General features: G+C 43.5%; 5 protein-coding genes across 9 annotated transcripts; 2 read left to right on the top strand and 3 right to left on the bottom strand.

The window, feature by feature from the left end:
* Window positions 1–20,261: 20,261 nt before the first annotated feature.
* EMX2 (empty spiracles homeobox 2) lies at window positions 20,262–27,371 on the bottom strand. Of its 2 annotated transcripts, XM_065672358.1 has the most exons (4): window positions 27,174–27,371; window positions 25,989–26,469; window positions 23,825–24,009; window positions 20,262–21,209 (listed from the first exon to the last, which is right to left on the bottom strand). In XM_065672358.1, exons 2-4 carry the CDS (start codon window positions 26,377–26,379, stop codon window positions 21,042–21,044), a joined length of 744 nt encoding a protein of 247 aa, XP_065528430.1. In that variant the 5' UTR covers window positions 26,380–26,469; window positions 27,174–27,371; the 3' UTR covers window positions 20,262–21,041. The 2 variants fall into 2 exon arrangements, with proteins under 2 accessions (XP_065528430.1, XP_065528431.1); XM_065672359.1 differs by lacking the exons at window positions 23,825–24,009; window positions 27,174–27,371 and having other exon boundaries at window positions 25,989–26,654.
* An 81,578-nt stretch (window positions 27,372–108,949) lies between these two features.
* Window positions 108,950–171,759, top strand: PDZD8 (PDZ domain containing 8). Of its 2 annotated transcripts, XM_065672354.1 has the most exons (6): window positions 108,950–109,061; window positions 109,488–110,000; window positions 128,830–128,952; window positions 135,028–135,130; window positions 164,897–165,059; window positions 167,127–171,759. In XM_065672354.1, exons 1-6 carry the CDS (start codon window positions 108,988–108,990, stop codon window positions 169,319–169,321), a joined length of 3,171 nt encoding a protein of 1,056 aa, XP_065528426.1. In that variant the 5' UTR covers window positions 108,950–108,987; the 3' UTR covers window positions 169,322–171,759. The 2 variants fall into 2 exon arrangements, with proteins under 2 accessions (XP_065528426.1, XP_065528425.1); XM_065672353.1 differs by having other exon boundaries at window positions 108,969–110,000.
* Window positions 171,760–173,434: 1,675 nt separating this feature from the next.
* SLC18A2 (solute carrier family 18 member A2) lies at window positions 173,435–204,590 on the bottom strand. Of its 3 annotated transcripts, none has more exons than XM_065672355.1 (15): window positions 204,383–204,590; window positions 202,175–202,526; window positions 195,524–195,582; window positions 193,593–193,676; window positions 190,762–190,854; window positions 190,318–190,407; window positions 190,160–190,203; window positions 190,024–190,084; window positions 184,384–184,479; window positions 181,149–181,227; window positions 180,859–180,910; window positions 180,349–180,412; window positions 178,356–178,475; window positions 177,701–177,834; window positions 173,435–175,176 (listed from the first exon to the last, which is right to left on the bottom strand). In XM_065672355.1, the coding sequence occupies exons 1-15, from the start codon at window positions 204,501–204,503 to the stop codon at window positions 175,066–175,068; spliced, it is 1,560 nt and encodes a 519-aa protein (XP_065528427.1). In that variant the 5' UTR covers window positions 204,504–204,590; the 3' UTR covers window positions 173,435–175,065. The 3 variants fall into 3 exon arrangements, with proteins under 3 accessions (XP_065528427.1, XP_065528429.1, XP_065528428.1); XM_065672356.1 differs by lacking the exon at window positions 173,435–175,176 and adding an exon at window positions 177,140–177,271; XM_065672357.1 differs by lacking the exon at window positions 190,318–190,407.
* Window positions 204,591–235,331: 30,741 nt separating this feature from the next.
* KCNK18 (potassium two pore domain channel subfamily K member 18) lies at window positions 235,332–239,717 on the bottom strand. Its single transcript, XM_065672954.1, has 3 exons — window positions 239,501–239,717; window positions 238,510–238,656; window positions 235,332–236,143 (listed from the first exon to the last, which is right to left on the bottom strand). Exons 1-3 carry the CDS (start codon window positions 239,715–239,717, stop codon window positions 235,332–235,334), a joined length of 1,176 nt encoding a protein of 391 aa, XP_065529026.1.
* Window positions 239,718–277,475: 37,758 nt separating this feature from the next.
* VAX1 (ventral anterior homeobox 1) lies at window positions 277,476–281,799 on the top strand. The gene is made up of 3 exons (XM_065672953.1): window positions 277,476–277,713; window positions 279,329–279,516; window positions 280,956–281,799. The coding sequence occupies exons 1-3, from the start codon at window positions 277,476–277,478 to the stop codon at window positions 281,496–281,498; spliced, it is 969 nt and encodes a 322-aa protein (XP_065529025.1). The 3' UTR covers window positions 281,499–281,799.
* Window positions 281,800–288,358: the final 6,559 nt, after the last annotated feature.

Here is a 288,358-nt window from a genome sequence, read left to right as displayed (position 1 = left end):
GGGAATGGCTTTAACCTGCCCAAGGGGAGACTGAGCTGAGCTCTTAGGCAGAAGCTCTTCCCTGTGAGGGTGCTGAGGCACTGGCACAGGGTGCCAGAGAAGCTGTGGCTGCCCCATCCCTGGCAGTGCTCAAGGCCGGGCTGGACACAGGGGCTTGGAGCAAGCTGCTCCAGTGGAAGGTGTCCCTGCCTGTGGCAGTGGCCTGAACTGGATGAGCTTTAAGGTCCCTTGCAACCCAAACCAGTCTGGGATTCTGTGAAAAACTACCGGAATAGCTGTGGAATCACTGAGGGGCACATTCTAACCAGATGTGTTAGTCATTGGCCCAGGCTTCCTAGTCCTGTTTTGAGGTGGTAAACAGCAGTCACTGTGGCACCCAGCGATGATGTTAATGCCATTGCCCAGCTGATGAATTCAGCATGAAGTTTGTCCTGGTTGCTCCATTATGGTTGTCCCATTATTCCTGATTACATAGCACAGTTTTGTGCAAAATTCACAAAGAAAGTGTTCCAGGACATCATTCAGCCTTTGTTGTTGAGTATTTGGGTGGGTTTATGCTGGAAAACTGTTGTCTTCTATCACTCTACAGGAAATTTCCATGACTGTGCAGAAGAGCAAAGGGAAGTAAGTGCAATAGTAAAGTCTCAGCTTGATCTGTAGCATTCCTGGACGGTTATGCCAACGGAAAAGGCATAGCTTTCATATTTGCCTTGCCTTTCTTTGCCTGCCCGTGCTTTCAATCTGATCTCTACCTGGCAAAGCAGAGCTGCACCAGTTCCTTTTCTGGGCACCTCCATATCAGGGGAGATAATCAGCTGGATTTGCTCTTTAATTGTAAACTGTAAGTATTTAAACTGTAAGTATTCCATCACCAGACATAGAGAGAGACTATTTACCTTATGCTTGTGCTGTCCCATTTGCATGTCAGTGATGAATTCACATGCCTTATACTATGTGCAGCACATAGTAAGTGCAGCATGTCTTTTAAGTCCTTCCTGACCACAACCATCAGTCCAGCCATCTTCAGCATCACATCTCTATTGTTCTTAGCGATACTAACAATCAAGCCAGTTCCCAGAGACTCCTCTCTTTTCCTGCATACTGTATGTCTGCGATGCTGAATAATGCACTGCACACTCTCTTGCTTTTAGATATCTTCATTTGTTAATCTTTTATGCAATCTTTACATGTGACGTATGATAAAGGTAGGTATTCCATATCTATAAATGGTGTCATTCCATAAACAGGCCATTTTGTCATAACACATTGCAAAAGACATTCATACTCACTTAGTAAATATCCTAAAGGTATATCAAAGCATAGAAGACTGTGACTAAATGGGATCTTAAATTCTTCTGATTCACTCTATTACAATGCACAAAGCCCTTTCCAGTGGATGTTGTGCAAATGGATATGTCTGGGTCAGTTTGTGAAGACCCTGCCTAAGGAAAACTCCTGCTGAACCCAAGCCCTAAGTGAGAAGTGAAGTCAGACCCTCAAAGTCTGTTCAAATAAATCAGGGCTGATTATCAGTGAGTGATGAAATTGCCGTTTTTGCACAATGATATGTACACATTTGGCTGTTTGAATTTTTTGTAGTTACATTCATTTCAGTCATCTTGTTAAATGAAAAACAGATGCCACCATCAAGTATTAAAGCTCACAAAGATGGATTTTCACATTTCTTTTACTGAGTGTTTTTATCAATAGTACACATGAAAAAGGCCTGGGAAGTTTTATTACGTTAATTTAACCACCATAAATCATCACAGAATACAAAACTCATTCAAATTGCCACCTTAAGGCCAACTTAGGAATGATGAAGTGTCGTGTTCCAACCCTTACCACAGATTTGGTGAAAATCCTCTTTTTAAACATTGGTGAAGTGATCACAAGGGAGTTAGGAATGACAGACATTGTGATGGTTTCATTCTGCTCATCCAGAGAAGACAGGACAGCAAAGGCAGACCTGGTGCAAAACTCCTGCTGGTGATGGTATGTCACCATTCCTGGCCCAGGCCAGGGCAGAGGAGATGGTGTGTGAGTTCTGAACGTTACACTAAGCCTTAGTGCAGCTCATGCTTTTGCCTGGGACACATCAGTTTCCCAGGTAGTGTACCATCCTCTGGAGGAACCATCATGCAAAAGTGTTTTGAACTCCTGGAAGGAGCCAGAAGGAAGGACACAATCCTTGGGTGAACATATGTCACTGTCCTGGGTTGAACTACAACAGTCACCAGTCCTCACCACCACATCGCATCTCCAGGCAGGATGAAAGCTGCTATAGCACCTGGCTGCAAAGGTAGAACCCTTGATTCATGCAATAGCAGCTGGTGCTTTTAGTCCTAAAGCACTAACAGCCCTGGTTCAATCCCTGCTCCATTAGCCAAGTTAGCAGTAGCCACAGATGCTTTCTTAATCCAGCCACATCTTGCATCCTGCATCTCAGCCCCGTTTTACAGGAATCCCATTTGGCTGTATAATTGCTCCCATCCTCAGACCATTGTACAATTTCCTTTTGTGAATTAATAATAATAGAAATTAACATTGACTATTGTTGGGAATTTTTTACCATTACTAATTGCTTGCTCCATCAGTCTTTTGGTCTTCCTATGGAGATGGCCAACAATAATGTCATGCAGAAAATTGTTGTTTTGTTTGAATACTGTCATATGTCCGCTAAGCTGGTATCGAGACCACCAGTTTGTTCCAGAAAGGACATGTTCAATAACTATCAGATGATCATGACTAACTGGTTTATGGAGTCAGGCTAGTGGTCTAGAAGTGAAAGGATTTATTTTATTTCTTTGCCTTTTCAATCTCAACGTCAATCCTTAGAACCAGAGCTATCCCATTTTTGTCTCTCCATCAAGCTGTGGTTATAATGATTCATCAAGATCGGTTTGAAATTCTTTTCGCTGGTCCTTCGAGACCAGAGGCTTCTTTGTTCTTTAATATTTTCCTCTCCTCACTATATTTTAGGATGATTCTCTAACCCTGTCTTGTTAAACCTAATAGAACAGGACCTTAATCGAGGTGACTACATCAAATGTCATGTTTTCCTCTTCGCTGACCAGTACTGTACCCACTTCCAGGAGCTATTCTTTTGCAGAAACTGTTTCTTAGGAAGTATAAATGTTTAGAAAACAAATTAGCTCCAAATGTGACTAGCCACTCACCCATAAGTCATGATTTGCCTGTTTTCCCATGCTTTGTTTCTTGTACCAGTCAAAGGAAAGCTAAAAACAAACTAGATTAAATGTTTTCGCAACATAGCATCAAAGGGTATAATTTTGTCCATTCACATAATTTAAACAAGATCAGACTAAGTAAATACTTGGAAGAGACCCATTCTAAACTGAGAGGAAAGCTAAGTATTTCAGGAACTGGTGGTGTCTGTGCAAGATGGACAGTTAGTGCTGAAGCAATGCCACAGTGTGGTTTTCAGACAAAATTGTGAACAATTAATCAGTCTGAATAGGTCCGTTCAAAAGGAGGGAACATTTTGTACACCAGATTTGTGGTTTTGATTAGAAGTGAGATTCACTGACTGCAACATATCTTTTTCAAAGTGCTTTTTAAGGGGGGATGTGGTGCTTTCCCATCACTAAATGTTGTTCACGTACGTTTTTTTCCCCACTGGCTCTTCTTTTAACAGAAATGCAAAGCTGGTTTCTTGATCACATGATATTTTTCAAAGTGTTAAGTACACAGCTCAAGAAATACACACCATGAACTAATTAGCCAGTGAAAACAAATCTATTTTTCTGCTTATGAATTGTCTCAGCAGAATGTGACTTCTACAAGTATGGAAGCCCACAAATCCTGACATTTCACTCATTTACTACGCTAACAAGGAAAGACAAGAATCGTTTGATTTAGGAGAAGAATAAGGTGGAACTTAGGGCTTCCCCAAACCTTCCTGATGATTACCAAAGCCCACAGCAACACTCTGTCCACCTCCTGTGCTAAGGACAATACCAATGACAGCAGGTCTTCTCCACGGCTGCTGAAGCCCAGCAAGCCTTCATAGGTCATGGGGCTGTGATCAATTAGTGTAACAACTTTAAGATCCTTCTCATGTCCAACAGGCTCGTCAAATCAAATATATTACATCCGTTGCGCTGGTGTCCTGGTGAGCTATTACGTTACCCAGAAGGACAAATATTCACATTTGGATCATCCAGATGCGAACCCAGGAGCTTATTACTGAAACTGTATTTGAAGACATTGAATGCCGTTCCAACCCTAACTATTCTATGATTCTATGAATCACATTCACTTACGTCTTCTAATAGTTGCCCCATTGTCTGTCACACAACTTCAGCCTTGGGATTCTCCACTTAAATTCTCTGCTTGTGAAAACAGCAATTGCTCTGTAAAGGTTAAATACATAATTGCACTTAAGCAATATATTTTTCCTCAAAACAATTCTTAAAAACACTTGCAGATAAACCCATTGCCATTTAAACTGCATATAAAGCATGAGTTTTCAGTCAGGGTGAAATCCTGGCCCCAATGAAATCAATGGGAGTTTTGCCATTGACTTCAGTGGGGCCAAGATTTCTCCCTTGATGCACATGATATATTTTTCCTGACATTTAGCATGATGAAACAGCCCTGGTTCTGATTAGCCCAGGGTATAAATAGTATCAGTCAACTAAAGCAAAATTCAAATCAAACCTCAGGCATCTTTGCTGATGTCGCTTTGCTTTGGAGCACTGTGTACGAGCGAAGAGACCCGAATGGCTATTTGGAGTCAAGGACTTCATCTGAATCTCTTTCCATGGATTCGGCTTTAACCATAAATCAAGGCACGGACAGCAAAGGGTTAGCAATGATGAAGACATCTATTCATATGTCTTGTGACATACATTTTTCCAGCGTGAATTCTTCATTAAAAGAACTCTTGATGTCTCACAGCTTGTTACCAAATTGGGCCTTGACTTTTAATATAATTTAGATGTGTTTAAAATATGCTTCTCAGAAGAGCTGCCTCCACATTTATGAAAATGATACACAATAATATTAGGAAGGAATCCGTCGCCTGTTTTGACAAGTTTTATTTTTTAATATCTTATGAATGAGGATATGAACGCATTTTAACCTGTTGTTTTATGTTTGAATGAGCCGTACTGCAAGAGGAGAGCAACACAGCTTGCCTTCTGAGACCATTCAATAAATTGCTTGCACACTGCACAGAAAAATACTTCTGATCTTTCCCTAAAATTTGGATTCCTTTTTTTTTACGCCATCATGTCATTGGAAAGCAAAACTAATGGAAAGACAGTGGCAGAGATTAATAGATGTTAAATCTACAGGGAATCATTGCAATCATGTCATTACTTTACAGAGTTAATCCAAAGTTCCTAGGGACTAATTGCGTAGTTTCCCTGGCCCACGCAATGCTGTTTGTAGACCATCTTCCAGACGGCTCCAGCACTGATGGGAACCTGCCAGCAAGGGGAAGACCATCCCTCCAGAGGTGGGGAGGCAGCGGCACTGCCCCACTGCACTGCTCGCCTCTCCCTACTCCCTTTATCTGCCTCTGCAGCACATGTGGGTCTGGGATATTTCATGAGACATGATAGAGAATAAGGACCTGCTATTTCCCTGCTATTCAGGCAAAACTCCCACTGGCATCTATGAGCCCTTAAATAGTACAGTATGTTGCAAGTGGAATTGTTTATTGTGTTCAGTCAGAGCCGGCTACAGCCAGCTCTCACTACTGACTCAACTACGCGAAAACTCGCCCTCCTGTCATCCCACACTGCAATGCTCACTGGGCCCAGTTCTGTTTCCACTTAAGTGCTGGAATAAATGGAGTCAAGACAGATCCACCATCTCCTTCCTCTGAATCCCAGCGCTCTTGAAAAGCAGTGGGAACGCCTCTAAGATGGAGACAGCGGGCCAGACACTGTGTTGGTGTGAAAGCCAGTGTGATTTACACAGCCCTGTGAGCAAGGGATGACCAGAGTGCCTAGGATCTGTTTTTACTGCAGCTCACCCCTCTGAAAACCAGCACATCAAAACCATGGAGCAGCTCAAAGTGAATATTGGACGCAGAATTTGGTCTCTGGTGGGCCAAACAGGTAGCCTGTCCCATACTTCCCTGCTTTGTGCTCCAGAGGCATCACAGCCTCTCACTGAAGATTTCTCCCCAGACATCTGCAAACATGTAATGGTGGCTGGAATTAGGACTTACAGGTATTGCTGCAATTTACTTGGCTTTATAAATTCTCCTTGCAGCCTTATTCACACATACCACTTGGGAATTCTCGTTGTATTTTCGTTTTAGCAGTGTTAAAATTCATTTGGTATCTCTTTCTTGCTAAGTGCAGGTAGATACACACTCTTGAGTGAATAGGATATGCTCCACTTGTGAAGTGTAGAAGCAGGTCAATAGACAACTTTCAAAAGGAACCATTTAGGATAATTAAGCAGCACATACACACCAGCAAGAGTTTATTTTGTATTGGAAGGCATGTGGTTAGGGAAACAATAGCAGTTTTTTCCCTGGAGAATGTTAATTAAATTGAACACCCTGGAAAACTGAACTATTCTTACCACAAATCTATAAATCAAACTGTTCTGTTTGCTTAATATAATGCTTTGCTATTCTAGTCACACTGAAGTGGGCCAGCCACATAATGCCAAGATATTTCCATGATGAGCACATTAGAAGCACTGATTGACTAGAGATCTTATGGATGTAAGGCCAAACCCGTATCTCATTTACTCCAGAATAACTAAGATCAAAATCTGGCCCACACTGTTCAGATTAGTTCATAAATAACATGAAAGGTTTGTGAGCTCTCTAGCAGATGCATTATGGACTTGGTATCTGTACTGTACAAACCCTGGCAGCCCCAGTAATGGATCAGAACTTTGCTGTGCTAGGAACTGTACAAATACAGAGCAAAAGGATTTGTTCAGCCTGGAGAAGAGAAGGCTCAGGGAAGACATTAGAGCAGCTTCCAATGCCTAAAGGGGTGATCAGAAATCTGGAGAGGGGCTTCTGACAAGGGCAGGTAGTGATGAGACAAGGGGAATGGTTTTAACCTGCCAGAGGGGAGACTGAGATGAGCTCTTAGGCAGAAGCTCTTCCCTGTGAGGGTGCTGAGGCGCTGTCACAGGGTGCCCAGAGAAGCTGTGGCTGCCCCATCCCTGGCAGTGCTCAAGGCCAGGTTGGACACAGGGGCTTGGAGCAAGCTGCTCCAGTGGAAGGTGTCCCTCCCATGGCAGGGGTTGGGACTGGATGAGCTTTAAGGTCCCTTCCAACTCAAAGCACTCTATGGTTCTGTGATTTGTCTTTCTGATTTGTCCAACTAGCTTGAAAATACCTATGAGCAGATATTCAACTCAGCTTATATCACCTGAATGAGAAAGCAACACCCTCTGCCGGGCGGTACCAGAGGGCAAGGTGGTCTATTTGGTCCCATCTTCTCAGAGGCTAAAGGGGCTCTTTCCATTAGAAAGCTCATATTCCCAGTTTTATACTCTGAAGCCAAATTTTCAGCTGGCATAAACCAGTTTTCCCAAGCAGACTGATGCTGGCAGCTGGGGATTTGGTCATCTCAGCAGCAGCCACTGGGAGCATCACCCCCAGCATGTCTTACCTCTGCTGTGGGACTTCAGCTGCCACAGACATGTATCACAGACCACATCAAAATACATTGCAGACATGGAGGCCAGTGCTCATGTTCTCCTCTTTGCAAGACTCTGGGTTGATCCAGAACCTGGCAAAACATGTTCACGTTTTCTGAAGTGGGCTGTGACGCAGGTTCCTATGGAAAACCCTTGCCTCTCCCATTACACACAGTTGTTACTCATTGCAAGAAAGGTCACTCTAGCTCCAGCCTGCCAACTTGTTATCTGTGTCTCACTTAGACAGTAAATATAATTTAAATAAGGAAAAGATCAGAGATTTCAGGTTCTGAAAGGAGTTTTGCATGTGCTGAGGAAATGAGTTGGATTATCAGGCTGTGTTTTCTGCCATAGCACTGCATGTGGGTGAGTGTGCATGTTCCCAAGACAGTGGCAAGCTTTAGGAGCATTTATGTATAAAGAAATAAAGGCACCACACCAAGCTTGACATGGTAAATCCCTAGCTGCAACTTAGCAATGGACTGGTATCTCTGGAAGAAGTTCCCCTTAAACAGAAATGGCCCAAGAGATGCATTATTGGTAATGGTCTTTATCGTATTCAGAGGATATTCTGGGCCACGTATGGATCACAGAGTCTGTATCTATCAGCAGCACAAAACTCAGAGACCTGAACTCAAAAAGTCATAGGAATGTAGAATCAGGAGGATATACTTAGAATCATAGAACAGTTAGGGTTGGAAAGGACCTTAAGATCATCCAGTTCCAAGCCCCCTGCCATGGGCAGGGACACCTCACACTAAACCATCCCACACAAGGCTCTTTCCAACCCAGCCTTGAACACAGCCAGGGATGGAGCATTCACAACTTCCCTGGGCAACCCACTCCAATGCTTCATCACCCCCACAGTGAAGAACTTCCTCCTTGTATCCAATCTAAACTTACCCTGTTTAAGTTTGAACCCGTTACCCCTTGTCCTGTCACTACAGTCCCTGATGAAGAGTCCCTCCCCAGCATCCCTATAGGCCCCCTTCAGGTACTGGAAGGTTGCTATGAGGTCTCCACGCAGCCTTCTCTTCTCCAGGCTGAACAGCCCCAATTTCCTCAGCCTGTCTTTATACGGGAGGTGCTCCAGTCCCCTGATCATCCTCGTGGCCTCCTCTGGACTTGTTCCAGCAGTTCCATGTCCTTTTTATGTTGAGGACACCAGAACTGCACACAATGCTCCAGGTGAGGTCTCACAAGAGCAGAGTAGAGGGGCAGGATCACCTCCTTTGCCCTGCTGATCACGCTCCTTTTGATGCAGCCCAGGATACGGTTGGTTTTCTGGGCTGCGAGCGCACACTGAAGCAGGTTCATGCTCATTTTCTCATTGACCAACACTCCCAAGTCCTTCTCCTTGGGCTGCTCTGAATCTCTTCTCTGCCCAGCTTGTAGGTGTGCCTGAGATTGCTTCGACCCCGGTGCAGGACCTTGTACTTGGCATGGTTAAACTTCATGAGGTTGGCATCTGCCCACCTCACAAGAGTGTCAAAGTCCCTCCGGATGACATTCCCTCCCTCCAGCATATCAACCGAACCACACAGCTTGGTGTCATTGGCAAACTTGCTGAGGGCGAGCAATGAGGGCAACTTGTATACTGGGCACCTTAAACTCATCGGTGGCATGTCTGCTGTGCCATTAGCTGAAAGGGCTCTCATTCTATGATCATCTGCATGGCATCCCAGAAGTGAATGTCAAAGGCTTCATACACGCATCATTTATCGCGATGTCTAAGTTCATTGAAAAACTTTCACCAGTCTTAACAGGACAGCTAAAAGCTTTGCACAACTTCCTGCATCCTTCTCCAAGCAAAGCTCATCACTGCCTTTTCCTCACACCTCATCCCTGAGCCAGAAGTGGAAAGGTTTCCAGCGTTTGACCTGATAGCTCCATTCATACGAGCAACTTTATCTTCAATCAATAACTCTGCAGTGACAATGAATAGACAGGAAAAAATAGGTATTTTGTGTCACCCTAAAAGCTAAGAAAAAGTGCCAGTGTGGAAAAAGGGCTACAAATACATACACAGCTCTTTCACAATACACTGATCTTTATTTGTAAGACAAAAGGCAAAGCCTTTATTTTAGAGCATGTAGATTTACTGGTCCTTATTGTATTGGCCAAATATGCTACATATACCCACTGGAATGATTTAGCAGCTACTGGATTGCAGTTATTTCTTGCAAAAAAAGACAGTTCTTCAGCATTAAAATAGTGTGATGGGATGCACATAGCTGGAACTTTCCAAAACATGTAATTTAGTCTTTTTAAGGGACTTATTTTTAATTCTGTCATATATTGATGTTTTGGGCAAAAGTATGTTATATTAAGGGAAAGGTCTGGTATAAATCACAGCTGCTCAGCCAGCAATCAGTCACATTGCAGGAAAAAAAATGAACACTTCTTTCATTCTCGCATTTGACCCCTCCAACAGTGTATTGTCCTTGCTAATGAGCTGAACATTTTTGCTGATTTGTTATATGTAGCAAATATAGAAGCAATGAAACCCATCTGTGTAATTTATTCATTGATTTGGACTCAAATCCAAGCGTGTTCTAAGTAGCTCTTGTCTGTGTGCATGCGTATGAGAGAGAAAGAATAGCTCATCAGCAACAAAAACAAGTCTCGAACTTACCTGCTTCAAATATTTATGATTAATGGGAAATACCCTGGATCTCCTTGCCTGCGACCCAGCAGACATTTCAGAAATGGTTCATTGCTGTTTAAGGGCCACCAGTGTCAGCCCTGTATTTGTAAAGATCATTTTTGAGGGAGGTCTCCTCATAGTCCTTTCAGATTAAAAGAAGAAGAATAATGAAGGAGGGCCAGAAAGCTGCAGTAAAATAAAGCAAACTCAAACACACTTTATGTCCCTTGCTTAGTGCTGAAAAAAGTACATGGTGATAGTGGTTCTGTGGGTACCATCTGATTGTCACGTTCTGTAAAACAGCTTTAGATTGAGGGGAGTCATGGTTTCTACCCTGGGCTCTTCAAAACACCACTGATTCTATGACACCTGTTAAAAGTCTATTTTCCTTTCAGCTGCCCAAGGGCCTATCTCTTCTTTCAGACACAGAGTAACCTTGTGAAGGAATTGTTTTTAAACAGTTGCTTTCGGCCGTTTTAAGTTTCCTTTTTATGCTCCAGCCACAGTGGATGTTTGGTCCAGGACGCAAGGGCTGTACAGAGAATTCCACCCAAACAGTCCCGCCCGTGTGAGAGGGACAGCAACTCCTTCCTGCTCTGTTATGAATGAAGGAGGGAGGCTGATGTGAGCCAAGTTTCTGGAGGGGTGAGGGCCTGTGTGTACCTCCCAAACTTTCCAATCACACAGATGTTATCTGGCCTGGAAATGTAAAAGCAGAGCTGCTGAACCACGCTCCCTGCTCTGCAGAGACCCTCTGGCTGTTCCTTCCAACAATTTGGTGCCAAACCTTATGTGATCCAAATGAAGGGAGAAAAACATCCAAGAAACTCCCAGAAACTGAGAGAACAAATGAAACCATGGATCATATATTACAACCAGAAACAGCCCGGTTGAGCAGGGACGGGGTTCCCCCAGAAACCCTTCTTTCTTAACATTGACCATCACAAGCTGACCATGTCTGAGATAAGTCAAAGGCTTTTTCCTCCATTCCGCAGCTTTTCTTTTTCATCTTCTCCTGGCTGAGTGCTGGTGGCAACAGATTAACAGGTCACCGGACTGGGTCTGAGAATTGCTGCCAATTACCTCGGCTCTGCTTGTTGCGCTAGTCTAATGGCATCGTTTAACATGCACTTCTCTCCCAACACCCCAGCTGGTGACACCCAATAAAAAGTGTGATTGATAGATAAGTCTGCCTGTGTATATCCAAAAGGGGTAGTGGGGCTCATCGTTTCAGGGGTAAATCTCCTTTCCCATCCAGACAGCGTGACAAAGAGTCTGCAAAAGCTCCTTGCTTGTGTGGGTCTGGCCCTCCGGCCCCCCAGGATGTTTCTTCCCCCAGAGGGATGCTCCGGCCCGGTTGCGAGTAGCGGAGTTTGCGCCTCTGCTCTTCCCCCTTCAGACAGCAATTACGGAGCGAAACATCTGAATCAACAAAGCATCATTTACTTAAAGAACTGACAGCCCTTCCACTTGAACTGGTTTAAATTAGTCGACGCCACATTCTTTTCCTCCTGTGTGTTTTGTTTTCTGTCTTGTTTTTTAATTCTTCTTCTTTTAAATAGGGATATATAACTGCAGTAATTCACCCGGCTGAAGGCGAAACAGTTCAGCGGGAGGGAAAAAGAAGCCGAGGACACGACCGGAGGGGCTGGGCGAAGGAGATGAGTACCCATCCCCGCCGCTTCGCTCTCCACCTTCAGCGGGAGGCTGCGGAAGGTTCCGCAGGTGCGGAGGGCACAGGCTTCCAGCGGGGCGGACGACGGGGCCATCGGGTCCAGGCTCCCCACCTTGCACCGGCGCATACCGGCAGGGCAGGAGCCGGGACGGGTAATATTTCCCATCCCCGGCTTCCTCACGGAGTCTTACCTTCAGGACATGTGCAGATGGAAAAGTGGGAACATTAAAATTAAATTACATACATGTATAAAGACAGAGCGCGTCGTCGGCAGCAGGAATGATTAGACGGAGCAGCTCGGGAAACCTCCTGTATGAATATTTCATGTGAAATCAAGCGATCCCCCCGAAGGTACAAGAGCCCTTCTTAATTAAACCGGTGTAAATGTTGCCATTTACTCCTTTTTCATTTAAGCCACGGGGGACGAGCAGGAAGGCTGCCCGAGTTTTACCCTTATACCCGCAAAAGAAGAAACGGGCCTGCCTCTAGGGTGGGGGCTCCCGTCGGGGCTGTGGGTCCCGCAGAGCCGGGCTGAGGAACAGGTAGCCCGGGGGAGACGCAGAAGCCAATGGCCGGGATGGGAGAAGCTATAGAAAGGCAGAGGATTTCAAGGACCAGCTCTGCCCCGGCACCCAAAGACCCCACGTCCTGGCTCCGCGCATCTCCATCCTTTCCCCGCAGTACCCTCAGTAAGGGGGCAACGAGAGAGGGCTGCCGGCCGGTGTCCCCCTCCGTTTGCTAGGGTACCCCCGTACCCAGAGTGAAGAAGGCACCGGAATGGCTCTTCCCCGCAGAGCTGTCCCCAAGCGGCTCTTCTGCCCGCCGACGGCCGAGCCCAGGAGGGTCGGTTCGAGGGGCTGGGACCCTCTCCCGGCCGCGGCGGGTCCCTGTTGTTGGAACCCCTGGGTGAGCAGCCGGGAAACTTCGATGTGCAGCCGCAGCGGTTTCCATGGCAATGCGCAGGGTGGCAGCGGGAGGGTGGTCCCCGTCGCCGAGGACACGGCTGCCCACCCCGGCCAGATCCCGCTTCCCTTCCTTTCCCGCACAGGCGCAGGATCGGGCCCCTGGCAAGGAAAACACCCCCAGGGGAGAGGAAGGAGGCTCTCCGCAGTGGGGATGGCCACCCTGCCCTGCCCGCCGTCGGTGCTCGGAGCGGCACAGGCGGAACCGCCCGGACAGGACCCCCTGCTTTGACAAGCGGGGTTCTTTGGGGGTCTCCCTGATTTGCCAGGGAAAGACGGCAGAAGAGACCGACCCCAACCTCTCAGGACTTTGTCACAATGGTGTTAAAAAAAAGAGGATTTCCGAAAGCCCTTGACTCTCCCAAAGGCAAATGGGAGTGAATTTCCCAGCCGGACCGACGCTGAGCTCACGACTCTTGCCCATAGTCCCTCAGACACTGTCCCTGCGACACCGACATCCAGCCCCACACTGCGACCTTGGCTTCTCCTTCCACACATGACCTTTCCTTTCCTTCTTTCTTTCCTTCCTCCCTCCCCTTTCCTTCCTTCTTCTTTTTCTTTTCATTTTCCTTTTTTTCTTTTTTCTCAGTTTTTCCTTTTTTCTTTTTCATTTTTCCATTTTTTTCTATTACCTTTTTTTTCTTCTGTTGTCTTTTCTTTACTTCTTTCTATTCCTTTTTATCTCTTTCTTCCCCCTTTCCTTTCTTCTGTCTTCTTATGTTTCTGTCTTTCCCTGTCTCTCTTTTCTCTCAGTTTCCCCTATCTCTTGTTCCCCATTCTTTCACTTTTTATTTCTTTTTCCTGTTCTTTTTCCCTCCTTTCTTCCTTACAGATTTTAGTCAGTGTTTTAGCGTCGAACCGGCTCCCTGTCATTTTGCATTCACTGCGAATTAAAACAAAATAACGTTATTCTTATGGAAAGACCTTTTCGGGTTTTATTTGAACAGCCGTTACTCCTCCAAATCCTTTCTTCCTCCTTCATCCTTTTTCCATTACTCTAACATTGGGCAGCCCAGGGGGGAGCAGGTACGCTCTTTTCCAAAAGGAAACACGTTTGCAGGGACAAGAAGCGTGGCGCAGGAGATAAGTCCCTGGAAAAGGCTTTATAATCATATTTGGATCCTAAACATCCCATCGCAGTAAACGTCTCCTCTCGACCTGCCAACTAAAATAGCCGTGATCGTGTGGATTGTAAACGAGATCAGAGAAGGGTTTATCTGGGAATCTCTCACTCTCGCAACCCGCAAGAATTTCTTGCCTGCCTCTGATACCAACTTGCTGATCTAACGATAAAACAACAGCCGGGGCTGTGTTCTCCGGCCTTGCGGAGGGAGCCGGGACTTGGCGCTCCCTGCGAACACAGCAAAACCGCAAAGTGCTATTCAAATACTGATAAAGCTGCGAGCGAAACCCCACCGAAACACGGGAACTCAGCAACTTCGCACCACGCGGAGGCTTGGATCAGCTGCTGCTTCCAGGCGGTCGGGACTTGACAGATGAGTTTCCACATCTTATCGGAGTTTATTTGGGGCCAGGTCACCAATACTCATTCAGCCGACACTTTCACTCCGGGACTGAAATTGTTTTGAATTCCTCTTGCCTTATTACTATTTTTGAATACAAACCACAATTATATAGGGGAAAAAATGTAAATGAAAAAGGCTTGGAAAGCAGAGCATCGCTGCTCTCCTGGGCTGTTCCTTTCCTGCCTAGGAATGTGGGAATCGCTGAGACTTTCCAGAGCTCTGTGTGTCAGCCGGGAAAGAGAGGAGCGGGGCAGGAGGGGGACATCAGTTTCTCCCCTCCTTTGCAGGAAGAGACCCCCGCTTGTAAAAAGCTAACCCCGAGCGAGAGGCTGCCTAAGCCCTGATGGGGCTGTGGGGCCGCTTTCTGCCTCGCTTCAAGACCCCAGCGAATGTTTTCAGCCAGGGAGATCCTCTGCTCCCACTTTATAGCCTGATTGTAAACGCGCCGCAGAGGTTTACTCACACTCCAGCACTTAATTAAGGAAACATTAAGAGTCCAGTTTAAACCAACAAAAGCCAGGCAGCCTAGGCCGTGTCCCCCCTTGCCAAGCTGTGCTGCGGGACCCCCTCCGCATCCCTCCGTCCCCTTATGGGATGGGACCAGCGCCCTTCCCACTCCTCTCCCCTCTCAGGGGCTGATGCTCCTCCTTTCCGTCCCTTCCAGGGGGAACCGGCGCCCAGTATCCAAAGACCAATCTCAGCTGGATTCAATGGGGGTGATTTTTGGAGCTTCCTGGGCAGAGTGGCAAAGAAAACAGGCACCCGCGGGAGAGGATCATGGATCTGCCCTGTGGGGTGAGTGGGGTGATGTCCCCGCCTCTGTCCGGCGGGTCCCACCACCCCGAGAGGGGACCAGGAGTTTCTACCTGTCCGGGTCTCTGCCCATCTCCTATGGATGATGGAATCATGAGCGAGAGAGGAGCTCCATCACTCTTCCCAGCTCCTACCTCCTCCGGCTCCTCATTATTTAACCGTCCCAGAGAAAATAAAACCCGGTCAGTTTTCCTGCCTGTCCAGGCTTAGAGAAGAGCGAAGGATTAAGACGAGGGAAAGCGACGTGCGGAGCTTTGGTGGAAAAGCGCAGACTTTCTTTTAAGACATCAAAAAGGAAAGAGAGAAAAGGATGGACACTACCTTCCAATACACTTCAGTTAGCTGGTGACAAAAACTCCGGGCATGCACTGAATGCATAATTACCCCCAAGTGAAAATTCCCTATCTAATTTGATATTTGGTGCTCAGCAGAAGCTAGCCTTCGTAAATAATATACAAAGTAAGAAACCTAATCCAGCAGGCTAGAATGTTTAATTCATCATTATGCGAGCTAATTGGAAGGTGATTATATGGTAATTGCTCATTAGTGGTGTATATTTATCGCTGCACCTTATGTCAAGGCCATGGGAATTGTGTAGAGTCTGTTCTCTCATTTCAAGGATCAGTTTCAGAAGCAGGAGCAAAGCGGGAGAGATCAAGTTCTTCCTGACGTCAGGTCCAGCCACGGCTGATGGCGAGCGGGTCTATAAATGCTCGCCCAAAGCCCCCGCAGCAGCCAAGGGCTCTGGTGGGGGACATGGAGGGCCTGAGGCAGAAGGGCCGGGCGGCCCACGGCGAGCAGGAGAAGGAGGAAGAGTGGGAGAAAGAGAAGGAGGAAGAGGCTCCCTCATTGCCCGGGCGGGGGAAGGCACCTGCAAAGCGGGAAGAGCCCGCAGTAGCTGCTTGCCCCGATCCTTGCAGGGGGGACCCACGGAGCTGGGGGTGGCTACAACCCCCTCATCCTCCCGGGAAGCAGAACCGAGGGGGTTATAGGAGGGTTCGCTTCCAGCCCACAGGTCGCCATCCCTGCAACAGGCGCAATTGCTAATTGCAAAAGGCCAATTAAAAGCGAGAGAGGGGAGGTGATTAATGCCTGTTCGCTTTCAAGCGTGGACCACGGCCCGGGCTTCCCCGGCCGCGAGTGTCCCACCAGGAGAAGGGGTGGCGAGGAGAGAGGTTACGGCTCGGGGTCAGGAGGTTCTCTAAACTCCCGCTTTCCCCTCGCAGCGGGACCCTTTGGAGAAGTAAATCAATCGCTGTATTAGCTCCGAGCAGTTACGGACACGGGAGCAAGGGGCCGGGAGAATCCTGTTTATCAGGGAATCCGGTCTGACCGGAGCTGCTTTGCCTATTTCCTATGAGGCAGGCAGATAGGTAGGGGTGCTAATTAGGGGCGGACCGCTAATTTCCGCCAAGGCTCATCAGTAACAGCACCATCCATCAATGGGGAGGAGAGGTAAATAAACAGCGCTTCGAAACACAACAAAGCGAGGACTCCAAGGGCCTCTCCCTGGTCCAGTGCAAACAGGGGGGGTGCAAACCGCTCGGTGTGGGAATCGGAGGAAAAGGCCACGGCGGGGCTGGAAGCCGCAGGCTCGGTTCGAAGGGAAAGGGTTAAAAATCCAAGGATGGAGGGGCCAGATCCCGGGCGCGGAGCTGGGCCGGGTGTAGTGCAGCGAGTCCGGATCCGGCCCCTCTGCCTCTTGCCTCGCCACCGGCTGGGTCGGGGAGGCCTCGACGGCTCCCCCCGCCATCGACGGGAGCCCCCGGGGCCGCTGCCGGGAGGTGACACACGTGAAGAGGCCTGGGAGAGGCGAGACGGGGCGGGCGGGGGCTTGAGCCGCCCTTGCTCTATAGGCAGAGTGAAGCGATGGAGGAGGGAGACGGCGCAAAACCAGCCCGGCCGATTTGCGCTCACTCGCCAGCGCACCGCTGCGCGCCCGCGCAGTGCAGCCGGCCCTGGGCGGGTTGGAGGGGGGAGTGTCTGCGCTCAGCTTGCAGCCCCGTCGAGGCACGGAGAGCAGAGGGCTCTCCGCGGGGCCGGCTGTTCGCGGGGACAAGCAGGCCCCCGGCAGCCGGCACTGAGATTTCCTTCGAAAGAGCAGTAAAAATCCGACATACCCCTTCCTTCCCGCCCCCTCCCCTCGGTTATTTAATATAAAATGTATTTTTAAACCCCCGCTCGGATAGCATCTCGCCAGTATTTATATTTCCACGTTGCCTGGCATCCACTGTCCCACATCAGACTGCCTCTCTCCCCCTCGCTCTAATCCTGCCACTTTAAATAGATGAATTAATAAAGCAAATGAGGGTCTAATAAGCTGACTGTCCTGCCTATTGAGGCAGGGGGAGAGAGACTAGAAAGTGCGCCAAATTTGTTTGCAGTGGATCAAGGCTAGCCGCCTTTGCTTCACTTTCTTTATCTTAATTCCGACTTGAAAAGATATAATTATCTAGTTTGAACAGAGCTGCTATCAAATCCTTCTCTAGGCAAGGCAGGGGAGAGCTGGAGTGGATTGCAGTGTTCTGAGCCGCTTGGTGCAGCCGGAGATAGGGAGTAATGAAGTTGTGGAGTCCTGAGATACAAAGGGCATTAACCTCATTAGCATGAAACCTTTTCTTCTAACCATTGTGGGACCCTTTCAGACTCCTAATCCCCCCTATTTTCAAAGCTTGGTTTGTAATAAAGCTTTTAGGGGTTTTTTTTCAAAGCTAATGGCATTCTCTGAAGATTTTATTGCTGTTACGCTACATAGGACGCTTAATTTTTTTCCCCCTTCTCTTCCCTCACGGTTTAAAAAAAGAAGGGAGAGGGAGGAGAGAAATATATGGTTCCTGCAGAAATAAGCCTTTTATCAAGATGGGAAACAATTTCTAGAAAGGCCCAAATCTGCTGTTCAGCCGCGATCCGTTTAATGTTTGCCCATTTGCACGGGATTGAAGCGGAGCGGAAGCCAATTTGAGCGAGTTCAGGTGAAATGTGGGCCCTGTTTGACTTTCCAAACCTGCCCCATCAGCTGCTTCAGGAAGGGAGAAATGCAAGGAGAAGTTTACCTTGGGAATAGCCCTACTAAACAATTAGGCTAGGTTTAAATGGAAGGGACTGCATTGCAACGTGCATCCTAACCCTGCCTGGGCCTCTCTCCTATTTGTAGCACCAGTGAATGGAAAGTCACCAGGATTTTTAAGGAGCAATATTAAAAAAAAAAAAAAAAAAGTAAAATAAAATCGGATTTAAAATAAAAAAAATTATAAATTTACATAGTACCCGATAGAGCCACCACGTGCACGGAATGTCTAATCTTAACTTTTCAAGGCAGGATGTTTAACAAAGCTCGTATTTTCGCGATGCATTGTAACTTCGCCTTATCACAGTGTAAAGGGTAGTCAGATTGTCCTAAATTATGTCCAACTAGCCCCCCTGGATCCACGGATTAAGAGATTAAAGGAGACCACTGGGCAATGCCTCCTCTTTCCCCTTCATATTCCTGGTATGATAATTGCCTAAACTGATTTGCACTTTCACAAAAGCTTGCAGGATTCTTTGTAGGCTCGAACAGAGCAGACGAGGTTTCTCTATCAATGGAAATAAAACTGATTAATGCAGTCTATCAGGCTAAGGAGCAAATGAAGCATGAAAAAACAACTGTGTACCCCCAGAAAACCAGCTAGTTTCCTCAAGGACCCGGAGCAACTTTTTTTCCCCTATTTTTTCCCCCTTTCTTTTTTTGCACGTTTTTAATGTCAGACGTTTACCCCTGTGCCCAGGATCGCTCCCTTGGAGCGGTGGGGAGAGCAGCAACTGGGGTCCCTGCCTCCTAGGACCTGCTCCTCACCGCACCGACCTGGCAAGGGGATTTAAAAGATAGGAGAAAAGAGAAAAAAAAATTATTAAAAATAAGAACAAAAAAAAATGAAAAAATGGATGGGGAGAAAAAAATGTTGGGAAGCGGGGGGGGGGGGGGAGGAAAAAATTCTCTCCCACTGAATAAAATCCATATTTTTCCAAGGAAAACTCATTTTCCCCTCAGTGGAGCGCGGCTGCTGCGAACTAGCATCACCCTCCCATTAGGGGCCGGTTCCCACTTGAGTTTCTACCCGGGGAAGGGACTGGGTTTGTTGCTGTTGGGTTTGGGGGTTTTCCCCCTTTTCTAAAGGTATTTATTTACAGCGAACGGGTCTCTGCGGCTGATTTTTAGAGCGCTATTTACAAGGCGGTGAATTCATTCAGAAAACACGCCGATGGCGGCAGGAATGCGCGGAGCGGCCGCGGTAGCGCAGGTTCCCTCCGCAGGGTTCAGCGGCTAAAATCAAGGTGGGAAGCGGGGAGGGGAAACTACCGATTTCCCGAGAAATTTCGGGGAAAGGTAAAATAGATTGCTTAAAAAATATAATAATATAGGGCATATTGATAAATCTTTATTGACAAAATATTGACAATGACATACTTCTTGGAAGTATATAGTGTGTTAGAATTCTAACAAATTAAACACAAAACACAAAAATATTTACATTCTGGTATAGGAGACATGAAGGAAACATTTGTCACTTTGCCTTATCTTTTAGTAGCTCTAGGATCTCGGAATATTATAAGGTCAGTGCTTGAAAATTGCCCCAATGAAAATGGCCATTAGAAGGAAAAAAAAAAAAAAAAGAAGAAGAAAATATAATAATAATAATTAAAAATAAAATTAAAAAGTTCAATCCTCGATTTTTGAAGTCCCTTTTCTCTGCATCCTCCCTGCTCGGGAGGTGTCCCCACCGCCAGACATAGTGGCTGGGATTGCGCTTTATTAATCCGCAATTATAATTCCCATCCGGGTTTGCAATGGGGATACATCGGGGAAGGGGGGGGGGGAATAATTTAATCGGAATTATATTTTTTGGCAGCAAAAGTTATGACCAGCCCCAACCTCCCCCCCTCCCTCCCCTCGCTCCCTCCCGTCCCTCCCCAGCCCCACCGTGTTTGTCCATCCGGAAGGAACACGATGCTTTGTTACTGCTACTTCATTTTAGCTTTCACAAACACTTTGACGCCAGAAGTTATCATAAAATGTTTACAGACTGCACATTTCTCGTAAAATAAAATTAAAAAGCACACAGAACCTGTCTTAAAGGGAAAAAAAAAAATACAATTCATTTCTGTCTTTAGGAAACGGGGTCTTTTTTTTTTTTCCGTTTTTCTTTTTTGCCTTTTTTTTTTTTTTTTTGCCTTTTTTTCATCTTTTTTATCCGCCCAGACGGCTTTACACATGCAATTCAAGTTTCTGAAACAGGTGTGGGTTTGGGCTGCTTAGGGAAATCTCTCTTTCAAAGACGGAAAAAACCTGTGAAGTGCAAAATGTCCTGTAAGGTGGTAATTTTTCTGGTTCGGTTCGGGGATTATTTTTTGTTTCGAGATTTTTGTGGTTGTTTTTTTTTTTTCTTTTTAAGGGTTTTTTTGTCCTTTTTTTTTTTTTTTTTTTTAACCTTTATACTTTCAAAAGTGGACTGCGAGAAACGGAATACCTGTCAATCGCCTCGTCCCGGTGGTGGATTGACAAGTCCCGCCGTGCCGAGCGGGGCCTCGGCCCGCACCTCCCGCTGCCTCACCCCGCTCGCTCCCGGCCGCTCGCCCCGGCGGGGATCGAGGGTTTGATGGAGATCTCCGTGTCCCTTCCCCGCACCGCCACGCCGGGGGGGGGGGGGGGGGGGGGGGGCGGTTAAGTATGAGCCGTTAACACTTTCTGTTGGTGGGGTGCTGGCTTTGAAAAGTCCCAAAAGTGCCAGTTTTTAATCGTCCGACGTGACGTCGATTTCCTCTGGACTGGCTTGTTTGGTGGCGATTCTCCACCGGTTAATGTGATGAGTCCCTTTTTTCTTCTGCTGTGAGTCTGAACCTTCCTCTTCCAACTTTTGCCGCTTGAACTTTGTCCGTCTGTTCTGAAACCATACTTTTACCTGCGGGAGGAAAGGCAGCGGGCGTTAGTCCGACGCCTTGACCGGACGCCGGAGCTGCCTGGAGCCCGCTGCCCTGGACGTGCCGAGGGGCTTCAGACTCTGCGTGCGCTGTGCCCTGTTAATACCATGCCCTACCTGCACCGTGCCCTGCATGCACCATACCCTGCCTGCACCATACCCTGCCTGCATCGCTGCCCAGCTTGGAGGGGGACAACCAGAGCCTGGGTGCCACTAAACCTCCCCGGGAGAGGCGCAGACAACACTGACGATGCCCACCCGGGACCTCCAGACTCCCCACGCGTGACGGAATGAGCAGCCACACCGATGCTGTGTGCGCGGCTCCGCTCCCGGCGGCCGTACCACATAGTGCGTGCACCTTGCTCAGGGGCGCGGATCCTCCGCGCATGAGTAGCCCCGCGCAATGCCCGCGCGTGGCGCCAGGCACCCCACGAGGGGAGCACAAAGCGTGGCTGCGCGGCGGCAGGCTGTCACCGCGCCGTCGGGGCGGCTCTTGGTACCCGGCCTGCTGAGGCGTCCCGCGGCCTCCAGCACCGGGAAAGCGACCGGAGGCTGCGGCGGGGGAGGCAGGGCCGGCTGTGGGATACCCCCGGCCGGCCCGGCAAAGCAGAGCGAGGGCCTCGCCTCTTCTAACGGGGCAGCGGGTTGGGGACGGGGAGCGGAGGGACGAGCATAAAATGGAAGAAAAAGCCCCGAAAAGAAAACCTCCCGGTGCTCCCCGCAGTGTCTCGCTGGGACGCTCCGTCCAGGGGCGATCATAGCGAGGCGAAACGCCTAAGTGCCGTCGTAAATAGCCCTCTGAAATGGTTCAGCGCGGAATAAATCTGACTTAACCATCCGGCAGCTGACTTCAGCGCTTTAATTACAGATAGTATTGATCTGGGAGCTATCTCCAGGGCTGGCCACACTCCTTGTAGCGGCCAAAGGTAAACATAATTTTTTTAAAAGCAGTTTAAACTCTGGTTCTGTCTGAAAGTGCCTGATAAAGGCCTCAGCAAGGGGGGAAAAGGGAACTGGAGCATTTTAATAAGCTGGTTTAACCCGCTTCGCTGCCTCTTCAGAACAGAGACCTGCCTGGCCGGACACACATCTCTGCTGCATTTTCATATTCTCCAAAAGTCCCCCATTAAAAAGCTGAGCGGGGAACAAGGGGTGAGTTTAATTTGCTTTTAGTTTGCTAATTGAAGGGGAGGACGGTTCATTTCTGCACGCTGATCTCCCAAAAGGGAGCTCATTTGTAGGGGACTGGGGGTTTGACATCCGGACAAAAGACCCCAACCAGCTTCGGAATCAAGCAGCACAAAGACCACCTTAAATACAGCTTTCCAGTAGAAATAAGCCTGTGACCGGTCCCTTGTTCGGAGAACCTCATAAAAGTGGCGATCCCTTTTTATTGTTTTGTTAGGGAGACATTTTAAAACAAAAGCTCCAACCTCTTTATTGCTTCCCCCACGAAAAGGAGTTTAAAGGAAAAAAAATAGGAGAGAGAGAGTTAAAAAAAAAAGGGAGAAAAAAAAAAGTGTTACAACTTAATCCGCCCGAGGAACGCTGTGTTTACTGGGAACTTTGAACTAGGCTGCGGCTCGGTATTTTGGCTCTCTTTTTTTTTGTTATTTGAAGTACAGTGCCACATACTGTAGCAGAGACAATCCCCATCTGGAGCCCTCTCTCCTGGAAGGGCACAAAACAAAAGCCCGACACAACAACAACAACCAACCCACCCACCTCCCCCCCCCCACTCCGCCCCACACCTCAGCCTTTCTTCCGGAGAGCAGAAAACCGCTTGAAAACCGACCGTGGGTCCCCGCCGTCGGGGGGAGTCCGAGCTCAGCCCCGCTCCCTCCGCTTCACTACTGGTGCTCGGTCTCGGAACCCACCGAGACCCTCGCCCCAGGACACCCGGAGCAGAAACGTGGCTAATCGGCCCTGAAGATGGACGACCCAAATAGCCCCCGGTGTGGTTCTGGCCCGCAGCCAGCCAGCGGGGGGGCAAGGAAGAAAATGGAGGGGGGGCTATTCCTTATACTTATAATGATATTTTTCATCTTTATGCCCTCCTGAGCCTGCTCCTCATGTCCCCGCCGCTGGACGCGGGGCTAGAAACGAGTGAAAATCAACCAAGAACCTGCATTTCTGACGTAGGGTCCAAAAGGGTGGGGGGGCTCAGTCCGCCTCTTGTTTTGGGGGCTTTCCCCCCCTAGCATTCCACTACTTATTGAGGGTCGCAGCATCCCGCAGAGCAAGGACCAGGGCCGCCTTTCTCACGCAGATGGCAGGTTCCGCCGCTCCCGGTCCCGCTCCCGACGGATCCCGCAGGGGGACCGCGGCCGATACCCGGGTATCGCCGCTTCCACCCCCGGCCGAGCCACTGGCGCTCCCGGTGCAGACGGCGGCTCTCAGAAACGGGAGAGGATTGAACAACACCCAGGCAAAGGCGAACCCCTCACCGAGCTCCGCCGGCCCTGGGCTGGAGGCCTAAACACTCCCAAAATTTGTCCGTAATTTTACCCGCATCTCCAGGCCGACCGGGTGCGTTTTCCCAAGAGCATCCCACTACTTTCGCTTTCCCAACTGCCCACTCCTTGCTTCCCTCTTACCTGAGTTTCCGTGAGGCTGAGGCTGTGTGCCAGCTGTTTTCTCTCTGCTCCTACTACATAATGGTTCTTCTCGAAGGCATGTTCCAGTCTCAGTAATTGGGATGGGGAGAAAGCTGTACGGATCCGTTTGGGTTTCCTGGCCAGTGCGTTGTGCAATAGGAAGCTCTCCGGGCTTGTTTCATTCCCTGGGCAACAGGGTAAAACAGGGATTAACGAAACACCAAACGCACTCGAGAAGAGTTTTGAGTATCAGAATTTTTGCCTCCCACCATTACTTGCAGGAGAAAACTGGGTATAGTTCATTTATTATTATTTTCAGCGCCTTTTTGCTATTAAATTCCCCTTCGATTAATAAGTGAAGGAAATAAACAGGGGACAGAAATGACTGGAAGAAATTCAAATACTACAACACAAATATGGGAGAACTAAGGGGGAAAAAAGAATCAAGGAAAAGAATTGGCCGGAGCCCGGCTGCGGTGTCTGCGGCTTCTCTCGGCAGCTGCCCGACTTCCCTCGCCTAACACCTTCCCCTGTTCGCTATTTACATCCTCCCGGCGGGGCACCGCTGCCCGGTTCAGCCCCGGCCGAGCTCCGAGCTCCCGCAGCCCGCTCCCGGCCTCCTTCCTCTTCCCTCTCCCAAAGCTCCGGCCGGGCCCTCTCTCTCTCCCCGCTCTCCCCTGCGTTGTGCCGGGGTGTGCTCCCCGCAGCGACTCCCGCTGCCGCCGTGCCCGCTGCCCCGGAGGGAACCGGAGGGGAAATAAAGAAACAAACTTGGGAAGGCCACGGAGCCGCCGTCCCAGCCGGCCTAATGCGGAACGGGCCGGGTTGGGGGGGGGTCACCAGAGGGGTTTTGGTGGGTCTCTCCCTCCGGGTTGACCCTGTGCCGCTTCTCCGTGTCGGTCCCTCCGAGATGGGAAAGGCAATGCGGGTCTCTCTCCGTAAGTGCATTAAAAATCGTTGGAGGAGGAGGGTGTGATTGAAATCAGGCTGTGGCTCAACACCAGGACATTTCCGCCTTTCATCTACCGCTCTTTACCAATCGCCTGATGACTGCGACAAATAATTTGGTGAGCGAAACCTGTAATTTTATTCTGAGAGGGTAATAATCCTTTTTGTATCCCTGTCTGCCTGGCTTCGGAGACAGAGAGAGACTCCTTTCTCAGCCCGGGTCCAACGGCTCGGCAGCAGAAGGCCGGGAAAGGGATACCGCAGGTGGTTTGTTTTCGTTTGGAGTTAATAAAAATTAAAATACCGGGAAAAATAATAGTAATAATTTTTTAAACAAGCAAATGCATCCCTCAGAAAGGAGGTTGAATTTTTATTACTATTATTAATTTTTTAAGTGTGTATAACGAAAGAGGAGCCGGACCCATTACGGGAGAAACCGGCTCACCCTGCGGAGAAGGCGCTGCCGGTTGCAAAGGGTTAAACAAGGGGGATTTTATTGATCGTGCGCCATTGGATTCGGTTCTTTTCCTCCAGCCGGTTGTTAATCGCTCGGAAGCTGGGAGCCCTCCCCTGGCCCTTCGGACGGCATCGCTCTCTGTCCCCAGCCCTGCTCTCCTAGCAGCCCCATCTCCCTACGCTGCTCCAGCGTTACCATTATTTTCCTCCCTCTTTCTCCTGTCTCCGGGGTTCGTTTCAGTTCTGTCCCGTCCCCGCTAACAAGGGCAGCGGCTGGATTTGGGGCTGCTGCGGCTACCCGCAGCCCCGGGCACCACCGTCCTCCCGGAGGAACCTAACGTCCCCTCTGTTCCCATCCCTGCAGTGAGGCTTTTGCAAGGGCTCCTCCGTAGCTGTTAACCCAGCGGAACAAAAACCATCCACCTTTCTCCCCTGCTTTTAGTCGGGGTGAGAACGCCTCCGAAGTCCCGGCCGGCCTTGCCTTCCCTCCTGCCCCGCTCCAACCGGGAGAAGCAGCTCGGCAAAACCGAGCCAAAGCTTCCCCCCTCCCACCCCCCCCTCCACCCCCAGCTCTGACAGCTCCTCAAGTTTGGCGTGGAGGGGGGGGGATCAGCAACAAAAGCCCCTCGGCCCATCCGAGCCAAGTCTACGGCTCCGGGCACCGGCTGCCCCCCACCCCTGGTTCCCCCATCAGCCGCGCCGTGGGGACCGTCCGGAGGATGGAAGGGTGGTCGGGAGGGAGAAGAAAAGTTGCACGTACCTTGGAACCTGTGGCCCAGATACCGGTAGCGGTGTATTAGCCAGGGGTAGAAGGTAGAGGGGTCCCTTTGCTGCGAGGCGAAGAGCGGGTGCGTGGAGTGCGAAGCGGGCAGCGGATGGGCGGCCAGGGCGTGGGGAGGGGGCACGGGGTGGACCGGCACGGCCGGGTTGGGCGGGTGGGAGACGGCCTCTGCAAAGACCAAGTCCGGGTTGGAGTAAACCCCCCTGCCAGTGGAGTGGAAGCCGTTGAGAAAAGGGTTCATCGGGCTGGAATTGGCATAGCTGAGCGCCGCCGGCCGGATAGGATCCTCGGAGCGAGACGCGGGCAAGGGGCTGTCTTTGGCCACCAGCGACTCGATGGTGAAACACCGCTTGGGTGTGGGCTGAAACATGCTGCCGCGGCGAGAGTCCCCGGCCGAATCTCTGCCTGGCTCTCTCCGGTGCGCGGGAGACGATCCGGGGAAGTTTGCAGCAGGCAGTGACTTGAGGAGGGATAGATACACACATAAATAGACAGGGGCTGGAGGAAAAGGAGGCAGCGGCAGCCAGCGGTACCCAAAAGGGAGACACACACACGCGCACCACGCACACACACAGGGAGGGAAAAAAAAAGGGGGAAAAAAAAAAAGTTGCTGGGAGAAGTTTCCCTCCTGCAAGGAAAAGGCGGTCGCCCCCCCCCCCCCCCCCCCCCGCCTCCCTCCCTAAGTCCAAAGACAATCCATGGATGTGATCGGCCCCTTCACAAGTTGTGCAAACGATTTGTTAGTTCATGAGCCTAATTAGTGCTGGGATCACATAAACAGCTTCCTCTGAAGCCTGGTAAATGGCTTGATGATTGGTCGCTATTACTCGCCTTGAGGTTGAAGGGGGAGACTCTTTAAAGTGCGTCAGAGGGGAGGCGAGCGCCGGGCAGCGCCATCGGGAGGGATGGAGCCGCGGATCGGAGTGCAGCGGGAGCGCGCCCGGCAGCGCGGGGGGAGCGCGGCCCCGCTCCCGCGCACCGCTCAGCCTCTGCGCCCGGAGACCAAGGTACGGGGACGGGGTCGGGGGGGGGGGGGGGGGAAGGGGGGTGCTCGGGGTCCTGCATCTCCTCTCGGGGGGCTGGGATGGGGATTTCGGGGCTCTCCGCCAGGGTGACACCCCTGTCCCTGCCACCTCTCGGGGGCTCTCAGCCCGGCGAGGTTACCTTGGTCAGCACCGGGGAGTCCGGGGGAGACAGATGCCCCGCTTGGAAAAGGCTCTATCCCGGTGGGAGAACGGGTCGCCCTCCTCGTCCTCGGAACTTATTTACACCCCCGTCCTGTCCTCCGCACTCCCCGCACCGCGCGGTGCGGAAAACAAAGCGGAGGGAGGTTGCATTATGCAAAGCTGGGACGCGCAGGGCTCTCGCAGACGGGACAGGGGAGCAAGTCTCCGGTTCCAGCCTTGTCCGTATTTTCGCGTTTACCTTTGGGCCCGGGGATGATTTTAGGGCTGAGTTCTCCTCCTCCCATTGGCTGGGGCCGCAGAATAATTATGATCACATCCTAATACTCTTGGCTGGTGCTTACTGTTTATTGGTAGTTAAGGATCTATTATCTATTCATCAGCCTCCCATTTTTGCCAATTACATTCCTCTAAAGTGAAGTACCAGCAGGTATTTTGCACATTTACAATTAATGATAAAAAATCTGGCGTACTTTAAATCTATTACGAGGCTGTGTAATTTATCTTAAAGATGCGGAATTGCTAATGTAAATTAATGTTTCTGTTGAACCAAAGGATGGGGGAAGTCTTAAAACCAATCTAGCGTTTCTTTCCTTCGTTCACGGACATTGTTTTTCTATTTTCTTTCCACTTTATACACAAAGAATCCGTTACTCCACTGCATTAAAGTATGATAAACAAATCGGTATCTAAGCGGTCCTCGCTTCTTTGCAGTAAAGGGCGAGGTGAGCTTGCCTTCCCTAGCACCAAAAAGCGCCTGTTTGCAGCTAACCGGTGTTTTTAACGCAATATCAAATCGACGGCGTAAATATAAGTGGCAAAGCAGTACTGGGCACGCAGGGATGCCGGGGTCTGCGCGCCTTGCTCTGTGGACGTGTTTTCCTTTGTGCGCCCGGCGCTGCGAGCACTTCGTGCAAGGGAGAAGTTGTCTCTCGGTGTGAAATGGAAATGTGTTCTCCAGGCGCTGGGCGGCTGTCCGGATGGACACCCATCCCCACACGTGCGTACGATTGCAGGGACAGAGTGAGAGGGATGTTTGGACGGCGTAGCTCAAGTCTTCCGACACATTTTGCAGCGAGGTGCCCTTCTCCAGGTCTCACCCGTTTGGGAAAAGCTCCTCTGCCCGCACACACACGGGCTTCGGCCCCCTGCGCTGGGCTTGCTGCGGAGAGAAGTGGATTTCCTTGTGAACAGACAGTATTTTGACCTAAAAAAGTTTCCTCTCCCCTTTTCAGGGTAATTTACCCCCCCCCCCCCCCCCCCCAGCAGGCAGTAACGTTCTTCTCGCACAGATTTGGGGTTATTGCCCTGAGCCAGGATGAGAGAGTGCCCCAAATGCGACCGGTATTTGATGTGCTGATTTCGACCGGTATCGTAGTTCCTGAGCACTGATGGGGGGGGGGGGGGGGGAAGGAAGGAGATGATAATAAAAGGATAAACTTCTAGGAAGAGCCGTGCTTTGCATCTGCGTATTTACACTGCTCCGGGACTGCAGGATGAATCTGAATTGGAAAACCTTCAACTCCTTCTCCCCCCCCCCTTTTTTTTTTTTTCTATCTCCAGACATCCTGACATAATCACAGGGTTCCTTTGAAAACTGCATCGAGTAATTTAGCAGTTGGGGAGGGAAAGGATTATATCCGTGTGGAGAAAAAACCCATCACACGCGCAAGAGCAGGGGGATAACCCTCCAAAACCAAAAAACCAAGCCAAAACCTCTCTCGAGAAATTTCCCTTGACCCCTCTTTCCTGCCCGAAAAATATCCTGTAGCCCTTCCCGAAGGGGGGTCCCGTTGCTCCGGAGCTCAGCGTTGGAGGCTGCGGCTGCAGCAGGGAGCTTCCCTCTGCCCAAACCGGGTTTCGCCGGGGAAGGCGAGTGAGCTCGGCCGCAGCAACCTGGAAGTCGCCGCACCGAGCCCTGCTTGCTCTCTGCGCTACGTGCATATATGTATCTATGTGTATATATATATATATCTATATATAAATATGTGTGCGTGCGTGGACACAGACAGACAGAGAAACCGCAAGCAGAGCCTGGGGAGCACCAGCTCTCTCTGGGTTTTGTCAAGGAGAAAACAGGCCGGGGACAGAACAAAAACCAAGGGGGCTCGGGATGGGATTTCCCAGGATTTTCCGCTTCACTTTGAATTTCTCTATCTCGCTCCCACTCGTCGCCTTGGCCGTTTTCCTTGGGCAGCCCACCGGAGCCGGTGCCCGCTCTGCCGGGGCCGCTGCGCTCCAGCCCCGGCTGCCCCGGGAGCATCTCCCGAAGCTCCTCTCTTGAACTTTTCCAACCCAGCGTCTTGACAGGCTGCTCTCGCTGTCCTCTTGGCTTCTACGAGGAGAAAAATCTGGCAGGGGCTCCCTTCCCAGCAATCCCCGATCTGCTCCAAGCGCACTTCGAGGCAGCTTTGCGCGGAGGGAGGGGTGCGCTACATTCGCAGTCAAATTACATGGCTGGCCTCAAAGGCACTAGCTCCGGATTTCCAAACTAATACTCATCTTTTAAAAGCCGAGCCAAGAAGAAAATGCGAGGAAGGTCTCAGATGCGGGAGACCTCGGGGTAAGACGGTGATTTACGGGCTGATCCAGGATGAACTTTCACGGGAGGGGGGATAGCGGTGAGGGAAGTTTCAGCCTCCCCTTAACTTTCTTTTCCAGGCGAGATCCGTCTCCCCCTTCTCTTTCCAGCCCTAGGGATCCGTGCCCATAAAGGGGAGGAGAGGTGGCCCAGGCAGCTCGTGTCTGGAGGGGGACTGCGTGAATTAGAGGAGAGAGTTAAATCCCTAATTTCATTCCTTTCTAGACGCCCTAAATCCCAGTCTGTATGTCTAGGCGTGCTGCGAGCCCTTCACAACAGCGCAATGCTTGGCGGGAGGGACAGGAGCCCGGGCCGCGAAGAGAGGAGCTGAGACGAACCGAGCCAGGCGCTCCAGAGCCAGGCCGGGCTGCAGGCATCCGAGAGAGCCCGCGATCCTGCCCCGTCGGGCACCTCGGGGCCTCCGCCGCAAGTGGATTTCATCCAAGGGATTGTCGGTGCCGGCCCTGGCTCCCTTAGCATGAGGAACCCCGTGTATAGGGCTTCGCTCTTCACGCAGCCAGGGCTCACGAACAGGACGCATACAAGGGGTGCAGCCCTGAAATCCTCACTCCCCCTATTTCGTCCCTAAGCTGGGCCAGCGCTGACGCTGCCATCGAGGGCCCATATCACCGGCGGGCCGGGGCTGCGGTGGCCGCCGGAAACGGGCCCGCTGCCCGGGTTTCCTCCCGCCGGCCACAGGAGCAACCCGGGACCGTCGCTTTGGTTTTATCTTTTCGATGCTAATTCAGAGCGCCGTTGTCCCTTCCGACCCCCCCTCCCTCCCACCTGGCCGCGCACCCGCGGCCGGTTCCCTGCGCTCGGCGCTGCATAAAACCGGCCTGTCGCTCAGGAACCGCAGGCACCCCCGGCTTTGTTTTGCGCATCTATTTTCACTTATGCAAGGTTTGATTTGCGGTTCCGAAATGACGTTACTAACGCGGGACGTGGGGGGGAAAAGAGCAAATCCCTGGGTTTACACACGAAGCCGTAATCCGCACCCATCCGTGACAGACTCCGGCTCACTTTGGATGTCAGCATGTGCGGAGGAAGCTGGACAAAACACCGGAGCTGCGCTGCGGCCCCGACGAGCATCCCCTGCCCGTCACTTGCCCCTTCCCGTCCCGTTCCCCTCCCGCTGCGCGGGGCGCGGTGGCGGCAGCCGCGGGCGCGGGTCTCGGAGCGCATCCGCGGGGCGGCAGCGCCCCCTGCTGGCCACCGGGGAACCCCCGCCCGGCCCGCGGCCCTGCCGTCGGCCGTGGCTTCGGGCAGGGCCCGGCTGCAGCCCCGAGGTGCGCAGGCTGAGAACTGGGCTGACCCACCCCGGAGGAAGACGCAAAGGAGGCCTAAGACCCCTTCATATAGATATATCCTTAGATAGATTTAACACATTGGGGCTTTGGGGGGGTGGGGGGGTTTGGAAGGGCGCAGGGTGTGCGCGCATACACGTCCACGCACAGGCATTTTAAACTCTCCCCACTGCGGAGCCCGTTGTCACAGCGCTTATTGTAAGCCCAGCGTTTTGAATGCCCCCCTCCCCAACAGACCGCCTGACCCGCTAAAATCTGTCACCGCGGGGAGCTCGGCCCGGCCCCTGCGTTCGTTTTCACCCCTCTTTCAAAATCGCGGCGTGCTACACGCTACGTATCGCGACTTATCACCGTCTTTCGTAGGGACGAGAGGCGGGTTCGAGCCTGCTACCCCCGCCCGGCCAGCGGGTTGACCTGACGGCTCCATCCCGACAGGAACCGGCCCATGGGGGGCTCCCTCTGCCTCGGAAGTGCTCGGGGTGTCCCCGGTACCGCACGCCAGGAGCTGCTGCCCGTTTCTAGCGGCCGGACGGTAACCTCGCAGATTAAGGCGCTTTGCCTGGCACTTTGATACCCCAGGAGCGCTGGACCACGGGTTCCTGACCGTATCTCCTCTGTTAAAACCCGGGTATGCCTCGGGGGCTCTGCCTGGGTGAAAACTCGCCAGGCTCTATAAAAAACAAACTAAAGCAGAGGAGGGCTGCAGGCCGGGCAGGGACTGCAGGTGGCCGCACTCTGGGCATCCCACGGGATTCCTCCCATCGTCTCGTATGGGAGCGAAATGGTGTCAGAGGCTCCATGGATTGGGGCCGAGGTTACGTTTGCGTGGGAAAAGCACGGGGGAAGCTGGATTTTTCTTGGTGGAATACAATGCATCCCAAAACAGAATCTCACCGTCCTCTGCGTAAACCCCCGTTTTCCACCTGGGCGGGACGGTAACTGCCCCGAGTAGGGCGGGGATGGACCTCGGGGGTGCGCAGCTTCCGCCGCCCTGCGCGGTGTGGAGCAGCCTTATCTCATGGGCTCTGGTCTCCCCAGCGACCCCCAGTTATTGTTCCTCATCGGCGCCGCTCCTGAGCAGCGCAGCCGGGCTCTTCTTCTGCAGACGGCAAGAAGGCGCGGAGCTGCCGCTGTGCCCTCGGAGGGTCCCGCAGTGGAGCCCCCGCAGGTCCCACCGGCTCCCCGCTGGTCCAACCGGAGCCCCCAGCCCGACGTGGCAAAGGGAAGGCTCACGCCCGTGGAAGGGGCTGTAGTTACAAACTTCCCTAAACTTTGGCCAGGACTGAGCGCAGCGTTGTCGGTACCGGGAAGGGAAAAGGCAAACTAAAACATTTCTTCAAACGCTTTGTTTCTAAGGAAAACTAGAAAATTGCACTATTATTTACCCCTAGTTCCGTTCGGCACTTTTTGTTACTACCGGAGTACTTTTAGTTTCTCGTTCCGACATTCAGTTTTGATAACTATTCCTTTTTAAAGTGATCCTGGAGCGCCCGATCCTGCAATTCCGCCAAAGCACGTTCGCTTTCCATTTCACGAAGCTTTCTGCTGGGCAACAGGGAGGGTCGTCGCTGTTTTCTGTAGGATGGAGGAGTTTTTATGCAGCAGCCGGTGCCCTGAGCTCAGCTCTCTTTCTGGTCTCCCTCAACGGGAAGACCCTGCCCGGACCTCGGGAACGGGGCCGGTGACTAGTCATAAGGCAGCTGCAGACCCAGCCGCTTGGGTCTAGGGTTGAAGAGAAAAGTTACCTCTGCTCTGGGTACCCCTGCTCAGTGTTCGGGTCGTTTTGGAGGGCTCTTTTTTGGCGTTCAGTGTCTCGCATCGTTTGGGGAAATTCGAGCTTGCAAGGAGCAGAAGGTTTTCTTTTTGGGGTGGGTTCACTGTGCAACGCCCCCTCCCCAAGCCCCTCCAGCCACCCGAGACTTCAGTCTCGCAATGACCCGCATGATGCAGAAGGAGTTTGTAGTAAGAGAGAAGGAACAACTCTCAAATCTCCAAGCTTCTAACGATTCAATATTAGCACATTAAAGTGTCATTTAGGATACTAATTAATACGTATTTAATTTTAAATCATGCCTTTTTTTTTTTTTTCCCGAGGACTTGAAGTATATAATTGCTTGCAGTGGCATCTTGGAATGGGAACATAAGCATCCCGCTCTGACACGCATAACCTCGCTGAATTCCTTCCCTTGCTGATGTGTGTTCCCAAATATTCAAGCTCGCAGGGATGTCCGCGCTGGGGAAGTCATACAGAGTGTTATAAAACAGAGCTCCTAAAGCAAAATCAGCGGTTTCCGTGAATGTTTCAGGCTCCCGAGGCCCGGGGTGGCTTTTTCTACATGCATAATATATGTAAAACATATACGTGGGGGCATTTCCTTCAACTGTGTGTGCGTGAGTCCACGGGCTACCTCTCCGTTAGGTTGTGTTGGATGCTCCCTGGAGTAGTTCCGAACTAAAGGCGCTTTTATTGTCTAAATTTCTATGACTATTATTACTATTATTATAGTTGTTGTTATTTTGCTTTATTTCCCGGAAGGGAAAAAGAAATAAGGAAAAATCTTGTTTCGGAGTTTTAGAAAACTTTTCGCCAGTGCAGCCTATAAACCGGGGGATACTTGGCTCTTCCCGTCGCATGCAAGGTCAGGCAGCTGCGGGGACCTACCGCAGAAGCGCGGCGCCCGCTTCCGCGCATCCTGCTCCGCGGACGCGCACAGGGCTGAAAGGGAACACAGAGCCAGACTGCTCTGTCAGCACCCAGACACACTGACTCAGTGTCAGGGCCGTGCTGGAGCTGCCGCTGCCAGGGACCAGGGCAGCGGCTGGGCTTTGCCCTAGGGCCGGTGCACTCAGCAGGCACGGCCCGGGGCTGCCGACAGCAGGCAGGGCGGCCCCGGAGCCATCTTTCTGCTCCCCGTTCAGGAGTAGCAGCCGGACATCGAAAGTGACCCCTTCTCCCGGCTCCTGCTAGGTCTGGGCTGTTTGATGCTGCAATCCAACGAAAATCTGAACCGTAGGGATAATTTTCTCCATATGGGCAAGCGAGCGCGCACACGGCGGTTCTCTCCAGAAATCGCCTACCTCCGATTGTTTTTTACTTCCCACGGATAGTTACAGGGCGAATTGAAGTAAATAAACAAATGTGATATGGTAAAGAAAGTGGGTTTCTTGATCGCAGGTCGGATGAGGCAGCGGAGCTCCGGGATCTGGGCGAGGGGAAAGCTCCCCACAGCCGAAAGCAAAGGGATGGTGGAGACAGAGCAGGAGCCTGGACCTCCTTGGAGGAAGGCGTGCGTGAGGCTGCGAGGGGTCTGCTCCGCACGCAGTGCCGAGGCACAGCCTCGCCGCTGAAAATCTGCTCTGCAGCTTCCCCGAGCCCCAGCGCAGCGCAGCCAAGCCCCGGGCAGCGCTGCCCGCAGCAAACGGCATGGGCAGCGCAAGGAGCGGGCAGGGGGGCCCGGCTGCAGGCAGGGAGAGGAAGTGATGGGGAGCAGGGCTGCCCCGTCTCCGCTTGTGGGAGGTCAGCGCGGGAGGGCTTGTCTCCCTTTTCGCTGTTATTTCGGGAGAAGGGAGACGGGAAGGAAGAGGAAAAGCTCGCGAAGGGGTTGGGGAAGGTGTGACATGCGGAGGGGAGCTGGAGTGGTTGCGCAGGCAGCGGAGCGGGGAGAGACTGCCCGAGTAGCAGGACTCTATCAGGAGATATAATGTAATTTTACTTGTAATGTTAAGCAGTGAAACTAACAGATTTATTTGTAGTTCGCTCCTTCCAGCCCGGCGAACAAATCCACTCAGCAACAGGCGAGGATGTGTACGGAGATGGCACCTCGCCTCGTCCCTCCTCTTGTGTCGAGACCGCACCGAACCGCCTCACGAAGCGACCTTCCGAAATTAGGGCTGTTCCTACAAACGAGCGAATCTGATGTGTTGATCTGTTGGTTTATCTGTTTGCTCGTAAGAGTTGTGCCGTTTCCCCGCTTGCAGTTTAACTGCGCGCTGCTGCAGAGAAACCCGCTCCCGGCGATCGCCGCAGCGAGTTAAGGAAATACTACAGGTGCTCCTGCGGTGTTTGGGAATGAATTCTCCTTCATTCTCCCCCCTCCTTCTTCCCGGAGTGATTTCCTAGCCTACCCAGATAGCTGGGAAAGGGTCCCACATACCCCGGAGCTGTAAATTGAGCGCTGAAATACTTGATCTCACTGATCTTAAGAGAATTCAATCTGGCCTCATTTTATAGGAGGAAGCTAACTCAATCTCGGAGGTTTTGCGAAGAAAGGCTGTTATTTCCTAGAGGATAGGCGTTTAACTTGTTAAATATTAGTTTTTAATTACGTATTGTTCTTTTGAAAAATAATATTTATACTTAGGTCCGTGCAGGTATTCGATCGAATTTTCAAGCCATCAGCTAACCCTTCTTTACACGACCGATAGAAAATAGCCTATTGTACAAGCGCCCGGTTATGTTTCTTTAGCAGAAGGCGCTTGAAGCGTTCGCCGTCTTTTCCCGTGCCCTTCAGCGAGGCCGCCGGGCAGCGGGTTGAGTAAAGCCACAGACGGAAGAAACTGATGAACAAGAGTTAGGAGTAACGAATAAACCCTTCCGTACTACACGTATTTCGAACCCCACCGGGGTTTCGAGGTCCCGAGGTGTCCCACTCGCCCACCCGAGGCAACTCGCGGTGAGACCCGGTGCTGCAGGTCCTCCAGCCCCTGCGGAGCTTCGCGGGATACAGGCTCAGGGCTTAGTTTGGCTGCGGGGCTGGGGATGCGGGCCGCAGCCCTGATTTACTGCACATGCAGAGGGGGGCCCGGCTCCATCCTGCCCCCCCACCCCGCACCCTCAGCTCTCTCCTTATATAGAAACGAGGCCGCCGCTTTCCTTTCGTGTCAACTCGGTTTGTAAATACCTTCAAGCGGAGGCTTTGCACCCCTCAACAATCTCCCCCTATTCAAGGAGGTCATTTTGCAACGGCCATTGCCCCCCAGCCCCCAGAACTCCCTGCTGCCTCTCCCGCACCCCAAGAGCGCGGTCTGCACCCTTCCGGCCTCAGCACCCCCTCGGGGCTCCCCCAAGCAGCCCCCTGAAGCGACGGAGATGGCCGGGGTCCCTTGCATTGGTGGGGTCACAATTTGCTTTACTGACAGATACAGGGACCTCTGGCTGGACAAGTAAACACGCTTTAAACCCAGTTATACAGGCACTTTGCACTGGAGCCGCCCGGTTTGGAAGTAAAGTTTGAAGGGGACGAGAGGCTTATTTTGGTGTGTAAATATTTCTGCTCTCCATAAACTGGCAAAGTGGACTAAAATGAGCACATGCCGTTCAGCATCTGTTTAGCTAGATGCATCTCGCAGAGGAATATTGGCTTTTCACCTCCAGGTCCTAAATCAGAAATAAAAAGAGGTTGGTGTCCTCTATTCTGTTTGCAATCGCCTATCCCAGGATTAAAGAGATCTCCATTTTACTGGCTGCCTTTCCTTTAACTGTTTGGAGACCAGAGATGGAAACTATTTGCCGAGAAGAAAAGAATAGCTGCATGGGATCATTTGCAATTCAGTGTGAAAATATTTTACCAAACCCATTTCTATCCCAGTGCAGTTGAAAAAATAGCACATAGCCGTCAACAGCCCATTCTGCTCTGCTGGACAGCACGGAAAGTTTTAGGCAACTACATTCCTAATGGGAGACAGCAGCAAACAGCACAATCATGTCTTTGACTAAACTATGTGGCAGCTTTAATTGTGACAAATGTTAGTAATGGCTAAAATATTACAACCTTAGTAACTGGGAGGCTTCCCACGAATGGTAAATGGTATAGCCTATATGGACAGAAACCAAGAGAAGCATTAGCATCAAGTGGAGTGGCACACTTGGAAGTGCTGAGGAATGAGAGCTTGGAAGGAAGTCAGGATAAAAGAAGAGGAGTCCAGCATAGTGCACAGGGTGTGTGCTTGAGAGAATAACATCCAGAAATAACTGCTTTTCAAATTGATTCTGATGAAGAAATGAGCATCATTTATGTTTAAATACCTTCTCATTGTCCTCGTTACCATGGGCGGAACACTGCATATAAAAGTAAGCTTCGGAAAGCCTGAGTGGAGCTGGACATCCTCGAATCACCCTTACTCCTTGTGGTTTACTTCTTGTTGAGCGCTCTGCTCCTGAGGCTGGGAGCAAACTCCACAGCCCTGAGAGCCCCGGCCTGCTCCTGCCTGTGCTTACCCGAGGTCTGCGGGGATGCCGCAGTGGGACAGTGCCCACTTGTGGCTGACCTTGTTTGAAGCAGAAGATGCAAAAAGTCCCTGCAAGGGGGGGCAACCAGAAGGCTTTTGGAAAATATCGTGCTTGACTTGTTCAGAGATGATTCTTGGTTGCTTTGGGCACCCCAAAATGGACAGCGAGGGAGGAAGAAGGGAATTACAGGCACCTGTATATCCACTCTGCCTTATGCTGCATGTGAACTGCCAGGACCTTGGAGGAACCCCAGCAACGAATCGAATCATTGCACTATTCACTGGAGTAATGTACAGTTTGATGGAACTCTGATACTCTGGCATATAAAAGGCTTCCTTCCCAGAGGGGCATCTGGTTATGGATTATTCATCTGCCTTGCAACAACATGTAGTGGACCCTCTCAAGGATTAGGGCTCAATTATGCCAGGCTCCTCTTCAGTGCACAGATGACAATCCCTGGCACAGGGGTTGAAGTAACACAGCAAAGTAAATGTCTGTGTCTTGAACAAAGCAAGAAGAGAATGTGTCAAATTTACAGTAAGCAATAAGGTGAGAAATAGTGAAGCTGAGGGCAAAAGGACACTCTTAACTCCAATGTACTGACCATGAACTGTTTTCTGCTCTGGCTAAAGTCTGTGATAAAAAGTTTCTTGATACTCAGAGTGAAAGATTGAATCTTATTGTATGAGATTTAATCCTAGAATGGTTTGGATTGAAGGGACCTTAAAGCTCATCCAGTTCCTACCCCATGCCAACCTTCCACTAGAGCAGGTTGCTCCAAGCCCTGTCCAACCTGGCCTTGAATATTGCCAGGGATGGGGCAGCCACAGCTTCTCTGGGCACCCTGTGCCAGTGCCTCAGCACCCTCACAGGGAAGAACTTCTTCCTATTATCTAATGTAAATCTACCCTCTTTCAGGTATCCTTCAGGTAGGTGATTGCTTTTAGCTCTAAAACAGTATTTCTCATTTTTTTCTAGTCTTAAACAAATGCATCATCACGTGATGCTATACATTACTTATATGGAGACAGAAACCTCAAGAATGCCAAAGAGCAAATCATGGGACAAGCCATAGGAGCAGGATATGCGGTCACAGTGAAGGTGTCCAGCGTACACAATTTAGGAATTACATTGCAACACTTTCTCTCTGAGCTCCTGCATCATTATATACAATGCTTCATTTGTGCTTCCCATAGAAAACCTCCTTTCATGCTTAGAACAATTAAACAGTTAGCAAGTCATCAAAAAATAGCCATGTGAGCTAGGAGGAGGGAGCTTACTACCAAATTCCCTTTCTGACAATGACACTATATAACCCGTGTCTGCGGTGAAAAGGAAGGAAAAAAGCTGGGACTTCAACCACATCAGACTGGAGACTGCTTCATCACCTTCGGCTCCAAGCACGTTTCTTGCTGTCAGACATGTTCTGGAGTAGATGCAGACTGTCATTGTTTCTGAGCAAACTATTCCCTTAAGGCTGTCTGTCAGGCGACTTTCCTGAGCCATAAACATGTTCTGCGATTGAGATCAGAAACATTAGCAACTACCAAACAGCACGCAGGCAGCCAAAATAGAATAAAATAACCCGTCAGGCCTCTCCTATGCAAATACTTTTCAGCTAGGTAAAGCAAAGATACATTACCTTCAAAAAGTTCATTTAAAGGATCCCTGGAGCTGTGTTTTTTACCCACAGCAGTCAGCTTTCAGGTCACTCACCACACATCTTGCCAGAGACCATTGGGCGCCAGCTGTATTATTTGGCATAACTCTTTGCATTACTGTTGTGCCAGGCAAGCAGCCTCTGCGGCAAGAGACAGCAACCCAGAACAAAAGGATGGTCCCTGCCCCAGAGCACTTCCAGTCTAAGCTTTCGTTTACATCTAAGATGTAAAAAAGCGAAGGAAAAAACATTAATAGGAAAAGAAAACAGCAGGTGGAGACAGGGAATGGAGAAGAAAGGATGAGACAGGACTGGTTAGGGTGATACTGGGCAGTCTCAGCACAACAGCTGCTGTCTGGCATCAAATTCTTCACATAAGAGATGGCTGCATGGGGCCTATGGGGAATGTGCCAGCACATTTTACCACATGAGCCATACGTTCTGTGTCACAACTGCCAAAAGTGCTTTGGGGTTGTAAGGATGGTTTGTGGTTGTGGCTTGGCAAAAAGTCTAAGGAGGCAAGAGTGTGTGTCTTTCAACTGAACTGATATGCCAAGAATAGAGAAAAAAACACATTAGCAAGGCTCTCAAGCCCAGTCTCTGTGACACTATCATGAAAATGTTTATTTATAACAAGAGAGTAAACTTGTGAATCACAGAACCTAACTGGCAGCCTCGAGTGATTTGGAAGAAGCAGTTTGAGAGTCTTCCCCCCTCTCCCTCCCCAGTCTATTCAAGCTGCAATCTCAGCCGAAGTCACTGTGCTGATTAGCAGCCTGTATAGCGCTCAGCAAGCCTGCCTTTTTGGAGGGAGGCTGGGAGCAGTGTTTGGGAGCTCCTGGTTCCTGCAAGGAACTGCCAGATGTTCACAGGAGGTTGTCACACAGTCAGGAGAGGAGCTGAACTGCCCCAGCTTTATATTTTGCTTGCATGTATCTGGCACGATACACACCTCCGTCTGGAAACCTTGACCGATATTAGGTTACACTTCTAGTTAAAAGTCATTCCTGTCAGTTTGAAAACCACATCCTTCAAAACACAATGTACTTTAACATTCTTTCTCCCCCCCCCCCCCCCCCGCCCCATGGCCTCTAATTTGGTAGGGTTTTAAGAGCATCATGTGCTTGAATGCTGAGCTGCTCCCAGGCATCTAAAAAAAGTAATTGGAGTATTTAGGCTTTAAATGGATTCTCTCCTCAGTCTAAATGGTATCACACATCAGAGATGTCAGTATGAGTGGTTGAAGAGAGATTAGAAATCCTCCTAAACAGCCTGGTAATTAAATTGTCTATGCATCTACATATTTGGGAGAAGAAGCTTTGACTGCCCTAGGCCCCACCTCCTCTGTGCTCCCACCACCCCAGAGCATGCGGTATAAAGAAAACATCCTGCCTAAAAACATTGTCCCACCATGGGCTGTTCTTTAGGGATTTATCAGGACCTTTCCTGCAGGAACATTGCTTTCTCAAAAGAGAATCCCAAGTCCAGACCCAAGGAGTTATTTTTTTGCATGGCTCTAGCCAGCAGTTGATGGAATTAGACACTAAAAAGCTCAGGATTTATGCCTCCGTATTTTTATTCCTCACATACAATATATAGTGCCTACCAATCATTGCAAATAGGAATATAGCAAGTAATGGCTAAATTCTGCTCCAGGTTCAGACCTGCCCCTTGAGCGTCCCCCTGCCACTGGATATGTTATCACTGGCATGAGATTACAGTCAGCATCAGGCTGCTCAGGATCACAGGGACATCCTGCACATGCACTCTCTGGAAAGCCTAACTTCTCAGTATTTACATAGCAAAGACATTATAAATAAAAGTGGTCTTTACCTTTCTGTTGACCTAATTCTAGACCCACATGTTAATCTTAAAACAGTGCAAACCTAAAGCAGACTTCATTGATTATGGGTGGCCCTAGCGATCACTCTACAATGTTCTTAACCATCAGCATCATTTTCTTTCTTTACTTTGCTTACAAAGGAGCTGCTGCACGGATGTTCTCACTTTCTGTTAGTGTACCTAAATTTGGAGAGCTGTGTGAAGGCTTGTTCCTGGTATAGAAACAGAGATAGGCCTTTTTCCTACTCCTTTCCTTCCAAAGTATGTGAAAAATATGAAATGCCACGAAATCAGAAGGCAATGCAGAAGTTTTCCTATATTATCATTGTATTTAGTAACGTGGAAATGGCAACAGCAGCTCTTTTGCTAACTGCACCCTTCTTATTACAGCAATTGCTACAGTAAGTCAGAAATACACCATCTCAAATGCATGCATCTGGCTATGCTAATAGATAATAAGATTTTAAAGTCACCGGCACTGAATCTAATCATATCAACTAACCCTTAGCAAACATTTTGTCTCAAAACCCTGACAGGATTCCTCTGCTTTGTCCTTATGCCTGTGTGGTCCCCCTTCCCAGCATGCCAGAATGAAATGCTAATCCTAAACAATGACATCTCCTGGGTGGATTTTACATTCTGCGAGATCAGTTTCTTTATGCTTGGGAAGGAGTTTGGTGACTCACAGGAGCCCAGTAACCGAAAGTAACTACGCAATACATCCAGTGACTCCGGCAGGCTCCCAAAGGGCACTTGCTCCACACCCTCTGCCACAAGTCACGAAGCAGCCATGTCCTGCTGACCAGATTTTGGATGCTTCATCAGAAATACTGAGCCTCACAGCTCACATGTCTCAGCCACCTGGGCTTGGGGCACACACATCATCGAGGGAGAAAATCCCTGCACCTTAAAAAATCCATTAATGCTCTTTATACATTCCCCTCCCTTGCCCTGAGCAAATAGCAGCAAAGTAGTAGTGCCCAAGGACTTCAAGAGCCAAGTGGTGGGGCATGATGAACCATCTCTCTTTCAAGAGTCTGCAGCCTCTACATTTGCTGTTTCATTTGGGCTTTCTGAAAATGCTCTTCAATGAAGTGAATGACTTTCAGTTGTAAATCTGAGATGGAAAAATGCAATATTAGGCATATCCGGCTCTCCACCCTTCAAGTAGTATCCATATGCACATTCCTTCCCCTTGCCAATCTCTGTTTGCTCAGGATTCGATTGGATTTTAAGCAAAGGACTTTGCATATGGTAGCAGCACTCCACTGGTCACAGTTCAAGGCAGCTGCAGGTTTCTAAATGAAAGACAATGTGGAAGTCCTTAAAACAAACAAAAGACACTTGGACTTGTAAGTAGAGAAGTGTTTGAGATTCACTAAATATACACAACAGCTCGTTCTTTGTGCTTCTGAAGTTCGCTGGAGGAAGCAGGGCTTGTCATTTAATAGAGCAATTATAATGATTCATTATTATGATTATTAATTATAATCATATAATCACAGTAATGATTAATAATTATAGTCATTACTATTTATATTAGAAGAGATCCTAAAGGCCTCAGTCAGAATAGTGGGCCCTATTGTGCTTCATATGGTAAGGACAGATAATTAGAGGCACCCTAATGACATGGGCACTGTGGTCAAGGACCCAGATCCTCCAGATCTGAGCACTGTCTTTGCTTAATGCAATAAGCAGAATGTGGTAGATGGAGATGTGCAGTCCTCTCCGGAATGGGGTGTCAGAGGCAGACAATACCTCTGGGAATGGCTACAGGTCAATGACGGGAGAAATGCAAAGTGACAGTTACAGCTTAAAGAAGGGACCTGAAACTGCAATGCTGGCAAATACTGTGTGCTTCTAAGCATCTCCTGGTGCTCCACTTTGTGACAGTCCTGCGCTCGGATAAGATGGGGTGCTGTGACAAGCACTGCCTAACTCCAGCGGTTTCCAACTCATCAGGCTATTTTTGCCCAAGTCAGACCATGTAGATGTACTTCTCTAGGTATCTTCCTGACCTGACTTGTGAGGGATTTACCCCCTTCTTCTCTCTCTTCTCCAGCATCTACATGATTCAATCTTGGGACTCTGGGATGTAAAAAAACCACCCATGCTTATGGAAACATTCATTATACCATATTATACGATAGCTTCTAATAAACAGGAGACAACAGTCTATGTCGTCTGCATAGCACTGTCTGCAGCAATAGCTGAGCTCATGACCCTCCTCAGCACACTTTGTTCCCTCCTGGAGTTTGCTCTCTGCAGCAGTTTAACACAGTGCATGCTAGTGCAACAGCGTAACATTGCATGCTCAAAAGCCTCCTGAAACTAAAGTACTACCAAAATTACTGGGCCTAACTGTAAGTGTAAAGATAAGTGTGTGTAAACCTTTGCAAAACAAAGCCCTTGGCCTTTTATTCTTCCCCTACACAAGCTGCTGGTTTCTTGCCATCTCCTTGTATGTGTTTGGCTTGAAAGATGCAAAAGATAGGGAGCTCGGCATCCAGTGCTGTGATTTCTCTGTTCTTCTCCTATGGGTTCCTAAACTCAAATTTCTCTGTTTTTCTAGTCTAGTCCCAGGTTGCTTGGATAACCAGTAAAAGCTATCAGGATTATTCTATCTAGAAACCACAGGACAGATTCAACTACTGAGTTGTGGTTGGTCTAACTTACTGAACTTTAAAGGTGCCTGTACTAGGTCCAGTGATAGAAACTAGGAACAAAGTCCTTTTGTAAAATGGATGAACATTACTGCAGAAACAGCTGAATATAAAAAGAAGTGGTGCTTTATACATATTCCCCCCAAGTCCCCCAAACAGGGGAAAGCACAGGTGATAAAAAGTGATAATCTTGTTGCTACCAAACACTGAAAAGTTGATCTTTTATTGCATAGGCAGATCTGCTACAAACTTCATTAGGAACCTTAATGAAAGTTTATTGGGCATGTGCTCCACGACACGATGCAGAAGAAGCAACCCTGGACATGTGTTGGTTTTCTCAGTAATGCAAGAAAAGGGACTAGCTGATGCTCATGTACAGATGTCCTTGCTTCTGCAAGACAGTGGTGCTGCTTAATTGCAGGATGTGATGTGACTCTTCAGGGGATTTTTTTCCTGTTAAAAAGCCTTACATCCCTAGGTATCTCAGTGAAAACTTCCATGGAAAGCAAAATACAAAGTTGGAAAACAAAGTTTGGAAATGACAAAGTTAAAGCTTTCTTATGATCCAGTCCCTGATTACGCGACCACATATGTATGTCGAATAGGGAGTGAGGCGGAGTTGGATACTCCAAGTGAGTGAGTTATGGTGGAGCCTTGTCTGATTCACTACAAAGGTTGGATGGTATGCACTCTATGAGACATGTGGCTGCACGGCAAACAATGAGCATAAAAATAAAAACTGAACAGCTGCCTCATTTGCTAAGCACGTCCATCTTGTACACGGAGCAAGCCTGGGTTCCTGCGGGGGGAGAGAAGTCTGATTGTATTAGCTATATATATACACACTGCTTGCGGATACATCAATATCGGACGCTTTATAAGGCTGGGGTATGTCCTGGACTCCAGACAGATATAAGAATAAAAGACATCTTGGAGAATATTGCATTTTTGGCAACATGTGTTGGCTCAAAGGAATTGTAAAGGAAGTAAATTAAATACTACTAAGAACGTATATATTTATAGCACTTTTCATACAAGGATCCCCAAACACCTCTCAGAAAATTAAGCTTCCCAAATTTGCTGTGATCTAACAAACAATCGTTTTTTTCCTAATGTGCAAAGTGAATCAGGTAATTTAACCAGACCATCAAAAGGAAGAATGTCTGAATGTTAGGCTCACATTTTAACTCTTAGACCAACTGTCTTCTATGAAAACATCCAGAGAAGCTATTGATTTTCGTGCTTCCTTGCCCTTCTCCAACAATCCAGCACAGCGCTCAGGCATATGGTTAACTTACGGCCATTGATTGTTGGCCTGCGTTTCTGAAAAATCTTTTGGCATGAAGTACATAGAGTTTTGAGCAAAAAAAGTACGTTTATAAGGAGTATTGGTCATTTTACCAACTGTGCCTAGAATTTCCTGGACGTTATGAACGTTCAGCTGAATCCCCAGTGTCAGATTGCATTAAGAGACTGTCCTCAAAAAGGAACATTCCAAATTTCCATGGTCTTTGCCAGTTTCCAATGATTTGACGTTTATTTGAGCTATTGTGCAAAGTTTTCTGTTGAGTCAGATCATTCAGGACTAGCTGCTGGGACCACAGAGTGTCAGCAGAACATAATTCATCCGCGGCTAATGGCAGCACAGTTCATCAGATAGGTAGCGCTTCTTCATGCCGAGCTATGCCACTAGGAAATTGGGTGGGTTTTTTCCTGTTACAATAGGACTTAAGCATTCCATTGCTCCTTTGATTGTTGTGTCTCTTTTGGAAGAGGAATTTCTGTAGCATTTTTCTGGAGTGAGAAAAAGGACTGAGAAGCAATGTATTGATTTTATAGAATGCTCCTAGCACGCTGTTTTCTGTATCATCAGTTCTGCCTTGAGTCATTGTTGGCTTTTTGGCTGATATAGCTTTATATTTTTGCTTCCTACACTTACACACACCTGCTTGATCTCTGCCTTTTCAGTCTATTCCTAGGGGAATTCCCTCAGACTGCACAAAGTGCTTATGCCAATCTCTTTTCCTTCATAATAGAAGAAATACCTACCAAGATTATGCATTGCTTTTGTTGTATGAATTACAGTTGAATAAAACATCCCTGGCTGCACGGTGAGACCAGGTCTTTGAGCTCACATGTGCTTTATGTGAAAACAGCTTGCCCATAAAGGTAAAGCAAGAACACTTTTTTTTGGGGAACTGTTCTCAAAAGTAACTACACATGGAGCTCTAATTAGCTTTTACATCTGTAGATGGGACATCTTGGCTTCAGGATAGAGCTTGCGTTGACTTAATTGCTTCGATCTTAAGCTATGCAAGGCAAAGACCCTCCGTGCTTGTGTAGTACCTAGCAGCGCTGGAACCAGACTGAAGTTCCTCAGCAAGACCTCAATGCAAATAATGAATGAAGCTACATAAGAGGACATTGAGTGACTCATTCTAAACCACAAGATGTTTGGACTGCAAATAAAGAAAGATTTGTGGGATATAATCTGCTGTTGAGTTTTAACACAATTCCTGTTAACTCTGAGCTCGACACAGCCAGAACAATAGCAGGCCATAGATTTTGTTTCTGTCCCTGGCATTACTAAGCACTGCAAGACTAAAACATTTTGAAGGTTATATCCAATGTCCTGCGGAACGAATGACAAATGTCAACTATTACACTCTTGCAAGATCCGAGCAGGAATAAGACAACTCTATAGAGCGAGGCAAGTTTATTATTACAAATACCTTATTAAATCTAAATGGTAATGGCATTCCAATTAGCTCATTGTTAGGAATCTTTCATGTTTGACTTTCATTTAGACTGATTACCGGAATAATGCAGACCCTGTATAAGTAATTGGCACAAAATAAAAGCGTTTGAGCTGCAAAAACCCTCCTAGAGGCTGCGCTCTTTAAGGGGAAAAAAAAAATAAATAAAAGCTTCCTATCTTTCCCAGCTCATGAGCTCTCTCTGTTCACCATAATAATGAGACAACCCATTGAGTCTCCTGTGGGCCTGGTGGTATCGAAGCTCCCTTTTTACCTACCCCTCTCTTCTCAGCAGTTGTAGGGGGGCTCCTTCCCTTTTACTCTCCACCATCCTATTCTCTGCTCCCTTCGTCGCAAGCCTCGGCACTGTTTTATTGATCCTGTTCAACCGTGGATTCTTTCACACCCAGATCACAGGCTAGCCTCCACCTCTCCCACACCCTCCTCCTCCTCCTCCTCCTAACAGCCCTGCTGGTCTCTCCAGACTAGCAGCTGGGAACATGCCTTTCTGTGTCCTGGCTCTCTGCTCCTTGCAGGGAAGAGATGTTTCCTTCTGCAGCAGAGCTTCCATGAGCCTGATAGAGGCTATTGGTGACTCCTCACAGGGGGGCCCTGCTTGTCTCCTTCAGAGATGAGGATATGGGAAAGGAATGTTTCAAGACTTTGCTGCAGTCTGGGTCAGAGGTTTTCCTTTCTTCCCTTGGTGGAAGGATGTCCAGAGAAAAAGCATCCGGTGTGGAGTGCCTCTTGCCATTGGGAGGGCTAGAGCACAGCCCTTGGAGAGCTCAACCAGGTTGGCTAGTCCTGGCTTTCCCCCATGGGTTAAACTCCAGTTGGGCAAGGGTGCACCAAGCCTGGAGTGCGGGCTGAGGAGGAAACATCCCATTGTGAAAGACACTGGTTTCAGGGAAAAGCATCCAAAACTATTGCCTGGAGCCCCAAGTTATTGGGTTAAGAGAAGGACCAGCAGAAGGTATTTGGTGAGAAGAGACGCAGCCACAAGCATTCGTTTCTGCCAGACCTCCCTTCCTCCTCTCTGACTAATCTGGTGCCAGCCCTGTCCTGTTTCTGGGCACAGAGTCTACAGAAAAATGTGCAATGTAGGGAAGCCTTCCTGCTCTTTGGTCTGGCTATGCACCTCAGTTGCCCACTGCTCTATGCTGGGGCGAGACGCAAGCTTACATTTTCTGCCCCTTCCCAAACCACTGTGGGTGGAAAGAAAACCTGGCAGGTGGGCTATGGAGACCCGAGACATACTCCAGCCACTTCCCTGCCACTGGGATCAAGCTGGGAGCAGCACTCTGGATCACAGCTTCCTGGCAGTGTAGACACAGCATGTGTTAGCCGTATGACGGCGCGCCAGGAAAGGTCTCTAGTGTGGAAAGGGAAGGGCCAGCAGTTCCTACTTAGGAACTATTTGGCTTCTGCAGGGCTCTGGAGAGTGAGCTAGGAGCTATGTGTAAGCAGCAGGGTTTTGGGAAAAGCTGGGGAAGTAGATGGCCATAGCAGGCAGCTGTAGAACAGCAGGCAAGCAAAAGCTGGAACCAAATTGCCTGAAAGCTGGGCCAGGATCTGTCTTGCAGGTCTTAGAGAAGAACGGTGGCATAAAGGTGCTGGATTAAGTGGGCAGTGGAGCAGGGCCTAGAAAAGGTTGTGAAATCCCCATCCTTGGATGTTCTCTAGGTTCAGATGAATAAAGCCTTGAGCAACCCAGTCTGAACTCAATGTTGACCCTACTTTGAGCAGGAACTTGGACTGGAAATCTCCAGAAGTCCCCAGTAATTATATGACAGTAACTGGAACAACAATTTTGTTCTCTCAATTCGTTGAAAACATCTTTCCTTTCTGACATTGCTGATTGAAAAAAATTCTTTCATTACTGGAACTGCACAATGTTCAGAGAAACCTGCCCATGCTGCAGGATGATGTCCATGGGTTGATGGTGGTGCCCATGCTCACTGGACATTCAGCCTGCAAACATGTAGATCAGCTTGGTAATCCTTCACATTGATCTCTTACAGTGCCTCTGTAGGGTTGGGGACCATCAGCCTGCTGGTAGCATAACTTCCTTCCTTCCTCTTGCCGTTAAGGACCGGTGGGTTACTTTCCTGATGAAATTAGGGAAAGATTTCCATGGTGTGCCATAGGTGGGTGAGGATTTTCAAGTCTCTCTGGGCAGTGATGCTTAGTGGACTCCTTGTATTGCCTGGATCACGATCTGGTAGAAAAATCAGTAGTGCTTTACAACATTTGATCTACTGTAACCTGGTGCCACAATCTCATTAGGAATTAACTGCCTTAAGAGAAAAAGGCAAGCAAATAAAGAAGTAACTGGGGCTCAAACTGCTGCAGCAGGTGAAATGATGACAAGTTATGGGCACAAGCCTGACTAAAGCACATGGCTAAGCACGTGCTTAATTGCTTTGCTGGACTGAGTGTGGGTGCTTTCTTGAAGTGAAATCGAAAATTGCTCCATAGCTGAAACATATAAACAGACCTGTACAAAAGAGCCTGCATTGTGTGAATGAGAAATATTCCCATGGATGCCTAAGTTTTAAATTAACTCTGATTTTTATGGGACTCTTTGAACCAGAAACCACGACAGAACTTTTAATACTAAGCTGGCAGTAATTTAGGCATTGCTGTTATTGTCAGGCATGTTTATCCTGCCTTTGTGTTTGTAACTGGTCTATATTTACTTGTCACATTAAAATAACCAAGAATTCACTTTTGCCTGTTTGAGCCATTCTGATGAAGTATGTACGGATAAGACCCTTGCTATGGGGCTGCAGTAATAAAGATGAAAGACCTGCTGACATCCCAAATGAGCTGTAAACTAGGTCGTTTAACAAAGTTTGTTTTCATGCCTAAAATCACTCTGTTATCATTGTAAATTAGGAGCCTTAGGTGAAACCTTGGATGGGTCAGTCATCTGCTACAATGGATCCGGAGGCTCCAAATGGCTTAACAGCTACAGAATTCTCCTGAATAACCCTACTTATACTTCTGCCTATAAGGTTTACCAGAAAGGAAATTATGCAGAGTAAATTTTCTCTGTTTAAAACCCATAAGCCTTGCAAATTATATTTACATTTAATTAAAAAGTAGACACATTAACCATTTTTTCTGCACTTTTTTTTTTCCTCCTCAGATTCTGCACTGGTTCAGCATTTCACTGCAAGATGTTTAATGATAATCTTTTTATAAATAATAGGATAGTTAGAGAGGGCTGCCTTTAACCCTATGGCTCGATTTGTAAGTTTAATAGGTTTCCAAACATTATTGGGAATTGTGGACAAAAAGAAAGAAAAAAAAGGAAAGAGAACAAGGATTCGAGGTGCATTAATAATACTCAGGAGTGAAATTGTTCCACCCTCAGAGCTGGATGAATTCCTTGTGAAGCCCTTGAAGTTCACCCTTCTTATTGTCTGTTTCAGAATTAAACCATCTCCTATCTCAGCTGTATATCCGTACTGTACTCTGTATAACAGAATATATCCTTTGGCAACATCCTAAAACTTAAAGCCAGAATGATTCGTAGTTTTTGGTATCTGCATTTTGACATGAGACTCCTCAGAGTGACTCTAATTTGGGTTGTGATTTCTTTGTTTATTCCATGCCTTCTTCTTGTTATTCATTTAAAATGCTAAGAAGTGTATTTAACTGTGGGGGAAAAAAAATAGTTGGAGGCTGCTGAACATGAGGTTCCCAAAGCCGACATGAATTTCAAGCACTGGTCAGCTGCCAAGACAGCTCTGTCCTCTCCATACACCAGTATTGACCCATGGTTTCTGAGGGAGCTTCAGGAAAGGACACATGAAACAGATCCCAAGGAGACCTTTCAGAACAGGAGCAAAACCTTGCTCGCAGGGGTAAACAGACCACCAAGCTAATGCTGTCCCTAAGCTCTGCATTGCTAAATTAGCACTATCTGAACCAAATTAAGCCTTTTTGGGACCAAGGTAATACAGCACCGAGGACATGAATGTATTGCTCATAACAAGCAAGTTCAAATGAGAAAGATGAGATAATCAGGCCAGCGGGAGGTGAAAGAGGGAATTCTGATGATTATAGTTATTTGGAAATCTAGTGGAGGGAGGATCCCTGTGTCTGAAAAACATTTCCACACCTAGAATTTGTGGAGGATGAGGTTTTGGTGGTGACTGGTTCTTTGATGTCTTTTCCTTTCCCCGCCTTTATCTAAGCTTTACTTGAGCCTCCACCAGCAGCTTGCTCCCAGGTGAGGTTAATTCCTAGATGCTGTGAGGAGCTATCAGCTGACTACTTAAAACACTGTTTAATTAGCAGTGATATTACATTTTCAGACTGGAAGCATGTACGCAAAGGGCTGGAGTTATGAATTACAGTAACAGAGGATAATCTACAGAGAGAGAGCAAGATATATTAACGCAGTGCCCAGACATGCCCATGTATTGCGCTTAAAGCTGTCCCAGTGATGAGCGCGTATGTGGGATATTTGACTAAAGGCTCACAGCGCAGGAAACCAAATGAAGCAAACAAGGGTGAGAGAAGGGAAGAAGGAAAAACTAAGACTTAATTCCTTAAGCCACTGTGTCACCTGCAAATTCAGACACTGAAAGTCTTCCACTGGAGAGGCAATTGCACTGGGCAAAAATTAGACAGGAGGTTTCTCTGTGTCTGGTGTGATGCAACAGCATGAAGAAATACACAGGACAGGGGCCTGTATGATAACTGCGTGCACACCACGTACACAGTTAGCAATACACAGTTCCCAAATGAAAGTAATTTACTATAAAGTCAAATTTAATTCCTTTTGCTACTTTGGAAAAGCTTAATTAGCTGAGCACTATTAAAAGTATTGTTTTCTCCTGCACCAGTGGGCCCCCTTTTTTAATATTAGGTTTATAGAAGCACATCCAGTAATAATCCCAGCTCCCTCTCTCAATTTCCCAACTTCCACTTGACAAAACCAATCCAGTTCTCAGTAAAGAGACACTCAGAAAACCAAACCAAACCTAAACAGTCTGTGTATGAAGACCATAGCTGAATGGTTTGAACAGTTTCAGGCCTGACGCTAGGGTTCCTTTGTGGTGAAAGGAACTGAAGGCTGTGACGGGCTCATCAAATCTTTCTTTGCATAAATTACAGCAGAGACAGAGATTTGTGAAGATCTGACCATTAAATCAAATGAGGATATTTGGGTAAGTTAGGGCGGTTGTAGTTAGTAAACTAAGCACAGATTAAGCTGATATTAACCAGGAAAACCAACATATTTGACAAGCAGTAACGATTAGTATTCCTCAGGTTTCTGAGGAGCAAACATTGCATTATCATGTTTTAGTTTCCCAAATGCCCGTGTTTTCCTCTCTTCTCATTTACAGTCTGAATGTCTGTCTATGTTTTCCACAGCAAGTGAGGAAACTGGCACTATTCTTGTCCTGTCTCCATCTGGAAAGGGTGGTTTTGTCCAAAATGTTCAGAGGAGAGTAAGCCATGTGAATGTTTTCAGGGATGTAGTCCAACTGACTCAGGAGGAGTTCAGTGGAGGAAGAGGCGGTGCATGCTAGATATGGGTGATGGAGAACTTCCCATGGGATTGTCGCAAGGTTGATGTTAGCGGTGACAAAAATACAATTGGATAAGTCCCAGCTTGTAAGGAAGATCCAGATCCTCAGAGGAACTTAGTTCTATTTGCCCCAGATCCTTCTAGCAGTACAGGTACATAACGCACATTGGTAGCTGAAGGGTTAGGCACTTTCACACCTTTCTCTATGGATCTGGGAACTGAGCAGAGATCTCAGACTCCAACCTCTATAAAACAAAATAGACTTTAGAATAGCCCAGAAGAGAGGACCAAGAGATAGTGTGGGGTCATCTACTACAAATAACCAAGCACAGCACCAAGCTTGCCAAGGTCCTGCTGTACAGCTGACTGGGGTCAATTAAAAGATCCTTCATGATCTCAGTAGATCACCCTTGGTGCTTTACTCGCCATCCGAGTGGGCTGGAATGCTGCCTGCCTCCTGCCTCTTCCCAGGGTGAGTGAACAGCAGTGCAGAGATGTTAAAACAAATTCATACTTTGATTTAAACAAGATTTGGCCAGGCCTCAAGATTGGCCCAAAGTGAGCCTCTGGGTATATCAACAGTTGTAAGTAAGTTAGCCTGCATCAAAGTGCAAATGACATCTCAGTCTGCCATGTGCAAACCTTGCAACATTAAAGATGTCATTAGATACCCCACATCTGAGACAGACCACTTGTGCCAAACCCAGGCCCCGTAGAATTTGGCGTCACTTATAAAGATTAATTTATTAGTATTTATTATCCTTACTTTTAATATTATTCTCCAAATTGCAAGCAGGGGAGTTGAGGTTATGGGTAACCTTGCAGGCCAATTAAATCTCAGGAGGAGCAAACTTCTGGACTTTTAGAGCTATTTCTCTTTGCTCTGCACAGAATATTCCTGTCTGGCTGAGCGATACGTGGAGCTAGGGTGACAGCCTGTGGCAAAACAGAAGAATTTCAATATCTTAATCCTTTTGATTTCCATTTGCTTTTGATCTTTTCTCCACTTCCTGCTTGTCAGGCTGGACAAAGGTGGTAATGTTGTGGTTGCTATCATCACCGCTGGTTTGAAGGATGGGAAATTGCCATCCTTTCTCTTCTTTCTCCTTATTCTTCTTCACTGGTGTTTTCAGGTGCTGAAACACTGCCATGATTAACTAGCATTAGCTAACAGCCTGTTTGGCAAAAGGGTGCTGTTCCTGGCTGTCAACCCGAAGGAAATAAACTCCTGTGCATATTTGCAAGTGTTACTCCAGTGTGATGATCCGTTGGTTTCTTGTGACTCCAAAAGAGAGGAACAATGGAGTTGCACAAATCTCAGTTCTGCATTTTTGCATGTTTTGCTTCTGGCCTATTCCACCTTTTGTGACATGGGCCCTGTTAGAGCCATCTCATGTCTGCTAGTTGGCAGGGCAAAAAACCAGCTATCTCAAGAGCAAGGCAGCAACCCCTGCACTTTTAATGACATTTTAGGCATTTTTCATTCCCAAAATGTTTATTCTGGGTCAGAGTTTCCTTCTGCTGCGGCTTCTTTCTCTTTAGCAGTAGAGTTAAAAGAAAAAAATAAATCTATACTCTTTCTATACTCTGCCCAAATTAATCAAATAAATTTTCTTGAAAGCGACACTAAATGAGTCACAGATGGTATTGCCCTTTTACAGGTTGCAGAAATCACCCATTACAGTTCTTTTAATTTATCAGTGAGGGAAAATAAGATGGCCTCTTGCTCCCTTTGCAATAATAATCAGAAACAGTCTATTTGGAGTTTAATTTAGCCAAATATGTATTGATAGTTGCAATGAGGAATATGTGACCTCTTTGGGAGTCACCAGTGGATGGAAGGTGGACAGCTTTTATAAAACCACCTTTAATAAAGAAGAGTGTTATATTGAGTACGTTTGGTGGGGTATTTAAGCATATGGTTTCCATATCAGGAGCTAAGATGGCAAACACATGCTTTACCTTCTGACAAACCTTTCTAATACTCATCATTCCTTGCAAAAAGAAAGCTGGGAGGGATTTTTCTGTTTTATTTTCTTTTTAATTTTACAACTCCAATTATATGGAAGAGCCAGAGAAATTTCACAAGGAATGTAAAGCTTGTGTCTCGTTTGCTTGGGGTTTTTATCGTTCCCCTGCTTATACAAAGAGAAGAGGTGAAATTCGTCCATAGGCTTACTGCTGTCCCACTGAGACTGATCCAGCAGAAGGGGACCAAACTGCCACTGCCAAGAAGGGAAGATCCCAAGCTGATCCCTGCAGTGGGATCTGCTTTCCTCTGCCACCTTCGCAACACACCACCTAGGAAAAGCATTCCCAGGCAGCCCTGATCCTTCCTGAGGGATGGTGGTTTCGGCTGGCAGGTCCCAATGCCTCAGCCCCTGGCTGGGACGGGGAATGGCACTGGGAATGGCACAGGGACCGCGCTGTCTGTGGACACCCTCTGGAGAGAGTCTGCCCCGCTCCAGCAGTGATAAATCCAGCGGTCCCCTTGCTTTTTCGTCACTTGCCTAATCCTGTGCCCTTCTTTTCATGTGCGGTAATTGCTAACATCTGCTCCCGCAGCCCCAGCCATGCGGGGCTTGCGAAGGCAGAACAATGGCAACAGCTGTTTCATTTCGCCTCGGGCCAGCGTTTCCTGTTCAGTCTGCATCTGCCCTTCTGTGTCCAATTTATGTCCCTGGGTTGCTGGGCTTTTTCTCTCCCTGTGACCCCTCTATACGTTGAGGAGGGATTTGGAGGAGCGCACGCTCTACCCCATCCCTGCCCACCCTGGGGCTGGGCTGAAAGGAGGGGGCAATGGGAGGAGAGGGATGCTTTACTTCTTCAAACAAAAATAATGACAAATATTGGGGGAAAAAGAACCTCAAACATCCTGATGTTTATGATATATAAATATATCATAATATATTGGATATATATATATATCATAATATATATGAGCAGTATATATAATGGATATAAATGAGCAGTAAGGATGGGTTTGGGTGTGAAGCATGTGCCTCCCCCAGAGCACATATAAGATGAAGGAATAGTAGGGTGGCCAAGGTCTGTCCGGGGTTTGCCAATCTACCAGGACTGACCCCAGCTCCACAACCTGCAAAGAGCACAGCCTGCAGTGGTGGTGGCCTTTGGGGTTGCTTCTAAGCCCACCCCAGCCTGACCCCCAGAGTCTTCATTCTTCAATTTCCCAGTCCCAAAATAATCATTGCTTGGGTGCCTACAATAAAACTGGAGAGGGACTTCTTAAAAGGGCCCGTAGGGACGGGACAAGGGGAATGGCTTTAACCTGCCCGAGGGGAGACTGAGATGAGCTCTTAGGCAGAAGCTCTTCCCTGTGAGGGTGCTGAGGCGCTGGCACAGGGTGCCCAGAGAAGCTGTGGCTGCCCCATCCCTGGCAGTGCTCAAGGCCAGGTTGGACACAGGGGCTTGGAGCAAGCTGCTCCAGTGGAAGGGGTCCCTGCCCATGGCAGGGGTTGGAACTGGATGAGCTTTAAGGTCCCTTCCAACCCAAATTGTTCTAGGATTTTTTGGGTGGGGGGAGGCAAATGGGCTCTGCCCTTCCAGAGGGAAAGGAATGCTGGTCATAGGCAAGTGTTCGGGGCCAGGATTGGGCCTTGTTAGTCTGTGGGATTGCCTAAAGCTCTGGAGCTGACCAGGAGTTTTCTTTCAAGTCAGGTTCATACTCAGGATCTGCAGGATTAGCCTTTCATACCTCACCTTTTAACATGAATTCTTCCTTCCTCCCTCATTTTCCCACTCTGAGAAAGCGGCTGCATCCTTTCTGTAGTTAATTGTATCTTCTGGGTTGGATAAGGCATATCTCATCAGAGGGGGAGAGAGATTTAATGTGAACCTCAAGCTGCCTTCTCCATGCTACAGAAAAGAAGCCCTTAATCAGCACAGTATATATTTTGTAGAATGTCTCTTTGGCATTCCCCTTTTCCTTGCTAATTAAAGTGAAAGAAAGCGGTGGCAAAATGTTCCAGTGTGTTTTTCTAGCACAAGAAACACTAAACCCTTCTTTTGTTTATAAATACAGGGTATTTAAGTGGTCCAGAGAATTAGCTGTTTTCACATGCACGCTGCTGAAATACATTGTTATTGTTCTTTGAGCACATCTTTGGGACCAGTTTTGCAGTGGTGGAACAGCCACAGCTTGGTGGAGGATACCAGTCACCCCCAGCTTCTCCCGGGCTGTAGCAAGTGATGCTGCATGCCTGCTGGGATGCATGCACTGCGAGAGAGCCGCAAGCCAAGATAGTTTAGATTAAAAGACTCAGTTTTATGTAGTAAAATATTCTTTTTCCTTTGAAAGTGAAAATTAAAGCAATAAAAAGTGAGTAAAGTGTAAAGAGTAGCACGGATCTGCAGCTGCTGATGATTATTTCTGGTGTTCTGGAGCTTGTACAATGATTTTTCCCAGTTTTATCCTAGAAAAAAGGTATTGTTCCTTCCTCTCTTCAGGTTCATGTTTTAAAGGCTGAACAGTCCATCCTAACAGAGACACATACCCACCCTTCCAGAGGGAAGGCACAGAGATGACCTGTCTACCCTTCTCCACATCACCTGAATCACCAGAATTCATGTCTCCCCCACCTGAGCTCCTGCATCCCATAAGGAGCCCTTCCACCTCCGGAACAGCCTGTCTCCCAGGAAGCAGCAATCAGGCTGCCTTGGAAACCCTGGCACTGTGCTGGGGCCTGGAGCTACCACAAAGCTTGTCCAGCTTCTGCCTCCCCTTCCTGAAACAGGAATAGGAAAGAAAAATGAGTCTCTAGTGGGCTGCTGGGGTGGGGAAGCCTTCTCAAGGTGTTTCCCAGCATGTCCAGCTCTCATTTCTCTTCTTTGAGGTTTTCCATAGGAAGGGTGGGCATGATCTATCATGCAGTGGCCTGAGCAGCTCCTTGGGGCGCTCACTGCAGCGTTGCTGGCTCTGGATTTTATGCCACATCACCTGGGATGACTGCTAGATTACAGAATCATCATAGAATCACAGAATGGGTTGGGTTAGAAAGGACCTTAAGATCATCCAGTTCCAACCCCCCTGCTGTGGGCAGGGACACCTCACACCAAACCATGTCACCCAAGGCTCTGTCCAACCCAGCCTTGAACACTGCCAGGGATGGAGCACTCACAACCTCCCTGGGCAACCCATTCCAGTGCCTCACCACCCTAACAGGAAAGAATTTCCTCCTTATATCCAATCTAAACTTCCCCTGTTTAAGTTTGAACCCGTTACCCCTTGTCCTGTCACTACAGTCCCTGACGAAGAGTCCCTCCCCAGCAACCTTATCTCTATAAAGCTCTGAGAGTCAAGGGGAGGGAATGACAATATTACCATCCTTTATTTTTTGTATTCAGGAAACTCTGAGCCTTCGGAAACTGCACTAATGGTCACAGTAGCAGGAAAAAAAGAAGAAACACTTTCAGGGGCAAATAAATCTGAAATCAGAACAACACCAAAAAAGAAGAAAGTTTTGAATGCACAATTTCTTTTCAAATCCCAAGATTATTTAAGCCAGACTTAAGAGTTTAAGTAGGCTGCTCATGATTTCTAGAGCTAATATCCTCACAGCTTTACAGTGGTGGCATTGAATACCCTTCTCTACACTCAGCAGGTGACATTTGTGGCAATATTTTATCCAAGGAGAAAGGCAGCTGAAGGATTTTAAGAGCAATTACTCCACAGAAATGGCTTGGACATGTTTGCAAAGTGCCACACACCTCAAGAAAGGCAGTACCTGCTTATCACTAGCAGTTAAGGATAGCTTGCTGAAAGGCTGCCAGCAATTTCTTGTTAGGTGAGATAGCATTATATATGTTCAGTGAGTGTGTGTGTATATAGATATATTTCTAAGGCATATTTATTGCTGATTCCTGGTATTTATTTGCAGAAGGCTAGGTGCCACTAAACAGCTGTTGCTATGTCAACTCTCATTTGTCACGTTCCCTGTTCGTGTGAAATGTGCTCGCTATTTGGGATGTGATTCCACCCTCTGCTACCGGGGACAAGAAACCTCCCAAGTCCTACCCAAGCCACATGTGAAAGGGAATGGGAAAAGGAAGACGCTGCTCTGTCTTGCCTTGTTCAGCCCCACTGCATCTGTGCTTCTGGTCTTGGTATTTTGGGCATCCAGAGGGTGGGTCTGGGCAATACTGGGTGGCAGTGGTCACCACTCACCTGTTTTCCAAATCCGCTAGGATTTCCCTACTCATGGCAGCGATAATGCCCATGCTCCTTGTTAGCCCCCACAGATGTCTCCAAGGAGGTTATTCCCATTGTGGTGAACAAAGGTGTCTCACACGATAACGTGGATTCACAGACTATACGCAGGTCCTCTGAGACCTGGGCATTGTTCCTTCAGTTTCAGGAACTCCACCCATTAGAGATTCAGGCTTTCCTCCAAAGGAAACACACTGCTCTTGCAACGTGTGAGCATCCTGTATTATTCACTTAATAATAACCTTCTGCAAGCTTTTATGGTTTGTTCTCAAGGTGGCACTGAAAATGGCTTTATTTCCCTCCCCTCAAGCCGTTTTTTAAAGAGAGGTATTTTTGGTTTTCACCCTGATCAGGGGCAGGAAGATATGTGGTCACCGGTGCGTTCTATCCTCACTCCCCACTTGCTGACTGTAGGGCTGATTCTGTCTCTGCATCTCTGGTGCAGTTTTCTTTCTGCTGGATGACACATTAAGGCCTTTTGTGTTCCAGGAGGCCATCTAAGCCCAAGAGTACTGTAGCCCTGATCTCAGAGGCAGCCCTGTGTCACCTGGGACACATCCCTGTCCATCACACGTTCCCCAGTAGGGAACAAGACATGAATTCATAGAACTGCCATAGAATGCCAGACTGGTTTGTGGTGGAAGGGACCTTAAAGCTCATCCAGTTCCAACCCCTGCCACGGGCAGGGACCGCTTCCACTAGAGCAGGTTGCTCCAAGCCCCTGTGTCCAACCTGGCCTTGAGCACTGCCAGGGATGGGGCAGCCACAGCTTCTCTGGGCACCCTGTGCCAGCGCCTCAGCACCCTCACAGGGAAGAGCTTCTGCCTAAGAGCTCATCTCAGTCTCCCTTCTGGCAGGTTAAAGCCATTCCCCCATCTTATCTCTACATATTCTTGTAGAAAGCCCCTCTCCAGCTTTCTTGTCAGCCCCTTTAGGTACTGGGAGCTGCTCTAAGGTCTCTTCAGAGCCTCTTGAATTCCTCTTAAAAGTCCTTTGCCACAAGGCTGCCACTCACTTCTCCCCTCCAGCTACTCTATTTATTTGGTATTTTCCCCTGTGAGCAGCTTCTTGCCAGGGGAGATGGTACCTGGCATCGCTACCCATTCTGTGGATGGGAATCTCCTGCACCATGATGCTAATACTTATCATCTTTTTAAGCCAAGTGAGAATTACTTTAAAAGTCTTCCATCACACCAAAAAACAGAGACAAAAATGTGCTGGTTTAGTTAAATAATATGCATTGCAATATGCATTTCACATGGCCCTGATTTGAGAGGTACCTAGGGTATTTGTGTTGATGTATTCATGGGCCACAGAGAATCACGGGTCTGCAGCCCATCTTTCACTCCTGCCCTGCTGATGATGTCCACCCCAGGCTGCAGGACCACTGTCCCTCCAGCACGCCCAGTTTGGCACTCTGGTCGCAGCAGCCCAGCACTGAGCCACCAAGCCATGCCACCGTGTTTGATCACACCTTTGTTGTAATGACATCGGATCACATCATTACCCTCTTGAAAAGACCCAGAAGGGTATTCAAAGCTGCTGATCACACAAGGGAGCCAGAGTAAGGAGCTGCTGACAGATTTATAGATCTTAGTCCAATTAAAATGCTGTTTATTGCCCTAAAAAGGGGCTTGTTTGTATCTAATTTTAGAAGTTTGGGAACTGACTAGCTTGACAGCAAATTGTGAGTATGGGACCTGAGACTTTTCACTAGCTTTATTGTTATTACTAATTAATAAGCATTATTAATAAGTATTTTGCCTCAGAACTCATTCTGCCATGGCAGGACAGGAATTCAGGACACCAGCCCAAAACGTATTTGCTGTGAAAGGGCTCAGCTTTGCTTGTCTCACTCCAAATTACATCTGTTTTGGCCAGGACTTGATTTGTCTCCAGTTCTTCCAGACACAGCCTTTTGCTTTCCACCATTCTTCCTGTTCTTCTCAGCTTTACCATCAGCATGGCATTAGCCGTCACTCATCAAATACCCTGTAGCATTGGCAATAAAAATAGCCAAATGCATACAGGTATATATACCTGTATATATATAGGTATACATACCTGCATATATATAGGTATATGTACCTGCATATATATAGGTGTACACACCTGAAGAGGAAGGAGGCAAGCACCTGCCGGTGACTTCCAACGGAGGTCTCAAAGGTGATGTGCCAGCTCAGGAGCGGCTAACGCTGATTTGGTGTGTGCAGTTGGTGTTTGAACGTGTTACTTCTTGTTGGCCTTGCACAGCTCCTCTTCTGATGCTCAGACTTATGCATTTTATTTGTTCCTGTTGAAGAGGGGGAGAAGTTTTGATGTAATAAAAGTGCTGTGGTGTAAATGATCAGGTCTGTCTCCGGCTGGCAGTGATGGGAACCTGGGAGGAACAATAAGTGCAGAAATAACAAATCTTGTGTGAGGGATGAAGCTAGAGCTGGAATTGTGACTTTTCCCTTCATAAGTTGGTGCAGTTCCGTTGTGTGGCTGTAGGAAAACCACTTGGATGTCAGCTTTTCTATCTAGAAAACCTGAGATACGAAGTTGTAAAACTCTGCTATTTATTTGTGAAGTACTTTGAGAATCTCTGGTGAAAGGTGCTGGATAACCGCACAATTCCCTGTGATTTATAAAATATACATTGATCACAATGTACTGAAGGCAATGACAGTAGGACTTAAACAAAGGGAGACCCCACCAAAACACAAGATTCTCATGGTTCCAGACCTTGGAGAGGGCCACATGCTGAACTCAGACCCAAAGCAGAAGGCAGAATGAAGACCACAAACCTTCATGCGAGCCTTTAGGTCCCGAGGAGAAGGCAGGGCCTTGATCCCATCTCCTGCTTGGTTGTTCTTAATGTCCTGCAGGAATGTGACATTCCAGACAAGCTCTTCTCGGGGCGATGATGGAGGCCACTGCCAAAGCCCAGTGAGCTGTACCTTTCCTTCCTCTACCCTGAATCATCCATGATAATCCATTGGCTGGGGGCTGAAGACATAGAAAAAAAAGAAGATAAAAGGGAGCTTGAATCAGTGCTGACTTCTCTGGTAGCTAAGGCTTTAAAAATGCCTAAAGATCACTTTGATTGTGCACTGTTTGGGCCACGTGCCATCCTTTTATTACTTATCCACGTACAGGATTGCTCATTGACATTCCACTGAAAATATATTTCTCTTTTGTCCAAATACAGATTATGTTTTAGCAGAAAACAAGAAAATGTTTTATCTGAAATTAATGTTTTCCTCAAAGCGATCTCCCCATCCCCAGCAAGTAGAGGAAAGCAGGTATTTTTTGAGAAGCTTTTGTGTTCCATAAAAGATATATTTCTTCTGAAATATATTTCAAGGCAACATTTTGCCTATGGCTAACTTTTTGGCTGTGCGTATAATACAGTAACTCCTCAGGAACCTCTCTGCTGTAAACAGCATTATTACTAAAAAACAGCAGAGTGTAAGGATGCCAGAAGGGGAAAATGTAATCTCACCATTTTCTTTTATCCCAGCTGAATCACTTCAATGGGCTAATAGCCAAGAAGGTTAAAATTAATGGATCCTGCACAGGTCACATCAGATGGAAAAGCTCTTTGTTGAAAGTTGTCCTTTTAAGTGAGATGTTTTCAGTAGCGGAGAGCATCAGGCAAAGGATCATCTCACCCTTTGGACTCATTTTTGTGATACTTCAAAGGAGAAGTTGTGAATCCTTATTTGGGGTGTCACTGATGTATATTCCTCCTAGTACTCTGACAAACTTCCTTCTCCAGTGAGAAAGCCTGTGTTGTGTTCATCATGAGGAATTCTGTTTCCCAGAGACATCCTTGACATGGGCTAAGGTCCCGGACTCAATCCCTTTGTAATAAAAAGTGATCCCACAGACTGCTAGCACTCTGAGCCAGGAGTAAAAACCTGTTAAGTAAAATCTAGGCTCCTTTTCCTGCTTAAAAATGGTGGAAATGAAAATGCAAGAGATTTCTAACTCACAGAAGTAATTAAAATGTGCAGTTCATGCCCCTGAACCTTGTTGGACATGCTCTCAGTATGACAGAGATCCTGCTGACAGGTAATTGTTGGTACAGAATTGTCCCAGAACCAAATCTGGTTTAAAACCAAGTTCTTCTATCAAACACTTAGGAGCATTGCTTATTCAAGTCTCTCCACAGCCCTCAGGAAGCAGAAAAGCAAACCCATTTCTGTCTCCTCTATAGAAGGGACTCCCTGCGCAGACAAGTGTTTTCCTTGGAGCCGAAGGCTGAATCCCAGAGGCATATGGGCATGCACGGAATGGCTCTATATCCTTAGCCACTCAGGCAAGGGTCTTCCCAGGCTGTGCCTCTGCTTTGTGTGTGCTGGGGTATACTGGAGTGCACCAAAGATGTATGAGGCACAGGCATTTGGGATGCACAGATTTTATACAAGGGTAAGGTCAGGGTTCAGCTTGGATATGGCAGGAGAGCTGCTGTGGAAGGCCAGGATTGAAGAGATGGGAGCATCTTAGTGGGATGATAAAGAACTGGCCCTTGCATTGGAAATGAAGCTTGCAAACTCTTGGACTCTCACGTTAGATGTAACGCTTGACTCAGCTGGGCTTTCCTTGCTGACCATGGCATCTGCACTGATTTGTTTCATATATCAAGTACCAAATGATGCTGATATGCAAAACGGTTCAGCTCACATTAACGTTGTGTTGTCTAGTGAAACAACACTGAACTGAGCTGGAAATGTGGGAATTTTTCCGAGCAGGATGGAAACTGAAATCTTTTTTATTTGTGGAAAAACCCAGCCTTTTGTGGGCAAGACCAAGGTCCAACAAAATGGGAGGTACGCTGTCTTCAGCCAGACACCAGAGATGAATGAAAACCGATCTAAAAGTCTCACAAACACAAAGTGATTCCATCCCTTTCCTTTTTATCCAGATGCTATCCACCTTCTCTAGTATGTTTAACTGCCCCTTTCCTATATATGAAAGAAATGTGGCTGTGTGTATCATGGCCTGTTGGATGTCTTCTCAGGCACGGCTGTGTGAAATGAAAACCTGATTGGTTTTAATCTTTTTCTGTCCTTTTTCCCTTTTTCCCCCCTCTGTTTGGATATTAAATGCCAGGAAGATTGGTAAAGATCTCAGAAAAACAAACTGACATTTGGCCTAATAAAATACTGTACACAGTTTTTCCTTTCTGCTTTGACTTGGCAGAAGAGTGTGTGAAAAGCTCAGAGAAGAACTATTCCATTTTTCCTGGAGGAAGGCAGGAAACCATTAACATACAGTACTGGAGCACAATATCCTGATATGCCCTTTAAAATTAGCTCATAAAGACACAAAAATGTAAGACCTGTACATGAAGATTAAATTCAGAGATCATAAATGTTTTGGTAGGAACAGTTCTCTCTTCAGCAAGATTTCTTGTTGTCCGCTCTCACAATTTTTTCATGCCGTGTATAACACTGCTCTTTAATGCTCCAGCTGCCGAAAGCATGCAATGAGGAGAAATGGTTGTTTTTAAAATTATTATTTTTGAGAAAAGTATCTTTCAAATATGGTAAAAATGCACCCTGATCTTTCAAGTTTGGAAAGGAAATTAAGACAGAGCCCAAAATGCGTTTCTTTTATTGTTAAGCTGACCCCATGCATTTGGGGATTTGACTCTTCTCTTTAAACCATCTCAGTACTGGCAACCTCAAAAACTGCCTCTCAACATTTTGGTTTGGGGCCATGCGATGGATTGAGAAGCTCCCATATCCCTTTGCATCCTGCTTCCTCCATCCCAAGAGCTGGGTTAGCCCCCAGCCAGCTTAAGAACTCTCTCTTCCAAATGACAGCTCACCATGGGTCCCCAAGGTTGCTGGTGTGATGTCCCCAAGGTTGCTGGTGTGATGTCCCCAAGCTCCCAGTGCCCTCTGCTCCAGACCTGCTGGGTGATGCCACCATTCTTGACCTAGTAAATAATGGGGATAAGCTGTGGAAGTTAGCATTCCCTTGGCAGCTTTCAAAATAGGATGCCTGAATCCAATGGCAAGCAGTTGTTTCCCACTGTTAAAAAAGCTGGGCTTCTGCAGGAGGTGAAAACTGCAATTTTATCAACCTAATAACTTGGGGGGTCACAACCTCCCATGTTGCAATTCAGTCATGACGGCTTTCAGCAAAATCCTGCTGCAAATTGGGGGAAAGATAATAAAATTAAATTTATTATTGAAATAAAAGACAGAAGGCGTCGTGGTTTTATTCACTAAAATCACCCACTTCTCAGCTTACTGAAAGTTATTGTTGTGTTGCCAGTTTACCATGAAGCAGATGGCTTTTGTGGGGCTCTGGCTGCATGAATTGACGGTATGGTTTCAACGGGCTCCAGATACAACATTACCAGTGCAGAAGCCTGGAAGACAATAAATGGAGTGAAGTAAAAAACATGGATAATTTTAACCTGCATTACTGAGAATGGGAAGATTTTTGGCCCTTAAATTTTGTCTCTGCAACTTGAGTTGAGAGGAGTCAAAAAGGAGCAGGAGCAGAACTCTGGAGAGGGACTTTTTACAAAGGCACGTAGTGACAGGCTTTAAACTGAAAGAGGGGAGACTGAGATTATACACCAGAAAGAAATTCTTCCCTGTGAGGGTGCTGAGGCGCTGGCACAGGGTGCCCAGAGAAGCTGTGGCTGCCCCATCCCTGGCAGTGCTCAAGGCCAGGTTGGACACAGGGGCTTGGAGCAAGCTGCTCCAGTGGAAGGTGTCCCTGCCCGTGGCAGGGGTTGGAACCGGATGAGCTTTAAGGTCCCTTCTGACACAAACCAGTCTGGGATTCTATGAAAGTACAGCAGCAACAAGTAAGAAGCTCAGTGGTTGTAAAGGGGCTGAGCTGCCCTGCCTGGGAAAAAGCAAAGTGAATTAAAAGCTAATGGTTGAAGGAAGGTCCCTCCTCTCAGCCCAGACAAGCAAAGCCAAGGAGTGCAGAGTGGGGGACAGCAGTAAGATGAAAAGATTTGCTTCTGTTAGTTCCTAATGTATTAGCCAGGGCTGGGGAGAAAATACCCGAATGCAGAAAGAAGAGTACAAGGGATCACTGATGAACTGATCCAGCTGTGTCCTGTGGCTGTGAAAGCGAACCCTGGCGTCTTCCCGGCTGAAGTGCCCAGTCAATAGAGGACACCACGCTGGAACATCTGCTTGTTTGGTCTTACATTAAAAATAGGGCACAGACAGGAGTGTCAGAACAAAAGCTGCTTTTACTACTGTCTGCACCGAGTGAGTGCATAAACAGCTACTGGAACCCAGCAGAGGAAGGCTGTCAGCCTGGCAGAAGCTCGGTCAGATTTTCAGCTGATGTAAATCAGGAGGGCTCCGTTATTAGCACTGAGCTGGCTTACAACAGCTGAGGCTCTAGCCGAGCCACTGAAGTGGTAAATAGTGCTGACAGCAAGTTGTGGCTTAATCAACCTTAAATGAACCCCATTAAGTGCTTGTTTCTGAAGAGAATGTTGTTGAAACCTGGAAATGAGGCTTTCAAAGGTTTAACATATTTGTCTGTTGTAGAGGGTTTGTTTTGAAACCAGATGCACTGAGAAGCTCAGCGTTGCTCCACATGGCAGGGGAGGCGGCATGCTAAGGACGGATCCTGCTCTCTCCTTCAAGTAACCTCTACAGAGTCAATGTCATCACATTAGTGTCAGTGAGATCAGAGGTAGGGCAAGCGTGCATAATGCCTTCCAGTAAGATGGGGACGATGACAAGCTAAAACCTATCTGAATAATTGAAAAATGTTGGTGATGTTGTATTCTTGGAAATAAAACTGGCACAGACCCTGCAGAAATCTCAAAGTGGCTGCAACAATTGATCATGACAGGGTTGGGTGAAGAAACGAAGCAGGCTTTTGTGGGTTTGAATGACTCACAGGCAGTTTCAGTAAAAGACAGAGTGGGCAGGGGCAGAACCAGGCAGCAAAAATCAGAGCAGTGCTATGTAGGCTGGAGTTTGCCACATGCATGAGGCAGGAGACAGCCTGGGACATGGGGCTGGCCAGGGCAGCAGCGGGGCTGGGGTTTCATGCAAGAGATTACCCATTGGGACTAACGTGCAACCCAATTCAGAGTCAGTGACAAATGCAAGCACCAGCTTCAGGTTAGAGTTGGTCTCTTGAACCTTGTTTTTTCAGGAATTTAGTTAAGATGTGCTGGATCACATTCCTAAAGGAGTGTAGCTCACCGCATGAGCCCTGCTGAGAGGAGAGTGGCTGTGATGGGTGTCCCAGCCCTGGCAATGGGGATCCCAGCCCTGCTCAGGGAGCAGCAGAGAGATTTTGAGTTAAGCAGCAACTGCCTGGAGTAGGTAGATGGAAGTGGGGTCCTGGGAATAGGTGAACACCTCCATTGCCTCCTCATTATCAGCAGCTCCACAGGCCAGGGGAGGCTGTGTGGAGGCAGGTGGAGTTGCACCGGTGTTAACTGGGGAGCAATGGCACAGTGATGCCATTCATGCTTGTCCAGGGAAGGAGATGTACCTTTATTACAGATCATTTGTTACACTCTCTGAGAGAAGATCATGGAATTATAGAATCCCAGACTGGTTTGTGTTTGAAGGCACCTTAAAGCTCATCCAGTTCCAACCCCTGCCTCGGGCAGGGACACCTTCCACTGGAGCAGCTTGCTCCAAGCCCCTGTGTCCAACCTGGCCTTGAACACTGCCAGGGATGGGGCAGCCACAGCTTCTCTGGGCACCCTGTGCCAGCGCCTCAGCACCCTCACAGGGAAGAGCTTCTGCCTAAGAGCTCATCTCAGTCTCCCCTCGGGCAGGTTAAAGCCATTCCCCCTTGTCCTGCCAATACATGCCCTGTCCACTGGAAGAAGCTTTCTTGCAGGGTGAGTCTAACAAGAAGTTACAGGTGACAGTACCAGGCTGTGAGAGGCTGGAAGGAGAGAAAGGGCAAAGGTAAAAGTGAAGGGAGTTGGGGAAGGCCATGGGTTTCTAACCACCTGCTGTCCTCAGAGTGCTGGAGAAAGTGCAAAGCAGGGAAGAGACAACTTGGATCCAAAGTGTGTGCTAAAACACAGCTGACATCATCTAGTTTTCAGGTGGATCTGCCTGGGAAGTGAAAATAGCTTTTGTAATTGGGTGAGTTTAAACCCCAACTGATCCACAGCAGTAGGATCACTACTGGCTTAGACTTTTATTTCCTTAAAAATAAACAATGGCAGAAGGAAACGTGAGAAAATGTCTTCTGTAAGTCAGATAACAGAAAATTCATTGGCTTCTCATGCCCTGCTTGATTCTAGTGCTGGTTCATTCAGTGCCACTGCCTTTAAGAAAGGCATTGAAAAAGAAGCTAGCTGCCTGGAATCACAATAGTGTGGATGGACGTGTTCCACTATCATACTAAGGCTCCTCACTAGCCCACATTCAATTCCTTGGCCAGATCCAGCGAAGGACACAGGCATCGCCAGGAAGAATTTCAATAGAATTCCAGAGAATTACAATGGAATTACACAACAGCAGAGGAAAATAAAATTTGTTTGTTATTACGGCTTGCATTTCTGTGGGTTCCAAAAACCCAAACTCAGGGTAAATATTCCAAAACCCATTGGAGTCTGTTCTCAAAAAACAGAAAAAAGAAGAGGCAGATATAAAGGTGTACTCAGTGCATTGTTTATTCATCCAACAACCCTTCAAAACCCAGTGCCATCCAGACACTCACAACAACATCGTTCCTACCTCAGAGAGATTGTGTACTGAAGATTTAGGCTAGAGAAAACACAAACCATAGGCTGGAGGGGAGAGCAGGTGACAGATGAGAATTCATTTAGACAGCGATACCTGGGGGACAGGTCTGTGGTTTTGCTGTGTTTATGCCATACACAACACAGTTGGGGCCCTAGGGCTGCTAGGTTTCACTGCAGTAGAAACTATAAACACCAATAACACAATAAGGCCTAAGGTGTTTCAAGGCTGGTTGTCTGGAGGAAGCTATCATGCATTCATCATGTGGCAGTGTAAATACATGCTCTGTGTGCCTCAGACCGGGAGGTGTTTTCAGTGAGTTCTCAAAGCTGTTTGTTTTCCAATTGAAATAAGAACAGTTAAATGCCGTGTCAATTATCTCTGTGTATATTGATGCTGCTTTTCAGGCTACATGAATGCTAATTGCTGGGGAATCATAAGTGTGTTTCATTTTCCACTCCTGCTTTATACTGTATAAGGACAGAGATGTCTGATTGTGAAAGCCTGTTTTGTTTTGTGTTTTTCTTCCCCAGATTTCTTGCTGACATGAATAGCCTTTGTCTTTTGTTTTCCCACATTGATGGAGGATGGTAGCAAATGCATTAATGGACTTGTACCAACACCACCACTTAAAGACTGGGAGAGGAGAAAGAATGTCTCATCTTTCACTACTGAAGCCTAATACTAATTCACTAGTCAGTCCATGGCACCAACATTGCTGCCAACAGATGCAGAGTTTCCAGAGGAAAATAAGCCACTAAAGGGCAAAAAGTCTCCCAGTTACGGTCAAACTTGGTCAACTGAGACAAAAAAAAATCAGCTCATGCGGATTAGGACAATGGGTAATGGGTTCAAACTTAAACAAGTGAAATTCAGGTTGAATATAAGGAGGAAGTTCTTTACTGTGAGGGTGGTGAGGCACTGGAATGGGTTGCCCAAGGAAGCTGTGAATGCTCCATCCCTGGCAGTGTTCAAGGCCAGACTGGACAGAGCCTTGGGTGACATGGTTTAGTGTGAGGTGTCCCTGCCCATGGCAGGGGGTTGGAACTGGATGTTCTTAAGGTCCTTTCCAACCCAAACCATTCTATGATTCCATATCACATCCCACCAAAGATCTTTACCTTACTGTCATGTAGCAAAGACCACCATGGGTATAGGTATGCATGGAAAAATGTTTTTACCTCCCTGTAGGCAAGTGCTACAGTTCAATGATTTTTGGTCACATGCAGTGAATAAGAAATCAGAGTAAAGGTCATGGAAATCGAACAGGAAGTTGTAAGCAGTAAGTGAAGCCTCCAAATGCAGAGGTCAAGAATACTATTAAAACCACAAGGCAAAATAATTGTATCAGTTACAAGCTGCCTGGGTAATCAATACCAAAATGCGATGCCTTTTAATCAGGGCATCTTTTAAACAGACTTGGGGAAAAAGAAGAATTAAAAAGGAGTGTTTAATTGCAAGAGCAATATTTGGTACTTGGGAAGCTGAAATCCGTTTCTGAAACCAGGCTTCCCAAAAGAAAATAGGTCAGAGTTAGGATGGTGTTAAGCAATAGAGCTTGGTAGCACTTAGATTACCATTGAGATAAGGGCCCTGTTTATTTAATTCATAGAGCCATAGAATGATTTGTGTTGGAAGGGACCTTAAAGCTCATCCAGTCCCAACCCCTGCCACGGGCAGGGACACCTTCCGCCGGAGCAGCTTGCTCCAAGCCCCTGTGTCCAACCTGGCCTTGAGCACTGCCAGGGATGGGGCAGCCACAGCTTCTCTGGGCACCCTGTGCCAGCGCCTCAGCACCCTCACAGGGAAGAGCTTCTGCCTAAGAGCTCATCTCAGTCTCCCCTCGGGCAGGTTAAAGCCATTCCCCTTGGCCTGTCCCTACAGGCCCTTGTCCCAAGCCCCTCTCCAGGTTTCCTGCAGCCCCTTTAGGCACTGGAGATGCTCTCAGGTCTCCCCTTCAGGAGCCTTCTCTTCTCCAGGCTGCCCCAGCCCAGCTCTCTCAGCCTGGCTCCAGAGCAGAGCTGCTCCAGCCCTCACAGCATCTCTGTGGACTCCTCTGGACTTGTTCCAACAGGTCCATGTCCCTCTTGTGCTTTGTCCCAGAGATGGATCAGGACTGCAGAGGGTTCTCACAATTGCTTAGTCTATTTTCTACACTCAAAGTACAATAAGGCGAATGAGGTACCCTACCTAGAGGATTCCCTCCAGACCTATACTACAGCACCTGCAAATGAAAGCTTCCCAACCACAACCTCTGAACAAAACCACTAGTTACCTTAAAGTTAATATGCTGGAGAGCCAGCTATTTTAAGATTAAAAAAAATATAAGAGCATCTAAGCAAACTGGTTTTTTTGTATTAAATTTTCCTCGGCTGAAGTGGATCATTTCCATACTAGAATATAAGGGTTTCTAATCTAAGAGCTTTATACCCCTCCGAATCACCTTCCGCAGTTCCAGCACATCCTCCACTGTGTGCGGGACACTGGGGCTATGCCTTAGGCTGGAGCTCTGCCTGCTTTACTCTGCGTGCCATGAAGAAGCTGGCGTGTGGTGGCTTTCTGTTGATGAATGAGCACCGCGGAGCAGATGTGGTGGAAACAGAGATGTTCTTGCTATTCAGTCAGCTCCTCATCAGTGGTGCTTTGGCATCAATATCCCGAGACGTGCCCGCTTCTTGAGGGCTGCTTTTTCATTTATGTGACCCCATGTGAACGCTCCCTCTCATGAGATTTCCTCTAACTTACTTTATTAAATCTGAATTCCAGTTGTAAGATTCTTGGGCACTGACTGCCCCCTCCTCTAGCTTCGAGGAGGGAGAGCCATCATTTGAGGGGAAGAGAAGTGATGCCGGGACTGTGCTGTAGGAAAACCTTCAGCTAAACCGTTATCTTCCATAGATGATTGCTTACGCTTAGCCTATTCAAAGAAGTCTTTGGGAAAATACCTAAGAGGATTTTTACTCTCAGATTAAGTGATTTCTAGATGATTTTACCCACAGCAAAGCAGCAGGGGGTGAGTTTAGCTGCATTTTGCCTACACCAGAGGAAGAGAGGTTCACTCTTCTGAAAATCATCCACTAAACTAATGAAGACATGAATGTACATTAGGCTGAACTTATTTAGCCTATTAAAGTCTCCTCTCTCAGATCATTTCCTTCTGTGTGTGTCTCTACATCACAGGCTCTTCTGTTTGTAATTTCCAAAGCAAAGAAAAGAAGACGAGATTTTATCTTTTTTTGGGGTTACCCTCAGCTTTCAGCAGTCAGAAACAATATGTACAGTAGTCAGCCTAAAATCCCATAGGAAGATTAAAGACCATGATGCATGCAGTTAATACAGTAATGATGGCTGTCACTGTACTCATCAAACATAATCTAAGGTGAGTGTCACTGTTAGCAAGGAAGGAAGAACCTAAATGTGATGTCAATTTATGTTTTGCTGTGTTGGATGTATTACTGGAATCTTTGCTCTATAAAACATTGGCCAGGATCATTCTTACTCTCCTGAGGAAAATAAAATGTTTTGTCAATGCCAGTTTCTTTGACTTCCATTGTTTTCACTGGCTTTGGGAACAGACCCTTATTTTTGCTATATTTTTTAATTCTGTTTTACATCCTCCTATCTAATGAATAGACTGATGCAAGAAATCAACAAAGAAGGGAAAATGCACTGATGGGAAATCAGGAAACTAAAAAAAAAAGAAGAACACAGAGGCTATTTCAGGAGAAAGCAGAAAGATTTTCTGTAAGATGAAGACTTTTCTCCTAATGGTTTTAATCCTTGTTTAGGGATGCAAGTAAGGAAACCCAAGAGGACAGCGGGTAGCAGAGGAAATGTATGCTCTTTTTTTTCCTCTGAAAGATATTAAGAACCTTCCTGCTGTTATTGGGCTGAGGATCTTAAATACCTGCACAGCTGTTGTGCTGCTGGAATAGAAAGAAAAAAGGAAAAAAGAAAATCCAGGATGGCATAGGTGACATGTTCTGGTCCATAGTCAGAATAGCAGGTAAGCATCCTCTGGCCCTTTCCAGTGGTTCAGCCATATGGTGTCCCACACCTCTCTCTTCCCTGCTAGAGGACACATTGATCATATCTGGGGACAAACCTGCTTTCCATCTCTAAAAAGATCCACAAGGCAAACAGGCCCTTCCCCAGTCAGAATAAGAACAACTTCCTGCATTGCAGAGCCATGAACTCCAATTAGCCATTACTCATAAAATAGATTTATGAATCCGCATTATTAACAAATTATTTCTACATGAAAAACCATCATGTTCTTTTGCATTCCTTCACCACCTGGTGTACATTGGTTACACAGAATTAAAAATGAGCTATTATAAATTCTCCCATTCCATAAATTACAGTGGGTGGAGAGCAGCCTTTGGCAGCAGGAGTTTGAATACCGACAGCGGTGGAGAAGGAGATGCTCTAGCCCTGAAGAGTTGCACATCTCACCCCAAAGAGCTGCAGTAGGTTATGTGGGACTCCACGGGGTCTTATTGCAGACCCACAGCTGCGGAGGAGGAACCTTGGCTGCTCTGCACGCCTTCCATAGCATTTTGTGTTCAGTGACCTTGCTTTGATAACTTTCTACTCGTTTTCCCTTCGCTTTCCCCACCTCCCCCCTACTACAATTGTGTCAAATCCCAGTTTCCACATGAGGTTTTGCAGCAAACTGAGTGAAAGCGCTAAGATAATCTATTTGTAATAAAATACTTTCCCTTCACTTCAGTAAACTTTGTGCTTCCCTGTAAAAACAAACTCTTTAGTTATTCAGGTGTGACTGGTCACCATATTAAATCACCATCCTACCTCCTCAGTGTAATGATACATTTACTTAAAATTTCATTTTAGAATCACTCTTCTTTTGCTGACATTTCATTTTGCACAGGAGTAACACTACCATGAAAGGGCCCAGGTGTAAAAATATTACGTTTTTAGTAATTATGTACTGTCCATTACTATGAAAAACTAGAAAACCTATCAATATTTCTCAAAATTGACTGGAATTACTAAGTTTAAACATTTAGGAGGAATCACTTAAGAGCTGCTTTGCAGCATAAATGCCCATGTGCCTCTGCTGCACTTGGCCATTTGCTGAGATCACTTTCTAAAGTGAAATAGTAAGCTTTTGCACAGATAACTGGCATTTTAAAACATTTTAACCTTAACCTTGCTAAAATACATATCTATCAGTAAAGGAGAGGATGGGGAAGAGGAGAGACAAGGACAAGTTGCATGTTTAGTGAATGCCATTTCAACATGTTTGTATCTATCGGCTTTCAGATGATGTTTTGGCCTCCCAAATGAAGTTTAGGGTTCTCCACAAGGAACAGTTATGACCGTAGCAGCTTTCATTTTCATTCCATTTAGCACATAGTTGATGCTTGGTTAGAAGAATCCACCCGGTTCACTTTGACATGTGTGGATCAGACCCTACATGGGCATGTGCATTTGGATGTATTCTGGGAAAGAAATCAGTTAAGCCCTCTTATTTGGAGAAATGTCTGTATGGCTGTTTGTCCAAATGAAATCTTTCCATCATGGTAGGGAAACCATGTTGGTTCTGACAGTGATTGGGAAAGATTTCTCAGTCCGGGTTGAACTTGTTATCAAAATGAAGAAAAGACCCCAACCACAAGATAACCTTGTGGTGACCCACTTGAGATAGGGGAGAGCTGACCTTAAGAGTAGGTGTTAACAGGTAAGTGTTGAGGTCACTGGGCTAATATGTGCTGTGGTGAGTCTTTCTCTGGTTGTTCATGTAAAACATTAGGGAGTCATAGCTTCATTCTAGCACAGACCAGACCAGATCATTTTTACAATAGAAGTTTTCTTAGGGTAGAAATTACTAGCTCCCTTTTCATCACTCTGAAAGAGTATTCCAGAGGAGAGATAAAGATCTGCGCTAAATACCAGCTGACTTTGTGTTCTGTCTTCCTTGCAATGGCCAATATTATCTTTTCTAGTCTAAAAAAGAGTCAATTAATTCAGTTTAGATGCTGTGAGATTTAGATTATACTCTGCTATTGTTTGGGCCATTGTTGTTGTCTCAGAGCCCTAGCAGGGGACTGAGCCTGCAGTGTGCTCCATCAGTCGAACTAAAAGGACAGCTTCTCTCACAAAGTGCTTGCAAGAGCTGAGGTTTGCTGCCAGAGCTGACCTGTAGTAAGGCTGCAACAGCAGCGCTCTGTTGTAGTCCAACCTCTTCCTTCAAGGTGAAGCAGAAGATCTGCCCATGGCAGGGGGATTGGAACTGGATGATCTTAAGGTCCTTTCTAACCCTAACTATTCTATGATTCTATTATTCTATCTGCTGTGTTATTCTTCTTCTTCTTTTCATAATGCTCAGTAACTGGTGAGGTTCTCCAGACCCATCACAGCTTTTCAACTCCATGTTCTCACAACTCCTTTCCTTCGTGATTCTCTCCTCTCTGCCGGTGTTTGAGCACATCTGGATCTCTCAGATTTCTTTTCATGTGACTATCGCCCTTATTTTTCTCTCTGATTTCTCGCAGAAATTTTCCACACGTTGTTATCTGCTACTCCCATCTCTGCTCTGTTGCTGTTCTTTTTCCTGAGCTGCAAGTGGTTTGCATGGTGGTTTCTCCAGTCATGTTTTTATCACGCATCCTCCAGTAACATTCCTGCATTTGTCCCTTTTTGCTCCAGGATTTGTTTACCTTTTCTATCTGCTCTGGGTCTGCATGTTTTGGGGCTCATGGATTTCTCATAATTGCAAGGCTTGAGTACCTTTTCTTAAAGGCTGGGGGTTTTATCTTCCTAAGATGCGGGTTTCTCTTTTCTTCCCGCATTGGACTGTTCATTTTTAAAACTTTCTTTTAATCAAATGAAAGGAATTAAAAAAGAGGAGCAAAAGCCCAAGAATTTAAATTCCAGTCTTCTTTCTACCACAAGGAACCAAGAATTCCTTCTATTTAAGACAGTCACAGATTTTATCATTGTGACTGGTTTCCATTAACTTTGTAAGTAAAAAGACATTTAGTAAAGTTGAAAGCTGTCTCTTATATGATGACAGACTTTGCCTGTTTTAATATTTTTACTGGTTAACTACCAAATCCCGAGTCTACCACTGTCTACAGCCAACATTTAGTGTTCACTACTCCTCTGGCAAGAAATGTGACTTAGAAATATATCTTCCATACGAAGCTTTTGAAAACGTATAGTATTTTGTGTTAGAAAAACCAACAGTTTCAACATGTGAAAGAAATTGCCACAGCAAGGCCTCCCTGAGAGAAAGAAGCAGCAAAAAAAGGGTGCAAAGGGTCAGGCAGAGAGTTTGCTTCAGCAAACGCAAGACACAAGAGAGTCTACTTTAATTAACACTAATGTACACCTCAAGCAGGATTAACTGGTTACATAGATTGAGAAACTGGCTAAACCAACAATGGTGCCATGTTGGATGCAGGGATGCCAAGAGGGATTTTGTTTCTGGAAGCCAGGACACAGTTTAGTCTTGTTTGAAATCCTTGCCATTGCTGTCAGTGAGCAGAAAGAAGCCCTTGCACCCAGCCTATTGCCTATTTTCACATCAGGTATCATGGCCATGTGCAGCAGCTCCCACTCCTCCCCCCACTCAGGGAAATGGGAGTAATGGGACCTAAAAATTCTTGACCAGCTTAGATGAGACATCTAAATGCATGTAACATAAGGTCCTTTCCAACCCTAACTATGCTATGACTCTATAGTCATCTATTCTGGAGTTTTATCCCAATGCTTAGTATATTTGGTTCTACAAAACCAAATATTTTAATTTCTTGTATTTTCTTTAAATTTTATTTCTTATATTGTTATATATTTAGAGATATTGTAATTTACGCACTATTTTTCAGTGTAAGCAATATTGGCTGGGGTATTTACAGCCTTCCAGTATCTGAAGGGGGCCTATAGGGATGCTGGGGAGGGACTCTTCGTCAGGGACTGTAGTGACAGGACAAGGGGTAATGGGTTAAAACTTAAACAGGGGAAGTTTAAATTGGATATAAGGAGGAAATTCTTTCCTGTTAGGGTGGTGAGGCACTGGAATGGGTTGCCCAGGGAGGTTGTGAGTGCTCCATCCCTGGCAGTGTTCAAGGCCAGGTTGGATGAAGCCTTGTGTGGGATGGTTTAGTGTGAGGTGTCCCTGTCCATGGCAGGGGGGTTGGAACTGGATGATCTTGAGGTCCTTTCCAACCCTAACTATTCTATGAACTATTCTATGATTCTATGATTTCCAACACCAAGCTCGGGTCCAACCAACGGCACTAAGGCACTGCCAGCTCAGTTTTGCTGAGAGGACAGAAAACTCACACGTGTCTGGGAGAGTTATGCTGGTAACACGGGTAGAGCTGATGTCCAAAGATCTGCTTCCAGCACAGTTTCTTCAGAGAAACCCAGCTGCAGACCACTACTGATGGATCCCCCGGTCCTGAATGGCTGCTGGGCAGGGAACACAGGGTAGCAATGAAGGTCACCTTATCTGCTTGATGGTACAGGGGTGAATTGAGGTCCCTCTTCTGTCATCTTGGTTTTGCCCTCCACTAAGCAAGTTTTGCTCTGCCCATGAAATAAGAAGTTTGCTGTTTCTGGCTCTTTCAGACTTTGCCTGCAGGGCCTGCCCAGCATCACTGTTAGACGGGATGTATTCCTTAGGAGTTCAGCAAAGCTACCTTTGCCTTCTGCAAACAGGCTGCTTCACGGTTGCTAGATGCTGTCAATTTCAGATTACTGGCCAGAGAAGTCAGATTCGGACAGGGGACCATAGGAGAGAGAAGCTCCTCCCCTGATCCATTTACTACATGCTTAGAGTTTTCTTCTTGCAGTTTCTTGGGAAAACTTTTCTGTTACAGAGGTTCTTCTCTGATGTCCTTCTACACTGCTTCTTCCCCCAGTATCCGAGCTTCTGAAAGGCTCCAGTGCTACAAGAAGTAGAAAAAAGCCAAATCAACATCACTCACTCCCTCCTCAAAAGAAATATGTGCTGTGTCCTGTGGGATGAGACTGACCGCATCCATTGCTGGTGCTATCTGGAGACATGTGTAGCTGTACTGATGGCAAGACCCCTTTCTCCTTCCCTGGCTGCACAACCACAGGGCTTTCTCCACTGCAGCCTTCCCTTTCATCACATCTCAAACTTGCTCCCAAGCCATGCTGAAGGCATCCAAAGGCAGGAGACCTGCAGGCAGGAACCGAGCACATCCTCAGGTCATGTCGTCTCAACCAGCCATTAAGCCTCAGGGCTGAGGCTGTCCAGGACCTGCCAGCAGGGATAGCATCCTCACTGCAGCAGGCCAGTATCTTATACATACAATCTCCTCCAAGCCAGGCTGGAGAGGACTCAACCATCATCCCACCCCGCCTGCTTTGCAGAACTGCAGCGTTGGCTTTTAATCCTGAGCGTTTGCTTCCATTCAGATAACAACTGTTGCTGATTCCATTTTTAGTCATTACTGGAGAAAGGCTTCCCTATTTAATTATTAGAAACAGAGAATCCGTAATACACTCAAAGCTGTGAAAACTTAATCCTGGATAATTTTTCACTCTGTGAGAAAAGTCGCGAGGACTGATCTATTCTTTCCATCAAGTACACCCATTGGGTTTATTTTTAACATTCCTTTCATTATGTTATGAGCTTCTTAAGGATAATGAAATAATTGCTTGTCTCTTTGATTGATCTTTGTTTTGAAAGGAAACTTTAATAGTGTTATTTCTAGAGGAGGCTTACTATATAATACAATTAAACGAAAACATGACATTAAAACACATTAGAGCACATGTTCCAATAATTGGATGTACAATCCTCGTCAGCTAGAGCACTGTGCAGGGAGGAGTTGCTGTAAAAATTTATGAGGGAAGAATCCATATTCTTTTGCTTAATAAAGCAAATATATTAATAATGACACTCATTAACATTGCATAGCTGTAGCAATCGGTGAACAAGCTCATTTCCTAGCTCCTCTGGAAAGCTGTTCACATGCAACAGAGAATCCCAAATTCTGGCATTTTGTCAGCACGAGAACATGACAGTGAAAAGTTGTATAGAGGAGTGCTTTGACAAGCTGTGGGCTTTCAGAAGGAAGAATTCCAGTTTTCACAGTTCTCTGCGGTAGCACACGATGGGCGCAAGTTCAAAGCCTGATAGAATCGGGTGTATCTGAAGTACGGATGTGCATGCATGCAAATTAGAAATAAAAATTAATAAAGAAAGAAAAGAGCAGAGATCCTGAACTTGGACGCACACGCTGTCAGCTTGAAATACAATTGTGCTGATGATCAGACCATTAATAAGAGAGTATAGGCAATTTATACTAGGCAGGCAGCTTATACTAGGCAGGCACCTCCTGCTCCCACAAAGAATTAAAGAAGAACTGGGCAGAAAAGACTTTCATCCTCAGATGATGACCCCATGTCTTGCTAAGACACTGACACAAGGGCAAGGCTGTAGCATTGGGATCAAGGATTTTCTAAGATGTGCTTTCCTTCTATAACCTGATTTCACAGTAACAATGATGAGATCCCAGATAATCAAAATATTCAGGCTTTGGTTTATTTTGTTTTCCATTTGCAGTTGCATTCAATTTAAAATATTTGGAGTTTTCCAGGGAAGAGTGGAAAGGTGGAAAATTTTTGCTTCTTTGAATCCTAAATTAAATAATCTTCATTTAAGATCAGTGAAATCACTTAGTGACTGTTAGTTTGCTTGGATTCATGCTGGACAAACAGCCTGCCCTCTCCCTCGGGGGAAAGGAACTTGGTGTGGACGTATACGGCTCAATCCTCTGCTGAGGTTTTAGTGATGCTGTAGTGCTTTTTTTATAGCAAATGAGGATTCACTAACGATAACGACCCTCTTTAGCATCCACCCACATGTGGCACGCACAATGCAAAACCACATCAGCAGTCGTGCAGTGTCTGACAACGTGATTTGGCAACTTCAGAGGGAAAGTGAAGACACTCGAGTGAACCAAGGAGGTTTAGGTCATGCTTGTCCAAACTGGAATCATGGGTTCAACATGGCTGTAACCAGCATTAGTTCTGCAATGTGGATGGGATCTTCTGGTTTATCCAAGAGGCTTCCTGGCTGTAGGTATACTTAAGCAGCAGTTCAAGCCTGTGACTATCCAGACTTCGGCATAGATGTTGGGAAAGTACATTGTCCTTGTTTTTCAGGATTCCTGGAAGCCTGCGTTAGTAAACACAGATGACGGCAATCTTGGCACATTGGGACAGACCATTTTTCTGATGGAGAGCTGAGATAGCAGGAGAAACCTTTATCCTCTGGCTGCACAAGAACATCTTGAATCTGTTTATGTGTGTATGAAAAGAATTAATCAAGTCGCTACAGGCTAGATTCCTCAAGGATGATAAACACTCGTCTGGCTTCGGAATCCTGCACAAAAAGTAGGGGTTAACCTGGTGAGCAGTTGGACTCGAGATAAACCTGAGGAGTAAGGCTGTGGGGCACATGTAATGAAATGTTATTGCAAGGAAAAGTCAAGCCTTTTCTGTGCACAGAACAGGTTCTGAGGCACTCCACTTGGCGTCTTTCACTTTGTGTTACTAACAAAGCCAACAAGTATGATCCCCCTTTTTGACTTTATTTGATGTCCCGGAGGTCAGAACCCAATCTCTTCCAGGACAACTAAGGATCCTGACTCAGTGGTAGATAACCTCTGAGTTTCAGTTTAAGGAGGATTAATAGGAAATCAAACACAGCAAGCAAACACTGGTTTCTCTGGGAGAAGGCAGGGGGGAAGGTGAGCCCAACCTCACTTCTGCATGGATGAAACAGATGATGGTTGAATGTAAAAGTGGTCTGCTTTAGCCTCTGAGGTCAAACTAAGCCTCCTGCTTGGTTCAGTACTGCATCCCAGCTCCCCTGCAGCTCATGAGCTGCAGAAGCCCCATAGCTCAGGTGAGAAAGGTAGCTGGTCAAACCTCAGGTTGCTGGAACCATTCTCTCTCACTCCATCCTTCCCTACACAGCAAGGTGCTGATGACAGTTACCTCCCAGTGGGTGGATTCAAATCCACCTCCCTGGAGAGATCTGAACCTGCATCTCCCACACCCTGGCTGAGTGCCTTGAATATTTGTAAAGGATCTGGATATCCTCTGCAGTGCTGTAAACCCAGGCCAGAAATAGTTCCCAGCTGCAATTTTATGACTAATTTGACCTGGGAATACTTTCGGGGGGCAAATATTTTATTCACAGGAGAAAAATAATTGCCCTCCCCCATTAAGAAGACAGAAGGGAAGAGCCTCTGCTGCTACAGGAAATGAGCCATGAGATCTTGTAGACAAGGTTAGGAGGCTACCCTAATATACACCACCTTTTCCCCAGCTACAGTTTGAAAAATACGGAGTTCTCCTCCACACCTCCTCTTATATGTAGCCATATACTTCCTGGATTTCCAGCATATCTCAAAGTCACTAACATATTCTTATAACGTGCACTAATAATTATATACTTTTTATCGCTGGAACACTTGGGAGTGCAGGTAGATGTCTCAAATATACAACGTCTTTCCATAAAAACACATGCATTTAGGTTGGAAAAGACCTTTAAGATCACCAAATCTGGTCCTAGGTTTTAAAAGGCATTTAAAGTTAGGCTCCTAGGATCATATTTAGGCTTATAAATAAATAATCCAATTTTCACATGTGCTACATTCAGCACCTTCTCCTGGCTTACGTGCTGGCAGCTGGAAGGCCAACATTTCCAAAAATCAGGATACTTAAGGGCTTGAATGCCGGAGGATTTGCAAAGGGAGTTAGGTGTCCAATGTCTATTGAGAAAAGGTTTAGGAGTTTCATGAGCGTATCTTTTAGGTATCCATTAGGAAAATCTCAGCTTTGCTTCAAATGCCTCTGGATTCCTTAGATTTCATTCCTTTGGCAGCCAGGCACCACGTTCTGTTGTCTGACCCAAAAGAAATTTGCCGAGTAGTCTTTCTTTGGAAAATAAATAAATCATTCAAATGGAAATACTCAAATAGCTGGGCATCGGTCCAGATACAGTACGCCTAGCTTAGTGGCAAGAAGTTACGGCACACATCCTGTATTGTCGAGGACACTGAATGTTTTGGCTGCCCTAATAGAAAAACAATAATTCAATCATATATTATAAAGGAATTTCCTGGAGAAGTTTGGCCCCACTCAATCATCCTATTAGGTTTTTCCTTAATGTGGAAGAACGGCACATTAAATTCATTACATACATTAGGCCAACTACATTTATTTCCAGATGGGTCTCCATAAAGTGGTTGAAATGCCTAAAAAAAGACATTTTGAAGATGCCTTTATGTGTTACTCATATAGCATAATAACGACACCACAGTCTTACACCACTGTATGCCCAGTAATTCTTTCTCTCGGCGGAAGGGCACATTTAGCACAACTAGCTTCAAGTATATTATAAATCAATAATAATAATAGGTCCATGGGGCTGGGATTGTTACATTATTTTGCTGACAGGGGCCCACAGGGCTGGGATATTATACAAAGATGAGAGAGGATATGTGAGGAGATAGTTATGCTAATATACAACACTTCCCCCCTCCCTCTCTTCTCCCTGGAGCATCTTAACATTACATGGGGTGATTCGTCCTGAGCAGTTCAAAATTACCTACATTCTATTCAATGAGTATGAGGAAAACACAGTTTAAAGTGCTCTGCCGCAGCCCTACAGCTCTCACAGAAGTGTTTTAGATAGCTTTCAGATGGAGAGAGTTAGATCAATACCACAGCTTCTGGAAACAGGGATGCAGAGTGATCTGCTTTAAATGTAAGGAAGAAGTTCTTTACTGTGAGGGTGGTGAGGCACTGGAACAGATTGCCCAGAGAAGAGGTAAATGCTCTGTCCTTGGCGGTGTTCAAGGCCAGGCTGGACAGAGCCTTGGGTGACATAGTTTAGTGTGAGGTGTCCCTGCCCATGGCAGGGGGTTGGAACTGGATGAGTCCTTTCCAGTCTAAACCAGTCTATGATTCTATGAAATCCTTAAGTTGCTGTTCTGGTCTATGGAGCAAGTGAGAAGTAACCCTGCCTACTGACTAACCCTTTTTAGGTGCCTGTAGCAGGGTGGAATGAATCAGTTGCTGAAATTTCTCATAGTCTCATTCACTGGAGACTCTATTTCTCTATGAATGAAAGAAGGCACCTACTTGTTTACCTACTAGTTACCTAGTTGGTAAGCTATGCTGTCAAAGGTCACAGGGATTTATTCCAGTCTATTTTGTCATAGACTCGGGTTAGACTGCATGGGGCAGCTTCTCAGTAAGAGGATCAGAGATCAGCACTGTTCCTCAGTCATGATCTGCGTCTTAACCATCTTGCACCCCCACACAAAGGAATTTTTCAGTAGAAATACTTAATATGATTTTTCATTTCATACAATCATCATAGACTCATAGGATGCTTTGTGTTGGAAGGGACCTTAAAGTTTATCCAGTTCCAACACGTGCCACACGCAGGGACACCTTCCACTAGAGCAGGCTGCTCAAAATCCCCATCCAATCTGGCCTTGACACTAATCCTTCCCATCTCATTCAAAGCAGATGCAGACAAAGGTAAGCATCTTGATGGTAACCTCCCTCCTACCTCAGGCTGCTCTGAGGAGGTTTGTGAGCAATATCAACACAACCATGTACTTGCCGTACTCCGCTTTCTCAGCCGCAGTGAGCACAAGTGAGCAGCAACATGGACAGGCTTAAAGAGGAGCTCCCATGAAGCTTCATGATTATTCATTTGCTCGCATTTCTAGCTCACACTGTTTTAACTCTCTCTCCATCTCCAGAGGAAAGATGAGCTTATCATGGGAGGTTGCCGTATGCTGTTCTGGTATAGGGCACCTTCTGTGCTGATAACATTGCACCATACTGCGGATGTGCAGGGATGGGCTGGTGTATCATTTCAGTGGAAAATCATCCCTGAAATGAAACTGTACAAAACTGTATGTAGACTGGGCTTCAAAAAGACACAATACTTCAGTAACACAAGATATTCAGCGATTTGTAACTCAGGATATTTGGCTATTTGTAACACAGGATATTTAGTTTTTTGCAGTGTTTTGTGTATACCCAGTGCCCAAACCAGACCAGAACACAGATGGGATTGTGAAACACCATGGAGCAGCTGGCTACACTCAGCTGCACTGGGCTGGGTGCTCATTGCATGCCACTTTTCTTCTCCTCTGTCAGGGTTACCATACATATGGAAGTTCCACAGTAGAAGTCTTGACAGATACAGAGAGACATTAATTACACACAGCAAGTGACTGCAAACTGTCATTTCAACTGTACTTGGTGCTGGGAAAGGTTTACTATTCTTGGATCTGTCACAAAAAACATTTCCAGTTGTTATAATGCCTCCCTCTGCAAAGAGGCAGAAGGCTCCAGTATTTCAGTGGTGCCAATGCAAACAGTTTCTTCATCACCTTGATTCAAGTCTCTCCTAATGACACCCCTGGGCCCTGTGCTGCCCTCCAATACACATGTTGTCATGCATTTCAAAACCACCTACATTTTATCCATATGCAAATATACCTACTTTGCATTCAGGCATCTAACACGGGTATCGCCTCCCCCAGTACCTACAAGATCCGTAGCTTTACTGGTGCATATGCATGTCTTCTGCATACTTAGAAATTATATCAACAAGATGCATGTGCCAAGATTTTTCAGGAAGGAATCTGAGTTGTGTAACAGCTGGAAGACAACCCAGAAACTGTGATATATGCCCATAAATTACTGCTACACGCAGTCGAGTTGTGTTCCTCCCAGTGCCGGCAGCGGGAGCAGGCAGGATGCTTTGTGCTGGCACCCCGGCAGTCCTCCTGCATGCCTGGAGGTTGTAAGGGAGGTCTCCTGGGTGTCCTTCTGTATGCTGCTGGTATGATTTGCCAATGATATAATTTAACATATATTTGGATTGCTTCTGTAGGCTTAGAAAAACGTTAAAAGCACACGTTTATAAAAACTCTGGGCTGCCTGATATGCTCAGAACTTGTCAGGCGCCTTTAATGTGTTTCTTCTGTCAAACTGAATGCATTCCCTGTTCATTTCTGACAGGTTTTCCATAGTCCCAAACTGGCAAAGTCCTCATCTATCAGTTCCAAAATTGCTAGAACCATAAGGCTGGGGACATGTCAGTTACTGAAGGATCAGAAAGTGTAAATGGAGAGTCTATTTATACTATTTCGCTGTGTGGCCTCCTGCTGTGCTGAACCCAGTCTCCCTGCTCTTCAAGCTGTAGGTCCTTTGTTCGGCACTGATGGAAACAGTTTCATACAATTTCAGATGTCCCACCGGGACAGTTCATTGTGGTTGGTACATTAATCATTCTCTGAACTTGCAGTGTTCTAGATCTGTGTCTGTAGTCATACTCCATCTGTAAATTTGTAAGCAAGTTCATTATTTTCTTCACCTTTCTTAATAGTCAAACCCTTCCATCCTCAATGTTTATGATATCCAGAACAAAAATAAGGAATTGAAGATACAGTTCAACTGGACAGGCCCTTAGGAAGTCTTTCTGTGTATCAGTTAATTTTTATTGTTTATTAAAAAACGGAGAAAACCTGAGAAAAAAGTGAAATCATTATTAAGAACACTGTTAAAACTAGCTAATAATTTGTTGCTTTTGTTACACGGAAGCTTGACACTTCTTTCTAGCCTGTATGTCTTCCAACCTTATTTTTCTCCATCACTAACATCCACTGCTGGAGACCACAGCCACCCCCTGAATAAAGCTCTACAGACACACTGAGATTATAGACTGCATTCTGATTTCCCGTATATTAAAGAAATCCAGTATGATGCCAATTACTTCAGGGGGGGATGACTCTGGATTTATACCACTGTATCTGAGATCATAATTTGACTCCTTGTGAGTAATTGAGGTCATGTGTCTTCCTTTTTAACTTCACCACTGTAATGCCTACGCCTCATGCTGGAGGGTGAGTAGCTTGAACCATCCCAGATGACTGAGTCATGAACATATTTTCTAGATGAATACATGAGAGTTTATATGAGAGCAAGTAATTGCTCTTCATATGTGCCTGGGATATTATTTCATTAAGCAAACTACTCCCTGTTCATGCAGAAGCCCTCAAGATCAAGCAGCTGCTAGTGCCAAATTAAGTTTTCCTTGGGGTTAGAGCACAAAGTCAAAATTCTTGGGTCCTTTTTCATTAACTTCCTCAGTTTGTGTCTCTGGACAAACTCCCTGGGATCTCTGTGCATCAGTTACCCATCTATAATGTGGAAAGAAAGCTTATTTTACAAGGGAAAAGTGATGTGAAAGCTGTGGGGCCAAATTCTGTCTTCTTACTCATGCCGAAACAGTCCCTGGCTCTGTGCTCCTTAACCGTTCGGCTCCATGACATCACTGAGGAAAGCCGGACTCAGTGTAAGTTTGTGTTTACTCCTGGCTCTCCGGGTTGGTAAAACACTCTGAAACTCTCCAATGAAAGCTGCCCTATACTCACAAAGTGCTCTTGTGACTCAGGTTCACTCTTCGTTTGGGTACAGATTCAACTCTCACTTCCTCAGCTCATAAGACAGGTTGTTATTACAACACTCTTTCCTACCTCCTAACACCTACTTAAACAGAAATCACTTCTTCTGCTCTCACACTCAGGGCATAGAAATCTATTTAAACTTTCCTTTTGACATGAAGGAAATCATTAAAATCAACATCAATCCCTCTCCCCCTGAGGGACTGCTGTCTTGTTACACCGAACCTCTGCAGGTACAGCTTATTGCATGTCTTTAACTTTGCTTTTCTTAGGAAGAACCTCAGCTTTGGAGACTGAAGAGACTTCTCTGTAGCCATGAGCAGCATTGGACAGCAAGGGCATGGGGGAAAAGAGAAGTTCTCTTCCCCAAGGGGGAGTTTTAATATGCCTGAAGAAGAGAATTAAGACTTCAGACTGAGGCTTTAGCACTGCGTTATATAAGTGACACCCTTTAGCATAAAATCACTTTGTTGAGGGAAAGCAGGACATTATCAACTATGTTTATATAACCAAATCTGAGAATATTTTACATCCATTTCATGCGTGTGTAAGTGGCTACATAACCTGTAAAGCACTAGAGGTCTGTTTTGCTAAGTTTTTTTGCCCTGTGGTAGTAACTTTTCCTCCCTAAATATAATATTTAAGCTACAGTCATCCAGGGTAGTGATAGAAAACTGTTATTTTCAAGCTCTCACAGCTTTAGAGGTGGCAGGTTGCATTAGTACCAACACAGGGTCAAACAGAACAGCACTGAGCCCAATAGACACCCACCCAACACCCCCAACACACATACACTGGACACTTCTTACCTTGCCTTGCACAAGCCTGAGGTTCCAGTGCCACCAAACCCAGATGTGCTCCAGAGATCTATTAGTGCACACACTAGAGAGCTTATTTATGATACCACAAATGTTTAAGCGTGGTCTATGCAAGTGGGAGGAGAAACTGCTCACTCCAGAAGCTTTTGGCTGCAGGATTCCCCTATCTTGCCAACCTCCATGCATCCCCCTGAAGCTGTGGGTTTGGTGGGGAGGCCTCTGATAATAATCTGGCATCTCTTATAATGCTCATAAAAAGAGTTGGTGAGAACTCCTTATGTATTATCATATGTACTTGAGTTTCCACAGGACAAAGCAACACTTCCAGGAAAGGAGGGAGAGAGCATGCAGTTGATGCTAAGGCATTTGGGGAACCATCTGCCAGGGGATGGAGTAGGGAAGGAAGTATCCTGCCAATGAGTCTCGGAAAGCTCTGGCCAGCTCTTTCCCTTTTTGCTTTCTTGTTAGGAAAATTTGGCTTTACTAGCATATTATATAGTGTGGTTGTGAAATGAAGGTGATGAAAATGGGTCATTGTTATAGGAGACTCCACTTTGAAGGGAACAGAAGGCCTAATATGCAGACCAGACTCACTTCTTTGGGAAGTCTGCTGCCTCCCTGGGGCCTGGGGTAAAGATGGGAAGGGAAAGCTGGAAAGTTTCCTAACCCTGGTATGGCCCTCAGGTTATCATCCATTACTGACTTTCAGATAGGCAGGAACGAAGTTGAAACAAGAAGTCTGAGGGCAATCTAGAAAGACTTCAGAGCCTTGGGATGAATGGTTAAGGGATCAGGAGCACTAGTAGTGTTCTTTGTCCTTCTGGCTGCAGGGAATGATGACAGAATAAATGGGAAGGGCCAGAAGATCAATACCTGGCTACTGCCAAATCTGCTGGCAACAGATGGGTTACACCTATCTCAGAAGGGGAAAAGGATCTTTACACAGGAGTTAGCAGGGCCCATTGAAAGAGCTTTAAACTAGATTTGAAGGGGGAAAGGGATAAAACCATGCTCACTAGAGATAAGCCTGTGGGCAGCACACCGATATTTGGGGGAGGGTGTGCTAACAAGCTCCTTCAGTCTGCTGTCTCAGTGGAGGTAGGGGATGGAGATCACGTGGCAGTAAAGACACAGGGGTTATTGGTGTGTTAGAAACCACAGAAGCACTTGAAATGGTCATGTAGGACTTAGGGTTTCTCCTCCAAAAAAGGTGTTGGGATCAATAGCCCAACTGAAGTGCATTTACACCAGTGCATGCAGCATGGGCAACAAGCAGGAGGAGATGGAAGCCATTGTGCAGCAGGAAAATGATGACATAGTTCCATCATGGGAACATGGTGGGATGACTCACACAACTGGAGTGCTGCAGTGGATGGCTAAGAACTCTTCAGAAGGGATAGGCAAGGAAGGAGGAGTGGTGGGGAAGCCCTGTGTGTTAGGGAATGTTTTGATTGTCTAGAGCTTAATGATGGTGATGATAGGGTTGAGTGTTTATGGGTAAATATCAGGGGGAAGGCCAACAAGGCAGGTATCATGGTAGGAGTCTGTTATAGACCACCCAAACAGGATGAAGAGGCAGATGGAATACTCCGGATAGAGCAGATGAAATGTCTTCTGGAAATCCAATACAGTGGAGAAGAAACAGTCCAGGAGGTTCCTGGAGCATGTGGAAGAGAACTTCCTGACCCAGCTGCTGAGAGAGCCAACTACTGAAAGCGCCTTGCTGGACCTGCTGTTTGTGAATGGAGGAGGACCTGTGGGTGATGTGAGCGCTGGAGGCCATCTTCAGCACAGCGATGGCAGATCTCGATTCTCAGAGAAGTGAGGAGAAGGGTCAGAACTGCTTCCTGGGACTTCCAGAGGGCAGACACTGGTCTGCTTAGGAGACTGGTTGACAGAGTCCCTTGGGAGGCAGCTCTTAAGGGCAAAGGAGTCCAGGAAGGCTGGCTATTCCCCAAGAATGCACAGGAACAGGCTGTCCGCAAGTGCCAAGAGATGATCTGCTGTGGAAGAAGACCAGCCTGGCTGAACACAGAGATTTGGCTGGAACACAAGGAAAAAAGGAGCTTATGACCTTTGGAAGAAGGGGCAGGCAGCTCAGGAGGATTACAAGGATGTCATGAGGTTATGAAGGGAGAAAATTGTAAGCGCCAAAGCCCAACTAGGACTTAATCTGGCTCCTGCTGTAAAAGACAGTAAAGAACGTTTCTATAAATACATTAGCAACAAAAGGAGGGCTAAGGAGAACCTCCATCCTTTCTGGGATACAGGGGAAAACATAGTGGAGGTTGTAACATTCTCATCAGGCCTTGGCCTTTGTGCAACGACTGCCTCCCTCCTTAGCCATGCAAGAGTTACTTGCATGGTCAAGGGACACTTCACTGCCCAACTCATTACACAAAGGCCAAGGCCCGATGAGAATTCCTGAGAAGAGGAAATGACCTCAAGTTACACCAGGGGATGTTTAGATTGGATATTAGGAAAAATGTCTTCACCAAAAGGGTTGTCAAGCACTGGAACAGGCTGTCCAGGGAAGTGGTTGAGTCATCATCCCCGGAGGTGTTTAAAAGACGTGTGGATGTAGCACTTAGGGACATGGTTTAGTGGTGGATGTGGCAGTGTTAGCTATACGGTTGGACTCAATGATCTTACGGGTCTTTTCCAAACGAAACGATTCTATGATTCTATGATTTTAAAAGACAAATTAAATCTGATATTCAATCTCCTGGTTTGGACTGATAAATGGCTTTCCCACAATATACTAGCTTGATCAAGAGCCAAATCGAGCCTCTATGAAATCAAAATGATCCTTGATCCAAAGTTTACATCTTCAGCTGAAAACAAGGGATCAGGTTCCCTCCCTCAGGCCAAGTGGATTCTTACTCTGCGAGTAATCCTATTGAAACCAGTGGGACTACAATGGAGCTGAAAGATGTAATGGCATGGTGTAAAGGTCACTGATATGGTTGCATATATCTATTCACTTTGTTTGCTTATTTCTCTATGAAAAAGCTTTTAACCTTACAGGCATTGCAGTGTATTGGGACTGAGGCACAAAGGATGAACTTTGCTGTCTACTTAGCCCTCCCAGGGTATGTAAAGAAATTCAGGGTCTGGAAGGATGGAGCAATTTGGGCCAAAATGACATTCCATTTCTTCTGATTGGTTTGTTTTGTTGGGTTTCTTTGCTTTTCTTCCTCCCTCCAGCCAAATTCCCGGTCGCACTGTCAATGTGAGCTGTGTTTCACTGGATACCCTGCCTTAAAACAGAAAGTAGCTTTTCCACTAGCAGAAGAAAAAGATGGATCCCATGTGCATGGTGTTGCTACCTCTTTTTCAGGGCAAAGTCAGCTGATTAACCGAAGTACCTGCTCTGTATACCCTCTCTGCTGTCACACCGAAGTACCCATGACATTAATACAGCTCTGCACGTAATGCCATTTCCACTTGGCATTAATATGGCTCCACATGTACGGAAACAGGCGAAGAGGAGCTGTGCAGACCTCCCTGGGTCACCCTTCAGCTCCCACTGAAGAGGGCTGGAAATTCCAGAGAGGGAATTTTGACCCTGGCACGATGCCAAAGTGATTAAATCAAATGAACCTCCCAGCAGAAATCCGTCGGGTTTCTCAGGTTTCCAATGAGCTCAGCAGGCTGCTGCACTGCCTGGTGATGGGGAGAGCCCCAGCTCAGTCCCCTGAGATCCACAGCTCTGGGTGTTACTCACTGCTGTCTTTATCTGGCTGTGTGACTGCAAGGAATCCATCAAGCTGATGTAATCCACACTGAACCAAGCTCCTGGGTTGAGTGATGAGGCTCTAAGGACATGCTCTGCTCCTCTGGAGTCTAATGGAGCTTGGAAACATCAAACCTCAGAAGTACTCTGCTTTGGAAAATACCTGAACCACCCTGAACACCACAAAGTGGTTCATGGGGGGAAGATGCCCACTCCAAAAACTACATTCAAAACCCTTTAAGGCAGAAAGGAGGAGCTCAAAGGCAGTAATTCTGGGTTGCCTATAACAACCTAATTCCACCTTGTGCATAAAATAAACTCTCCATCCAGCTCTCTGGTCCTGTTCTCCTTTCTCCTCGCACATTGTCACTCTGTCTATAAATGACTTGGGGACCCCTGCCTGTCTAAAGGGGATAAATATGGGAATAGTCCAATTCATCTCTAGAAGTCTCTACTGAGTATATATGGTTTCTTTCACAATTTTCTGTCTTAAAAATAGATTAAGAGTTTTATTCCCTTGCTTTTCAGATTGAGGCAGTAAATCTAACAGATGTGTTCAGCTTGAACAATGAAAGTTTAGTGAAGCTATAGCACATGGGAATTAGCACATTATCCTGGGATGAGGTGGGACTCAGGAAGTGCAGGGTAGATTGGCAGAATGTTCACTGTTCAGGCTGGCGAGTGGTGTCAGACCCTCCAGAGCACTGCACTGAGTGTAAATGTATACGATCTGCCCTGAGGTCTCAGGGAAGCAAGGCTGATTCCTGCTTTCATGATGTTTTCTACATGATTGTTCCAGAATCTCTTAACTTGCCTTTCTTCCCATAAAAGCTCGGTCTCTCGTTCAAATCTTGATGTCATCTTCTCTTTTTTTTCCCCAGTGTACTATTTAATCTCTTCATATCAATCAGATTGATTCCCCTCTTGTCTGTGGGGATGCCAGAAGAGCAGAGCAAAGGTATCACAGAAAAGAATTTGTCCTCTCATCTCTGCTATTTCCTTCATTGCAAGGCTTCAGAAGCAGACCCACCCCTCACCTGATGTCTACGCAAGTGTCCAACCCAGTGGGATGGATCTAAAGAGAACTCATCCTTAGTGACCTGGCTGGTGCTTTGTCTCTACTGCTTTTTAGTATTTATAAAACACAGGATCAGTCTTTTATCCCCAAGAAAAGCAGCAGATCTGCACTGTTCCTGCAGAAGAGGCAGGCAAAGAGGGTGATGAGCTGGCATTTAGTAGCAGCCCCAGGAAAACTATGGAGCAGGGTCCCCCCCAGCTCATGACCCCAGGCTGCATGGACATGTTCCTACTCCACAGTGGCCTTGACATGGTGTCATCATTCTAAAAGCTGCAGGTTCTTCCCCTGTATCCCAAGGTCTCATCCCTGATGAGCAGAAGTTGTCTGGCAATGAAAGAATACAGCCTGTGCATGTGCTTCTTCGCACCCACAGACAAGGTGACAGCAGTGCGATGCTGATCGAAGAGAATGAGCTGACAAGTTCTCACAAACCATACTAATAAGTAAAATAATATTTCATTTACTCCACATTAAGAGGGGTTTTGGTTTGCTCGCCTAAAAAACCTCTGAAATGGATCAGTAGTGACATCCAGTGGCTGCAAACTGACACAGCTACAGTAATTGTGGGTTGTAATGGTGTGGGTTGAATACACCACTATTCACATGTACCCTAAAAGCGTTCTGTATGCAAATAATATAGATGGGTTTTATAAGTACCACTGTCCAGGGAGTGAAGAAAAACACCATATCCATCCAGGCCATCTTTTCGAGGGCTAGTGCTACAACCCTAGTCTTGGAGCTATTACTCTGCTCTGACCCACACCATGAAGTATGTTCTCTCCCATTAGGATAGGCTTTTGGAAGAAGATTAATTCACTCAGCAAGGTATTTTGAGGTGAGTTAAAGGTCTTAGGGATGAACTTGGGTTGTCTGTGCAGGTTGCCAGTTTGTTTTATCAGTTTCCTGAAAGGTCTCTGGTTCTCAGATGGTTTCAATTTTCTGCTTGGCTTCTTACGTGTCTTCTAGCAATGATGTCTGAACAAAGGGGAAATCTGCACTGCCCAGAGGCCTACAGATGTAATGGTTCCTGCATGATGGGTGAGAGAACTGCTTCTTTAAAGGAAATGTGTATGAAATACAGAGTTTCTTAGTGCAGACACTGGTTGAAACTTCCACAGGATTATCTCCAGAGCTTTAGAAACGATCAGCAGACCTAGGTAGTCCAAGCCCAATCTGGCAATCCTACATCATGAGTGCTTTTTCTACAGCACGAGCTTTTCTTTTCTTACCATGTTGTCATGGTGTTTCACCCCACAATGTGCCTAATACAGCAAAGTCCATATTTCAAACGTCCAAATAGCTCCCTGACCTTGAACAAGCAGACTTGAACAAGCAGATGCAGCGGCACTGTCTTGGATTGCAGCCACCCAGCTTCACTTCTTGCTGATCCAGGGGTGTGGAGTGACTTAGCTCCTGATGGGGAATACACACAAGGCCACTGATGAGTGAATAAGTTGGTTTGTATGGTCCAAGGAACTCGGAGAAGACCTTGCTTCTCTTTTTCGGTGTGCTAGAAAAATACCAACCAGACCAGTGTGCGGCACTGAACACTTCATACTGAGTAAATGTGCACTAAGAAATGCTCAGCTCTCCCTCAGAGACAATAGGCTTTTTTTAGTAAAGTGCTGACACTGCAACTCCATGAAGTAAATCCTTGGTAAAATATTGTTTCTCACTTGATCTCGCTTGCAATTTAAGAAGTTAAATTTACACGCTCTCCGACAGCCTCATGCCTCTCACTCAATTCTAATCTGAAGTGACTGCTGTGGTTCAGTTCAGGGTTGGAAGAGATAATCAAGTTACTGTTGGTTGGAGGGTTACTGTGTGTTTGTTGAGGCTGGGGGGTCAACCACATGCATGCTTCTAGACCCTCACAAACACAAGGCAAAAATGCATTATCTTAAATCTTCTTTTCTTTGCTGACATTTAAATGAACACATTTTTCCTCAAATATCTCAGGGGCCAAGAGCATCTGGCTCCACTGATGCTCGGTAACTCATTCATTACACTGCAGGGGCTCACTTATTTTTGAGCTGTGGGCTTTGGTAATGCTCTTGCTTGGTTTATGGCACTGGAGTACTCAATTTGTGCCTGAGCTAGGGTGTTATATTTAGGTGCTTGAGCAACAAATTTTGCACAGCGATCCAAACCTTTCATTCACAGCTATGGGAAGTGCTGGAGTAAACTTCCTGTTCATTACTCATTATTTACATTTAGAATACGGATGCTTCAAGGACTGACAAAATGCACAGAGTCTAAAAACATAAGTATTGAAACTAAAAACAAGAGGCACATAAGCCAGCCTTTAAGCTCCTACTGATGCTTAATCTGAGATACCAACTGATAAAACATCCTTCTCGTCTGTTTAGAATGCTTGCTAAGGGACATTATGATAACTGACACTTCTGGCACACCACTTTTTGTTTTGTGATCATCAGAATGGCTCTCATTTCTCTCCTTCCATCTCTTGTAATGCTTTTTTACTTACTTTGTAATGCTTAGTCCTCTTTGGGGATTGAGAGATGTTAAGGCTACAAATAAGACACAGATGGCAGCAAGCTCCTAGTATTTATCAGGACAGCACCAAACATATACAACTGTTTACACTCAGCTAGGACTTACAATTATATGGTAGATAGAATCATAGAAATATAGAATAGTTAGGGTTGGAAAGGACCTCAAGATCATCCAGTTCCAACCCCCCTGCCGTGGGCAGGGACACCTCACACTAAACCATCTCACCCAAGGCTCTGTTCAAACTGGCCTTGAACACCGCCAGGGATGGAGCATTCACAACTTCCTTGGGCAACCTATTCCAGTGCCTCACCACCCGCACTATAAAGAACTTCCTCCTTATATCCAATCTAATCTAAGTTTTAACCCGTTACCCCTTGTCCTGTCACTACAGTCCCTGATGAAGAGTCCCTCCCCAGAATCCTCATAGCCCCCCTTCAGATACTGGAAGGCTGCTCTGAGGTCTCCACGCAGCCTTCTCTTCTCCAGGCTGAACAGCCCCAACTTTCTCAGCCTGTCTTCATATAGGAGATGCTCCAGTCCCCTATGATCATGCATAGTGATTTGTAACACAGATGGGTATCTTCGCAAAAACTCAGATTCTGCACCTTTCAGAAAATTTTGGGATGACTTCCCAAAAGGACTTATTAATACTGCAGCAGTAAAATCATCACCCCTCTGCTAATGTGCTGAACAGACCAAGAAGTTCATCATTATCTAGAAGTTGGATTCCTGCTAAGGAAACAGAAGAGTTATTATATCTGTCTTCATAGCTACTCAGAGATACTACCTTTGTATCCCTCTGCATAGCAGAACGTGAAAGTTCTATGAGCCAGGAGAGAGCGAACAGATTACTACTACTACATGTCAGGATAACATGGGAGAAAAACATTAGCCTGCAAGGGAGCAGTTAAAAATGGAATGCTTTGTGTCATTGCTGTTGGGCTGGGTGACAGAGCAGGTCAGCTGAAAGGAGAAGAAGGGAGTCAGTGAGAATACAGGTCACTAGCAGAGTCTTTATGAGGCAGTGTAAGTCTAGCACGGGTTAATGGAAAGTAATAGGATTAAACTTGGCTGAATTCAGAGCAGATACTGAGATTTGTTTTTTCAGAGGTTTGAGATTTGGAGGTTTGGCAGTTCACTAAGAAATGAAACCTTAAAAGGGGTGGTTGGAGGGATTATTATTATTATTTATTATTATTAACCTTTCAAATCCCTGGCAGGGATAAGGTCCTTAGGTGACCCACCTGCAGAAGATGTAGTTTGTATGGAAGGTGAGTGGTCACATAATGTTGCACTCTCGTGGAGTTTGGCGCATTTCTGCTTGGGTGCCTTGGTCTTTCTCCAAGACTTGAGACCACCAGCACCATGGTGAAGGATTCACAAACAGCTACCTGCTGCTGAAGAGACAGGACATACAGGTGTAATCTTTACTATGTGTGGAAGAGGGAACTGTTTTGTTTGTATGGCCAGCAACTGTTGGCTGTGTCTCTGGTTTTATTTTTTCATGTAATTTATATTTTCAGTTCCTGTGGCAAGAAATAAAGGAAATAAAGCAATGCTTACTGGCTGTCTTTTCTCTCAGCTGTTCTCTTAGGACCTCACATAGAAAAGAGTTCATTGCAGCTTTTCTTATCTACTTACCTACAGGTGAAACAAACTAACTGCAGGACGGTAAATGTACTTGTGCTCCTCAAAAATTGTCAAGAAATGAGGGTTATGCTCCCTGGTGAAGGTGGCAGTTGCATTATTAGCCATAGATGACAAAAAGTCACCCAGTGCTGCATATTTTTATGCATGAGGTCATGTCTCTTTGTGTTGATTCTAGCTCAATAGAGGCTCAATCTGGGGGCAAAAAATGGAAGAAGCTGGAAACTCTTCATTGTAACAATTGCTTGAAGTTTGCCTACACAACTACAAAGCTTTCCTGTTAACATCAACAAGCAGTACTGGAACCAACCATTTAGACAAGCTATAATGGCATATTACTGCCTGTGAAGGAATTGCACTTAGGTTTTCCAGTATTGCTCTGTTGCTAGATTTAGTATCACATTACAGGAAGCCTGACTGGACAAAACCTTGGCAAGATCTAATAGTCTCGTGTTCTTCGCTGTTCTGTTTTACACGCCGATGTGCAGATGCTGATCTGTTTCAAAGAAAGTATGGGTTGGCTTTGCATCTTTTGCTATTCAGAAAGAACCAAATTTTAGAGCCCCATGTGCCAGAAGACCTGTGAGGATGAAGCTTTAGACTGCATTTTGTCTCTTATAGACAAGACTATCTCCAGAAGTAGCTGTACAAAGGATAATGTATTCTTATTGTGCTGGTTAGTCAGTAAGGCTTTTAATGCCACAGAGAAACCTGAGGGATGCAGCTATGAGTTTCCATGTGGTTAACTCCTGAAGCATGTAAGTAATGTCATGGTATAAAATATTCCACACTTAGTTTTAAAGCCCAAAACAACCAGCCCAACAAAAAACCCTTAAAAAATACAAACCCTAGTAGGTTTTCTCCTTTCTTACTACAAGAAAATGTATTTTCTTTGATTATAATCCTCTATGTGCTTTTTAATCCATTCGGTTGTGTTAGTCTCCAGTCCCTGTTTAGCAATAGCCAGTATGGATCTAAGTGTCCAGCAGAATCTAGCAAGTTACTCTTTGGCATCTTTACTGCATTTACAAATAACAGGCCACATTGTTCAAGTTCTCCACCTGTTAGTTCATCATAGCACGCAGGAACATACACACTGTGTGCCAGACCAATACAGGGCTTAATTTCCTTAGATGAGCTGACCACAAACAGGCTCCAGCTAAAGCAGAATGAACCAAGGCAACAGCAGAAAAGTCACTGGAAGTTTTGTTCTCAGAAAAACAGTGAGGAAAAAGAAATGCATGAGATTTCTTGAGCATGAAATCTTCAGATGCTAAGGATCAGATGTTGCAAATTCTCACTACCCTTCATGAATGCTGGACTAAAGAAGCGCTAAGTACATCTGTGGTATTGCTGAAAGTATTAATGGTTGGGTCCCATGTGCAAGCAGTGGTCTATGGAAAGGAGATGTGTTTGCATAAAGATAAGCCTTCCCCAGAAAAAGCTGTGAACCTGAACTCTTAATGGCTACCAAGAGTCGTTTTTATATTGTTTACTAAACTCCAGTTCTTCTAAATGCTTCTCTATTAGAAAAGGATTATTTGTATTGTCGGTAAGTGGGATAATAAGGAAGTGTGAAAGATGAGTCACCAAGCCACAGGGAAAGAAAAAGTACCATGAGCAACCGCAGCACCCTCTCACTTGCCCTGTGGTCCTTCGACAGAGCAGAACTCAGTTTCCGGCAGCCGTAGCCTCCAACAAGAGTTGTATTCAGCTCACTGGTGTGGATGAACATTAAGGATACTAATTCCAGCTGCCCAAGATGTGCCTACATGTCCAAGTTATCTAAACAGCTTGCAATTTTAGTAAGTACATTTATCCTGATCTCATAGGCGTGACTTTAAGGCTTAAAGGGCTAAGTCACATCTTCTCATAGGCTTCAGGTGACAGCATACCTTCTGAAGATATGGAGCTACTCAGCTATTGTCTGTGTTGAGAGTTAGGTCAGGAATCCTGGCATTGCTGCTTACAGGGCTGTCCTCCCCATGTTTGGTATCCAAATCATTACAATAGCCTTCTTGAAAAGCAAGATGGGGCAGATTCAAAGCAAAACCACCCTGGAAGCTGGGCAAAGCTAAGGCCAAACACAGAATAACACAGAAGCAAAATGCTGGGCCAGAATGACAAGTAGGGAGGGAAAACATGTCTGCGCTGCTGAATTCTGACTGAAACCTGTTTCTGTGCAGAACACTGGTGCCAAAAAAGCAAATCGATAACAAAATGAATGCAAAATGCAAGCCAACCACAGACCAGAACACTATTGCTCACACTACTAAAAGTTGGAAGTGGAAAAAGTAGAAGGGGAAAGTCAATGGTGTGTGGTAGAGCAGCAATATCTTGTTTTTAAATCTTCACTGCATCTGCAACCTGCTCCTTCACCTAAATTTGAACCTTGTACTTGCTCTTAATGGCACCTGTCTTATGTCAAGTGATCCCGCAGCAAATGCATCATTCCAATAAATGATGCTAAAGAGAAAGCTACTGTGGGAAAAGCCATACTGATGAGATTAACTGTGTGAAGAAAGGAACACGGCCTTGTAGAAAAGCAGTATTTTCACTGTTCTGCGAGGGTTTCACAAATAACTTGGCATATACTTTGAAAATGTCCTTGGTGGTGCCCTTTTAACCAACAAGAAAGCAGGCAGGCTCACGTTACAGCATCAGATATGCTGAGCAACTGGTGCGGAGGAAGTATTAATGCCCACAGATCTCCTGTGTAAAATCAAATGCAGTCAATTACCTTGGTTATGAACCACACTGGTGTAACAGGCTTCAGCTAGCAGCCTGCCCAGCTGCTCTTTGGCACGGATCCTGAACAGACCTTGCCATTAGTGCTTAATCTCCAGATCCTTTCCTCTTTTCCCTGCCACTTGGCTAGTAGCTGTACTGATTACATTAAGCATTCACATAGATGCTTATGGATGCCCTATTCCTAGAGGTAGGGGCAACTTGGCCAAATTGCCATAGGCAGTCTCTCTTCCAGGCTTTCCCAGTAAAACAGCATAGAACATAAATGAAAGGGGGATGTAGTCTCGAAGAAGAACTTCACAATCACTCTCCTTACATTCTTAATTAAAGCAATTACAGAGCTGTAATTAGCTGAAGAAATCTGTGCTCCCTTCCTAACAGAAGAGAAAAAAACCCAAATATACTACACACCCCATGCAATTCTGTTGTACAAATGCATCTCTTTGTGTATCTCTGTCAAAGACCTTTGCCCTCCCTTGAAGAGATTTAACATGGGACAGAGCTCACTCCTTTCACCTTATCCATGCCTCTTCTTGACAAGGCCTGTTGTCAAAACCCCACTCATTTTTGTCCTCACATCCTTCTTACCATATAATGTATGCATTTACCTGTGATTCCCTTCCCCTGCCTTTGACATCCTTTCTGCCTAAACTGCTCCAGAGATGGAGCAGAGGCATGTATACATCAATAGAATGGATAACACATGAGTACACTCTCATGCTCTGTGGCTCATGCTCTGAAAACAAATCATTTCTGCATGGTACAAACAGTATTGCCAGACTACGCTTTAAGAATTTAAGGTAATGAAACAAAGATTAGCACCTCAGAAGTCTATTAACAAACCTATGAGGGTTGGTTTATTACTCAGTATGTGCATTTATATACTATTAATGAAATCCAAGACTGGCAGTATATACCTCTATTCCTCCTGTACCATTCCTGTGTATGGCAGTGTATAAATTATTCCTATTATTGGCCCTTGCTGGTTGTCTCTTGAGAAGTTAACAGTGAAAAGAAAGAGCTTTCTGTTCCTTCCAGGAATGAAACCCCACTACCACACTGAGCACTTGGCTGAGCCTTGCCCGCTTTCTACCTGTTTCACCTGCCTGAGATCTGCATTCCCCCCCCTTACAAACTGCTTTAGGGGTGAGAACTGAGGGGCAAACAACAGGACTACCCTGAGACAACAAAGGAAAATGCTGGGTACAAGGAGGTTTGTGAACCCACACCAGCCTTAACTCAGTCTTTATGCATCAGCAGGGGATGAAGCTCAGCAGAAACAGGTCTGAAGGAGGGGGTATGCAAGAAAGAAACACGTGCTCCTTCACTTCTCAGAAAAACATTATCGTCCTTCCTGCTCCTCCTCCAGAAGCACCATTTCTGATCCATGAGATAAACACAACTGTTTTCTGTTCTTCCTCTTTTACCCAAGCTCTGCTCCTGCAGCAGCTCCTCTGCTGCAGTGCCTGTGGCAGTGCTCATGGGGGCTCAAGGAGATGCCTTCCAGCTTCCTCTTCCTCCTCACCACCTTACCTGCTAACTCTGCCTCCTGCAGCCCCACTCAGGCATGATGTGCATCCCCAGCCTCTTATTTTCCATAATCTTCCCACTGCTTCGGTGCTACCAGTCTGGGGGATCTTCAGGTACAACCTTCTCATTAGATCCTTTTTACTTGCATACCCCTTCCTCCTCCTTGCAAGAGGAGAGGGAGCTCCTGCAGGTTTATTTTCCAGACCTGCTGTTTGTTAATAAAGAATTATGCAATATTTAGTGGGTATTTACTGACTGCAAAGGAAAGCAAGCCTGCAGTGGTATGCAGGAAGACAAGGCAGGGATCACTGTTTGAAGCCTTGACAAAGGAGTTTTGTTGGACAACTAGCTCACAGCAGCATCTGCAGTGGAAACAGTTAGTAGTTGCACTTAAAAAAACATGAACATGAGACTAAGGTAGAACATTTAAAAATAACTCTTCTTAATGTTGCTACGGAGACCTTTATTATAGCCATTGTACATGATGTGCATTGATTATATTCTGTGTAGGTAACATTCCTCTCCCAGACTAGTAGATGCTGACAATACTCCCACTTGCAGGAGATGGTACGTAGGAGCATACAGGTTGTGGAACTAAACAACAGCTCAGAGGAGGTTTACTTCATTTTTCAATGCTTAAAAATTTGTAGATGTGCAGTTTTAGTACTCCATGAAGAGTTTTCACCCTTGCAGGTCCCCCTTGCTGAGGACATTCTGCCTTTCCTAAAGCAGAAGTGCTTAGGATCATTATAATCAGTGTGATAAACTCAGCGATACTATTAGAAAAGTATGGGTTATCATTCCTGTGGCTGGCAGTGCATGCATCTGGAGCTCCTTTGGTTAAATCCAAGTGGTTTCAACACATGGCATTCAAACAAAACCTGTATTGACTGCATTAAAGGTTTTATTTGTCTTTAAGCCTAGCTGATTAGGTCACAGTACTGAGGGCAGAACACTTATTGCTGGTGCTCATGTAGTTACATGGGCTGCTTTCTTAAAATGCTTTTGAGAAAAATCTGATCAAAAGTGGTCAAGTCAAAATCTTGGCAAAAAAACCCTTCAAGTTTTCATTACATATTCTAAACTTTACCCATTCCAATAAAAATAACAGTATTGGGAAACACAGCCCTCATAGAACTTCAGTTTCACTTTTCATATGACAGTTTTCATCTTCCTGGCTTTATTTGATTTAATATTGATTCGGATTAAATAACCTTGCACGGATGACAAATTTTAGCTGGAATTATTCAGGAAGCCAAGCTTCTTTGGGGCTTATTGCAGAGAAGTTATACAGTTCATATTGAAAATATTTACTTCAGTTTTTCCATTTGTTAGATAGATGGAGAGCTCAATAAGCAAATTCAAATAGAAGTGTATGGGCTGCAGCTCAGGAGGCTGCGGTTTTAGAGACACACTCTGAAAATGATTGGAGTAACTGAAGAGTTGTAGGCTGGTAGTGGGAGGAATTCCTGATCTGCTGCGATACTGAGGGCAACAGACAAATTCCTCGCTTCCTTCTAGCCTGCAGACTAGAATTTCACCTTCTCGGTCAGTCTCATATCCTCAGCATCACTGAGCACCTGGGAGAAAAAGAATGGAAACTGAACAGAACCAAATCTGTATGAACATCCATGAGTCTTGCTTCTGGCTGAACGAAGCTATATGAGTAGCTTGTTCAAAAATGGGGAAATTAATTGTTCAGTTAAGGGGGATTTCAATTTTCCTCCCTGTCAGTAGTTTGGAAGCAGACATGGAGAACAGTGCTTTAAATCACTGCTTTCTGCCAGAGGTTTGTATTGATTTTTGCTGATAATCCAAATATTAGAACTAATATTTTTATCTTTTTAAACTATAACATTCTTCCTAATTATTTTTCTTTGATTATTTTTTATACTTTCCTTATACAGGCAATTCACTTTACCCATTTCCCTGCAGTGTTTTATGCACAAACAAGGCAGAAAGTGTGAAAAACTTACGGCCCAGACTCACTGTCAAAGGATAAGGCCACATCTCTCTGTTACTACAGAGATAATAACAGTTTTCCAACAACCAAAACATTTGTGAAACTGTAAGCTGCTTCTGTCCTTCCAAATGTCACTTTCTGAGTGTGAAACATGAGGTCGTGTTTCTGGGTGAATTTAAATCTGGCTGGTGTTTGCCTTGCTCTGAACAGACTCTGAACAGAAGCAGCACAGACAGCATAGCATGAAACCAGACTATTAAATAAACTCTAACAGGAGAAAGACAGGAATTGTAATGTTATGCTTTCTCAGCTGAAACGTGTTACTAATGGTATTTACAGAGATTTCAGTAATATAGCTATTTGTCTTACACAGCTGAACAGAGTAACTTATTATAAATATGTGGCCCAGATTGATATGTATTACATACACATACACACGTATATGTACTACAAAATATAGTCTAGATATGTGTACAAATGATTATTATTTGTCATTGAACATGGTCTCTGGGCCATCTCCTAAAGAAAAGCTGCTTGACTTTGTGCAAAAACATGTTGCGAAGGGAATAAAACTAGATGTGTAAAGATTAGCCATGGGAGTCCGCATGCATCTTTTTATTCTCTGAAGATAGAAGAATCAAGCATGGGACAACTGTTGTGAAAACCTTCTAGTAGCAAAGTACAGAAATGAGAATATGCTAGTAAGTGTTTCCATCTACCTTTATTGAGCTTCCTGCCATTACAAAAGATCGCACCATGAAAAGCCAATCGACTTTTCCATGCTCAAACGGACTTGACTTTGTACAAGGAATGGAGCTGAAATGGCCAGCTTCCAGCTTTGCAGTGGGAACTGAGAAAACTGTTTCTTTACTCAGTGCTTGTCAGACTCATCTCTAGAATAGATATTTCACTCCCTTGAAGTTTATTTACATCAAGACGCCTGGTCTAGCTTTGGCTGCCTGGAGCATGTTATTTTCATTTAGTTCAAACTGTTAGGCTGGAAGGAAGAATGGCTGAATAAACAGGAGGGAAAATGAAAAGGTCTCTTCAGGCATTTGTGTTCTGCTCTGCAAACACGTTTACATATGCTTCGAAGGACAGCTTTTATGTACAGCCCCACACAGATGCCTGTAAGCACTGGGAAGCCCAAGGAGTCCCAGTACACAGGCAGACACTCCTTCTCCTTAAAGCAAGTAGATGAGCTAACCAGTAATCCCCTCTCTCTCCTTTCGGTGGCTTTATACTGCGTATGAAACTCTGAGGCAATCAGAGAGGCAAAGGTGAATAATGAAACCCCAGAATCTTAATTTTCAAAAAAACTCTCATGGATCTGGGATACACTTCCTGAGATACTCGCTTTGGCTTGGAGAATCAGGGCAGCTTCCCTCACATCCCCTACTGCCCCCTTACTTATTCTTTCCAGCGCAGCATCAGAATACACAGGAGCTGCAAGCAGCTATAGAAACTCAAGGCTGCCACAGCATGCCACTGATCCCAGGACTGTAGCTGGTGAAATAGGATTACTGAGTATTTGCACAAGTAAGCACTCTCCTGAGACCACGACATGGATCTCAGGCTTGAACTGTTGAAGTGCTAGGCATTTTTTTCCCCACTCCCCCCATGCAGCCCTTTTGGCCTCCCCTTCACGGCCATAAAGACTAATAAAGAGTCCCAGCTCTGCACTGAAATGTCTGCAGCATGGACATGTGTTCAGCCCTGACCTTACTGCAGGGGTGCTAACCTCCAGCAGGAGGAAAGAAGCCTCTCTCCATGGCCTGATTTGGCTGAGCTTATCAGGAAGCTAAAGAGACAGAGCAGACAATCCTCAACCAACTGCTGCCAGAACCTGAGACAGAAACGCCAGCCCAGTAACCAGATACCTGTGGAGTGATGCAGGGAATTATACTTTTCATGAAGGGCAAGAGAGGCACAAAGCCTCACAGGGACCCTCATCTGAAAAATTACATTCAAACCTGAAGTGTGTGTTAACTCTTTCGCCATTGAATCCTTCTACAAACTCAAAATCGCTTTTTAATGCAGGTTCTTGAAGCCTCTCCATCAGCCAGGGGCTGCTTCAGACTAATACAGGAAATGAGAAAAGTATTAAAAAAAATACTATGGGGTTGTGAAACCTCTAAAACATATTGATCATAGTGTAATTATAACTGAAATGTATTAGGGAAAGTAGCCAAAACAAACTCTACTCTGAAAAAGATGATTTGGGAGCGTGCAAAAGGGCCTCGGGCAGGCCACCTGCAATTCGTATGAGAGATGGTGAATCTGCTTCTGAGTACGTAAAGAAAAGGTACTTGAGTGAACACTAAATGACAACTGTGATGGTAACTATCCTAAACATATCCCCTTCTAAGCTTAAGCAAGCCCACATTTACATTAATACCAGAAATCAGTGAAGCAAATGTGGGAAGAAGCAAAATACGTGTGACAAGCCTCACTTGCGTCTGCGAATTAAAGAACGGTTTCTGCATTTAAGACGTAACAGCAGCAGGGAATAAAGGAAATCTTCAGTTTGCCTTGGATATTGGTGATATAAAAAACCTGAATTTGTTATATTTACAGCTAAAATGTCTTTTGAAATTTTAATTTAAATCTTGGAAAAGCTGAGAGCTACAGTTCCTTAGTGGAGGATCTTATTTCATGATATAATAAAAGCCAGGGTCTGGGAGAGATAGTAACAGAATCCCTAATTTAGAGGCAGGATACTTTAAGCTTGAATATGAGCCTCTTGAAGTAAGCACCCAAAGCACCTTTACACCCAGAATGTTAAGCTCTTGATTAAACAAGCAGAACACACTTTCGATGCTAATTAAAGATGAGCTTCAGTCAAAATACGGGATTTGTATTTGGGCCAAACTAAACCTTGGATGCAAACTCTCACTCTCTTTTTAACATGTTCTGATCCAAACTATTCAGGCCCTAAGCCATAAACACTAATCAACTCAAGTGCTTTACTTGTTACATGTAAGATTGCAAAGCTGTTCATAAACGATGAGAGTACTCCTGTTGTGAGACGTTAGATCACCTAATTGAGGGTTGAAGTTAAAAACCTCTTCTTTTTCAGAAGTGAATGTCAGTTTGGAGCATCTATATCTTTGGGCAGCCAATGGGGTGGGGGGGGTTTAACCCTGCTGCACACAGTATTCACAATTACAAAATAAACTCTAGTTTCTCACTAGCCCTGAAAATTAAGGCTTAGGTGGCTTAGGCAGGATTCAACCAAAGAGCAGTATTTAATATGCATTCCAATCTTGAAAACATAGATTCCTTTACTTAATTCATGAGGTGATTAATTTCTAGGGTAGGAATAATACTTCCTAAAATTCTCAGTCACCATCCTTAAAAACAACTAACAGTTGGGGGGTGGGGGGTGTGTGTGTGTCAGATTCTTCAGTAGGATGAATGGATGCATTCAACTCAATGGATCTAACAATTTATTCCAGCTGACAATCTGCTGGTGGTTCTCGACGGCACTAATACAGTCTAGAGTAAGACTGAGCCACCCAAACTGTATACTTTTCCCCCCAATTCTGAGTGAAGGAACTTAGCTTGCAACAGTAAAATTTACTGCAGGGATTTGGCAACACTGAGCCACAAGAGATGGGCCTTTGTGCGAGAAATAGGCTCAGAGGAGTCACGCCAGATGAGCTCCTCCAGATGAAGAGAAATCTTCCCAAGGACCAACTGGAGGTGGGGTGAGCCCTTTGCCAGCACTGGGACCAGACACACAGGGCAACCTGTCCCTCCGAAGGCAGAATTAAACAAAAAAGAGTTTAGATAGCATCAAGAGAAATCTCACATGATCTAAAACCTTAGTGTTTTTAAAGAGCTTCACTCCAGTAAAATGCAGGACCACCTGATCATGACGCGGTGCTTGACAGAGTTCAGAACTAGAACTGGAAGCAGTCCAGGTTGCTGCATTCCTTTATTTCCTAACGTATCGGCAGAATTGGACGAGCCAAGCTGCTCTCTATGCAGTGTATCCTGTCTGAAATTGTAGATGCCTGAGGACGGTCAAAAAGCCACCCCCAGAAGACTGTCACCAGTGTAAGTTCCATTAATCTTTGCATCTAATAGCCTTCGATGGACTTTTTTTCTTCCTCATGAATTTACCTAATCACCTTCTAAATTCCATTTCATGCAGCACCATAGGAATGATAATCTAATTTTGGTCTCCAAGAGATGTAATACAAAAACCACAGGAGGCCCAGGAAAGAACAAAATAATTTTGACAACAGATACTACAAAAGCAGGCAACAACTCCAGTCCAGTGACAAAGAAAATTACTACAGCTACTCGTTACAAAACAACCCAGCACTTCCTGCTGTGAGAAATGATCTATTTAGACTACTTTGCAGTTTGGAAAAAAACACCTGCAATCGCCATTCTAAGCTTGTGATATGGATGTTTCTTTCCTTGTTGCTTTAAACTGTGCCTCTTTGACTGGTCCTACTGTCTGGGGTTAACTAAAAATGCTCCTAAACCCAAAAGATCCTTGAATCAGTCATGATCAGTCATTTTGGAGACCTCACAGCAGCCTTCCAATACCTGATGGGTGCCTACAAGGAAGACTCCTTATCAGGGACTGTAGTGATAGGACAAGGGGTGATCGGCTTAAACTAAAACAGGGGAAGTTCAGGTTAGATACAAGTTCTTTACCGTGAGGGTGATGAGGCACTGGAATGCATTGCCCAAGGAAGTGGTAAATGCTCCATCCCTGGCAGTGTTCAAGGCCAGGCTGGACGGAGTCTTGGGTGACATAGTCTAGGGTGAGGCAGTCCTGCCCATGGCAGGGAGTTGGAATTAGATGAGCTTTAATTCCTTTCCAACCCAAATCGTTCTGTGATTCTGTGAATGAGGTGAATCCAGACAAATGTTTCCGGGGTTTCACTACTCTTTAGAACAGGAGAATACGCTCAGACATGTTCCTTCTACGAATTTTTGCTATGTGTTCTCTGTTGAATTACCAGGGTCTGTGTGTTTTGCAATCTTTGTACATTATATCTGTTGCAATCTCCTGCAAAACATTGGGAACTGAAGTTCAACACTTACAGGTTTGTTGCCATCACGTCCTAAATTGATTTGCAAAAATAAGGAGTGTTTTCCTTGTTTAAATATAGGTGAAATATAATTTTTAATAAACTCTTCCCTAGTACTTTAAAAAAAATCAAATATAGGTACATGTAAGTGCATACACCTTTCTACTTATCCAGACTTCCAGAAAATGAAAATAGCAATGTCTAAATTGAAGCCAAAGTAAAATATGCTCTTAAAGGCCTTTTCTAGATGGTATTAAAAGGAATCTTTTTTTTCTCTTCTACCTGGAAAATGCAAGTAATTTTCTTTTCTCTCTTATTTCAATCCTATTTTGCTATATAACATTTTCTCCACATCCTCTGTGTATTCACATTAATGCCTTTGCTTATTCCTTTTGTTCTTTCATTCTCTTGAAAACGCTAAAACATGCCCGACCCTTGCTTCATAACATGTCTTTAAGATAACACAGCTCCTGCTGACAATGTTCCTGGGAAAAAAGAAAAGCGATTACAGAGCTGAACATTTCAGAGGCCCTTAAGCTGCCATCACATGCACAAAATGTGCCAACTTTCCTTTCTGCTTGTTTAACAGAAGAAAACACTCAGGACATCTGCACCATGACTTTTTTCCCCCCCGCTTTTTCTCTCCTGCTGTTCTTCCTGACCCAAACCCAAGGCTGCTATTGCCTTTCGGAATATATTACTCCCTATCTGAAAAGCCACTTAGTTGTAAATCCAAACCCTTTCCGTTCTTGCTGCATACGCTTGTATTAGCTGTGGTAAAAGCCCATAACACAGCAGTTCAAATGTTGGGTTAATGACCTCTCTGGTATTTCTACAGAAATGCTCTGTTAAACACTCAGGCATTTCAACTTTCAGTCACAAGACCTATAAAAAATTCATACTCTGCATCTCTAGTTTCAAACCACAGCACTGCATCATTAAGAGCTTTTCAATACTCTCACCCCACACGCTTTGTGAAGGAGAAGGGAGAAGAGAGCCTTTATCTTCCTACTATTTAGATTTCACATTTTCTTCCCCTTGTTTGCATTTCTTAGTTCTGGAGGTTGGCAAAACAAAACCCCAAACAACCAAGTGTGAGCCTGAAGTTTTATTTTATTAAAAAAAATAAAAAAATCTATTTGCCTTTTAGCTAGATATTTAACTTAGATGTAAACCCCAAGCTCCATCATTTCAGTAACTTTTGTCTTAATTGTGGCTGCCTTTCAGAAATTATAAAACTTCCAAACTGAGAGACAAGACTACTCTGACACAGGGAAGCACCTGGAAAAACACTGTGCAGCTGTCATAGTAGATTCTCCCACAGCACATACAGCTTTGATCTGGCCTTTAAAGGAGCTTGCTGGATTAGAATAACATCACTTTTTTTGAAATACATTTATATTTTGCACTAAAAATACGGGGTTTTTATATGACACTTCTGTAAATCAGGTTGTAATATATTAGATTTTGCAGGTTAGCATCTCAAAATGTTGAACATAGAATCGTAGAATAGTTAGGGCTGGAAAGGACCTTAAGATCACCCAGTTCCAAGCCCCCTGCCATGGGCAGGGACATGACCTTCTGAAGCGCCTCTGCTGTGGCCCTGCCTCATGTTGTGTTTCTTCTTTCCAAGCCTGTTTATTACATCCAATTTTCCTGCCATCAGTTTGATCGGCTGCTCCTCCCCCTGCTTCCTGCATGGATTACGTTGCCTCTCCTGCAAAGATTCTGGGTAGTCTGACGCCCACCTCCCCTCACCTTTCTGACTTCAAAGAAGCCACAGTCTGTCCGACAAAACTGCTGACCATGACTGTCAAGTAGCACACTCCTACATGGAAGACAACAGTGATCTTGCACACAGCACAGGCTGAAATACCACGATGTGCATAGCTCTCAGCTTTCATCTTTCTTTCCTCCGGACACTTGGTTGGGTTTTTTTACTTCATTTATTCACTGACAGCTTTTAAGTGCTAGTAGAGAGTTGGAAGAGAGTGGAAACTAATTTCTGTCTTATCAACAACAGCAGAGCCTGATGAAATGTTATCCATGTGATATATATGTTGCTAAAAGCATACCTCACCAACAAAGAGGCTCTAATATATCACAGGACTCCCACAGATTTGTTTCTCTGCCACTCTCCACAGCAATTTTACAACAGTTTTAATTATTTAACAGTGTGTTTTCAAAGGGGCTAAGTGTCCTCCCTCCCTCATCACTCCTCGAGCAACGCAGTACCCAACGAAACCACTCACCACCCCGCCGGTGATGCCTTAACCACCACAGCAGGCAACGGCGGCTAAGGCATCACTTACCCTCAGGTAAACCCTCACACCGGCCTTCTGCTGCCGGAATAACGAATCAAACCTAACGGAGCCGAAGCCGCTCCTTCGGGAGCGCCTGTCTCCCCACATCCCCGCTCCCGAGCTCCGGAGGCCCACACGCTCCGCGGACATGACCCAAGAACTCCCACTCCCCTCAGCCTCCCCAAGCCCGGGCGGAACATCCCCCACACCACGCATGCGCCAGCCGCGCTGTGACACTACGTCGCTCAGCGCAGTGATGTAACCGACGAAGCCTTCTCTGCTCCGCCAATGGAGACTCGCGGAGGGGAGGGCCAAGTCGCCATTGGCTGGCCCCGCAGCCGCCCCGCCCTCACGGAGAGGGCGGTGGGGGGACCCGGATGAGGCGGCCTCCGGTGGCCGCGGCCGTTGAACGGCGTCCTGCGGGAGCGACCCCCGGCATGGCGGCGGCTCGGTGAGGGCAGCGCGCCCGGGGTGCGGGGAGGATGCAGCTGATCTACGTGATCCTGCTCTCGGCGCTGGCCGGCTGCGTCCTCACGCTCCTTTTCCAGCTGCTGCTCTTCTACTGGGGGAAGCCGGAGCCTGTCGGGGCGGCCGGAGACGCCGACGGTGTCGTCTACGCTCGTGTGGCGGCTGACCACAGCCTCAGGGACTACCTCCAGGGCTCGGAGCCGGCCGGCAGCCAGGCGCTTTCAGAGTCGGCCCCTAGCCCAGCCCCGGCCTCAGCGCCGGCCACCGCTGCGGCTCCTGCCGCCGCCCCGGGCTCGGAGCCCAGCGCCAAGCAGCAGCAGCAGCAGCAGCAGCAGGCAGAGCCCTCTCCGGACCCCTGCCGCGAGGAGACGTGCCACTTTCTCAATGCTATCTTCCTCTTCCTCTTCAGGGAGCTCAGGGACACAGCCCTGGTCAGGAACTGGGTCACCAAGAAGATCAAGGTGGAGTTTGAAGAGCTGCTCCAGGCCAAGATGACGGGGAAGGTGCTGGAGGGGCTCAGCCTCAGGGACGTCTATCTCGGCAACGTCCTGCCTGTGTTCAAAGCTGTCAAGCTCATTCGGCCAGTGGTCTGCAACGAGGAGGGCTGCCCTGAGGAGCTGGGCTTTGAGGTAGACCTGGAGTACAATGGTGGCTTCCACTTGGCCATCGATGCCGACCTGGTCTTTGGCAAGTCGGCCTACCTCTTTGTCAAGATCTCCCGGGTGCTGGGGAAGCTGAAGCTGGTCTTCACTCGCCTGCCCTTCACTCACTGGTCTTTCTCTTTTATGGATGACCCTGTGATACTCTTTGAAGTGAAGTCTCAGTTTGAAGGGAGGCCCATGCCCCAGCTCACTTCCATCATAGTGAACCAGTTCAAGAAGGTTATTAAGCGCAAGCACACCCTGCCCAATTATAAAATCAGGTAAGACATCCTGAGTCTTCAGTGTTATGTTGGGTGGCGAGCATTAGAATTGCTGCTTTGCTCATATTAGGTGGAATAGGTTTCTATTGGCACTTCCACAGTAGGGGTATTTGTATATTGCTTGTCTGATACAAAAATCTTTCCATGAAGGTAAGCTTTGTTTTCTATTTATGATAGGTGAAGAAGCCAGTGCATAGTGAGACTGACATCCCCCAAACTACATTTAAGTAAATGGCAGAATTAGTAGGTATCAGGAATTTTGGAATCCTGGCAGGTGTCCAATCACAGAACCATGGTGCCTCTCTTTGGAAAAGGTAGAAGGATGGCTTTGTGGACAACATGTGGGTTTGGGGTACCCTCCTAGGCATCTGTCACTGGTGAGCCACCTGGGCAAGCAGTGTGGCTTTGCTTATCTATAGAGGCAAAGTGGTTGTTACTTAATGATAGGGTAAATTTCACTCTTTAGGTATGTTTGAGGTGCCAGGACAGGTGCTGTCCTCTTCCTTTTTGACTTCCTGAATCCCTTCAGTAACTTTAGGGAAATCTAAGAGTTGATAAAAGTATTGCCACTATTGTGGTAAGTAAGCCACTATTGTGGTAAGTAAAACTGTAGGGAAATGTCTGTGCTTTTTATTTTTTGTAATATAGCATGTTTTCTTTTATAAATGCAGACTGCATTTTATAGTTAATATGATGAAAGGATCAATGATACTTCTGTAGTGGCAGGGTAGTGGCAGGTGGCATCTTTACTTTGATTCCACCCTCATTTTTGATTAAAAGATACTGAGTGTCCCTTACCACTTTTCAGGTACCATATTCCTTTTCTGTCATGTGGCTTACCACTCTTAGGCTAACATGTTTCCATTCTCTTTTGTTAGTTCTTCATAGGTTGTATTGTGCATCAAGTAAGGATTTGTGTTTTGTTTACCACATTCTTCTGCAATAAACCTTTTCTGAAATTCATCAGAGATGAGTAACTGAAAATGGCCTTTTGAACTTTGAAGTGTAATTAGCTTTGCGGTGACGTAATTTTTAAAGCCTTTTCTTCTGCAATTGAATTTATGAGTTCTCATGGAAGTGGATGTGTAAAATACCTGAGATTTGGAAAGCCCTGACAGGGCAATAAGTAGTTTCTTTAAGTAATGTGGTAATCCTTTTAAATTTTGAGGTACTGGATTGCTGTCCAGAAGAGAGCAATCCCTGGGCAGCAGGGAAGCTGTCAAGGGCAAATTTGCTTCCATTCTCTTACTGTGCAGGGTCTGAAACTGTTAACAGTGGAGAAGCGCCCAAAGGAGAGGCACCATAATGGTGTAAAGTGAGCACTCTCAGCATGCCTAGAAAGAGCAAGTAAAGCATATGATCTTTACACTCTACAGACAAGTTTTTAAGGTGTCTTTTGAACCAGTGATGATGCGCTCCTTCCATTCATTGTTCTTCCCCTGAGAGATGCACCTGGGTGCTCTCGTCATTTAGTTAGAGGTAATGAATTTTCCACATATTTCTCAAACCTTCTCTGCCAGAAGGAATGGATGAAACATGTGAGCCACTGTTACGCTGAAGGGCTTGGAAGGGAAGATAAAGAAAGAAGCAGAGTGCAGTGTTTGGGACAGAAATGAGTAGAAGTGTGAGGACAGAAGGTAATTGACACTGAGCACAATATAGGAAGCATAAATTATTATAGAAACAAGAATGGACTTATTTTAAAATGTTCCCTTTAGGTTCTAAGGAGTTAAGAATTTGTGAATGCTTGAGGGGCAAATAGGGTATCGTGGTTGGTTTTCACACTAGATAGTAGCTTGGTAGCACACGGTGGCAGATGTGAAATAGTGTCCAACCCTGCATATGGTGCTTTTGACCTTTAAATTTCATGCTGTGTTCTAATATGTCATTCTGAGCCACTGGGTTGTGAAGGGGGATGGCAGGACATTAAGCTTGATGCTCAGTAATGAAACTTACCTTAAGGAAGGAAGATTGGGTCACTGGTGTCCTAACCGTCTAGAACTTTGCCTTTAAAGCTTCAAGTGGGAACACAGACCCATGCTTGGGAACCTTTAGCTATCTTTGAACTTTTAGCTGTCCACAGTTGCCCAAGATTTTGTGGAACAAAGACTGAAAACCTTTATTCTCCACCAGTGTCTCAGATGAATTTATGCAGGTAGATGCCTAGACAGCAAAACATGGCAAGAGCCGAGTAGTAACAATACACTTTTATGTGGTGGCTTAGTTGAGAATTGGGACATTGTGGTTTAGATGGTATGGAGAACTGACTTCACAAATCAAGCCCCCTGCTGATAAGATGCAAAACAATATTTTTAATTGAATTTGTAAGAATACATTGGCTTGGGGTTATGGTATGTTAATATATTCCTTAGCAATGAATGTATAGGAAGAAGTCAGGAGAGTTGTCACAATTGCATAATAACCTGTTACCTTACTTAAAGCTGAACAGTTCCTCATCTACAGGGAATGTGCTTATCCTCTCCCATTTTTCCCTATGGCCTATGTACCTTTTATTTAAATACATAGTATTTGCTTCTGTGTGTAGTTCAAAATCTTTTTGATGTCTCTTTACTCTTGCTCAAGTAAGTTTGTAATTACTGCTATTCAAAGATTTATTTACAATCTTGTACACAAAAGCTCTTGGAGTGTGAGGAGTTCTCTTTTCAGTTGGCTAAGAGGTGCACTTTGTTACCCTGGTGGTTTCCAGACTGAAGTCCACAAAGGAATTTTATATTGAAACAGGATGTTAAGTAGCATTAAAAAAAAATACAGTTTTCTTTGTCTTCTTGTATTAGGCAACTTCTAGAGGTTATTTCTTGTTAGTAAATGACATGAGAAGAGAATTTTTACGAATAGTTGCTTTTGAACGTCGTACAACTAAGTTGTGTAAAGCAGATCCCCCTCTCCAATTTAACTAAATACTGCATTAAAAAAGTTTTGTGTCTTCATTCATGCACTGCCTATTGCTACAGCCAAATTATTACACACATGCTTTCCAGTTATGTATAAAGCTTTATGCAGTGATTAGTAACATCAGCATCTCTTGTATCATCCATTGCTAGGAGTGACTTTGTGCTGTGTGTAACTACAGCTGCAAAGTGGAAGAAGGCAGCTTGCATTCCTGATCCGCTCTTAACTGTCTTTGTGGAGAGGCCATGTAGACTAGTAAATGCATTTTAAAGTTTGCCTTGTGTGTTATGTACAGTTTTCTCCATAAAAGCAATTGTCTACTAATTGAAAAAGGAGGGATGCACTTTATGTCTAAATGAGTAAGTAGTAGTTTCTGTGCTATTCTAATAGCATCTAATCACTTTTGGCTCTTTAAGAAATGTGTTTGTGCCTGGCAAAACACCCTGTTTTGAAGCTGCTCTGCCATTGAATGGTAATTGCTATCTCATACAGTAGAATTTGCTTACATCTTTGTAATCAGGGCTGTTGGTAAAATTCAGTGAATGGCACGTTGGTTTTTGTTTCAGTCATCATTGATAAAGAATCTGTGCAATTCGGTTGATAGTAGCGAGAGTTACTACTGGTTAATGATTGGCTTGAATCTTAATGTATTACTGTGTTGTGATAGAAATGCAAACAGCTTTTCTGAAAATGTTGTCTGTCAGTTTCGTGTGTAGATGTGGGGAAGATCTAAAATAATCCATTATTTATTTTTTTTTTTTTAATTTTTTTTTCCCCTCCCTGCTCCAATATACAGGAGTTCTGGTACACTCTTGAGAAACCGGATAACTGCAAGACAAGATTAGTTTTTAATAACTAGCCCTATTCTCACTGAGGTAATAAAGAACTATAGGTATCATTTAGGTATTTGCATACTCCATAAGTCTATTTTGACTTGAATTAACTGTTTAAATTGCACTTTTCTTAGTTCTAAGTCAAGCTGGCCAGTGACTGGAGCATGAGAAGGAGCATGGAAAGCCTTGGCTTCCCCATTGTTTGGTTGAGATGTCAACTGTTGATGTTCTGCAGGGCAGCTGCTGACCCACCAGCTGTGTCCCAAAATCCTAAGGCTGGCACTCTCAGGACCACACGCAGTCAGTCAGCCTCCTTGCGGTAGCTTGACTTGACACTGTTACATAGATCTCTTTTACTAGAGCAGGTGGTAGACATTAAGTATCAGCACAAAGTGGAATTTATTTAGTTGCCTGAATCTGACCTTTGGTTTTTCATTGTGTACACTCAAACAGTTCTTTAATAGTACTACTGTAGGCATTGTTCATGTTTGTTTTAACTTTCTGTATCATGTCCTTTTAATAGTAGGATAAAGTGGTTAACATTAAGCTGTAGTTACTAGTGTTGCCAGAGTGTGTTTAGTATTTAAAGACATACAGTAAGGTCTATTTCAGGTGTCTGTGTCCTTGCTTGTGCCATTGTAGTGGTCACAGATTCATCTCTCAGTTCTGTAATAAGCTGTACCTTGCTTATTAATCTTTTGCCTTTGTATGTAAAGGGCGAGGAGGAAGTACTTGCAGTCTAGTCTCCGTCCAGAATTTAACTTCCTGGTATTTAATAATGGTGTCAAAAATCTGACAGCTACTGTTTTTTTCTAAATTCAAGGTCTTGCAAGTTCATCCCTTTAGGTTCTAAGCAGATTAAGTATTGCCTAAGCAGTGATTCACTTCTCTATATTTTAAGAATATTTTAAGTTCTCAGTTTGTTACATTAAAAAGAGCTAACATTTTTTGATACTGGCCTGTTTGAGAAACTACACTGTGCTTTATTTTAGCGCATGCTACCACAGAGTGGAATAACTTTTATTTTCTTAAGAAGCGATCTCACAAAGCGTTACTTTCAGTATTTCTGTATCAGGTATTTAGATGACCTCCTTAGGTCCCTTCCAACGTGAATTATCCTTGGAACTGATCATTTGCAATATAGTTAGTCATGTTAAATAGTTTTGTGCTGTATTTGGAAGCTGGGGCTATATTGAATTTCACTGGGAAGAACCATTAAACAAGCCTATTTTAATTTACCATTATAGAATGCAATTTGAGAGTTACACAGCAGTTTCTTATTTTTGGCAAAACTGAAGCTGAGATGTAAGTAGCTATTGATTTGAAGTGTGCTTTATAATAGAAATGACTTCATAGTATGGCAATAGAGGTATTGGAAAAAGTATAAAATAAAAAAAAGTATGTATTATTCATATGATGAGGTTATACTCGGGAATACCAGAAATAATTGTAGAGATTGGGATTGTGAGCATGTCTTCAGAAATTAGCAGCCAGTAGAGATATCTACTTTCTCTGGAGCTTCTGCAAAGGGAGAGGATATGGATATTCTTTTCCTGAGTAGATTTCTATTGTAGTTGATACAAGTTTCTCTTACTAGTTAAGTCTGTGAGGCACGTTTTGGGTTTGTTTTTTTTTGTGTGTGGTTGGTTGTTGGTTTTTTTAGTGCCATGCCTGTTCTAGGTGCAAAAATCTTCCAGTATACAGAAGCATTAAAAAAGACCCCAGGGTCTGAGTCCTTTTGCCTGCAGAGGCATAAAGCTCTGAATGATGCTAGCATAGATACTTGTTCTGCTAATGGCAAGCAGCAGTAATTGGAATCAGCAGATCTGTCTGCAGACAGTAGCTTCATGCTTGGAAGATTATAGTGCAGGGACAAGTAGTTATTCGTACAGGACTTCAATAAATGGATCTGTAGGGAACCTTATGCACAGTAAACAAAATCAAACTCTGGAACATTAAATATTCTCATTTCTTTGAGTGCTACATGGGTAGAAGGAAGCTTTTCGTAGTGCAGAGGTATTTTATTGTCTTTATTTTGGGAATAGTCTATCTCAGACATATGTTGTGTCTAGATGGTCACTAAATACATTTTTCTTCAGATTAAAGTCTGTAGTACAAAGTATGTATCTAAATCTCCTTAGGTAGATACCAAGTTTAAAATCTATTGGTTCTAGGGGCGTTAAAACCTTTTAGTTGTCTTCCCCAGTTCCAGCACTTCACAGGCTTTCACACTGGAAAGCTGTAATTCTGAAAGAATGGCAGTTTGAAACTTGTTCATGATAAAGTCAGATTTAATGAATGACATGTTGGACATTTCCAGTATACAGATAGCACTCTTCTCAGGTTAAGAGTGAGCCTTTTCCTGTGATTAGTCAGCAAATTTTACTTTTTTGTACCTGCAAGAGTGAGGAACTAATACAGCACTCGCTTGAGCTGGACTAATGAAGAAACTGGAAAAGCATAATTGGGAACAAAAAAATAAACTCAGTTGGAGAGAAATGGATGAAGACGAATAAGTTTTGGTGCTTACTGTTTGCATTTGCTGCAGATAGCAATCCATTAAGGTTTAAGGTTAATTGGTCTGACAGGAAAATAAAACCTCCTTCAACTTCTCTTGCTTGAAACAATATATAAAAGATTCTTTGTCCAATAATAATGAAAATTACCTCATTTAACACCTTTGGTATTTTGTATTTAATAGTTCCTTGGTCTTAATCCTTCAGTGAATATCTTTCATTTGGATAGTGAATGAAGGCTCTGAAAAATCAAGATTTATTTGCTACTTCATGACATTTTGTATATGCTAACATTGAGACTTCACACTGCTGTTCATCTGAGCTCTGTTTTTAAGCATCTAAGTTGATCTTGCTGCTCAGTGAGAATAAATACTTTTTTTTCAGCTGGCGTAATTTGTATAACTTCTTAAAGTACAAATTAAGCAGTAGCACTTTCTATTTTTTTAAAGGCAACTTATTTCCAAATCAGTATAGGATGTTCCATGAGTCTATATAGGAGTTAATCACATTGCCAGACTGTGGCATCTAACAAATGTTTGAGCTTGGCTCTAAGCCTGTCTGTTGGAGCAGGTAGCTCTGTTCAGACACTAGAGCTGGGATATTCTGAATCGCCTTCTACAGGCTGTATTATATCCATGAGTCTATATAGGAGTTAATCACATTGCCAGACTGTGGCATCTAACAAATGTTTGAGCTTGGCTCTAAGCCTGTCTGTTGGAGCAGGTAGCTCTGTTCAGACACTAGAGCTGGGATATTCTGAATCGCCTTCTACAGGCTGTATTATAATTCTTGGTGTCTGTTAATATTCCCTGCCTGTCACACAAAGCTGAACACTGAACTCTCCTTGAAGGAGATTACTTCAAGGAACGGGGGTGCAGAATGTGTGTCTAAAAATGGGTAGCTAATACAGATCTCAGTAGTAGCTCATATGATGTTAAAACATACGAGTCTCTTGTAGAACTTATTTTCTATATATTAGTCATGTGAAATACTTAATCTTTTTATTAGCAAATGATAGCTGATAAGAAAGCCCTTGAATAAGCAGCCTGGGTAAGGAGTAGGTTTCAGTAATGAGTGTGGTAGATTGAAGTGGTGTTCCAGTGACTGTGAGGCTTAGTCTCAGGCTGCCGGTTTCACTATTGGAGAAAGTGCTTTCACGTTGCTGGGTTTCTATGGGAAACTGCTTATTCTGCATTCCTGCAGAGATTTCCTGACATCACCCGATATGCTCCTGTGTTTACAGTTCATATTCACACTTGTTTTGATTTAAAACTACTTCAGCATTTGGTTATTCTTGATATTATTGTTACTTAGAGAACAGTAGAAGACTTTAAAACTTCTAGGATTAATAAAGCTGTATTGTACCCTTCTCTCCATAATTATTGTAGACTTGCCTATGCAGTTTGCTAATTTAATAGATAATGCCACTGCAGTCTGCTAGAATACATCAATTGTGAAACTGCAGAAACCTTTGCAGAATGATCTCAAAACTGCTTTTGTCCAAAAGAAAGCAACATCCAATATTACAAGTGTTAGCTGGGAACAATTTGCTTTGAGCAGGTTCCATTCTGTGGCTTACATGAATATCAGTCTTTTTTATAAGGAAGAAAAAATGCTCTGCTGAAAGTGTTTGTTTTGATGTTCAAGGGTTGAAGAGGGCTTGTTTATAACAGTGAATAAATTCTCATTTTGGAAATGAATGTGAATGCCAGTTTGTGTGAAGGGGTTTAGGAGTCATTATTTTATAAACATTTGTCAGCTTAATTGTGACATACTAACCGGAACACAGAACTTCTAAATAATTTGAGTAGGTCCTGTTCCAGTCACTGAGTTTCTGGTTAAACTGAAGAATTTATTGCTGCTTTGTTGTTCATCTCGGTAGAGAGACGAGAGTCAGATCCACACAAAGCTTTGGATGCTTTTCCTGTTGTTACTTACCTTCATTGCTTAATAAATGGCAGTTGTTTCACAAGCCAATCAAATCTAAGCCGGAATTCAGACCTCCAAAGTGGTCAATGATCCCACCCAATGTATCTGGTAAATTAGTGGAAAAAATCTGCAATGAAACCTTCAGTTGACAGATACGTTTGTATTGCAAAGAAAGGTTCTACAGTACAGTTAAAGTGCCCAACAACAGAGGAATGTTTGTGTATGAGATGTCATACGTGCTTCTAAATTGCTATACCCAGCAAACTGGGTATGTGCTGTGTTGGGTTTGGTAGCTTGGACTTCTTTGTCACACCTGCACAAAGCCATTTGGGTGTATCTGCTTTCGTAAGCACCCTTCATTCTGGAGGGACTCTTGCTTCATGGAGCTCTGCCTGGGTTCGTAAGCCCTCTTAGGACTTGGGAGTGCATCTCTGTTTACTACAGGACCCAGCTGCAGCCCTACAGCATTTTAGACTTTTCTGTGGCCATATATAGGTATGAAAACTGCCAAGGAGATGCTGGGTGCAACAGAAAGGAAAAGGAGGAAAACCCTTATTTTTTTGTGAGAGGAGGGAAAGGCAGAAAATGTTTTAAACTCTGAAGAACTGCTTTGATTGCCCCCCTCCAGCTATTGTAATTTATTTTAGTTTAGAATTTATTTTGTTTAGGATTGTAATTTAGTTTGTAATTTATTTTTAGATTTGTAGCTTTAAAACCACGTGGAAACAACTTGCCTTTATAATTTCTTAATTCCCCTGTTCAGCTTGTAGCTACGCTGTAGTGCAGCAGAGCAGCCTGTGAGCCCTCTCCATTAAAGCTGTTTCGTGTAATGGAAAATGCAGGGATTCTATTAAAGCAGTATAGTTTCACATTTCTGAAGTCTTACCAGATGTCATAAAAAATCTGTCTGCAGTGAAGACTGTATTACAGAAATGAGCTGATGATAGAGTTAATCAGACTGTTCCACATACTCAAAGGCAGTGATTAACTACCAGATATGACTAGCGTAAAATTAAATTAGGATCATCATTTGGGAATACTTCTAGCAATTTTGTGTTGCTTTAACTGTAAAACTTAGAGACAATTTGACATGTACATTTACAAAATTATTTGTCCTATATTTTAAAATGATCTGTGGATATCTAATGGGAATCAGAGCATTCACATACTTTGTTCCTGGCTTTCTTAACTTAGTCTTAATGCTAAGTTTTCGATAGATCTTACTATATCAATTTTAATGGAACCTCTTTGCCTGATCTGAAATAGGAAGAGTAGAAATTGGAAGATCATTGTGTTGCAGTGGCATGACAGAAGATTTCATGATGGTGTTTGAACCACTGCTGTGGGTGATCTGGCTTGGTGAATAATTCCTAAGTAATTAAACAGTGGAAATGATGCAATGTAACTTCAACAGTTTTTATATATATATATATAAATAAATACATATATATTTTTAAGAATAACTCTTCATATTTGCTAACAAAACTTAATACAATATGGTAGAATAAACAAAACTAATTGTTGCCAAGCAAAGAGCCCAGTGTATTACAGGGGGAGGTGGGGTGGTAACAGCAATGTTAGTCATTGGTATTGTTTTAAAACAATACCACAAAAACTCAGATTTTTGTTCTTTTCCTGTTCCACTTAAAGAAGGGCAAATAAGAGAAAATACTCAAATTCATTGTGGGGATGGTGGGAGAAGATTATGGTAATTTTGAGCAGCTGCTGATTTCCAGTGTAATCACAAGTCCTAACTGTAACTTGCCATCAGTGGTGCAGGATTTGCAAAGTAGAAGAATTAATCTCTGAAGCCCCTCCTGTATTTGACTGCCAACAGTGGTGCCACAGGTCACATCCAGACTCAGCTTCTGTGTTGCTTGATCCTGTTCCTGTACAGTATGAGCTCAATTAGTGATACTGTGACTCAACAAATGGTGACACCGTTGCTTGAGGGGCAAGTATGTGGTGTGTCCCTTGGTTCCCATCAGTACCCTCCCCACCACTGCAGTCTGAATTGCTGAGCTGTCTAGGAGACAGATCCTTTATTATTGCTGTTTATGGCTTTAAAGTGAGCTGTCAGTCATCTCAGCTTTGAGAATGGTTACTACTAATCTTGAGCTAGACTGTCTTCACCACTTTGGAAGACTTTAAAGGCATGAACTGGACCATCTTCTGTCTTGTCAGAAGTGACTAGATAAAAGTAGATTGAGGAGAAGCTTCTGTCGTTTGAGCATTTTTAAAACTAACTGGAGGAGTGAGGATAAACCTCGGAAAGCTGTCATGTCTAGAATTGGTTTACAGCTGTCAGACTGTTTTCAGCAGTGAGACAGTCATTTTCTGTCTAAGAGGATCTTATTAGTTTTCATATGGACATAGGCTGGTGTTCAGAGCAGAGGATTCGAACTCCTGAGCCCAATGAATGAGTTGTGTTCAGAATTTAGACTTCTATTGGAACATCAACATCATTTTACACTGACCAGGATTGAAGAGAGGTGATGTTTGTAGAGAGATTTGAGACCTCCTTATGGGAGAATATGTTGCTGAACTGAGGAAAAGCTAGCCCTTTGCATGAGTTCCTGGAACCAGTTTCTAATCCAACTGGCTAAAGGTAGATTTTTGAGGTGGCTTGGGTTTATTTGTTTGAGGGTTTGTGGTGTTTTTTTTTCCCCTGTTGCTGTTCTCCTTGAATGCCTAGAAGATGGTTGCAGAACCACACCTGCCTCTTTTCCAGCTCTGTGTGAACAAGAGCATATTCTGCATCTTCTGTCCCATTTGGAGCAGTGCCACAGCGATTCAGGCTTCCTGGTTAGACAGGGAAATTTTGTCTTCATCCTGAGACTGAACTGTAGCAGGATTTTTATCTCTTTCTCTAAATTTGAACCAACGGTTGGCTTCAGCTAGGTCATATTCAGTTTAAAAAAAGGCACAGGAAAACTCAGAGATCAAACAGGCATTGACTGCATTAAATAAGCTTTTCCAGTATTTATGGAATTTAAAATTTGGGAAACTAGTGTTCTTTAAATGCAAAAAAAGTCTGTGCATGGTCGAATTGATGTTGTTTGTGCTGATAAGAAAGTAGTTTTGATAAGCCTGATTTAAGATCTCTTTCTTTACCTGTGGCTATTTCAGTACAGACAGCAGTGGGAAATCTTTAAGAGCTGTATTTACAATGACTTGTGTCATATAAGCAGGAAAAATAAAGTACTGTATTGAAGGAGCTACTTGATTCTTTAAATTTGTTCTTTTATTTATTTTTGTAAATAGATCTTAAGGTTTTAAAAGTATCTTGAGTGTCTGATTCAAGATGTATGTCAGAGGTACTGATACCACCATAAGAAAGACGACTGTAGTTTTAAGAGTCTGGAAGTGTGTGAAACATATTTGAAGGGGGGAGGGGGGGGGGAAGCCAACCCTGAATAATAAAATCCTTTATTTTTGTGGACGTCTTGATTTAAAAAGTGACTGCTCATATGTTGAGATCTTATGTGTATATGAGCCTCCCACATGCCTGTGGCAGAATATCCTGTAAGACAGTGGGTGGAGTACTAATACTGATTTGCAGTTTTCCATAAAGTTTCCTAGAAAATAACCCCACTCTTAAAGTTTTTGAGGGTGTTTGTAAGCCAGATTTTCATGGCTGTGGGTAAAACTGAAATCAGTAGATTTCTGTACGGAGGAAGAGTATGATTTCAATTACTAAAGTCCCCTGAATATGAATACTGACACAATTCTGCAGCTCTGTTCCTTGTGAAATTGGTAGAAGCTGGTGAATTGCTTTTGCAAAATCTACAGTAGTGGTACTTTAAAAACTACTTTAAAACAAACAAAACCCAAACCAACAACTTACTAATTCTTTCCAAAGTAAGGATGAGCTCCATTTTTATATCTTCAGTGTGAAGAACAGTATAAGCTATTTGCATTATAATACCCAACAGGAACAATTTTAAATGTTGGCTGAGAAGTACTTTTAAAATCTTACCAATGTGATCGTGCCATTTTAGGAGTGGGTTGTAATACCATTTTTGTAGGAGTAAACTTCATCTTAAATTACACACAGAGCAGAAATGGAGGATTTTTTAAATGACTTAAAATATCCGGTGTCAATCACACTTTTTGAAGTTTATACACTTTACAAGCATATGACTTATTTTTCTGTAAATCAGATAATAAAGGCAATGTAAAAATTAGTGAGTTCTGTTCTGTAATTAAGTGAAGCTTTTGAGAACTCCCTGAACTGAAAGTAAATACAGCAGTTGCTCTTTCAAAAGGATTTTGGATATTAGAATCTGCAAATACAGTAGTATTGACAAAAGTAAATTGATGCTTTACTAAACATAGTCTGACTTTAGATTTTGATTTAGTTTTAACTTAGAGTGGTAAACAAAAGCATAAGACTTGCAATGTATTCAAAGTAACTTTATGCTAAATATACTTGCATTTTTAGCTGGCAGGCGCTGTTAAGATTTAAGCTCTCTCTCTGCCTTTTTTATTAAGATTTAAATGTTTAGTTAATGTAAATCAATTAAAACATTCATAAACCTGATGATGTTTAATCTTTATGACAGCAGAGTAGTACTGGAATTCATACGAGTGATTGATGGCCTTAAACAGATATCCAGTAATTTTAAACCCCTGGTTTAGGTATCAAACTTCCTTGATAAATCCAGAGAATAATTTAAAACTTTTCCTGTAATTTATTATTGAAAAATGTTCTTGCTTCTTAGCAAAAGCTCTGCAAAATCCGAGCCTCCTACTGCATTTACAAATAAAGCTGTAACCTTCTGCTTCTGCAAGCAGGAGGTAGAGTACAGAGAACTTTTGAAGTTTGTTTCTGTCCTTAACAATTTGTGCTTCTGGATATTCTTAGCTGACACAATGAACAGAAACACATAAGTGCATGGTTATCTTTGGCCAGATACATTGACATTTTTGTCTCGGTTCTTAATAGATTTCCTCATGCAACCAGGAATACTGTAGTTTAGTAGGTACTAGTGGGAGCAGTTAATTTAGGTTGTAGGGTAATTAAACTAAGGTATAAAAGACTTCTGTCCTCTTCTCTGTTAGAAGTTGGCTAAAGGACCACGACAGAATTATCACAGAATAGTGAGTACAAATTAATGGGAATAGAGGTCAGACATTTCTAAAACTAAACCATTGAATTACAGTCTTGTTCCAAGTAGGTGAGTTCCTCTCCCACAGACCTGGCAACTGGAGGGAACAATAGCGTTATTCAGGGGCTGAAAGCACCCCAAATGAAAGGAACAAACTGGATTTGTTTAGGGGTTGTTTTTTCAGATGTAATTTTGATTTAGACATCCAGAGTGAGGTGGTGATGAGATGAGAGCAAATGAGCCACTAAAGTGACTCTGTGAAATATGGAACAAACGGAGCGTAGAAGTCTTTCGTGTGAAGGAGACATTCTGACTGCATGCTGTGTGTCTGGAAACACTTTTTGCTGTGCTTGGTATGTGGGAAGAGCTCAGTATTGTGCTATTTTAGAGTATAACTTTTAAATCCTGTACATTAATTGAGCAACTTTATCTTAATTATCTTTCAGTATAGTCATCTAACCTAATTCCTTATGTGGAATTACTTTTCTTTTTGCTGTTTGTGTCTTGTGGTTTTCTTTGAGAAACATACTCGCTACCCAACAGCTTCTTTTAAATACTATTTCTATAGGGGTGTTTCTTTTGCACTCACTAAAATTTCACTTGAAGTTTGATTGATGGATATTCCTCTAAGTTAAAATGGTGGCTTTTAAATAACATTTTCTTAATAGTGTGCTATTTGAATTTCAGACTTCTGGACAAATAATATGATAAATTTGTGGAGGGAGACTGATAATTTAAAAGCAAATTGAAAACACACTGTAAGCATCTCAAAGAAGGCACTTTTAAGGACTTCTTTTATTTTAATAGCATGTCCTATCCAAGCACAGTTTTGGGGCAGGGGTATAAGGGGTCTGTTTGCTCGAATAGCAATGATGTGCCTATTATGCTCCTATGGAGATGATGAAAAGCTTACAAAGGCTTAACAAATATGGTTTAAAGGCAGTAAAATCTCTTCCCCCATAAAATCTGCCTTACTTCTGGTAGTTCAATAGCACAGGTTTGGAACTGAAAAAGAGGCTTTTGGATATACAGATTGAATTGGTGTAATCCTGTTTGTAGGTCGAGGATTTGTGACATGAGCATGAATTTTGCCTTTTGACCTTGCTGACTAAGGAGATGGCAGCAATAGACCCCACTTGAAAGGGGTCAAATATAGATGCAATGAAAATCTGCCTTGAAGAAACTTGTAGCAGCTCAGCGGTGTATAGAAAGGTACTGTATTTCTTAAAAGTACCTTTAGTAACATTGTACTGTCTGTTGTACTGTCAGGAGCAACTCCTAGATTTCCCCGTTCCATTGCCATGGCTTAAAACTTTTTTCTCTGGCTGCAGCAGAGTGGACCAATTGCAAACCATTTGTTGAGGGCTTATTCCCCGCTGATGGAGGTCCACTAACTTTTTTGGTTACCGGTTGAAGTCAGGAAAAGGAGCTGAGAATACTGGATGAGTGCTTAAAGATCTAGACAGCCAAATAGAAAACATTTTTTTTTCTTGTTCAGAGTTTGCAAAGTGAAAGCCTTGAATTTATGGGAGCAGCATACCAGACCTGACCAGATCCTGGGATGACTGCTGTGGGGAGGGCAGAGAGCGGCTCAGATTAACTGAGGAGTTTAGTTTGCTGTCAAAGTTTCTCTATAGACTTTTTGAATAGAGACTTGCTAGTAGGATAGAGTCTTTGTCAGTGTGATGAATTTCTCTAAAGCATTTACTGGTGGATTTTTGCTCTTCAGAGATGGATTAAACATTAGAGGGTAGCAAATTACATTGTTAAAGCTATTATGGAAGTTACAGCAAGGTTATTTACACAAGGTGTTTAATACAGCAAGTCCTACATTATAATAAGGATCCCAGGATGATAGGAAATCTATTTCTCCTTACATAGGAAAGTCTGGGATAGAAAGATACTGAATCACCAAAGGTACTGTAGTCTGCAGGGCTTGGGAATGGAGTTTGTATCTCTTGTCTCGTTCACTGAATTGTGTTATTGGCACTATCAGCTAAAAGTCTACTTTAATTAGATGAAATACAGCTTAGCTTTCATATTAAAAGGTGTTTTGTTGTCCCTACTGCAAATGCTTTAAATGAATTTATTTCAAAATTCACAATTGCACTTGTCTGGCAATGTGATTGTTTTCAAGCAGGAAAATTAGACATTGCAGAGGTGGAGAGTCTGGTTTCTCCGCAGAGAAAACATCCATTGCTGCTCTGCTGCGTTCCTGCTAGGCTGAACAAAACTGCAGCATGGATGGCCCTGTAAGAACACACTCGCCCAAGTGCCTTTTGTTATTGGGGATGTGTTTTCAAAAGGTAGGGGGGCTCAAATGCTTTCCCTACGTGGGGAGAGCTCTCCGATGGGAGAACCTGACTTGGGTGTGTGCATGAATTGCAGGTTGTGGTTTTAGAACTCAAACGAATGGAATCTGGCCTCTTACCAACTGTCGCTGTCTGGGTCTGTATTAATTCGCCAGTTCCCAGTAGGAAACTCTTTCCAAATAAATTTAAGTTATCTTGTACTTGTATATCTTCTGTCAGCAGTTCACTTACCTACCATGTAATTGCAATCTGCTTGAAATAGTAATTTGTCTGATAGTTAATTTTAGAAGTGTACAAGCTCTCAGTAAATTGCCTTAAATAGGTAAGTGCTGCTCTGAAGCCTTTGAACTTTACAACACAGCATTTAAACAGTAAAATGCATTTAATGTGGGATATTAACGCTTTGTACATTGCTAATGCCAATGTAAATAGGTAACGTGTAGGGTTTTTTTGCTAGGGATTTTGCAAATTAGTTGCAGTGGTAAAAGAATGTGAAAATAAGCACTTGTAAATTAAAAATTATGTGACTGCTTTTTAATCCCATATTTGTAGAAAAAGCAACTAGTGCTGCACCAAGTCCAGCAGACACTGTTAAGTATTTTGCATATTACTGTATATAACTGTACTAGTGTGCTAGCATTTTTTCTTCTTTAATTCACGTAATTTTGAAAACAAATCAAAATTACAGTAAATTGTATATCTTAATCCTCAAAACAAGTCATTTTTCTTGGGAGATTATTTCATCTTTCCATGATGCAGCAAAAGATAGCAGCGTGTGCTGCACTGAACACTTGGCTCTTAGGTTACTTAGATGATGGTTTTTGTTTGAATATATAGGTAGAAATGTCTGCGTCCTTACTGGAATGTAATATATTTTAGTCTGTTATTTTGTTCTTTTTCTTTTGTCCTTACTTTGAATACTGAAAATAGATTTGGCTGTGTTTGTGGGCGTTAAGTGGCCTGCAGGCTCTTCTGTGGTGTATATATAAGGGACTTTATCAGTGCTGACACTTTAAGCTAGGCATTTGCAGAAATTCAGCAAGGTGCTGGAAACCTGTTGGATCCTCTTGCTTCAGTAGCTCACTGAGGCTTCTGATGGTGCTCTTAAGTTTGAGGTTCCCATTTTTTACTAGATTTTGGGAGAAGGTATGCAGGCAGTTGCTGCTACTAATTGAAAAGCAGTTTATTTATGCTGGAAAATACCCCAAACCTACAAGCAATTTATTCACTTAAGACATGGTATTATTTTCCAATGTGCTTGTCTAAATCTTCCCAATTTTTTTGCCTTACAAAATTTGAGCTAAATCTGTATTTTGGGGGGACAAAAAGCATTCCTGAAAAAACAGGCTCTCATTGCCCATGCTTAAAGTGTAAAGTGTGAGGTGGCGTATGCTGTGGTGTGACCAAGGAGGTGGTCAGGCCCTGAAGTGGCAGCAAGTCTTGTAGAGTGAAAATAGCATGCTTATCTTGGTGGTATTTTCCCTACCCTTGTGATGCTTACTATTTATTTAATAATAAGGAAGATTGAGTAAAATACCAGAGCAGATGATAGTACGTGCACGAGGCATATTTTGAGTTGGTTCTTATAGTATATTCATAAGCCTAAACCAATAGCTTCCTATTTTTCATACATAGACTTAAAAATAATAGAATAAACTATTTAAAATAGTATTATTTTTACTTGACCAATTTCAAAATTATTTTCTTCCTGAAAGAGTTAATGAGGGAGAAACTTGGAACCAAATTAAAGTTAGAAGTTGAATTGGATTTCAGGGAAATAGCTGGAGTGTTGAGTTGTATGTATTCACAAGAAGAACAAAAGAAATGTCTTTCTCATGGCTCTGTATGAGGGTGATGCTCATACAGAAACGAAGTGTCCTGAATCAGCATCGAGCTCCCTCCCAAAGAGTGTGCCGACAGTTAAAGGGTGCTTAATTATTTGTTTGAATTTCTGAAACTCCTCAGTTCAGATCCATGTGACTGTTTCCTGAACACATTGTGATCTCCGAATGTGACAAGCAGATGCCTCTGATGGTTGAGCAAAGAGTACTTATGAAAGACTTCTTTCTCATGAAATGGCAGATACATCCTGCAGGCAGTGGTGCTCATGTCCTGCTATTTCTGTCTTCTCAACAGAAATCATCACTGGAAGGCAGTGCCAGTGACAGGAGGGAAACCGAGGCATGGGACAGTGCTAGGAAATGGGAGCAATAAATAAAAAACAGAAAGAAGGATACTGAATTCAAATAGTTTGTATAATGCTAGTGCAGATTCTGTGGTATCTTCCTATTTGCAGGGTTGTGGCCCTTGCTGTTAGGATTGCATGTGTGTGTCAGCCGTGTGATGGGCCAGCAGCCGTGCAGCATCTCCCCCTTCTTCCTTCCATCAGATCTTGGCCATGTATGACACTATCACTTAAAAATGAAACCAGTATTTATAACTTAGTATATTCTAACTAAAGAGAATTATGTGGCGAGTTAAGTGTGTAAAACAGTCGGTGTCTTGAACTGCTTTTTGTGTGAATCACATGCTGTGATGGGGGGGAATAAAGCTAGAGGACAAATAGTTAGAATAGCTACATCTTTATTTTAATTCAAGAAGATTGGCTGAAAAGAGCAACCAAAAAATAAAGCTAGAGGACAAATAGAATACCTGCATCTTTATTTTAATTGAAGAAGATTGGCTGAAAAGAGCAACCAAATGTTTTTCCAAAATGAGAGTAGTTTCATTCTCTATCGCTGAAGTGTGGCGTTTATTAGGATGCACCAGCCCTCTAAGTACAGCACTAGCATAAAAATTTATGCTTTAGGGTCATAGTGTATTTCTGCCTTTTGATACCGTTATGTTTTATGCAGATAAACTTAAAACTGTAAGATCTGGTAAGATATTTACTGCAAAAAGGCTCTTGTGTTAAATCACGTTTGTAATCATGAACGTATTCTGATTTGATCAGCTTCCCCCTTTCGTAAAAGTATCTGCACCAGTAAACGTAACTCAATCTATTCCTGTGAGGCAGTCTTTGTTTTTATATACTGCAGTCATCTGCATTCAGAAAGCTTTAGTAGCTTCTACTTGTTCCTTTGGACCAATGAATATGGTAGGAGGGGTAGCATTTCTCTTCAGGGGCGTTAGAGATTAAAAGTAAACCTGTTAACCTGATTCGTGTGTGTGTTACTTATATCATTTGCATGAAGATAAGAAGAATCTTTATTTTTCAGGTTCAAGCCATTTTTTCCAGTTCATGTATTGCCACCTGATGAATGTGAAGATCGAGACCTCTGTATACAGGAGCTTCTGTTGACAGAAGGTCGTCTAAGAGTCACCTTAATTGAATGTACAAGGTATGTTTGTGTTCTTTGGCTCTTTCTTGACTCAGCTTGTACCCATGTTTCTTAAGGTTGTAGTAATTGTAGCTTAGACCTGCTTTGATTCACAGAGTAGCTTTGGTGTCATGATTGTACTCCAATCCAGAAATGTATTTTTTAAGTAAAAATGAACAAATGGAAGTTGCAGTAAGTTTCTGAGGCACTTCTGTGTTCTGCGTGGGTGCATGAATTTGCCTTTCTTCTGAAATTTGCCTGGTTACAAACCAATCTGTGCCTCCTGACATTTGGTTTTGTGTGTTACTCTGTTTGGCACACCAAATTATGAATCTCTTTCCAGGACAGTATAAATATCGTAATTATGCTATTGTGTTGTAAGCAAAGGGAAATAATTGTTTCAGTTAGTCTTAGATTAATCCAAGTAACTTTTAGAAGGCATTGTTTGTCCTTGTCCTGAACAAAATAATGGGAAGAAATCTACTTCATTTACTGAAGAAAAAATTAATTCTCTTTAAAGCTGGAGAAAAGGTGTGTGGGCTCTTGGTTTGTTTGGTTTGGGTTTTTTTTTGTCAAACCTCTTAGTTCTTGGTTTATGTTAGATCTTATCCAAGTAGTGCTTGGGCTTTGATGTAGTCATGTGCTGTCCTGCTCTTTATGAACTGAACTCTGGTTTGCAGCAAGACTTTTAACCTGTTCTCTTTATTGTCTGTATGACCATGTGAGCTCCTCTTTGCACTTTTTTTTTTTTCCCCCTGTAGCCTTGTACAGCTCTTTGAACTGTATTTACTGTATTAATGTGGTTTATCAGTGCTGTGGATTGCCAGAAGATATTCTTCTGCTTCTAAGGATGGTATGGGCCACAGCAGTGATTATTTTTGGCAATAAAATTGCTGCTTACCTGTCTTCCTAGCTTTGTGGTGTTTTCTGTCGGTGACACAGGAATACTAAATGACTCTGTGCACTCCTTGGCTGCTAGGAGTGCTTTCTCTTTACCATACTCAGACAGGGAACTCATGATGTCTCTTTAGAGGCAGCCTCCAATTTCAGTCCAGTACTGCATTAATTTTTATTACAAGAGGGCCAAAAATAACTCTCAAGTTGTGTGCAGTTGTTACTAGTTTGGAAAGTAATCTTTTAAATAGTATGTCTTTCCTGAATCGGAAACACTGTGTAACATCACAGACATATCACTAGTGTTGTTTCTTTCCATTGTGTTTAGAAGCCAGATTGCTCAGTTTGACATCATCATTTCACTATTTTCAGCTGTCACAGATGCTTATCAGATGGCTGGAGAAAGGAGGCAGTTGCTGGCTTGTCAGGCCTTTTCAGCTTCAGGTCTGACTTAATCTGACTGGTTTATTTGCCTTGGAATTTCTCGACAGGCATTTGAAAATATCTCAACAGACACATATCAATCTTGATGCCTGACTCTTGATGTCATAGTAATTCCCCAGACCTTGCAGGTGTCCCATCCTTTTTTGAACTAAACAAGTACAAATGTTGTCCAAAGACTGTGAATAATACTCTTGCTTACTTTGCACCTGAAGATACGAATGAGACAGAAGCTGAAAAACACATAGAGGATTTTGTTAGTAGAAGAAGAAATGTAACAATATATATGAAAGTAGCAATGACAATATATAATATGTAAGGAAGTAACAGTGACAAAATTTCCCCTTTTTATCGCTACCATATGCAAGCTGGTGTGAAGGTTGCCTGCTCTCAATGGCTCTTTTACAGTACAGCAGTGCATGCCGAAACACAAAGCTTTTTCACTCATGTCTGCCACCGAGACCTGAAAATTTTTCTTGGCGATCATTTTCATTCCAGAATGAAAGATCACTTTAATTTCTGTGTGTTTCAGTTTTGCTCAGTGCCCCAGAAGGTTTGCATACTGTCAGTACAGTAGCTGTTCCCTGACTTCTGTACAGAATTTGGAGCAGGATTCTTGACCATTGATGTTGTCCCAAATTTGGGCTTACTCACCTGGTGTGCAATAAGCCAGCCTCACAAACAAAGTTTTGAGATACTGTTAAATTCGTATTTGCACAAAGATGAGCGCAAGAGGATAGTTCCACAAAGCTAGCACACCCTCAGTGTGTCAGCTATCAACTTCTGTAAGTTTCACACAGTAAAAAATCAGTGTGTTCTCTTACATTCTTGTCTCTGTTTAAAGACACAGTATATAATATATATGCACATGTTCTGTGAGTAAGGGTCTATGTGGGCAAGGGTCTCTTATCAGGGGGATGTGATTCTTAGTATTACAATGAACCAAGTTCCTTTAGGAACACGGTAGTCTTGCATTTTGTTGAGCTTTTAAAAATTACTTCTGTTTTCCTAATCTTTCTGAAGTTGAGTATTACTCTTCCGATCTACATGGTCTCTTTTGTCTGCCTTCTACCTCTCCTGAGGTCTGTGAACTTCTAAGGAAACACTGTTTTCCCTTGCTCCATGCAGTTCTAAACTCAAGATTTTCAAGCTTTCACTCAACAGCCCTTTACAAAATCTTCTTAATTTATGGATAACAGCATTTGTATTCCATCTACTCCGGTAACAGAGTTCTGCTACTTCTCTTATTTAAGTCTGAAATACAGTGGTAAATCGATAGTGATAAAACATTTAGCAAACTACTTATATGTTATAAATGTCTAGTTGTAATTTCCCTATATTCACATGACCAAATATCTGCACTTCTTGCGCTTGTTTCTTTTTCAGTTGCAGGCTTGACCATATTAGTTTCCTTGCTGTCATACTATTGAAAGAAAAATTGAATTTACCACATGTTTAAAATTAAATGAATCAAAGGATGGGAACTTTAGTGTAAATAATAAGGAATGTTTTGCAAATTTTTGTCTGATTTACTGAAAATGTAAGTTTTCTTGTACAAATGCAGTGCCCTCACAGAACTGAGTCATTGCAAAACCGCCGATATCTGTTGTTACCTTAAGGTTTTAAGGAAAAGAGAAAACCAAAGCGACATACTGTTAAATTTTGAAGGTACACTGTGAAGAAAGTCTTTAAAGCCTATAAGCTCCAATTATATTAGTCAAGAAGGCTCTTCCAAAACTGTGCCATCAAGTAGGCTTTGTAACTCAGCATTTGTTTTAATAGATAACAGTTGCAGACAAGGAGATTTTCCCTAGATAGTTTACTAAAATGCCACAGAGCATACCTGGGACTGACTTGTCAAATTGGGAGTTCAGCATGCAGCAGTGGCACCTTTAAGTATGTGAATATTGAGTTTGGTTTTGAGTTTCTTAAAATTTGGGAAATATTATGTTAATGTACTTACAAATTGAAAGGCCACAGTTGAAATGAAAAAATAAGGAAAGGCTTCTTTCTACGTATCTGGTAATAACATGTTACTAAAGGTTTGTGTGTACTTTGCCCATACCAGATTCTTTTTAGGTTTGCCAGTTCTGTACTTTAGCATCATCTTAGAAAAAGCAGGAACATTGATAGCCTTCCAGAAAGCAGAATGCATAACATGGCTATAAGGACTTGAAGTTCTTGGCTTGCCTCAGCTCTCGAGCTGAGGTGACCACAGCCTCCATTCACTTCTGTTCTGTATCAGAGGACAAGCACTTCATGGCTTGGAATTCTTGTAGCTTTCACACTGGAAACCAGGACAGGTACAAACAACTGTGTTAACTGTGTTCATGTCCATAGCTACTCTATTGAATCACTTTACCTCATGCTTGCTTGCTTGCTGCAGGGAACCATCCGATTTACAATTGGAGAAGGAACAGAAATTCACTTTCTGTATGCATATTTCAATTACCTGGGTGGTAATGTAATCACATTTCTTTATCAGTTTAATTATAGCTGGGGTTATAAACTTTGTTTCAGGATGTCTTTCATATGCCGTTTCATACTGATTTACAAACTTTCAATATGTAGGAGATACATATATATCTTAACAGATGGGTGTTTTGGGTGTGTTGTGATACAGTGTCAGTCTTTATCTGCAGCTGTGTTACAGAATACAGAACGGGTATGATTCAGACAAAAATTTCCTTTAGTGTAGGAGCAGTTAAAATTTCCTTTTTTGTCTTCCTGAAACTGGAAACTGAATTCCAAACTCCAGCAGGAAGAGCTCTTTAAAATTAAAATATGTAGTTTTGCTGTCTTGTAATATGTTTCTTCAACTTGGGTGTTGGTAACCTAAAGTGAGGCGAAATCTCAGGTCATTTTTTTTTTCCTAGTGACTACTATCTTATAGTTCTAGCTGAAACTTCTGGGCAGGAGGATTGAAGCTAGATGATCTTAAGGTCCTTTCCAACCCTAACTCTTCTATGATGCCTGTTCTGAGCTACCTCCTGGCCTTGTTTTGTTAGTTGCCACCAATACAGTAAAGCTAAATAGCTACTGTGCTGATATTTTAGAGGGGCAATAAGCACCCCTGGAAAATTCCCTGAGCATGTGTCTAGGTGAAGAAGAAACATATGCAACCAGTGGTTAGCTGTGGAAAAGCTTAAATGGACTGAACCAATGAGACACTGAGGAAAACTTGTGATACCCAAAAGCAGCTACTGAAAGCAGAACAAAAATGCCACAGAGGGTTCCTGGTGGCCTAAAAATAAGTAAAGGAAGCTTGAGTTCATCAGTTCCAGTAACCTTGAACAAACTTAGTCTTGTCCAGACGAAGTACCTGATCAGTTGGTTCTGGGTTCTGAGTTTCTGCCTGCAGTAATCATATCCATGTCAGTAGAGAAACAGAGAAATGAATGCTGAAAGTCAAGCTGGAAATCAGATTTTGTGGTGTTTTCCTAGATCATGGGAACTGTCCCTCTGAGAATGGGGTTACTGGATACTGCCACTATTTCTGACCCAGTTGATACTTGGTAAAGCGGGTATGCTGGGTACCATTATCTCCCACATGAATTCAAGTACTCAGCTAAAAATGAGTTAAACGCATTCTTCATAGAGAGACCTAGAACAGAAATATTTATTCAGCTGCCCTTGCTGCAGTGCAGCTTGGGGAGCTGTCATAGCCAGAGAGGTGTTTGCCTTTAGGACTGACTTAATTTTACCAATTCCCATTGTTGGTGAAAGTTGTTTTCAATAGCTTTATTACATTTTTGTAGCATACTTACTGTATATCTCCACATCTGGAAGATGATGCACTTTTTGCTCGTGAATATTTAACCTAGAAACACTGTTTAACAGCATCAGAATAAACAGAAAATTAACATGTTTTTCTGACAGCTTTTGTCTATTATCTGAAGAGTTGTATAACGCATCACAATCGCAGGTAAGATACTTTGGATGAAAGCTTAGAAACTGCTCTTATCAAAAGCATATAGAAAGTTTGGGGGGGGAATTAAAATCTTACAGGTGTTTTGAAGTAGTAAGATTGAAGTTTCTATTCCAAAATATTTATCTGCTTCCAGCTAGTATGTACAACTTTATTGCTATTCTGTAGGCTAAAGGTTATTGTTTGTTTTCTTTTATAGTACTGATATCTACCTGAAAACCCTTATAGTCTTCTGGAATAGGGTATTGTGCATGAAGAACCAACCACTCATTTGTTATGTCACAAAATATTACGGATGTGAGAGGATGTGGGACAGTGATCCCAGTTTAGTGAAACAGGAACATAAGTGGTGGTAAATGGTGACTTTACAGTAACACTCTTTTAAACAAAGAAGAGCTGCAGTATATTGTGAATTTTAGGAATAGAATGGAAAACCTGTAGCTATTTTGCTTAACCTCCCCAAACCCTCAGAATTTACACTTTTATGGAAAAATACTAGTCTGCCGGTTGGACACTTTATTTAAGAAAAGAAAAATGGAAACAGAATAGCAAAAAAAAAAAAAAAAAGGGAAAAAAAAAAAACCCACAACCCCAAACCCAACGAAAAAATAGCTAAAAAATTTTAGTTATCTTTGCTATTTATCGAGTTCTTCCACTAGAGGGTGGCAGTGTCTTTCCTTTGGCACAAGACTGTGCCTGCGGTATCTTTTCAGTGTGGACTACTCTGTGTGTACATGTTGATAATAATAGAGTGTATAAATTAAGAATGGTGAGTTAACATATCTAGAGCATTAACAGTATTACAGTTCTTACTATAGGCTTTTCTATTTCAGGTTATTTATGTTTGGATCCTATGAAAGAGAAGCAAATGTTCACTGTACAATGGAGCTGAGCACTAATGTTTGGGAAGAAAGATCAAGAAGTTCTATTAAAACGGTAAAAAATGGTATAATCTTTGCATGTTGCAGTATTATGCTCTTAATACATTGTATAGGAAGCATGTATCTTTGGACAATCAAGTGGGTGGTTATGCTGAAAACATAACAGGCCAGTTATTTACTATTTAGTTCAAAGTATTTCACTGTTCCAGTTGACATGGATAACATCATGTTCAGTTATGGCAACTGTGCTTGAAAATGTACCTCGTTTGTGTATGTTGTCAGCTGTCCATCTGCAAATAGTATAAAATAAGCATTTTTATAGTCCTGTTATATTTGGGTGATGCAATGTTTAGCAAATAAGAGTAAGATACACCTGTCTTTCACTGGCCAGTAGTGAAATTGGCCGGTTTCATCCCTTCTGATGGGAGTGTTGAAGGCAAGTATGATCAGAGGGTAGCTCATGTGATGTGACTTCCTCCTTTTCCCCTGCATTTTATGAAAATACAGGCAATTGACATAGATGTCTAACTGCTTGTAGAGTGTATGAATCCTTCCTTGTCTGCTGAAGAAAAGTACTTTTACAAGTGTCTGCAAATATAGAAAGTAATGGTGATACTGTAAGTTTGTGAAATCGTAGAATGGCTTAGGACCGTAAAGGTCATCCGGTTTCAACTCCCTGCCATGGGCAGAGACACCTTCCACTAGAGCAGGTTGCTCCAAGCCCCATCCAACCTGGCCTTGAACACTGCCAGGGATGGGGCAGCCACAGCTTCTCTGGGCACCCTGTGCCAGCACCTCAACACCCTCAGTAAAGAACTTGTTCCTTATGTCTAATCTAAATCTTCCATCTGTCAGGTTAAAGCCATTCCCCCTTGTCATGTCCCTACAGACCCTTCTAAAAAGCCCCTCTCCAGGTTTGTTGTTGGCCCCTTTAGGCACTGGAAGCTGCTCTAGGGTCTCCTGTAAGCCTTCTCCAGGCGGAACAAGCTCAGCTCTCTGAGCCCGTTAATCTTTTATTGATTATCATACTTGATAACATGAGGTTAGCAACATACAGCCTATAAATTGCCCTATGTGTGTGTGTGAGGATGAGACATACCTCAGCGGTTTTTTTGCTTTATCTTTAAACAAGAGGTGCAATGTATGAAAGAGCCTATCAGTTTCACATTAGTATGATATTGTGGTAGTCATCAAATTGAATTGGGCTTATGCTGAGCAGTAAGTAATGTGCTTATTGAAAAAAATCCAAGAAGCTATAAAAAGACTTTAACAGTTAGTTTCATGCAAAGAAATCACTGTAACAAAAATCAGTGTCCTGCATTTTACCCTCTGCTGTCTTTGTGCAACTGGCTTAAGCCTTGTGCCTTTGTTATATCTGACTGGAGTTGTGTTTCAACACCAGCACTGTCTTTCCACTGGAGCAGCAATAATCCAGAATTTCACCATCTTGTTCAGTTTCTGCAATTACATTCTGCTTTGCATTGTTTTTAAAACTCCTTGTGACAAATTATATTGTTTTCAGCTTGCTGCTTATGTTTTGCCGAAAAGAGTGTATGGCTGAGCAACAGGCAGAAAGCCTGTTTTTGTTGTTACAGCTGCTGTATTCGTAGTCAATTGAAATACTTGAAGGGAGGGTAGCGGTTTGCTTGTGCTCTGATAGGAACCTGTAACGCTGGATGGCAGCTTTCTGAAGTATGGCACCCCCAGAGGTAATGGCAGAAAGAATTCCAGTGGTCCTGAGAGGAATTCCTGAGTTAGCTTAGCTCAAGAGGTGCTAGACTTCATTGAAACAATAGGCAGGAGGTAGATTTGAGTAATCAATCTTCGTACCTTTTTGTTTAAACTGGTTTATGCAGCAGTTTTAAATTTTGTTTAACCTTTTCTAGTTTGTTTTGATCTAAAGGTTTCCCTCTTTGTGTGATTACATAAGGATGAGGTGGGAGTAATTCAGCTTTAGTAATCTGGCTTGTTCATAGTCTTAACCCTTTCCTATTAACATATAGGAAACAAGCAATACTGCCAGTGTTAAAAACAAAACCAACAATCAAACAACAGCCCCAAAATCTCCCCAAACAACACAAATCCCCCAAACCAGGCAACAACAAAAAACCCAAGCAGCTTTGGGGTCTGGACCTGAGCCTGCTAAGACTTACTCATGTGAATGACCCTTTATTTGGGGTAAGCTGTGTATGAAGCCAGGGTCTGCAGGCTTGATGCTCTAGCAATGAAGGTATAAAAGCTTCTAATTTGGGCTCATCTTTAGATAATTTTGAATAGCAATATTGGAATAAGAGGAAAGAAAAACCACTCTGCAGACAGTGTGGCACTGGTGTGTTTGTGACAGCAGATGGCAGTAGGACTAAACCTATGGAAGGTGAATGGCTCCTTTTTAAAACTACAGAAAATTACTCAGGGTGAGGCTCTCAAGAGCTTCATCTTCTACTTCAGCATCTAAAATGAAATGGCAAGTTTTAAAGATATCATAGTGCTTAAAAATGTCTTTAAAAATCTGCCCTGCAATGTACAGAAGGGTTTTCTGTGCATCTCTTGCAGCCCTTCATTAAGCATTGTTCAAACACTGCCTGTCAGGAAGCAGACACAGCTTGATCTGAGTTGCTGCGTTTCTTGCTCTGCTGTTGGTATGAAGAATTCTCTATGCTGAATCACCTTGAACTTTGGACCACTAAATAGGCAAACTAATATTAAGATCCTGCTTTTGACAATCTTGATATGGTAGAATATGGAAACTGAAAACTAACAACTTGTAGAACTGTTTTTTTTCATACTCAACACATGCAGTGAAATCATGGCAGTCTCTTTTTCCTAGGAAATCAGATTAAATATGCAAGCTAAGTTACGAAAGTGGTAAGAGGATTGACAAAGATCCTCAACAAAATGAGTTTTGCTAACACAGTAAACACAGGGTTTTAGTTAACTGTGTGAAATAGTTAAATAGGAAGTTAGAAAGAAAAAACATTGTGATATTTTTCCAAAGAAAAAGCTTAATTCTATCTTTAATTATGATTTTTAGCTCTAATGCAATTTAACCGCAAGGCAGCTGATGGCAGTATTCGATATCTTTCTAATATAAAGTCCTCCTTTTAATGCTCATATGTACAATAATCATTTGAGATGAAGTTGATAGAATGAATAACAGCTTCCAAAACTACAGAGGAGAAATGATAGACTAAATTGAAGTGAAAAGTAGAAAGATGTGTTCTGGTCTAAAAGCAATTAATAAGTCTCGCATAGGCATGACAATGCAGCCTCTGATTCAGACTGTGTTCTACAACGCTCCTGAGGAAAATTCTCATAACTTCCTATACTTCCTGGCATTTTCATTCTTTTTGTTATGTTAGTAGTAGTGATAACAGATTAGACAGGTTTAATACTTCATAATGAATTTTGGCGAGACTTTAATCTGATCCCGTCATTTATGCAATATTAGGACGTGTCAGAATGGGTTTTGAATAAAGATGCCATGTTATTGAACATATCTAGAGCGTTATTGAAGTGTCTGTTATGATACAAAGGTGTCTCAGGCTTCTGTTTATCAAATTAACCTGAACCACTGATAAAACTTCAGATTTGGCACATTCCTGTGTGACATGTGAACATTCTTAAATGTCTCAATTAGTAGTACATGCTGCTGGAATTCACATTAATCACTGCATTGCTACGTAAAACTCAACTGTGTATGGATAGGATGTATTAATGAGCATTAGCAGCATTGGATTACTAGATGTGTTCTATGGCTAAATAATTAGATATATCTTAATAATTAAGTATAAGTTCGTAGATATTAAATGGAGGCTATGGCATTAATGTGAATGGTTCTCAATATCAGATTGGTTCTCAAAATCAGATTGGTTCTCAAAATCAGATTGATTTCTACAAACAAAAAGAACTGTTCTGTTTTTCCTTTCGGCACATCTGCTCAGTGCGGACCCGTGGCCTTGTTACACTTGGCGAGAATCTTGCTGCTTTTATCTGTGCCAGCACTTCATGTATGGTGTTGTGAAAGAAAAACATAGTTTTTTAGCAGAAACAGGGGTTGCTCTATGAATAACAGGATAATAGAGTCCGTCTGTCTTAAAAGTGTCAGAAGAATGGACATAAAAGTGATCTTGAAATATGAGTAACAGAGACCTGAGGTAGCTTAGCAGCTCTAAGTACCCCTTACATTGGCTAAGCAATGCCTTGAGTGACCTATGGATGCTCAGCTGTCCCAAGCGTGGTAAGTGCTGGTGCTTTCCTCTGGTTCCAGTACTATAGAAAAGAATAAATCAAGAGTATAGTTGTGCAGAAGTCTTTCTTAGGAATTTCTCTACATATCTAGGTAGTCCTGTTGCTTTTAAGTATTGATTTTTGTGACAGATGAAGTCATTTTCTAAAGATTGTAGAAACTATTGTAATAATTGACTGATATTTATCATGTACAGACTCTAAACAGTTTGTGCTTTTCATTGGTTGTATGAATGTAAAGTAATGGGCGAGAGATGCTCAACTGCAGAACAGAATTCCAAGTTTTCTCTTAAGTCTTTCTTTTTATATGAATTCAGGAGCTCAAGAAAATCATTATTGATTTTGAAATAATTAAGTTAATCTAAGGAAAAGATGAGGAAACACCTTTAAATTCTAGTATTCAACTAATACATTGTCTGAGGTAGGAGGAATAGCTGCAGTTTCATGTTTGTAAAGGTAGGAAGTGTTGAGGCTTTTCTGTTGTTGGTATTTTTACCTATTTTTGTGGAAACCCCCTTCTGTAAATATTAACTTTAGCAATACAGAAACTGCATTTCATATTCTGCAAGTAAAAATTGTCATCTAGAACATCACATCTATTAGCCTATAGGATGTATTTTTGCATCAGTTGTCTCAGAGCACACCAATATCCTCTGAAGTAACCTACCAATAGAAAGAGTTAAAGAATTAAGATAAGTATCCCACCAGGTTTTTAGGAATTCTACATGGCATTTTCTACAGTTCGTTCTGGGCATAGTAGTCAGCACTGGAGTAACTGAAGGGGAGGACTGTATTGCACTCTAAATTTGTGCATATATACACATACATAGGCCATGATCTCCACTTCTTTCAGTGAGGTTACCTTGATAGATACTGCCTTTTCCAGGTAAATGTAATGGTAACTTTGAAAAGGCTGTAGGCAGGTTGGTTAGAACCTCTTTATAAAAAACAAAGCAATATTTCTCAGCCTTTCATAAAACTAAATTTCCTTTATCGTGGATTAAGGGAAACATAAAGGTATTCCAGCACTGTAACATATGAATGTAAAATGAGAAATAATGTAAATCAAATAAAACACCTTCTGAAATGAGTTGCCTGAAGCTACTAAACTATAATGTCAAAATTTAAAGCAACTGTGAAGCGTTAATTTGTAAATACATGGAGTTAACTGCCTTACAGTTGGCATTTCAGTGTGCTTTTTGAACAGGCTGCCATTTCAGCATTTAATCCTGTCAAAAGAAAAGAGGAGGATTAAAGCAAGAGAAGCTTTTTGAAAATGTCACTTTTTATGAAAATTCATGATCTTGTGAAATTTGATAATATTTGTGAATACAATGGGGAATGGTTCTGAGATTTGTGCCTTACATAATATTCTGTAATCCGTCTTTCAAACAGACTTGAAGGCCATGAGGATTTTTTTTGGTCTCCTCCTGAATGTTTAAGCTTTTTGACTTGGGGCTTCAGAAAGCTTGTCTGTGATTTAATGAGAGGCCTTCTGTGTAAATGCACTGTAGTTCTTCAATGCTCAGGGGCTATTGAATATGAACATTAAAACCCCCACTAACTGCTTTTATTTTTTTAGTGTGTGTATATTCAGATAATTGTTTAGAAACAGATGTCATCACTCGAGTCACAGCCTGGCCTGATACTTCTTGCCTGATAATACATCATTCAGAAACTACAATATACTGTATCTTGGGCATGCATACCCTCGCGTGGGACAGGTAGAAAGCAGAGCTTACTACAGCTTTGTGTTTGGCAGCAGTCAGTACTGAATGCATCATGTGCAACCAAGATTGCAGTTTTCTTACATGAGCGTTCTCCCCTGGAGTGCTGCAGAGGTTGACTGCTTGCAATGAATCTGACTTGCTGAGTTTCAAATTTAGAATACCAGATGAAAAGATAATGGGTAAAAAAACTTGAGAGAAGAATCTGTAATGAGCAGGGTCTTAATGCTCTGTTTATGTGCTTCCCCGTCCCCAACTATTCCTCTAAGAGCTGACGTCAGAACTCATCCATGGTGTTCAGACTTAAGAGTTCTTCTCCAGCCAGATATTTGTTTCCTATAGTGAAATGTCTGTTTTGAAACCACTTAGCTGCAGTCTAAATCTGCATAAGATTTTGTAAGCGAGTTTTAGGGTAGGTGCCATTGGTGATACTGTCTGATCATTCGGGGTCTTCCAAGTTGATATGTTGCAGTGTGGTAATGGCTTACTCCCACAAAAGAGACACAAGCCCTTTAGATGGCTGAGTTGGGTGAATTCACCTTTGTAAGACCTCTCTGGATTAGTGTTCTAGGACAAAAATTACATGAAACTTCAAGCTTCATCAGGGATTAGTTCTGTTGTTTAATTTTGTTTTTTACAAGGCCAGTAACATTCATTTTCAATGTGTTTTGGTTTGTTGTGTTTGTTTTTTTCTTTGAAGGTTACTCATGTAATAACCAACCTGTAATACAGGATCTTTTGAGTTACATTTTAGTTGCCTGTATTTCATATCCTCCTAATAGTATCCAGTTTAAATAGCAATTGTAAGCTTTTCTTGTCATCCTTTTAAACTTACAACTTTGTATTTAAAATATAGAACTATGAAGTAAACACTAAATTATGTCTTTTCCTTAAAAATGCTTATAAAAGCTAAGAAAGCCTGTCTTTATGTCACTAGATGTGGTACTGAGGACTTGTTTTTTGTATTCTTGACATCTCTTCTGCTGTATGTCCAAATATTGGATGCAGGAAAGAGTTTAAGTAGTTTTTACAGCATCTGTGTTTCTTATTTGCAAAGAAATTGATTTACAGTGATAGCTGATCTTGCTAAATAAATAGATGGCTGATGCATGAGAGCTAACTTTGTTTGCATAAACAGTATGGCCTATTGTAAGAGAGATAACAGTGTTCTATTGACCAGAGTAAACAAAGTGGTTTCTGGGTAATTCAGTATATGACTTTCCTAAACCATTTTGTTACATCCTATTGCAAAGTTACACAGCCAGATGAGCCAGGAGCTCAGTTTGGAGGCTGCTGCATATGGCTGGAGTGGATGGGAGGCACTTACTTAAACACACAATCACCTTTGGAAAAAAAGCTATTTTCATATTGGTTTGGCTTTTGTTTTCATTTTCAGTCTTCCTGTTTACTTTAAAAGTCTATTTTCTCAGAGCACTTTTATGAAATGTAACTTCTTCTTAACATACTAGATTTTTTTTTCTTTTCAGCTTGAGAGAATGGGATCTGTTCCTATTAAAGATATAGTAATTGGATTGAAAGCAGTTTAACCATTTGTATGGATTTTAGTGATGCTATAATGTTTCCCTACCAAATCAGGACCTCGCCAGGTAAACTCTTGGGCATGTTGAAAACTGTTTCCTTCCACTGATGAACAGTTAAGTCTCCCAAAATAATAAAGAAGGGAGCCTGTGTTTGAATGTTTAATCACAGAACAAAAGCATGTTTTCCAGGTTGTAACAACACAAAGAAGGGTTGTGTAGAAAGCCTTGGAAAAGGGGCCCACACCTGCGAGTAAAATACTTGTTAAGAAATAGTGAGGTACTGGCACTTGGTGCTGATATGCTCTCCCAAAACCTGTGTGTGGCATATAGGGTTTGACATATGACAGAGTTTTAGGCGTATTGCCTTCTGACTGCAAGTTGCTCAGTGGTAACTTGTCTGCTTCCACAAGTAGTTCATAATCTGGGAGTTCATCTTGCAATTAAGGAAAATGACATTGTAGTTTCTGCAGATTGTTAAAGGATAGGCAAGTGCTTGTATTTATTGCAGAACCACTAATACTTAACTTCTGACCACTGATACCTTCAGCAGTCTGGTGTTGCCTTTGGTTCTTAGTATAGATAATTTACCTGTTTAGTGAAAATTTGAGGAAAGTAATAAATACTCTCTTGGTTCCATGTGGTTTATGCAATTGCTCTCTTTAAAAGTGACTTTGCACCTGGTAATATTTTAGATAGCTTACCTCTCTTTCTAGTGTGGTTGAACTTGGTTTAAGTCTCAAGCAAAAAGATTTTCCTAAAAATAAAGAGCTGGAGGTGGAAAGATGTAAAAAATGGCATCTCCAAGGCAAACAGTGGCAGAATGCTGATGCTGAGGTATGTGGGAAGATGGTAACTCCTGGCATCACAAATGTAGCTTGATGTGAGCTATAGAATGTCTTCTTTCATGGAGTGCGAAGGGAAGAGGAAAGCTTATAGGACAAATTGCCTTGGATGCCTTAGTTTAGCTTCTCATAAAATGTCTTTGTATAGAAACTTTATCATTAGTAGAAAACTCAACTGCTTGGTTCTGATTCTCATTTACACTAGCTACATTACGTTAGCTTAAACAAAAGCATAATGAGGTTAAATACCAGGAAGAAATCTGGAATGGACAGTTCTTAAAATGTCCTTATTATATCTATCTATCTATCTCATGATAATAAATTATTAGTATTGGTGATTTAACTAGTAAAACACTGTTCTTTAATGTAGGTCTTTGCCCTTCTAAAGGGACAGACAGAAATGAATTTTCATACACCATAAATAGTTGCTATCTAGTGGTCTTAAATTTTGTGGTTCAGGTGTCAAAATTTAGGCATAAAAACTGAGCGACTGCAAAGAAAGCCTTTAATTTTAGAGGAGGAATTCCTTAATCTGAGTACATTCTAATGTAGCTATTTTAATGAAGTCAAATGAGCTAAGTAGTTCAGATTCTTGGAATTGAGGCAATGCGGTACTGTTGCATTGTCATGTGTTATCTTCCTAATAATGCAATTATTTAGCTGAATGTTATTTCCAGTTGACTGTTTCTTTTTAGCTTTCTCCCTCTTCAGTCATAAGTCAAAGCAGAAGTTAAATGTTTGTCTCAGTGTTACAAGTCTTCTTTGCCTAGTGAGGTGGAGCTCAACACCTGGAGGCACCACAGAGTGAATGAGAATGGTGTTTGGAGTATTTATATATTGCCATTACGATTTTCACTAGCTACAATACTGTGGCTATTCTATGTCTGTAGAACAGCAGTAGTGAAATCTTGCTTTGTGGGCAAAAGCGCATGTGATTCTTTTTGCTTTCTCTTAAGGGTGACCAAGCATTTAAAAAATACTTTCCTTAATTTAAAACAGAAAAAGGTATAAGCAAGCATTTTGTAATGCAAGGGCAGTGCATGTTCTCCAAATGCACTATAATGACAGCAGATAGAAAAGTGAAAGTAATATGAGTAGGCAGCATAGCAATTGTCCTGGCAAAGCCTTGGGGATCAAAACTGAAATTGCTGATTCCTGTCATACAAATGAAATGACTAAAAGGTCATTCTGGTGTATTAAGGTTAGATGTAGCAGAGTGATGCTCTGCAAAGGACACCTCCGTATCGGAAGTGATTGGTAGTGAATCGGCATTAGAAAATGGAGCATTTCCCTTAATGCAGTCTTTTAAAAAGCTCCCTCCATTAAAGTTTTGGTAAGATAAATAGAATCTTTGAACTATGAATGTCTCAACAAATCTTTTAACCAAAAGTCTGCCTCTTCAGATCTCTGCTGATGTCATCTGTTTCCATTTTTAAGCTGTGTAGTTTGGAACAAGTATCATGTCTGTGCAGCCTCAGATCCATTTGATATTAATTGAAGCTATCGATTTTTCCCTCTCTGAAGGAAGAAAACAAAGCCAAAAAAGCCCTTAGAAATCTGAAGTCAGATTTGCAGAAAGAGTTTTTTCAATTATAGAAACATAGTTTTTCATATCTGAACAAATATATTTTCATTTTGTAGGCATATTTTATATGTATTTCTAAGTGCATGCACTTTATAGATAGATTTGTGTATACAGATCTAAAAAATATCAGTTGATCTTTTTCAGTTAAATTTAAATGTAAGTCTCGTGGATAACAAGTTGACCATGCATTAAAAAGTGTAGGTACTTGTAAATCCAGTAAATAACCCCTGAGAAATTGGGCTGGTTTCATCTGAAGCCTACAAGTTCTGAGGATATGCAGAAGAGTCAAGAAATACAGAGTTAATGTTTATGAGAACAATTGCAGAATCTGTTTCTAGGTTCCGTGGTAGTTAAATAACACGTCTGTAGGAGTATATTAAGAATAGGCTGTACAGCAGCTTGTAAACTGAAAATACAATCTCTTCACATAACAATGTGAACTGCATGTGAAGTGAGCATAGGATTAGAGTGTTCATAACTTCTTAAAGCAAACAAACGTGGTCAATCCCCCCCCCCCCCCCCCTTTCAGACCAGTGATTTTCACTGGTCTCAAATCAAATGTACATTTGTGATAAGCAGAGGTAAAAATACTATGGGTATATGATTGTATTAAACTTAAGTGTGTAACAAGTAACTTGCTGAAATTTATATATTGCTGGTAAGTCATATGGTATTTCTGTGAAATGTGGAGTCGAAGTCTTTGAGCTATACAGCTGTTCTTGGGGAATATGATAAACATCATGTGATAAAGGTGTTGATAGATGTTGTACGTGCTCATGTATGACATGCGTTTAGTAATAATTTCTGCATCTGAGGCCTATATATAGACTGTAGATAAAGTTGTCCTCTCTATAGATGTGTATATATAAATAATATATAATATATAATATATAATATATAATATATAATATATATTATATAATATATAATATTATATATATAATTGGATGTGTATAGCACAAAGTGTGTTGACAATAGGATGCTTAGGCTGCCACTACATTGAGTGGTACAGCCACATGGCTGAGACCATGACCTCCCCACTGTACATGTCATGGAGGTTTTACTGGGGCCTGCTTCTGGTCTGTCCTCCCTTTGTGTGTTCCAGGAGCACTTTGAAATGCAAATCAAAGCACAGTAGCTGGAGACCATGGCAGGCTCTACCTGAAAAGCACGTACCTGGTATGAGCTAAAAACCAATATATGTTTTGAGGAACTGTTAAATTGTCAGTTCCTTCTTCAGTGTTGCCTGGCTTGCTGCTTCTCTTCTGTCTACTAAATGAGCTAAAAATACCCCTATAAAATATACTTTGTCACTGTCTTGCTTGTGGCACATAGGTCTGTCTGCAGATGGTCATCAAGCATTTCTCTTTTTCTGTTCATGGGGATGCATGGTGAAGAAGTAACTGAGGGGTTGTTGAAGCTTGATTTAAACTTTGCCTCCTGTGGAGTGGCAGGGAGGTGGGTTGCTTGGGTTTGAGTTTAGGGGACAGTTGTTTAGGTTATGCAGTGAGGCTGATGCAGAAGTTTTGTGTAAAGGGCAAAGAAAGCATTTGACATGTCAGCTTAGGAGAAAAAAAGCTTGGAGGACTCTAGCTGCCTGTATATTAAGTATTTGGGAGGGGGAACTGTGGGCAAGACAGGATAGATCCAATATATATGACTCAAATTCCATAAAATAGCTTAAAATGGAAAAGAAACAATACTGATGATGTACAGGTAAATATATTCTCTCTAACTAATTTGATTTCTTGTGATACCTAAAATGAAGCACTTATACTTGCTTTGGTAATTGTTACGTCTTTGAACTGTTGATTTACTTTGGAGGAGCAAAGTCTAGTGCTGAGTATTGATGCAATGAGAATTTTGAGGGTGCTTCTGAGTTTTCTTAGCTGTCATGTCTGTTAAAGTACAGCAAAGTTAAGGAATAGGTAGGAGTGAGTGTGTTTGTTGGCAGGGTTGGTTTTGTTGTTTCAAGGCTGATAGGAATGTGCCTGAATTGCAGGCACGCAGTTTGGACCTGAAGTCTTTCCACTTAGGGTGGGGTAAGATGTATTGGGAATGCAGTACTGCACTCTCTGTTCTCCATGGGAGATTAGGAAGGCCAGAGCAAGAGCCCTGATAATTAAGCATCCGTGTCAGCAAGGATAAATAAGGAGTTCAGGAAAAAGGGTTCAGTTAGCTGGAATTTCTTTGAAAGCTTCCAGTAAAGAAAATACCCTAGATGCTAAGAATTAGTTAACCAAACCAGTTCTCTAAGAAGCTCTTAGAGATGTACTATCTGTTAATTATTAAAGGAGAGAGCAGGCACAGTGGTGAGAGAGAATAAATAATGACTTAGCTTTGTGCAGGAGACCAGGTGTGGTGATGAATAACGGTATCAATTCAGCTGCATAAACAGAGAGCAGGGGATGTATGACAAGAGTAATACTACCAACAAAGTCATAGGAGTAGTAAGGTCGTGGGAGTAGAGCAGCTGTAAATATTTGGCTGGTGTGGGATCTTTAAAGTGTCTGATTAATGTATGTTATCAATAGGTTATAGAAACTGCCAGGAAATGTGTGGTGGTGCTATCAGAACAGCTGGCTTCAGGAGGAAATTTGGCTAGATTTTAAGCATTTCTTCATATATATTTATATATATATATGTGTGTGTGTGTGTGTGTATATAAAAAATATAAATATGTAAAATAATATATAAAATGTATATATATGAAGAAAGATATATTTTATATAGCTATGTATATAATTCCAAATAAGATTTAAATGATATCTGCACAGGGTATCTGTTTGGTTATTAGACTAGAGTCAGAGTAATTCAGAATAGAAAGGACCTCTGGGGGGTAATTGGGTCCCAAGGAGGGAGGGCAGCAGAACTGTCTGGACTATTTTTGACTAGTTCAATAAAAATAATTCATAAAAAGAGTGATTAAGCCATGAGACCAGTCTAGGACTATTGCTATAGGGATAGCTTCAGATGGAGTAAAATTTCTTTGTGTTGTAGGCTGTCCAGGCAATTTTAGCCTGAAAACTCTGTAATGGAATTACATTGAGGCTGTGCCTGAGCTTACAGACCTGCTGGAGAAAGTGTTATATATGTAATATTTTTGTTTCATTTATTAATCTCCAGCAGTCTGGCTACAGTGGGTGTTTAGCAAAGTATGGGAAGGTCTATGATGGATTTTTATTCCTTGCAAGCAGTATTTGAGCAAAGAATTCTGTTTTTATTCAAAGATTTTTGCCAGGTTTGATTAATGTTTCTATTTCCTCCACTTTTCTTGATGCTTCAGTTATTGGAAGACAATCTGAAATAATATATATTCGAAAAATATGGTTGTAATAACTAGGAACAAACTTTTGGCCGCCCTTATGAGCAAAGGCATTCAAATTCTTGCCAGCTGATGTGTAGAAGTGTGTTAGGAACCAGAGTCTAGGTTACATATGATTGAGGTAACCAAGAATTGTAATGAATTCCTGAGCTTTAAAAATAGCTACTAGGAGGAAGTAATTTTATGAAAGGTCATTAAAGCAGTGTTCTCTAATATCCAATAATTGGAACAAAAGTAAATGAGATTTTACCAGAAAACAATCTGATTCTAGCTAAGACCTCACAATTTACTTTTACAGAGATTAGTTTTATTTCTGGATTTGTTTTGACAGCTGGAAGTAGTAACCTATAAAGGCACTGGAAATATGTCCTGGAGAGAATGAACTCTTTTCTGCATGTTCAAAAAATAATTCAGTGGAGCAAAGAGAACTTTTTGGATATTGCCAAACCCCCAGCCCACTGTACAACTCTTCAAATGCTGAAATAAATATTTTCAGGTTACAATAAAAGGGAAGCAAGGAATGTTGCTGTGGCTGCGGGAAGAACAGTTCAGGGAAGGATGCTATATGGTTCTTGACTGATTGCATCCTGGGCCGCCTCCTCAGCAAAGCCGTAGTAGAACAGGAGAGGTGCAGGCGAATTCCTTCCTCTTGCTGCTCTTCTGTCTAGATCAGAAAATAAATCTTTGCTGTTGAAACTTTGCACTGTTTGTTATTTTGTACTTTTATGTTTTACTGGGGAGTGATTTTACCAGCTTCTGAAAGGAGTTCTTCCTCTTCATCCTTTTGAAAGCTAGATTTCATGTTCTTTTTCTTCCTATGTACTTCCTGGTGGCTGGCATCTAGCAGTCCTACAGATGACTAGGTAAGCATCAAGTGTTATATATTGTTAAATGCAAAGTGCAGGAATATAAATTCTGTTGTCAATAGAATAGATTGATTTAATTTTTTTAAGGTGGGATTTCTGTTGAGTCAGCAGCATAAACCCAGAATAGGAGAGCAGTGGTTAACTCACCATTGCTGAAGAGAGATTTTGCACATAGATTAGGAACTTGGAGTGTATAGTCATCCTTTTATCTATCTATAGGTATCTTCTACGTATCATTTATTAAGGACAGAATAACAGTTGAGAATGCTGAATGAGCAGGCAGCTAGTAGCTATCAGTTGGCCAGAAACACTTTAAAGCAACGCTTTCAGTGAGAGAAAGTATTGCTGATGTGCAGAATGTGAATGAATGCACTATACATGCAGATAGGCTTTTTTGAGAGTCTATCACTTTACCCCTTCCCCCAAAAGATCTTTAGTTCCATTCTCTGAGTATTGTTGCCATATATTTTAAATACTTGGTATAATGTGACTGTTGGCTAAGGGTCATACCTAGTGTAAAGATTATTTTTTGATCAGTTACTGTTAATATTGCAATTTCTTATTTAACGGTTCAGAAAATCATATTTAGCCTCATATACTGAGGTAGTTATGTCCGTGAGCATCACTTAAATTTGGAGGTGTAAGTTTAATATCTATTTCAAACCCCATATATTTTCCATGGAAGCAAGCATGTTCACTCTCCATGTAATAAAACTATAGCTCTTTCAATAATTATAAGCAACATATTACTTGATTTCATCATCATATATGTTACCACCCTTGCATGCTGTTTTTAACCTTGAACTGCTTTGTATGCAAATACTGTTTCCACTTTAAATATGAAATGTGTCTTTGTATGAAAATGGCAAAAAATCGACACTTCTGCTGAAGATACCTAAATTGCAGTTGATTTTGGTATTTGTATGATTTAGCAGTGTAGAATTGCCTCACATTTGATTAGCTTGCAATGCTCGTGTTCAAATGGTATTAAAGAATGTAAGTCAAAGGGCATTTTTTATGAACTTTAAAAAGTTTGTTGAGAAGGGCAAACTGCATGATGAGCACACGTTTATTCATTGTGATTTTATTCTGGCATTGCAGGCTAACAGACTGCCCATGTAGTTTTGCTTTTTTAGCTCCCAAAATTGTCTTTTCTTTTCTCTTGCAAAAAAAGAATTCTTCATACGTTTCTCTGGATATGTTGTAATATGCACATGTCAGTCTCTACTTAAGGTATTAAGGTATTAAGTCTCTACTTAAGGCATAACATTGTACACAAATAGGTAGCTTAAGCTATGAGTTCCTTGGTAGCTGATGTAGATTAATAATGTTTTAATAATCGGAAGAATGGGAAAATTGGGAGTGTTTTGGCATGGTTCTTCACCTGTGGACTTGCAGATTGCGGGTCCCCAATCCACATCTAATGTTTTCAATCTCCATCCTCCTTTCCATTCTTATCTCTACATACGCTGTGTTTTTACCTCTCTCTCCCCCTCCCCTCTGCCCAATTCTGACATAATATGGTGTCTATAATAATACTATAATTTACTTGTTTCTTAGCTTTACTCAGTTCCAGAGGTTATAAAAGCAAACCATGTTTTCTTTGAGTTAGCACATCTTTTGTTCTCATGAACTGTGGTGGGAGTTAAGTGACTGTATAATAAACTGGGAGCAAGTTGACCATTAAATTTGTGATGTTATAACCTTAAGCTTTGCTATGAGATTGAAGAGGTTTCATATTTTGTATGTTTTGTTTTACTGTAAGATATTTCGGCATTCATCACACTGCACATTTCAAATAGAATATGTAAAAACATAACAATTTAAAAGAGAAACCTCAGATTTAGAATAATTAGTATTGAATGTGCCATTTATGAACAAATCAAACATCTCCTGGTTTCAGGACTGGTGCAGAGACCATCCCTGTACTATGTCAAAAGGTATTTTTCACCATACTAATATTTGCTGCTTTTAAGTAAACAAGGTCTACTTAAGGACATACATGTGCTTTGAGAGCATTCTACATCACACACCTTGTTCAGTATGACTTACCATCTTAAAATACATTTATTTCTCAAGCGTTCTATGGTATTGATGAGTTCATTTTTAAATTAAAGGAGTTCCAAGTTCTTTGGGGAAGGAAATTGGTCGCAGGCCCAAGCAAGCCCTGTTTCTGCTGGGAAAGGGAAATCGATGTTATGTTATGAAATCTGTGGGGTGTTTTTGTTATATTTCACCAACTATCAATAAGATCTGTTGCTAATTTAAAAATAATAGAGCATAAACCCAGGGTATAGGAAGTTTTATAGGGAGTGCTGAAGTTAAAGAAGAAGTTTTCAAGCTTGACATAATTTCCTGTTCATTCTTCCATTTACCTTATAATAGGGAGATGAGGAATTGGTATATATTACTTCCCTGAGCCAGAAAATACTTGGAAAAAAAACCCAAACCAGTCAAAATGATAGAACTTTAACAGCTATTATGGGCAGTGTCCTATTCCTCTTGTAAATTTTACTTTTATTTATATTTTTTACTCCACCTGAGCTGTTTCTAGAAGAGTATTTTTCTTTTGGCACTTCTGCATGCTTTAATGTTAGTGTTTTGGGGTTGGTTTCTGGCGAACTTGTATGTTCTGCTACCTCCACAAATGATGGGGGGGAGGTAAATTTTGGGAGAGATTTGTGCCAGAGTTGTGACTAAGCCTCGTAGTAATGCACAATCCTGGTCTCAGAACATTTCACAGGAATCTTTGTGACATTGCTAAGTGGGTTTTGTTCTGTTGCATTTTTGGACATCTATTACAATAAAGCTTTTTCATACTCTAGAATTTGAGGATATCCAGCTCTTTCTCTAAATAGTTATAGCAATTCTTTTTCTTGTCATTCAGGTATCTAGCTATATGGGGAAGGGGAAATCCTACTTTTTGTTAGCCAGTTAGGATCACATCAATTACATGGACAGAAAGCTGTAACACGAAGATCCCTACCAAGCCGAGCCTTTCTATAATTCTGTGAAAACTTAAGACCTTTGGCTTTTCATGAAGCATTTATAGAGGCTAAGTTGTAAAGCTGGATAGCATGGTGATTCCAATTTACAGCTAAAGCTCTGTGTCTAAATCGTTCTTCACATATATTAGGAAGTGATCTTTATGTGTGTTGAGGGTGTGGGGGAAAATAATCTAAATTATTTTTCAAGTGCAAATCAAATAGAGCTGGGTATTGATTTCTTTTGCAAAGTGAACTGTCAGCATCGACTTAGTTGGTGTAAAGATCTTTTTCAGTTTAATAGTTGTGGCAATTTTTGTAAGTGGTGAACAGTACCAGTATGAAAATATGGCTCCTAGGTGTGCTGTTGTCTTGGTGTTACTAATTAGATATGACATTGAGCTGCTGTTTCACTGCCTGGCAGCAACTTGCACCCTATAACCATAAACAAATTGATGTGATGTGATGCGTTCATCAAAATAACCAGAAATAGATGTATGGTTGTGGAAATCTTCACTGGTTATATAGCTGTGTGTGTATACTGCAGTGTTTTGTCCAGGAGTTAATTGAAAGCAGTTCAGTGTGGTTTGGCTGCCTGTCTATGTAGAGGAAGATTATTATACACAAAACCTTGGCCGCCTTACAGCAATTATTTGGAATAAGCAAGATATAAATCCTCATCTCTTCTGGCCTTGGTAATGTAGAATTTCAGAAGAAAAGGGATGTTCTGGGTTTACGAGGCAAAGGGTGGGGTTGGGGGGGTGTACGCAACAGGAACTTTGTTTTGATACAGTTGGATCTTCTGTTTCATCTCTGAAGAGCTGTTATGATGATGAATCTTTTTAATCTGTCTGCTTTCGTTCCTTTGGGTTTAGCTAGTTCTGTGGGAATGCCGGAGTCTGAGAACTGGTTGGGTCACACAGAGTATTATTCAGACTTGCGCTTTACTTGAATGGCCATCCAGCCATTAATATTAATGAGAAATGTAACAGTTGTCAAGAAGTTTGTGCAGTGCAGAAATAACAAATTGCATTCACTTGACTCATATGATATTTCAAGTGGTATAATTACATTGGTTCTAGGTACGTGTGAGGTCCCTTTTGCTTTGACTGTCTTATCAATAAGAGTGTAATTTATATTACCCAGAATTGTAATGGTTTGATTGTAAGAGTATGGGTGTTTTACATATTTTTAGCAGATGCTTGTATAAGTAACTGCTTAAATATGCTGCATCTTTAAGTCAGATAACACTGCTTGATTTCCTCACCTTTGGTGCAAAGCTTAGGCTGATGATCCTGTTAGAGCTGAGGCTAGTGTAAAGGTTCAGCCAAGCTGCAGGGCTGGGGGGAGATGAGAAGGCCAGTGCTGTGCCTGTGGCTTTGGTTTCCCTTGGGACTCCCACTGCCTCTGCGAGCACCAAGCTCTTAGAGGAGAGCTGCAGCAGGGCTTATGCTCCCATCCCAGATCCAGTGCTCTGTCTGAAGTTCCCCAGGCAAAGGAGTATTTATGAAGCTGCTGTTCATTTCAGAAGATGCACTGTACTCCAGATGTAACTCTGCCATTAGTGTTGCTGTTGCTCTAAAGGAAACAGTTCTGCTCCAAAATAAAATCAACCCCTAACTAATGGACTTATTCTTTCCATCAGCATTTTTCCATCAGAAATGAAACTTTTAAGCCCTTTCAAATATGACTTCTAAGTCCATTAGTGAGATCTAAGAGTTATGATTTATGTGCATTAAAAAGAAGTATTATATATTTTATTTCCATAGAAACTAGCATCTGTGGTGCATGTTACTGTAACTACAGTGGATAATAACTTTTCTTGGCAATATCCATGTCAGTAATCAGGTGGGTAATGCTGCTGGGCGTGATAGTCAAAATGGCCAAGCAATTTCTCTGTGGGGAGAAGAAAACTCTTCACCATGAATATTATTTCTGTTATAAAGAACTTTTACCTGATAGTCTATTATTTTTAATTTATTACATGAAGACTAATAGCAACAGGTTTATCATTATTATTTAGGTACTTCCAAGAGAAATATGAGCCATTACTAACTGGTTTAGAGTATACACTGTATACCTTTTGATGTATACACTTGAATGTCTTCCAATTTATTTGCTTCCATCTCAGAGATGAACAAATCCCTGGGTTGACCTCTTTCTTGCGTGCATGAATTCCTATGTTGTCATTAATCTTTTGTCTGTAATTTGCATTGCAGCAATTCATAACAGATTTATATAAAGAAAACCATTAACTAGGTAAACTTCTTACTGGTTTGTGTCACACATGGTATTATTAATGAACTTGATCTGCTTTTATTTAAACTCCAGCTTCAGTAACCTTAGTTCAGTATTTGCTATTAAACTACCCGAGTGTTTTAGGAAATATTTATATGATGACCGAGTCATGCTTAAGCAATATTAAAGGAAGTCTTTTTTTTTTTTCTGTCAAAGACATAAATAGTGATGCAAGATTTTTTTTTTTTTTTTTTTTTTTGAGAGCGGAAAAAAAAGAATCAATTTTTTCAATTTTTTTCAGGGACAAAGGAAATCATCACAGTTGGGTTTAATAAAAAGTAAAAGGATGTCAGTGAGTAAGAGCACTTAGAGAAGACCTACATTGCTGTTTGTACTAAATTGCTCCCTGTAGAACAGCTCCACATAAAGCAATTTACCTGCTTCTGACACTTGCAAGTGCAGGTTTTCTGCTGCTTTGTCTTTAACTCCTCCATTCAACTCCTGTAATTGCTGTTTAGTAAGAATGCCACAGCAATTCATGATAATTGCTGAACAGTTTACTTTTTGCATGCCACATAACCTGTTTCACCATACAGTTGGAAAGTACACTTGTTTTAATAGTAGTTTAGTCAAAGAGTACCGGCAACATGTCAGAAGTACAGAGGAAAATAAGATGTAGCCCAGTGTTTTGTTCAGTAACTCGCCTGTTCTGGATTTTGCTGCTGTCAAATGTTTTTGGTGCTCATCAGGCAGACATGCAGATGTTTAACTTCACCATGAGTTGTCACATTTATTTCAGGCAAATAGCTCATGATGGTGAAGTTAGACATGTGTGTAACATTTGCAGTATTATGGCCTTAATGAATGACTACTTAAGTATGATTTTGGTCCAAATTATAATTTTATTTTGTAACTTTTTTTTTGTTTTATAATATATATATAGAAGAGAGAATAAATCTCGCTATATGAGATGACAAAAAATAAATATGCTTCCTCATAAAAGTAAAGAAAACTGCAACCTTCATCGGAGATAGTTGTGTCTCCCCGTGCACTGACCATACTTCACACAGCTGGGAAAATTAACATCAAAAAGTCTTAGCATCCTACTTCTATTTTTTTCACTGTTTTATTGTCATTAAAAAGCTGTTGTTCCTAATATTTCACAAAAGGCAAAGGTGGACTTTTCCAGACTTTGCTAAGAAGAGGCAGTGAGTCCACTGCTTCCGAGCCCTGTTCCTCTCTGTGACACATTTGCTGTACAGACTTTTGCTTTTATAATTCTATTTGATTGCTTAAATGGAAAAAGTCTGTCGCACTTAATTTTTTTTTAATTAATTTTTATTCTTATTATTCTTAATTTGAGTGGCTGAAATGTGACCTACCCATTAATGGGAAATTCTGTCCCTTAAAAACTGCATCCAGTGTAGCTTGGAGAAAATTCTTTTGCTTAAAGATACTTGGAAGGCATAAGAAGTGACTAAAACAGTGGCAAATAGTTAAAAAATCTTAAGACACTCAAAGCAACTGAAGGTAGGTGCATACTGCAGTACACCATTGGATATACTTGAAATAACTCGGCAGTAACAACTTATCTGTACTAAGATTTAGTGCTGTCTTAACATCAAACTCAGAAAGGGCTAATCCATCTTGTGATGACTACTTTGTGACATTGGAATACAAACTACCAGCTTTAAAGTCAGCACATACCTACCGATGTTTTAGTCACAGGAGAGGGTAAGAGCCGATTACTTACTAGCCACTTCCAGATGGGAGTAAATGTAACAAGTCTTTTGAAGGCAAAAGTGTTTCATGTGTGCCTTTGGGAGGGGTTGGGGTTGTTTGGTTTTGGTTTTTACTGTTCTTAGTGAAGGTGAGAAGAAGTAGGAAAGTGGTATGTGAGTCATGTGCTGAGTAGCAAGACAGTAACCACAGTATTTTTCTGGAGCAGAGTTTTTTCACAGCTTAATAGCACTGGACCTTTTAAAGAGCTTTAGGCCTCCAGCATTTCTTAGCTTCTCTCTGAGTGCTTTATTTTCTAGAGTTTGAATTTAAACTGTACCTTTTGGAATGGTTGTGTCATTCATCTGCTTTGATCAGTGGCCAGAGCTCCCTTTGGGAAGTTGTGGCAGTCACACTAAACTTGCGGAGACACTCGTGGTGGTGGGTGAATGCCCGAGTCAATCCATTGTATTAGAAATGGGTAATTTTCTGAAGTTCCTTTCAAGGAAACAGGAAGCGTCCACAAGCCCATTATTTTAGTATCTGTTCAGTGACACCCAGAAAGGCACAAAGGTGTAGCCAGTCTCATAAAGCAATGTACAGTACAAAGACCAGTAATGCCATTGACACCTCATTTTCCAGTTAATAATCAGTGTTTTGGTTATGTATAGTCCAATCTGCAAGCATTTTCAGCTGATATGATATAGAACACCCATATAAAAATACAGTAATTGCGAAACAGACAGGACTGAATAAAAGTACACAAGCTGAAGTACATAATTTCTGATATTGTGAATATCTGTACTAGAAAAATGGTGTGAATATTAATTCTTAAGATGATCTTCAGTGTTGGCTGATTGCTTTACTGAGGAAGATGTTTCCAGACAGAATGTGTTGTTCAGAGGTTTCTGGTGTTAAAGATCACTATAGAAAGGGTGACTTTGAGTCGGTAATAGATAGGGCAAGTGGATGGCTGCTGAGGACACCTATGGAAAAACCTTCCTAGAGTCACAGGGTTTCAGAGCAGGGTAAGAGCAGCAGTGGAGGAAAGCTGAAGAGCAGGTAAAGCAAAAAGCGAGTAACTAAAATTGTCTAAAATTAGAAGGATCAAGCCTGGTCCAGAAACACACTGCAAACACTGCAGTGAACTTTGGCTAGAGACATGGATGTTTTAACTCTCAAACTAAGCAGTGTAGGATGGATTCAGAGGATGTAGTTATGCACCTAAATAAAATCCGTAATATCCCACTGGAAACAGATTTCTGACAAAACATTCATATTTTCCTATTCACTGTAATTCTCTCATGTTTGCTATGAAATTTTGTGGTATCTACTTGCGATAAAAACTCATTCTGCAGCTATTGGCTTTTCCAAATTTATTTTGGTTTCACATGTTAAGTTTTTAATAGTTTTATCAAATTCATTCTTCTTTTTCTAAGCCAAATGGGCAGAAGAATATCTTTTGGGCTGTTGCTCAGTTGTGTACAGTAAAATTTATCCTGCAAGAACAATAATTTGGTCATTTGGATCTTCAGGATTCCTCTTTGACAAATTACTTCTTTTTCATAAGCAGCAGAAATTTTAATTTCTTATTGAAATTTTTCTTAATATATATTTCAAAATACTTAAATATATTTATAAATTACTTTGAAATAACAAACAACCTCCCGCCCACCCCCCTCATTCTAGTATATCTAGAACAAATACATGTTTATTCAATATATGTGTTTAACACCTTTAGGCAAAATAGTAATAGAGGGGGTGGGAAGAGACACAAATCAACTTGTTTGAAAGTATTTCAGTCAATGTAAACCTGGGAATGGGGGGCAAAACACATGAAAATTTTCTACCAGGTATAATATTAAAGGTCTGTCTTTCTTTGGTATGGAGGAGGCGTCGCACAGCAAGATAGAGTGTGTCAATTATTGTTACAGAAGTCTTGATACAGACTTTGGAACAGTAAAAACTTTAGATTTTGGAACTTTAATTTCAATTACAGAAACAATAGAATTCAGGTGTTTATTCAGGCAATCTTAGGAAACATTGTATGAATGGTTTGAAAAAGTTATCCACAAATGAGTTAAACTAATTTCCAAGTTTGTAAATGTATTTCCTTGTATATATTGGTTTGTTAGAATATATCAGTGCCTTTAGCTGCAATGTGTATGGATGTTTCAAGTAGCTGGTATATAGTATTTTGAATTAATTACCTTTAGCATTTTCTTAACGGAGGTTTGTAGAATAGAATCATATGTGTTTATTGATTAATTGTAATTAATGCCTGTTCCTATTGGGGAGAAAAATAAATATTAAAAAGCAAATTTTCTATGAAGAGTAAATTTTATACAGAAATTATTTCTTTTCATTTTGTCATGTTTTATAATTAGTTATTCTGCTAACACAGGTTTTTATTTTACTATATTTTTTTATAATCTTCTGTCAGCATGTTTTCACGTGTCTGAACCTGTTAAAGGAAATAGAAAGTAAATATAGAAAAGACATATGCCTCTGTTCAATTTTAGGTACCCAGTTCCTGGGTTTGTTCTTCTTGAGTCTGTATCTGGTTTTGCTGTGTATTTGAATGCATCCTTACCACAGAGTTGCTTGGGAAGCCAAGCCTATATAACAAGTTTATGAAGCAAACCCTTGAAATGGATTTCTGTGCAACTGTGTGAGTGCATGTGTGTATCAGTACATTTACATATGTGTAAGGCATACTTGTGAACACAGTTTATAATTGGTAATCAGTACATATTTTGTTGAGTACCGAGCTATTTAAGTATCCCCAGAAGAAGGCTGCTTTCAGATGCTCGGAAAACTTTCTGCTCTTGTTGGGAGTTTTCAGCCTGGGAAATTGAAGTGTTTCCATCATCGTGGATTTTTTTTATCAAGGCCCGCATCAGACACTCACTATTTGAGATTGTTTTCCTGATGATTTCCCTAGAACTCTGCAGGGGTTGTCCTGCTGCAGGAATGGGAGAGCTGGAGCAAAGGTTGGGAAAGGCTTGCGTTACTCTGGCATCTTAGTTTTATGCTTTGAGCCTGTGTCACAAAAGAATAAAAACATCTACTTCTTCTCTAAAACATAGATGGAAATCCTCTTGGAACATTATAAATTCTTTTTTTCCTGTAAGTCTAGTGTTACTAAGGAGTCTGTCATGAGGTTGGTGATACCTTGCTCTTTTCACTCTCTCTAACCTGTATAAATAATCTAGCAGTTGCTTCACTGTGTGGGTCATATTTAATGACTGCATCCAATAATAGGGTTGAAAAAAGCAATAATGTTGAAGTCCATATTTTAAAGATACGTGCCAAAACCCCTTTTTTAGCATACAAGTGTCTGAATCTTCAGACTAGAGGAACTGCTTCCTACTTATTGTACTTTAATGTTTTGGTTTTCTTTTTTTCTTACATGAAATATTCCTTCCTTTTCCTCTCAGCAGGCAGGGTTCTCTAGCAGAATGTAATACTTTGCAGGCATATCCATAGGCATTATCTCTTCTTTTTCCCCAAAGCACACTAGACCATACCTTATAAGAATTCCCAAGATCCACTCTAATAACTCTGACAGGTTGGAAAAAAATAAAGCTTTTATCTACAGTACAGCACTGACATGGTGTCAATTTGTGATACATAGAGCGTGCTGCATACCACTGATGGGGAATAAGAAATATTTATTAAAATGTTACTATTCAGTTGATGTAAAATCAATGAAATAATGTTTCTTACATGCTTGGATAATCAAGCTTTTCTTTTCAGAAGAATGCAACATGCTTACTAAATTCTAATAAAGCTTTATTATGTTAATAATTACAAATAGCAAACATAGAATATTAGTTAGAGTAAAATTGAGCTTTCAAAAAAATAATTTCCTTTTTAGTTCCTGAAAATAAGCAATTTGATTTAAAAGTAGAAATCTTTTGTTCTGATTATTATGCTCTGGCTTAATTTTGTGACTTTTTATTTTTGTATGCACCAAGTAGTTTTTAAAGTTTAGCTGGATGATGTTGCCCTACTCGTAAGAGTTTGTACATACTTTTCCAGATGCTATAATCCCCATATTTATTAATGGACATTATTTATTACGTTCTGTCTTAGAAAGCGCTATATCTCATATTAATTTACATTGTAGTTATGCAACTACTGTATTAGTGGTGACATACCTCTGTATTCAAAAATAACCTAACTTCATAGGTAGGTGTTAAGCAAGTAGTCAATGGCATTACATTTGTATGTCGCCTATAACAGCAATGTTTGTCATCCCTTTGGTTTTACAGATTCTTTCAGACTGATAATTTAATGACGCATTTGAAGATAAAAGCTGCCTCCTGTTGATGCGCACACAAGTATTTGGCCATTTAAATGGTATTAGCAAGTTATAAACTTCTGAATTATCACTGTAGCTGTGGAATTCAGAATCAGTATGTTAAAACGGGTTGGAAAACCTGATATTTTTCACTGACATCTGCTAAGCTTTCAAAACAACAAGGCTGAGGTAGGGAAGGGCTGAGAGCCACAACGTACTTTTCTGCTGCATTGTGTTTCCAGAGCATACTTCCAGTATTGAACTGAAGGCAGTCGTGGGGTTATGCTCTGTGGTGGCTCATGCACTGATGCATATAAATGAACTAAAGCCTGTACTGTGAAATCGATGCTTATAGACTTTGTCCTGTAGAGTCAGGCATTCATTGCCCCACATCAAAAGGTTTTATTAATTTTGAAGTGAATAGACATCTTGTGTCCTCTTCTTGGGTTTTTCCTTCGATAATAAAACACTAAGGAAATTACTTCTTTTCATTTTTCCCTAAGACACTCATTACTGTTCTGTTGCACAGGGATTTCATATATTGTCTGGGGTTGGTTACCTTTATAAAAATGCTATGTTTTCCAAGTTCTGTGACACAGTTTAACTCTTTCAATATAAATTACTCTGAATGTGTGCCTCTCATTCACAAGCAAGTAGTATTATCTGCTATGTCTTGCTTCTTATTTAGCTACTAAGATTTGCAGGAACAGAGCTATTAATTAGATCAAAGTAAAACAGTCTTGCTTTAATAGGGTAAAAATTTCCCTTTCTCCTAGGCACAGCTTTTAATTTTTTCCCCTTGCAGCAAGCTTCCTTGGTAATAAATGTCCTTTCATTATCAGCGATTTTCTTCTAACCTCTGTGTCTTTTACGTGATTTTTGCCTTTCTGTTGTTTCCATCCAGAAACATCAGTAGATCTTTGGTTCTCCACATGTACTACCACGTTTTGATTTGAGGTAGAGGCAAAAAGGCATACAAAGGAGCTGTGCTGGGTATGCAGAGATGATTGTTGGGGTGGGTGGTGTTGGAGAGCTTGAAACTGTGTTTACCTGCGCCGCAGCTAGCATCTGAGATACTGTGGTATTATTTGGTGAATCTTTTGAGTTGCCAGAAAATAAAATCATCTGGTTTGGGTTGATAAATAAAACCAGTTTACTTCGTGAGAAAGCTTGTGACTGTGCCAGAGTTAATAAAAAGTGGAGATGAACTTTGCTTGCTATGTTCAAAGGCACTCCCCTTCCAAAAACAGCTTTCCATCAGATACTGCTGGAATATTGGAAGTCTCCTTGCCATCAGTGAGTCATACGCGTTGTAATCTGTGGTCGGTGTCCCTGCATGGGAGCCAAATGTTCAGAGGTACCTTAGGGTCTTTGGTCCCAGCTGTCCCTTCGTGCTTTTATGTGGTCTCGCCCTGCGGGAGGAGGGAAGGGTGAAATACTGGGAATCACCTCAGAGGTTTCTAGTCTTTCACAATAGAGAATATTTTCACTGGTAAGTCATGCCTTATTGAGATCTGCTCAAAGAAGTCCTTGGGTTCAAAGAAAGCTCAAGAGGATGAGGGTCCCTACTGACAAACTCTGTAAGAAAGAGTTTTAGTAACGTTTCTTTTTCTCCTTTTTACTTCTAATTATGCCCTTTCCCTGTGTCTGCTCATCACACAGTTTGCCATGACTGCAAGTACTAGCAGTGGCTAAGGGTCGTTGCTGCCTTTCTTCAAAATGCAAGGTACCCCAGTACCAGCTCTTGTTTTCCTGATGACATGCACTTGCAAATAAGGCTTGCTGAAGGAAGGGTCTTTAGAAATCTTACCACTTCTTTGTGCCACTCTTTGAATGGCTGAGAAAATAGACTGCAAAAGAAAGTAGATTTGCACAAGGTAACCTGCTGTAAAAGTGTTATAATGGCCAGCTTCCTTCAGGACTTGTACGTGTTTTCTGATCTACTCAGTGATTGATTGCACAAGTTACCTCATGTTAGAGACTGTCTTACAGCAATGTTTCTTTTGCAGTGATGCAGAGCTAGCAGACTATCCATCTTGGATGAGCCAGGACTTTAAAACATCTTGTCTTACTAATTAACTCCAGTTCTGGGCATTAAGATCCAGAACGAATGCAAGATTTCAGAAGGAACTATGATCAAAATAGATATGTCCCTAAAGGAATGTAATTAAATGGGCAGTATTGCTTAGTGTTAAGAGGAAAACTACCCTGTTTAGGTTTTGGGTTTTTTTTTCCTCCATCTAAGCATGCATTTATTTCCTGAAATTCTCTCAGTAAAGATCTTCATACTTTTGTTAGTGAAATAAGTAAAAATAAGGGAAAAAAAGTTGTTTGTTTTTCAGTCCTTTGTAATATTCATGTTTATCAACATTCCTTAAGTGGGAGTTTACTGTCTGATCTTCATTGTGATAGTTTTGTCACCTATTCAAACACAAGGGTTTGGAAATAGTTTTTTACCCTGAATCATTTAGAGCAAGATTTTCAAAGGAACCATCATAGGACAATTGAGATTTGAGTACTTGGACTCTGGGACAAATCTGAGAAATAATGGTCTCCTCATTGTTTGATAACAATATACAGTGCTTTATGGCATAGGGGAATGATTTTTAGGAGGCTTTTTCATTGCATGTTTGTGTGCCGCCACAGCAAATTCATGTCATCTGTGGGTTTGACAGTTAAAGTATTAAACTAGTGTTGTTTTGAAATTGCAGTAATTGTTCATATTGTTTCCATACAGCACATGCAACAGTTGTGAATTGCTAACTTAAAGCTGTATTATGTATAAAGGTCTGCAGCAGAAGAGATTTATCGTTTTTACTGAAGTTTTGCTTTTCTTGCAGAGGTATTGCCCTTTTTTTTGTTTTTTAATACTTCAGAGGTTTTTATTTATTTTTTTTCTTTATTTTATTATGGGAACTGCCATACAGCAAAGGAGAGAGTCACGTCCTGAAGTAATCCACTTCAGCTGTGGAAAGCCATTGTACAAAACTAAGCAAACGAACACATCCTCAAAAAAGGAGGATCAACTCCAGACAATTCAAATATCGACAGTTAAATAGCAACAAAGTAAATGCAGAAGGATGGAGGGGAAGACTGTCTACCTAAACTCAGTAAATTGAAACCAAATAGAACATTTCCTGTGGAGGTTTTCTACAAACAGTATCTGTGTCTCTGTTCTTGGGGATCAGAAAAGCAAATTAAACTTCTGTCCTTGGAGCTGAGTTCCCCATTCAAATAGACAGAATATACGTTGGTGGAATGGTAGCACATGGTCATTGAAGAGTTCAGAAAGAAGGTGCTTTGGGGAGTAGGGGTAAAATATATTTTAAGATTCATTAAGGACAGTTTTTAGTAAGAAAAAAGTTGCCAAAGAGTCACACATTGAGGTGTGTAAACAATTGACCACTGCCTAGATATATATTCTTCAGTAGGGACTTCCAAATTGTAAGAGATCGGTGCATGGGTGTGTGGTGAAACTCTGCTACGGAGATTGCACCTCAGTCATTTGCATGGGTTAATTTTTCTTTTTAAAATAATAGGTTATTTGAGAATACAGAGTTAAATTTTATCTTGTATTTATCTTGCAAGATAAATGAGGAAAGGGTTCTGAGCCTTTAAAGAAACTTCAAGGTTATTGTCAATTTAAATTTGTTCTAAATATGCCTTAACAGTGTGTAAGTACATAATAATTTTCTCATTCCAAGCACCTTTTTGGATTGACTACTAAAGAGCTACTGATAGTAACTGGCTTTATAACACCAATGTGGTATGTTCAAAGAGATGGATTGTACAGTGCTCCTTTTAATAAAACTAATTCCTAATAAAATGGATGATTAGGTTGTGTAGCTTTGTTAGGACTGTGGCTTTTTGTTAAGGTGAGGGATGTTTACAAGGCTGTTTTTACAAGGGCATATAGGGATGGGGCAGGGGGGAATGGCTTTAAACTGACAGAGGGGAGATTTAGATTAGCTATTAAGAGGAGATCCTTCCCTGAGAGGATGGTGAGGTGCTGGCACAGCGTGCCCAGAGAAGCTGTGGCTCCCCAGTCCCTGGCAGTGTTCAAGGCCAGGTTGGACGGGCTTGGAGCAAGCTGCTCTAGTGGAAGGTGTCCCTGCCCATGGCAAGGGGTTGGAACTGGATGAGTTTTAAGGTCCTTTCTAACCCAGATCATTCTATGATTCTATGTATTGCCTTTCCTGCTGATTTGTATTTACATGGGTTAGTTCTGTAGCATTTTTAATTCTATATAAACTATTTCTCCAAAAATGTGAATTGGATTGGATAATGGTCAATCCGTTATATGAGAATCTGTTTAATGAAGTCTGTGCATGTCCTAATGTAATTTTTTTAATAGTATCAGTTGTATAATTTTATTTAAATATTGTTAGTAACCATGGATCCTTGCAGACAACTCAGTCAACATAACAGCTTCTTTCTCTCTAGGCAGAACTAGTGAAAGGGACTCTGCAAAGTATTGGACTTACGCTCCGCTTTGTGCAGTCCAAGGAGGATGATACAGGACACGTCGTTATTGAAACCGTGACTCCAAACTCACCGGCTGCAGCTGCTGATCTACAGAGGGGAGACAGACTTCTAGCCATTGGCAGTGAGTAATGTCAGCTTTCAAAACAGGGGTTGTCTTGTAAACTGGGAGGACGTGTCTGCATACAGTTCAGTGAGACTGCCTTTCTCAACAGTTACAGTTATGCCTGGCACTCATAACAGTTATGGCCACTTAAGGTTATCATTCATTTGATTAATTTTCTTCCATCTTTACTACATGGAAGTCAGAATAAAACTGAGCAAACATACCTTAACTGCTCTAATAGAGATGCTGTGAGGTTCTCTACTTACTTTCTTCCAGTGATGTTATAAAATGTGCTTAGCTAAAACCAAACTAGTCCTAGGCCTGCATGCTCAGCTTTGAACCTAAAGGTAGTAGAGTATGGAACAAATAGTACAAACACATTTGTGACTAGTGGAGTAATTGTCTGAATTTATCAAAGTTACCCAAGCAGATCTGCTGAGTATTTGATAGTATTTTTATACTTTTAGTATCAATTTTTGGACCTGCAGGAGCCTAAGTATTATTTAAAAATCTACTCTGAAGTTCTGTTTGAAGATTTTGGCCAAATTGTAAATTGCAGACAGGTGCTGCGTTGAGGCAGAAAGTTACTTTATCAGGGGAGTGCACTGTGGGTTGTTGGGGTTTTGTTGGGTTTGGGGGGGGTTATTATTTTTTAAAGACAGATTCTGTTGATATCCCTGGGCATTATGAAGTAGATTGATACTATTTTATATTTTACAATTTCAAATTAGACCATCTCCAGATATTGCTTGAATGCTTCTGGTTTATATGAACCCTGTCACCACCAGAGAACTAGATCATAGTCATAAACCATAATCAAAACCAGATACTGGCAATGTTACTGCTTTAAACTTGAGAATTGGAGGGGACCTACAGAACATGGCAGTGGGCTGCAGGACAAATAAACCATTAACAAGAACAGTGGCTAATCCACTTAGTGGAAGGAGCAGATAGAAGCCCTGTTTATGATCATCAAGAATAATGCAGTGTTTTCTACTGGATGTTGTGGGACTAAATAAAAGGTTATGGTAATTGGCAGAGAAAGAAATGCAAAACTGTAATGGTGAGTTATATATAGTATCCCAGATATCTCTGCATGTGATAGCAGGCAGATTTGTTCTCCAGACATCAACTGTATAAATCCGAGGTGAAGTAATTTTATATTTGGTTCTGCTAAGTCATTAAGATGCTATAGAAGAGTTAGTGTGAAGATAGATGAAGACAGAACTTCATACACTTATGATATGAACTACTTAAACTCCCTGCTAGCACAGTGGCATTATTTTTTCATATTATTTTTTATGTGAGAGGTTTTATAGACCAGAGCTTAAGCACTACAATGAGTTATTGTGATTAGATACTGCCTAAATCCCCATTGCATTGCCCTAGTGATTTAAAATGGCTTTGAGTTGCTTCAAGCAGGCAGTTGATGATTGTTCTAGAACAAGGGAAAAGTAATTTTTACATGATCCCCTACATGACTTTATTTGCACTGTCTGCTCAGTAAGAAATCTTAGCTTGCATGTAATTTCCTGAATCTTATCATAGGCTGGAGATACTGTCAAATGGCTCTGGGAGTTCTCATGAGGTAGATGATTCAGTTCACTGTTCTCCATTACTGCAAATGTAACATCATGCCTATATTGTGTTAACATATCAGAATGATTTTCTTTGTTAGCCTGTTTCTGTTATAATTAAAACTGTATTTAAAGATACTCATCTCTTTTGAATCCTTCATGAAGTGCCTGCTGCTGAGAAGTGCAAACTTACAGTAAGATCAAGGTTAAAAATATGAGCACATAAAAGCAAAATTATTCTAAGATCACAACATTAATGACAAACAGCAAACTGGAGTATTTATATCTTTTTCCAGTTCCTGAAGTAATATATTTGTATGAATACAATGGAAAGGATCAACCTATTACATTTCAGTTGAGCTCTTCTGTTGTAATTGACTTCTGTTGTTGATTAACAGAATTATTACCACTGTTAACGATCTAAATGTTTATCAGCTATTTTTGGCCATTTAGACTGTTCTCATAATTAAAATTTAACAATTTTTGTCTTTTTTTTTTTTTTTAATAGGTGTTAAAATCACATCAACTGTCCAAGTGTTGAAGCTCATTAGACAGGCAGGGGATAGAGTTTTAATTTTTTATGAAAGGCCTGTTGGGTGTAATCAGCACAGTTCAGCACTGCAGGATGGATTTGGTCAACTGGAAGACACTGCTTTCTTGACACAGACAGAAGATGACCAAGCTAGTATATCGGTTGATGTTGATAACAGAGATTTTGATTCAGAATTTGAGGACTTAGCTTGTGAATCACCTGAGCAAAAAGAAGATCTGCCAGCAACTCTGAGTCCCAAACGTTCAGTAGTAGTACTTGCTACTAAAACCCATGGAACTATATCTCCGATTCTGAATCGAAAGCTGTATTTAGGAAGTCAGACAACATCAAAAACACAACAAAAAGATGGAAATAAATTGGCAGTACCCAAAGTTATTGAGGGTTCAGATACATCACAGCAATCAGGAAAACAGTCGCAAGGATCTGGTATTAAGCCTCCTGTGCCACCAAGGCCACAAAGTAAGTCTGTTGTGTCTACTAGTGAAAGTCCAAATTTGTTAGAACCTGGAGGTGTATCTTCTGAAAAACCAGAGAGGCCACCTCCACCTACAAATAATGGAGATAAATGTGCAGAGAAGGTAGTAAAGAATAATGATCAAATAGAAGACCCAGCAATATCAAAAGTAATAACGACACCAAAACAAGATTCATTAAAAGATGGACTTTCAGAAAATTCGCGTAGCTGCAAAGATAGTGGAGATGATCATCAAACATGGGAATCACCAGAAATTCCTTATAAAATCCGACAAGGCCGATGGCCAAAGACGAGAGCATCCACCTGTCTGTTTGAAGTAGAAGGATACCATAGGTACCTTAATATTGCACTCTGGTGCAGAGACCCTTTCAAAGCAGGTGGCTTTATCTGCTTAGGATATGCAAGCATAAGACTTGAAGAAATTGCTTTAGATTGTCTAGCTACATCCTCAATGGAATATATTAGAACATTTAAATTGAATGCTCCTGCGCCTAAAGCTACAGTCACTAGAACAGCGTTGCGGAATTTGACAAACCATAAGGGATTCAATGAAAAATTTTGTTATGGTGATATAACTTTACAATTCAAATATTTAATAGAAGGTGAAATAGATGATTCAAACATTCTCCTGGAGAAAGAAAATGAATGTCAAATGGAAGAAGAAGCTCGTGCATGTCAGAAGGAGGATCCTTACTTGGGACAAATTGTTTTTACGGAGAGCAAACATAACTTTCAGGATACTCAGTTTCAGAATCCAACTTGGTGTGATTACTGCAAAAAGAAAGTGTGGACTAAAGCAGCTTCGCAGTGCATGCTCTGTGCTTACGTTTGCCATAAAAAATGTCTAGAAAAATGTCTAACTGAGACACCCTTCTGTGTAGCAGCTGACAAGCGACTTGATCAAACTGCGGGAGTTTGTAGAGCGGAAGGACAGGAAGCTCCCCAAGCTGCGTCCTCTCGTGTTGATGCAGAATCTAAATCTGTTAACAGAACTACAGGTTTGACCAGGCATATCATCAATACAAGCACCCGCTTCTTAAACCTTCGGCAAGTCCCCAAGGCTCGCCTTTCTGAGCAAGGAGCAGAGGTGGTAGAACCTTCGCCAAAGCACACACCGACCACTTCTGATAATGAAAGTAGTGATACTGAAATCAGTGGGCCAAGTAGTCCTTCAAAACGTGCATCAAGTACTGGGATAAAGTTGGTCCGAAAGGAGGGTGGTCTAGATGACAGCGTCTTCATTGCTGTTAAAGAAATTGGACGTGATCTGTATAGAAGTTTACCCACAGAGGAGCGTTCCCAGAAACTAGAGTTTATGTTGGATAAGTTGCAGAATGAAATAGATCAGGAGCTGGAAAATAACAACTCCCTTGTTAAAGAAGAAAAAGAGACAACGGATGCAAGGAAAAAAGCCCTGATTTCTGCTGCACTGGCTAAGTCAGGTGAAAGACTGCAGGCCCTGACACTGCTGATGATCCACTACAGAGCAGGCATTGAGGATATAGAGTTTTTGGAGAGCATGTCCTTAGACCGGCAGTCCAAAGCCGTGACTAAAGATTCAGAGGAGCCCAGTGTAGCAGAAGAAATGGATAATGAAGATGTCAGTCTGATGGAGGCCCCAACAATCAACATCATATCAGAAGAATCAGTTGATCCGCCTGAATCAGTAGACTGATATTTACATATTTATCCTGAGAAGGAATGGACTAAAAGAATACTTTGCACTTCATTTACAAACACACACCAAGGAAATTAAAACACTGATATGATGTACGTGTCCTGCTTCTCCACAGTTACTTGCCTGTGTAAGAGTACAGCTAATACTGGTTCTTCTCCAGCTACAGCACCATGATTTTTATTACACTGGCTGGGTACAATTACATTTTGGGGTTTCTATTGGAAATTTATTTTTAATAACTTATTTTTATTTTTTCTAATTACGTAACCTTACCATTTCACATGAAGGTGTATGGTGTCCTTAATGGATTACTTGCCCTCTCTACCCTCACCCCCCCCTCCCCTTTTTGTTTTGAGCCAGTGTTTTCAGCAGGAAACTGGCAGGGTTTTCAATACGTTGAGTTTCCCTTGTATGATTCAAAAATACAAGGTTGTTGCATGCCTAAGCTGATGACTAACACAGAAGTCACTGAGGGACCAGGCTTTACAATGTTGATCACAGTTTTATTGTATGTCTGTCTACTAAATAGTTATGTTGGTTTTTTTTTTTTTTGCCAAACATGTCATGAAAGCAAACAAAGGGTCTTTCATTTTATCTGTTATTAGTATTTACTGACATTACTGTTGCATATCATTTGTTTTCCGTATTTTTGTTAAACACAGGAACTTTTCATAGTTTTTAATTAATATGAAATATAGTAATGCTAATCCTCCTTAGAATTTTGGGCTGTTATATCCTGATTGAGTACTGCTAGATATCAAAGTACATACCAGTATCTCAGAATAATTGAATTGGGAATATCTTTGAGATAAGAGGCTGGTTTGGTTGCCTTGCAGAACAAAACTACATGTGTAAGTAGTGTTGTACTATCAGGTAAGCTGCTAAAGGAAAACTGTTCTTGACAAGAGTTGGAGGTTTCATTGCATTCTATGAAAAAGAATGTGATGACAGTTTAAGTGATTTAAAACCAAAATATTTTGCTGCAGACTATCATTTTGGGAAGCTTAAGGTACAAAATACTTCACAAAATAGCTAAAGATGTTCTCTCAACACTTTTGAGTATCATCATAGTAGTCATTGGCATTCAGCTTCTCAGACAGAAGAGACAGTCTGAGAAGAAGGATGACCTTTGTCAGAAAAATGTCCTATAGTGTATATAACGTTTTATTTGAGTCCAAATGCGTGCGTCCAGTAGAGATGACGACAAATGTCAGTCAGCTGCTTTTGAAAAGATCTATCTGGTCTTGTGCTATGTGTAAACTGTGGATCTTAGCATCACCTGGCTAAGGCCATTGTTCTTATTTATTTCCTGTCTTTGTTTCATCTTCTGTGTATAGAAATGCAGTGTGAAATACCATCCTTATTTTAGGTACTGTGCTAGGAACTGGTATCATTATCACTGGTACCATGGCGGTAGGAAAGAAAAATGCCTTTGTGGAAATGGTGTTGAATCTAAGATGGAAAAATAACTCGTTTAAATTTTCAGGCAGTCTGTAATGTTTCTCTCCATTAAATTTGCTTCTCAGTTTATTTTCTGATGGGCAAAGCTAAGAAGCAATGGTTTTTACCGATGTCTAAGCATACTCGGACTTCTAAACAGAATGGTTACTTCCACTCATGCAAGTACTTGCACTTCTTTGTGAGTTCTGGCAGTTGATACTTAATTGATGTATGGAAAACACTATCCATGCTAAAACAGGCATGTGACACACTTCTGAAATTAAGCTTCAGCAAATAATCGCACAAAATTAGCTTCCCTTATTGACTAAAAGTTATTTAACCTATACTTGCTTGAGATGCATATTAAGACTTCCCCACTCGGTTTTCTCAGCGGCTTACGATTGGCGGTGATCTGCATTTAATCTCCATCAGTGTTTGCTCTTATGGACTACTATAGAGCTTTTAAAATATATATCCAAGTACTTCATTTAAACCCTGGTACACACGAAGGAGCTGTGAAAACAATGCAAATGCTGATTTCAAAAACACAGTTGTGGGTTTAGATTGACTTGTGTAATGCAGTGGGTAAGAAAAGCTGGATATAGTTTTCCTCCTATAGTACTGCTAATGATGATTGTAAGAGAGAAATTAAACGTAGTGCAATATTTTTAAATATGCTGAATGGGAAAAGGGCAAAATAGTTGTATTTTAGTGATAAGAAGGAAAATATACAATTCCTATCTGGCATTAATTACAATATACAGTGAATCTCAAGGGGGAAACTGTAATACTACATTCCTGATGTAATCCTTGCTTCATGCTTGACTGTAAATAGCTGAAAATAAAGAATACCACGGAAAACAAGAATATCTTGACTTAATGATATCTGAATAGGTGGCAGCTACACACATTTGCAGAATATCTGCCTAATATGATTTTGTTGGCTATTATTTTATCATGAGAATAAGCTTTAATAAAATAGTTTTGCTAAATTATCAACTACTTTGCATTGTGTTAATATTTTTGGTTAAATACTGGTATTGCAGTAGTTTATCACCTAAAGCCACTACTTAAAGGAAAGCTCTTTGGGAGTAAACCGCACATTTCGCAGTAAATAGAACTGCTGATATGTGGATTAATTGGGCTTTTCTGCATTCTTTCTGTATGAATACACATCTATTTTTGATTTACACAGCTTAATAATAGATTTCTTTCAAAACAGTGATTCCAGTTAATTCATTGTGGAGCTAGAGGATCTTATAAAATGCTAGAGTTACTGGTGGGGGATTTCTAAGACCTCCAAGCACTGCACAGATAATAACGCAGTACTGATGGTAGTGACTACAACTAGAGTTGCGTTGCACGGGGGGAAACTGTCCAAGAAAATTTCTTCTGACTTGCCCTGTCCTTCAGAGATGTTAACAGATAATAACTAAACAAATCCTCACTGTTTACTAGATCATTTTTTATCTAATCACCTTTTCCGTATAATTCACTATCCTTGTGACATTTTTCGTCAAATTTTAAATAAAATGCATGGAAGTTCACAGCTGCAGGGGAGGACTGAATAGTGGGAGGAAATGAACTAAGTGACCTTATCACACACAGATAAAAATATGTAAGATAAGAAAGGACATAAATTATTCCAGGACAGAATGGGGGGTTTTGTATATTTTCTGTGACTTAGTTTCTTCCTGACTAAAGATGTTTGATTGCCTATTCGTTCAAAAATCCCAAATATAGAACAACTGCTAAATATCTATTTTAGGGGCATAGAGAGCCCAAACTGAAGTGTCTGTGCAGTCTTTAATTCTGTCTTCCTCTAACTTTTGTGGGAGCAGGAGCAGGGGGGAACCAGACTGATCTGTCTGGGTCTGCTGAGTAAAACCGTAAGATGCTGGTCCATAAGGCCCCTTGTTTTGTGCTGCAGATTATTGTGAAGTCTTGCTTAATTTTGATGTGCTCTAAAGTGCAAAAATCAAGCCATGAAGTAAACCATTCTATTCTTCTTTTTCATATATATAATTTGCTATGTTTGCATTACTCTTACACTTGTGAGTTTAAGCAGTAAATTGGTTAATCAGCTGGGAAAGAAATTAAGATGTTATATTTTAGAATTCTAACATTGCTATATTAGTTTCAGATTTAACAGATTAACAACTTTATGTTGACCAAAAGAGTTTAGTAAAGCTAAATAAAAGAACTTCTCTTGGGCTGAAGTATCATAGAATCATAGAATGGTTTGGGCTGGAAGGGACCTTGAAGATCATCCTGTATCAAAATGATCTACAGTAAAATCTGAACCTAAATACTCCTCTATCTGCGCAGTTGTTACTTACTCAGTGGAGGTGAAGTATTCAGTGTATGACAGTCTTAGTTTGTGCTGTATTAATGTCTGTCTCCAAACACCTCTCAGCCTTGAAGGAAGGTTTCCATCTGTTATATATTCAAAGGAATGCAATTGAAAATATACCACTAAAACAATCTCTAGGTGGATTTATCAAATCAACATATAACGTAATGCTTGGCCTTTCATGCTGTTTAAGCCTCTTAATATTATTTTCTCAGAATCTTCCCCCTTATTTAAAGAACACGGATGGGTATTCCCTCCACTACACATTTCGGCCTTACCTGTTTCCCAAAAGTTACATCTCAGCCTAGCAGCTACATGACAGACTGATTTTAGAAGCTGGTGTGGTTACTTAAACAAGTTGCATCTATTTATGACCTGGAGTGAAAAGACTTGTCCCGAGTTACAAATGGCCTAGGCCTGAAATATTTGTCAGCTTTCCCCCATCCCAATATACAGTCAAACACAATGCATAAGGCAAATCATGAGGGGAATTCTTCCTTTGTTTAATTGTTTTTACTTTATTACAATAGATCATGAGCTTCTTTCAGATAACTTTATTTTAATGCAGTCTGAATGTGTAATTATTGACAAAGCAATACTTGAAGTTTGATCCACTATGTGTTTTGTATTTTCTGACCATGGATAGTATATGTGCTTTACAAAACTATATGTAAACATAGTATCTATGCTGTAGTACATAAACCATCTGCAATTACGTGAAAGAAGGCACATAAAGATTTTAGTTTTGCAAATGAAAAGATACACCACAGTTGATCAGGACATTGGGACTGGTTTAAGATGTTTTCTTTCAAAGTCTGGTTCTTCCCAGAACTGCGTGACACAGTTCTTTGCCTGTGTTAGACTGTCCCCAAATGGTAAGAACTGGCAACAAACTGGTCATTTCTTTTTAGCAAAGTTGATATTTAGATTCATTTTAGAACATAAATATATACTGAATTTCCAGATGTATATGCAAATCCAAGTAAAATAGTTCTTTTTTTGAACTTCTTAAGTTACAAGCCTACTTTTAATACATACTAAGACTAAATACTGTGATGCTGCAGCTTTTCTTGACCAGTTGCTTAAGACGCACCTAAACTAACATTGTGATATGTTAAAAGTAAAGCTTTCAAAAGATAGAAATATAAAAAGTGTCTTCATGCTGTTCTTATTCCCTTTAAAGGAAAGGAACAGTGCACATTCATACCTATTTGTTCACCCGGTGTTGTGTGGTTTGTGGGCTTTATATTGCATGACTGGTTAACTAATTCTTCATTCAGTAGTACTGACTGATAGTGATACACTCACCTGTTTAAAATACTGGTTTCCTTAACATTCCATTAATGGTTATGGGAGAGCTCATTTAAATTGGCAAAGAGGTGCCTTTTTGGTTATATAAAATATGTAAAGTTTTGACCTAAAATTGATGAAGAAAGCAATCAGGATGTCCACACTCTGGATTCCAGCCTTCACCTCTCACTGTAATTACAAGGGTATTATTTAAAAGGATACAAAGGATGGGTTTTCTTTGAGCTTTGCCTTTTTTTCTCTGCCTTTCCAGTCAATAAGAAAGACTGGATCTCCCAGCAGTAGCTTGTGACTCCAAATCAAATGTGAAATGTTGAAATGAGTTGACTTTAAAAACCAGCTAAAATTCACATTTATACAGAGCTATACTACACAATTAATAAAAATATACTATTCAATAAAATTAAATAAAATAAAGATTAACACTATACAAATCCTCTATAAAAAGCGTTTCCCCCCCCCCCCCCAATAAGGCGGTTAGCAGTCTGCTTTACAACCATGGGCGATGAATAATACACCTTTGGTTTTTTGACCATTTCACTATTAAATGGACAGTACAACTAAAACCTATTTCTGGATGAGATGTTTCACATGAAACACTGCATTTTGTACACCAAAATATGTTATATGGCTTTTCATGTTATTCATCACTTTCATATTCTTCTTCTTCATCACCTATGGGGTAGGACTGGATGTTGTTCTGTGTGTACATTTTTGTTTTCACAGGACAGCTGTGATCCATTAGTATGGCCTAAAAGAAAACAAGAGTGGGAATATTAGCATTTCTGTGTAGCACCCAGCTGAGGGCTGCAGTTGACCCCACTGGCATTCACTGAAAGTAGAGCCCAAACTGATTTCGGTTTGAATAAATCAAGTCCTTAGGAGGTGGGATCTTGGTCCTAAAGACATCATGAGCAAATTTCTGCCCATGTATTAAATAGAAATACACCTACCTGCTCTCCGCTTACAGTAATTTACCTCTTCTATCATAGAAGCACAGTTTGGGTTGGAAGGGACCTTAAAGGTCATCCACTTCCAACCCCTGCCATGGGCAGGGACAGCTCCCACTAGAGCAGCTTGCTCCAAGCCCCATCCAACCTGGCTTTGTGCACTGCCAGGGATGGGGCAGCCACAGCTTCTCTGGGCACCCTGTGCCAGCGCCTCAGCACCCTCACAGGGAAGAGCTAATCTAAATTCTATGCTTGATCTCCATTTGTTAAAGGCTGGGTGAATGAGCAAGAGGAGTCCTACTGCCTCAAGCTGTTTAATTAATTGCAGAAAGAGCACAAAGTAGGGAACCTTACTTTTGACTCTTCAAACCCTGAAGAAATGGTGCATCAGATGTCACTTGGCACGTAAAGCTATGGTGGGGGGGCAGACCCTGGAAGGACCTGGAACAAGTCCAGAGGAGGCCACGAGGATGATCAGGGGACTGGAGCACCTCCCGTATGAAGACAGGCTGAGGAAGTTGGGGCTGTTCAGCCTGGAGAAGAGGAGGCTGCGTGGAGACCTCATAGCAGCCTTCCAGTATCTGAAGGGGGCCTATAGGGATGCTGGGGAGGGACTCTTCATCAGGGACTGTAGTGACAGGACAAGGGGTAACGGGTTAAAACTTAAACAGGGGAAGTTTAGATCGGATATAAGGAGGAAATTCTTTCCTGTTAGGGTGGTGAGGCACTGGAATGGGTTGCCCAGGGAAGTTGTGAGTGCTCCATCCCTGGCAGTGTTCAAGGCCAGGTTGGATGAAGCCTTGTGTGGGATGGTTTAGTGTGAGGTGTCCCTGCCCATGGCAGGGGGGGTTGGAACTGGATGATCTTGAGGTCCTTTCCAACCCTAACTATTCTATGATTCTACGTGTTTGAGCCATCCTCAAAGAAGATGAGAGAGAAATCCTGTCCCTTCAGTGGTTACCATGTTACAAGAGAAGCTCTGTCTGTGACAAGGGAAGCACACGATAAACTTCCTATCTCTAGCAAAGGACAGCAGCTGTTTTATCCCTGTTCCTCAGCCTGAGTCAATGTAAAAGCAATAAAGAAAAAAATCTGCAGTCTGCAAAGGTCACAACAAGGGATTAACTGGAATCTCTGGGATTCTGCAGTCCAAATATGTGCAAAACAAAAGGTCTCTGGCCTCATGTACACCACTACTTCAGGAAAATTCATTTTTCCACCTTCTGTTCTGCTCATGCTGGTACAAAGCAAAAGCAGCATCTGCAGCAAGTTCTGTTCTCGCCTGGCAAAGATGTGGTGCTGCATAGTAAAGCTACAGCCATACAGCATTGCATTTTCTATACATCTACAACCAGCAACTACATTTTGGGCCTGAAACAACCTTTTTCAGCAAGTGCAAGGATGGAGCACTGGGTGGGCTAGACCTACAGATGGTGACAGATGTTGCAGGAAAGATTGGCACTTGTTTTCCAGGATTTTTCCACCCTGGAATCAGAAATGGGATTGTTCTGCCTCCTGACTGCACTGCTTTGTAATTCCTTTGAGAGCTTCTCATCCTCTTGCTGAGCATAGGAAACAGTGAGCAAAGCAATGGATCCCCTCCTGCAGTAAAAGGGCTTTTGAACCCGATCTGGTATAAATCCATAGAACAGCAAGTCTTGCACCAGTGAGTAGGAGAGCAGACAAAAGGCATTATAAGAAAGGGCAAATTGAGCTATAAAAATGGGAAAAGAAGGGAGAGATTAGAACAGTATAGGAAAAGAATTGAAGGAAAAGGGCTGCCAAAACCAAAGCAGGAATCTTTCTGGGGGAGTGACAGGCTGAGCGAGCAGTGAGAAGGGAAGGAGTGAAGGGTTCCTATGTAAAAGTAGCCATTAATTTGTAAGGGCAGGTGATCTGTATGGAGGAAGAAGGAGAAGGAAAGCACATGATGCAAAACACACTGTAGAGGACCATGGAAAGAAAGAGGTTAAGGTACACAAAGGAATAAAAGAAAATTGGTCAATACATTTCTGTCACTTCAAGGAAACCAAAAGTGCATTTTATCCTGAGTCCATTATGGTGTGTGCTGCTGCAGATCAGTGTCTGCTGGAGCCTGGTTTGTGATAATCTAATTTGGGACTTTGTAACATGCAACTAATAAAAAGCTTTTCTTTATACATGTTGGACATAAAAAGAAGGGGGAGTTCATTCTAAGGACAATGCATGAGGGTGCAAGAAAGTGCACTGGTCCCATTTTCAGGAAGTTAGAGGCAAAGAAGCAGACACAAGTTATTTTCTTTCGTTAAAATAAAACAGAACCCAAACCAACCATGTTGCACTTACCATTTTCTCCTCTTTGGCAGGTGGGCTTCGAAGGAAAAAACACAGGGGAGCGAAGAGGATATCCACAATCCCTATAATCGTCATGAGCCATGGAAACCCGATGGCCTTTGCAATGGCACCGCCAGCAGAGGGACCTTGTATAAATAAAACCCCTTTTCTGAGGATCCCTCAGACACAGCATTTGCAGCAGTCACTTTAAGCAACAGTGATTTTATACACAAAGCTCCTGCTTCACAAATTGGTTTGAGGAATGTAGAGACATGCTTGTAATTATAACATAAACCTTTCCTGGCTTCATACTTCATTGAGGAAGAGATGCTCTTGTGGTATTTGTACCATGCACTCAAGGAGGCAGTGGGGAGTTATTCCCCTCTCAGACTATTGAGAGCACAGCTGTGGTGGTAGTTTTAACTGCTCCAAAGGATATCCTATTTGCATTCAGTGCCTGAGACCTTCAAGCCTCTTACAGCTAATGAAGCTGAGCACTACATCACGGCAGAGGAGAAGAACAGATGCCAAACACGACTCCCTCTGCTTTCATTTCTTATAAAATATAAGAACCCCTGCTCATAAAGCCACTGGGACTCATACCTGGCATCACAGCATAATCACTCTTCTTAACTGTGCATTATAGGCAGGAAAAGTTTGGACTTACCTATGGCAAAGCCCATGCAGAAGGCAACATCAGCTATTGCATACACGCTGCCATAGACTGATACGTGACGCAGATCTACGAGGTAACCCATAATTGGCATCATGGAAGAATCCACCATTCCTGGTCAGGAGGGAAGGAAAAACACTTCAGGAAAATACCTCCTTTTTTTTTTTCCCCCTTTTAAATATTTTGGCCAACTATGTGCTACAAAGGCATGCAAAAGCAACTAAAAGATGCTTACTCTTAAGTAAGCAGAAAGATGTGTGTAAAAGTAGACTGTATTATCTATGTTTTTTATGGTATTTACTGTGTCTGATGTCATCTATGGACATGCATAGACATGTACATATGGCACATGTACAAATCTGCTGACCAGCCAAGTGCTAAAACCCAAAGCAGGTCCCCTCCAGCCTGTGTGCTCCAGCATAATAAGAGCTCACACATAACACTTGAAGGCTTGGGAAGTCTTATTTGCTGAACACAAATTTAAGCCTGTTTTTCCTTTTTTTTTTTAATATGAAAATATCTCTATAAATTCTCTTCCACAACAGGGAAGTCTGTGGGTTTTGGGCTTCATTTCTGAAAACCATATATACATTTCAGTAAGGCATTTGATACTGTCTCCCACAGCATCCTCATAGATAAGCTGAGGAAGTGTGGGCTTGACGATCAAGTAGTGAGGTGGATCGAGAACTGGTTGAAAGGAAGAAGGCAGAGAGTTGTGGTCAATGGCGCAGAATCTAGCTGGAGGTCTGTGACTAGTGGAGTTCCTCAGGGGTCGGTGCTGGGACCGGTGCTGTTTAATATTTTCATCAATGACCTGGATGAGGGAACTGAGTGCACCCTCAGCAAGTTTGCTGATGACACAAAACTGGGAGGAGTGGCTGACACACCAGAGGACTGTGCTGCCATTCAGCGAGACCTGGACAGGCTGGAGAGTTGGGCGGGGAGAAACTTGATGAAATTTAACAAGGGCAAGTGTAGAGTCTTGCATCTGGGGAAGAACAACCCCATGGACCAGTACAGGTTGGGGGTTGACCTGCTGGAAAGTAGTGAAGGGGAAAGGGACCTGGGGGTCCTGGTGGATAGGAGGATGACCATGAGCCAGCAATGTGCTCTTGTGGCCAAGAAGGCAAATGGCATCTTAGGGTGCATTAGAAAGGGAGTGGTTAGTAGGTCAAGAGAGGTTCTCCTCCCCCTCTACTCAGCCTTGGTGAGGCCGCATCTGGAATATTGCATCCAGTTCTGGGCCCCTCTGTTCAAGAAGGACAGGGAATTGCTTGAAGGAGTCCAGCGCAGAGCCACAAAGATGATTAAGGGAGTGGAACATCTCCCTTATGAGGAGAGGCTGAGGGAGCTGGGTCTCTTTAGCTTGCAGAAGAGGAGACTGAGGGGTGACCTCATCAATGTTTACAAATATGTAAAGGGTAGGTGTCAGGATGATGGAGCTAGGCTTTTTTCAGTGATATCCAGTGATAGGACAAGGGGCAATGGGTGTAAACTGGAACATAGGAAGTTCCACGTTAACATCAGGAAGAACTTCTTTACTGTAAGAGTGACAGAGCACTGGAACAGGCTGCCCAGGGGGGTTGTGGAGTCTCCTACACTGGAGATATTCAAGGCCCGCCTGGACAAGTTCCTGTGTGATGTACTGTAGGTTACCCTGCTCTTGCAGGGGGGTTGGACTAGATGATCTTTTTAGGTCCCTTCCAACCCTTGGGATTCTGTGATTCTGTGATTCATGGACATTCATTTGAAAGGTCTGTGTAGGTTGATGGAGCAATTCTAGGCACACTTCAGAATCCAGCTTAACAGCAGCCTGGCTTAAACTGCCCTTTAATCCTTCTTGCTCTACCTACCAGTTTGGGCTACAGCTCAGGCATCGCTATTGTCCGATCACAATGGCAACAAAACCAATTTCCTATGTAGTATCATATAAAAATCAAGTTTACGCAAAAACCAGACTGTAAGAAGTCATTGTAATTTTTCTTACCAATGGCAAATCCAACTCCAAAGTTCGGTGCTATGAGCCCATAGATGTTTTTAGCAAATGGTACCTATAAAGGAAATGTAGGCAGTTATGTCACACTGCACATGCTAATGGGATAGTTTTCTTCCAAGATATATTCTCCAAGAAGTTATGGCACACTTAGCATGGATGTGAGGGTCAGAGTCTGATACTTCCTCTGGGCTACCATTTCAGACAACTGTGCCATTAAATCACTGACACACTTACTATTAGAAGCAACACTAATACTGCTCACTACTCACACATTGTTAAGTGACAGCTCAAAAAAAGAAATCATCTTCTTTCAGAGCCATCCTTCCTTAGAATAATTGAAGCATTGAAACTTGAAAGCACTCAAAGCTCTGATCTGGAACCTATTAACTACGCATTGTTCAATAACATATCATAAAGCAAAATCTCATGGGGAAAGTACATATTTAAAGATGAACACACGAATACTTAGATGTTTTGAAAGGTGCATGATAATCTACTTACACATAAAATACTTATTCCCACGATTAACATCCCAAGTAAAGCACAAAGCCACCTAGGAAAGAAGAAACATCAGTTAGAGATCGGTGATACTGAGATGTTAGAGCTGATCCTGAATGCTTCAAAGCCATGTTTGAAGCGCCGAGTTACACAACCAAAGCAGCAAAATGTTCCAAAAATCAATTGTGTTACTACAGAACAAAGTGTAATAATGTCCTATCACCAAACTGCCCTGGAAAACACTGGAAATGGAACAGACTGGAAGATTATCAGTGTTTTTAAATTAAGCCTACCTTCCCATTTTGTGCGCGAGTATCCCGAAAAGATTAGTCCCAATAAGATAAGAGATACTAGCTGGAAGAAAAGCAACACCTGAAAAATATGAATGAGATGTTTTATCAGCAAGGATTTTAGTGAAGTGTTAGGAGAAACTAATAAATTCCAGACACTGCAATTTTGATCCGAGCACATCTAATAGAGCCTTTGTGCAGAGCACGAAGAATCAAATATCCGGTTCGTTGCAGCCCTCTCATGAAATCTAAAGGCATCTTCTATGAAATGTGGGAGTGACGTGACACCTCTGAAAAGAGTTTTTCAGCATCAGCTGCAAGAACTGGTATAGGAGAGGGGATGGAATAACAGAGAGCAGAAAGTTCATATCTAACTGCAATAAGCTTTGGGATAGGTCAAGGAAAGCGACTCTTTCATGGCTGTGTGGCTTATGGAGCATATGCTCAGCACATGCAGCAAGCCCACAAGTGTCAGGGGTGGATGAATCCCTCCCTGGAGTGGGGGGCAGCAGGGCTGCTGCTGTGGCTTGGCAAGTAATGTCCCCCTCTATGGCTGCGAATGCCACGAGGCCTTGTATTACAAGCGAGTTTGTAATGCCATGGTGTGAGTAGTGATTGAAGTCAAACATACATCAATAATGTAAAGGTGAAAAAAAACCCCAAACCACGGTTTTAACATTGTTTAGCCAATGCATTTACAGTGAAAGTTAATTAAAAATAGTTATTGGCATAAATTAAAGAATCTAGTTATCTGCAATGACGTACAGATAATGGCACCCAAATAAATCCATTCTGGCCCTGATGGGAGGGCACCCTCCCATCTCCCCACATCCACTTGGAAAATACTGTTGGGGCTAGCCGTTCTTTCTAGCCTTCAGGTTTCCACAGCAGCGACTGTACCTGGATTAGATGCTGGCTGTATGATGGACTGAAATAACTCTGCTTTAAAAGCCAGTTACAGTCTGTACCTGAGGATTCATCCTCTCCCTACACCTAAGTCACAGGGCAGGAACCCAGCCACAGGGAAGGTGTCAAAGGAAGATGTGCTAGTGGAGAGCACAGTGTGGCATTGCTTTAGCTGCATGGAGAGCACTAGGGAGAATGATGGAGGTGTGTGTGAGAGCAGGGAATGCCCTTGAGGAAAAGGTATTGTATGACAACTATTCAAAGGGGCAGAGCAACGAAGGTGCTTGTGCCTAATGCTGGATGCTTATGCAACAGTGTTGGACGGTTCATGTGTCTTGGCAGAAATAACACAGTATTTTTTTTTTCCCCTCGTTTTCCTGTTAAATTCCACATCATCCTAAGGAAAATAGAACTGTGACAGTCTGTCAAATTAGCGCGTGCCACAACAACTTCTATTTGGTCACCATTCACTCAGATAATTTAGATTTAGAAAGCAGCCGTGACATTAAAGTACACAATCCAACCCTTTCCTTAAAGTGTGTATGCTCCTCATCTTTCACCAAGGCAACATAGATTTTCTCATTTCCTGCCTATCCATCTTCCTTCTTATCTCTCCGATATTCATAAGTAAAAAAATCAAGAGGTCATTTTTAGCAGAGCAATATCCTGTGACTGAAATCCTTGTGGGCTACAAAAGTGATGCTGGGGAAGCATTTTCACCTGTGTAACCGCAGCTACTTCAGTCCTGCTTGGAGCTATCTGTAGCAAACGGTCACATAGAGTAGACCTTGACAGCTGGAAGAAAATAAAGAAATACACTACAAAGACTTGCAGGTTGCTGGGTAAGCTGTGGGATACTGAAGCAGACCCATCATTTTCTAAGTGAGCTTTATGCACAGCAACATTAATTGATTAAATCAAGGTTCTTTACACCTTCTTCAGATCGTGCTTAAGCAGCTGGGTCTCCAAATTGCATAAGACAACAATTTGCTTAGAACCCTGCAGTTAGAGGTATAATTTAAGAGGTTTAAGAACTTTAATTAATGCTGTCAAATCAGACAAAGTGTGATGGAGTCAATTACTTATATCTTTAAGGGGTAAAATTAGTCTTTATTTAAAATGGATCTTTTCCTTCCAAGAACCTCTATTCCACCAAGAGATTTGTAAACCTCATTTCCATTGCACCAGTCATATGAAACTCTTGCAAGGGAGGTAGAGAAGTCTTTCTCTTTATGAGGTTTAAAATACCTAAGTATGTGTGTTAATTCTGCTGCATTACCATGGAGTCATTACCATGTTCAATAGCGCAACAGCACATCAAGTGCTACCTATAGCCACCCTACATCTGAGTTGCATTAATTAGAACTAAGCTTTGTGCTTTCTATATGGTGTAGGACACCCACATGCACACAGAGTAGGGGTATTAGTCAAAGGCTAGCAGAACATCATTTTCAGGAAGGATTCTTATTCTCCTTGCAAATGCCATATATTGATATTAAAAAATACCCTCCTGAAATGCCACAGCACGGAACACTTCATTAACTTTATCACACAGATACATGTTGTGTTTGTAATGGGAACTCTTCCCTACAACCTATTAAAAAGGTAAACATCATTCAGATCTATGCAGAGGACCAACACTATGCCAAGCACCCCGCAAACAAGCCAGTTCACATCAGCGTGGTTTCCCAAGACTGTGTCCCTGTCACAGGTTATAAGGTGGTCCAAGTTAGGTCTCTCCCATTGCTCTTTATTGAATAGGATGACTCAGTAGCTACTGAAAGGGTATCAAATCCATCAAATTAGAGGGAAAGTGCTTCCCATGTCAATGGTGGCCACCTTTTAATTAAAGGCTATCCTTCTACCACGTTACCAGAAGCATCCCTGGAAGGGGTATGTGTTGGCATGAGCCACCGCACCAAACAGAGAGCACTGACTGCAGATCCCTGTGACTGCCTGCTCCTGGCAATTCAAAATAGGAGCTGAGGATGGATTCCTTCTGGGGAAACCCTCAAAAAAACAACACAAACACACTGTTTTGCTCTGCTGGGCTGCCTCTGTGGCTCACCAAGTGTCTGCCTGATGTGCTGCTGGGGCTCCCAAGGAAGCCTCTATTGCAGTAACATCGATCCCGTACCTATTTTTCTTACAGACCAATGTTTGCAATTGTAACACTGAAAATTTAAAGCTGGTAAAACCAAAATTACTACTCTGCAGCTTATAATTACAGCTAATATATAAGTTTATATAATAATATAACCATCATTAACAGGACTGGAACTGAGACAATCATTAGATAAAATAGAGATGCAAATAATATACTGTACTTTACCAAGCTGCCATTTCTTTGAACACATGGTCTCCATCATCCAGATGGGTAAAGCTGGTTCAAGCATAGCAATAGCCATGTTTGCAAAGCAGATTGATCCTTAGGGAAAGAAGGAGAAGGAAATAAAAGAGTAGCAATTATTTCATTTGACTATGAACAAAAAGCCATGCAAAAATGGATGCTTTTACATAAACATTGCACTTTTTACAGTTCTATTTGTTGTGCATTGGTTAGCGTTAAATAGAACAGAATGTAACATCGCTGAAGACTTCTATATATATTTCTATTCTCCTAGAAATTCTACCATAAAGGTTAAGCTACTTTCATAATGTGAAAGTTTGCAGTGAGCTTGATGATATTTAGAAAGTTCATGAGGTCTGACTGTTGTACAAATGATTAGCTAAAACCAGTCTTTTGGTCTTTATCTAGTCTCCTAGGGCAAAACCAGAGCCCTGTTGTGTAAAAGGCACCGGCTCTGACCCCATGCCTCCCTCATCTGAAACCAACCATCACGAGATGTGGAGTTCTTGATCCTAAAAATACCAAGAGACAACCACAGAGACGTCTCTCCCCTACAAAAAGGAATTCTGTGTTGAGATCCTTTTTGCCTGCAGCCAGTAAATCCATGCAGCAAAACATGGGTTTGGCTGAGCTTGCCCAACCCTATGAGTTTCAAATGCTTCCAAATCTCTTTTGAATCGCTGGACCTTTAGTCACCAGATGCAAAGGACAACAAGGGGTGGAAGTGCTGATTCAGTCTTGCCCCCAGCTCAGCTCTGCCCTTCGTCACTGCCTGCAGATCCAGACTCCAGTGGGTTTGTGACAAGTTCATCTATCCTCAGTTGCGCACTTGGGCTTTAGCGCAGGGGTTAGTAAATCCCATGGTATTTCTTTGGATTCAAGGTGTCTTTCCCACTTATTCAAAATAACCCGAGGCAGTCAAAGGCTAATGGAGAGCAACGGGACATGTCCCTTTTGCTAATCCCGTACAAAATGGCTTTGGAAGTCACTGCTACAAGTGACATCAAACCGGTGTTCCCACTTTTCTTCTTAATATATGCAACCTCTGAAATGTAGGAAAACATTCTGAACTCTCAGTCATTTACCATCCAGATTTTACTTTTCTTAGAGAAATTCTTCCAAGGGCAGAGAAACATTATTTCTCCTGGAACAAGTTTCTCATCATGCAGCTCAAACCAAAATGAGTACCGATGTCATTCTTTGCTCAAACCTGTCAGAATACATTAGACTGTATCCATAACTCCCAAAATGAACTTGGCTCCCTCCCTTCCTAGGGCAAGGAGCAACAGTTCAGCACTGCTTTACCCTAAAGAGGAAAGCTAACCTTTCCACTCCAGTGCAAGCTCCCACTAGCACAGTGCCTGTGAGGAGCCACGGTCAAACACCTCAGGGTTGCTCTCTTCCAAGCCAATATCAGCCATGCTCAAGCAGCTTCCTTGATGCTGGAAAACCACATTTCAGGCCACACAAAGCACAGCCAGAAGAAAGCAAGGCCATTCCAACAGAGACAGGTTAAATAGCAAAGGTCTTGTTCTACTCCTAACAAACAAAGATATGAGATGCAGGTGTGCATGCACACATGGGTGGCATCAACATCTTATTAGTTCAGGCAGCATCACCAGAACTTAGCAAAGTACTCAGGCATATGGTGGCAAAGGTACTTCAGATCTTTATAGGATGTACCCCAAGAGAAAAGTGAGAGCCTGAACTGGTACAGAATCCCAAGGGTTGGAAGGGACCTAAAAAGATCATCTAGTCCAACCCCCCCGCAAGAGCAGGGTAACCTACAGTACATCACACAGGAACTTGTCCAGGCGGGCCTTGAATATCTCCAGTGTAGGAGACTCCACAACCCCCCTGGGCAGCCTGTTCCAGTGCTCTGTCACTCTTACAGTAAAGAAGTTCTTCCTGATGTTAACGTGGAACTTCCTATGCTCCAGTTTACACCCATTGCCCCTTGTCCTATCACTGGATATCACTGAAAAAAGCCTAGCTCCATCATCCTGACACCTACCCTTCACATATTTGTAAACATTGATGAGGTCACCCCTCAGTCTCCTCTTCTGCAAGCTAAAGAGACCCAGCTCCCTCAGCCTCTCCTCATAAGGGAGATGTTCCACTCCCTTAATCATCTTTGTGGCTCTGCGCTGGACTCCTTCAAGCAATTCCCTGTCCTTCTTGAACAGAGGGGCCCAGAACTGGATGCAATATTCCAGATGCGGCCTCACCAAGGCTGAGTAGAGGGGGAGGAGAACCTCTCTTGACCTACTAACCACTCCCTTTCTAATGCACCCTAAGATGCCATTTGCCTTCTTGGCCACAAGAGCACATTGCTGGCTCATGGTCATCCTCCTATCCACCAGGACCCCCAGGTCCCTTTCCCCTTCGCTACTTTCCAGCAGGTCAACCCCCAACCTGTACTGGTACATGGGGTTGTTCTTCCCCAGATGCAAGACTCTACACTTGCCCTTGTTAAATTTCATCAAGTTTCTCCCCTGAAAACTCAGAGCAAAGTCCAGTGAAGGCCAACTTACCTTAGCAAAGCTTCCCCAAAAGAAGATTATATTGGGTTTTCTTTCCCTCTGTCTTGCATGGAGCTGACCTCTTTTTAAAGGGTGATCTCTCAAGTGCATAAACCCCACATCATTTCTTCTTTAAATTAGGTTAAATGTCCTGTGTTGGCCAGAAGGTGCAAAGTTGCAACCTTCCAGCTGGATCCTATCTCTGTAGCTGAGAACCCACTTAGCTTTTGACAGAGTGACATAGGCATCACTGGTATCTCCCTGTGAGAAGGCATTACTCAGTGCAAAGCTGTCACACACCTTCTCAAGATCCCACGTGCTCACTATGATGTCTGTCTCAACTCTGGGGTTTGGATCTGGTAGTTTCAACTAATGTGTTTTTTGCCTTGCAATAGCTATATGTAAAAGGTATCCAGCCATTTGGATAAGCCATAGGGACTACAATATACAGGGAGTGAATGAGAGCACTGGCCTCCTGTCTGTTGTGACAGTCAACATTATTAACTCATAAAAAATGGTTTTATCAAGGGAAAAAAATTCCACTTTCAGAAAGAAGAGAGAGGAACTCCATGCTTCAGTTCAAGACACCTTGTGTTCAAGAGTAATATCATGCTATAGATAAGCCAAATTGGTCAGAAAGTGCTTGTACTTTGAGAATACAAACAATTATGACTCAAGTGCATGACGCACGCTCAGGAGATTGAATCTGAATTCGTACCATGAAATTAGTGCACCTAAATCGAGAGTGCAAGAAACGCTGAAACTGCCATGGCCATTTGCAGCGTGCCTAAAGTGTCCTTGGATTTAACAGCGGTTAACAAGTCAGCCCACTAGAGATGCAGTCAATTTTTAATGAGGAAGTTAACTGCCTTAAAAGCCATTCAGAGCCTCTAATCTTCCGGAGCAGTACAAACCCGGTGGGACTTACAGCCTTCTCCTCTCTAATCACTGTATCTGAACATCATACACAGTGTGCGACATCCACATTCACAGCATCCTTGTGAAGTAGAATACATATTATCCTGGCTTAGATATGAAGAGATGTGGCATGGTGCCTCAGCTGTATGCCCCAAGTTGTCAGAGCACAGAGCTAACTCTGCCATCCCGAACAACTGCTTACCCACCCTTCCCTGTTAGGATCAGGATCGAGTTCCCATCTTAGAAAATAAAGTAAGGAAAATACCAGACTCCTCAGGGTAAGAGAGAACGAATGAAACTTTCCTACTCTTTTCACTGTTAAAAAGCAGCAGCTTCAGAACTAAAGCAATTAACATTTAAGCAGTATATTCCTGGAGCATCAAGAAAGCTGCATCTGGATTAATGTGCTCTCATAAGCCAGATAAAAGGCTGAATTTATATTCGGCATTTGGTGTTCATGTCTGACAAAATCATATTTGGTTTGTAAGGGAAATAAAACAGGAGGAGGAGAGGCTGAAGTTAGAGAACATCAGTATCATCCATACTGCGAAAGCACTCAGCAGTCTCCATCCTGCAAGGCAGAGACCCTGGATGCTGCACCTAACCCCACTGATAACCCATGGGAGGGACCTTCTCATATCCTAAGAGCTGATGCCTGGTAGGAGCAGGAGGGATCAGAACACAGAGAGTCTTCATGTTTTTATCTTCTGTACATCCTTCCTTTCCCTGCCTCCTGTTGAGTCCAGCTGCACTGGATTGAAGATGGGAAAGGAAGACAGGAGGCACTGGGAACGCCTGCAAGAATGGGTAGGGAAACAAGAGGCAAAAAGAGCCAGGGAAGTAAAGGTAAAGTCTCTGACACACACTGCCCTGGTTCCAGGCTACCCATCCCTGAGTCTTCGTTATCACTTTGGGTATCTGAGACTGCTCAGCCCTGCTTTAGATAGCCCCGAAGCCACAGCTGAAACAACTTCAGAGAAGAGAAGAGCTGCATGAATTGAATGCCATGTAAATGTGTTAGAAAATTGGAACAAAGTCTGCCCTGCTCTTAGCATACATGGCACATGGTTAAAATAGTGGGATCCATGTTCCTTGGTACCTTTTCGCTTCCGTGGCCAAGGCCAAGCTTGACAGGAGTAGCTAAGTCTTCGTCAAGAAAAGTACCCCTTAAAATCAGTCCGCTTGTCGTATTTCATGGTGTAAACCAAGTTCTGTCACAGATTAGACATTGGCAGGGATCAGATACCTAGAAAATAATGTTAGATGAACCTCACCTTGCAGCACCTGCTTTAACCACTGCAAGAGCCAAGGTACCAGATTAGATGAGTGATAGATCCAATCTGTCATGACAGGTACTGTTCTTTGCTACTCTTTTCCCTCAAACACTTCTATTCTATGGAAAGGTCTTCTAATGCTCCAAGAAGTCCTCAAACAAAAGTGTTTGTATAACTTCAGTCACAGCTTGGCCAAGTGTCTAGTGGCAGGGTTAGGGTTCTTTCCCCAAGATTAAGATCAATTCCCTAAGATCACCAAGAAAGAGAGAACCCAAGAAATGCTCGGAAGAACTGCTGGATAGCAGGTTAGGTCTAAGAAATGTAACAGTGAAAATAATCATCTAAGTGTTTTATCAATGTTAAGAAGGGCCAGACTTCATTACAGACTTCAGAATAAACATGCAACAAAATGCAACACAAAAAGGCAAACTTCCCTTGAGACAGAACAACTTATCAGACGAACAATACATGCAATACCAAACGCCATTCCCCATTCAACCTAGACCTTTTCTGAAATAGAATCCAGCTCTAGAGACCAAACTCACTCCCTTTCTTCAAATGGAAACAAAAGTTCAGTGTTATTCCCTATGCCTGCCTGTGATATGCTGGGAAACCCTCCTCTAAAGCCTTCATCCTATCCACTTGCCTCATAGGAAGTTTCATGGCCACATCTCATTGCTTTGGCAAACAGCTTCAAGTCATTCCTGTCCTCTCAGCTGGAAATACACTCACATTTTAAGCTTTCTGCCTATTACATGCATACATATACTAGTATATTCATCCTATATTTCCAACAGGTTCTTTGAGCTTCATGTAAATGAGGCCAGCAATGACAATATTGTTAAACCAGCTTAACCTGAGGCATTCCAGGTATAACACCAATGGTTTAAACAAAAAGGATCTGGTACCTGCTGCAATAATGATGTACGGGTCCTTCAAAAGTGTCAGTAACGGCGTGCCCTTCTGACTCTATGAAACAAAAGCTTGGGATTAGGAAAGGCAAAGTGTCATCCATTGCCTAGAGGGTTTTACCTTGATACTTACTTCTGCTTGTGCTCTGGATGGCTGCAGAACAAATAATTGAACAGCTGTGAAAAGAAATCAATACTGTAACATTTCTTGGGGTTTAGACAGTAAGGGTTTAGACAGTAACGTGAAAGGGATGTGCTGCATGGTAATATTGACTCTCTGTATTTACTGACCTCCATCTAACAGAGCTAGCGCTGCCAGCACCAGGAAAGGAGAACTCTTCCCCACAAACTCATACATGACGCTCCCAAAAGGTGGACCCACTGCCAGGGGGAAAGAAAGGACACAGCTGTGAAGCCACATCTCTGAACAGACATCCTCTACAAGTGGCTGGGCATCCTGCTATTGGTGTTCAGTGACCAAAGCGCTCACAAAGCTCACTGATCATGACAATAACCATATTCTTCACTCCCAAAGCACTCTTCCATGTAAACAGACCCCATACGTCTCAGAGATTATTGCCTGTCGTATGTATCTACATAAGAAATATGCTGCTGTGGGAAATACTATTAGTAACATGCACCATGAATCTAATGTGGAGACAGCACCATAACATTACACTCAGTGAAAGGCTGGGGGGTGGTTTTGCTTGCCAGCAGAGCCTTCAACTCACTGACCTAAGACTCCCATAGCAAGGCCTCCTAGTGCAATTCCCATCGCATTCCCTCTCTCTTCATCGTCTGTATATACACTGGCAAGCATTCCCATCCCTAAAAAGGAAAAATAACAGCACAAAATTAGGCATCTGCATACTACAATTTATGGTTATCATTTGCCAGCCCTACTAAATATTGTACAGAGGCAACAGCAGGTATTTGTGTATATATATGTATATATAAACATAAATATTCCCTCCCCATAGAAATCACTTTGAAGTAAAAGGGGATTTGGCAATGAAAACAGTCTCCAAGAACATGTTCTGCTGTACAGTATTAGGTAATTCAACGATGCTCTGATTTTCTAGGTTCTTTGTCTTTGTTGCAGAGCTTTCAGATGAGGCTTTTCAGCTAGCAGAAACAAAGCCTGTGATGAATATTCACTGTTCTTCATTCCCTGAGTGCTTCACACAAAGGTCTGGTGACCACTCACAGCTGTAGCTGTGGTCAGTGGTAGCTGTGCTCTGGGGCTGGGGTATTATGCAGAGCTGACTGCTTTGAAAATGAGCATTTCAAGTTCAACATCCAAAGTTAAAGGATTCTTTTGACCTTTATTTTCAAGTGCCTCACTTCTGCATTTGATGCTGAGCCTTCATTTCACAAAGGAAACGTGAAGCTCATTTCATTTGTGGTTTTGTAAAACACTCAGACACTGTAAGCATCAGCGCTGCAGAAGTGTCCTCATAGAAATTAACAATTCTGTTTTCAAATCAAGGTTTAAGTAGGACTCAGTAAATAAGGTCCATGACTAGAGAAAATGATAACAAACTATTGCATGATTGATCATGAAGTGAATACCATTCATCAAGCGCATCAAAAGAGCGGAGGTCCTGTGTGAATTAACACGCTTATTCAAAGTTGTGGACTGCATCAAACTGTTTGCATGAGCAGCTGAAGAGCAAGTTAGGGAATGGCCTCAGAATTCACAATGAATTTGTGCCTTTTTGGGACATACTCTGAAAGAAATCAGTAGGCAATACAAAGAAGATAATGCAATGGTTTACATGTAGGTAGAAATGATTGCCTGCACAAATGCGGGTGATAAACAACTGACTGGCAGCAATACTACAGAAAGCCTCCTTTGCCTGTGAGATACATGAAGCAACCATCACTGCTGCTGGTCTTTGCAAGGAGTCAGAGCTTATTCCGAGTGCTGGGTCTGGTGCAGCATAGGAAGAAAGGTGCGGGTCACTGGAGACTATCCAGGGAAGGGTGAGCAAAGGCTTAGGGAAAGATCTGTGAGGGGAACTGAAGGACTTTCAATTGAAAATGGGAGAGGAGGAAAACGGATGTGATAATAATCTTGCAATATGAGAAAGAGCCGTAAAGATAAAGAGAGGGTTCCTCATGTTCTCTCAAGTATAGGAAGCAGAAATAGATTTACATGACTGTAAAGAGGCTTTAGATGAGACATCAGACAAAAAACTTCCTGACAGTAGAGGTACTCCAGCACAAAGCTAGATGCTGAGGGCATTTCTGGAGGCTTCTGAGAATGTCTGTCAAGTATGCATGAGGAACCACAGATACAGAGCTGATCCTGCCTTCAGGAAGAAGATGGACTAGAAGATCTCTTGGCCTTTTCTGCTCTATTTTGTAAGTTGTCTGTAAAAAAAGTCATGTACTCGTCTATGAGCTGTATCTTAAGATGTGCACTTGCACAGGGGCTGGGTTAAAGCTGAACAGTATGTTTGATTCTGCTATGTCTTCCCTTTGGGAAGTTTGCCTTGTAACCTTAACTGGTACAGAAGAAAAGATGGATTTTCTTGTCTCTACCTCTCATGCTTCTTTGCCTTCTCCACCCCTGGCTCCTCATACCAGCGCCCTCCTGCTCCCTTAGCCACATCCATACTCTTGCCACTACTTATCCAGGCTTAAATCCCTTTGCTTAACTAGCGCTTGCTGCGTGGCTTCGAGCCCATGTTAAACATCAGGTGCTTCTTGCTCCCAGTTTGAATGCTCAGCCTGGGGTGTTGCATCCCCCCTGCAGCACTGCCCAAATGCGGGCTGCAGCAAAGTCCCTTCTAAAAGAACCTAACAGGAATCCAGCTGCCAAACTCTTGTTGAGTTTCCATGGAGTGTATGCGAACCCTGCTTATAGGTTAATCCAAACTGGAAAGGGGATTTTCCTGAGGAAACCAAGGCACGTTCCTGACAGACCACTGTATTCGCCTCCCTTCCCAAACCAAATTCATATTTCTCCTGACATTATAGGAGATTTTTCCAGAAAAAAACCTGCAAAATGTTCTAACACGACCAAAACGTATTTTCTGCAGCCAGTCCCAGAAAGGGTTAAATAATTTGGGCTGAGAACCTGCACTCCGTTTCACCTGCTCAGTTAAAACATATAACCTTGTACTGGAAATCCAGTACAGGTAAACTGAGTCCAGACCAGCAGACAGCATGGTAAGCCCTTGTAAACAACATTTCATAAGAGAAATCCCAGTAACAGACAGAGCTGCTATCCCTCCTATAACAAATACCAACATAAGTTCCCAATGACCTTTAAAATGGCCAAAAATGAATTTAAAATGTGGAAGACACAGATGCAGAAATCCCAGGGAGAGTGCAGTTCATTTAGTGTTCTACCTTACTGCAACCCAAATACCAAGGAGGTCTGAGAAGACATTTACTTTAGAGCTACTTGATATGAAAGGGACAGAAAAACTATGGAATGGATTTAATTGAACATTTTCGTATTAATTATTTAAAGTGCAGACAAAATACAATTCACAAAGTGACCGGAAATGACAGAATCAGTGATTTGCATTTTATTCTATCATCTCTTCTCTTACCTGCCACTGAAGAACAAGAGGAGCCCACTCCTTGAAGGGACCTGGCAATAAACAGTAATGTGTAGCTTCCAGAGAAAGCAAACACTACAGGAAAAAACAGGGGTAAATTCTTCAAATTAGGTTAACTGTAACTAGGTTAAAAAGTTAGATTTCTTGAAACAACCACAAAAACTTCATACAACTTAGTCAAGTGTTTACAGTGCTGCTTTCAATGCTAACTGCATTATTTTGCCTTATTGCATTTAGAAGTGTCAGTGTTGAATGGCTCTCAGGTGTCTAAGCCTCCTGGTAACGCAGAATACAAGCACCCAAGCAGTTTTAACTAATTACTTGGGATTTGATTACATCCAGCTCTGATTCAGCTATACACAAGAGGAGTAATAAGACCTTTCTTTCCAGCCTTGTCTCCCCATGCTGCTACATTTAAGGCAGTCTGAAGCTCCAGGCATTCAGGGAAAGCAGGATTTAACACACCTGCATCCACACACCAACATTTCCTTCAGTAAGTAAATGGGTGGACAGAGGTTTTATCCTGCTGTTGCCAGCTCCACGTTAGATGTCATGCGGCACAGCTGGCTGCAGGGGCAGGGAAGTCAGTTCCACCCATTCAAGGGCTGCAGCAAGGTCCTGATCCTGCCAATAATGCAGCATCAGAGTGACTGCACTAGAGGAAGGCCCTCTCCATCTCTCTTTGATTTAACCCCAGGTTCTACTCTCAGCCAATATCTGTCTTCTAGGACACGTCACCTGGATGCTGAGCTCATCAGTCTCACTAAATTCCCCATCCACAACCCTGGAAATTAGGAACGTTCCAGAAACCCAAGCACATCTCTGCCTGTTAGAGCTTGTGTGATGCTCAGTGTCATTCAGCCTGCGCTGAGGTCTTAAACGTTTTGCAGCTCTTGTCTGTTGGCCACCTAAGGAATTTTGCTGGATAAGTTGGAGCTGTAGGAAGCTGTTACATACCAACTAAACAATAGAGCTACATGCACTTCACACACCTGCCCTGCAGCACTGTGCCCCTGGGGCTTTACAGCAAGTCTTACAAAAATCTCTACCCATGGGGACAAAGAAAAACGAAGGATGCCAGCAGATCAACAGTACTCCCCTTTGCCATGAACCAGGCTCACTGCTCTTATCTCCATCCCAACCACAATTTGTCTAATGTGTTTCTAAAATGCAGAGTTGTCAGTGACTCTAAGACCAGCACTTCAGTCCCTGATAATACAGTTTTAAGCTTGTTATTCCTTCTCTTATATACAGTGGATATAGAAAACTGTTTGTTCCCTTCCTTTTTGTCATGGACTCTGATAGGTCTCATAGCTACATTCTGAAACAAACCTGGCTCTTTCACCACTCTCACAGGCTTCTAAGGATCCTTGTTCTTCTCTGTACTTTCTATCTGGGCCACAGCTTTAAGTGCCATGTCAAAACCAAACATAAAACAGCAGCTGAAGCCTTATCAATGCCATTAGAGCAGACAAATTATCTCAGCTGGCTTGCAGGCTGTGCTCCTGTTTGCACAGCGATGTTCAGCAGTGCTGTGATACTGTTGACTCATACTCTACTCATGAGCCGCTGCAGCTTCATGATCTTTCTGATAAGCCCCTACTATAGCTACTTGTTAATGACCCTTCAAAATAGCCCTCTCATGGCTGATAGCCCTCCCACAGCTCTCTGTTTAAAACCTTCTGAGCACTACTTCAGATTCTAAGAACCTGAAAATTCAGCTGAGGAAGAGACACGTCAAGGTGGGATGGAAGGTTGTGAATTCCTTAGAGCACATTCATGAGAGCACACTTGTCAAATCTCATCACCACCACCATCCACATGGAAAACGGTCCCTCTACAGCAACAAGAAGTGATAATTGTATGTATCATGCATTTAAAAGTTGCATCTGTACCAGACCAAATAAGTTGTGGACACTTACTGATTGTTGACACAAACATGATGCAGAAGCCAGCAAACAGGGGGATCTGGTAGCCTATTCTGGAAAACAAGATGAACATTCACGTTTCTGGGATTGTCTCACTGACATTTTGGGTTAGACTTACTCACATGAGCACACACACCACAAAACCCCAACCTATATAGTTCCTTGGTAGGCTTTGAACTATTTACTGCGGACCACAGGATCAAATTTGTCCATGTTGGAAATGCCTTTTCATGTGGCATAGCAGATTTTATATCTGAAATCCTTGGAAGAAATCCTTCGCTCATTAGAATCTGAATGCCCTGTTCTCACTCTACCATCATTATTCCCAATAAAGACCCTCTGGGCCTCCATGGGAGTTGCCAAGGATATGAGTAGGGCAGATCTGCCTGAGCATGCTGAACTTAGAAATAACCCAGTTGTGTTTCAATGCTCATCTGTTTCCATCCTCATGAGACAATGACTATAATGAGATACAGTCGTTCCAATGGCTTTTTTACTGGAAAAGTTTTTCATCAGCTTGGTTGGGAGTTCTGCCTTCAGCAGCCAGGAGTGCTGGAAGAGTCCCAGAGATCTTGCAAATAACATTTTTGCTTTCCATGGGCTTAGGAGTAAAAATGGAGTTTATAAAAGCTTTCCCCATCAGCTCGCTTCTTCTTTAGGGCTCTAAAGAGCCCGTGGAAATGCCTGGTTGCTATCAGCATTTTGAAGTTTCCAGCAAACAAAGAATTTTCTGTCTGGAAAGCAAATGCATTTTTAAGCACCTAAAACTGAAATTTCAACAAGAAGAATTACAATATACTATTTTTCATGCCATTAAAAATCTACCTTAGGATCAAACCCACTACCTGGGTAACTCTGACTACTGTGCATTCTGCTGTATTCTGTTAAGCACACTTTATTCATGGCTTCTTTTTTGTAGGGCTGTGCATCTCAAATGTATTTTTAAAGACATTATTTAATGGCCAAGTTCCTCAGCAATGGATGATGCTTTTCGAAAGAGTTCTGACTGACTTCAGCTTCCAATGGTGTGACACTATTGGGTATTTATATTGGCATTATTGGCTAAAGTAGGTCAGTCAAATAATGGTCCTTTTAATATTTTATTATAGAGTCACAACATAGGCAAACCATAACAATTATTCTGAGCTTTTTTCTTGTTAATATAGCTTTTATACAGTTAAGGACCATCAATAATGCAAATCTCTCTGAAGTCTAGGGCTTGACGTTCATTACATGTTTCCCTGTAATACTTGTTTGAGTTTTGTGAATGAACACATTTCTACATGCCACAGAAATCTCTAACAAAGAACAATTTTGCCTGAAGTATCATCACTACATTAAAATATGCCAAAAACACAGTGAGCAGATTCTTCTAGTTGAACTTTTTAAGTGGGTGGTACACCAGCAGCTACTGGTTACTCGTGTGCTACTTAACTGGACTGCTATTTCCAAAGCAAATTAAATCCCTGGCCACTTTCTCTGTGGCCTTATAATAATCATTTTAATCTCTCAGCACCTTGATACCTGGCCTGTGAGAGAATAGTGCTACCTTTTTTGCTGGCTTTGTTTAAAGTGGATGATTTTTCTAAGCCTGCCTCTTCTTTTGCTGTGTGTATAATAGATGTTGTACAATGGGATGCCAATCTCCTCTTCATCAGGGACTGTAGCGTTAGGACAAAGGGTAATGGCTTAAAGCTAAAACGGAAATTTCAGGTTAGATGTATAAGGAAGAAGTTCTTTACTGTGAGGCACTGGAATGGGTTGCCCAAAGATGTGGTAAAAGCTCCGTCCCTGTCAGTGTTCAAGCCAGGGTGGATAGCGCCTTGGGTGACGTGGTCTGGTGTGAGGCATCCCTGCCCATGGCAGGGGGGTTGGAACTGGATGATCTTAAGGTCCTTTCCAACACAAATCATTCTATGCTTCTATGTACATGGGGAAATAAAAAACTACCCATTATCAAAGTCTTGCCTGCCCCAGAGCTGAAGTGGGCACTTCCCTTCCCAGTGGGATCAAAGTGGAGCAGGCCACAGAGAGTTTGACCATAACAGCTTTGAATTTGAGTTCTTCCATTAAAGAAAGCACTGTCAGAAGTGCAGATTAAAAAGAATACTCTAAAAATCCTGCAGGTATGGCTATGAAAGCAGAAGTTGAATGTCCTTATGCTTTCTTCCATTGCAAGGTAAGGTTGTGCCCGTCCAGGCCATCTCAAGAGACATTTGGAATGGACACTGGGGAGGAAGTCTGATTTCAGTACAGAAATCAAGCCGTTCTTTTGCTTGACACAGGGGCCATAAGACAGCAATTTGCTTCTGCTGCAAGTACACTGAATTAACATTCAGTTATTTACTTGAAGACAAACGCCATCCAAATTGGCTCCCACATTCACATTTCCATCACTAGAACAGACGTGAGCTTTGAGACCTTCCATAAACATTAAGGAGTTAAACAAGGAGAAGGGCTATCACACTAGTTCTAAATGATACCCTATCAAGCTAAAGCAGATTTTAACTCTTCCAGTAGGCTTCCTACACTTGGAAAGTTTCTGGTGGTTGAAGGCTGTAGGAAAACAAGTATTTTGGTAAGTCATCTTTAATGCTCAATGAAATACTGTTCAAGCATTGTTCTTAAGTTTTGCAGTCACAGATACTATTCCTCCATTATCTTGGACAAACAGATCCACAGCAAGGTGTGAAGTAATACATAGCAGAGGGTGATGAGGACAGAACTGAAGCAGAACTCAGTCCTTCTCTTACTACCCAGCAAACCATGATGCTCTTTCACACATACGTTTTCCTCCACGCAGAAATTAACCATTTCAGAACTAGAATCTGTTATTTCAGCCAAAGCCTGCATTGCCAGTGATCCGTCATACAAGAGGATGCAAAGGCATACAGGTCAGCAGAGGGCACGCAGTTGTACTAAACAGGTCATTATAATGCTCCTAAAAGCTGCCTGGAGCTTCACCCACAATTTGGAGATGTGTGATTCTCGTGTGCTGCTCCTGCCTGAGAGTTCTGGACTTCTAGAAGCTCTGGTTGCCCTTGCTCAGGAGACAGTCTTACCCACATCCAGTTAACATTTAGTTAGATATGCGGATTGTTCTTTCTGTAGCAAACCATGCCTCTTAGCAAAACCTGCCTCCTCCTGAAATAGCTGGCAGTTGTGCTACCACAAATGTTTAAGCTGCAGCTGCATTCCCTAGTCTGTTCAACAGATACTAGAGAGCACAGACTGGGAGGTTTTGCTGAACTATTACACTCTATAATACAAACCATCACAAAAAGGAGAAGCGCTACCTGTAACAGCCAACTTATTCATTGCCTCTGTCCCTTGGTCCTGGGCTGTTGAATATGCAGTTCTTACTTCTCAGCCACGGCACGGCATATTTCATCACAGTTATCTCTACATTTTGTTTCTCTGCATGTATGATGTACAAAAGAATATTACAGCCTCTCTTCTTTTTTCTTGTTACCATGCTCAAGCATGCGATTTTCTTGGGCACTCTTTTCAAACCCTTGCAGAAGCAGAGTCCAGCATGTTTCACCAAAGCTACCCGCAGCTAAAAGTGCTCCCTACAAGTATTTCAGACCTCTGAAGCAGATGGAGTCAGTTGAAGGAGGGAGAGGAAAGGCTACCACTGATGGAGAACACCTAAATTCCTCTGTTTCAGTCCCATGCTGGCCTCACATTGCAGGACTGTTGGGAAGTAGATTATAATAAGGTTTATGGATTATAATAAGGTTACCCTACAATAAGACAACTGATCGATGGGCGCTGTGCAGCAGTAAAATAAAGGTTACACTGACTTAGTGGCTGTGAATGATTAGAGCCTAATTATCCACTCACTATAGTGCTGTGTCTTGGTCATGCCCCATGGTCCTAGCCACTGTCTCATGCAAAGAAGACCAAAGCTGTAGTCAGGCTTTTGCAAAAATGATAATGAAAATATCTGCTCATTTTTTAATGATTACTGAGGCCATTACAGAGAAGCACAAGGTTAAAATAATGCATTTTTTTTCAGAGTGTTCAAAGAAGGGAGAGAGACATGGCAGGGGAGACATTCATTGGCTCCAGTGCATTGTGGGGCTCACAAAGGTGGGCTCACAGCCTCATTCATAGAGCTTGGGAAGAGCTGGAAAAAGATAATGGAACAAATCAGTTATTTATAAAGGGCACAGCAGCCTTTTGCCTACTCTTTTCACTAGAAAGGAATCAGCAGAGTCTTCAATCTCCCCTTGCCATTCCATCCTCCTCAGCAAGTGCCCTGTATTAAGTGCTGTGCTGTTTGTGTAGTTTCTTACCAGTTTCACTAAAGGGAAAACATAAAAGTGCACCTGAGCCACAAAATCATACCAGCTCTGCCCTGAAGCCATGCCACGGTGGGAAGTGTGTTGCTGACATCCTAAAGCCATCCCCTAGAATTTCCTTTCCTGGGATTTTGTTAGACCAAGGTTAAACTGTGTCTGGTTTATGAATAGTAACCCAGCTCCCTAAGCCAGGTGTGTGTTTTGTCTGATGCTCCGTGGAAAGAGCTGGGCTTTAAATAAGAAACAATTTTAGCAGAACATACTTCTTGACTGAAATCAATTTGAGAATTTCCTTTTAAAAACCTACACCTCCAGTAGTTACAGAAAAGGGGGAAAAACCAACCTACAAACCTTCCGGAAAACCTAAAATAAAGCAATTATTGGCACAGACTCTTATGAATAGAACATCCTGTTGCATCCTGTGCAGACTCAAGCACTCAAAGCCAGCACCTACTGAAAGCTGGTAATGCCATACTTGATTAAAAATCTAAACCACGCTTGAATTTTTGATTCAAAAAAAATCAAATTTTGATCAAAAATTGTATATTTTGATTGAAAAAATAAATATTTTGATTGAAAAGAAGACCATGAGCACAGTGTGCTACCTGTTTGAAGAAGAAATTTAGACCAGGCACCTTAACAAACTGTCTACACTAATCTTGAACTAAGCAACAGATTCTCCTTCAGCTGTGCTACTTTGCTGAAATTTAACTAAAGTGATAATGGCAATGACAATTCTCACCAAACAGCTTATCAATGGTAAGGAAGTCTTATAATGATAACTCACATATTTTCTGTTTCATTTATCATAATCACAGTTTTCACCCTGCTTTTTAACTGATCACATACATTGTTATTAGGAAATGTCAACTTCGGGGGTTTTTTTGCCAATGACTTTTACAGTTAGTTGATAAATGTGCTAACTGATATTTCCCACAGAGCATTTCTCAGAAGAAAAGCAGATAGTGGAACCAAGATACAAATAATGCATGAAAGAAAAGCAGTAAACCTTAAATCTAATTTAGGGCCACTTTGCCGCTAAGGCACTCATTTCTGCTGTATGAAAGAAGAGTTCATCACAGAGGACACTGGGAAGATGCACTCCTTGATCTTTCTTCTTGCATTTGCTGGGTGTCTTAGCTTGCCAACCTGCCCCTGTGATTGCAGTCACACCCTCAGCCCCATACAGCAACCTGTAGGGTGTTTCCAGGAGGAAATCTGAGCTCACAGCACTGATGTTCACACTGGTGTGTTGCCAACCCTGTTCCTAAACAGCAAAGGGAGATGCTACAAGAACATTTGGGGCATCCCTAAGGACGTATCACATGCGTCCTGGTAGCCTTGGCACAGGCCACACCAAGCTCCAGTCCTAAGATGCTCAGGTGCACAGAGAGGCATTGGCAGGGACATGCACCGTCTTACTTAGGCAGATGTCTACCAAAGAAAGAGTGATCGTATCTACAGTGTGATGTAACTGCTTTGAAAGTCGTCAGCAATGTGGAGAATATTATTGCCTTTCTCCTGATTTGGCAGGTTGTGGAAATGATGATACTGAAAAGTAAGTATCGACAGGGCAGTAATTTAGACATTTAGAAAAAACTGGAATACCTAAAGAACTATTATGAAAATACTCCTCGATAACTCATGTTACTTTGCCCATAGACGAGCCATCATATCCTCACAAAACAATGCAGAAATTCCAGGTAACAAAAATCTGTTTTCCTCCTCAACTTGCAGCAATGTTTGTGAAAAGGTAGTTTTGCAGTGGTGTACTTGTATCTGTATAGGTGGTATGCAGTAGAAGATAGGGTGAAATGAGAGAGAAATGAGACTGTCCCATAGAATCACAGAATGGTCTGGGTTGGAAGGGACCTTAAAGCTCATCCAGTTCCAACTGGAATGCGGGATGTGAATCCTGCCTATAGTTTCAATATTATGTTTGACTAATGTAGGTGTAACAGACACATCATCAATTCACTGTGCTTCGTAACTACTTTGTTGTAGTGTCTTTTGTCCCCATGTAACTGCATTGAAGATGTTTCTACACTACTTCAGCAAAAGTTTATATAAAAACCTGAGGTCTCAGGAGCTGGAGGAAAAGTGTTTGGTACTGAACGTATCAGATGGCTCATGTGTGGTTTACCAATTGATTTGGGAAAGGACGTAGGTGTTAGGGAGTGTTCATCAAAGTATTTCACTAAAATATTCCTCCAGTTAGAGTGTGAAGGCCGCTAAGCCTAGGCCACAATAGAATTGAAAACACTTTGTTTGGACTACTAGTCCAGACTAAAACATCAATATAAAGTCCTAACTGAGTAACATCGCAGAAATTACATACCTGTTTGTCAGTGGCCCTATAAAGGGGTTAGTGATTAGCTGCACTGTTGCTTTTGAAGCAAACAAGAGACCGACTTGCACATTTTCATTCAGCAGGTCCTTATCTTCCTTCGGGCAGTCAGATGGGGAAGGAGTCACATTTACTATCATTTGTTCTGTCTGAGTAGGATGCAGCTCTCCGGGTTGTGTCTTATCAGATTCATTTGCAGTGACCATCGTTGAGTTGTCATAGTAGGAGAAGATGCTCTGAAAACTGTCCATCGTTGTTGAGACTACACTAGGCTTAGTAGTCTGGGTTTCTGAGGCATTTTTCTCATGTTTGATGCTGTAAAGGTAACTGGGAATTATTGGCACTGGAAAAACAAATAGAATACATTGGCATCTTATTATCAGGTTATTTGTAAAGGGAATCACCAGCTTTTCTTGTTTGCTTTGCCATTTATTAAGAAACACAAGGCTTTCCTACAGAGCACATTAGTAAGGATTATGAATGGTGGAAACACAGAACTGAAACAGAGTTTGCTCATGGGAAGAAAACACATCTGTAACTCCGAACTGCCGTTTAAAATCAGTTCTTTGACATGAATCTTTATTTTTTGTCAGTTTTCATAAACATAAGATTTTCTGTACAGGCATGATTCAAAAAGCAAAATGTAAGAAGTATCAAAACCTGTTTGAAGAGTCTCTTTGTTGTACCTGACTGCACAAATCCATTTAATAGCTTGTAAAAGCAAGAAAGATGAGAAAAGCATTGAAACTGTTATTAAATCAAAATAGAAAAAAGCGTAAGAAACCACATTTCTAAAATAAACCACAAACATATTGATAAGTAACAGCCATAAGAAGGAAAAAATGTAACACTTTTATATTAATTAATCACATTTAGTGTGTTGATATTTGCATATCTCATTATATATAAAAATCTTCATTGAAAAGATCATCCAAAAGGGACCTTCTCTATATGCTTTAGGAACTTTGCTGCAATTTAATTGCATTCATACGTTTCTCAGGAATTAGCATTTTAGAGTTTGTAAAAACAGATGTCCGGTTCATTCAGTTTAACATTAATGACAGAATCTCCCCTCCTTGTCTTATACCTTCCTGAAAAAGCCTCTTTCAGTAAGTCTTCAACCTGTTATTTCTAGTAATAACTACCCTAGTGATTTCTAGGGCTTGTAGCATACATATTATTGAGCAAGTCATAGAACCATAGGATAGTTAGTGTTGGAAAAGGCCTGAAGATCATCCAGTTCCAACCCCCCTGCCATGGGCAGGGACACCTCACACCAATGTTAATAACTTCAGAAGAAAGTATATTCATACAGAAAAAAACCCAAACCCGTCTTGCTACAAATATGCATGCTTTTAGCCAAGGTCTGTTTATGGCATCAGCTTTTCAGCTGAAGTCCCTCAAGAAATCCAGGTGTCTGGTTCAGAAGCTGACAGTGCAGCATCATCTGAGAGCTAGCTCTGCACAGCCCCATCCCCTTCCGAGAGACACATGTGCATCCATGTGTGCATGTGTGCATCCCTGAACCACTAGTTTCTCTGAGCCCTTTTCTTTAAATTCACATAAACATTGGAATATGAGGACTTCTAAAACAACAACAGTCAAGAACATTCAAGCACTTTATTTCCCTAGTTTCTTGATGCTATGACACTGAAACCAGTAAAAGCTGCATTTTCAACTTTGATCAAAACTGGGAGTATTCTATTAAACCAACTCACAGAAGCGCTTTGCTTAAAGCCCAGCTCGATAGTTTTCTTATTAGCCTCGCATTTAAAGACCAAAGGTGGGGGGAGAAACTATCTCAAGGAAACAGGCATCTCCAGTGTTATCTAGCCTGTTGTTTCAGTTGCATGACCACAGGAGAAAAAGTGATGATGTGCTAAAAATACTGTTATCTGTTGCTCCGTGAAGTATTAGTGGCATTTAGTAGGAAGAAAAAGAATTATGAAGACCTTTTGTACAGCATTCATTATTCTGCAATTAATAGGGAAATAAAGCCAGACTTTGGTGTGTGACAGTGATTGCAATACCTAGAATGTAATTCAGGCTTTAAAAAAACCAACAATTAGTGCTTGGAAATGTTTGGTTTGGAAGCATTAATCATGCATGCGGGGTATACATCTGTCACTGGAGATTATTTCTGGCATAATCCGGAGCGGAGGAAAATAAAAGCAAACAGCCCAAACCCTTTCTACCTACCGACTACCGTAAGCAGCATGTTGTCCAGCAGCAGGGCGATGAACACGATGAGCAGGATGAGTTTCCTGGACTGCCGGCTCTCCCGGAGCCACCGGAGGAGGCTGAGCTCGCCCCAAGCCATGGTGCCGCAGCTCCGGCTGCCTGCAGACAAAGCCCGTCAGGGTCCGGGGGAACCGTGGAGGGGGGACCCCGACGGCAGCTCCGCGGTGCGGGTGGCTCGGGGGAGCAGGAGCCCCGCTCCGCACCGCGCCCGGCGCAGGTCCCCGTCCAGCCGCACGCTGCGAGCAGGGCAGGAGCGGGGAGGAAGAGGAGGAGGAGGAAAAGGAGGAGGCGGCACCTCTGATCCCTGTGTGAGCCCGGGGAGAGCTGGAAGCGGCGCAGGGGGGTCTCTCCTGCTCTGCTCCCCCCTCCTCGGCAGCGATGCTCCGGGGCAAGCAGGGGGCTGTGGCTGGGGACCACGGACAGAGGGGGAAAGTCCCTCCTCAGACGCTTAAACACGCGAGCGGTGTGCCCTGCTGGCGAGCCGAAGTGAAATAGTGCCACTGGCTCTTTCCCGAGAATAAGGGGTTTGCACCGTTTGGCATTTAAATCGCTCATCTTTCGTGTCTGCACCGAAGTCCTAGTGTGGTACCGAGCCTCTGACACTCTGTCATCATCATCATGAGTTTATTTTCTTCTCAATCCAGGTTAGATTAACTGTGTTGAACTGGTCAAAAAAAAAAAAACCTTTTACCTGAGACTAGTATTTTATTAAAACGTTTTCTTTCATATCACATAAAATGCCACTTGCTTTTAGTCACCCGGGACTGAACTTTGTGAACTGTTCTTTGCTTCACTGTCTCCACTGGGCTTCACTTTTGGTAAAGCTCACTAGATGGGAGGGAAGTCTCTTAATGACTTTAATCGTCCCAGAACCAAACGACAGTGAAGCTGATGCACAACATGTGTTTCTTTAACTACATTCCCTGCTGTGTATGTTAACCAGCTTAGAATCATCACAGAATCGTGGAGTGGTTTGGGTTGGAAGGGACTTTAAAGCTCATCCAGTTCCAACCCCTGTCATGGGCAGGGACACCTTCCACTAGAGCAGGTTGCTCCAAGCCCCTTGATTCTTGAATGAAGACTTATAGATGGTTTGTCTTTTCCAAAGCTTTTAACCAGCAGCTTCAGGAGATGGGTGCATTCATGTTTGAAGCTCAATTTCCAAAACAGAGCTTCTGTTGCTGTACTCAGAGGAAATAGGGAAGTAGGATCTACTGGACTGGACTGTTCACCTTCTGAGCATCAGACCCTGAAGGCCCTTAGACAGCAAGTGACAGCGTTTAGTTGACGACTTGTGAGGAGTGCAGTAGAAGGGGAACACGAGCTCTGGTTAGCAGCAGAAGCAGTGTTAACGTGGGGCGCTTGTCAGTGAAATGTCATTAACAATATTCTACCGGGAAAATGTGAGGTTGGGTATTTTGTATTCCCAGCAGGAAAGCTCACAGGAGAGTTAACTGACAGCAGTGCTGCTGTTCCTGTCGTCAGTCAGAAAGCAGATGTGGAGAGAAATAGGGTGCTTTTCCAGACATTTCTAATGAGGGACATGATTGTAGAAGCAACTTTCTCCTCTCTCTGGATCATGTATGTGACAAGGGGACCTTCCCCTTCTCTTTACCTCCCCTTTTATTATTTTCTTATAGAATGTTTCTCTTCATCCACCACTGCAGAGCCGACACTCACTGACAGCATCAGGCCACTTTGCTTTGCTGGACTTCACATCACTCTTTTCTGCTCTCCTCGTTTCTCTTGCCTTCAGCCAATTGATTGTTTGATAGATAATCCTGGAATATACATGCAAACCATGCCTGCACTCTTAGGACAGAGAAGCATGAAAATATTTGAATACCTTTATTTACATGTAAAGATGCTTACTTGTGCACAGATACCATTGCTTTACTAATCCAGCTGATGAAATTGTGGTTACCTCTAGGAAGTGAGCAGGTCAGGAACCTGTGAGGTTTGCAGTCCTGTGGACATAAACTGTATTCAGGCAGATGCTGATTCCTTCACTTATATTTATTTAATTAGTAATGCTTATGTCACTGAAGAACAAGCAGAAAAGGAATAGGACCCCAGCCAAATCAGCAATTACTGCGGGAAAACTGTCAAGGATTTGGTTTTCCTATGGAACTTTTTACTATGATATGATTTTTAAGTAAGATTGGTCAAAAAGAAGGGAAGAAAAGCCACAGGAGTTTTTTTCCAGTTGTTATTTGAGCTTTCAACCGAACAGTTGAGCAAAATTTCATGCTTTGGAAAATGCTGGTCAGCTCCACCTCTTTTGTTAAGTCTCTGCCTTTTGCTTTAATTATCCTTTAAAGTATGTGCTTTAAAGTAGGCCCTTAAAGTATCCTTTAAAGTGCTTATTATACCCAGAGTTAATAACATTATTGCTTTATAAATTCTTAATAAGAAGTAATTATAAACTCTGAAACGAGTTCCAGAAACGTATATTAATTTAGGAATCAAAATTCTGAGGACTTACTAATCCTTCCCTCTGAGTGAAGCACCCCTAACACCACTAAGGCATAGGCTTAAAGGCACAGATCATTGTAAAGTTAGTGATGAATAAAGATGTTTTAATGTGGTATCTGACTCTCGGGCTTTGGCAGACTGAATGGAAGCATCTCCTGAATCACCTCTGTGGTGCCACAGAGCCTGTGTAGCCAAGTGAGTTATGCAGATAAATAAACAGCCATAAACCCACAGGCAATGATACTGCAGATGATGGGCAGTCTGGAAATGATGTTGGAGAATAGCACTTAATAGTAGTCTGAATTCTGACCTCAGCTTGAATTCCTCTGTGGCAGGATGTCCTGGATGCTGTCCTGGGAAGTGGCACAATGTCATTACAAGCACCAGGGAGAAGCGACATTTGGTGGTTTGCCTACAGGTTCCTTAAATGCTGATATTCAGAAAAAAAAATCACTTCTGGTTCTCACCATCCAGGCTGAAAAATGCACTACCTTGCTGGCTACTTTGGGGAAAGAAAATCCCTTTTAAAGCTGTCTCTCTTTAAGATTTACATTCATTTTTAGTGCCTGGAGTTTAATTTGCAGTAATTCATAATTATCTTAGCTTTCTGTATGAATTAATCACTTGCAGTTATTGCTGTTGGGGAAAATTCCAGCTATAAATAATTCTTATGATCTAAGTTAGAAGCCATATCTGGCAGCTTATGTTTTACTCATAACAAGGAATATACTTCGTCAGCTTTTTGAACCCTTGTAGCTCTTTCAAGACTTTTTTTCCTTCGTGCCCCACAGTTATGCTACTAATTACTCTGTAGTAAGACTGTGTGGTAGTTAGTTCCACTGAATAACGCATCTCCTCTTCTCCAGGCATTAAGGATATGCATTGCATTTGAATCTTCTGCCATATAATCTAGAGTAAGTGTGGATGCGAATGTGTGTATGTCTATGTCTGCGTCTATGTCTATATCTATGTCTGTGTTTGTGTCTATGTCTGTGTCTGTGTCTGTCTGTGTCTATGTCTGTGTCTATGTGTGCCTACGTATGTCTACGTCTGTGTCTATGTCAGTCTGTGTTTGTGTCTATGTCTGTGCCTATGTCTATGTCTATGTCTGTGTCTATGTCTATGTCTATGTCTGTGTCTGTGTCTATGTGTCTAAGTGTCTATGTCTGTGTCTGTGTCTGTGTCTATGTCTGTGTCTATGTCTGTGTCTAAGTGTCTATGTGTCTGTGTGTCTGCTGTGTCTATGTCTGTGTCTATGTCTGTGTCTATGTCTGTGTCTATGTCATGTCTAAGTGTCTATGTCTATGTCTGTGTCTGTCTATGTGTCTGTGTCTATGTCTATGTCTGTGTCTGTGTGTCTGTATCTATGTCTATGTCTGTGTCTATGTCTACGTCTACGTCTACATCTACATCTATGTGTCTGTGTCTATGTCTGATTGGTCATTGTGGCCTGCAATATTCAGAGGAGAGAGAAAAAAAAAGCAGAAACTTTGCTTTTAAGAAGGTCGCTTGTCAATCTCTAATGCTAAACATTCATCAGCTGAATGTTTGTGTGGGTGATGACCAGGTCTGAGAATACAAGGGGTTCATTTTTAAAGTTAGGCAGGCTCAGGGTGGAGAAAGGATGTGGGGGAGAAGAAGAGATATTACAAGGTAATAAAAAGAAGTAAAACATCACTGGTTCCTCTTTACACAGAAACAACAACCTTAATGTGTACAAAGGCGGTAGTGGAAGGGGAGTAGGAGAGATGGAGAGAAATAGGTGATGCTTTGTTGTGAATGTTCATGGGAAGTGATAGACGTCTCGAGACATATAGATGTGTCATGGAGAAAATCCTGCACTACAGTACATGAGAGCATAGGCTATCTCCATGCAGTAAATAACCTGTTAAAAGGTAGTGTTTCAAGTTAGGGCACTTATAAAAGGATGTTCACACATAGTCTTGACACAAGGAGTAGCAGTGGCCTGAGGTACAGTCCCTTCAGGATTTCTCTGCACCAGTCACATGGAAAAACAAAACCAATCAAAAGCTGATATGGTTGGGAAACAGTATTATAAAAGGTTCAATGAGGGTTTGAAACTTTCCAAGTGTTTCAGAACTAGGAAATTTCATTCTACAGCACAATGTTCCTCCTCTAAAAGTCACTTCTGAAACTATTCTTGCTCTTCACATCAGAAAAAACATTCAGTTATTCTGGAGTTGGGGAAGTGGTCAGGTAGACTATCACGGCTTACCCTGCTCCCTGTGCAAGCCCCTGCAGAAAACACACAGCCTGTAATACTTCAGCTAGAACATTAGAACATTAAAACAATATTTAGCTATATATGGGAAAATATTCACCTACACATGGGTATGGTGGCTAAAGTAATGGCAGAATAAATGCCAGTAATGCTTGATCAATGGTTTCCTGGTATGCCTGCAGGTGCATATCCTCACCTGTTAGACTTGCTTGAAATTTGGCCAAAAGAAACCTTAAACTGAGGAAGGAGCAGTCAGATATCAGCACTGGTCCTGATGTCTCCTCTTATCTTCCAGTGCTATGCTCCTGTTGCCTGTCTGCAACAGAAAGACAGTCTCCTTCAGTTCCACACACACATTATCGTTCCTCTGCTGCCTTTTTGCACCCAGAATACGTTTCCTTGAGAGTGAACACTAGCAAGAGCTGCGTGATGCCGAGGATTTAATGTGACTGTCCTTGGATCCGCCATCCATCAGGAGAGCTATTGTGCTCCAAGATGACCAGGGAAGCTATTCTTAATGTTGTCTGTGGCAGGCTTTGTCTAACTACTCTGGTATTACTGACCACAGGTTAGTAATGGTGAGGTCTAGCCCATACACGTTTCATTGCTCTGACAAGAAAAGAGGGTCTGCCAAGAACATTAAAAGCTGGAAAATAATGAGGCTAAATAACACCTTGTTTTATATGTTCTTTCCAAGCTGGTATTCTGTTTGCAGTGAGCACAGCCCTGAGGGCAACCCACTGTTAGCTCCATGATCAATGAGAAGACATGCTGGCCTCAGTTTTACAAACCTAATTATTTTCTTTAGAAATCTGTCTGCAGCTAAAAGGCATCTGACAAGAAATCTTTCCTACCCCTGAAGCTTAGAGGAATTCAGTCATTGCATGTAAATTGTGTTTATATTGACCTCTTACATGTCTTTTGAAACTGGTACCTTTTAGGTGGCTTTGCAGGAAAACAGTCCCCTCCAGGCACAAACTGTGAGCTCCATATGTTAAGAAATATGGTTAGTAAAAGAACATAGCTTTTCTTTGTATTTATACACACAGACATATGCATATAAATGGTTCATGTGTGTATGTGTGCCTGCTTCCATATGTGCATGTCTGCCAAATAGCACTGTGAATCGGTTATTCAGGTGATGGTGCACAAGCCACAGGCCCTGGGAAGCCTGAATGCAAAGCAGGGGGTGAGCAGGTTGTGGGGAAGGGAAGCAATAGCTTTTCCTTCAGTGGCTGGGCTTCAGAGACAAATACCTTCCTGCTTTTTTATCCCAGGCATCAGCTTGTTCAGTAACTCAGAGTGTACAGGAAGATTCAAGGTCAATTTGGTTTAAGTAGTTGTTCACCTTTAACATTTGTCAACTTATTGAAAGATTAGCCAGCTTTCAAGCACATCTTAAGCCCTTTGCCAGAACATAGCTCCACATCAGAAAGTGTTTTCAACCTCTTCTTTGTGCTGGTATGTAACACATTGCCTGCATTAGCACTGATCAGCTTTGCAGAACTGGCCAAGGCTGGGTGCATGAGTGCACGAGTGCACGGGTCTCCTGAGCAAAAGACATCTGAAAAGTGAGGTAAGGCAAGCTTGAAGTATGACGTGCATTCAGCATCAGCTCTGGTGTTGGTAGAAGAAAGGAAATACTCAGAGGGAGCAAAAGTCGCGAAGCCAAAAAAGTTCACTAAGCAGAACTGCAGAGGTGGAAACATAGAACTCAGGACTGCTGATAGGGGAAGTAGTTTTGCCAGGTCTTGAATCAGGTGTAGGGAATATCCTGCTTGAATTCAAACCAAGTATCTCTGTATATTCAAGACATAACTCAAGAGTTAGTGATGGGGGTCATGTGAAATATTTGCCTCCAACAGGAAGAAATAGCTGATGGCCAGGGCAGGCTCTCCTCTTTCTGCACACCTTAGGAAATGCCAGGAGTAAAGAGATGGCTCCATACCTCCCATAGATCTGTAGAACTTCATTTAGCACAAAGAAAGGTGTGCAAACAAGGAGAGAAAGATGGGTAAAACATATGAAGAAGCACTCCTACCTCTTGATTACATTTCAGCTTACTTGCATTATAACCAAGATGAACTGTTTCAGGACCTACTGGCTGGCTCAGCCATATCTGTGCACCACTGTAAAGGGACCTCCAGTTCCCCTGAGTTGGGTGGGTGTTGTTGGCACCTGATGACACATCACACAGACACAGCAGCCTGCTCAGGGCTGCCACACCTAGTGGTGGGATGCTTGGGACTTCTTGTGGGGTCATTCCTCACTCTTTAACACAGTTCAGTGCAGCTGACTTCTGCTTGTGTAAAAAGGTTAAATCAAGCTGTAAATCTTGTCTTTCTAAAGGACGAGTTGAATAGCAATAGGATAAAACAAGTTTTCCCTTGCCATATTTAAGAATTATGATATTATAGTAGAATCCCCCCAAAACACAGTCATCATTAGTGGAAGTGCCTCCAAAAAGTTGGCTTTATTCATTAATGTTTGAGAGCAAATCCTGTCTAATGTGGAAAGTGAATCCAATCTAAAACCCTTGCATTGCCTGCCAGACCTACATCTAAATATATTACCCTAAATTAAGCCCCATGGAAAATTCATAATGAAAAACAAGCCAGCCACTGAGAGCAGGTGTGACATGCAGGCTGCTGAATACTGTGATTGCTTCCCATAGATTACAGTTTTAGCAACACCTGGGCTGAATGTGCTGTGCTGATGCAACAGCCTCATGGATCCTGATGAAATAATTACGGGACAAGAACACAAAGAAACATGCAGAGTCTGCAAGAAAACAAACAACTGTAATGCAGGAACAAAGATACCAGATTAGCTGGGAGATGAAAAGCTTTTGTGTGGCCTTATTTATATTGCTGGCATAAACAAAATCTCTTTAGACCTGTATGTAATCTGTTACATATAAATGCAGTCAATGAGAATTGTGAAGTGCCTCATCTGGAGGGAGTTGTGATAGCTTTGTAGAAGGAGAAAGGCTTAAATAAGGTATCCTGGTCATACGATAAAGGCAAGATGGCAGAAAGAGAGGTTTGTGGCACCTTCCCTTCCGGGCTCTCTGAGAGCTCGGGGAAGTGCAAAGGGCACTTTCAGAGAGGGTATGCCCTTGCTGCAGTCTGGACTGCCCCCTGTGACTGCCTCTCTCTCTACAGTAACTCATATAACTTGGAACAAGTCATGAAACCACAACATAAACACTTAGTGCCTCAATATAATGTGTGTAAATGCTCTTTACCTATCCTCCAGTAGCTCACACAGCATTTTTAGTTAACAGATATGTCTGAAAGTCTTCCATGAAGGAACAAGTTCTTCCCTGTGAGGGTGCTGAGGTGCTGGCACAGGGTTGCCCAGAGAAGCTGTGGCTGCCCCATCCCTGACAGTGTTCAAATCCAGGTTGGACGTGGCTTGAAGCAACCTGCTCTAATGGAAGGTGTCCCTGCCCGTGGCAGGCGGTTGGAACTGGATGAGCTTTAAGGTCTCTTCCAACTCAAACCAGTCTGGGGTTCTATATCACTGAATAAAAAGAACATTTCCTTTTATTTAAAACTATCTGGCCACAAACACAACAAAAGGTTTCTAATAAATAATTAAAAAACAAGGGAGATGCAACTTTGCAAGTAGGAGCAACGTGGCTCTCCCAGACAAATGTGCAAAGTTGACGGGCTTCCCTTTTGAAAGCTCATAGAGGTCAGGTTGAAGGATACATTGAGCAAAGGTATCAAGAAATAAATACATTCAAATTAAATACACACAGCTGTCTCTGAAAGCTCTGAAGGTTAAAAATCGGCATTTAACAGCTCCAAGTTCATGCAAGGTTTGGTTCTGAGTTTGTTCTGGATAATGCAGTAAAATACCAGTGAAATGTGAGCATTACCTTTCAGCTACACGTGTAACTCAGTATCTCCTTAAACACCTGGAACAAAAACTTGGCAGTTGTAGGGCATCTAAAGTATCTTAAGCACATCCATGGGCTTATTCCCTCACTCATTGCTAACGAATGAAATTCAAAGATTTCTACACTAATACTTTGACATCCCTAGCAGTTATTTACATGTATAATCCCTGAATTCTAAGCAGTGGGTTTTTGTGTAATCTTTTAAGAGAAATTATATTTCTCTGGAACATCTGTACTATAATCAGGTAAATAGGAACAAACTAAGTTTATATCTTATGTGAGCTTGTTGAATTAAAATCATAGAATCATAGAATAGTTTGGGTTGGAAAGGACCTTAAGATCATCCAGTTCCAACCCCCCTGCCATGGGCAGGGACACCTCACACTAAACCATCTCACCCAAGGCTCTGTCCAACCTGGCCTTGAACACTGCCAGGGATGGAGCATTCACAACTTCCCTGGGCAACCCATTCCAGTGTCTCACCACCCTAACAGGAAAGAACTTCTTACTTATATCCAATTTAATCATTAGATTTCTTAACACAGAAAAACTTGATTTATGATCTAGAATGATTGAAATCCTTTGCTTCATTAACTCTGTCATACTCTCTTAGATACCTGCATATACTACTGGAAATGGGGTAGCAAATTACTTCAGCCAAATGTCTTACTAAAAATCTTATTTGATTTTGTTCCACCAAGAGCGTTTTTGTGTTTGCATTTGTTTTCATCAGGATATTTTTTGTCCCTTGGATCATACAATCTTCACATGAGTCTAAATGTACTTGGAAAAATAGGAAGCACTGCCTGGGAATATAAATTGCACTGCTGTGCTTAGTCACAAATGGCTGAGTGCAATGAGATTTTACAATAAACCAGAAATGTCTGTGTTTTGTTGTGTCAATAAATGTTCCAGTGATGCTCTTAAAGACAATAAATTACTGGTAATGGAACACTGTTCTCAGCATGTAGAAGTCATTTGCCACTTCCAGACATTCTCAGATTAGGTTTAAATTGCTATTAGAAAATCCTAAACGTGTTTGTGTGCAGAAAATCTTTTTAATGCCTAGAAATAATCCAGTGGTGGCTGGTTAGAGCAGAGTTAGCTGGCATATTCCTGGGGAGCACAGTTTACACATCTGGAAGGGAGCTCAGCTCCAACAGCTCCTTACCCTTAGAAGGAACAATACAGAGTTTTCACAGCCTGTAATTTGTAGCAGCTGCTTGATGGCACTGCTCAGCCCAAGAGAAAACATGTGAGTCTGCTAAGGAAATCATCCTGAGAGTCTGAGTTTGTAACATAGGTATAAGACGTGATCCTAAGTCTGGGCTGCAATTGGAGAGGGCACCTTTGTTATGGTTGTTCATAGAAAGTCTTTATGGTAGCAGAAGTAAAGAATAGGCACTGCAAGCTGTGTGGGATAGGAGGTGAATAGAGAGAAAGGAAGAAGCAACAAGAGAAGGAAACAGCAGAAAGCAGGACTCTGGTTTACAACCATTAGCTCTTTTGTAAGTAGAGATCCCTGGCGGTGTTCAAGGCCAGGTTGGATGAAGCCTTGGGTGAGATGGTTTAGTGTGAGGTGTCCCTGCCCATGGCAGGGGGGTTGGAACTGGGTGATCTTGAGGTCCTTTCCAACCCTAACTATTCTATGATTCTATGATTCTAAGATCCACTGAAATCCAGGGTGTTTTCATCACCAGGTTAATGTTGGTGGTGCTTACAGCCAGGACCTGAAGGTACAGATACTGGGGTTCTTACACATCCTGTTTTCTTCAGCATTGACTTCAGCAACAGAATAACAAAGCAGGAGAAACCCTTTTCTTATTAATGGCAGCAAAGATCAGAATACCATATATGTATACAAGTGTAATGAGCTGCGAATAATGTACAAGACTGATCCCACACTGAAAAATAAAGAGTGAACTGGAGATGTAAAGCAGTAAGAGGAATTTGTATATTGATTTTCTGAGTTTTTAAAGAAAGAAATCCACAAGGCATAGAGCTGGAATTTCAGATGGGCTAATTAGCTTCATGCTCTATGAGAACCATCACCGGCAAACTTAGACTGTGCTGGATTGCACCTCTCTATCTTACAGTTCTGTGTGAACAAAGCCAATCGCATATGAATATCTGGGGCCAGCTCTTCCATGGTCATAAATCAACCTAATTCCTCTACTTTCCATGGCAGCTCATTGCAATTGAACTTTAGTTCCAATGGAGGTTAGTTAATCACTGAAAAGTTTAAACGTTTTAGAGGAGGGAAGTTCCACAGTTAGATATTCATATCTAACAGAAGTTTAGCATCCCGATACATGACATGTGAATGGATATCACATACCTTTCCACATCAGCATTACTGGATGTCCCACCTGCTTAAAAGCCTGCCAGCAGCAGTTTACTAGAGGCATGGGGCAGCATCCCTGTCCCTCTTCTACTCTAGGACCAACCAGGGTCAACCTGCAAGCCATCTGTAGCTGACATGATGCTGGAGCAAGAGCCAGGCAGCAGCAGCAGCTTTCTGCAGATGTGTGGGATGTGGGTATCACATCAAAGCGGTGTGGCGTGAGGTCAAGAGGCTTGATCTCACCCACAGCATGTGACACTGGCCAGGTTGTGTATTAGATTAAGCATCCACATTTTCCAGTCACCAGATTTTCCCTGCAGGAAGAGCCAGTCATTGTCAATATTTATAAAGCCTGATGAGACCTTCTCGCTGAAGGGCAGAAGGAGTGAAGTGTTTCGTCATTGCGAGTTTCCAGCTCTTCAGTGACATTTGATGAAATCATATTAAGCATAATTACATTTGAGGGGAGCACGTCTAAGTTCTAATGAGCCTTTATAGTTATTCATTATCTGATTTCCCAATTTTCATTTTCCAAAGGTTTCTTTGCTTCATTCAGTTAAATTAAGGGAGAGGCATTTTTATCACCTCTCCCCTTCAACTTTCAGCTCCCTTACTGAGCTTTATGGCTCTATGCTGGTCAATATTTGCACCCACTTACTTGATTTTTAGCTTCTAGGGGGTCCCACCATATATGTGAAGTTATGGACAAGAACAGCTTTATGGATAAGCACTTTCAGGTTTACAGGCTACATTTGCTTGGTTTTTATCAAAGGAAATTGTTACATAAAGAAAACAGGCTTTGGTTTTTCAGAGATGACTACAGTTAGTGGGATGAAATACAGGTACTTCAGGTGCTTCACACAAGAATTTATATGCAGATTTAAAACCTAAATCTCATGAGGCGCTAGAACTGGATGATCTTAAGGTCCTTTCCAACCCTAACTATTCTATGATTCTATGATTTTTGTCCATTTTGAAGGTATACTCTGGATTTAAATAGAAGTGCACAGAGCAGCACACTGATTTGTACTAAAGATGACTGTTTATCTCTGCCAGTCTGGTCCAGCTCATTATTTAAGTCCCTGACATGAGGGGAAGAAAGGTTCTGGATTTTAACAAGGTGCCATATCTTCAGTCATGTTTTTCCTTCTTTTTCTGCTCCTTTTTCATGAAGAATCCAGGTTAAATACACCCACTGAAAGCTGCAAACTGTATCTGCAATTATAATTATAATTATAATGAACTATCCAGATCGCTCACAGTAAAGAAGGTGAAGAACTGATGAAGGTGTTAATTGACTTCTGCGTAATGATGTGTTTGCCAGTAACTTTTCCTGGTAGTCTCATTAAAAATCCTTTTTTGGGAAATGAAGGATGCTCAAAATAGCACATTGTGAATAAACACTGTCAGAGAAAGCTTCTGATAAAAAACGCAAATGGAACATAGTTGTTCAACGTCGTGTGTTTGTAACAGGTAGATTTCTAAAGTTAAATATTGATTTGTAAAATGGAGCTTGCATTTTGCCCACATCTGTGTTTATGTCTATATCTATATCTGTATACCTATATCTATGTCAATATCTCTATCTATATCTGTATCTGTATCTATATCAATATCTATATCTATATATCTATATCTATATCTATCTATATCTATCGATATCTATATCATCTATATCTATATCTATATCTATTTATATCTCTCTCCATATATATAAATTCCCCTATCCACTTTTCTATCTGCTGGACACCTCTGATTGCCTACCACAGATCTAGAGCAGACGAAACCTGAAGCAGCCTGATTTGTGAAGAGGCTTTCCTTTTTTTCTAGAGGACCATAAATCAGGCCTGGGTGAACACCGGAATTTCCTTCCCTCCTTGTAGCTGCAAGAGGCCTCAAATCCTTCTGCCATATTTTGTGTTAAATATTAAACAACACACACTGTCAACCATCTGGCTACAGTGAGATAATATTTGTTTGGATTGCCCTTATTCAGTTGCACGCCTGGTAGTTCAATGCAGTCTTTGGGATGCAAAATTATCTCTTGGAGCACTGCATCTTCTCTTTCATTAACCTCATGCATACACCTCTGTTACTCTAGAAACTTTATGTTCTGTTGGTATCTTCTTCGATTGTCATGTAAGTGTGTTGTGGTAGATCCCGAATACTTCCAGAGAGAGGAGACCCAAGCCAAGATTCTGAGAATCAAGCTCCTACAAACTTCAGGAGTTCTGGAAATTCAAAACTAATATCTAGTTATTTGTAAATAGCCTTTGGTTTTGTTATGAGCTGGACATCATCGGAGTTCTGGGCTGTTCCCAGTCTCACTCCAAATCCAGACTAGCTTGAGCATCTCTCTAATATCACTTGTAGTTAAAGACTCTATGTTTTGCTTCCCTTGTGCTTTCTCTTTGCCAAAATAATTAGGTACTCCAATGTTCACTTTCTGCAAAAGATGACCTCTAATTTAGTTCTGCTGAAGCCTGCATCTACATGAAAGGCACTTTCAATAGGCTGCTTCCATCTCCTGTATTTTCAAATCACAGTATTTGCATGGGCTCTCTCTTCACAAGAATAAATAAAAGAAAGAAAGCAGAGTAATAAAGGGGGAAATCAAGGATAAAAGAAGTAATTTGCAGTCCTAGTTAAGGCAAAGCACCATGCTACAGCTTTGTTTTTGAGAGGACCCAAACCAACTTCAAAGTTCGGCTCTAAAGGCAGGATCAATGTCCATAGCAACTAATTGCATTTACTGCACCTGCTGGAAAGTGCAGTGGCCATGAATACCAGGCACTGCTACAGACAAAGAGTCTGCCTGAAGGTGTGCCTTTGGGTGCTTCTGTGTTACTAGGATGCTTCCACTCTGCTGATGTTGCTTACTTTGTTATGTTTGTAAGAAATACCTTGCTCTTTCCTGCTGTTATTCTTGACACCAAAAGCATTCTCCAAAGGAGAATTAAATAAACTTTGTTGTCCTCCTTTAGCCCATGATGAGAACCAAACTCTTGGCAAGCAGATGGGCAGCTGGCCGGTAGAAATTGCTGCCTGTTTGGTCATTAAATGATGCCATTTTCTTGCTTGTGCTGCTTAAAGCAACTCTCCCTGCCCCTCTTCAGTTTGATGTAGATTATATACTACTTGCAGGCATTACCTTTATATTATTTAATTATGCAGGCATAGAATAAAGGGCTTGTCATGCTGGACTGGAACTACAAGCTACCTCCATACAGATACTAATACATCAATAAGGATTTATTAACACCCTCTATTAGACAGCACTGAGCTGAGCAGTTTGTTCCACTGCAGACTGAACACAACTACCAAACAGCATTTCTGTCAACCATTTAACAGTGCTCTATTTAAAACGGTTGCAAAGCAGAAGCAATAATTCTGTATCTGGAACTTCTCCATGTGGGTATTGTACAAGCAGAGCACACCTTGGCATTTATTAAATATTGCAATTAGTTTGAATTTCTTTATGAGACAACAAGCCATTCAGTGCAAATGGCTGATAATATTAGAAACGCTTTCCTATGTGATTTAGTTCTATTTGATTACACAGATAACGTGCTTCTGTTTCTATTTGTCAGTTCTATGTACAGAACTTGTAGGACGGGGACTGAAAGATAGAGAGGAGATTAATAAATGGAAACAAAGAAATCTTTTCAATATTAAACATTTCCTTTCTGGGTCACATAAGCCCTGCCAGGAATTGTCTATGGATATATGATGCTATTTAAAGCTCGACGCTTTGATGATAGGTGTTCAAGTGGTACCTTTGGGGAAGAGATCCTGCTCTTCTTAAAATCTGTGTTTGTCCAGGAGAAATTCATTAACGAAAGTTGACAAATACTCACCCAAAATCATTTCCTTGCTCCAGTAAAACTCTTGAGCATTTTGTTCTTGATTTCCACTCATTCCTTTCTAATAAAAGAAGCAACAGTCATGGGGCAGATGGCAAAATTTATACTCATTTTCTGTACACGTACAGCCACCATCTCCCTCAGTGGATGAGCAGAACTTCTGTTTTCTCTTACTCTTATCTGACAATAACCACTGCCAGAGAAAATGTGGCCTGTTGCTGCTCCAAGTCACGGAGTCACAGATGCGCAAGCATCAGTGGGGACATTGACAAAGCCCAGAGTGATAAATATCTGTCAGGGAGGTGAATTTGGGTCAGTTTTCACCCTTCTGTGCAGCCCTGGATCTGCACAGCCGCCCAATCAGCAGAGTGCTCACACTGCCCTGTTCTCTGCTGCCCTTTTCCTCTCTCTGAAGCCTTCATTGGCAAGTTCGTGCTGCTATAAGCAGCATTAATTCCTGCCCAGGTTTCTGTCTGAACCAATGTGAGACATGCTCTTGGGGAGGCGGGGGGAAAGGGAAGAAGATAGATGGATGGTGACCATGGTGTTTGTTCTGCACGCTCAGCATCTGCCCTGTCCCCTCCTTCCAAAGCAAACACTGAGAAACCCCTGTTCCATGCAGCACTGACAGGCTGTGGGGAAGATGAAAGAGTCAGCAAGAGGCCATCAGCAGAGATCTGTGCCCCTTTCTCCGCCTCCGCACAGAAAGGTACCCCAAGGTTGCATGCTGTACTCCATGGCCCGGGAATGATGCTTAGGAGCATGTCGCCTCTGGTTAGCATCTCCTTTTCCTTCCCAATTTCAACAGAGTCATCCACAATGTATTTATTGCCATTGCTGGCAGCCATTATATTTCCTCATTAATCTTATTTCCTCCCGCATTCAGGGCAGGGAGAGTTCAGTGGCTGTAGCAGCATTTAAAGAGGTGATGAGGTCAGTGTTATTCCAGGATGGGGCTGTGGTGCAGCAGCTGACATTTTGTGTATTTACATCAGATCTGCCTCATGCAGTTATAATCAGCTGTGCTGTCAAGACTATAGGCTGGAAATATTCAAGCCCCATGGTCTCTACCATTGCAACTTAAATTCCTCTAAAAATAGCAATAAGAAATAAAACTGGCGACATTTAAGCTGGAGTCTGCGCTGAGTATGAGCAAGGTTGGAAGAGAACAAGCAAAAGATTATCTGTCCTTTCAAACACCCACCTTCTTGCCAATTCAAATATTGACTGGCTACAGAACAGGAATATCACTGCTTGCAGGGGGATGGAAATGGCTGAGTTTGCTTCAGAGGTAGACCATGAAGGAAAAATGATGTTTGGAGGCTTCTGAGAAAGGCCAGGACTCCAAAGCAGGAGAAAGGTACTGTGTGCATTGAGGGGCTATCTCAAGGGTCTTATTTCAGTGTGAAATCTGAGTGGAGATGTAGATTTCACCCCAGGCTGCTTTGTGACATTTGGAAGTGCTCAGTCATGACACCAGCTTTAAAGAGTGGTTGTGAGAACATCATTCCCCAAATCTGTTTTCACGGGCGCGGTGTGAAATGGATGGGGGAACTGATCTGCCTGAAAAGTAGACTTGTGCATTCAGGATATTGCTCACATGGATTCATTCTCTCATCCTGTTCTGGCTTGGCTACACAAGCAGAATTGCCACAAGCAGTGTGGGGTAGCATAGATGGATGGGCTGGGAGGGCCCTGAGATAGAAGAAAGGAGGGAAAAAGCATGGAAAACGAGGGCAAGACCACACATGCCATGGTACCAATGCTCACCACTTCACATCATCAAATCACAGTCTTAGCATAGCTGGTTGCTAAAATGTGTGCACAGAAATGTCTCATGTGGTTTCATCATTAAGAAGGAAGATGTCTGGATTCTCACCCTCATCCGTGCTGAGAGGTGTGCTGGAAACGCCAGTTTCTCTCCTCTGACCACAGAGCAGGATGTGACATCACTCAGACTGTATCCTCTGTCTGTCTCCAGTCACTCCAGTTAGGCAGTAATCACCTTTGGGGATAGTTTCCTGGACCTCACCTCCAACAATATTCAGCACTGGTTGCTGCATGTCTATGCTAGCAACTAAAGCAGCATAATAGGAACAGACCTGCAGGGTGCACAGCTGGCAGTGGGGACTCCTGCCCGCACTGTCTGTGTTTCAGGGGGTTTACTTTGGATTAGGTTTGGCTTGCTGTTGTCAACCCAGCAGCCATCAGCAATGGAAGTGATTCAGGCACGTTCCTGGCGAGCATGCAGCCATATATGTTGAGTTTCTAATGCTAGAAAGGCCTGAAGAGATCAACTCTGAAAACAAAGAATTAGAATCTAGTCTCTCCTCTGGTATTAATTAAATCTTTTATCCTATACTGAATACAGAGCATATTAGGCTTTGCCACAGTCCTCAAAGGTACTATTACAAGACTTCAGTGGACGAGGGGAAATGAAACCAAGGAAGGCTGTAACTGCTTTAGGTCATTCAGCCAAAACCAAAAGCAGAATAGAACATGCCCAATTTGACATCATCTTTACTTGCCATTACCCAGTGCTTCTCAGTAGTGAGGTGCAACGCTATGTGAGCAGTGATTGTACCCCTCTTGGCCTTCCTCCTACATGAACAATGCTTGCAAATGCCTCAGTTTTCAGTGGCTGTCTCCCATACGGGTTTGTGTGGGTCTGGATTAGCAACTGGCACTCTGTTACATCCTCTGTCCCTGCTTTGGGCAGTAATCTTCATGTTTCACTAGAGAAAACTCTTTATTGCCGTAATCAGGAAATCTGAGATGTTTCAATACATCCTACATATTTTTGTCTAGGAGAAAGGGTAAAAGAATCCTAAAATCTATGCTCTTTCTATGTAGATAAATGTAAGGCATCACACTAAATCTCTGTGGTCCTTTCTTTCTTCAAAACTAATAACAGATGGATTTTTCTATGTAAAGTTTAAGTATTTTGTTATTGTTTCCTTCCTAAACTCCACTCATCTGCATCTCCTGAAGTCCCTGCTTACAAATGCCACTATTCCTATGCAAAGAAACCTGCCCTTAACGCTGCATAAAATTTCTCTGGTTACCAAAACAGGCGAGCGTTAGCAGTGCAGGACCAGATCCCGGGGCGGTGTCAAATGGCTGTCAGTGTTAGCTGAATGATGCAAAGATTGACTCAAGCCATCTCCGAGCATCTCTAGAGCTCTCCGCCGTGCCATCTGGTGGTAGTTGGCTTCTCGAAGGAACGAGGTCTAGTTGCACCATCTAGTGGCTTAAAATAACCGAGCTAAAGGGATTTTCTGCTCACAGCCCAGAATATGGTCATATATTCTTTTTTCATTCATATTATCACCGTTAAAAACACTAACATCAGAATTCATAAGAAGGCAAATGAGAAAGAAGGTTCTCCCACAGTAAAATCAAAAAAGGCATCAGTCCAACCTCACTTCCAAGGGCTGAGATTAAGGAGGTCAGTCCACAACTGTTATCACACATCCTTCATTTTGCAGTTGCTTAAGAACAGCTTTACTTTCCCCCAGAGAGAAGTAGAGCTGTGAAAGTGATGCTACACAGAGCGTATCTCATCGCTCTCTCTGAGTAAAAAATGGGAAGAAAGGGACATTTCTAGGAAGAAATATTACAGAAAAGATAATTTTCTATAAATATATTTTTACTGCTTTTTTAGTGGCAACCTTAATACTGAAAAATGTAACCCAAACCAGGATGCCTTGTGTTGAGATCAAACAACTTGTGGGTTTTTTTCCCTAAGTATTCCCAGAAGTGAATACCTCTCAGCCTTTCACTCTTATTTCTGCAGCTTCATAAGCCCAGGTCTAAATCTTCAGGTGTATTCAGACAGTGATAGTATGACCTGGCAAAGCATAGCAGTACAGCAATATTCAGCAGGTCCTAGCATCAGTATGACCACTGGTGCTGTATGGACCAGCCCTATGCCAAGAAGACCGGGTTTTAAGTGGTAGGAAGCAACAACCCATGCATCATGGTAGTGGTTAACTCCCACTATGAAGCTGTGTGAAAATCTGAGCATTAAGAGAGGTGTTCTGGCTGGATGAGCTCTAATAATGAGCTCTAATAATGTCTGTATTTACTGACATCAGTGTTTGCTTCACACCTTGCTCATGGCAGTGCACCAAAAAGAAGCAGCAAAGATACCAGTTTGATGGTGGCACAAGTCCTGAGAGGTGCAGATGGCCAAAACAAAAATGCTAAAGATGATCTTCAACATCAGGAAACAACTTGATCTCTGAACCAAAGTGCTAGAGCAAGCTTTAGCGTGGAGAATAATGCCTGTTTCTCTTCTCACCTTCCCTTGGATTCATCGCTGTTGCCCAGGAAAGACAAGGCAGAGAGCAAGATGCCTGCCCAGGAGCAGAGCTGCTCTACTCATGGTGGGTAGCTCCATGACACCCAGACTCATGCCCGAATGTGCCTGGTTCTCTTCTTGTGAAGATGGGGATAAAGGCTTGGTGCAGTGCCCTGGTCTCAGGAAAGCAGCTTGATTCTCAGCATCCTCGTCATTTCTTATTCATCTCTTATTCAACTCAATGAAAGGTGACTTCTCTTTATCTGCCCTTCTTTCTTCCAGCCTTGCTGAGCGTAGGGAACAGAAATGTTAACTAAGAACCCCTCATTCCAGCACTAAGCAGGACTAAACCATAAATTTCTGAAGGTTAAGTACCTCTGGTCAAGGACGGGAAGGCCAGAGCTGGCAGCTTATGGGACCCTGCCATGGGTGACCTGAGGCATGTTTCTTCCCTTTTCCACATCCCTCTTCACCCCACTTCATGAAATAATTATAACCATTTAGCTTTGAGGAAGGTTTAGAAATGTGAACTATAGAGCATGAATTCTATACTCTGTATGAAATATAGAGTATTTTCCAGTTAATTACTTTCCTTATTAGTGCAGCAGATAAGGGGAGTGCCTACAGCTGGGAATCACTAGGAATCTTCTGCACACACAGTTACAGAGAAGAGGGCAATTAAAGACCTTGGCTCCACAGACCCTACTGAGTCAATAGTTCTCTTGGCTTGAGTGACCGTATTGTCTTTGAAGTGCACTGAGGCCTCTCCCAGGATTTTAGCATGCAACTAAAATGGCAGGAGATGCATCATTCAAGGATAGGGTCACATTTAGGGTCTTTGTTTTTCCTTTGAAGAAAACAAGAGTTTTCCAGTTGGTGTCAGCCATTCCGAGTTTTGGGAGTTTACCTGAGCTCTGCAAGTAGCACCTTGTCCTCTCACCAAGGAGATCCATCTGAATCATGTCAGAGGATGGAAAGCATCAAGGAAGCATTGAGAGAGGCACTTGGCTGTGAAGTTCTAGGCTATATTTAATGGATGCCTATAGACTTTCTCAAATACAAATAACTCATTCATCAATATAGTATGTTGTCTATAGAAAGTAGAGCTTCACATGCTAGGAAACAACAGATGTCCCTCAGGACAATTAGAAGTGTAAAATTTGATGGGTGAGGAGAGGAGGAGATACGTTAACTGAGATTTTCATCTTGATGATGACTACAAGTAGATGAGTTTCAAAGAACCAGCCATCAAACTGGAAATGCTGCCAGTAAACACAAACATGCTGTCAGTGTGTTGGGGTCCCTGGTACCCCAACAAGCCTACCTGCCCTACCTAGCTGATTGCCTCCACCAAAGCCTTCTGGCTCCAGAACAAAAGGGAAAGCTGAAGTCAGAAAAATCATTCCTGGCACAGTGCTTTTAGGTAAGGACTCAGAACACTTATTCATATTTATGACTCCATTTATTTTACAAGCTAAGCACATGACCTGCTAAACCACCTGAACTGAATTCCTTGTAAATTATATCCTTCACTCAGAATAGCCTTTGAGTCACGTCAGAGCATCAAGGACACAATGACTTGGAAAGCCTTTCTAGGAATTTAAGCGCTTACTAGTTGCAATAACATATTTACTTTGACTGCCCTGAAGATTGCCCTACACCTAGCAGAGACAAGAGACTGTATGCACTCTAATGAACTCTCAGCTGAAAGAATAGTGAATCTGAGAGTGCTAAAATGTTTTGATAGCTCAATAGCACATTATTACACCTCAGCTTTTATTGCCATGGGAAGAGCAGTTAAACTCTGTATGGCCAGAAGCAGGTGGAATCACAGAGTATGTAAAGATGAATGTCAAAGACCCCATCTCCAGAAGTAGATATGTTTATGGAGTATTCATATATGTAGGCTCCTCCTCTCAGGAGGAGGACATTACAATGAAAAAGCCTGCATGAACACTCACCACTTAGGTTCAAACCCTAAACAAGATAAATTCATCTCGCCACTCCCCAGGTTCCTCTCTGCACCCATGAGGACAGCGTGCTGATAAGTAATTAGAAGACACCCCCAATATGATAGTGACCACAACTCCACAAGAGTGTAGAACTTACACTTAGTATGAAGATACAGAAATTGCTGAGATCGTGAGCACTAGAGGCCAAGCTAGGACATCAGTCTGTGGGTCAGCCAGGCTCAGCGACCCATGGTTGGGCAGAGCAGGGCTATGGGGAGCTGGAGATCATCACTCCATCACTGGGGAAGGGACTGATGGCCATGGGCTGGTCCTTGGTAGCGTGCTTTGTCTGCTTTGCTTTTCTGTTGGCATTTTGGCTTTTCTTTACCTTATGTAAGTAGGAGGTAGCAAGGAGCCTGTTTAGTTTAGAAAGCTCTGGGACTTTAAGAGAACTTCGGCTCGCATGGCCAATATTTTATGTATATCACTTTCCAGTTGTAATACAAATTTAACTTCCTTTCACTCTCTGTTTTTTTGGGGCTAAAAAGTAAATTAAAATAGTTAGTGCCGAGAGGTTATCTCTATGTTCACCTTGCAGGAAGGAGAAGGGGGTATATTCTCCTTACTGCAAGGACCTAGAGGCCTCTATAGTGCTAACAGACTCCAAGGATACTTCTTGCTTTGCTAATTACAGACATCCATATAGGACTCCAGCAGTGAAGAAGGGCCATCCTAGGTCCAGGAGCTTGACTCCCTGCCAGATTTGACAGTTATAACTTGTCAGACCATTTGTGTGTTGCCAAATTCCTTCAGACACTATAATCTGCTTTGCTTTCCTTTTCTTTTCTTGAAACCCTGTTGCTTCAAGCCCTTCTTGCTATAAAGGTGTTTCCCAGCTTAGCATATTTCTGCTCAATTTCAACTAAAGATCCAGAGAGTGAGCCAGGCAGGCTCTGAATTGAAACATTGCTTCTCCTTTGAGGATGTATCAGTCTCCCTCAGCCTCTTCTCACCAAATAAGAATTCAAGTGTGGTTGCTATACAGCCTGATCTTTTTTCTGTGCCTGTTCCAGCTTGGTTCAAAGGCAACTCTCATCTGTGAACAAATGATGGTCGTGGACTCAGAATAACAGGTTCTCTTACTGTAAATTATATACTCTTGACCATAACAATAATATGACCATAAATAATATCTATGAGCATAATAATATGACCATAAACATTTCTCTATAGTACACACATGCCTCCTAGTCAGTTTCATTAAATGTGTTCAGTGATTTTCAATTTTGCAACTTTATCACATTTCTGTTTCTCCATTCTGGAAGGGGGAAAAGTGTTTCATATGCTCTGTGCTTGTCAAATTCTTGCTGGTTGAATTACCTTACTCTTCCAGCTTCCCAGGTAGCTGCAAGCACCTTGGATGAGAGCATCCAGACCACACTGAATGATAAATTAAGAACTAGAGACTGACAAACTCATGCTTTTCCCAGTATTCAGAGGAATCATCCAGGAGGTATATGTAGAAATCACATATAAATGCAAACACCCAAACGCATTGGTGAGGCATTGACTGACTGATTGCTCAGATCAAGTGCCCATGAGCTGGACCACAGCTGGTAGAGTGAAGTGACACAGCTGGAGCAGGACAACCAGGCAATGCACAAGCTTCCCTTGCTATGAAATGCCATTGTGTTGCATGAGGCTTCTGTGTTCGCAGCTCTTATTTCACTTAGGTTTCTTCCTTTTAGAAATGCACCGCAGCTGCTTCACAGATCTACTCAATCACCCAGTGACACATATTTGTACACTCGCCATAAAGATTTTTGCTTTCTTGCTTAGCCAGCACAGGCAGGAAGTGATAAGGTCTGCTTTAGTTACAGAGATGCATGCTGCGGCAGGCATGTAGCTAGAAACTCTTAGATAAAGGATGGTTGCTTAAGGTCCTTATCTAAGATGCTTCAAGGGACTGCTGTAATGAAAATAAGAAACACCAGCAATAATAATTATTAACAGAATTCAAGGAGTCTGACCCTACTAATTTATAGGTTTATAATTTAATGATTTTGCTGACTTTGACAGAGCTGCTTTCCTCCGGAACTACTGAAAGTGAAATCAGGGCCCAAATCTTTTGCCCTCCTTATTTATAATTGGGCTACTCTGAAAGGCTCTGAAGCTCTTTGGTGATGCTATTCAGATTAAAAAGCAGGTGAGGGGTTTAGATCGAAAAAGCATTGCCAAAGTCAACCACTTCAAATCCTGTCTGAAGCGGAAGGCTGGAGAATTTTACAGGAACAGACTGCCTAATGTTTTTTATGACATCTTTTCCCAAACAGTAGAAATAGTGAGAACAGTTTCTAGCACGGTTTCCTGTTCCAATCAGTAAAAACTTGTAAATAAAATTAAAATGCTTCATTTTTGAATCACTGGACTTCAATTATGCTCAAAAGTTGCTCAAAGTGTTCATTTGAGCAGCATCCCTAAAACCTATTTTAAAATCTCCTGGAGACAGAGTTAAATCACTTCTTTAGTTGCTGTGTTTATGGCACTGTCAATACCAATGCTTCTGTCTCCCTATTCTCTTTTAATGGAAAATAAAGCCAACAGAAGGAATCTTCATGCTTCGCCAAGGAAGAAATGAACCTCTGGCTCATCATGGGGGGAGCCTTGGTGTCTCAGGGAACACATCAGTGGGCCAGTGACAGGAACTGAGATGGGAAGCTGCGCCCAAAAACAATGAATAAACATTGCCACAGAAAAAAAATAGAATTAACCACAGGAGTGCTTAACGTAGGTATAAAACACATCTTAATGTCTGCCTATTTTTAACCAAAAAGAACTTGTTTTTTTTAATGGAGAATTTTCCATCTCCAGTCCGTGATCATGTCCTGATTGCAAGTCACCGCTGACAGTGAAGAAAAAGAACCAGCCCTTTCAGGAGAAAAACACAAGCCACAGCCATCAGGAATTTAGCCAGTTCGTATGCAGAAAAAAACCTTTCCATGAGATGGCAGTTTAGGCATGAAACAGCTCTTCTAAAAGCAGGATCAAAAGAATTGTTGGCAAAACATTCTATCTGTCACTTGTTTCCAAACCTGATTTTGCTAAAGGCATGATGAGCTTTGCCATGGATTTCAAGATCAGAACTCAGCCCTCTGCTTCTTAGCTAGCATTTAGAGGTGGATTTTATATAAAGGAAAAACACGTACACATGTCAGTCCTTAATCTCTCTGAGTATAAAATGTATTTGTTTCATCAGCATAGCAAATTGCTCTAAAAGCCATTTGGCAGTGTAACTTTTCTTGAAGATCAGATAGAAAAGAAGTGCTGTTGACTGTCAAATGTTAGCCAGAGCATGCACTTTTTATAGACCCAGACAATACATCAAACTTCCTAGTACTGCAAATCATGCCCTGCTCTTAAATCCCAAGGAAAGTTCATGATCCCTCATTTGCTCTTATTTTCTTTGGAGGAGAGAATACTTCTCAAAGGAGAAGTAACTATGAAGGTGTCTTAAGATGAGACTGCTAATACTGTTTAGGAAACATCTTTTACCACATATTGTTTTGCCTGAAGTAGATCATAGCAGGGTTTGGTCTTCTCCGTGAGAAATATGGAAGGACTTGGGATCGACCCTGGAGAAAGCCAGTCCTCTTTCATCAGCAGAGTGATGTGACACATTGCTGTCTCTGTGTGAGAAGCTGGAGATACAATGAACAGCATGGGGGGATCACAAAGAGCTTTATCTTTTAGTTCCCTTCTTTCTTACACGAATGGCTCATGTCAGGGAGTCATTCAAACATGAAATTGCTAAAACCTTTTCAAAAGCCCTCTTTTGACCATCAACATTTTGCAGTTCAGCCAAAAAAACTCCTACAAATTCAGATTTGCTTTGAAAACATTGAATGAAAATGCTGCTATGCTATATTCAAAACTTCTGTTTTCTTCCAAGCATCAGCCAGTTCTACTGTCCCGGAAGCGCAGCAACCCTGTGCTTCTGGCTTGCAAGTGTGTTTGGAAAACTAACCATTAAGCATCAGTGAAATCTAGGCAGTCAATGCTCTCCTGAGACTTTGGATGGCTGCGTGAGCAAAAAACAACCTAAAACCAACTGTAATACCAATCTGGCAGGCAGAAGGCTGCATACATACACTGAATTCCTCAAATTCCCAAATTCCCAACTGAACTCCCAAATTCCTTTAATAACAACGACTTCTATTACTCGTCACAAGAGAAGTATAAAGTGAGGAAAGTGTAGAATGTGAGTGTTACACCCACAAAGCCCCAGCCTTCAATTCTTGTGACTGCTTCTCAAATCTTTCTGTCATATGTGACAAAAGACAGCAAGTGGGTGGCTTTCCCCTCTGGGGCACTGATCAGAGAGCATGATGACAGTCAGCATTGCACGGCAGATCCAATAACCATCTTTCAGCAGTGCATCAAGTACATTGGCAATTTTATATGCTGATTTTGTGGTGTCTTCTCTCTCAGCTTTCCTGTTCACACAGGACTTTGTGGAAGCAGATAATGTAATGCGTCAATGCTGTTAGACAGCATCATTACCCTGATTTCTCATCAGTAGATGCTTAACACAGCAAGTCATTTTCCACTGTCACTCTTTTCCTGCTTTGCTTTCCTTTCCCGTCTTGCCTATATTTTTCCATTTCCTTTAGACTTCAGTAAATCCTGAAAATGCACAGAAATACGTTTTTATGTACAAGTTCAGTGTCAGGAGGATTCTGGCTGTGCCCAAACACTGAGAACTTCATAAGCTTGAAAAAGTCTGAAATAACCTCAAAACAAACTAGATTTTATCTACCAAGAAACCAAATTTTTAATTCAAAGAAAAAGGAAGGAGAAAAGGCTCATATTCACATGCAAACCCATGAGCATACAAGCCAACATTTGTTCAAGCACTTCCTATAACTCCCTAATGAGTACCACGTGCAGACAACTAGCTATTGGCACGCACAAGTAATGCATTTATGGACTTCCTTGTCCATGACGGTTTGCGCTTAGACCTCAGGCCTTCATCCTAAAAATATTGGCCTCGAATATGAGATCTTATATACGTGTGATGTATTCACGCAGCTATTATTTGCTGTGAGTGATGGAGCAAATTCCTAGTATTTCTGTCACCGTCTGTGCCTATGTACTTTGACAAAGACAGTTGAAATTTATCCTGAGCAACTTGATCCCCCTTGCTCTGTGTAAGGTAGGCTATCATTTTGAATGGCTTGAGAAATGTGTTTTCTACCATGTATGTGGTCCATAAGGTAAGGAAGAAAGGTAAAGGTAGCCTAACTAAATGCTTCAAATTGCTATTAGAATAGAGCATGTCCTGGCAGAACAGCTGAGTACAGCTTTTGGATAATAATAATAATACATTTATAATTATAAATAAGACTAATACATTAAAAAATGTTCCATTTGTGAAATCCAAGGAAAATAACAAGAGCCATAATTCTGGGATCACAAACCTCTCATATTGCATGCAACAGCCACACATGCTACATTTGACGCACCCTGTGGTCTGGAAATGAGGATCACAAGGTATGCCAGGAACCTGGAAGCAAAAGGGACTGCAGGGACTCCTCTCAGCTGGAGTCACCCTTTGCCTCTGCTGAGCCTGCCACCATGCGTGCTATTAGCATTCATTATGTGAGAGCCTTTTTGTGATGTGGGTGCATCTGCACCTGGAACAAGTTGAAAAAGCATAAAGGCCATCAAAGTGCTATCAGATGTTATTAACGTTGAGCCCACTAAAATCTGGACTGCATCTGAACTACTGGCATACAGATGACAAGTCCTACATCCCATTAGGAATTTCCTGAGCCCTCAGACGTACTGCTTATGTAAAAGATGCTGCTGAATGGGTTGTTGCACATTAAATAACAAAGCAGAGAATAAGAAGGATATTTCAGGTTGTTTCATAAATGGCTTTTCAGTCCAGGGTCCGTATGTTCTTTCTGCCACTGTTTTATCTCTCAGGAGGCTTCCTTGCAGATTCTCCTGCTCTCCCTGTGGCTGCTGATGGTGAGACCTGTGCTGAAGCCCAACATCCATGACCACCATGCTGATCTAAGAAGAGCTCTCCAACACAAGGCTACACAAGCCTTCCCCAGGCCACAGGCACCAGCCCTCACCATATTTTTAGTCTCTCAAGCATCTCTTCACCATACTTTTGTCTATACAGAAAGAAGCTCCTTCCTCTGCTGTTGCTGTCATTTTCCCCCTCTAACCTTTCTGCCCAAAGATTATTTTCCACTCCTTCTGCTCATTCCTCCATACCTCCTTCTGTCATTCCCACACCAGGAATGCCCTCCTCTTGCTCTTAAGCGCTCGTGACAGCTGCCATCTTGGCCCAATCAGGGGTGATTGATCCAGCATCCTTCAGCCCCAAGTGCATTTGATCTGTAAAGCTCTCCAGCTGGGTCTGTAATAACTCATATCCTTTGTGGGTTACACATCAAGCAACTCTTTCCCCATCAGTCACGTCTTTCCTGATAGAAAAGCTCTTTCAGGACACCCTTCATGGCTAAGCCACCATCTTGTGCAGCACATGATGGAAAAAAAGTTATGAAAAGCAGTATTTTATATGGCTTTGATGCAAACAAAGCTGATTTCCATGTCAATTTTGTTGAATAAAACTTCTGAGGGCAGATACCGCAAATTCTTCTAGGATTTAGATCATGATAAGAGCAGTCAACTCATAAATATTTATGCCTGAGCCTCACTAAATGAGCCTCACTACTCACTACTTTGTTTCATGTTCATTAAGTCTGTTGCTGTATCTACTGAGCTGCATTCAGACCTATTATACAGGCCACACCACTGCTGTCGCTGTCAGTGCAAGGCTGCTGCATTCTGTGCTGTCATCTGGCAAACGGACTTCCAACTTTGACAGTAAGAAAATCAGGGCCGGGTATTCCTGTCTATGTGGGGTCAATGTTTCAGTGCACCTGAGTAGAGGACATAAATACCTTTTTATCCCTGACACTGGTGTGTGTCCAGCTCTCCACCTTCCTTCAGGTTCACAACACAAGACAAATGACCGTGTTCTATTTGCTGCAGGCTGGTTGTGTTGTGTTGCCCAAATCACATTCTTTCGTGATCTGTTTTGCAGAATCAGAATGTGCTGGTTTGTCTGCCTTGCATGCAATGTGAAACTGGATATCTCTGCAGAAATTAGGTTTACTGAGTATTTTGTTAGCTATATAACAATCTGTTTCAATGCATTACAGGCCCTGAAATCAGGTCAGAAGAATACTGTGTAGACCAGCATTCTGTCTCTGAGAGACAACAGGTTGCAAAGAAAGAACACAAGGACAGAGAAGTCTGTAGAGTTGCTTCTTCCTCATCTGCCAGTTTGGGACTCAATGATTATTGAGCCAGAAGTGTTTTGGTTGTGTTTAACTGTTTTTCAAGTTTTTCTTCCATGATTTTGCTCCATTTGCCATTGATCTAATGTGAACTTTTAATTGCCACATTCTCCAATGCCAAGGAGTATCTACAGCTTAATTACATGTTGTGTGAAGTACCATTTTCTCTTCTTTCTGTTTCTTTTCTCTATCTTGCCGCATGAAAGCCTTAGCTCTCATAATGAAGGATGTTTAGCAATCATTCCGTCATTCCATCTTCTGTGCCCCCGTGATGTTACACATCTCTCCTTCTCACCTCTTTCCAGACTGGAGAGCTACTCCATGTCTCTCATACGGAAGCCATTCCCTGTCTTTGGTCACCCTTTACCTGTCCTATAAACTTTTTGCAATTGTGCATATCCTTTGGGAAGTGAAGGATCAGAGCTGTACATTATATTCAAGAGGCAGGTGCATTGTCATTTTATAGAGGGTCATGGTGATATGATTTGTTCTCTCTTCTTCTGCAGAATACATTTTAATCCCCCATAACTGGTATGTTCTATAGGAAGGAAAGCTGTTTACCACCATCCCTTGGCCATAACTAAAACAATTTGGTGTATAATTCTTATTGCAATTCCACCCAAAATCCCCTAAGTCTGTAAAGTAAATGTGAAGGTATCAAGGTATCACGTCAGTGAAAAATCTATAGGGGATGAATTCAGAGGTAATCCCTCTCCATAAATGATATCTCATTGATACGAGAGAAACTAGTCATGTTATAAAGGCCAATTCTAACTAATGCTGGCTGTGTTAGGTGTATCACAAGAAAAAACCCTGAGGAGCAGGAAGTGCAGTTCTCTCATCCAAAGCCCATTAAATCATGCCAGTCTCTTCACTGATTTCTGAAAACACTGGCATGGGTCCAAATTCCTACACTGATTTTAATCCAAAGACATAAAATAAAGTAATATGAGAGCAGGCTGAACAGAGGGACTTTGTATGTGAAGCCGAAGTCATGGCGAACATGAGGAAGTTAACAGAAGTTCCTTCCAGCTGCTGTATTCTTTATTGGTATTCTTATAAAGAACTTTTCTGTATAATATCATTCATTATATATTTTGCATATCATCAGTGCTTAATCATAACTAATTATTGATAAAGACTGAATACGCATTACCGTGTACATGGAGTATAACAGGGGTAAGATGCCATGTAAATACTCTAAAGATCTCAGCTTCAAATGGCATATTTGCTATGGAGAATAATGTACATTCCGTCATAATCAAGCATGCTTTAACACCTAGAGTTGTCATTCACAATCAGTCAGCATGTATACAATTTACAGGTTAATAGGTTAATTAAAGTCAGTGATTTCTTTCATAGAGTTTTTGGTGGTTTTTGTTTTGCCAGGGAGAAAAAAATCTATCATTGACAGCTTGATACAGATCATGAATAATATAAGCAAAATCTTGAAGATACAGCATTATTCACATATTAATGTGCTCCGCAGATATGTAACTGCAGGATCTTCACCACATCACATTGAAATAGGTAGGCTTTTCTGTCTATGGGTCAAGAAACTCCCAGAAGTCAAGCAGTGTGTGCAGAGTAAAACCTGGATGAGGAGTGAGGACTTCTAGGGTCGGTGTTCCCAGACCATCAGCAAAGACTTGGAGGTTCATTCCACAGCTGTAGTCACCTTGAAGTTTGTTCCATGCTTTCCCCTGACCATCACAAGGGCAGAACTTGTCACAAGCACTTCTATAGCTGGATACCACAAGACATATTGACTGGGATGAGCACAGATATGATAAACCATGATGGAAAAGAAGTGGTTTCAGCCATGAAGAGATGAACAGTTTTCTGACCTATATCTGGACAGGAGATAGAGAAAGAGGTGGAAATTTGGTGTCCTTTTAATTTTAAAATTCCTCTGGTCTACGTAAAGGAGCAATGCTTGCCATACATGCAGTCATGACAGAAGAGCAGCTGGGTTCACAGTCCTTCTCCCCAGCTCTCTCTGATGATAAATCATATTGCAGTGGTATTCTGACACAGTTCAGTACCGACAGCCACAACAAAGGTGTCCCTAGCTGCAGACAAGGTGACAGGGTGAGATTGTGATCTAGGACCTGCTTGGACAAGTGCTGAAAAAGAAATCCTATACTGGCTTGTGGTGGGAGAGAGGGCAGAAAGGCTTTGCTAAAGGTGCTAGGGAGCACTGGCAGGGAGAGCCTTCTGCTTTTTCATCATGAATCAGCGTTATTCAGGAGATGGGACCCTGCTGGAAGGTACTTCCTGGAGATGCCTTCTCCAAGTGTGTACTGAGATATTCAGCCATTTTACATTAGATTCTCAGAAGAAATCAGAATAAGATATACCTCCTGCCACCCCAAGGCAGAAATGCAAAGCAAGTTTCATCACATTGCAGTGGCCAATGCGCACAAGTGAAGGAGAAATGACTTATTTTGGATATACCTTCTTTGATGGCATCTTTTTCTCCCCGCAAAATGAGATCATCTTTTTATACAAACCAATTAACCGGTCTTGGCCCAGCTTAAAAGCAATGAAGACTATTTCCATGCCAATAATAATATAGAGGGAAAAAAACAAGAAAAACTTGGGATGTTCCAGTTGTGTATCTCCGAATCCAATAGTTGTCAGGGTGATAAAGCAGAAATAAAAGGCTTCCTGAAAATCCAGCCTTGTTTCCCAGTTTGGAAGAATAGCAGCCGCACAAGAGATGTACACGAAGATAACTAACACCATTAGTATGATGGGCACATCTAACTTTTCTAACTGCTTCCCAATTTTGTCAAAATTCTCCATGACTCTGGACATTGTCTTTCCCCTGGCTAGTTCAGGACACGAACTCCACCTCTCAATGCTCTTATTTCTCGCTGGGCCTGTGTGTTCATTCTCTCTGGCAATTAACATTTCAAAAATCTCAACATTGCGGCATTTGACTGGCTTCCTTTTAACACCTGGTTGACTTTTCAGCACTTCCATAATACCCAAGGGCTCATTGATGACTATGTTGGACTGTGCTCTGGATTTCAGTTCCTCCCCTTTGTTACATGTGCATCCAGAACAGAGTTTAGAGGCTAGAAGCTTTGACTGGAGCTTTCGGAATTCATTGTAACACTTGGATAAGACAGTCGCAAGGATGTCTCCCATGTCTGTCAGGACCAAGAACATCAGAGGGATGCCAAACAAAGCATACAACATACAGAGATACTTGCCAGTCCGTGTCACAGGATAGGTATTTCCATAACCTTGAACAAAAAGAAGAAGAGAAGGGAGACATAACACTGTGATTTATTAGGTATCACATCCTCTGAGCTTTTTATTGCTGTTCATTTTAAAAATCAATTCTTAGCGCAGAGAACACTTTTCTTTTGCTTTGCTTTGAAGCTATTAAAATATCTGAGTCTCAGAAGCCACTAATCCAGGCATCCTTCTTCTTCAAACACTTGGAGGTTTGGAGTTTGCCAGTTTTGTTGAATTAACTCTTCCTACATTATCTGCTGTTTGACTTGACTTAACCTCCTGACAACAAGAGACCATTTAGGGAGGGGAAACAAAAGGTTTGGTCCAGCCCAAGGCTGGTGTGCAGCCTCTGTCCTGCTGGAGACTGTTATTGGGCAGATTTCCTGACCTGGGAAGCTGGGTCAAGAAGGATCCAAAAGGCAAGACATTAAGAGAGGTCTTGATCCCATGGGTCCCTCTGCAGGGAGGTCAAGCTGAGGGCTGATGCTGGGGAAAGCTAATGGACCGTGCGTGAGGAGCTGGGGGATCATTTCCTGGCCAGCCTCCAGGGCCTCACAGTATGACTGGATGGTACCTAGGAATGAAACTCCCTGAGCTTTGAGAAGATTCAGATCTAGATGATTGAATTCTGAAACTGGGACAGCAGTATAGATCCAACTGGGACAATAAGACGTATACTTCACACTTTATTTCTCCACCAGAGCTTCTTGTGATGAATTGTAAGCTAATAGCAGCATTATTCGTCAGATCTAGCTCTAATGGCATATGTTGTATTAACACTGTTTGTATGCACTTCATAGTTTCCAGGGTCTCTTAAACACTAAGAAAAACAAAACATCAAGTGAGGAAGCACGTGTTTCCCACATGAGGAAATGCATGTTTATTCTCAAACACTAAAGCTTACAAATACCACTTACAACAAACAGGGAAGTGTTAGCAGACTCATGGCCTTTATGATGCTTAAAATGGTAGCAGAAGATATGCCCATTCCCTAAATTCAATTTGGGTATTTATATCTCCTTCCTCTAACATATTGGATATGAAATTTCAATTGTAAGTTAGTGCTTTTCCATTACAGTGGGAGAAAACATCAGCATTATATCAATTGTATTTAATTTTAAAAACCATTTTTCTTCTCATCCTCCAAAATGACATAAATAATTTCTTCTCTCCCTTCAAAAACATCGTTCTTTTCTAGATGATTTTCCAGGCCAGTTGCTTAGCCTCTAAGTTTATTAGCTCATATGCTGAGGCATGCTCTCCTTCATTTTCTTCATCCACTCATGTTTGTTTTCACTAAAGGCTGCCATAGCCTTTGGTCTGAATCCAAACTTGGTCCCTCCTTTGCTGTAAGGCACTGAAAAACTATTTAACCTCTGTCATTCTCTTCCGCATTTGCTAGCCGGGACTGCTAATCCTTACTGCTGATGCAATTGTGGAAGATTAATTATTGTAGTTATTGTACAGAGTGATTTTATTTTTGCCTTTTCTCAATTTCTACGCATTAAAAAAGTGAAGTGCAATTACAAGGGTTAAAACTTATCTTGAGCTTAAATTCAGCTATCCAGAAATCTTGGCTAGCTGAGCCAGTAAGCAAGCTCCTAGGGCAGTGGGAAGAGGCAGCTCAAACCACTGATCTTGAGACTAGATGCCTCGGTCCTCCCGGATAATGAAAGGTAGCTAAATTGACTCCAACCTGAAGTGATTTATCAGTTCCTAATACTGCATATAACAAACCCACTGCAAAGGAAATAGCCACCTATTAGCAACAAATACTTGATCTAGGTCCTCTTTTGAAGTATGAAGTCAGAATGAAAGATTTCAGAGGTGTGACCTAAACGTTGCCACATGCTGTTAACACAGAGAAGTGTGAACAACTATAGCATGGTTAATTATAGAGCCATAGATTTACAAAGTTGGGTTAGACATAAATAATAGGGAAGAAACTGAAAGACAATATATGCATAATGAATTACTTCTTCCAGTGAGGAGAACGTTACCCACCATAACGCACAACAATGGGAAGGATAAGGTTTGACAGAAAAAATGAGCTTTCTTTTTACTTTAATATACTAGTTTTGGGTACCTGTCATATATAAGTACATATTATAGTATGCATGTAGTGATGCAGCTAATTAGTGTGTATCATCACTACTTACTAAATTCCAACTTGCTTCTGTGACTCAGCTACATCTCTGTAGTCGCTGTTTGCAGAGCCCCTTGCAGACTCATCATCACTACTCAGGAAGAACATTGAAGGGGATTTGGGCTTTAGGTTTGGTTGTTTGTTCTAATTCCCTGGAAGAAATACATTAGACAAAGCAGCAATATCAGTTGATTCTGCTGGGGGTTGCTTTAACTCTGAACTTACCCACAGTTGTGAATACTGTGCAGCAGAAAAAGAGAGACCCAAAGAAAGTCCATTTGTCTTTTGGGTTCACAAACCAGTCTTGTTCGGCCGTGTTGAGCAATGTATGGATTTCTTCCTTAAATATCTCCTCATTTTCTGTCATGTTATCTGTTACAGTAACAACAGGAGGGACGATGAGTGTCTGCACACCACCACTGAGGAAGCAGCCAGCCTGTTATTCCAGTAAAGTTTTTTCCATCTGAGACTTGCCTGTACTCTTTTAGAAGACAAAAATATTGACCTCACCCTCCCTTTTCCCTCCAGAAAAAATCAGGTGGCTTCAGTGAATAAAGCAACAAGAAAAAATAAGCAAATAAAATAAATTATGCTCCAAAAAAAGTAAAAATACAACACAAAAATAAGCATAAAGAAGCAGGGCAAGAAGATTGAATATTCAGCTCCGAATGTCCTGTTTCATTTTGGTCTCCCCAAAGGATTTGTATTCTTCTGACTTAAAGACACAGCTACCTGTGTGAAAGTCCGAGCCTGTGTATGAGTCCCAACACAGATACAGGAGGATCTGTACCCCTTCTCATCTCATCTACCCTCTCCGTCCCATCACCATAGGGCTGGTAGGGAAGCCCAGAGCTGTGAAGACGGAGCTGGAAGAGACTTTCTGAGACAGAGGATTCAGTCCCAACAATCAGAGGGAATGCTTTGGGAATCTCAGCTGCTCTTTCAGGAACTTGAGCAAAAGGGAGAACACAGGCACCCCAGGAAAAGTGGTTTCAGGAAGGAACACAGGGACCGGGGAAGCTTGCAGACAAAAATCACAGCCAAAGAAGACAAGCAAACAGCAGCAGTCATTAGCTAGGCAGAGGGAAAATCTTATTTGCAGGTTCAGCTGATAGTATTTTGAAGAATGCCTTCAAAAGCCAACAATCCCATTGAAAAGGCAAGAGATTGAGTATCTCCCTGTACAGCCAAGTCATTTTGAAAACCCAGTACATACCTGACAAATTTCTGGAGATGTACCACAAATTCTGCAGGAATTTTCTATATTCTTCACTTAAATTGACCTTCCGGTTACCTTCAATGTGGGAAAACATGACAGCCCCAAGGAAAGCATAGATCACAAGAGACAGAATGAAGCAGGCATGAGGAAACACTGCCCAGAAGATTTTTTTACATGCCCTTTTACCTCGTAGAGGCTGAGATGTTGATGCCATCGCTTTTGCTTTTTCCTCTCTTTTAATTCTGTGGAGAAGTCACAGCTTTTAGAAGCAAGGATAAGGATGTGAAAGCTTTTGCATCCTTGAAAAGCTTCTCCTGTGGAAACAAGGATTGCTCTGCCTCGGGCTTTCAGATCACATGTCTTTATAAGTGAAGATTACACTACAGTCCCAATGGAAAAGGAGCACAACTAATCAAGCCTTGAAATATTTCTCACTCCACTCTATCCCTGAATTACTATTGATCAGCCAGTGTTACAATGCACACAGATTACCAGCTTCTGTGGGTTTCCACTGGAGCCAACTCATGGTTAAAGCTTCTTGTTCTGTTCCCCATTGATACAGTAGAAACATTCCCAACTGCCAGGAGGGAAAATGTGCACTGTAAGGGAAAGATTTCTTTAAAGATTTCTCCCAGAAACAAACAGAGAAGCTTAAAATTAATCAAAAGAAGGGGTTGGCACTAGTGGTTGTAGCTTAAATTTAGCTATCATCGTCTGGGCTAACTGTAGAATAATTCATTTCTCTTTCAGATGGCTTAAAGAATCCCTCTCTATACCACATCATCTTTGTAGGAGGGTTTTCTTGGGTTTTGAAGGATTTTCCTCCAGAAAAAAAAAAGGATCAATAAGGTCTTTCCCAGTTCTCACTTGATTAAAATCTTCCTATTAATTGAAACTCTCCTTAGTGAGAAAGAACTGCAGTACTCAGTTCAGTTCTTTTCATCCGTCACTCTGAAACACTTAGAGCAATAGGCAGTATCACTGCCCTTTACAATGATAGTAGTAGTAGTAAGGGGAGTTGGACTTTACAGAAAGAGGTGTTAAATATTTCATCTCTAGGAGTCTTTCATTAAAAATTGAAGCAGCCTTGTGCAGCCAAGACCTACTGAGCTGTATACAAGCAACATGTCCACACTGCAAAGAAATCCTACATGCTTACAGTGATTTCTTCTAGGTCAAACTCTCAGCAAATTGGATCACAAGATATAATATGCTCATCAGTATGGAAACCTCCACTATAGAAAAGAGGCTTTCATCAGGGCTAAGACAAAACTAAACCTGTGTGCTTGTACTGTTCTGGTTATCTGCCTCATTGACTCAGTCTTGCTTTTTGACAACAGATTTATAAATCCTCTTATTGCAGCCAAGCTCTTTTTTATTTTTTCCTATTGACCTGAAAAATTGCCAATGCTCATAATTAATCAAAAGCAATAGAACTTCCTAAAAGGTTGTACTTAGGTTTGGTGTCCTTAACAGAGGATCAGGGGACACAGAGAAGTCAAAGGGGCAGCTGGAAGAGCAAAGTGGCTGTAGGCAGTGGAGTGCTCCATGCTAGAAGCACAGACACTCGCTTCTCTTGGAGAGTTTTCACAGAATCATGGAATCCCAGGTTGGAAGGGACCTCAAGGATCATCTGGTCCAGCCTTTCTAAGCAAAGCACAACCTAGACTGGATGTCCCAGCTCCCTGTCCTGCTGAATCTTCAAAGTGTCCACATACCTGGAGGTTGTACCCTCTGGTATCCTGCCCTCAGATAGCACATATTAAAACTGGGGAAGTTTCAAAGAGCAACAAGGATGACTGAAAGTATAGACAGCTTTCAGACAAGGAATGACTGAGTAGTGCCTTTGGCCAGGGGAAATAAAGCAATAAGTGATGGAATATATCACAGCAGCCTTTAAACACATGGGTGGCCTGGAGGGAGCAGGTTTGTAGACTCTTCTGGGACCAGAATTGAAGACCATCAAATGAAGCAAGTAGAAACCTGCTTTAAAACAAATAAAATGGGATGTTTGCTCACATAGCTGGACAATTCTTTGCCAAAGGATGTTGGGTTTACGTACATTAAGGAAGAAGATGCAGAGATGTTTAGAAGAACAATCATTAATAGTGACTACAAACCACAAGGAGCTCAATAACTCCCTGAACTGAAGATAGTTTGCAGCTGGAAAAGTGAAACAGGGTACTGGGCCAAATGGGCCCTAGGTCTGAGGCATAAAACTCACATTTATGTTCTGGAAAAGGCTCTCATTGCCCAGTAGGGTAATTCTGACACAATTCGTCCTGTGGTGGTTTTTTTCTTTTACATCTCAAGTACAAACCTCTTTCTTCCAAAGTGCTTTAAAATCTTCTCAGCCTCCTCCTATGCATGGCTGGACTGTAAAGTATTTAGCAGCTCCCAGGGGCTTCTCAGCCATTTGCAACGTCAGGCTCTGAGCTTGTGACAGTGAGAAAATTTGATAACCCTATATCCAGAAATGATTTTCACATTATTTGCTTAATCTAAACCATTTCCCACTATTGCTGTATTACATATTTGACTTCAGTTGCTTAAAAGCAAATCCCACTAACCACAAGTTATTCCAAATTGAGTTACTGGTACTTGTGCTGAGCGAGATTTTTGCAATATGCATTTTCTATTCATGTTAATGGACAGTAAGCCTGCACTTTTCCTAACTTCCATTTCTTTGACTGGGGCAAATGTGAGTGCTCTGGAGGCGCTGCTTGAAAGGAAGGTTTGTGACCACAGCTACAAGGGTTGGACAGAGCCTTGGCTGACGTGTTCTGATGTAAGGCATTCCTACTCACAGCGGGGGTTTGGAACTAGATGACCTTAAGGTCTTTTCCACCCCAAACCAGTCTGCAATTCTGTGTTAGAATCCCTATATTATCTGATGTTCCTGGGTTACAAAGGTTAAACCAAGACGTTCACTGGGCAGTCAGATATTTTTCAAGAATCAGTAAAACTCTTCCTGCATCAAGTCATCTACCATGTTGTCAAAGACCTGCTGTGTTTGCCCGTCTTCTATGAAACACATTGGATTCAACATACTGCACTGACAAATACCTGCTTCAACCAAAGTGAGTTGAAGGATGACAAGTGCCTTATTAAAAAAATGGCAACAGACTAAATACTTTGCTTTTGTTGCATCTGACATTGATTCTGATGGGATTATCATTTGATAAAGGTCTAAGACCTCAGCCTGGTAGTTCTTCATGACAATGAGAATTAAAAATGTTCCGTTCAAGATTTAATGTTAACAGGGATCATGAAGGATTTAATCTATTGCTCTAGCACATGACCCCAGAAAGTATTTCTAGACTGCACCAATATACCTAAGCTCCCCAAGAAATTGAGTGTTTCTGTATAAATGGGATATCAACCCCAAGAAAAAAACCCAACCCGAAACAACAGGAAACACATAGCAGCAGTAGTTGTAGTTTCAAGGCTGTGCAAACATCAAATTTGATCCCCAGACATAAAAACACCCCACATGGTGACAAAGGCATGGTGGTTGTCAGTGAGGTTTCAGTAGTAGTGTCTGCGAACACTTTCAGAGGACTTTTTCCACCTCTCACCTACTGTGCTCACCCCATCCCTCCCATCCCTCAAGCACTTGAAACCTGTCCCAGTGGGATTTCAGCCCACAGTGGGGCCCAGGAGCAGTTCTGGCCCAAGCCCAACCCTAACACAGACATACGACATCTGTGCAGAGCATATCTGTCCCACTAGATGAGTGACATGTGCTTTTAAGGCACCTTGCAATTATTTTTCTCCTTCTTACCCCAACCATATTTCTCTGGATTATGAGTTCCCCTGATACCTCCTGTTCTTCCCACCATCCACTTACACCTCACACTGCTGGGATGGAGAGAGAAATGCACTAATTGGCTGTGTAGGGCCCATTGCACACCCCAGGAGAAGGTTTAGCTTCCTTTGTATCCATCTTTAAAAGTCTCAGCTTTCGCTTGAGTCAAGTGCTTGAGCTTGTAACCTCTGGGAATATTTGAGAGCACTCAGGACTAGCATCCTGACACTGCATATAATGCAGAGTGGATTCAAAGATGTCCAAGCCTCTCACCCTGAATAGGAGCGTTTCCTATTTCATTCTTTGTTCACACCAAAGCCAAGCAAGTGGTCCCATCATTTTGCTTACGAAAGGCAAACACTCTTCGTATGCCCCAGGATCAACCAAGGCTTAGGTATTGGTCTCTGTTTATCCTCTTTTTTTAGCATGGATGAAGTCACACAGCCAGAAAACACATTTGATGGGCAAATTTTTCACCAAAGAGCAGGACCAGCCTTCATTCACTCATGAGCTAACCAGCTATTTCTCCACCCTTCTCCGCTACCCCAAATCATTCTCTGGGTAGAAAGACTTCACTTGCCCTTCTTCTTCCGCTTCTTCCCCAAACCTGAGCAGTCAGCAGTAGTCTAGAAGGAGCAGGCATGCACCCCAAATGGGGGAAATATCACCCCTTCCTCCTTAGGGAACTTGTAATCTCAATGCCTTTTCTCTCCCAAAGCTTCATGTGCATTTGCAACCAGGAGCCAGGGATGCAAGCAAGTGTGGAGGGCTTGGCTGGCGCAAAGCTCTGCAGCTCTGCGGCAAAAGCTTCTGCTCATTCTGCTATCTGAACCATGTGCTAAGTCAGAATACATTTGGGACTGGGAGGGGAAGCTGCTTCTGGATGGACAACACTCCTCCAGCCCTTTCAAAAGGGCCACGGAGAAGTAAAATCAAGCGCTGACAGATGCAGTGCAACAGTTCTCATTCAGCATGGGGAAGGCTTTGCAAACAAAGCCTGGCCACCGTCACCTCCCAGCACTGTGTACGCTGCTCATTTGCTTGTGTGGCTCATTTGAATGATGTGATAACGCTTCAGGGTGTTATAACAAATGGAAAGGTTAATATCGCAATGAGACCCTGCTGCAAATGAGACACCGAGCTGGAGCCCCGGGTTTCCAGATAAGCAAAGGGGATTACTGAGGTTCAGCTACATGTCTTATGCCAAAGTCTTTACTGAGTTAATGTAGTGAACGTAATGCTAGTATAGTGGAGACTATCTCAGCCCAGTAGTTTCATTTTAAGGCAAACAAGCTCCCTGTAGAGAGATCAGAAAACTGCTTCTTTGGAATTTAATTAACATTAGAGCATGTGAGATTATATACTGCAGAAAAGCTAAGCATCATGACTCATGCCAACAGAGCAATTTTACACCATTCAAGCTGGCAAAAACCCCCTCGGATTCAACATGACAAATCTACCTTACATTTTAAAAATAGGTTTATTCTTTATTATTATTAATGTGGCCCCATATGTATATAAGCAGTTTAAAAGAGAGGAATCTAAAACCTCATATACAGGAACAAGCTTTTAGCTGTAAATATCTACCAGCACACATCTGAGATGGGTTCTACGAGTAGCATAGACCCTCCTGATTCCCAGCATGTGAAATACTAATGAAAAAAAACATCTATCGATCTCATTTCCAATGCCATATACGTGTTCAGTTAAACAGAACACAGACAAGCAGTCATCCTTTGCAGGCTGGAGTATTGGCCAAATATTACTCATAGCATTGAGGTTAAACCTGTGTTTGGAGCAGCTTTGGGGTCATTGAGGAGCATTAATCCCCAGAGTGCACTGCTTACAGTATTTTCTGCCCTCAAGCCATCCACAGCACTTTGTAAACCGAAGGGCAGGAGTCTGTAGGATGCCGACAATCAGACACCTCTTTCTGCTTCCCATCACTGGAAGTCAGACAGGCCATGGATTAACGTCTGCGGCTCAGAGTTTCTTAAGCATCAGGCTAAATTTTCCATCACTTATTTTCATCCCAATTTTCCTAATGACACTCTGTAATTTCTGTTCCCCTTTTGTGTGAAGTACTCTTGCAATAGTTTTAACTCCATTATCCTACCACTCACCAGTCATTGTGGCTTCAAGGGGGGGAAGATATTTTCACATACGGGTGTGCCTTGGGACATCAGTGAGTTGACACTTGAGGTTTCTTTCAGTTCTGCTCATTTCCTTTAGCTCTGAGCAGGCACACATGAACTTTTCAATCCCTGTCCCACCCATTTCAGCTAATACGCCATTAATTAGCTTACCCTTTGCAACGCTGGCCCTTCAAATGTTTTTAGCAGTCACGGGAATAGCTTTTAAGTGCTTTTTAGTGCTTCAGTAAACAACATTTTGCCACCTTAGTGGGGAACACTCCTTTAAGCTCTAGACCCCTCCAAATGTGGCTTCACAGTTTTAATTGGTTCAAGCCACAGCTCCTCGGTGATGTGATCCTGCCTGGGCTGATGTAAGACTCCATTATGAAAGTGCCTTCTGCAAAATGGTTTGGGTGAGAAAGAAGCGCGTGCAAAATTGCCCATTTGTTTCCCAAGGAATTTCTTATAAAAACTAATTGTGGAATAAATTGTTTTCTTCCACTCTTCTCAACAAAAAAATGAAGAACCTTGTAGCACTTGTGAATGAGTCATCTGGGCCACAGGCCCCATGGGTAATGAACCTGGCAGATTCATGAAGACCACATTCCACCCAGGGACTGCGGGCTCTTCCCGAGACTGCCTGGCACCCAGGCTGCCCACCACCAGCAACGCTCACTGCCTGCCACTGAGGCTGCATGCAAAATGCCATCTAAATGGCACTAACCTTCTCCACAGTCACTTGGGAGTTTGAGGTATGTGGGAGGAGCAGCTCAAGTGCAGGACGAATGTAAGTTCAAGGAGGGTTACTGTTGAATCCTGCCAGGCAGCCAAAGCCAGCTGGTTACAGATGGGGCTATAGGGGAGAGCAGCAGCTAGTGCAACACTTGGAATGGAAAGTGATGGATTTATCTTTTATCTAAAATGAAAGACATGAGAAACATATCAGAAAGGAGAGGCTGAACATTTGAGAGAAACGTCTGTATAGATGCTGCACCAGGCTTTCAGATGAATCCTGAAGGTCCTGCACACCCAGAAGAGGCAGGACTGGAGGTGACCACATGTCCCCATGCAGTAATGTGTGCTGGCAGTGCTGGTCTTGACAAGAAGCACAGCCTCCTGAATACTACATCACCTTTGCTCCACCACTGCCTTCCTCATGCTGCGAGCAAGAAGGGGATGGAGAACAGTAGACATATTTTATTCAAAAGGTATATCCAAGTCCAGAAGTCTGGCTGGAAAACAAGTGCTCCCCACATAATGGAGCTGCAGCAGCCCTCAGCACAGTCAGCCTCTGTAGGCTGCTTTGCGGACACTGCTGCCTTTTCCCCATTCTTTCAGGCTCACTGATGATGAAAGGAGATCTGCAGTGGAAGCCATTCTTGTGCTGCCTTCTTATGTGCTCTTCAAGAGGCTGTTGCTCAGCTTCTTATTGCTATCCAATGGTATGATAGCACCAGCTCACTATAGCTGTTGGGATCACATTGTGCCTTCCAGGATCTGTCAGTCTTCAGATTATAGAAGACCTCTCCCTGTGGCGTCATATAGACAGGCACTGAATTCCAGTAGCATGAAGAACTGAGTATGCTCTCCCTGGATCATGGTAACCTTAAGGAAAGGCGCCCCAGTCAGCCTCTTCCCTTCCTGAAAGCTGTTGGTACCCACAAGACCCAGAGAGAAGAAATATCTGGTCACAATACTGAATAAATTTACCCCTAGCAAGTGAAACGTTTGCCTCAAAACAGACCCCCCTCACATTACACCTTCAGATCAGCTGCTCTAGCTCATCTACCACATCTTAAATAGCCCAGAGGCACAGTACACCTCAAGGGCACAAAGCTCATCATCTCATTTCAGCATGTCGCAGGTCCCAGTCGCATGCAAAGCTTGGAAACACAGCACATCTGCTTCAGTAAAGTCTGCGAGGCTCGCTGCTGCCGTAACTGTATCGGCAGGATGTGCACAAACCAAAACTCATGTTCTCTGCCAGCAAAACCACTGCTGTGGAGCTCAACAAGCCAATAGATTTGTTTCAGTACCTCCGGTCAGGGGAAGGTGTAATTATGCTTACAGTAAATCTGGCATAAACCACACCACCAATAAAGGCCACTTCCGAAACAACTGCCCTGCAGAAGCTGTAGATCAGCAGACTCTTCTGCTGTATACAATAGCTGGGTCTAATGAGAGCATATTGCTCAGGGAGGGCAGCTGGCGCTAGAGAACTGGGAGATTTTAATGCCTGACCCCTCTGTGGCATCAGTTATCCCTCAGTGGGGCACACATGGGGACTGCTTTCTCCAATCCCACTGCTCCTGGTATGGGGTTACAGAAAGCTGCTCCTCTCCCAAAGCCTGTTGCCTTGCTGGATGTCACACACAGGAGAAGGTGGGGAGCTGTGGTCCTTGCTTTTTACTGCCTAGCTCCTCAAATTAGGAGTTGTTCATGATGCATGTACTGCAGTGTATCAGTTGAACTATGGGCTAGTCTTTAAGAACACTATGTAGAAAATAACAACAACAACAATAATAATTACAATTGCCCTGTTTGTTTTAAGTCAGTCAACTGAAATAGATGTAATATCAACAACCTGAAGAGTCTAGTGGGTGTACAGAGCATATCATAGAATCATAGAATAGTTAAGCTTGGAAAGGACCTAAGATCATCCAGTTCCAACACCCCTGCCATGGGCAGGGACACCTCACACTAAACCATCCCACCCAAGGCTCTGTCCAACCTGGCCTTGAACACCGCCAGGGATGGAGCACTCACAACCTCCCTGGGCAACCCATTCCAGTGCCTCACCACCCTAACAGGAAAGAATTTCCTCCTTATATCCAATCTAAACTTCCCCTGATAAGTTTTAACCCATTACCCCTTGTCCTGTCACTACAGTTCCTAATGAAGAGTTCCTCCCTAGCATTCTTACAGGCCCCCTTCAGATACTGGAAGGCTGCTATGAGGTCTTATTTATGACTTAGATGACCAGTGTTTAAGTGTCCAGCAGTGGAGGTCTGCTAAGATGTTTAGGTGTCCAGAGCATAAGACCAATGAAGATTCCATGAAGAAACTGGGGAGGTTTAGTGCAGAGAAAATAAGTTTAATGGGTGAACTAATTGCTGCCTTTAACCATCTGAAGAGGATTATAGAGAAAATTGAATTAAACTTTTTATCAAAGGGGCACAGAAAATGGGCAAGAGGCAATGACAAGGAAAAAGCCGATTAGATACAAGAAGGTGAAAAAACCATCACAAGGGTGATGGTTACAGACCAGAAGAGGGGCCCAGAAACCCTCAGCCTGTAAAACCTCAGGACTTGGAGATTTTTAGCATTCAGCTGGATAAGGCCATGAGAAGCCTGATCTATCTTTGCAGCTAGAACCAGAGACCTCCGGAGAGCCCTTCCACCCTAAATCCCTTGACAGTTCTGTGTATTCTAGAATTGTGGTATGTTTTGTTCATTGTACAGGTACAACTGTTAGAAAACAGCCATATCTGAGAAATCAATCTGTTATTAGATCAAATGTGCCACAACAGCAGTGGCTGCAAAGCCTTCAGGGTTATAGGAGCTGTTCTTTAAAACTCCAGCAAGAAGCTGGATTGAAAAGGTCAGATTCTAGCAGGAACACTGAAATCTGGGGCCAAGCTAAAAGGATCTCTATTGTTTGCTGAACATGCCTCCCACAGCTGCAGAACACTTGCAGTAGGGATGGCTGCGTAGAACCAGAGACAAGGAGGGAGCATCACAACCCACAATCACAGTCCTCCTGCCCAGAGGCATAGAAGGAAGCTCTGCATGGCCTGAATCCTTGTATCTGTGATACAGGGCAGGGTGCCAGTGCTGGCTCCATGCACCATGACCACCGTTGGGCAACATCAAGTGGCACTAGACACCGGGTGGCACCAAGGGATCACTGGGGCCAAGACCACCAGACACCTATTTTGCTTTTGTTTGCATATTGGTTTAATGTAAAAAGTTATTTCATCCAAACCACATTTTCCCCCTCATTTTACCCATAAATTCGTCCCTCCATTCCCCACACAGCTGTAAGTGGTATCTCTTAACAGCTCTCGGCTAATCCCCCTTTGCTATCAAACCTCAAAGGCAGAAAAGCATCTCTGGACACACTGAAGCTTGCAGCACTTAGTGCCAATAATCAGAGCACCCCATCAGAGGACAGGATCACCCCCTGTCCCTTCACCCCTCTGCTCATGAAGGGAACTCATATCACAGCCCGGATGCCTGCTCATAGCGATGGTCAAAAAAGCCCAAGCCATGCTGCGCACCAGCAACAGCATCACTGAGCACCATCACAGAGTATGAGCACCATCACAAGCATGTGCCTCCTCTCTGCTCTCATTTCCCTACCCAAGCAGAGCAAACAAGGTGTGCGTCTGCTCCACCTGAATCTCACACTGCATCCAGATGGGAGAAGATTTTCTTCCATCGCCCTCACCCATAGCTGCTCATTCCCTGATGCTGGAGCATGGATCCTACTGCTGAATCCAAGCTGCTGCAACACCACAAACCCACCTCTGAAGTGCTAATACCTGAGCTGCTTAAAACCCCCTTTCACCATCTCCTAAGTGCTTAGACAGTAATTTCTGGTGTGTTATCTGCTTAAGTGATTCTCTGAATACTTGATCTGAAGTGATTCTCAGGTGGGTGTCTGATTACTTTGCATTTACTGATTCCTCTACCCTGGGTGGGAACTAGAGAGTTACCAGGACTACAGGTCAATGTCTTATAAGTATTTCCAATCTGAATGAGGGGTTTGCTATAACATGAACAATTTGGGAGGCTGGATGAGGTATCTTAAAGCTGGGAGCTCTGGATGTAACTGAGGTTTGTTTCCAAATGCACAAGAGGGCTGCCAAAGGACAGAGGGGCCCTCCTTCCTGCAATTGCATCCCAGCAGTACGAAGAACCTCTCTCCTTCTTTGCAGTCAGATGTTTACGGAAGTAAAAGTAAATTATTTTGGGAAGTTCCCTTTGTCGTTTTGGACCTTTTTCACCCTTCTAAAACGACCACATTTTTGTTCGATAATTTGAGACTGAGGTTGTTTTTAGTCCAACACTAATAGCAGAAATACGCCACTTATACCAATTAAGCATTCAACTTGGTGGTTTTATATAGCTGATTTGTAGCAGAATTTGGTCAGACTTTGCTTTCATTTAAACTCACATAACCCATTGTAATGGATATGAAAGCAGAATTAGCTTTTTTTCCTTAATAAGTGATTGCAGATATTCTAGCTGTAGATTCATCTCTCAAACCATGCTCCTGGCTCCTGCTGGGCCTCTCTTTTACTTTCCTTGCCGCAGATCTTGCTGCTTTCTGATGTCTTGTAGAAGGAACATGCAACACATACGGCATGCAGTATTACAGAGGAAAATCCCAGCCCAGGACAGTATTATACTCTATTATAAAGACGCATTTGAGATGGCTAAATTGAGTACTCACAAGTGTGAAGGCTGTAACCTGGACACATCCTTTTATACATTTGCATGGAGTTAATTCTTTACATGAAGTCATTCTATATCCTTATCCAGACCATGGCTTCAATCATTAGACAAAATGGGTACCGTTCACTCAGTGAACATCTATGCAATATTCATTTTGCCTTTAGGTTCTGCAGCAGATGTATGCTATGGAAAATTTCAGTCTGAGCATTTAGGCTGTCTGTGAGCACTGCTAGAAAGAACAGTCCGTTTCTCCTTGGGGATACCTCTTGCCGCCTGCTTTTCCTGGGATCATGCAATTCCTCCCATCATTACTACACTGCTATGAAGGAAAGTCCAGGGGAACCAGGCTGAGGTTGTGCTCATCAACAACTGGTCATTCAGGAGCAAGACATGGGAACTGCTCATTCACGAGCAAACCATTCCCAAACTCTTTCCCAGAGCACCTCCAGGGCATGCACAGACTCAGCTGAGCATGTGCGTTACAGAATGCATACCCAGGATATTCACACAAGCAAGCACTGACCCTGCTAAGGATTAACAGCTCCATTGTATGGCCCTGCTGTGCTGGAGGAAGCTTCTGTGCAGCAAAACCTGGCTGAACTTCCCTACCACAAGCGACAGCAAAACAGGTTCTTATGAACAGCAAGTGTAAGGTGGCCTTGTGAGGAGTTGCTAGGATAGGACATGTAAGAAGGTGAGCCACTGAGACTACAGTGCACATCCATCTGCTTTGAGAGGCAGCCTGTAGCTTCCTGAGGAAGAAAACCAGATTAAGATGCTCTCACTTCTATAGGTGCATTCCCACTTTGCTGTGGTCAGAGCAGATTTCTGCAGTCACACTGGACCCCAGGAAGGGGTGAATTGTGCCATAGTCAAAGCACTGGAGTCACAGCCAAAAAAAACCTGTGTGAAGAGACAAATTTTGGCAACAAAACCCCATTGCAAAGTGGTTCCTAAACAGCACATCTGCCAGTGCTGTCAGGCCTGCCCAAAGAGGCATGAGAACAGCTACAGCAGAGCAGGAGCAACATCCACCGAGCCCAGCATCTCCCCCCCCCCTCCTGTTTCCATCAGCAGTTGCTTAGGAAAGGGTGCAAGAGCAGGGCAAGCGTAGAGCGATATTTTCCCAGAACAGCCTTTTAGCCTCGAGCGATTTGCAGTTCACAGACTTCCTGAGCTAAAGGTGGTATCTCTGTGACAAAGAAATCATTTCAAGTATTTCCAAGCCCTTGAAAGGAACAGGAGTTCATCGAGAGGAGGCATCTGCTGGGAAAACCTGCCTCCAGGCCGGGGCTGGCTCGCGTGCCTTTCATCCACCTTCAACACTGGCTTCCAGGAGAGATTATTGGAGTTACGCAAAGGAAAACAGCACGTTAGCCAGGGGGACAGTTCATGGGAGCGGGAGGCAGGAAGGTGGGGTGGGGATGGGGATGGGGATGGGGATGGGGATGGGGATGAGGATGGGGATGGGGATGGGGATGGGGATGGGATGGGGATGGGGATGGGGATGGGGATGGGGATGGGGATGGGATGGGGATGGGATGGGGATGGGGATGGGGATGGGGATGGGGATGGGGATGGGGATGGGGATGGGGATGCCGGCCCCGGGCGGGGGGAGGTGGCTGCTGCCGCGCGCGGAGCCGGGGGAGAAGCCGGTGCTAAATACCAGCGAGTTGCCGCAAGAGGGGGCTCAAAGCCCGCGGCCGGGTGCCGGGACCCCCCCCCGCCCCTCCGGGCGCTGAGCGGAGATCGGCCCTCCTCGGCTGCAAACCCCGGAGGATGCTGGGCATCCCTCACCCCGCCCCGCCGAGAGCTTGGGTAGCCCCAGATCATAGAAATATGGAACCCCAGACTGGTCTGTGTTGGAAGGGACCTTAAAGCTCATCCAGCTCCAACCCCTGCCACGGGCAGGGACACCTTCCACTGGAGCAGCTTGCTCCAAGCCCCTGTGTCCAACCTGGCCTTGAACACTGCCAGGGATGGGGCAGCCACAGCTTCTCTGGGCACCCTGTGCCAGCGCCTCAGCACCCTCACAGGGAAGAGCTTCTGCCTGAGAGCTCATCTCAGTCTCCCCTCGGGCAGGTTCAAGCCATTCCCCTTGGCCTGTCCCTACAGGCACTTGCCCAAAGCCCCCCTCCTGGTTTCCTGCAGCCCCTTTAGGCACTGGAGCTGCTCTCAGGTCTCCCCTTCAGGAGCCTTCTCTTCTCCAGGCTGCCCCAGCCCAGCTCTCTCAGCCTGGCTCCAGAGCAGAGCTGCTCCAGCCCTCGCAGCATCTCCATGGCCTCTGGACTCTCTCAAGCAGGTCCACACCCCTCTTGTGTTAGGGGCCTCAGAGCTGACCGCAGTACTTCAGGTGGGAGAGTGGAGTAGAGGTGGAGAATCCCCTTCCTCAACCTGCTGGTCACCCTGCTTTTGATGTAGCACAGGACAGGGTTGGCAAAATGATCATCCACTCCAAAGACTGAATTTAGCAGCGTTAGGAAGCCAGGCTGGTATAAGGGTGAGCCAGCATCTTTGCAGGGAAGTTTTGGCAGCTGACATGCAGCTCACTCAGCCTCTGTAGCATGCCTCTGCATGAAGGCACATGTTCAATGGTTTTGACTTTATGTAGAAGTCATTATTGGAAAGCAAGTCATTAAATGCAGCAGGGACATCAAGAGTGGGTTTCTACAAATTTGCCAGTGAATTTCTGGTACCAAATACACACACACACATACACACAGGCATGTGTAATCTCCCCTTACATGTTGCCTTATGGATTAATAAAGATCTGAGAATGCTGGGTCAGTCAACCAGATGCATGTTCTGAGGGACTTGATATTCAGATGCTGTGAACTGCAGCAAAAGGACAACACAGACCAGCAGCCTCACACTGTGCCATGTGTGTTCTTGCCGTTGCTTTCCTGGGCACCATGGCTTCTTTTTGAGAGCTCCTGTTTGTAGCACAACACCAAAAGAGCAGTCCCTGGGTTTGCAGGGAAGGGAGGGAGAGCAAGAAGGGAAATCTCCAAAGTTTTGCAAGTGTAACTATGGCAAATAGGTGCTGGCTGTGCCCCTAGCCAGCCTGCAGCCTGACGGCTAGCTTGAGGAGTGTCATTTTAACCACATAACCAAGAACCCGAGTTAACATTAATCTCTCCCCTGAATCTCAACTGGATCTCTCTGATCTCTAGGCTAATATGAGATGAAAGTGGGACAGAGACATTATGGGAGTCTACAAGCTCTACCTTCCCTTGCCTGGCTTTAGAGCATCTGCTCTCACATCCTCCTCACCAGCTCTCCCCACCGTCACACAGGACGTCCCCCCAAGCTGTCTCCCTGTTACACAGAGCTGTGCTGGCCCTGATTTAGTGCCTGTGATGGAGACCCTCTCCATTTCTCCTGCTTCTGTTTCAGCAGGGAAAGGAGCTGGCACTGCTGTGACACTGGTCGGGCACCTTTGACAGTGAAACCTGGGATGTCTTTGAAGGGGGAGGTTTCATTTCTGTACATGTCACAATGATGAGCTCTAAGGGATCTCCGCTACAAGGTACCTAAGTCAGACCATGGCTGTCTCCCAAAGGACACATGAGAACTGGTGCAATCCTGGCAGCCCAGGAGGTAGGAGCTAAACAGACACAGCTGATCTCCTCAAACCCTCACCCAACTAAACCTCCATCTCTCAGGCTTGTTTCAAAACTGTAGGATGTCCCAGGGACATCCTGGGACAGAATGTTGGGATAAGCATGTTGGGATGCTGGGATAATGTTGCCGGGATAAACAACACACCTGAATTTCATCAGAAACACCCTCAACAGTGAATTGGGTCTCCTCATGTCAGCAGTTTTTTACACACCTTCCAGCCAGCTCAATGGGCTGAGGGCATGTACCAGCACCCAGGGACAGCATGGAGGGTTCTGAACTGATGGGAGGGCTCAGAGCCCTGCCAGTGGCTGACGTTTGTCCTCATGCTATGCTTGGGTTAGGCACCTCTGGCTAACAGGATACATATAGGAAACACTTCCCAATGTTATTACTTTCCTGGCAATCCCCAAGGGCTTCAAGAAGACAAAGATAAGTCAGTGCATGTAAAGAAGTCAAGTGTAATTTAAAAATAGACTGGAGAATATATACTTTCTATCCAGGGTTGCATTAAAGGTGAGCTGATCAGAGCCTCTCAATTGAGTTTTTGACATGGTGTATCACTGACTATTGCCTTCTGGCCAAGACAAATTCTGATCCAGACTTTTCCTGTCCTGTGGAAATAAACCTTTGGGAAACAAAAGCTAATACTGCAGGGTTTATTTTCAGACAGATGTAATACCCCCACAAGTTCTCTTTGGGTTTTGGCTTGAGTTCTAAAGTAGGAGAGAGTTCCTACCTAATCTCTTTCATTGTGTGTTTAGCAAGCAATATGAGAGGCTGCCGTGGTTTAAGCCCAGCCGTAAATCAGAACCAAGCAGTCTCTCTCTCACCTCCCCACCCCAGCTCCTGGAGGGATGGGGAGGAGAATCGAAAGAATGTAACTCCCATGGATTGGGATAAGCACAGCCCAGTAGCTAAGGTATAACACAAGCCACTACTGCTGCCACCAATGATAATAATAAGGGAAATAACAAGGGAAGAGAATACAACCGCTCACCACCTGCCGACTGATACCCTGCCTGACCAAGCAGTGATCCAGCCCTTCTGGGTAACTGCCCCCAGTTCTACCTCCTGGGCATGACGTGCTGTGGTATGGAATACCTCTTTGGCTAGCTTGGGTCAGGTGTCCTGTCTCTGCTTCCTCCCAGCTTCCCCTCCTCCCTGGCAGAGCATGAGACTCAGAAAGTCCTTGGTCAGGGTAAACATTACTGAGCAGCAACTAAAGCCATCGGTGTTATCAGCGCTGTTCCCAAGCCGAAAGTCAAAACACAGCGCTGCACCAGCTACTAAGAAGGAGAAAAATGACTGACCATTGCAGCTCAGTCTGGTTTCCAGTCCCAGATATTAAAAGGTGACCTCACCTTTGTCCCTGGTTCAGCAGTAGCAGTGGTCAGTCTGTGGCCGGAGCTTTGTACCCATTTCCTCCAGAGGCAGCTGTGATACCAGCACAGCCTGTGGGCTGTATCCATTTGTGTGATTCTGTGTTTAACCTCAGTGTGGAATCCCTTGGATTAACCATTTTTTAATTATACAGCTCATAATAAATACTTGAATATAATATGAGGGGAATTTTGTTCACACAGGTCTCTTTTTTCCCCCTTCATCAATTCTGCGGAGTGTCACCCCTGCCTCAGGAAGACCTTAAAACTAAATGCAAAGTCTAATAGCCACCAATACATCTGATGGGTTTGCCTTTGATTCATTTGCCAGCCTTCAAGTCTTTTCAAAAGTCCATACAATATAGCAGTTCCTTGCATATTTTCCTAATAACTGCACTAATTGGTTGTCCCAGTTATGTGGATTGAGCTGGGGCAGGAGGTGTTCTGATTATTCCCTTTGTTTATGGTATTAGACTTAGACTATTGTTGATCTTATTGTTCTTATTTGTAGCATGTTTGCCTCACTAGGACAGTAATTGTGTCAAGCAAGTTGGAGTCCATTCTACAGAACTGAGTGTTCAGACCTGCAGAAGAAAGGCTCCAATTTTTCAAGCAGCAGGCGTATTACTCCTCCACTTGGATTATTAAATTCTAATTATAGCCTGTTGATCCAGTTACAGTGTTGTTTGTAAATCTAAATACAGTTCTCTAAAGCCTGCACTGATATGCATTTCATTTCTTAACCTGTTGATGCTTGGTTAAAAATATACTAGTTTACCTAATAGAGCAGGTGGAGGTTAGCGCTCTCCCGATAGAGCTCTCCTTTCCTCGACTGTATTCCTTTGGATATGTTTAGGAATGATTACTTAACGGCACGGATAAAACCAAGAACAACCATGGCTGATGGATTTCACATAATGCCGTGGTACCTGCGGGCTCACTAGAGCTGGGGTCAGGAAGAAATTCTCCCTTAGGTAAGATTGGCAAGGACTGAGCGGCTTTTTGGGAGGAAGGGAAAGGCAGTTTGGTTTCTCTGCTCTTTGAGCAGCTACCCAAGCTCTCCTGGGAATGGCACCTTAACAGTTCCCTCTTCCACTGGCAATTCCTTTAGCATCTTCTCTTCCTCTCCTGTAATGTTTCCTGCATTTGGGCCTCTTTTACAAGAGAGCTCTGGTTCACCACCCCACCTGAGTAGGTGTTTAGTAGGGCACAGTAGGGTTGGTTGAACCCACATACAGTGACTTCATATAAACTAGGTACCAATGAGGCCGTCATCCATGATGGCCATGATGAAATTCCACGACCCTCCAAGCCCTTTTCTTTCCTGTGTCTATATGAATGTTAAATGCAAGGAAAGCAGAGGTGCCCGAGCCATTGGTGTGAGCAGCAGCAGTTCCCAGGAATGGCTGTGTTTTGGATGGCTGAAAATCTCTGCAGCCCTGTGCTGTTAATGTACCTGCAGCATCTTCGTGAGTAGAAGGGTTCACAGTAAGAAATTACCATGGTGGATGATTGCCTGAGTCCATAAACCATGCTCCCATCACAACCTAATTGTTAATTCCAAGCCTTCTTTTAAGCTCCAGCACACTTGCATGCTCACAGTGCTCACAAACACCCAGCATGGGCTCTTAGCCAGGTTTCTCATGTGCTCAGTGAGGTGGCCCATGGTGGCTTAACTGCTGGGCATGGAAGTCACCAGGCACAAGCTCAGGATTGCCACTAAATCCTGAAGGGCTCCTCCCAGAGCCAGGCACAGCTCCAGGCGGTGAAGCATTGCAGCATGTCACAATAGTGGGAAAGGTTGTGGATGTTTTGACAGGTAAAGGGGGAGGAATTATCCTGATTTCTCCTTTCACCCTTGTCACTCAGAATTCACAGGGGAAGGAAGAGAGGGAGCTACCCCTCCTGGTAGGGAATGAAATGAAGGTCTCAGAGAGATTTTATGCGGAGGAGTCTGCCTGGGAGAGCTCTGACAGGGACTTGGGATACAGATGTCCAAGCAACAGACAGCCACAGCAGGTACCACCCTTCCCCACCAGTCCTTTCCCATGGGCTACCCATAGGGAAAGTCACTGGGGTGCAGAGAGGAAAAACCTGCCTCCTCCCCTTCAAATAGCATCTGAGCTTGCATGTTTGGCCTGGGCAAACATGGAGTGAGGAGTATAAGGATTGGAAGACACCAGGACATCCGTTCCAATGACTGGGATGGGGATGGGGTGGGGGAGTTATTTGGAGGGGGCTGAACTCTCCCATGCACACATATCCATGCTGAGACATGCAAGGCAGGGTGGTGCTCCCTGCTGGGAGGGAAACTGTTGTTTCCTTGCAAAGCCCAGCAGATGGGTTGGGGGGGCACAGTAGCTGAGCCGTGGGAAAGGCCTGCCTGTGACTGTGTTTCCATCTCCGTGTTCTCTTGAATGGGGACGAGAGGGCTCCATCTCCTCCATGCTGTCACTGCACCTCGGCAGTGCCCCCGTGAAGGTATGAAGGAAACTTGCCACTTCTCAGATGGCTGTGACTTTAAAGGGAGGAAAACTATTGGGCGGAAGATCTATGCCAGAGAAAAGCTGAGCCTGGCTGGAGGAGGGCAAGGGAGCTGCTTCTGCTCCAAGGAATGAGGCAGCAAAGCCACCTCTCTGATCGGGGCAGAGTGCAGTGTGGTGCACTGGTTGCTGGGGGTGAGGGCTGTCTGGGCCAAACACGCTCTGTTTTACCCAAGGGACTGCGATCTCTGAGCTCCACGGTCTTCATCCCTCCTGGAAGAGCCTCCTTCTTCCACCCCCAGTGTGCGTTTAATGGGGAGAAAGAGGCTCTTCCTGCGTTTAGGCGTTCCCAGCAGCTAGAGACCTTCAGGTGCCGACCTGAGAGGTGAGGGAAGGACTCTCACTCTGCCCCAACGCTTAAATAAAACCTCACCGCCATGCCCGAGCAAACAGGATCCCTGAAAGCCGGGGGAAAGGCTGTAACCCCAGCGATGCCGCACTGCCTGTCATCGTCCCCCCACCCCGCTCCTGCTGCTGGGGTCGGGTGAAGGTACTGATGCGGTCCGCAGCCAGCGAGGCTCACTGCTGCCCCTCCGAGCAGGGCCCCGGGGGCGAACAGGGCTCGGGGGCACTTCGAGGGAAACAGGGAGGGTGAGAGCAGGTACAGCGGCAAGGTGGGGTGATGGCGACCTGTGCAAAACGAGGACGGAGCCGGCTCCGCAGCTTTCGCCAGCTGTCCCCGTGGAGTCGGGGCGCCCTGGATGGGGCCGCCGCCCGATCTGAGCACACACCGATGTGGGGGGAGACCCGGAGCCGCCGGACAGCCCCGTGCAGCCCTGCTCATCCTGGCGGGGCTGCAAAGAGGCTCCGTCCCTTCGGAGTGCTTCGTGCCCACTGTCCCGGCGGTGCTGCGTCTTCGAGACCCTCTCGTAAGGGCTGGGGTGCCCCACTTTGGATCCCCCAGTTGGAGTTTTCCAGCTCTGAGGGTTGGAAAAGAGCTCAAGGGTGGGTTTGCTGCTGGTGTTACCGAGGGATGCCCGAAGATCTACAGCCGGCCTCGGGGGATGCTCCCCCACCAGCAGCGCACCCACTGCCCGGCCCCGCCTGGCCCGCACATCCGAGGTTCGCCTGCCCGAATGGGACAGAAAACGATAACTCAAAGACAACTCCCCCCCCCTTTGACAATGACCCCCCCCCCCCCCTCTCCCGGCCGTCAGCCGCTGGTAGGGAAGGGGCGCGGCGGGGGGGGAAAGGGAACCGGGCCGAGTCCTGCGCTGGGGGCGGATGTGGGTCGACGTCCGCTCGCCGGTCCTGTCGTTGTAACGACTAGCTGCGCATGGACGGAGGCACGGCGTTTGAGGAGAGGCTGCGGTCCTGAGTCTCGCTGGTGTGGAATTAACGCTTTAATCTTGATTTCCCAAGCACCCATAAAATTAGAAATGAGGTCGGAAAAGCTCCGCTCTGAGCCCTGGAAAGAAAAGGCTGTTTAAAGGCATCAGCCGGGGCTGGGGACCGGCCGGCCCAGGGGCAGGGGAAGCGCCCGAGCTGTGCGGGGCAGCCCCGGAGCCGGCATGAGCAACCTCTTCAACCGGTACAAATAACATATCTGCAGCATCTAATGCCGCCATTCGATTCACTGTATCCTAGCTGTCCGCTCTGTACCCGAAAGATACTCGGCTATCCAGTTCCGTTATCCCCGCTGAGCTCCCGGCTCTGTTGTGGCACCCAAAGACCGTGCAAGACATAAAAGAAAACAATTTTATGGAGAAAAAGCGGAAGGAGCAACATATTTCTGTAGTTTTTGCTTTTCAGAAACAAGCCCTAACACCGGCTGTGCAAAAAGACAACGCAAAGCTCTCAAAATCGTCTTTCAGCGAAGGTAAAATTTGACCGTTCGCTGCCGGGAGAGGTTTTAAAGCGGCCGCTGAACGGTCACAGGTCGCAGCATATAAAAAACTAAATAAAACATAAATACAAAAATCCGTTCAATTGTTCGGTGCTTCTAAGCTATTTAGTATCGAAGTGGGATTTTAGGTGCGAGACAACACTCTGATAACAGAGTACCGTCACCTGAAACGATTTTAGCTGTGCTTCCACCTGCGGGCACATTATCCACCCAATAAAACGTGGTGGGAAGCTCCGCAAGTGTCTCCGAAATTGTGTTTACTCAAGATATAATAATTCGTTTCGGATGTTAAAGAACACCGTAAAGCAGCGTTTCTCGTTTTCTGTATATTCCTCTTTTCCCGCACTACTTTTTTCCTCTTTCTCTTCTTTTCCTGCCGTAAACCCCCTGCTTTATACTCTTACTCTATAACGGGATAAAGGGAAAATGACGAGCTCAGGCTGATATTTATCTTTTCTGTCCTAGTTTCTCCTCAGCTGAACAAACCCCGAGCCCATGGTTTTTCCAAGAGGCTGTGAGGTGCGCTCCTCGCTATTCCGGCTGCTCCCGGTGAGGGACGAGCCTGGCCGGGGAGAGGCAGGAGCCCGTCACTGTGTGTGCAGGGGACTCGCAGCCCTAATCCCGCTCCATCTTGGGAGGCAGCAAGCCCAGGAGGAAAAAAAAGAAGGAAAGAAAAATAAATGGGAAATGGCTTTGGTTTCCCTATTGTGTCTGTGTCCTGAATAGAAAGGTCTGCGGCTCCGCGGCCGACACGGGAGCATGTGGACCGGGGTTGGAAAGCGAGGCGGGGGACATGGCCTGATGCTTTCCCGCTGCCTCGGAACGCTCCCAGGGACCGGGAAACGAGAATGGGGCCAGGAAATCCCAGCAGCGGCTTCCTCGGCCCGACGGGACCTGCCGCTCCCGTTTCAGAGCGGCGAGAGCGTTGTGTGCGTCCTCCCCCGTTCATAGAGGAACACGCGTGGGGCGATATCCCGTGGGCGCGGGCGGGACGTGCGAGGAGGAGAGATGTGGGATGTGCCCCACAGAGCAGGGTGGATGGGGAGCGCGGGGGAACGGGAAGCACAGCGATGGGCGGAGCGCTTGCCGGGGTGGAACGGGGGGCGGGCAGTGGGAGTGCGGGGCAGCTCTCGGGGCGGGGAGCCGGTCCCACCCCTTCCCCCGGTCTCCCGCCGGGGCCTCTGCCCCGTGTCCGTGCGGGGACACGGCAGGTCTGCGTGGGGAGGACGGAAGCGCGGCCCTGGGAGAGCGGGGGGACATCGGCCCGGCGGGGCATCGCCTTCCCCGTCTGCACAGTCGGGTGCGCGGTGCAGGGGGTGGGTGAGCGGGGCTGCTGCTGGTGCGGCCGGGCTCGGCTCCTTCCCCGCCGCGCCGCCCGTGCCAAAGCACCGCACAGGCGGCCGGGGCTCCGGCGCCGCCTGTCCCCGCGGCCGCACACCCATCCCGGCAGGTGATTCCCGGCTGGGAGAGGGTCTCCGAGGGGCTGGAAACGCTGCACCAAGAGTCCTCAGGGAGCCGGGAGCAGAGCGGAGCAACGGGGAAGCTGCTGGGGCCGGCGGAGCTGCACTCGGGACCGGGGAGACTTTTGTTTGCCTTTCTCCTCTTTCCTCCCCCCTATAAACCCTTCTTCACCACAATAAATATTTCCTTTCATTTTCTCCTTTTCTCTCCTTTTTGCTTCTGCCACTTTAACCGCAGTTCAATATAAAGGTCAAAACACGAAGCATCAAACGCCACTTTCCCCCTTTCTTCAAATACCCTTCCAGCCTTTGGGTGGGCCCCGATGCAGCAGGATGCAGGGAGAGGAGGAGATGTTTCTGCCGTGCAGAGCAGGGAGCACCATGGTGAGAGTGTGGCCACAGGGGAAAGAAAACTATCAGGGTCTAATGGCGGACACTTGGAAGTACGAATGTATTATTTTAAAATAAGTAGTTATTTGGAAGCATTACCTCTTCCCGTCCTCCCATCCATTTTTTTCCATCCATGATCTATTTAACACACTGATATCCAGCAGCGGTTTTGGGGCTTGATGGTCCTTTGCCCTGACTCGTGGCCCAGCTGTGCTGTACCACTTGTGCCGTTCCAGTTATACTATGTGAGTTATGGTTTCCCAGACTGAATAACCAAACCTCTGCCAATTCTGGTTTCCCCTCCACAGAGGAGATGATGTTTTTGTGTAGTTAATTCTCAAACGCTTGGCAGCTTGCCCGTCAAACCCCAAGCATAGAGAAATGCAAATAAATTCTCTATTTAATAGTCCCTGTACAGTGCAACTCATCCATTCTACACCGGTAATGGATGTTGATGTCAACAGGTATGCCGCAAAAGCCTAACGCTCTGCACTCAATGGAAGACACTTCCCTTCTGAATGAGGATTATGTGCAAAATGTAACTTGGCAGAAAGATCCAAATTAAACTCATGCTTCAGTTAATTCAGATTAATTTTTCCTGATTGCCCTTGCACACCGAACGACTGAATCCCTGTTTATATCTGCTCCTTTTCTTTTAAGCGGTTGATACAAATCTCTTCCCCTGGGGAGTGTTGCAAGATGCATACATTAAAGATCATGAGTCACTCAGGCACTAATTAACATTATAAAATACCTGAGATGGATTTTTATATCACTGTTATTACTCCAAACATTATTTTGAGATATTGGATCCACTATACGACCGTGTTCCCAGTGTTTTTCACTAATATGCTGCAAGCAGCATTCCAAATCATCACCTTAATGGAAATTAGAGAGGAAAATGGTCTATTAGGCTATCTAATCTATCCTCACTCAGTAGTATTTTCTTACATTTTCCAGTCCAGCTTTAACTTTAAAAACAATCCATGATAATTACTCTGCAGTCTTGGGAGGCTGTTACACCATCAGAGAGCTCGGAAAAGAGGGAAAATATGTTAAAATATAAAGGTTGCTAGGAAATGTTTTCTGATGGTCAACTGTGTTTTCTTGCTTTAGGCTTTATTTTATCTCATAGCTTTAAGCCACACATCCCTCTGACAGCTTAAATATGTGTTTTCTCTTCTTCATCTGTACACCTGTCACCATGACCCTACCATGTTTTTAATGTCTTTTTTTTCCCCCTTACAGAGGTTAATAGAAGAGTGTGGGTTTAGCTCAGGCCCCATTGCAGACAGGAACTTGATTACTTACTAATGTCCAAATTCTTGCTCTTTTCCCCCCTCTTTTGACATGTTGGTGGCAAGCAGCATAATCTTTCTTGCAGCATATTTTTTTTTCTCTGAAGAGATAAGAGAAGTTGGAGATTGCTTTGGCCCCAATCCGCATCCACTGCTGGTCTCTCTATGAAACATAGGTACTGGTATACGCAGAGAATAAGTCTAGGGTATGGCAGCATATAGGAGCTTTCTATGCCAGAGTGGTGCATTTTTTGTCATGGTCTCAATGTAATTTTACCCTCTCACTAAGGGTATGGTCCCCCTTGCTGTCTCTTGCCAGAACTCCTGGTGCAGGGTTCTCTTATCCCCTTCTCCATCCTCACTGTAACTTACTGCTGTAACATCCCCCCTGCACTTGTCCCTCCAGCACACACGTCTGTGCAGCTGATACAAGCGACATAGAGGGTTGTAACTGGGGGGGAAAAAAGCCATTTTCAGTGGGTTGCTCTATTCCGCCTGCTTCATCATGTACATACTCAACGCTGTAGCTGGGAGAAGCAGCCCCAGCTTGGTGATGTGCAGGGGTGGGGGGCAGAAACCGCTTAATCAGGTTCTGCCACCAAAACGATGTCACCACGCTGCAGCGCATCTTTTTGTCATCATGTAAAACCACTTCTGTCAGGTGCTGGTGCGATACTGCCTGGCCTATCTCTTCTTGGTGGCCAGAAAATCCACACAAATTTAGACAGAAAACAAACATCTCACCCCCTGGCCTGCTTGCCCCCATAAACAGCCCTCCTAAAGGATGACGTGCAGTTCCCTCCCCTCCCTTAAACTGCATACAGTCTGGTAATTGCCTGAGAAGCAATAAAACATCCGTGAGACAAAGCATTCGTTTACACCACTTCATTCTATAGCAAGGAGAGAAACTGGAATGGACCATTGTTAAAGATCACTATTTCCTGCTCTGTAATAAATGTCTCATCTTCCCTGATGCTTGTTTATTTTATAAATGTCTCTGCTTTGGCTTTCATATTCAGCTGCCAGCAGGACACCATTACCCCTGACAGCATTCTGCTCCTTCTCCATTGTCATTACCGCTGAAGCGATGTTAGATTGCTGTGCTTGGTTTAGATGGTAGGGCTTTCTTATCTTCCATTTCCCACTGCTTTTCCCACCTAGACTCCCAAAGAGGCACAGAGCAGAGGTGGCAACGCTTTAAAAGCAACGTCTTCATGAAGTATTAGCAATTCCAGTTTTTACTTAAAAAAAAACCAACCCCAAAATGCACCACCGCCAACTGCTCTTTATTATTGATTTCAAGCCCTGCTGGGAAGGAATTAATTTGAAGTGCATGGGCTGCACCTGCAATGCAGTCCTGAGACTCTGCAGTGCCCCAGGCAGCAGAGGCCCATGGGGACAGTGGGAGGTGATGGAGAGGAAGGAGGCAGCACCAGAGTCCCCATGGCCTGCAGTGGACCAGAAAGACTCTATGACAGAAAGTGCTGTTTCCATATGGGTTCTCAGGTGCAATGGTGTGTATGTCAAGGGTAGTGGGAAGACCCCATCCCAGTGCCTGTGCACCTTCCAAGGGATGAGCAGGGCTCACCTGACTGGATCCACACATCTGAGCAGAGTTGAGTGCCTGTGCAGCATGGCAAGATGAGTGCGCTTGAGGAAAAGCTCCTTGAAGTCAGTGAGAGCATTTCCATTGATTCCAAAGACTTTGGATTAAACTTCTTAACATCCACAAATGAAAGAGACGGTATTAGAGCCAGCTGTTATTTTTTAGGGCTGCATTGTCCTTCTGCTCATCTGTTTTGTCCTTCTCAGAGCATCACCAGCAAACCCAACAACAAAGTCCTATTATGTACCACACTGCTTCACAGGTGCTGAAATCTAATAATCCACCTAACTCTCCTGCCCTTCAGACATGCACACTGCATTACCTTTAACATGGCTATGTCTCTCTTCTACTCCTATTTAAAAAAGAACCCAAAATTCCCACGTGGAAGTATCAAGGTTTTCCTACAGCTCCATTTCATTTAAAAAATAATTGGATCGTTATTTTCTGTAAGAACCAAACTTCAACATTAAGTAAGTAATTTCTAGAGATGTCAAGTGGCTCCGCATAAAAGTTAATCTTGTTCTATTGGTTTGTTAGGTTTGTTTACCTCCAACCTGTTAGTTCTCCTTAAACAAGAGTGATTTAAAGCCCTTTCTGGAGAGCATGAAAACGATTCCCCCAACACTTACATCCTCAGGGCCATAATCCAACAAAAGCAGGCTTATCTTTAAGCATATGAGTAGTCCTGTCAAAGTCAGTGGGGCTCCAGATATGTTTAAAGGTAAACACATACTTAAGTGCTGCACTGTACTGGAACTCACTGAACATTTTATTTCCATGTCATTTCAATAGTAGACTTTAAAGTTTTAATATAGCAGAAGAAAATTCTTGCTGGATGTTTTAATAAAATATTATTTAAAAAGAGGGTGAAAAGGGAAATCCCAACATCTGAAATACATTTTTTAATGATTCAGATAGTTATTTCAAATGTTATAAGTCTATCTTGTCTGATTTAACTTGCAGCTTCAGGATAGAAGTGCTACAAGCATAGGACTAAAGCCCTACAAGGCTCCACTCCACTACTACAGGCTCAATATCCCACTTTAGGAAAGTCACTTCACCTGTCCATGCTCCACCTCACCTCCGCGAAAATGAAGACCAGTAATATTTCCTCTGCATTGCTGCAGTTGCCTAGTGAATTCTGGGACAGGGATTTGATGATAGAAAATGCCAAAAGCTGCTTCTATGGATAAAATAAAACTGGAAGAGATTATTGATTGCAAATCTATTTGGGCAAAATATGTTCCTCTGAGTTTCCCACATGAACTCGGGATCAAATTAACCAAAGAGCAGCACTGTGCAAACATTTCCTCACATTTCTGAGAGTGAGCCCTGCCATCATCGATGACTAAGATGATCTTGCATCAGCAAAATCATCACAGTGTATTGTGCTAGCCAAGCAGAGCTTTCTAACACAGCGCAATGTGAGAGAGTTGTTGAGATAATCAGATTCATGGCCTGTTCTGTGAAATGGGTTTGGGATGGAGTGTCTCATTTGGACCCTTAATCTGCTTTAGGCAAGGTCTGTGGTGCTGGCTCTGTGTCCCCCCACATGCCCTGCAGCAGGCAAGGCTTCAGATATGGCTGAAGAGCACCCACCAAAGGAAGAGTGTTAACACCTAGCCATGCAGATGCAGCTAAGCAGCGCCTGGGAGGCAGTGGGGTGGAAGGCAGGCAGGGGGATGCAGCACGTGCCACATCTCCAAATCCTCCGGAGACTTCTTCTTAGAGAAGGAGACAGCCTTTGGGCTCATCTATATTTCAGCTACTTCAGTGACGGCAGCTTGCGTAGACCCATGGCTGGTAGTCAGAGACAGCAAACAGCACCATGATGGCTTTTCCTGCTGCTCCTGAGACCTCTGACCCCAGGCTGGGCAGGGTACTGTGATCCATCTGATGAGGAAGCAGCTATTCATAGGGAGCAGCTTTCCCCTGACATAGCATTTGGCGGTTCATTGCACTCAGGTGTAGAGCATAACTCAATAGCAACCTGCTGACAAGACGCTATCAACAAACTTGGGCAAGTGGGTGATGGTCTTTTCCCTAACTGGAGAGACTTTACAGGAACAAATGGAATAGCACAGGCCCATGTGCCATGAAGCATCTCCCTAACACATCTCTTGTCTTGAGACGGCAAATAAGGTGGACTCGTAAGATAACAGGGACAAAATATATTCCATGTAAAAGCTCACTGTCCTGTAGTGTTTAATTCAACTGTGTTTGGAAGGAGGAGGACTGAGGGGTTACTCCAGCCTGAAGTTCCATAACATCTTTTCATTTTTGCCCAGCTGAGCTCTTTTCAGCAGCTCATCTTGCCATTTCCCCTTTGCCATGTCTGTTCTGTCAGGAAAGTCGCTGGCTGCTTTATTGCCTTGAAGGTCCAGCTTTTCTGCTATTCTCTTCACATCTGTACAGTCATTTGTCCTTTTCCTTCTGAATCAGAGCACCACTCCAAACAACTCTGTGAAGTACAGTCTATTATCCCTTTTCTCTGCAAAGCGGTTTTGACTCTTCATATGTAATGCTCTATATAAAAATAAAACACATTGTGCTGTCTTAATAGCATAATTCTTAAACAGTTATGGCCTCATTCGCCTTCATTCAAAGTACATAATTCCCATTGACAGGAGTAGGAACGCTGCCAACACAATGGTGAATTAGTTCCCATGATAAAAGGAGACAGACACCGAAAGGTCGAATTCTGCTCTTCATTAGGAGGAAATGAAGGTGTAACAGACAAAAAGACAAAACTAAGACAAAAAATTGTATGAACAGCTTCATGCTAATCAGGCAGGAGGTTGCTAACTAAGTCATTGGAGTTGACCCTAATCTGGCTGGAGCCTAAATCAACAGCAATTTTAATAACATCAGTAGCATCGTGTCTCCATCGAAGGGCTTATGATATGTCCTTAGAGCTGTGCATCCTCCTGGACTGGAAAAGATTGCTGCAGCTGGACCTCTTCTTCTCTTACCTGGTACATGTGGATCTGAGTAGGCGTTTCAAGAACATGCCCTTTGAAAACATGCCAAACATTTGCCCTTCACAGCTAGACGTCACATGGGTGTTGTACGTGCCATATTAAAAGGCAGGGAGTGGGTAGCATCATTTCTGCACCTTAGAACTCAACAATGGGGGCCTGGCAGTTATCCAGCTTTCCTGCTGAATAACCCCTCTGTTCCCTGAATATTTTTTCCTTTTCTCAGTGGATGGTCTTGGAGTTAGAGCACTGCCCTGAGGATCTCATTCAGCCCCTCTGGGAAAACTGCGCTCTCTGTGCTGCTTCTTTTCCATCTATAAAATAATGAAAGATAAAGACTAACGTTTTCTTCCATCTATAAAAATCGAATAAACCCTCTTTCTTCTCTTATCCAGTTAGTCTTGTTCAGGTGGTAAATATTTCAAAGTATACTCAGTCTTTTTGGACAGCATCTAATCTTTCAGGACTACAAAGAGAGATGGGGAGTCTAGATATTACAACTCCTTCTATACATTATGTGTGTGTTATTTATATATATGTGCTTAAAATATATACAAATATATATACATATAATACCTTTATTGTGTTATTGGGTGGAAGAAACATCCTAACACTTTTAAGCAAACAATACCCTAGGAATATCCCGGTCTTTAGAAACATACTTCTATTTGAGATTTCCATCTCTGTTATTTAAATGAATAAGCAAAACAATAACAAAGCATAAACCACTTGATATCAGATATCCCCTAAATGATAGCTGATGTCTGATAACCCCTTCATATCTTCATATAGGAACTGAGGGATATGATAAAAAGGCTGCTATTGACAGGTTGGTTTCCAAACTTTGTAGATCCCTCTGTCAAAAGAATCTGCTGGAGTCCTCCAACACAAAAGATCTCTTCTTTTTGCCCTTCCTCTTGTCCTTGTTCTGCAGGAACACAACGCACAGTCCCAGAGTATTTGCCAGTGCTCCAGACTTCAACAGGCTTGGCTTTACAGAACACCACTTTCTGTTGTCCTCCCTATTTTGAGTAATGTATCAGAAGACAGCTTGTTTTCTTGGCCTCACAGTATATTAGACATGTCTTGTACTTTTCTACCTCCAAAGTCCCCACCTTGCACAACACTAGGGGTGAAGTGTCCATTTGCTTGGTTTAAGCATATTTTGGAGCCAATAATCCTTTGTCTTTTGCCTTTCCTGCTAATTCTGAAGCCTGAGTTAAAACATGCTTTCTCACAGAAGAGACACCTAAGACAGAATGGTTTCACTAAATGCTTTCACACCTCCCCTATGATGTGGCTACACCAAATAGCTTGCCTCTTCCACTGATCACACTTTTTTCTTACCAGAAGCAGAAGTTACTAGCAGTAAGTATTAACGTTAGCTGCCATTGAAATGTACTAGTCTGATTTTTCCCTACCCAGTGCCATCACTCTTTCAGATGTATTAGAGAATATCCTATTCTTAACATTTGAAGGAAGAACAAGCTAACCCCCAAACTGATGTATTTCTTCTTCTGCATCACTCTTTTAAGAGACCAGCGTCCAGCCCTGGGTGTAAGATTCAATCACACTGGTCACTGTTTTCAACCTCTTGTAATAAGGTAATCCAAACAATGTCCAATTCCCTTTAAATTCAAGCCAAAGTATTTGCCTCCATAACCTCCTGTAACAGCAACTCCCATAGGTGACGAGACATGTGCCTGGGCATTTACTTTTCATTCTCAATTTGCTGCTTTTTAATTTAACCTGATGTTTGTTCTCATGTGATAAAATAAAAAGAAAGCCCAGTGCTATGTGCTGAAGAGTTTGACTTCCATGATCAGCTCCACGTTCATCTTCTCCTTCCCAACAGAAGAATTCTAGACTTTCCCATCTCTCATGTATTAATCCTAGCAGCTCTGTAATGGTTTTTGTTCTCATTTCTTACACATTTTTCGGACTCTGCTATATATCTCATGAGAGAAGAGGATAAAAAGAATGAACACCGAGTTAATGTGGATTTATGGCATAATCCTGTGTTATCATGATGGGTTTTTGGCCTCCTGCTCTATCTCTATTCAATAAATACAAACAGCCTTTTGAATTTTTTTAAGCTGCTGCTATAGATTGAGGTAAATCAGACAGTAATGACTCCTGGTGCAGGTTCTTTTTCCTCAGAGATTCCTAGAAATGCGGAGCTTTTCGGATTATTTGAGCTATACAGTTAATCGCTGGTTATTTGCATTACCTCACATTTCGCCATGTTCAGAGTTGTCTGTCATTGTGATGCTCAGACTCCCAGTGTGTTTAAATCCATCAGATAAAGTATTCCCCACAAGCGAAGTCACCCTAAACCTACCCACAATCTCCAACAGGTTTTAACAAACCAGACTGCACTGAGTTTTTGCCTACCTTTTCCATCATTTTCTCTGACGAAGCGTTAGGGAGTACATTGTGTTGTCACTTCAGATGTCCCTCTGAAATACTACAATCCCAGCCCTGGGATGATGGTAGATCGCACTCCAGAGTGAAGGGACAGTTTCTGATCTCTCACATCATTCTAGTTACTGGATGCAACCTAAGGAACAGACTCAGTTAAGCAAGACTGTCCTGTACAGCCTTCCTCTGGCTCCTCGAGACCACAGTTATGAGTATTTGAGACATGCTTTCCGTTCAATCTGATCTGTCTGACTTAAGCCCTTAAAACAAAAGAACTTAATTTTTTAACCCCAAATCTGACCTTTTTCCCTTCTGATGCATAGGTCTTCAATGTTAAAACTCCAAGTATTGAAAAGAGTGCAGATCACATCTACTAGCCTAAATACAAACCAAATGCAAACTTCTCTTGTGCTGTTTAAACCTTCAGGCTTGCTTGTAGTGACTATGGGAATGAATAGGACTGCAAAAGCTTCAGTACCGACAGTAAAGGTTCATGGGCTAATAGCTTTTGAGGTGGTAAATACTCAAGAGTGCTCAAGCAAAGTTGGTAAAGCCGGTACCCTTGTCAGGAGAGGGTGAAACGAAGGCAGAGGGAGTTTGAGTGTTCAGGTGCTGGTGGTAACAGAGGGAGGCAGTGACACAGCTGAGGCTGAAAGCAAAGGCTCTCAATCTGCTGTCCAAGAGCAAACAGTATTTCCTCTTAATTCACAGTTTTCTCTCATGAAAAGAATCGTGTCTCACCATTGTTCAGATGGCTCGCATATGCCATGGGCATGATACAGGCAATGAAGCTTTGTATTAATCCACTGCCCAGATTGATAACTGTAAGGGGCAGCTCATAATGACCACAACGTGATTAATCATGATACACGTGTGATACCCATGCTCATTATTACTGGCCTGCAGAACAGCACTGCTAAGTCCTGCCAATATGCTCGGTTTAGTATCTGGTCGAGACAATACTGCAATTACTGGCAAAGTATGCAGGAAAATTAAGAAGCAGCAAGTTCTGTATTCTGCATCAGGCTACTAACCAGGAGAGTAGCAAAGCATGGGAACGTAACAGTCACAAGCAATAACATTCATTATCTCAATCCGAAACTTTATTTCAAATAGATGTCTGGATATGTTAATTTATTTTAAATAGTTCTCTTGCAGAACGCTTGCTCAAAGAGGAATATATAGGACCCGGCACGAAGGACACAATACCTGCATAAAAGCTGATGAACCCTATTTGGAATCAGAGCTACCTCCCTATTTCATACCAATGCAGGATGGTGTTGCCCACTTTAAGACAGAGAAAAATTGGCTTTGCCTTACCTGGTAGAGTTCTTGTGAACCTGTGACATTTAGTTTACCATAAAACAAACCTTGTGATGTGCTTTATATTGTGATGCAGGGACTCACATGCCACTGAACAACACAAATGTACCTGGCTATCAGTCCTTGAGGAAGTGGAATTAGCAATGTTTCTAGCCATACAGACAGCCACAGACATGACAGCCTTATCTTCCACGTCACACAGAAAGCTGAACTGAGTCACAGACTTCAATCCTTTCCTTCAAAGGCAGTGTAAAGCTTCCAGGTAAAGACATGATCCTGTTACTCAAGGATACTGCTCACCTATGTGGAAAGAGGACTATTTTCTAGGCTCACTTGCAAGAGACAGAACCAATTTCCACTAGAACAAATTGCCATCTTCAAATAAGGGCTTGGCATATGCTGTTAAAATGTCCCCTCATTACACAGTAGTACGTATAAGCTGAAATTTCCCTAGTTCATCTTAAATTGTGTAACAATTTCCTTCCTAGCAGTGAATATCTGCAAGAGCAGCAGGGCTGTTAATTATGCTGCGCACATTGCTTCAAGAAGGTGGTTTCAAGAAGCTCCTGGTGGTTAGCACAGCACTGATACCCGTATGAAAGAAGAACCTCCTGGTGAACCTCCTCCCTTCATGAAGAACATCATCTTCTCTGCTCACAGACTGTCACACTGGACAGAAACTTCCTGTCCCAGAACACCTGTGCCCATAGTAATGAGGTTTTCTGTTTCTCCTTCATTTGTCTTTAACAGTGATCAAGGATGCATGGTAGGACCTCTTCGTAACAACTCCTTGACATTTCCACATGTAATGTATCCTTACGAGCACCCACCATATCCTCTGTTAATTTGAAATAACCAGGAAGATGCTCAGCCCCAAGGTACCAGTTCATATACCCTCTGCTAAACAAGTATGCTTGCTGAATGCATCTGTAAATTCAACAACAAATAGTCTGAATCAAAATAATTAGATAAATTAATGGAACAAAAAACTACTTAGGGCTATTAAACACAGAGATAAGTCTTTTGATTAAGAAGATCTCTGAGTCATGCCTTTTTATCTCAGGGCTGAGAGCATGCTGGGAGAGCTTTCCCTCCTCTTCTTGCATCTGCCCCAGCTGGGGCAATGAGTGCCTGCCACAGAGAGCAGAGCAGGTTGTTAGGTATGTACATTAACCTACCTGTCTGTGAGTGCTGGGCTGGCTCTCTTTCTTCTTCAGCTGAGTCCTGTAACCACCCACCACAGCCAAAGTCTATTAGGATGACTCTGTAAACCAGAGCAAAGGAGGGCAGGAGCCAGCTCTTCAAGTGCACAAAAGCTAGTACTCCTAAGGAATATTATTTGGATAGGAATACATATCAATTAGTAAATTAAATGTATTAAACACAGAATCCTTTTGATGGTTCTTTTTCCTTCAAGACTTCTATGATTCTATGGTTCTATAAGCACAAGCACTGAAGCTCAGTAGCAATTCAGCACCATGTTCAGACTGTGATAACCAGCTTGCCGTTGCAAGCCTTAAAGAGAGTTTAGGAGAGAAACATTTCTTTGACAAAGAAGAGTTTAGGAAGTAGAAGCAATAATGGGTATCTTTCCCACCCATTGGATAGAGATAAAAATAATATAAATAATGACAGTCAATGAGAAACAATTTCTTCAGTCTTCTACATGCCAATGTGAACTAATAAAGCTGTATACTCTGTATTTGAAAAGCATAAGGTAGTCCACATAGCAAAGTACAGCCAGGGAGCACCTGTGTTACCTGCTAAGTCATTTTTAAGCACTGTTTTATGGGAAGACGGTTAACCCTTCATCTGCTTATCCAGTGGCACATGAATGTAGATGTAAGTGTGCTGCAGCTGTGGAGAGACCTCGAGTTGTTACAGTGAGAAGTGGATGTATGTCCTGCAAGAACATAATATTCCAGAATGCTTAATTTCAAGTCTATTGAGAAAAAAGATAAATGAGAATACTTGAAAGGAAGATTAGGCTAATGAGAAACAGACAAACCTAGAGTAATGTTGACTTCATAATGGTAAAATGCTGAGTTTCCCTGTACAGTTCTGGACTTTGCTATTTGTTGCAGATGAGTGGACCTCAATTAAAGGAAGTGAGCTGTGTGTGGCTAGACCTGTGTGTGGGTAGACCTGTCTGCTCACTACAAGTTTGCTGCAGTATTAGACTCATTATTTGAATTTCCAGATCTTCAACAGTACTGTGTTCGTAATGTGTGAAAGCAAATTTAACATATTTAATAGGGGAAAGCCTTTTTATAGCACTGACTTCTATAGACAAAAGGGGGTTGCAATGCATTTAAGATTTTCCACATGTAGAACAAAATACCTCTGGCCTTTAGTGAGCTTTGGATCAGGTCCTTGTGGTAAGTAAAATAAAATAAATGTTAAAAAAGCCCAATTATCACACAAATACAATATTTAATCTCCAGATACTCAGCTTCAAACAGTGTAATTGAGTTCAATAGCTCCATGTTTATTATTATGGCCTATGCCTAGACATTAGTGTAATGAAAAACATGAGGGCCAATGTCATACATACTCCCACACACCTACGCAAATACAATTATAATTGCTCTCTGTATTTCACACTAGACCTCTTAGGGGAATTGTTATGCCTATTCTGTCTAAGAAAACATATCTGTTATGTAAAAAATGTTTGAAACAGAACTTTGTCTCATTTAGTATTATACAAACATCCAGCCAGGATTGTTGATACTACCTTGCCTATGCATACACATACATGTATATATTTATGTATATCACACAACAAAGCTTACCTGCTAAACACAACCCTATACTTCAGCTACATGAAAAACATTCCCATTAATCGCCATCCACTTGTTGCACCTCTCCTGAAAGGACCAAATCTCTCTTAAACGTACATTTTCACAAGCATCCCTTCACACAGCAGGCTTTTGCACAGCATTGTGAATCCATGGAGGAAATGAACTCCTTCCATCCTCTCTCTGTATCTGCATGAAGCCTTGCACAATGGGGCTGTGATTTATTTGGGGCCCCTGGGTATGACTGCCATACAAGTAGTAACTAATAACAACAGACCACCAGAGATTGCTGAGATGCATTGGCTGTAAGGAAAATGGACCAGGCTTGGTCCATAATAAGGATATTTTACCTCCACTTGTATGTATGAATATCACTGAAATGATAGGGCTTGATGAAAATCTTAGAGGCAGGTCCTTGATCTCAATCTGACTTTTCAGACAGTGGTAATAAAAATAAATCAGGCTGTGATTTGTGGAAAAATTAACAAGTTTTAAGATGTCCACTAAAGACAACTCATTGAAATGCATCTAGGAACTTCCTCTTCCTCCTTTTCTCTTCTTTCTCTTTTCTTTTCTTTTCTTTTCTTTTCTTTTCTTTTCTTTTCTTTTCTTTTCTTTTCTTTTCTTTTCTTTTCTTTTCTTTTCTTTTCTTTTCTTTTCTTTTCTTTTCTTTTCTTTTTTCTTTTCTTTTTTCTTTTCTTTTCTTTTCTTTTTTTTCTTTCTTTTCTTTTCTTTTTTCTTTTCTTTTCTCTTTTCCTTTCCTTTTTCATTTCTTTTTCTTTTTTCTTTTTTGTTTTCTATATTCTTTTCTTTTTTCTTTTCTTTTTTAATTTATTTTTCCTTTCTTTCTTTCATTTTCCCTTCCTTTCTCCTCTCTCTTCTCCCCTTCTTTCCTTTTCTCCCCTGAACATCCTACTTATGACAATGAAACCCTAGCACTGGATCCTTCACTCCATTACAACACCATGCACAAAGACTGGGTCCTGTGGGACGGGGGCTGTTATTCCTCCAGAGGGAGCAGGATGAGGCCCTTGGGGCTGAGCATTTCTGGCCAAGGGAAGAGCGCCCTGTTCTGCCTTTACCCGCTGCTCTCCCCATGCAGTAAACCACAGAGCTCCCCCAGCCTGCTCCAGGTGGGTAGCATTCCCAGGCAGGCGGAGGGCGAGGCGGAGAGGAGCGCTCCTGATGGATACTTCGGTGTTTGTGTGAAAAATTCTCAGGGAAAATTCTTTCTCTCCCTCTCAGGCCCCTAAACTCTTTGTGAATGGGGCCAGTGCAACATGTGGCCTTTCACCTCGCCCAAGAACCACTGCCAGACAGCCACACTCAGAGAATTGTTTGTTAATAGTCCAATTAGATAATTGCCATCTTTCACTCCTTTTGCTCTACATTTCCCATAAAGGAATGAATAAGGAGAGCAGCATGAAGAGGGCTTCTGCCCTGCAAGGTGACAAGAAGGACTGGAGCATGCTCTTTGCACAAGGCCATTTGCTTGAATTGAATCATTGTAGCCTAATCAACGGTCTTATTGGATTACTGGCTGTTGCGGTTCTCAAAGATATTGTAGCAGAGACAATGAAATAGCTAGAGTAAAACTTTTTTTCTCCTTTAGTGGATAACGCAGTTGAGATTTTTCACGGGCTATCTCTCTCTCTCCCTCCCTCCTTCCCTTTCCTTCCCTCCCTCTTTCCCTCTTTCTCCCCCTCTCCCTTTCTCCCCCCTCCTGGATCCACTGAGCACAAAGCTGGCTCTTTTTTTTCTTCCTCCTTTTTTTTTTTTTTTCCCCAATGAGCAGGCTCTGCGAATAGGTTCAGTGTTTGCGAAGGTGCAGAATTAGCACACACACATGCACGCACACATACACACACAGGGAGAAGCACAAAAAGCAAGTATCGGGACTGAAGTAAGGAGAGGTAGGAGTTTAAGATGGCTGTCTGTGGGGAGATGTGTTAACGAGGATTTCTGCTGGCCAAGATAACCTGCTTCATTGGAGAGATCTGCTGGAAGGACCAACTTTTGATGCGTGTGCGTGCTGGGGATCTGTTTGTTTGTTTAGAATTCCGGGGGCTCTTTCCTTTTTTTGGCTGTGGTTTTGTTGGTGGGTTTTTGCTTTTTCCACCCCCCTGCAACTGCATTTTTCCAGCCCTTCCCAGCAGCTTTATTCAGATTTATTTGGCGTGCTTTGGAGAAAGCCACTCTATAATCGGGAGGTCAAAGGCATACTGAAGAAAGTTAATAATGGCTGCTAATGGTGCTAACAATTCAGGGTGAATCTTGTCAAAAGTTTTTTTTTTTCCCTCTCCCCCCCCCCCCTTTTTTTTTTTTTTTCCTCCTTTTTTTTTTTCTCCCTTTTTTTTTTTTTTTCTGGAAGTCTCAGTCTTTTGATTGTGTGTTTCCTGAAAGCAAGACCAATCATTTCAGTTTATTCACTGGCTAAACTCTACTTGATTGGGGACAAGCACACAAACCATCCATTACGATCTGATATATTATCCAAACAATTTAGTGTATTCATGAGGTAACCTAAATGTGGAGGCTGCAAAATTACCCGTAATCAATTGAAACAGCGAGTGCGCGTCCCTCTGTGTGTCTAACAACTACATGTCTCTGTAATAAGGCAGACATTAAATCATTTTAGAGTTGTACTGTTGAGTACCTGATCACTGGGCGCTCTGGGAAGCTGGACACTCACATTAGGACGCTGGGACTGAGGAAGCCGCTGCTTTTCCAGTGGGATAAAACCCGATCTTCCTTACTCAAGGTGCTTTTACAGATCCCCACCGATCTGACCCTAAGCCGTGCAATATCCAACATAGACTTCGCCTTCTTCTTCTTCTTCTACTCTTCTATTTTTTTTTGTTGTTGGTGTTTTTTTTTCCTCTGTTTTGTTTTTATTGCACTACATGTTTGGGAAACAAGACAAAATGGACGTTAGATGCAGTTCAGAGACTGAAGCTAACCGGGTCTCGAAGAACGGACATAAAGAGGGCAAGGAAAGCAAAGGGGCTGAAGGAAATATTTCTACTTCTTTTTTGAAGGATCAGCAAGGGACTTTTTCTGCCTCTGCAGCTACGGAAGGTTGTAATAAAAGTAAATCTAGTTCGGCTGACCCGGACTATTGCAGGAGGATCCTAGTTAGAGGTATGAGTTTGAAGGATTTCGCGGCGGGTGGGGGTGAGCTGTGAGCTGTGCTTATTTCGTCGCTTTGCCTTGGGTCCCCCCCCTGGCTTGGAAGCTCTTCCTGCGGCCCTGCACCGCGCTCCAGCCCCGTGTGCTGCGGCGAATCGCCCCCGAGGCTGCGGGAGAACTTCGGCCGCGGTGGTTCCCCCCCGGCTCCGCCCGGTCCCGTCGGGTTTTAACGGGTTTTATTCCCCGCGTTGCACCTCTCCCTGGGTGCCCGTCCCAGCAGGGAGCCCGCCGGGGCCGCGGCTCTGGCGCTGGCTCTGCCCCGCGGCCGGGCGCGCTCCTTCCGCGCCCGCGCATCCCGCCCGTCGCGCACAATGGCGCGGGGCCGCGGTTCCTGCCTGGGGTGGAAGCGGGCAGGAGGGTCCCCCGCAGAAAGGGCTGGTTTGGAATAGCCATCACCCTTAAAACGAATGGAGGCACCACGACGGGCTTCTTAATCCTTATCATATATTATATAGTTGCACGTTGAATTTCCCTCACCCCTCGTCTTCTCTCCAGGCTGAAGTAATTAAATCATCCTATTCCTCCCCCCTCCGAAAAAATAATAACCATAATTTAAAATTTACCTGCAGAAATTTCGGGTTTATTAAGATGCATTTTGGGGGAGGAGGGAGTGAACAGAATCGGACCAAAATTAGTGCGAAGCAAGGCCTTGTAAACAATAATTAATCCTTGCGCGACCGATTGACCCAGAGAGGGGGTCAGATTAAAATGATGTGATTGTCTCTGATTTAAAACGTACCGAGGAGGTAAAATTACGGAAAGCAAAGTTGGGAAGGCTTTAATGTAACATGAATCTGGCTCTGGCTTGACACTGGTGTTAACAAGATTTGTCCCTCTTTCTTTCGGTCCGGGCTACCAGAGGAGTGAGGTTTCTGCGGGCTGTTTGGTGCCTTGGGTTAGCTTTTTCCCCTTTTTCCTCCCCTCCTTCTTCTCCTGTTTGCCAAAACCCCGGAGCTTGCTTGCTCCGGCTGCGGGGTGGGCTGGGGTGTCCCCACATCCAGGGCGGGCACACAGCCAGCGCTGCCTGTGCCCAGAAAGCTCCTGTCTGCCTTATTTTCCATGGAAAACTTCTAACAAAATTCAATACATTGATAACAGGGAGGTTTTCTATTTTGGGGGAGTAGGGGGTGGCTTCCAGTGAGCCCTAACCTGGAGCTCAGGGGGAACAAAGAGTAGCCCTGAGCTCCAGGCACAAAGCCCGGCCTGGAGGATCCTTCCCCAGCTTTCCAGAGAGAACGTGGGTGATGCCGCAGTGTTGTAGTGTCAGTGTGATATATTCAAAATCAAAACGATTTTTAACTGGGCTGAGGGGATTATTTCCAGAGCTTTGGGCCCCCATCGCCCCCTCCTTCCTTCTCTGTTGGGTGTTTGGGGATTTTTATCCCCTTCCTCGGGTGCAGTGGGTAGGTGCAGTGCCGCAGTCTCCATCCCGACTCAGGGCTTGGGCTTGAAGGCGCTGGCGACGCCTCTTTCATTCGTAAATATTAAAAGGATTGATAAAACGGGGGGAGGAAATGGGAGAGGAAGGTTGCCTGGGTGGAAAAATGACTGCGCCTTTCTTTGCCAGATGCCAAAGGTTCAATCAGAGAGATTATTCTGCCCAAAGGGCTTGATCTGGACCGTCCCAAGCGGACCCGCACCTCCTTCACCGCCGAGCAGCTCTACCGCCTGGAGATGGAGTTCCAGCGCTGCCAGTACGTCGTGGGGCGGGAGCGCACCGAGCTCGCCCGCCAGCTCAATCTCTCCGAGACTCAGGTAGTCCCAGCAGGACGGGAACCCGCGGCTGCCCTGTCCCTGTCCCTGTCCCGTGTCCTCCGTGGAACCTCCCATCCCGGCCCGGGCAGCTCCCCTGCGCCAGGCCCCACGTGTGGGCCGGCGCTGCGGCCCTGCGTGTCCTTTGCGCGCCTCTTGCGTGCCGCCGCGCTGGCCGAGGGAGCTGGCGGCTGGAGGCCCACGCGTGTCGGGTCGGGAGAAGGGATGGAGCTAGGGGTGCGCGGCTGAGGGACCTGCCGCTGTGTGCGGGCCGGGAACGGCTGCGGCCAAGGGGGGTTCCGCCGCACATGGCCCCCCGTCTGCGCGGGGCCGAGGGAGCTTGGCCATGAAGCCAAACTCTTCCCCGGGCCGGAGCGCGGCTCCCTCCCCGGGGACCTACCCAGGCCCCGTCGGGGCTCAGGGCTCCCGGCTCCGCGGCGCCGGTGCGGGCTGCCCCGGGGGCGGAGTTGCGCGGCTGCGGCCGCGGAGAGGCGAGGAGCGGCCAAGGCGCTCCCGGCCAGCAGCAAGAGGAATATCGGGGGGAAGCTGGCACCGTCCCGGGGGCTGCCGGTTAGAGGAGCTCTGCCTTGGGTACGGGAGATGCGGGGACGGGCCTGAAGTTCGGGCCGTATTTTGGGTGCCTGTATTTCCGGCCCCTCCGTCCGGCAGAGCAGAGGCCGTGGGCCGGCAGGCGGGTTAAAAGTGTGCGAGAGTGCGGGGAAGCATCTAAAAAAGCCCAAACTTTGGAGAGGCGGTTTCATATTTTTGCAAAACATCGTGCAGTAATAACCCCCCTGACAAGATAATTGCCTTTTTTCTTTCCCTTGCTGGGTAGGAATGACAAGTTCAATAGCTCGTAGGTTACAGAAACCGCCACGGGTGTTCGGGGGCTTGGTTTGGGTGTTGTTATCATTATTGTTATTATTCCCCGGAGTGGTTTCCAGGATTTCAGTTGGGAGTTCAGTATTGTCTGAAATGGATGGGGAGAGAAAGTCCAGGCCAGGAGGTTGGAAAGGGAGCATGGAGTTGTTGTCCCACACAGGAAAGGCAGCTGGGCCTGGGCAGGCAGCAGTGTTGGAACGCAGAGCGGGTCCTGAGGTCTTGGGGCTGAGCTGGCTCGGAATGAACCGTTGGGAAAAGGGATGGCGTAAGGTGAAATCGGATAGAGTGAGACGGATCCGGCTACAGACGCAGTGCCATAAGGAGTGTTTGCTCCCTGTTCCCCCCGGGCGAGCCCCAAAACGGGGAAACCCGGGCTTGGGGGGTGGGAAAGGGTCGCTCTGTGCGTTCCTAAAGCGCTCCCGTTAGCAGGTGCGGGCTGGAAACACCCCCCCCCCCCCCGCCCCGCAGCCCTCCCGCTCCGCCCCGCGGGGCCCGGGCACCGGTCGGGGGGCGCCGGTGGCAGCCCGCCCCGCTGACCCTGCTCTCTCCCCGGCCTGCAGGTCAAGGTCTGGTTCCAGAACCGGCGCACCAAGCAGAAAAAGGACCAGGGCAAGGACTCCGAGCTGCGGTCGGTGGTGTCCGAGACAGCCGCTACCTGCAGCGTCCTGCGGCTGCTGGAGCAAGGCCGGCTGCTCTCCCCGCCGGGGCTGCCGGGCCTCCTGCCTCCCTGCGCTACCGGAGCGCTGGGCTCGGCGCTACGCGGGCCCGGCCTGGCTGCGGGCAGCGGCAGCGCGGCGGCGGCGGCGGCGGGTCCCGGCGGCGGTGGCTCCCCGCATCCACCGGCCGCCAGCACCGCGGCCGGGCCCCCGCCGCCGGCAGCGCTGCACGGGGCGGCCGCCGCCGGGCACGGGCTGTTCGGGCTGCCGGTGCCCGCGCTGCTGGGCTCTGTGGCCGGGCGGCTCTCCTCCGCGCCCTTGGCCGTGGCCGGTTCGCTGGCGGGCAACTTGCAGGAACTGTCGGCCCGCTACCTGAGCTCGTCGGCCTTCGAGCCCTACTCCCGGACCAACAATAAAGAAAGCGCTGAGAAAAAAGCACTGGACTGACTCTAAGTAACTTCCCCGTATTTATATTTATAGTCTCTATTTGTGGCGATATTTATGGGGCGGGCGGCGCGGCGGGCCCCTCCATCCACCCCTTCTTCCCTTCCTCGCCGCCTCCAAGCCCCTCGTCGCGGTTCCCTCCGCGGGCCGGTGCGGAGAGGAGCGGGGCCCCGGTGCCCGCGGGGAGAGGCGAGGCAGCGACTGGGGGCTGCGGGAGCGGGGCAGCCCCCGCCGCTCCCCTGCCCAGCCGGCCCGGCTTCCGTGTGTCCTTTCGGGGAGGGAGGGGGGTGTCTGTTCCTTTGCTTTGCCACCGGTAGGAAAGGGAAGAGGAGGGAGAGTGGACGGGGTGCGGTTTGGCTCTTTTCAGGCCCGCTGTGTCCAATGTCAAGCGAGGGAAAGGGATTTCGAAGAGAGGAAGATGGAGCTGCCAGGTGATGCCCGGGTTTGTTTTTTTCCCCCTCAGTGACTCCAAAGCACAAGGGGTTGGGGGCTCCACCCGTGGCCCCCGTTCCAACACACCCACTGCACTGCAGTCCCCGGGAAAGCTCCGTGCCGCTCGCCCGGAGCACCAGCCGGAAAAACGGCCAGCAGCTTCCCTTTTCCACCCTGAATCCCGAACGTGGGAAGGGCCGGAGCGGGCTGCCTGGCAAATACACGCACGGAGCGGGGAGACAGAAACCAGCGGCTGCAGAGGTTTTGAATCAAACTGTCTCCCCCTTCGAGTTAACACAAAGCCCCTTTTTTCGCCTTTATTTTCCTTTATTTTTCCCCCCACTTTTTCCCCCCCGCATTCCCACTGGCCAGCCCCGAGGTCCTTCTCTGTAAAAACAAATCTGCAGATAAATGATGGATAAATCGCGACTCGATTTGCATCCGGATCTGTTGCGATAGTATTTTTTCTGTTAATTTTTTTCTTCTATTCGATTTTTTTCCCCAAAAAATCTCAACGCGCATCAAAATGAAACAAAACCAATCTTTAGCCTTCCTTCCTCCCAAAACAACCCTCGCGTATATCGCTCACACTTCATTTAAAACGAATTTCAAATATAAAAAGCGTATCTTTTAATGTTATTTTTGTACTTTAAAATACTTCTATGTAACAAGCTCCTCCTTTTTTTTTTTTTTTTTTTTTGCCTTCATAATTCCTACTGCTATTTTCTCCACAAACATGTATTCATCTAGTATTCCGGATCGAATATTTCCTGTTCAATCTCGCTACTTGAATGATTTGCCGGAAAAGGGATGCTGTACTTTTAGCTAGTTCTTTGGAAACAAGCGATTAATATTCTTGACTTTGGTTTGAAGTTTCTTTTCTTTCTTTCAAGTTTAACGTTTACAAACTGTATAAATCCGTGCCACCAAACTGTAACCAAAAAAAGAAAAAAAAAAAAAAAAGAAAAGAAAAAAGAGAAAAAAAAAATTGACGACAAGTGGAATGGTTGCTGTAGAATAGAGAATTAATTCTAGAAGTGGGCAGAAGGAGCTGGACAGAAAGAAAATAGTAACTTTATTGTAAATTATTTACGTCGGAAGTTTCTAGGCAACTAGTCGGGAAAAGAAACAAATAATGGATGAATCGAGCGCTGAGCCCTTGCTACTAACTTTTGTTCTGAATGTTTTGGATATTTGGATGTTTTGTATTTATGTGGTGAGAGTGAAATATATTATATCTATATGATGATGGAATTAGGTGTATTTTCGTCTTATATTCGTAGCACCCACATTACTTTCATCTAATGTACGCGATGCTGAACCCCCCCCAAACCCAATCCCTCTGTAGGTTCCCAGTTTTTATTTAATTTTTATATTTCATTTCTAATTCTGAAAAGGGGGGTTGTAAAGTCCCTTTCATGGAGCGGGATCTTTTTCCTTTTCCTTCTGGGGCAGTTTGGGGCATTCCCAGTCCCCTTCCTGGCTCCAGCCCATCCCTCGCAGCGCTCCTTACCCTGTGGGCCCAATCCCCTACCCGTGGCTGTCCCTGTGGTTGTGATGGCACTGTCCTGCATGGGGAGACAAGCTGGGTGCCCGACCTATCCCAATGTCACCTCCATCCTGGTGTGTGGGTCCCTCACTTCCACACCCCTTCTCCTGCTTTCAGCGGGTGCTGGGCCTTTCTTATGAATGCACATACATGTGTGCCTATCTATAGATCCCTATACAAGCATATATAAATACATGTACAAATATATATATGCTTGTGTGCATAAATATGGATATTAATACCTAAACGGCTCTTGCTTCCATCCCATTTGGCAGCCCAGCCCTGAGAGTTCTTTGCTGGGAAGCCGGTGCGGGGCAGTATCCCTGTTTTTTGGAAGCCCCCCTTCTGAGGCCTCGGTTCTTCCAGGGCCACAGGGAGGTCTCAATCCATGGCTCTCTGGGCACCTCCCCAGCCCCGGAATCCCTGTGCGGCCTCTGCTGAGCTTTGCCATGAGCCTGTCCTAGCCACGGTGGATGCACGGCTCTGGATTTAGAGGGAAAGATGTGGTGACGATGGTGATTTGTTGTTTGTTTTTAAAGTGTGTAGAAATGATCTGGGGAAGGGTGAGCATTGTGAAGGAGGGGATGGAAGGTGACATCTGAAGAGGTGACACTGAAGCTGCTGGTCAAGACGGAAAAACTTCAATGGAAGGGGAAGGGAAGCAGCGGTAAAAAGAAAAGAGCTGAGAGTGGCAAAACAGATCTGCCAGGGAGACCCTGGGGGATAGTTCTGGGTTTCTGCCTTGCCTGCATGGGCTGCACAGCAGCACCCGCATCCCTGGCCAAAGAAAGGAGCCCTGGCCTGGGCTGCCTTTGCCACAGAGGCACTCACCAACCCTCAGACCTTCCCCAGCTCCCCTGACCTGTGTGGGGCTGTCCTGTGTGCTGAGGTTGTCCTGTCCCTCCTGCTGAAACAGGGCCATGTTGTGCCCCAAACCTGCTGCTGCACCGTGAGCTGGGGAACACCAGCATGAATGTGTCCTGCCAGAGCTGCCTCAGGTGCCTTCAGATAAAAAGAGGATTTCTCTGCTTTTCTATTTTTGCAACCAGAAACAGTGTGTGGGGGTTCCTGCTCCCTCATGCAGGCACCATGAGGCCCTTTTCCCCTGGTTGCTGGTCTGACACACAGTCCTGGGGCTGAAGCCATGGTCAGTGTCAGCAGTTTACTCCTCATCCAAGGCAATTTAAGCCAGCGTCAAGCTAAATTGCCTACACTAAAGCCAAAATCCTTATTTTACAGCTTTGCAACCCTCAGTAAACATGTGAAGAGCTGGTTGGTTTTATTCTTATTGCTGTTATTACTGCTGAATATTTCCAAATAAGGATGTGCCCTAAGGTGTGAAGGGGCCTTGTCTGAGCACTCAAGCAAAAGGAATACTTCAGGACATCATTATTAATTATTTTTTCCCCTTGTCTCTTTCAAATTCCACCTCTCCCACCTCTATACCCGAGGCTGCTTCTGGGCTGGGGGCAGAGGAAAAGCTGGAGGCTCTGCAGTCCCATGCGGTGTTATCACAGACCTAGTTCTGTTTCTGCTTGTGACTCAGGTCAAAACCTTGGACCCCAACAGGGAGGGAGTTTCCTTTGGAACTTGCCGCATTGCAAATGCAGGGGGTTCTTGGGTGCCCGTCTCCCCTCCTTTCTACTAAAGGAGAACAAACTAAGAGATGTTCATCTGATTTCTATAAAAGGGGGAAGGAAATAGCACCTGTAGCTGTGTCGCTGCATGGGACAAGGTAAACATCACGCACACACACATTGGTACATCCAGTGATCCCAAATCAACAAACTGCTTATAAATAATAGTCCCATTTCTTTTTCTCCCCCTTGTTTTCTCTTTTTGCTGACTACCCCAAAGCTGTTCTAAAGCCGTGTGCTGCCCAGAGACACTGCTTGCTTGTTTTCACTGAACTGCTGAATTCCATTCTATGGGAGCAATGAACACAAACCACCTTCCTGAAGCTACTTGCTGCTGAAAGGTTTTGTGGTATTTCATGTGGTATCTTTATTTGTGCCCATCATTGTGGCATCTGAGCTCAAACTAAGCAACATTGGGCTTACGGTGATTGAGTGTGAACGGTGGGAATATTTATCAGGAGAGCAAATAAGCAAAATATAAATCTATCTCAGGTACGATTTTTTAAGGAAATAATGAAACTCTTCCTGTGACAGGCAGACTTCCTCAAACTTTCCTTTAGCAGCAGCTACACGTAGGACTTAGGGTGAGCAAGCAGTAACAAAGGCTGAGGGCAGCGTGGGGTGTTTCAGTTTGTTCAGCTGAACCCAAGGAACGTTTTCGCAGGTACACGGACAGGGTGTCTGGTCCTGTGCCTCCCAGGAAGGCAAAGTGCCCAGGAGCAGCTCCAGGGTGAACACAAAGCAATGCTAGCCATGTCCATGAAGGGAAAAGAGGAATTAGCCTATTTAGAGGATTTTTTCAAAAGCATTTGCCCACCCACTTAACATAGGCCCTGCTTTATTTGCTGCTCCTCCATATCCCTCATGCCAGGGATTAGCGCAGCCTCTGACCACTTTGTCTCCATTTGCAACCCTGTCATCAGCCCCACATACATGACCTTGTGACATGTAAAAAAGCACATGAGGTCCCCGATTAACTTCAGAGTATTTTATTTCTTTGGAGAAAAGAAAAAAAAAAAAAACCCACCACTTCAAAAGAATAACTCTTGAACAGAATGAAGTCATAGTCACTGGGAAACAAAATTACCAGGGAGGCTAATGTGAAATCCATCGATGTGATGCTGTCTGTGCAGCGGCTGTAATAAAACGGTGACCTCGGACCATCACCGTGGTCCAGAGGGCTGCCTGATGTGAAATGCTTCTGAGTCACATATAAGAACTCTCTAATAAGCAGTTTACTCCCTACCTTGCTGCTTTGAATAATTACTGAGAAACTTAAGCCCAATTGTTTATTAGCTTTCTATATGTAGTTGTTACTGTTAATGCTATTCTTTATGCCTGTGCCAATGACTGATTTTTATTTGAATAGTAAGTCAAACATTTTTATTGGAGTGAGGTCCACAGTCAATCTTATATAGAATAAAAATTACAATATTTTTAATATTCATTTTCTACCTTTTATTAACATGTATAGTCCCAAGTTATGTCATTAGAAACACCACAACATTCCCAAGATACCTTCTTCAACCGCATCCTTTTTAATTCTCTTTTACCAAGTTACCTATTCTTAGTTTCCTTTCTACATGAATAATCAAAAGCCTTTCAACTTCTTTTCATACACAGTTCTTGCAAACTGCACTTAATGTAACTGTTTGCCAAGAGGAGTTGCCTTTTCTTTCTTGTTCGCGCTATGAAAAAAACAAAGTAATAAATTTCCAGAGCTTTTTTTCTCCTCAGTTATCTGCAGCCCATTCTTCTGTTTGATCCCCCTGCTGTGAGCGGCGATGAAAACATCACACTAGTAAGGATTCACCCAGAATACAAACCTCTACATGACACGTGGTGTTAATGGCCAATGCAAGAAGACTGGATCACACGCCTCATCTGCTGAGCTGCCACAGCCTGGGAGAATGAAAGGTGTTTTCTTTCAGCTGAAACAGCCAGCCAAGGAACCAGAGGGCAAATAAACAGCCCAATCCACACAAGGCTGTTTTCAGTTCTGTCTCCAAAAGAAAAGGAATGCTAACATGAATTTGGATTGTTGCTAAGGTGGGTATCCCTTACATATTCAGTGAAGTGTTCAAGGCCAGGTTGGATGGGGCTTGCCAATCCACTGGGCGAGGCTTGCCCATCCTTGCCTGCCCCATCCCTGGCAGTGCTCAAGGCCAGGTTGGACGGGGCTTGGAGCAACCTGCTCTAGTGGAAAGTGTCCCTGCCCATGGCAGGGGGTTGGAACGGGATGGCTTTAAGGTCCCTTCCAGCCCAAACCATTCCATGATTCTCTTTCACAGGGATCAATCTGGAGAAAATTTTGCAAGAGAGAGCTCATTGAGTTCTTGTCTTTTAAATTGATTTCCCAATTCCAAAATAATGTCTTATTTTAGTGCACAGAAAACATGGCGGGGGGAGAAGGATGAAAGAAACTCCTGTTGGCAAACATAATGTTGGCAAGGGAGGAGCTGCAGCTTCAGGGATTCAGACTGGGCCTTGGGAAAGAAGCAGGCAGAGCACAGAGAGAGATGAAGGTTACTGATACCACACCTAGGAAAAAGGTGAAGATAACTATCTGAAAGGTCAAATGAAAGAAGTCCTCACCCTGGCTACAGAACTGCTGTCAGCTAGAGAAGCCAGTGAAGGACAACATGGTAAGTGTAAGAAGCGTGGAATGGTGTCCTCACAGCTTATCCCCTAGCCTGAAATTAGGAACTGGAAACCAGTTCTTGTCTTCACCAGAATTTCTGTCTTTCTTAAGAGCACTGTTAGTCATTGGTCAGTGAATTTCTTGCTGTTCTTCCTCTGAAATGGGAACACTGATATTCAGCAAAGCCTGTGTAGATGGTGGTATCAATATATACTCTTGCTTCAATTAAGATGAGTCAAAATTGCGATCATAAATTTAATAGCCACCATAGTCAACTGCAATTCACTGCTTGCAGTCATTCCCTCTCATTAGCCCTGATCTTTCTTCCTTTCCTATTTTCCTGCCTGGTCTCTTTAATTTAAACCTCTAAAGTGTGCCTACCACTAGGTGGTCATAATCTCTTTGAGGCCTAAACAGTTTCATAAACTAAATCCTAAATGGAAAACAGAAATAGGCAGGAGAATAAAGTGCCTGTTGCATAAAGAGTGATGAAGGGATAAATAGGCAATCCAAGGCATCCTGAGTGCACGCTCCAAGATAATCTCTGTACTTCTCTGGACACATCCACTGTGAACATCCTCAAGATCAGCTGATTACCAAGATG

The sequence above is a fragment of the Lathamus discolor genome, chromosome 3, assembly GCF_037157495.1.
Source record: "Lathamus discolor isolate bLatDis1 chromosome 3, bLatDis1.hap1, whole genome shotgun sequence".
NCBI lineage: Eukaryota > Metazoa > Chordata > Aves > Psittaciformes > Psittacidae > Lathamus > Lathamus discolor.
This window is presented reverse-complemented; position numbering and strand designations above follow the sequence as displayed.

Coding starts and splice junctions, on each gene's coding strand:
- KCNK18 (XM_065672954.1), bottom strand. CDS start 239,717: ATGGCATCAACATCTCAGCCTCTACGAGGTAAAAGGGCATGTAAAAAA. Junction 238,657..239,500: donor CATCTCCAGAAATTTGTCAG/GTATGTACTGGG, acceptor TTACTGTAACAG/ATAACATGACAGAAAATGAG. Junction 236,144..238,509: donor CACAGTATTCACAACTGTGG/GTAAGTTCAGAG, acceptor TTTTTGTTCAAG/GTTATGGAAATACCTATCCT.
- SLC18A2 (XM_065672355.1), bottom strand. CDS start 204,503: ATGGCTTGGGGCGAGCTCAGCCTCCTCCGGTGGCTCCGGGAGAGCCGG. Junction 193,677..195,523: donor CATGTTTGTGTCAACAATCA/GTAAGTGTCCAC, acceptor TTTTTCCTGTAG/TGTTTGCTTTCTCTGGAAGC. Junction 190,408..190,761: donor CCTTGCTATGGGAGTCTTAG/GTCAGTGAGTTG, acceptor TCCCCCTGGCAG/TGGGTCCACCTTTTGGGAGC.
- PDZD8 (XM_065672353.1), top strand. CDS start 109,093: ATGCAGCTGATCTACGTGATCCTGCTCTCGGCGCTGGCCGGCTGCGTC. Junction 110,001..128,829: donor CTGCCCAATTATAAAATCAG/GTAAGACATCCT, acceptor TTTATTTTTCAG/GTTCAAGCCATTTTTTCCAG. Junction 128,953..135,027: donor ACCTTAATTGAATGTACAAG/GTATGTTTGTGT, acceptor TTTCTATTTCAG/GTTATTTATGTTTGGATCCT.
- EMX2 (XM_065672358.1), bottom strand. CDS start 26,379: ATGTTTCAGCCCACACCCAAGCGGTGTTTCACCATCGAGTCGCTGGTG. Junction 24,010..25,988: donor TCTGGGCCACAGGTTCCAAG/GTACGTGCAACT, acceptor CCTGTTGCCCAG/GGAATGAAACAAGCCCGGAG. Junction 21,210..23,824: donor TCAGCCTCACGGAAACTCAG/GTAAGAGGGAAG, acceptor TTCCTCCCGCAG/GTAAAAGTATGGTTTCAGAA.
- VAX1 (XM_065672953.1), top strand. CDS start 277,476: ATGTTTGGGAAACAAGACAAAATGGACGTTAGATGCAGTTCAGAGACT. Junction 277,714..279,328: donor CAGGAGGATCCTAGTTAGAG/GTATGAGTTTGA, acceptor TTTCTTTGCCAG/ATGCCAAAGGTTCAATCAGA. Junction 279,517..280,955: donor TCAATCTCTCCGAGACTCAG/GTAGTCCCAGCA, acceptor CCCGGCCTGCAG/GTCAAGGTCTGGTTCCAGAA.